This window comes from Lepisosteus platostomus, chromosome 12, assembly GCF_059453375.1.
Source record: "Lepisosteus platostomus isolate fLepPlt1 chromosome 12, fLepPlt1.hap1, whole genome shotgun sequence".
Classification (NCBI taxonomy): Eukaryota; Metazoa; Chordata; class Actinopteri; order Semionotiformes; family Lepisosteidae; genus Lepisosteus; species Lepisosteus platostomus.
Genome location: NC_142622.1, coordinates 25,425,639 through 25,654,392, shown reverse-complemented (window position 1 = coordinate 25,654,392; position 228,754 = coordinate 25,425,639). Strand labels below are relative to the sequence as shown.

The 228,754-nt window shown below is 37.4% G+C and overlaps 4 protein-coding genes and 1 long non-coding RNA gene across 26 annotated transcripts; 1 reads left to right on the top strand and 4 right to left on the bottom strand.

The window, feature by feature from the left end:
- Positions 1–53,220: 53,220 nt before the first annotated feature.
- On the bottom strand, positions 53,221–83,799 carry dclk3 (doublecortin-like kinase 3). 2 transcript variants are annotated; one of them, XM_088601513.1, is made up of 5 exons: positions 81,342–83,799; positions 69,031–70,853; positions 55,896–56,028; positions 54,802–54,969; positions 53,221–54,007 (listed from the first exon to the last, which is right to left on the bottom strand). In XM_088601513.1, exons 1-5 carry the CDS (start codon positions 81,376–81,378, stop codon positions 53,811–53,813), a joined length of 2,358 nt encoding a protein of 785 aa, XP_088457639.1. In that variant the 5' UTR covers positions 81,379–83,799; the 3' UTR covers positions 53,221–53,810. The 2 variants fall into 2 exon arrangements, with proteins under 2 accessions (XP_088457639.1, XP_088457638.1); XM_088601512.1 differs by lacking the exon at positions 81,342–83,799 and adding an exon at positions 76,633–76,841.
- Positions 83,800–83,935: 136 nt separating this feature from the next.
- On the bottom strand, positions 83,936–126,101 carry LOC148651346 (TPR and ankyrin repeat-containing protein 1-like). 2 transcript variants are annotated; one of them, XM_088601511.1, is made up of 25 exons: positions 124,417–125,101; positions 123,687–123,879; positions 122,284–122,418; positions 121,736–121,862; positions 120,888–121,047; positions 119,163–119,266; positions 118,481–118,567; positions 118,173–118,311; positions 117,253–117,396; positions 116,649–116,813; positions 102,764–102,913; positions 102,219–102,473; positions 99,628–99,804; positions 96,523–99,360; positions 94,963–95,162; positions 93,172–93,309; positions 92,412–92,555; positions 91,788–91,944; positions 91,334–91,422; positions 90,138–90,241; positions 89,529–89,661; positions 88,994–89,139; positions 85,970–88,896; positions 85,481–85,582; positions 83,936–84,956 (listed from the first exon to the last, which is right to left on the bottom strand). In XM_088601511.1, exons 3-25 carry the CDS (start codon positions 122,415–122,417, stop codon positions 84,826–84,828), a joined length of 8,751 nt encoding a protein of 2,916 aa, XP_088457637.1. In that variant the 5' UTR covers position 122,418; positions 123,687–123,879; positions 124,417–125,101; the 3' UTR covers positions 83,936–84,825. The 2 variants fall into 2 exon arrangements, with proteins under 2 accessions (XP_088457637.1, XP_088457636.1); XM_088601510.1 differs by lacking the exons at positions 123,687–123,879; positions 124,417–125,101 and adding an exon at positions 125,921–126,101.
- A 5,479-nt stretch (positions 126,102–131,580) lies between these two features.
- LOC148651345 (uncharacterized) lies at positions 131,581–132,780 on the bottom strand. The gene is made up of 2 exons (XR_015925728.1): positions 132,487–132,780; positions 131,581–132,196 (listed from the first exon to the last, which is right to left on the bottom strand). It is a non-coding gene; the product is annotated as an uncharacterized LOC148651345 (long non-coding RNA).
- Positions 132,781–132,865: 85 nt separating this feature from the next.
- On the top strand, positions 132,866–148,523 carry mlh1 (mutL homolog 1, colon cancer, nonpolyposis type 2 (E. coli)). Of its 3 annotated transcripts, XM_088601507.1 has the most exons (20): positions 132,866–132,917; positions 133,063–133,218; positions 134,197–134,287; positions 134,793–134,891; positions 135,522–135,595; positions 135,964–136,036; positions 136,556–136,647; positions 139,392–139,434; positions 139,774–139,862; positions 140,223–140,335; positions 141,600–141,693; positions 141,784–141,937; positions 142,252–142,607; positions 143,343–143,491; positions 145,201–145,309; positions 145,808–145,871; positions 146,153–146,317; positions 147,116–147,208; positions 147,631–147,744; positions 148,113–148,523. In XM_088601507.1, the coding sequence occupies exons 2-20, from the start codon at positions 133,112–133,114 to the stop codon at positions 148,278–148,280; spliced, it is 2,247 nt and encodes a 748-aa protein (XP_088457633.1). In that variant the 5' UTR covers positions 132,866–132,917; positions 133,063–133,111; the 3' UTR covers positions 148,281–148,523. The 3 variants fall into 3 exon arrangements, with proteins under 3 accessions (XP_088457633.1, XP_088457634.1, XP_088457635.1); XM_088601508.1 differs by lacking the exons at positions 132,866–132,917; positions 148,113–148,523 and having other exon boundaries at positions 132,928–133,218; positions 147,597–147,734; XM_088601509.1 differs by lacking the exons at positions 132,866–132,917; positions 147,116–147,208; positions 147,631–147,744; positions 148,113–148,523 and adding an exon at positions 146,540–146,704 and having other exon boundaries at positions 132,928–133,218.
- A 1,241-nt stretch (positions 148,524–149,764) lies between these two features.
- Positions 149,765–222,605, bottom strand: lrrfip2 (leucine rich repeat (in FLII) interacting protein 2). 18 transcript variants are annotated; one of them, XM_088601487.1, is made up of 29 exons: positions 222,187–222,605; positions 219,827–219,997; positions 193,683–193,769; positions 185,813–185,863; positions 183,968–184,021; positions 183,813–183,860; positions 181,663–181,758; positions 180,631–180,678; positions 177,860–177,931; positions 176,235–176,309; positions 174,885–174,932; positions 174,728–174,772; positions 174,085–174,132; positions 173,910–173,966; positions 171,116–171,184; positions 168,675–168,788; positions 167,648–167,692; positions 166,516–166,647; positions 164,863–164,934; positions 162,458–162,628; positions 159,198–159,290; positions 158,193–158,285; positions 156,701–156,802; positions 155,543–155,675; positions 154,865–154,914; positions 154,601–154,721; positions 153,637–153,716; positions 152,972–153,076; positions 149,765–151,437 (listed from the first exon to the last, which is right to left on the bottom strand). In XM_088601487.1, the coding sequence occupies exons 2-29, from the start codon at positions 219,914–219,916 to the stop codon at positions 151,327–151,329; spliced, it is 2,310 nt and encodes a 769-aa protein (XP_088457613.1). In that variant the 5' UTR covers positions 219,917–219,997; positions 222,187–222,605; the 3' UTR covers positions 149,765–151,326. The 18 variants fall into 18 exon arrangements, with proteins under 18 accessions (XP_088457613.1, XP_088457614.1, XP_088457620.1 ...); XM_088601488.1 differs by having other exon boundaries at positions 181,672–181,758; XM_088601494.1 differs by lacking the exon at positions 156,701–156,802.
- Between the last annotated feature and the right edge of the window lie 6,149 nt (positions 222,606–228,754).

Sequence of the window (228,754 nt, the reverse complement as noted above, 5' to 3'; positions counted from 1 at the left end):
GGATGTTGTGCAAACATTTTATAGCAACCCATTCATCTGGATCAATAATGTAAAAGAAGAGATTGAAGGCTCAGTAATGCTAAAGGTTTGAAGATAATTTTAAAAGTTTGGAAAGTATGGGTATGGAAAAAACCTGAATAGCATGATCTCTGAAAAAGGAACTAAAGGAGCTGAGAAGGGCAGCCCTCAGTAAGGCAAGTGGTGCAGATCAGCAAACTTAAGGGTTGATGTGGTGACAAGTGAATAGAGAAAGTGTGGAATGAAGTGCAGGCTAGAATCAGAGACTGCTGAGTCAGGCTAGGAGCTGAAGCTGGTGTGCCAGGCGATTCTGAGAGCTGAAGCTTCTGTTTGAAAAGTTAAAAAGTAGGTGGCATAGATCCCTCAGTTTAGTCAGAATATATTTTTACTTTAATTAATCTAATTATTGGATTTAGCTACGCTGCTGAAACATTTTTGTAATCAGCCTTTGAGAGCGCACTGCTCTTTAAGAATTGTGTTAAACTCTTAAAGTACTATGAATTGAATATAACTTCTCAATTTGTTGTACTGTACATTCCCTCAAATACTGTTATACTGTGTCTAGGGAGAGGACCCTTCTGTTTGTTCATATCACCATATTGTACTGTATATTATTATTATTATTGAGTGAGATGACTGGTAATTTCCTTAAGGGCTGTTGGGTAAATAAGTTTTTATAATTACATTTTTGTTTTTGTCTTCAAAGCCCTCTAGACTTTGATGTTACCCATTACATGAAGATATGGGATATTTCATTTTAAAGAGTAGCTATCAATCAGTGGGGCCATATACCAAGTTAAAGTTATATACTCATACACTGGTACAGTATATGGCATTGCAAAATTCTATTTAGCTAGCTCTCAGACAATAAGTAGTACAAAAAAACAACAATTCAATTGTGTAAGAAAAGAAAGAGGCAACAGGCAATGTGCAAAACAACAACAGGTAACAGGTGATGTGCAAAACAACAACAGTTGTGCAAAATCATACATCAGAGTGAAATAAAGGACAGAAAATTATGGGGAGTGAATGTCTTCCAGATGGTAAAGGGTCAAACAGTCTGTAACTGGGGTGTGTGGGGTCTTTGATGATGCTTAGAGTTTTCCTCAAGCACCGTCTGTCATAAATGTCCTGGATGGATGAGAGAGCAACCCCAGTGATGGACTGGGCAGTTTTCACCACCCTGTAGGGCATTGCGGTCAGCAGTACTGCAGTTGCCATACCACACTGTGATGCAACCTGTCAGTATGTTTTCTGTAGTGCATCTGTAAAAGTTAGTGAGGATCTGGGGAGATATCATAGCTTTCTTCAACCGTCTTAGGAAGTACAGGCGCTGTTGTGCTTTCTTAATCAGACAAGTGGCGTTGAGAGACCATGTGAGGTCCTCTGTGATATGGATGCTAAGGAATTTGACGTTACTGACCCTTTCCACTTCAGTCCCGTTAGTGTGGACAGAGGCATGACCATTTTGCAGTTTTCTGAAATCAATGATCAGCTCCTTGGTGACGTTGAGGGTGGGGTTGTTGTCTCGTTGTAAGGTCTCCCTGTAGGCCCTCTCATCATTGTTTGTGATCAGACCTACAACTGTGGTGTCATTGGCAAACTTGATGATGGAGTTGGTGTTATGCTTGGCTGTACAGTCATGGGTGTAGAGGAAGTAGTGCATTGGACTAACCACACAGCCCTGGGGGACCCCAGTGTTCAGATATAGTGTGCCGGAGGTGTGGTTTTTAAGCCTGACAGCCTGGGGTCTGCCTGTCAGGAAGTCCAGAATCCAGTTACAGAGGGTGGTGTCAAGACCCAGTGCACTGAGTTTCTTGACTAGTTTCTCTGGAATGATGGTGTTAAAAGCTGACCTGAATCTGATAAATCCGTATGTGTTCTTTTTATCCAGATGGGATAGGGCAGTGTTTTATGACAATGGAGATTGCATCATCAGTGGATTTGTTGGCCCGGTAGGCAAATTGGTACGGGTCCAGTGTGTCTGGAATGGTGTCCTTAATGTGCCCCATAACCAGCCTCTCGAAGAACTTCATGATAACAGGAGTTAGTGCCACCGGACGGTAGTCATTAAGGCATGTCACTGTGGTTTTCTTTGGTATTGGGATGATGGTGGTTGTCTTGAAGCAGGTGGGGACTACGGCTTGGGCCAGAGACATGTTGAAAATGTCTGTGAATACACCTGCCAGTTGATTGGCACAGGCTCTGAGGATGTGACTGGGTATGCCGTCAGGTCCTGCAGCCTTGCGTGTGTTCACTTTTAGCAGAGATCTCCTCACCTCATCTGCAGACAGCAAGAGCACCTGGTCAGCCACGGAAGGTGCAGCTCTGTTGACTGGTTCTGTGTTGCTGGCTTCAAACCGAGCGTAAAAGATGTTGAGCTCATTAGGCATGGTGGCATCATGGGCAGATGCACAGATGTTCTTCCTTTTGTAGTCTGTGAGGGCCTATATACCTTTCCACATGTGCCGTGTGTCATTAGTGCTGAAGTGTTCCTCTAATTCCTGTTTGAGTGTGTTTTCTGCAGGTTTAACACCATTCTTTAGATTGATCCTGGCTGACTTTAGCTCTGATTTATTGCCCGATTTGAATGCTGCATCCCTTGCTTTGATTAAGATGCAAACCTCACTGTTCATCCGTGGTTTCTGGTTATGAAAAGTTTTCAGAGTGTAACATCATCAGCACATTTGCTGATCTAGCAAGTGACTGATGATGCATATTCCTGTATGTCAGTGTGTGATCCCTGTGTGGCTGCCTCTTTAAATACATCCCAGTCAGTGCATTCAAAACAGTCCTGCAGGACTGATTCAGCTCTTTCAGGCCACACTTTCACCATTCTGACCACTGGTTTCACTCGCCTGTGCAGCTGTCTGTATGCTGGGAGGAGAAACAGAGTGATGTGGTCTGAGTTTCCAAAGTGGGGGAGGGGTATGGCCTTCTAAGCATTCTGAATCTTAGTGTAAATGTGGTCCAGAGTATTTTCTTGTCTCGTTGAGAAGGAGACATGCTGATGGTATTTCGGGAGAACAGAGATGAGATTTGAATGATTAATGTCACCCACGACGATAAAGGCTGTGTGGGGATGTGCAGATTCCTGTTTGTTTATTGCAGTGTACAATACCTCTGGTGCTTCTTTGCCATTCGCGTCAGGGGGATGTAGATAGCGGTGATAATAACAGTTGAAAATTCACTCAACAGATAGAAGGGGCGGCATTTGATCATTAGAAATTCCAGAGCGGGTGAGCAGTATTTCATGATGGTAGATATATTGTTGCACCATGCGTTGTTAATAAAAATGTATCCTCTGGTTTTAATGGACTCTGTAGTTCTGAAGGCAGAGAACCTGTTTAGGTGTATAGCCAAGTCTGTAATACTGTGTTGAACATATAAAAATATGGATAAGATTATGGAAAAAAGAATGTTGGGTTATGAGCAGCCAGAGCTACATACTTTAACAATAGGTCTATGATACTGAATAGCCTCTAAGACAGATGCACCAAACTACTCGGGGAGCCAGTGACACCCAGCAAGTTAGACCTCAGAAATAAGCTTATTAAATCCTCAACTGCAGCCCAGGAACCACATGCACCAATGGGAGGAGCTGCATCTTTTAAGAACAGAGCTGGCAATGTATCTGGTGCTCCGGCAGTCAAAGTGATGGCAGGAACAGCCAACAAGCCAAGAGCCGATGAACATTTCCATGTGCAGTACAAGCCAGATTCATGGTTGCCATATATTGGGATACAAAGGAACAAGTAATAGGTTTATTCCATGCTGAAAAAAAGAAGAAAGAGAACTCAACATTTCGGCCGTGGAGCCTTCTTCAGGTGTGAGAGAGACAGGGCAGTAGGCAAAGGTAATGTAGCGAGAGAACAAAGGTTGGGAGGGAGGAGGAGTGAGAGGCGGGAGCAGGGGACAGAAAGAGAGGCCAATCAAGAGGTGTGAAGTCAGAATGAAGTCATGCAGCATGCCTACGCATGCTGACGCAGCTACCCACCTGAACATATATTGGGATATGTGTGAATTAAATTTTGCCTTAAACTACAGTACATTAGATCCATTGGAAGATGGTTCTGCCAGTGAAGGTCTTCCTGAGGCTACCAGCTCCACAAACCAGGTGAGGCCAATGGGAGGAGACAAACAGAATTATCAGTGCACTCTCCTGAACTCTTGTACAAATGACAAACAGACAACAAATGAGATCCACTTGGTTCTTTTCTGAGGTTAGAGAACTTCCCTGGATCTTCCTGCAAGATGCACTGCCCATTAGAATGGAAGGTGAGGTTTTACTTACAGATCAGACTGTTTAGAGCTCCACATTGATTGCACAGATTGACAATATCTTCTACAGAAATTGTGCTCGCTTATCCAATTAGAAAATGCATCCAAACCTGTGTTTGGGGCATGTGTGGTAACTACTTCCCAGCAGAAAATCCAACCCAGAGGTACATTGGTGGAGAGAGTGGTGCAGAGGGTTTTGCCTTGGTATTTCTGAAACACTGAATGTAAGACAAAGGCATTGAACCATGGTTACAGTGGTGTAAGATGACCAGGGGAAGGGTCATTTATAACCGGTATTTCCGGAATGAAAAACTTAATATACTTGATATAGACGTGAGCAAGATGGCTGCCAAGGAGAACCAGCTGACCCGCTTTTGGAAAAGGCCTATGCAACGAAACAAAGAGACACAGGTGAGCTACATCAAGAAACAAAATATAAATGCCCCAGAAGCGGTTAGCCTGCGCGGAAGCCGATAAGGTGAATGCGTTTTGGAGGAAGAAGAGGATTAGGATTAGGATTAGGATTGTGGTTGAAAGGATCAAGGAATAACGGACTATGGTTTACAGATTACGGACTACGGTTTACGGATTACGATTTGGCTACACACATTTGTGTGGACATACAGACTTTGGAATTTGGATTGTATAAGGATACAAGAAACGGATTACGGATTGGAATCAGAAAACAAACGGACAAAGAAACGGAGAAGATCAGTGTGGTGTGAGTAACATCCCTTTTACACCTGCTTTTCCCCCGGTGACACCACATTGGCCATAAATGAATCACGGCTATGGGCAGGGTTGAGGTGTAGCTTCTAGTATAATATGACAGTCACTTTCACATTTTCACAAGGGTTCATGTTTTTCCAGGGTTTGCTGCTCTGACTGGATCATCTTTTCATGATCCATGTTAATAATCTTATTATTCAATTCCCACTTTTCTATATAAAGCCAAGGCGCCACATTGACAACACTTCGTCATTTTTTGACATCACTCCAATTTTCACTAGCACTTCTGTCTCACTATCCTGTTTATTCTGCTGAGCTAAACAGCCTAACCCTACACAGAAGTTGCAGCCTCAAGACTTGAAACCTGTTTGGTCCATTTTTTTGGCAGCGCACTATTCAGCTACTCGATACATGAGCCTCCCTTTATTTTTTGGGATCCAAGGGCTGTACGGCTATTTTTTTCCTTAAGCCTGCATTTCATTCTGCACAGCAGTTTCAGCTCCAGCCTCGTCTGGTGTACCAAGCCAGCCCTTGTGCTGCGCAGCAGTCTCTGCAGCCTCGCCAGTGGTTCACCCTTCTTAGCAGCACTAGCCTGCACAGTAGCCTTCAGCCAGTCTTCACTCTGTGCAGCGGTCTTAACAGTCTGTCCTTCTAAGCTGTCCAGCTCCTTTCCCAGGAAGCCTGCAATTTGGTTTCTCCCATACAATTTGTTGTAACAGAAGAAACAAGGTTCTTGATCCCGAGATGAAGTGAAACAGATGAGTTTATTGCATGCAAGGAACAATAAAGCCGAAGTCTTGTTTCCCGCAAGAAACAACAAAACCGAAGTATTGTTCCCCGTATTGTTACAAACTTTTGGGTTATATACAGTTTTCTTCTCCGTTTCTGACGTCACTCGGTCTGATGGTAAAGAGGGGGGTTCATGGTATTTGGCCAGTTTATGATGTTCTGGGCAAATGGTCAGTTTAACATTACACCCAGGGGGGTTCCTAGCTGGCATCTGCACTCCTTATCAGTTAACCCCCTTTCCTGCCATAAACCCCTGCTTGTGACTTGGAAGTCTAAACCCCCTACAGAAAAGATTAAATACAAACCCCCGTCTTCACATCTTTCTTCATTCCCCCCTTATAAAATATGGCATACGTCAGTGTAGCCTATTTTTATACATACAATGTCAGGGCAGATCTTTCCTTTCTTGGCGAACAGGTATGTATTGCCATGACATTGTTCGTTCCACGGTTATGGCAAGATGTGATACATGTTTTTGTGCACGTGATGATTACAATTACACATATAAACAATACTATTCCTACAAATAAACACTGTAAAAAAGTTCCGCCCCAGGCCCCAAACACAGACTTTACCCAAGATCCAATTCCCCAATTTTCAGTATAATAGTCCTGATATTTCTGTCCCTCATTGTAAATGTGTTGGGCCAGATCTGAGATGTGCTCAGAATTATCAGGGATATATGTGCAGCATTCAGTGCCAATTACTGCACAAGTTCCTCCTTGGGCCGCCAGTACATAATCTAAAGCTAGTCGGTTCTGCATGGCCACTGTTCTGAGGGCTACCATCTCATCATTAACAGCCTTCAGACTAGATGAGGTAGAATTTGCTAATTCTTCTAAAGTCGAAGCCATTTGAATTAACTCTCGACTCAGAAAGTTCATGCCGGCTTGTGGAAATATTATACCTAAATAATATTCCCAATCAGCCAATTTTCTTTGTGGTCTGTGGTTAGGTCCGAAGGGGGTGTGGGTTTGAACACGGATATGAGGAACCACATATCCTAAATAACATGAGCCAGACCACTGGGCTGGCAACCATGGGTAGGCTCGTTTTCCACAAATGAAATATGTTCCGTTTGGCGCTCCCCATGCCTCTGAAAATAAGAAACTTATACCGAATTGTGGGGTGTGCCGATCCCATCCTGGAATTTGGAAGGTAGAGGTGGATATATTTGCAGCGATGGTAAGGTTGCAACGACTCCATCCAACCAAGTGCAGACCATTAGTGTGCTGAAAGCATATGTTTCCCTCACGTTCCTTATTTAGAGTCAGGTATGGTGGTGTATGGCTTCTGTTATATTTAGGAGCGTAAGAGCCTGTGAAACTCGTGGGCTCTAAGCCTCGCTCCTGTAGATACTGTAATGTTGTGCAGGTTAAAGTCGTGTTATGGCAACCCCCATAGTTTGTCATATTAAAATCTCCTAAATTATCCCTCCAAATGATCATGCCTATGACTTCCTCGAGACGCCAAGGAATGGCCCCCATAGGAAGTCCTCCCTGTACATATTTGGGTAATGCGGCACACACCCAGCAGGCACTTTGGTTGGTTTTCTTAGCTGTCAGATAGGAGAGGCCTAAAAAGGAATTAATTCCATGTTCTCCTTTGTGGGAGAGATGATCATTAATCCCTGCGGAACATAGTTCTACAGCAACAATTATCATTATTGACAGAAATGATTTCATTCTGGGTCCGGGGATGAGGCTCGTCGGCAGTGTGACGCGTGGATCCAGCGATCTTTTCCTTCCACTCGAACCGCAGACTCGGTTGTCAACAGGATCTGGTAGGGTCCGTCCCACCTGGGCTGGAGAACCTGTGAAGGAAATTTCCTGATCCACACCCACTCTCCTGGGATGAGGTCGTGCCCTCCTTCAGGTGGTGGTCCCCACGCCTCCAGGACCTGCTCACGGGCTCCTTGGGTGGCCTCTGTCAGCAACTTGCAATACTGTAACAGAGAATCAGTTAGTATACTCAAGCCTACTCTGTCATGTCCTGGAGAGTCACTCAGTCTCATGGGACGCCCCGTGATCACCTCAAACGGGCTCAGCCCCACTATTCGATTTGTCCCAGCCCGGATGCTGCACAGTACGGCGGGCAATGCATCCACCCAGGGGATCCCTCCCAAGTGGTACTTTGTCAATTTAGCTTTCAAAGTCCGGTTCACCCGTTCCACCATGCCGGAGGACTGCGGGTGATGAGGGCAATGCAAGTCCCATTTGATCCCTAGTAGGTCTGCCACCACCTGACACACTTTTCCAGTAAAATGTGTGCCCTGGTCTGAGTCTATGCGACACGGGAGTCCCCATCGGGGAATTACTTCTGTCACGAGATATTTGGCAGTTGTCTGCGCAGTCTCTCGTTTGACAGGGACAGCCTCCACCCATCTAGAAAACTGGTCCACCATCACTAGGAGGCCTGTTTTCCCTTTACAGGGTGGCAGTGAACAATAGTCTATTTGCCAGTGTCTAAAGGGTCCCTCGGGTGCAGGACGTCGAAGATTAGGAGCCCGAACCGGCGGTGCTCCAGAGGCTTTTTGGCACTCTCCACAGCGTTGTACCACATCAGCTGCGAAGGGTGTGAAGCCTGTGCCCACCCAGCTCTGAGCAAAGCGTCGAGTCATTTGGCTAACGCCTGGGTGCCCTGTGGAGTGTATTTGTTGTGCCAGGTAGGGCATTAGTTGCTTGGGACAGGCGGGTCTGCCCGTACGCTGGCACCTCCAGGTCCCATCCTTCTGCAGCCCCACATTGCGTTCCATCCAGGTCCATTTCTCAATCCTTGGAGCCTGGGCCTGGAGCTCGCTGAGCTGTTCCGTCCGGAGTGCCTGTATGTTCACTGTGCAAACTGAAATAATCTGAAGAGGTTTTTCTATAGCCCACTCCTCCCATTGCCCCAGGGCAGCTTGACGTGCTGTCCAGTCTGCTAGCTTATTGCCCCTGGCCTCGGGAGTGTCCTCTCTGCTGTGGCCCTTACATTTGACTACAGCTACCTGCTTTGGGAGTTGGAGAGCCGCAAGCAGCTCAGACACCAGATCTGCATTCTTTACCGGAGTGCCAGCAGAGGTTAAAAAATCCCTATTACTCCATAACCTTCCAAAATCATGGCATACTCCAAATGCGTATCATGAGTCTGTGTATATTGTGGTGGTCTTGCCTTTTGCTAATTTACAGGCTTCCACCAAAGCTTTCAGTTCAGCTCGCTGTGCTGACGTGGGTACCTCAAATCTTCCCCCACATTGGATATCATGTTCTGTAGTCACAGCCCAACCCGCTTTCCTCTCCCCACTAGAATTTATGAATGAAGTTCCATCAGTGAAAAGGATGAGGTCTTCATTCCTTAGTGGTTGCTCGGCTATTTTGATGCCCTCATCTTCTCCCATTGCCCAAACATCACAGCTGTGTTCTAACATGTAGGCTTCTGATGGGTCAGGTAACAATGTGGCTGGATTTAGAGCTCCTTCACGTTCAATGGTAATATTTGGAGCCTCTAACAAGACCTGCCACTTGCTCCATCGTATCGCATTAACCTGACTGACCCGATTCAGGGACATGAGGGTGTGTACCGCATGTGGGCATCGAACAATCAGTTGTTGATCTAGCACTATGTTATTGACTGCCTGTACTGCTAGACAGACGGCCTGAACGGCTCGTAGACATGGTCCCCAGCCCCTGGCTACCTCGTCCAAGGATCCAGAGTAATACCCTACCGGGCGGTACCTACCCCCATGTTCCTGTGTTAGTACAGCTGTCCAAAATCCATTCTTTTCACTTACGTAGAGGTAGAATGGTTGATCTGTCTGAGGAAACCCCAATGCAGGAGCCTGTAACAGAGCTTGTTTTAAATCATTAAAAGCATGTTCAGCTTCAGGACTCCAAGCAATAGGATCAAGGGACCTCCCTCCCCCCTTTAATAGGTCTGTAAGTGGTTTGGCCCTTTCAGAAAAAGCATCAACCCAATTTCTATTGAAATTGCACAGACCCAGAAATGATCGGAGCTCTCTCACCGTATTGGGACTAGGGTGTGTTCGGATTGCCTGGGCCCGATCTTCTGTCAATTCCCTTTTTCCCTGACTAATCTTTTGTCCCAAGTAAATTACGGTGTCTAGGCATAACTGTGCTTTGCTATAACTAGCCTTGTGTCCTTTTTTAACCAAATGGTCGAGAATAATTTGGAGGTCCTTCTTGTGGGTTTCCTCGTCAGGAGACGCGATTAAAATATCATCCACATATTGGATAACGACGGAGGACACTTGAGGCAGCTCCCGGAGATGCCTCCGAAGTGCCATGTGATACACGGTGGGGCTGTTATGAAACCCCTGTGGTAACCTGGTCCAAGTATATTGTTCTCCATCTACAACAAAGGCGAACCAATCTTGTACCTCTGGGTGTAGAGGAACAGACCAGAACCCATTAGCCATGTCAATTACTGAAAACACCTGGTGCTCAGGGGTCAGTAGTTGAAAAATAGCAGAGGGGTCTGCTACTAAGGGGGTGAGACGGTTGATGTGTTGATTAGCTTTTGAGTAATCAACTGTGAATCGCCATGCTCCGCTGGCTTTCTTTACGGGCCATATTGGACTGTTGCTTGTACTATGTGTTTTTCGTACAATGCCTTGAGTCAATAGTTTTTGTATTACTGGTCGAACCCCTTCCTCCGCCTCTTTGTTGATTTTATATGGCTTTGTGTATGGCGGGGATTTCCCAGTAAATGTGGCGGGTTCCATATCCAGAAGCCCGCATTCGTCCTTATCCATAGTCCAAATTGGATGCCCTTTTAGTTCGTCTTTTTGGAGGGACCAGATGTTTACCTCCACCCTCTCTTCATGTACGGTTAATGTAACCCCTTGTAGGTATTTCAGAGCATCCCATCCCAACAGATCTGGGGTAGATCCTACCCACATGACAGCATTAAATGTTACCTCCCCATCTCCTAGTCTAATCTTGAGTTCTTGAGTTTCTCTGAGTGTTATTCTATTACCCCCTACACCAGTGGCCTCCAGCTCCTTCCCTGTGAACATGACACCACACCGTTTGGCTGACTGTTCAGATAAACACGATAATTGAGCCCCAGTGTCCCATAAAAGTGACATTTGAATCCCATTAATCGTGCATTGTAATTTGAGCTCTTTTTCACTCAGTTCCTGAGATAGGCGTAGGGAGGCCACTAGGGGGAGTCCTAGTTTAAAAGCTCCCTGATAGCGCGTTTGTCTGCTTCGCTCAGATCCTGTAATTGTGACAACAGGTTTTTTTGCCCCTCTCGATTCGAGGGATTGAAAGGGGGATCTCGGTATCTTCCAAACCTGCCCTCACTGGCTAATCGCTTTTTGCAATTCTTTTGCCAATGTCCGAAATTTTTACAATAATGGCACCGAGTTGTAATTTCGCTTTTTGGATTTAGTCGGGTGTCAGGGCCAGCTCCACCCTTCAGTATGGGGGGTGTCCACCCTGTTTGTATTGCCCGCACCTTAGCATACATATTTCTCTCGATTTGCCGTGCCATTTTAACTATTTCCTCAAATTGTTTAGTCGTATCTTGCCCTATTTCGGGCTCTTTTAACTGAAGGGCTTTGGCTATATCAGGCTTAAGACCGCCCAAATAAATTTGTTTAATTACAGCAGAGGCGTCGCTATTCACATCATCTTCGTCACTCAGTCCTGAGCATTCCAGCCAGAGTGTGACGAAGCGGTCAGTGAAGTCAGCCACATCCTCGCTTTCTTTTTGCTGACACGCAGATATCTTTTTCCAATCTGTCTTTGGTGGATAATTTTGTTTAAGCCATCGCCAAACCCATTCCCATCGCCCTCCCCTGCCGTTATCCTCACACAATTGTTTAAGTTCTCTGACACGCTTTTCCCCTGTCCTTCTGAGGATCATAGCGGCAGTCAGGGGGGAGATACCATAAGTATCTTTTAATTCCTGAAGCGCACTCCAGGTTCGCTGCATCCCTAATTTTGGGTGCGGTACTTCTCTAGCCCACCGGTCAATATCCTCCGGTTTTGGATTTGATCGTATTGGGGGTTCAGGGAAGGTAGGTGCGAGAACTGACCCCCTCGGAGGGGTGCGAGACGGAGTTAGAGTGGCGCTGTCATCAACGGCACCAGCCCCTGCTACATCAAGTCCTTTCCCACTTCGAGAGAGAGTACAGACCTGCGGGCGCCCTCCCTCTAACAGGGGAGACCCTGATCCGTCTTTATCACACTCATACCAAGTGTTATCCCAATCAGACCCCCCTTCTCCATATGGCCACTGAGGGAATTGATCCCAATTATTTTCGTTTCCTGCCTGTTTGTTCCCCTGTGGGAGAGCAGGATATAACTTAGTCGCCGGCTGTAACACATTAACCAGTGCAGCGTGATCAGGAGTTAATTCCTTCTTTAATTTCTCATTCTCCTGTACTGCCTCTTTTAGTTTTTTTTCTAGTACCTCTTTTGCCGCGAATAAATTATCTTTCCTCTCATTTAACGCTTTTATTTTTTCTGTGAACTCCTTCTCTTTTCTATCCCATTCTGATTTCTCCTTCATGCTAATCTGCCACCTCAGGTGTCGGCCGATCACCAGGGCTGCAGCTAAATCTTTGTTTTTGTTCCAATGTTCGTACGCTTTTTTACAGGCATCTTCGCCCCAAACTCCTTCTGACAGACTCAGCTTCTTCCTATATTTCTCTTCCCTTTCAGTCAATTTACACTTTTCTGATATGTAATCAGATACTTCCACCACTTTCTCAAACACCCAATTAGCACACATGTTTGGTTTCTTTAAGATTTACTTTTGTCGTGTGTGAGGTAACAGTTCATTCAGTAGGGGGATGTTTTCACTTGGAAAAACCTGTGCATTACTGCACTCATTCAGCTAAGGGCGTCTGTTACCTCCAGATCTAAATGCCTCTCCGAGACTTTGGAGAGGACTTACACCGCACTGTTCACAGGTAAGAAACGAGACCTCGAAAACCCCCTTTCTTGATCAGTAATTCACCATCCCCAGAACGCCAGCATCGCTGCTTTTGCCCCGGGGTGGACTTACGCACTGAGCTCAATCAGGGCGATTCTCGGGTCTCAACGTCCTTTAAATCCTGCTACTTAATGCTTTGCTCTTTTATTATGAGGTGTGTTTATGTTAGTGTCGTGCGTGTGTATATGTATTTCACAAACAAGGAAAACACCAAAAACATACATACATATATCTCTTCTACTCCTGTTTCCTTTAAAACAAAAATAAACCACGCCACGCCAATCTGTGCACGATCAAGGCGTAGCTAATCTCAGGACCCCGGGCGTAATTAAAGCCCACACCAATCCTGGATTATACGTGCATTTAATGCACCACTCAGCTCCAGAACCCCGGGCGCAATTAAGGCCCACACCGATCCCGAGCCACAGAACTCCGGGTGCAATTAAGACCCACACCAGTCCTGACCTTCAGAACTCCGGGTGCAACTAAGACCCACACCAGTCCTGAACTACGTGCATTTAATGCACCACTTGCTCTAGAACCCCGGGCGCAATTAAGGCCCACACCGATTCAGAGCATCAGAACTCCGGGTGCAACTAAGACCCAAACCAGTTCTGACCCTCAGAACTCCGGGTGCAATTAAGACCCACACCAGTCCTGACTTCACGGTAAGGGTCCAAAACCCGTTCAAAACTCCACGCGCAATTAAGGCATACACCAGCTTCGAACGCCTGTACACAATACCGCGGAACCCCTGCCAGACCAAATTCTGGGCTTACAGCAAACAACCCATTACATACACCGGTGCCTTCCCCGGGCCAGAGGAATTCAGAAACTCACGTTTACTCCGTCATCTCGGGCGATTCTCGCAGGGAGCAGAGATTTCCCAATCGGTTAGAGAGAGTCGGGACTTTTAAATAAAAGAGGAGTCCTTACCTCTTAGTTATGTGCGCGCTGACCGTCTCTCCTGCCGATGGGAAGTTCTGCGCCTTCTGGAGCATCCGCCGACTACGCCAAATTTGTTGTAACAGAAGAAACAAGGTTCTTGATCCCGAGATGAAGTGAAACAGATGAGTTTATTGCATGCAAGGAACAATAAAGCCGAAGTCTTGTTTCCCGCAAGAAACAACAAAACCGAAGTATTGTTCCCCGTATTGTTACAAACTTTTGGGTTATATACAGTTTTCTTCTCCGTTTCTGACGTCACTCGGTCTGATGGTAAAGAGGGGGGTTCATGGTATTTGGCCAGTTTATGATGTTCTGGGCAAATGGTCAGTTTAACATTACACCCAGGGGGGTTCCTAGCTGGCATCAAATTTGTTGTAACAGAAGAAACAAGGTTCTTGATCCCGAGATGAAGTGAAACAGATGAGTTTATTGCATGCAAGGAACAATAAAGCCGAAGTCTTGTTTCCCGCAAGAAACAACAAAACCGAAGTATTGTTCCCCGTATTGTTACAAACTTTTGGGTTATATACAGTTTTCTTCTCCGTTTCTGACGTCACTCGGTCTGATGGTAAAGAGGGGGGTTCATGGTATTTGGCCAGTTTATGATGTTCTGGGCAAATGGTCAGTTTAACATTACACCCAGGGGGGTTCCTAGCTGGCATCTGCACTCCTTATCAGTTAACCCCCTTTCCTGCCATAAACCCCTGCTTGTGACTTGGAAGTCTAAACCCCCTACAGAAAAGATTAAATACAAACCCCCGTCTTCACATCTTTCTTCACACAAGACTCTGTTTTCAGCAGGTGGATTGTGTTTGACAGCAATCTCGGCTTCCAGCCTTCACTCTGCACAGCTCTGAGAATCACCTGGCGCACCAACTTCAGCTCCTAGCCTGACTCAACAGTCTCTGATTCTAGCCCGCACTTCATTCCACACTTTCTCTATTCACTTGTCACCACATCAACCCTTAAGTTTGCCAATCTACACCACTGGCACTACTGAGGGTTGCCCTTCACAGCTCCTTTAGTTCCTTTTTCAGGAATCATGCTATTCAGGTTTTTTCCATACCTAAGACTCCCTTTTTTCCAAAGGGGTGTGTTTAACATCCTTTTTCGCGAGTGATGCACTTAGCCTGGCTTCTCCTGGGATCATCGCCCCCCCTCATTACTGACTGGCTAAAGTGGGGAAATGGTTGTCTGATATACTGTATTCTACACTTCTACTGGATCACCACAGGGCTGTCTTGTCTCTCCTATTGTACATTTGTACACTCACAATTGTAAGAGCACACAAAAAGATGGACATTTCATTAGATTTGTTGATGACACAGCCCTGATCAGCCTATTAAAGGATCCAGAAAAACATTATGGGCTAATTCTAAATGTTTTTCCTAAATGGTGTGATGATGTCTCCTTGGTGTTAAATGTTATGAAAACATCTGATAATTGATTTTAGGAAAAAAATCTGTACTGTAATTAATAAAGTTCGAGTAGGGAGCTGTGTCAGCATGCTGAAAGGAAAAAAAAAGCAAACCTTTCAGCTGTGAAGTCTTCTTTAGGTGTGAGGGAGGGATGTTGCAAAGAAATAAAGTGAACTGTTTACTGTAATTATACTGTTCATAAATAAAACCTATTAAGGGACAAATGTTGTGACACCATTTATAAAGAAAGGCAAACAGAGACTTTAAGAAAACCTGGCTACTTTAAAATAAAACAATCTTAACACTTTTGTACAAGTCATTTATTAAAAGTGTTGTAACATACTGTCTTCTTTGTTTGTCATCATCAGTGTATTTAATTGCAATAGGCTGGGAAGATTATTAAGATAAGTAGCAATATAGTCAGGGCAAATTAAATAAACCTGTCTGCCCTCTACGAAGAGAGGGTTCAATAAAAGTTCAAGAGCATTACAGAGTGTGTGGCTCACCTCCACCATTGTGAATTCACACTATTCACATCTGCCTCTGTGCCCCCAGGTGTAATGGTAATAGACTCAAGAAATCTCAGTGCAATCTCGCTCTCAGAGAATATAAAATAACTCTTATCTCCTGAAACACAGTTGTACTGTATTCCTTATTGGTGATGATTGTCTGTTTTTTTATGTTTCATCATTCAATTGGACATATAGCAAATTTCCCCAAGGTGATGATAAACCTTGAATTGAATTGGAAAATGTTCTACTTTTAACTACATAATCTAATGTTGTTTGTCTATTTTATTACTTTCAACAATGGTCTAAATCTGTTCCAATAAGTATGTTTTTCAAACTCAGATCACGATGTTGCTCAAGTTCAAGTTATATTATAGTTTTGCTACCTGTGTTTAATGCTCTGCACTTGTCTAAATGGTAAGCATCTGACAGGTTGTTTGTCCATTTTTAAATGTTATCTAATCTTATCTTTTCAGTTTACTTTGAGCTTTTAAATAATTTGCAATTCCTTCTTTTTCATCTGCAGCCTTCCCTAGTTTACCAACTACTACAGTATATATTGTAACACTTCGGGGTTCAGGTGGGCGCCCTTGCCATTGCCGCTTATGGTCGGCCCCCCACCGTCAGAGACGCGAACCCGGGCCTCTGGCATCTACTCAACAGGGACCCAGCCTGTTGAGCTAAAGAGAGATCTCCCTCCAGCCCAGCGGCTGTGGGCCCTGCTATTACAGGGAAGGGCGGTGACGTCACCGCTCTGGTAAGCAGGCTCTTACACACTCACCGGTGGCCGTATGCGTTACAATATGTATAAGAAAACACACATTCAATTGAATTAGGGAGAACAGTGGTCCTAGTGCATTCACTACAGTACTATATATCCTGTGTTACTCCACTTTTTACATGAAACCAAAAAGAGCTTTATCAAATATACAATATTGTGTACTCTATTGATATTCGTTACTGTTGTTTCTTGTAAGAAAGCACTCTAACAGGCTAGTTAAACCAGACAGATATTTTCTAAATCCATGCTGATTTTTCCCTAGGAGCTGCCAGCAGAGGCACACAAGAAGGACTTCAGCCTATCATTTTTCTTTTTATGCTTTTTTGAAGTGATCAAGATGATAAGAAAAAAACTGGGACACACCAGAATAACAGCTAACAGCTCCAACAGCAATAGATTGGACACAGGAAGGAACTTTTATGCTCTTTGTTATAAACAAAGACTTCCAGGGATCAAAACCAGGCCATAATACAGATGCAGCCATTCAAAGTGCGCGGTAAAGACACGTACCAGAGGTAATTGGCTACGGCGTCGCGCATTCTGACGCAAGTTGACGCGCGGTACCGCGGTAAGTGATTGGTTGACCGACAGGGGCACTCGTGGTCCGTTGGTCTGTCGTAGAAAGATTTACTGTAAACGTCTTTACTGTGCCCGTTGTAGTATTGAATATTCATATGGAATTTTACCACTGAAGGGAAATCTTAGCAGCTGAGCATTAAAAGAATAGGAGCATACTGTAACGCGTGTGAAGGCCATAAACGATATTAATTTTGGAACATAAACATACAGTATATGGCTGGTCTTGGTACTTTAAAGAAAAAATACACACCAGTATTCCATTTCTCCCTAAACATTTTAAGCATCGAAGTCTTTAACTAAAGAGATACCGGAGTCAACAAGCATACTTTTAGAATTTGATTAAAAGGAAATATAAATGGAATCGCATATCTAAAGAAATTAATAACGATATAATTATATTCATGTACCGCAACACAAGAATAGTACATGCTGTACATTGTCTGTCGATAATGTTTCTGTCGTGCTTTTTCAGCAGTCTGCATGTAACCGCGCCGGTGGCATTGGGGTTAAGTTCCTGACTCCCATGGCACATGTTCTGTGATCAAATCCCACTGGAACTATGACTTTATTTTTAACAAACATTTCTTTGAAAAAATGAAACGTTTCCCTTGGTCAGAGATTAAATAAAACCTCACTCGCACCAAACAAATTTATATTTCTAAATATCACAACATGATCGAATTTAAGTCTTTTTAATAACAATGAATAGTCACCTATGCGTTACAAAATAAACATTTATATAGATTTGAATCGCGTTTTGATTTAAATCGTAAACGCGTTTAAATATATGTGTTTAAAGGCGATATATAAAAGCGCTGATTCTTATGGAATGTGTTCCGCCAGGGATTCAAAAAATTTATTTTTTTTAATCGCGTATCTAAGGAAAATAGCAGTATAACTTTGTTCATGCACAAACAGTGGCATGTTACATTATTAATTTGGGTGTCTCCTCTTGCCAGAAAGCTCTAAATTGCATTTTGAGTGCGGTTTTTGACTTTTTCTAAATTGCAACCCATAAATAAAGCTGATACAGTTTAGACTTACTGTATTTTAAACTGTATTACAGCAGCACATTGGACAATGCAACATAAATTGCAAAAATGCACTTGGAATCTGTCCAAGCCCTACTTTGTCAGGCATCTTCTTTTACTGCAACGGACATAAAAACTCTCTTGCTTTTAACAGAGCGTTTCATAATTTCTAACTACGAAAATTATTTAAACTGCGACACTTATCATTCATTCCATTCCATTCCATTATCAGTCTTCCATTTCTCCCTAAACATCATTATATCTTACATATGAAAAATACATAATATAGCTCCCAAACAAACGCAAACGTGTTTTTATTAAGATGCTTTTATTCGTTTATAATCAGACGATTTCAGGAAGCTTTCTGGAGCAGCACTGTCAGACCTGAGCGCTGACAGTCAATCTGGACAAGACCAGAGTTATGGTTTTCCAGAAAAAAAGCCAGACCTCCAGAAAGCTTCCTGAAATAATATATATATTATATATAGAAAGATATAATGATGTGTTCCCGCTTACACATCGCACGACTTTAAAAGCTAGAAAAACAGGTTTCGATTCACATTATCTGGTGAGCCTTGTTTTGTCCAAAAAAAAAACAGACATTGTGTGGTACAGCACGGAGCTCAGTCAATTCAAACAAGTTCAGTTTCAAAAAAACTGCAATGGACATAAAAACCCCCTTGCTTTTAACAGAGCGTTTCATAATTGCCAACTATGAAATTTATTTAAACTGCGACACTTATCATTCAACTTTAAATAAACTTTATTTTATATAGCGTTTTAAACGAATAAGTAATTAGATTGCTCATAAACCTAATCGCTTTATCTACATAAACACAGCGTGATTGCTCTCTGAAAATGCTTTTTCTTTATATTTAGGCTCAGATTTCAACTATAGATCGTATTATTATAAACTTTCTTGGAAAAATGTCTTTTATGTAAACCATGTTTGCTATTAATTCATTTAGGGCTAGAATATGTTCATTGTCTTCCAATCGAGTCGAGTTGACATTAGAAGCCTGCCACGCCCGGACTGTTACACCAACGCATTAGCATGTTAAAGCGATTTCATTGAGGAGCCTAGCTTTCTTAACTAGTAAGTACTGTACTTCCTACTTTGCAAATACCTGTGAAACCGGTTTAATTCATCACAGCCAGCACTCCCGCAGAGAGGGGGGTTGTACTCGTTAATGTCTTAGCACAAAGCAGAAACTTCTTGTATTTTCTGATGACATACAAGTGGAAAGATTACAGATTTTAATCGTCTTTTTTCTGAACCAGGGAAAATCTGATCATGTTTCTCTATAACAATAATAAAAAACTTTATTTTACATATCACCTTTATAGTGGCATCTCAAAGCAATACAGTAGATGTAAACCACAGATTACAAAGTAAATACCCAGACAAACGCAAACGCGTTTTTAATAAAATGCTTTAATTCATTCAGCAGAGAGAGAGCGTAAAACCTGGGTGTAACAGCTGTTCCTTTTTCTGATCACTTGCTCTCTGGATAAACGTCTCGCCTGTCCCGTTCTTTGTTTTCCTAATTTGCCGATTATGCCTGCTGCGATCCACTCCTACCCTCACACCTAAAGAAGACTGTTTTAAATTTCTTTGCGCGTCCTTAAGGTAATATCACATAAAGGTGATATGTAAAATAATGTTTTTTTATTATTGTTATAGAGAAACATGATCAGATTTTCCCCGGTTCAGAAAAAAAGATCTAAAGTATACTAGTTAAGAAAAATAAATCTAAACGGGGAGAAAGCTATGCTGAAAGTTTATTAAGATACTTAGAAGACAAAGATATCAATTTATTTTAGTTAAAATTTTATATATCACCTTTAAAAGTGGAATCTCAAAGCAAAGTAAATACCCAACTGATTGTACCCATCTGTCATGCTAATAAAACACCTTGAATTGAATTGAATTGAGGGAGAGAGGGGGGGAGGGCGAGCGAAATAACCAGGACGTAAGGCAAATAAGATACACTCCAAAGACATTCACAACAGCGACATATGAAACGTTTGCACATATAGTTAAGTTATTACTTGGTTTTCAAAGTGCAATAAAATACAATATTGTTGTTGTTGCTGTTCTTGTTGTTTTTATCCTGTAAAGCGTTTTGAGAAGCCACCTTTAAAGGCGATATATACTGTAAAAGCGCTGATTCTTATGGAATGTGTTCCGCCGGGGATTTTTTTTTTTTTTTTTTAATCGCGTATCTAAGGAAATCTCAGTATAACTTTGTTCATGCACAAACAGTGGCATGTTACATTATTAATTTGGGTGTCTCCTCTTGCCAGAAAGCTCTAAATTGCATTTTGAGTGTGGTTTTTGACTTTTTCTAAATTGCAACCCATAAATAAACTGCGACACTTTAAACTGTGACACTTATCATTCAACCAGAGCTCGAAATATCACAAGGACCCTCAAGAGCACAGCAAAGACTGTATTAAAAGAATCGCGTATCTAAAGAATATAATAAGATATAATGATATTGTATGTTACACCTAAGCAAGAGCCGACCGCTACGCCGCCCTCGTGTTTCGAAATCTTGTGACTTTGGAAATTTACTGGGGATGGACCACGTCTGTAAATTTCGATGGGTCCAGAGGCAAAAGTGCCTTGCCTTGCAATCTCTGGGAAATCATTAGTAGCATGGTGAATCGGAGATTCTCAACCCTTACTTCGTGCGACTGGAAAATAATTCGTGATCGGATCAACGAAATGCTTCGTAGAAGGAGGCGCTCTTTTCCTCTAGTCTAACAGTCTGTCCACAAACAAAACATTCCTGTTAGACAAGAGGAATTGAAAAAAAACAATTACTTTTGTCAATGGAAACCGGTGTGTGTGTCTCTCTCTGCTGGATGTCCCTCTCACTCTCTGCTGAATGAATAAAAGCATTTTATTAACAACGCGTTTGCATTTGTCTTGTATTTACTTTGGTCCCTTTTAACTGTTTTTCCATCTACTGTATTGCTTTGAGATGCCACTTTTAAAGGTGATATGTAAAATAAAGTTTTTTATTATTGTTATAGAGAAACATGATCAGATTTTCCCTGGTTCAGAAAAAAAGATCTAGAAGTGCTACACCTAACTTTCTTAATTCCATATATTTAAAGCAGTGAACTACTGTTGGTGTAACATAACATTCAGAAATACAATCGAGAATAGTTTTGTGGTGTTTGTTTAGATGAAACGTTCCTAAAACGTATAACGTAACAAAATTTAAGACGATTAAAATCTGTAATCTTTCCAATTTTACTGTATGTCATCGGAAAATACAAGAAGTTTCTGCTTTGTGTAAAGATGGTATCAAAAAGTAATCTAAGTGGTGAAAAAGCTGTGCTCAATGTATTTAAGGGATTTAAAAGTAAAAGGAGATGCTTCATATTGCTTGACTAATTTTAAAAACTAAGTTATAAATGCAGCCGTTCCCTCAGTGCCGCGCCAGGTGTAAATATCAAAATATACATTCGTCCCGGGCAGAGGCCGAAGAGCGCCTGGCTGGGGTGCGCAGGGAAGACCAGGACAGGAGTGAAAGTGGTCAGGGTGGGGTTTAGGAAGGCGTACAGTCTGGACAGGTATAGATTACACTTTTCTAAAACGTATTTGAAAAATAAAAACGATTACAATCTAATCCTTCCACGTTTGATCCCAAAATCCCAAGAAAAATAAATCTAAACGGGTAGAAAGCTATGCTGAAAGTTTATTAAGATACTTAGAAGACAAAGATACTGTATCAACTTATGTTGCATTAGTCTGATTATGATTAAAAAACACATATAATTAAACACGCGTTTGCGATTTAAATCAAAACACGATTTAAATCAATATAAATGTTTATATTGTAACGCATACTGTCCAGGCTCCATTTCTCTATACAAATTTAATCTATTACACACACACACAAGCAGAAGCAGGGACCGTTGTCAGAAGGGAAGAAGGTGACTATTCATTGTTATCAAAAATGACTTAGAATCGATCATGTTGTGATATTTTGAAATATAAAAGTCAATTGATTGTCCATAATATTCCTATTCTATTTTTTCGAAGAAATGTTTGTTAAAAGAAAAGTCCAGCACCAGCTGGATTTGAACACACAACCCGTGAGTTGATAATCGGGCACGTAGACCAATGGGCTACAAGGGAAGTCACATGAAGAGAGAGGCGAAACAGCCCTACACAGCCCTGTCACGGTACACGAATATAATCATATCGTTATTAAATTCTTTAGATATGCGATTCCATATTATATTAGCAGAAAAGCTTAAAACAAACACTTTTTCACATGCTATTTCACATGTTAGTACTTCGATGCTTAAAATGTTTAGGGAGAAATGGAATACCGGTGTGTATTTTTCGTTTAAAGTACCGATTCCTGGAATCTGACTGGCTGACACCCTTCTGAAGTGGTTCCATAATATCTGGTATACGGAAAAGAAAGCATTGATAAAAAAAGCCTGGATCCTCATGTATCTGATACAAGTATCTTTTAATACAGTCTTTGCTGTGCTCTTGAGGATCCTTGTGATATTTTGAGCTCTAGTTGAATGATAAGTGTCGCATTTTAAATCATTTTCGTAGTTAGAAATTATGAAACGCCCTGTTAAAAGCAAGGGAGTTTTTATGCCCGTTGAAGTAAAACAAAATGCCTGACAAAGTAGGGCTTGAACAGATTCCAAGTACTTGTACAAATGTGCTAAAGAAATTATACTTTGAGTATACAGCTTGTCCAAAGTCATTCATTATTAATACTATTAGTAATATCTTCGGTAAAGGCTTTGATGCATAAATATTTCTGATAAAGGTAGGTTGTGTACTTTTGTCCAACTGAGCAATCTTGCTTTCATAAAATATACCAACATTTTAATGACTGATGATGAACATGCTGTAATACACAGTTCAAATTTAAAAGCTCAAATGTTGTACATGAGAGGTTAAGCTCCCCCTGGCGGTTTTACAAGGTGATGCTGGATAATTTCCGGCATGACGTCAAATGAAGCGATTAACCGCGTGATACTGCGTGATACCGCGACACGCCCACCGGGGTATGCCGCGAAATACCCCACCCATTTTGAATGGCTGCATCTGTATGTCAGGGGGAAGGCTGTAGGGTGTTATAAAGTATCCCCCGAGCTAGCTAGCTGTCAGCTAGCACCAAAAGATGTAAAAACAGAACTTTGTACGATGATTAGTGAAGTCTATTCGGTGAACAGGTCCAGTGGAAGCAGAGTATCCAAGACACGAGGCAAAAGAGTAGTCCAAAAGTCTAAAGCAGGGAGTCAAGGGGAAGTCTCTAAAGAATAGTTTAGGGTGTAGTGTAGAGCAGCTCTTCTTGAGGAGTTCTCAATAGCTAGCAAGGGCAAGATGTGAAGAGAGGGTTTAAGTAGGAAAAGTGCATGGGCTTAATTAGGGCATGCGCGTTCAGTGCACGTGGGAATGCGATGGTGCTTGTGCAACAGAGTGCGATTCGTGATACTAGCTTAGTGGCGTTTATTAATGGGGGCCAAAATCAACCAGAGGAGCCAAAAGGATATGTATGTTTATGCAGAGTGTTGTGCAGTGTTAGGCAAGGGCTGCAGACTGTTCCAACACCTCTGCTTGCTCATTGATATAGATATTGAGCAACACTTGGCTGGAATGACAGAGTTCACAAAAATACAATTATGTGTGATTAATCTACAATATAACTTCCCATTCATACATTATAATTACTTTAAGACCAAAATTAATCCACCAATTAGTTCCGGTCTATAAGTCTGTGAAAACAATAACAGAGTATGCAAACCACAAAAGCAGGAAACAAAGGACCAACAATCATAGATTAAAGGTTAAGCAAAAACATTTTTATGATGAAGACAGATATTTGTACAAAATATCTGAAATTTAAAGAACAATTTTTTTTTCCTGTCACGTTAACTGTCTTTAATGAAATTACTGTCAAGATAAAGCTATTTTAACCATTCCTACAAGCAATCTTAAGCACTGTTAAATTGCTGTTAAATTACAGGGCATGAATGATTGTTAATATACTGAAAGGCATTAAAAGCATAATAAAAATATTATTGATTCCAATGCACATTTGTTGCCTGTTTAATAACTCTCTGTTTTATGAGTGCACTTCAGCATGCCCTTCATTCATTTAGAGCAGTATACCTCAGCAGTTAAACTATAAATGGTCTTTGGGACAATCTGATCTATCTGAATGAGGTTTTAATGAAGCTGTTATGAAGTGTTTCAGTTTCCTAACCAAATTTTATGTTCATCCCTATATCAGATTCTGTTTGATATCTCCAACTGAGTGGAATGAAGAAGCTGATGTTTCCTTTATCTGAAACCACATCAGTATGAAAAATAAACTGTCTTGCATTACTTTACAAATAACAATCACTTTAGAAGGAAATCATTCTTGTGTTTAAAAAGGTCACATCAGCAAACATTATAAATACGTTTTGTGATGACCAGATTTAGTCATTTTTTGTAATTTTATGAACCACTAGTTATGCATATCCTGAGAAATATGTTTAAGTTAATCTATAATGTGATTTATAGTGCAAAGGCAGTTAAAATATTCCAATATGCTTTATTATATGTAATTTTATAGACCACTAGTTATGGATATCCTAAGAAATATGTGTTAATCTATAATGTAATTTGTAGTGCAAAGAGATATTTCAATATGCTGTATAACAGCAGAACTGTTCAGAATCAAAACCAAAATATAAAAGAGATTTGACTGTTAGATGCTTAGATTTAATCTACTGAGGAACCCATACAAAGAAAGGAAATTGGAAATAAAGATTGTGTAAGTGGGCAGCAGGTTCAGGCAAAATAGCAGCTGTTGTCTCAACCATATTCCCCAGAAAATGGTGGGAAATGAGCTGCTGCTCTTAGTCACCTGATTAGTTACTGGAAGACAAAAAAAGCCCAAAACAAACACTTTCAATGCTTTTTTAACTAATCTGCTTTCTGGACTATGAAGGACAGAAATCACCAGAAAGAAGGGGAAAGGAAGCACCTGAATGTGACACAAAGGAATCTGAGTTTTGAGATTTTAGGATGTGCTTTTAGAGAACAGTCAAAGAAAGAGACTGATTTTAAAAGTTTTATTTTATTTTTAAGCTGGTAAGCAGCTAAGTTACCTGGCTACAATAGAGACAGACTGGAAAAAGTATAGTTAGTAGGAAAAATACTGTATGAGTTAGGCTTTTGTTTGTTTGCTTTCTCATACTCTAAATAAAGGAGAACTGGTGTGTATGTTATGGCAGAGTTAGGCCCTCCTATTTTAAGGATCCCAGTTTACAGCACATCTATAACAGTTGTTATAATGCTCTTAAAATGCATAAATATGTTAATGGAATGTGTTACAGTCCCAGCATCCAGCCACCAGAGGGCATTTCAACCTCTGGTACCTACCTCATCTATTCAGAAGAGTCATAGATCTAGAAGACAGCATTAATCAATCCCGATTTGCCTAGTATCGTTACATCACTACACCCCCCCCCCCTCCCAAAGCCTACTTAAACCCTGCTCTTGGCCCAAACTGAGTTCAATATTGTTTACAACCTCTTGAGCTCTGCTTCTCATGCTCCACTGTTCTTACCCTGAACTTATTGCTGGTGTTCTGGATTTCGGCCTGTCTCTTGACCTTGATTTTTGGATTGTGTCTTTGGTGCTTTACACTTAGTCTCCTGGTTTTTCTAATCTTCACTCGCCTATAGACCCTGGCCCTGCACTACCCCAATTTTACTGGTTTTGGATTTCTTTTTGATATTCTTAATCGCATAGGGTCCATTTCTTACCTACTGAACTGGTGACCAGCCTAACAGAACACTGCCCACTAATGTATGCTATGTCAAATGTAACAGTGTTTTTAGTCTGCCCCTATGATATAAGTAAGGCAAGCCTGAGATAATTTATTTTTCCAGTACATTGGAAATAAAGATTAATCTGTAATATTAATCTCTATTGTAATTTGTAGTGCAAAGAGATTCAAAATATTTCAATATGCTGTATAACAGCAGTACTGTTCAGATTCAAAACCAAAATATAAAAGGGATTTGACTGTTAGATGCTTAGATTTAATCTGCTGAGGAACCCATACAAAGAAAGGGAATAGAAAAATAAAGATTGTGCAAGAGGGCAGCATGTCCAGGCAAAATAGCAGCTGTTGTGTCAACCACATTCCCCAGAAAAAGGTGGGAAATGAGCTGGTGAGTTTTTCCATATAGACTTTTGAGTAAACACCTCAAAGAATGAGCCCATTTTAAAATGTAATACCATTACATAGATTTTCTACGATAATTTATACGTTACTATCTGCTTACTGCAGCCACTGCACCAGTCACTGGTCACTCTCTCTATCCCTTCTACCTTAGCTGGTGAACAACACTCCAAGGTAACTTAAATACCTTCACTTTGGGCACTTTCACTTTCAGGTTGTCGACGAGGGTCCAACTGTAGGCTGCCGTTGATCAAGCGGAGCCTTCACGTTGGTAGAATTCTGAGTACGTACGGGATCCTCGGCCTCGCGCTTAGAACAAAGTCCAAGTCCCTTTGCAGACAACAGCAGTTGTCACGTGATTGTCTCTGAGGATGCGCGAAAATGGCCAAGGAGAGCCCCGATCTGAGCTTGCGCTCCCTTTTTGACCAAGACACAGATGTGTGCTGATTGGTTGAGAGTTTGGCGGGCATTGGAGACCCACCTGGTATTACCACGCCCTGCCAGTACCTGATTGGTTGGTCAAGGTGAGATATAAGTCACTTACTCTTGACACTTAGGAATGCAGTCCAGATGTCCATTCGGCACTCCCTAGACTGATAGGCACCAATGGATGACCATTGATCATGATAGCCAGGCTTAGCTAAGTGCATCCCCGTCTAGGAGCTGTTCCTTATCAAAAGAAAACATCTTAAATCAGCCTGCATGAATACTTTCTCTGTGGCTGCACCACAGAGATGGAGGGTGAGATGGGGCCTCATTTAGGAAAGCATACCAACGCTTAATTCTGTCTTATTAACAAGCATTGCCGCTACAGAGGAAACTGAAGTACCAAGAGAAAAACCCATGTGAACACAGGGAGAAAATGTAAATTCCACATAGATAGCACCCCAGGAATTGAATCCAGGGCCCCAGTGCACACTCCAAGGTAACTTAAACACCTTCACTTTGGGCACCTGTTCCCTCCTCACCTGGAGAGAGCAATCCATTATTTTCCAGAGAAACGTGACATCAGATTTGGAGGTGATTACCCTCATCTAGTCTAGTTACACTTGGCTATGAACCTCTCTAGTGTGCATTGGACATCAAAATCAGAAGAACCAAAACATGAACAACATCATCCACAAATACCAAAGATGCAGCCCTCAGGTCCTCAAAATGGATATACTTATCTTTTTATATTCTTCTGGTAATTAACTGTGTACTACTAGCCTCATATATCTAACATATCCCAAGAACCCATTGAAACAATTATTTTCATTCCATAAAAAGAGTTGTGAGAGTGAGCAGTACTGTAAGTTGCATCAAGCTGCCAGTCAGCGGCTCTATCATAACTCTCAGAGAGGAAGAACAGGCATCATTAATGGATTTCATGGATCTAAATTTGCCAGCCCTGGTACCATAGAATGCTGCATCAAACACATGGAAGAACAGCACTAGCATTAGCCACAGATCACAAGGAAATCATCCTGCCAAGAATCTGAGTGGAGAAGTAGTGGTTACGTCAGCAGTTACAGGTCCTGGGCATCATCCAACATTTAATGCCCTGCTAAATGAGAAATTAAAAGAGTCTCGTGATGACCTCCTACCTGCTGCTGAGTGCATGCAGCCCAGCATTCCTCCATTCCAGCAGCAGAGATTCAATGAAACTCCACCAAAGGAAATGTAGGATAATATCCATCAGCATGGCACTGACTTGGTAGCTCTTGCAACATTCTTAAGAAAGCCGATTCTGCACTGCCTACATCATTAGGCTTGCTGCCTGAAATGGAGTAATATTGTACATGTATCCTACTTCAATGGGAAGAGAGGGAATCTGCAGGGAGTGTACCCATGAAGGAGGTAATCTGCTCTGAGTCAACAGTCACCCCTGCCATGGAGAAAAGTGAGGAGAATCTATAGTGAATAGACATTCAAGGGAAATAATTTACATACACCATGCTTTATTAGGGATGTACAGATGGTTGTCCTCGTTGAAATAAGCTGGCTGAAAATAAGCTACATGTACAACCAATTTTGGGCAGAGAATGCCATAAACATCATCCACATTGGCTCAGGAACCATGAACAACTGTGGCATCTTCACTGACCACATTGCTATTAACTTTATTCAAGGAAAGAAGATGATTATTCAGAAGCCATTGATGCAGCTTCTTTCAAACAGTTGCTTAAGACAAGGATAGGACCCTAGAGAATCATTCATGCAATGTTCATCAAGGATGATAAACCTGAATCAAGTATTTATAGATCAATTAGTCTGACACAATTATATGTAAGGTTATGGAAACAATTTTGAGAACTAAAACATAGGATCCCTTATATGGAAATCAAATCCTAGGGAATAGTCAATACCACAGGGCACACAAACAGACAAAAGCAAGTACACATTCACACCAGGGAAAATTCTCAGAAGCCAATAACCTACTGGTACATATTTGGACTATGGGAGGTGTAGAGGTTTGATGGCTTTACTGAGACAATTATTAATTGTAGCAGTAATCACGAGGTTGTTCGTTGTGGCTTTTAGAAAATCAATCGTCAGAACAACTAACAACGCACACACACGGGTTCAATACATGAGATACATTTATTAATATAAATTGTGCACCAAACATATACTAGTCTGCCTGGATACGAGCGGCAGACCTTACTGTGAGGGTTATCAATATACAAGGTATATAATCTCGAAGAGATGCAAACACAAAGAGATACACAACAGGAATATATGTCAATATATATCGTTCGGTTACCAAATCGCTAATCAGTGTTATTACCCACTGTTACTCTAAACTCGGCCAGGCTTAGCTAAGTGCATCCCCGTCTAGGAGCTGTTCCTTATCAAAAGAAAACATCTTAAATCAGCCTGCATGAATACTTTCTCTGTGGCTGCACCACAGAGATGGAGGGTGAGATGGGGCCTCATTTAGGAAAGCATACCAACGCTTAATTCTGTCTTATTAACAAGCATTGCCGCTACAGAGGAAACTGAAGTACCAAGAGAAAAACCCATGTGAACACAGGGAGAAAATGTAAATTCCACATAGATAGCACCCCAGGAATTGAATCCAGGGCCCAAGTGCACCAAAGCCTCAATATTGCAGTGCTAACCACTGTGCCACCAAAGTAGTCACAATGGGTTTAGAAACGTTAGGTCTTACCTGACTGTTAGTCAAAAAAACTGTACCAATAGTTATGATACTTCATTTAACAGAGGCCACTGGACACAAAGTCAGTCTTCACGGTAACAAGTAAATACCCTGTCTGAATACACAAAGCTGTCTGCCTAAAGTCTTATCATGTCTCAGGTTTGGTCAGCCAGTTGCTCCGGACAGAATATAACCAAAAACATATTTTTCTTGTATGTTAATATATCAGCTCTGAAGGTTGTTGTAACTGAGAACAATACATCACACGTCTAGTTTAGAACTTCCAGAAAACTTTGTCATTTAGAAATGTTAACAAAAAGAAATAGACAGATTGTCACGCCCTCTGCAGCCAGAGGGCGCTCCTTCTCTGTCCTGTCACTAGTTTCCGGTCTGCTGTCCTTCCGGTCCCTCTCTTTCCCTTGGGCTATATATTTCCGGGTCTTGCACTCTGTCCTCGCTCAGCATTGATGTTCGGATGTCGTGAGACCCGCCTAGCACCAGGACGCCCCACGTCCGCTCCCTGAGGGCATAGGTTTCTATACGGCATTCCTGAACTCTTTGCACTAATGAGCCTGGGCCTTTTTCCAGTCTCACCGCTACGCATATGGGTCTTTTTCCGCTCTCCTGCTCCCCACGGTTAGTCCCTTTGGACGCCCATGACAGAATGCTGAGCCACTTACTGACCCCGCGAGCGGCGCTTTTTGTCTTGCCGCAGTTTTTTCTTGTTCTCTGGGCTGTTTTTTTTTTCAGTTCCTCTATTCTAAACACTGGATAGCACTCCGATCTTCCGTGCCTGTGAGCGGGTCCTGCACCTGGCTTTCCTCGGGTAGATCACTCCGATATCACTCCGAGCTTCTGTGTCTGGAGCGGGTTTTCGTGCCTGGCTCTTCCTGGTCTTGCTCTCTCCGATATCAGTGATAGAATGGTAAGCTTTCTGCCGTTCCTCCATTCTTTTCACTGTATATCACTCCGGGCATCTGTGTCTGTGAGCAGACTTCGGTCTGGCTTTCCTCAGGTTGTCCACTCCGATATCAGCGTTAGAATGTGAACGTGCCCATTTGCCTTTCCTCCATTCTTTTCGCTGGATATCACTCCGGGCATCTGTGTCTGTGAGCGGACTTCGGTCTGGCTTTCCTCAGGTTGTCCACTCCGATATCTGTGTAGCGGCGAGGCTTATTAATAAGGCAGAATTAAGTGTTTCTGAGCTTTCCGAAATTAGGCCTCATTTCTCTGTTCATCTCTGTGGTGCAGCCACAGAGAAACCATGCAGGCTGATTTAGGGTTCCTTTGATAAAAGACAGCTCCCAAAGGGGGATGCACTTAGCTAAGCCTGGCTATCATGATCAATGGTCATCCATTGGCGCCTATCTGTCTAGGGAGTGCCAGATGGACATCTGGACTGCATTCCTAAGTGTCAGGAGTAAGTGACTCATATCTCACCTTGATCAACCAATCAGGGACTGGTAGGGCCGAGTAACCCACACGGGACTCTGATGCCCATGGAACTTTCAGCCAATCAACGAGCTGAAGTTCCTCCAGGTAAAAACAGGCAACACAGAGAGCCTGAGAGATTCAAGAGAATTCTGTGGACTTTTCTAAAGGGAATTCAAAGGAGAATTCCAGGGCAGGACGGCCCAGGAGCAGAAGGCTCCCAAGGGCAGGAAATTCTCGCAGCGCGCCTCCTGACCATCCTGAGACTCAGCCCGGACAACCACGGAATGGCCAGTGTGTCCGAGTGCCAGAACTTTCCTTTGTTCTAAGAGTCGAGAGTGGAGGTTGCCAGAGAGTAACCAGCAGCAGGCCTCGTGAACAGGTCGGAACTGGGGACAGCTGAATCACTATTCAGAACTAGCTCTTCACCAGAAACGAACCGGTCCTCTTCCTGACTTGCTGGGACCCACAGTCATCTTTTCTCCTGTGCACAAACTTTGCTAACTAGCCGGACAGTGAGCATCAGCAGCGCACCGTCGCAAGCCGCACAGTGCGGCCTGGCACCGAGCCAGAGAGCGCGGATTGGACAGCAACAGCCTGCAACTGTTTCTTTGTGCCCGCAGGAGATCTGAATCCCCAGAAATTGGATGAGTATTCAACTTCAATGCATTACAGCTCGAGAATTCAATTGTTATCCCAACCAGTTGATATCAATTTAATTCCTAAGAGTTATGTACTTGTTTCGAGTATCTAATGTATAAGTTATAACCAAGTTCATTTACGAAACGGTCTAAATGAATGATATACTGAACGTATGTCCTCTTGATATGTGTAACACTTTGTAACTGACTGAATATATACCTTTTGTATTCTGATAACCCTCTCGATAAGATCTGTTAGGTTTAAGGCATATTCTATGTATTAATAAATGTATCCTCGTGTATTAGTACCTGTGTGTGTGCGTTGTTTGAGTTATGTCGCATGGTTGGACTCTAAAGCCATCAAAAGAATCAACTTTGTGATTTACTGCTACAATAAATAATTGTCTCAGTAAATGCCCAAACCCTACAGAACTGGTGCCTTCAGAGAGCCACTACATTACATTTTGGCTATGACAACGTTACATATTTGGCGTCCCTGAACGGCTGTGAATCACTACATATTTGGCGTCCCTGAGCCGGTTTTCTTACATCAGCGTTAGAATGTAAACGTGCCCATTGCCCAGCCTGCGGTATTTTTCCCTGGGGTTTTTGTGGTTTTTTTGCCTTTTGTTTTGATTTTTTTTTTCTTCCTGGTTTCCCCTCCTTTTTGGTCCCCCCTGCTCCCTGTGTCTCAGTACTTTGGTTCCTGTTCCTACCTGTTTTTGGTTCCTATCTGTTTTGTGTGGTTTGTCTCCCTGGTCTTTCCCAGGTTTTTGTCTGTTGTGTTTGTGCTTGTGTACTTTTTTGTTTTAAGTCTCCGGAGCTCTACTCGACCCCCCCTTCCTCCACCCAATAAAGGTTAATACCCCGGAGGAGGGGGTAGCTCTCAGCCGTGGACTCCCGGAGGTTTCCTTTCAGTTAAATGAGGTTTTTCCTCCCCCCAGTGCTGGGCAGCTCATTTATTTGTATGGGCGTCAGGAGCCGCCCATGAAGGGGGGGGTACTGTCACGCCCTCTGCAGCCAGAGGGCGCTCCTTCTCTGTCCTGTCCCTAGTTTCCGGTCTGCTATCTTTCCGGTCCCTCTCTTTCCCTTGGGCTATATATTTCCGGGTCTTGCACTCTGTCCTCGCTCAGCATTGACGTTCGGATGTCCTGAGACCCGCCTAGCACCAGGGCACCCCACGTCCGCTCCCTGAGGGCATAGGTTTCTATACGGCATTCCTGAACTTTTTGTTCTAATGAGCCCGGGCCTTTTTCCCGTCTCGCCACTACGCATATGGGTCTTTTTCCGCTCTCCTGCTCCCCACGGTTAGTCCCTTTGGATGCCCGTGACACAGACACAGCCAGATTTGCAAGCAAGATGTCTCATACATTAAAGTTATTGTTCCACCAAGATCATAGTGATCACAAAAAGAAAATACTTAACTTCCTGTAACTCTTTACATCCATTCCTAAGTTGGCTAATACAAAGAAAGTCTTCACTTCTTTTTACAGTTTTTTGAAAAAGAAACAACAGTTATGGATACACACAAAGCATATGGTGTATTTAGCTTTTCAGCAGACTTTTGATAAAGTTCCTCATAAAAGATTAATTATCAAATTACCATACATGTGTAACAGGAGCCGGTCCAGGCTCCCGCGAAGTGAAGTTCAGGACCCTATGCAGACGGTATAATCCAGAAGTCCAAACAGTTCAAACAGTCCAAGGGGAATCCGGGGTGCAGTCCAAAGTCCAAAACCGGGGGATCCGTCAAAGCCGAAACAAACACAATTAAAAACCCTGAACTGGATCCGGAATAGGGACAGGAAATAAAATGAAGGTAACAAGGCCAGAAGCTCCGAGCCCCAGACTCAGATGGTCAGGATGCCGTTATGAAGCTTATGCCATTGAGTCTCTCCTGGACCTGCTGGTAGGCGGGCTTCTGGGCGTCCATCTCCCAATGCTGAGGCAGGAATAGCGCCCACCTTAAATAAAGATGGACTAAACAGGGGACAGGTGCATGAAATCAGCTAAAATACAAAAGGGCCCCCTTAAGAGACTCTGATCATGAAAACATGAAGGTAGGCATTTAGGGAAATCAGTGTGTAATTAGTGAAAAATTACAGGGATCTGTACTAGACACACCTCTTATATTAATATTAATCAAGATTCTGCTACAATAAGTCTCCTAAGTCTCCTATACTAACAGGATAAAGGAAATGAACCTACTGTATATCTATACTGTATGAATCTACTGTATATCTTAGAAAATAGAAAAGATTGTGAGGGTACTTGCTGCAATTACTCACAATACGTATGATCATTGACAAAGTCAACCTAATAAACTTTTTGGAAACAATTTGGAAGAGAAAAACAAGAACAAGAAGCATTTCTTTACTTACTGGACTATGGGAGTATGGCACAAGCTAACCAAGCTATGTTATAGAAGCCAATAATCTGGTTTATTTCAAGAAATGCTTGGATGAAATCTTTGGATCAATTAACTACCAAACACGCTGGATGGCATCCTCTTGTTTTGAACTATTTCTGTGTTCCTAATATGAAATACTAATGCCAGTGCTGGGTGGATTGGTGGATTGGTACAGTGCCATGTTAGACACACCTGGAGGGGGAATAAATAATCTCATATTACAGTTAGGTTTTCGGTAAATTACAGAGGAATTATTGTGTAATCAATAGAGAGCTGTTAACAATAGAGACAGCCTAAATATTTTTATGACCCTATGTCTGTGAATAGTTACTGTATCTCTTCTCATTTCTAAGCTTGTTGCTCAGTTTCAAAGAACTGAAAGGACAGATGGCCAGATGGCTTGATGCATTACAGGAATACAACTTCATCATTCACCAGAGGACTAGAGCCAAACACTTCAATGTCAAAGGTTTTTCCTGAAAGCCCTATGTTGAGGAGGAAAATGGACCTCATACTGTAGTAAGAAGGAGTAGCATTGGTAAGAGACAGCTGCAGTCATCACCACTGCACTAGCTGCAAGTATGGGTCTGGGAGTAAAACCTGAGGAAATGAAGCTTTGCCAGGCAGAGGGCCTGAGACTTTGAAGGAAGTGAGAGTTACAGGCAAACCATTAACATACAATTAGGGAGGCATCATTGTGGGTCGTGTATAAGGTTGAAGGAGCAAGAAATTTTGGAGTGCCAAGGACCACTGTGAATTTGTTTGCATTTGTATTGATGTTGTTGACATCAGGATCACTTTAACCTGATAGTCATTGTTTCATTTCAAATCCAATATGCGGAGTACAGAGCCAAAACAACAAAAATTGTGTCACTGTCCAAATACTTACAGACTGCACTGTAGATGCTCCTGGAGAGCTTTCAGAAAGCTTGAGCCATGTCCTGCAAAAACGATTTTCTATACAAGCAGGTGAAAATCCCAAGGTGTCACAAGAAAGCAAAACCTGAAACTGTTCATTGAAAGGACACAGATATTTTCTGAATCAATTGTAATTCCTCAATTCCTAGCCAAAAGGCCGCATTCCAAGTTTAAATACTCATGTTACTAACTGGCTGTTAATCACACTCATTATTGCAAACAAAATATAAAATTGTACTGTAATTATCCCTGTTTGATTTTTGCAAGCTTTTAACATTTAAACTCTACATGTACATGTACACTAGTGGCAACAATTTTGGAGGCCAAATGGAAATCTTATCACAATTTGAGCAATAACAGTTGGCCAATGCTAGTTATAGGATATGTTTTACTAACAATTTACTCCAGTTACTTACATGAACTTCATTACTTTATTGGTCAGAAATCCAAAGTAATTTGCCAGACTGTCCAATTGTCAATTGTTTTACACTTTTGACTATTGCAATATATATTATATTTTTATAAGTCTCTAGTCTATCCCTTCAAAGTCTAAAAACTGCCATTTTTTAAGGCAAAGAAAAAACAGCTATCTTAAGCAAAAGCCTGTTGACTTGTATTATATGTTACATTGCCTTTGACAAGAGGAAGTGTTGAGAATCCAAGAAGCAAAGATTTTGGAAAGGATGTTTTTTTATTACTCTTTTTACTCCGATCGCATTGGCAGGTTATGTGGTGTGGTGCCAGTTTGGAACAGATAGGAGACATTGACCTGTCATTATCATGAAGATGCCTTGTTACTTCAAGCTTTTCCTCACTTATGAAATGAAAAAAAATTGATTCATCTTAAACAATGAATCCTCCCCCAACACAAGACAGAAAAACAATCTTTTTTTTTTAGGTTTTGAGGCTAGGGTGAAGAAATTAAAGTCAACAGCTCAGTTGCCCAGCTCATAGAGAAGAATGAAATACAGTATTTGACTGTATGAATTTCATGATAGACAAAGTAAGATTCATGTTTTTACTTCAACAGTCAAGCAACCCAAAGGGTATTTTTTTTTCTGTAGAATTTTTCCATTTACAAGCAAAAGACATACCCATCATTATCTGATCGAGGACTAATTTAGTTAATTTGATAATGAACTAGGATCTTTTTTTTCTTGAAATGTAATGTAATGATGTTAAAAAGAATAATGTAGAAAAGTATAATGGAGTCCATTCACATAGCTCCTTTTTTGCCTTTGAAATTAATGGAGTTATAACCAAAGTTATTATAAAAATATGATTCAAGAGGAGGTGTAAATCCTAGTCTTCTACAATTCTGGTGATCTATGTACATACAGTAACTCCCACACCCAATATATTCCATAGTGCATCTCTCTTGTACCCCTCCTGCCACCCCATCTACACCCCTGCAAAAACTCCCTGGTGCAGTAATCACAGGCTCTACTGGCGAGGCTGCTATTCCCTCAGCCAGGTGAACTACACCAAATATAGTCCGCATCTCATCTCTATCGCATTTATTAGAATCGAACCAAGCTACTGAAACTACTGTAAGTGTGATGTCCTTAGCGGTGTGGATGCCTACAGTAGCAAAACCAGGTCAGTTGGATCTTGAGACAGGACTTCTGCAAAATAAGGTCTGGATAAAGAGGTTTAATAAAAAATTAAAGGAAATCAAGTTTCAAACATAAAAAAATCAAAATCTATAAAGAAGGATATCCTTATCCATCCAGGGAAAAACATTAATGTCCTGTCCTTTCGAGGCAAGCCATGCTTCCCAGTAATAGAGACGCTGCAGTCAGTCATAAGAACACCACTGTCCACAACTCCCTTCCCTTCTACCTGCAGGGTTTTTATGTGTGGCATAACCTATAACCTATAATAGCTGTGTCTTGTTTCTGTCTCAGATGGTTCATTGCTATACTCCTCCTGAAGGCTGCCATCTTTGTACGACTGTACTGTCACAAAATTCCAGGAGGTGCATTCGTAGATACTATCCCTCTATGACCACACCTTTCAGGACATCACAAAAGGATAGAAATACATACAGTAGCTTCAAGTAATATATCAACTAATCTAATTATTTTATTGTTGAAATAATAAGATAAATTGAATAATTTGGAGTTGCATTCCAAGATTTGTTTACTTTGTGCTTTTTCATTTTCGTTTTTTTATAAACAATAGTTCCAGTGAAGATCAAATTCTACTCTTATCCATTTCTACTGCTACGTCTAAATATCTCACATGCTGTTACGCATCTTTTCTCACCCCACCTTCATCCTTGCAGGAGCTCCTTGGCAAATTCCTTCCAAAAGCAAGGGGGGGTTCTGTCTGTCTTGCCCTTACAACCTGGCTGTTGTTCCTTCAGCCAGGTGAAGTACACCAGTTAAGTTGCCACTACTTCTGTCTCTATGTTGCATTAATTAGGATTTGACCAAACTACTGAAAGGTTTTTATGTTTTCATTGCTAGGATGGTTTCCAAAGATCAAACTGTTTTGGGTGGCATATGTCATACTAGATAGGTGAGCTTTCAAACTTGATCTTATTTGCATACCCATTAACTGATATTTCACTTTGCCCAAAGTTTACCTTCAGATGACTGATTAGTATTTTAAAAAATGATTTTAAATGAGCATTTAAAAGATACACAAAGTCGCTCATCTGCTTTACATAATCAGTCTACAGTCAAAATGCATTGCAACTTAAATTCATCACAATATTAAACTTGTGTTTTAATTGGTCTGTCAAATTCTCATTAAGGAGCTCTTTAATGAGCAAATAGAACACATTTTACATGACCTTTGTGGAGATAATACAAACTGAAAGTGATATAAAACAGGCTGCCTTCACTCCTCACTCCGTTAATGATCTCCATTTTACAGTACCTACAAACTATTTAATTTAATCTGCTTCGTATTTCCTTATTAAATTAAAAACAATTCTATATGTCCTTATAGAATTGTTTTTAATTTAATAAGGAAATACTATAATTTACTATAACACACTTCTCACATTAAGAAAGAAATATACTAACTTCTAGTTAACTTTTGTGAATTTTGATAGACCCATAATACTGACAATGATCTGTATATCATATACTGTAATATTTTTATTACAGTATGTAATGGAATGTTTTTCCTTCAATGAAAAGAAAAATATTACATTACATATCTTAAGAATTCAACAAGGTTCAAATATAATTAATGAAACGTCATTTGGGTCATCGTGCTCTCACCTTTACTCTAAAGATGATTTATTCCACATACAGTAGGTTCTGTGTCAAAGGTAAATATTCTTCAATAGTTCAGCGAGACAATGCTATAGTTAAGTGCAGAAAGCCCAGCCAAAGATATTGCAATGCAAAATACATACTTCTTACTGTCCTGAAGCTCAGAATCACTGACTACCTGCAATGGATTTTCCTGGTGTTCACATCCGAATGTGATCATTTTTTAAATCGTATTAATGAGCCTGTTGTAGTGTATCTTTCGGATGATTTTCCTATGGAGTTAGCCTCCCAGCCAATGCCACATTTACCGTATGTCTATGGATTCAGCGGCACTTTTATGTGGTCTTCATTCCTCCCTGTTCTCACTGATTTGCTGGTTTAAATCACAAATTGTTAAGGAGACAGAAAAGACCTGACTACAAATGGAGACTGACAAGACTTCAGAATTCAAATGTCACTCCTGATTCAATTCAACAACAGCTCTGCAGAGCTCTTCCTTCACTTCACCTTTTTTTTCACTTGCTGCTACACAGTCATCCCTGTAATCACAGCCTTGCATGATGTTGAATCTACTGCTTCTCAAGTGGGCAGCAAATCTTCCCAGGAACCATTTCCTGTCACTATTTTTGATATATGCGCTACAAATTTAGAAACAATGAACATCTTCTTTCTTCATATTCTTTTCACAATTAAAAAAGATTCAGCTAACAAAATTTGGTGCTTTTTTCTATCACATTGTGTCTGTTATTGGAAATTTTAATAAAGAGCAAAATTCATTGTTTAAATTTTGTTTTGTGTTCATTGTGGCCAGCAGCCATATCACCCTGCAACTCACAATTGGCAACCCACTGAAGCTAAGCAGGTGTGAGCCTGGTCAGTACCTGGATGGGAGACCTCCTGGGAAAAACTAAGGTTGCTGCTGGAAGAGGTGTTAGTGGGGCCAGCAGGGGGTGCTCACCCTGTGGTCCACGTGGGTCCTAATGCCCCAGTATAGTGATGGGGACACTATACTGTAAACAGGTGCCGTCCTTCGGATGAGACGTAAAACCGAGGTCCTGACTCTCTGTGGTCATAAAAAATCCCAGGGCGTTTCTCGAAAAGAGTAGGGGTGTAACCCCGGCGTCCTGGCCAAATTTCCCATTGGCCTTAACCAATCATGGCCTCCTAATAATCCCCATCTATGAATTGGCTTCATTACTCTCTGCTCTCCTCCCCACTAATAGCTGATGTGTGGTGAGCGTTCTGGCGCACTATGGCTGCCGTCGCATCATCCAGGTGGATGCTGCACATTGGTGGTGGTGGAGGGGAGACCCCATTACCTGTAAAGCGCTTTGAGTGGAGTGTCCAGAAAAGCGCTATATAAGTGTAAGCAATTATAATTATTATTATTATCATATTTACATTTCCGGCAGACACACCCTGTAGATAAATTACAGTACCACAGTTCTTACCAGGACAAACATTTTACTGGTAATAGATTGAAGTTATTCTAATAGTTACAAAGTAATTATAAGCAGGATGAAATAATGCTGTGTCATTTTATTTGTGAATGTGGAAGAAATCTGTAACTGGAGGGTACTCAACTCCAAGAGACTTTCCTCTATAAATCTATCAATCAAGAGTTTGTGAATGGTTTAGAAAGAGGGTTTCAATCAGCCAATAGCTAGACCAGTGTAAATTATAAATGAAGCCCTTTAGTACCTAGTGCTAGTGCAGTCACGGCCCACTTGAGCTCTAGATCAATTATTTTTCAAATGAAAAGCAACAAAATTTCTAATACATATTTTATAAAGAGCTGTTTGGACACTGCATCATGAATAATTCATTGTACAATCTCCAAAAGGAGATTAATAAATGATGCCCCATTTTCAAAGACCTTAAAGGTCTAGCAAATTAAGTTGCTCTGAAGCTGGAGTGATACAATTCTAAAGTTTTACAAAATGAGAAAATTGTTCTTAGCTTAACCCTTCATACTATTTTTCTGATTTAGTTATGTTACTTCAGTGATACAGTATATACAGTTTATATTTTTTTAAATTGCTTGTTTTTATTTTGACAACATCTGAGGTACTTTGTCAGAAAACAGAGCTCAGACTAAGATTTCACTAGGGATGACAATGCCAAAGATCAAAGCGTAATAAACTATTATGGAGCTGATATTTGGCTTAACCCACTTGGCTGAGGGCCAACCTCCTGGCCATAGGATGAGGAGGCCAGGACCTCCAAAAAGAACCAAGTGCGACCCCAAGCCACCAATGCAGAATTTGGAGGAGCCTGAAGGAGGTGTGGTCTGTGACTTGTGGATTGTTGCGGCAATAGGGCAGTCAGTGTACTTGTCTGCGTTCTGTGTAGGTTTACTGTAGGGAAGTCGGCTTCCATAGGCCTAGGCAAGTAGCTTATTATAGGTACGCGTTGAGGCATTGACAGAAGGGAATTCAAACGAACATGGGGTCTAAATGATGAGAAACCGTGTAGGTTCTTTGTAGATGGGAAAGAAAATCGCTGCTATTATTGGATTGGGTTAGTGGTGCTGGTGTTATCTGGATGGATAAGGGCCCATGTTTGCAATTGTGTCCCCCAAAAACAGCAATGGAAATTGGAGACTCCTGCACTTGATTCGCAAGGTGATCAGGAGGACAGATGGAGGTAGACAATAGCAACTTGGCCTTTTATAGCCATTAACTTTGATGAGGGTTTCCTGAACGCACGGAGTGGCCAGCTCGAAGGGAATGTGGAGGCATGTAAACCTTTTGGCAAGTAACACCTTTGCTATCTGACGATAAATCAAGTGTAAAGAACTAACTGCTGGGACTCTTATGAATTCTGGAACTGGATAGCGAGCATTGATGGCCTTATGACAGATCCATGTGGGCACTGTGGAGAGAAAAACAAAAACTCCTGTTGGGAGAAAATAAACCTCTGGGGGTCCCGGCCCAATGGATGCCCCCCCCCCCCCCCTCCGGGCAGCTAGGCATTTTTGGATAGCTCCAGACTCCAGCTGTAGTACTGTAGCTCATGTAATTTATGTGTATGGATATTACGTGAAGTGAGAGCAGTACTGGATCCAAGAAGTAGCAGTGCAGAGTGGGAGAAATGATCCCGGTGCTGAGCTGGACGTCAGGGATAGGGACTTGAGTCAAGGGGCAATTGTTGAGTAGCCAGAGGTAGGAGGCTGGGTGGACTCAGGGCCGAGAGGTGGCAGAGGCAGCAGCAGAGAATGAGAGGAAGAAAAATGGGCCTGGGGCCGGATCAGACACCGGGGATAAAAACACGCATAAGACAGGGGAATGATGCGAGGGACTTACCTGTACAGACATCGAGAGGGTGGCTTTGGTAGCAACGGAGGCACAAAGGGATGAGACTGAGGCTGAATTGGGGAAGAGGGATAAAGCGGCAACGATACAGGGATGTGAGACATAGAGCGATTCCTGGCAAGAGAAAAGAACTTGGACCCCAAACTGGATACCGGGGATGTGGAAGCGAAACGAAGCAGGAGCAGATTGGACATGAAGGGGGGGGGTAAAGGTCAGGGATGAAATGGGGACATGGGACGAAGGACTTCCATGTCGATGAAATTGTATCTGTGGCAGAAAGGGTGAGAGAAAAAACACGAAGTTGAGACGGAGATGCAAGACATGGGACTTACCTATATGAACATTGAAGAGGTGGTGCCAGTAGTGGAGGGGCTGAATAGGATGGGGATAGATGAGACGCATGACAGCTACAGACTGGGCCAGAGGTAGGATGCCGGAAGAGACCCGGGGCTGAGGAAATGGCCGCAGTAGCAGCAGAAACAAGAAAAATAGTTCCGGGGCCAAATTGAATAGGGATAGGGAAAATGAGAGATGGATTTTGAAAACACATGCTTCCAAGATGAAGACCCAACTCCGTGATCAGTTCTGTCTGAGCCTGGGAGAAATGCAGTCGCTCGGCAGCCTGGAAAGTGTTTTTTTTTGTTTTATTAAAACAGAACACCAGGGAATCAAGACACAACAATATGAGGACACGAGACATAAGGGCTGGGTTGGACGGAAACACAAATAAGACAGGGACGCAAGACGCAAGACAACTGCTGACTGGGCCAGAGGTAGGACACCGGACACACCTGGGGCCAAGGAGGTGGCCGCAGTAGCAGTGGAAATGGTAACCCAGGGCTGGATTGAATGCCAGGGATCTGCAAGCATGGCAATGGGTGTGCATTTGCCGAGAGCAGCCCATTTTGTTTTAACAGGAGAAGTATCTGGATGTTCAGATGCTAGGTGTTTTGAATGGACGGGTTGGGAACGGCGGGTCCTGGTCTTGGGAAAGGCATGGAGGCATGATTTATGCAGAGACTGCAAGGTGTACGGGGCCTGCTGGGGCCTGCGGGGGCCTGCGAGGGCGGATGGGGACTGCGGGGGACTGGGGGGACTGCGGGGACACAGTGCGGCGGCACTGTGGCACAGTTTAGAGAGGAGGCTGGGTATAGAGCAGGGTGCAGGCCCAATCAACACTCTCCCGGTGTTCATGACGAGCAAGGCTCCCTGGAGAAGCTGTGTAAGATGGAGGCCAAGGGCGGCAGCAAGGCAAGAGACAATGAGCTGGAGAGCCTCTCCCTGGATTCGTATGCTTCCGACAACAGATCGGAAGATGATGATGGCTACCCAAGGGTGGGCTTGAATTTGGACGGCATTGACAGTGGGTTTGCAGGATCGGGCTGCCGTTGCCCGGTGGAGGTAAATTGGTTGAAGGAGAGACGCTGGCGAATGTGTAGCGGGACGAGACAACGGAAGACGAAGGTTACAGACAGCCTAGCTTCTTTTTCTCTTTCTCTTCTTGCGTATTCAAGTTTTGTTCTTTCTTTTTTTCCACCCCCCTTTTTTTAATACAAAAGGTGATTTAAACACATGCATCAAAAATTATTTTCCCATTTCAAACATTTTAAATGGCTGCAAACCCTTTCATTGAGGAACATATTTAAAACTGGGTTAATGAAGCTGTTTGATGTCCCGAGAATGATTAAAAACCGACTGGCAATCTCCACTCTGTAGCTCAGTCGTAGGTGAATAGTCAGGTCTATAACCATGAACATATAGAATAGTGTCTGGCAGACTATGAAGGCTCCCACCAAGTAAACAACTCCCCTGGTAGCGCAGCCTTCGGCCTTTCTCCTGATAGGAAACTTGCATCCTGCATCGTGTAGCGCCTGCAGCAGCATGGAGTAGCAGGTGACTATGATGCAGGCTAGGAGAATATAGGCCATCACACTTTTTTTTTGTATGTCCAACAGTGCTTGGCTTTCGTTGTGACGACCTGAGGGGCCGCTGCAGTCAGGGGAGTCAGAGCTGAGCAGGGGGGACCCCAAGGTCCACTACTGCAGCGCAAGTTCTAGGATGGGCTGAAGAATGGCAGCGCGGGTGACGTCAGTGGAGGGCACCGGAAAATATGGAAGCGTTTCTTTAAGCCTTCAGATCATGGCGTCAGGTCTGTAATCCTGAGAGACAATTCAGAGAGAGGAGCGGATATGCATGAACTTCAGCTAGGAGTTGAATCCTGAGAGAGCTGGCCAGAGATGAGGGCTGCTGGTAGGAAGGCAAGGGATGGAGGCGACAGGACGCTGGACAGGAGGAACAGGCTGGTTGAGGAGTGTAGGGGAATCCTCTGCGCTGCCAAAGGTTCTTCGTCGGAGCAGAAAATGTACATGTCCGAAGGCGATAGAAACACAAGAGAAAATAGCATGGGTTTGTGCAATGCGAAAGACACACCCAAACATGCAAAAGTTCACGCACGCCAGGGAGACAGATGACATGTTGGTTTTTATACCATTTGATGGAGGAAGAATAAAGGGAGTGATTACTGACGGCTGGGAACAATTGAGCGTGGTTGTTGTCATCCCTCCCAAACTTTCGTTATATAAACTCCATTTCACAAAAAATGCAATTGTTTCTCCTTTTTTGTGTACAGTATTTGTGAAAGAATTCCAAAAACTGTTTATTATAGTATCCGTTAAATTCCTATTAAAAAAAACTTTATCTTTTAACGTTAAAAATAAAAAGTGAAATATTAGAAATATGTTAGCATGTATTTGATAATTGGTCATTCAGAACCAGAAAACAACTTCTTCTGATGAAGAAATTGGAAAGCCAGTGCCTATTCAGAATTATGCCAATCCATTTCACAGCCATGGAAAAAGGAACAAGAACAGTAAGAAAACCCAATTAACCTAACTTCAATTAAACTAACCAACCTGTCCTTTTGAGAAGAAAATGAGAATGCCCAACAAAATCCCAAATAAAGGGAGAACAGGACTTCGTAGATCAGAATCAAATGCATGACCCTGGATTGCTGTGAGGATAAACAACTGTGTTGCATTGATTCACAATCACATCAGAAAAATGTTTTCAGTTGGCATTACCAACGCCTACAAATTTAAGCAATCACAAAACACCCTCATTTAAGTAATCAATCATGGCTAGTTTTCAGCTGAGGCTCTTTTCATTCTAATATTACAATACTGCACATAAAATAATACCTGTGGGAAATACTGTCCTGAAATAACTCTGTTCAATGTCAATGTAAGTTACAGATGCAGCCATTCAAAAAAAGCCCGGTAAGGTACGGTAAAACGCGGTGGGCGTGTCTCATAAAACTGCGTCATATCGCGTCTTGTCGCGTCATACCGCATTTTACCATATGCAATTTAGATTATGTTAATAGCATCCGGAATCATCTTGTAAAACCGCCAGGTGGAGCTAATAAAGCTTAACCTCTAATGTACAGCATTTGACCTCTCACCAGAAAACACCGGGTTTTGAATCCTGATCACTGTTGTAACAAAAAAACATTTTTGATTAACAAAAAGTAACTACAGCATTTCGTTGATCCGATCACGCATTCGTTTTCAATCATACAAAGTAAGTCTTGAGAATCTCCAATTCATCATGCCTTTCACATGCTCATAAAAGATATTACTTTAGGAACATAAACATATTACTGTATGTAAACTGTACTGTATATGACTGGTCTTGGTAGTTTAAAGAAAAAATACACACCAGTATTCCATTTCTCCCTAAACATTTTAAGTTTAAATGTAAAGTCTTACATTTGGTTATTTCGGAAATGTTTTTACATGCTCCTTCTGTCCATATTACTGTACATTTATATACTTTGTGAAAAGTGATCGTTTTAACCTTTTCTGCGAATACGCTTGTTATCGGAGTAAACAAAAGCATACTTTTAGAATTTGATTAATAGTAAATATAATATAGAATCGCGTATCTAAAGCAATTAATAACAATATAATTATATTAATGTACTGTTGCACAAACAGTAGTATAAGACTTTCCATTGATATACAGATGCAGCCATTCAAAGTGCGCGGTACACACACGTACCGGAGGTAATTGGCTACGGCGTCGCGCATTGTGACGCACGATGACGCGCGGTACCGTGGTACGTGATTGGTTGACCGACAGGGGCACTCGTGGTCCGTTGGTCTGTCATAGAAAGATTTACAGTAAACGTCTTTACTGTGCCCGTTGTAGTATTGAATATTTATATGGAATTTTACCACTGAAGGGAAATCTTAGTGCCTAAGCATAAAAAGAATAGGAGCATACTGCAACGCGTGTGAAGGCCATAAACAATATTAATTTTGGAACTTAAACATACAGTATATGGCTGGTCTCGGTACTTTAAAGAAAACATACACACCAGTATTCTATTTCTCCTTAAACATTTTAAGCATCGAAGTCTTTAACTAAAGTGATACCGGAGTCAACAATCAAATTCTAAAAGTATGCTTGTTGACTCCGGTATCACGTTAGTTAAAGACTTCGATGCTTCCACCTTGCAGAAATTCCAGATACTATTATTTTGCTTGCCGTAGGAGAATTTACGGTAACTAGCGGTATTTACCGGTAACTCGCGGTAGACTGCGTACAGCGCACTGGAAAATAATGCGGTATCGCCGGAATGGCTGCATCTGTATGTACTTCTGTTTCAGTGCTTCATGTGTGTCTGTTGCGTGATGGCTTAGGTGACTGGCTTACAAGGCTGAGGTTGGGTGTTCAAATCCCGCTATCGCCCTGAGCTTTCTTTTAACAAATAAACATTTCTTTGAAAAACTAAAATAGCAAATATTATGGGCACTATATGACCTTTTTTATATTTCTAAATATCACAACATGTTCGTACTGTACCATATTGTACCGCAGCATACCCCACTCATTTTGAATGGCTGCATCTGTAGAAAAAATAAAGCATTTTGGCATACCTTAATTTTCATTCCTTTTTGTGCGCAGTAGAAAAGATAGATTTTATCATGTTTCACATTAGCACCTTTTGGGATTTAGTTGCGGGTTTTAAATTCTTGAGAGAATAGTTGTGGCCCAACTTCAATTGTATCTGGACTCAAATAATGTACTTGAGAAATTCCAGTCTGGTTTCCACCCAGGCCATATTCTGTTAGCTACTGACGCAGGGAATGCATCAGTTCTAAGGAGTTTCTGGTTCCTCTCCTCCGTTGTCTTCTGGTCTTTTCTGTTCTGTATTAATAAAATGTATGGTTACTTGCATTGTTTAGTTCCTTGGGGAAACCTGGTTGTGAAAGGCACTATTTAAAAATAAACTGAATTGAACTGAGTTGTGAAGTTGTACATTAAAATGTGTTTTATTTTGGTAGTAATTAAGAATTGACCCTGTAATAACTATCGTATTTATTTTAAGAACGCATTGGAGTTAATGCAAGAACATTTAATCTTGTAGGAGAGCAAATGTCTGACATCTGAACCAAAAATATTTTACTTTAAAATACTGTTTGTGAGGAACAACATTTCCTTTCCCACTTCTAGCCCAGACAATTTATTTCACACTGCAAGCAATTTCTTTCACCTTTGCATTTACAGTACTACAGTTCAATGTGATTTAAGGGCTCCCTCTGCAGTTTAAAGCAAGCAAAACAGATCTTAAAACATAGTGTTTTGCAAAAGTATTCAGACACTTCCCATTTTGTGAAATTAGAAAAGCCAGATACTATAGCTGTTGCTGCATCTAGTAACTGGAGAAGTCGAAAAACATAATCCTTACAAGGCTGGCAACACTGTAAGGATTGTTTTTCGACTTCTCCAGTGCCTTCAATACTATCCAGCCCTTACTTCTAAGGAGGAAGCTGGAGAAGATTCAAGTCGGTGCCTCCATGATCTCTTGGATCACTGACTATCTGACAGGCAGACCACAGTCTGTGAGACTTTAGAACTGTGTGTCTGAACAGGTAGTAACACAGGGGCTCCTCAGGGGACAGTTCTTTTTCCGTTCCTCTTCACCCTCTATACTTCAGACTTTAAATACAACTCAAAGTTGGCCACCTGCAGAAGTTCTCAGATGACTCTGCATTGTCAATTGTGGAATGTATCAAGGGTGGGTGGGAGGAAGAGTACAGAGGACTGGTCAGCAGCTTTGTGGAGTGGTGTGGGGAGAACCACCTGAATTGAATGAAGCAAAGATGAAGGAACTGGTGATAGATTTCAGGAGGAAAAGGGTCAAACCTACTCCTGTCTACATTCATGGGAGTGGCGTGGAGATAGTGGACTCATACAAGTACCTGGTAGTGCACATCAACGATAGACTGGAATGGTCTAAGAACATTGAGGCCATTTACAAGAAGGTTCAGAGCCGACTTTACTTCTTGAGGAGTCTCAGGTCCTTCAATGTATTTAGTAAGATGCTAAATACAGTATGTTCTGTCAGTCGGTTGTGGTGAGTGCCATTTTCTACGCGGTGGTATGCTGGGGCTCTGGGATTAGAGCAGTGGATTCTAACAGGCTGATCAAGATCATCAGAAGAGCAAGCTCTGTCATTGGGTCTGGCCTGGACCCCCTGGAGGTAGTGGCTGAGAGGAGAATGGTGTTCAAACTAGAGGCCATCATGGACAACGTCTCCCATCCTCTCTATGACATGCTTGTGAGAATGAAGAACACGTTCAGCAATAAACTGATCCATCCACGGTGCAACAGGGAGCGCTACAGGAGGTCATTCTTGCCTTCTGCCATAAGACTGTATAACTCATCCACTTTGCGTCTGGGCAGAGGCAACATTGACAGTTACCTGTTTCTGGACTGAACAGTAAACTGCAACATCTGTTCTTTTTCTTTTTCCCGTTTACAACCATTTTTGTGCAATATATGCCAGGGACCTGTGCAATACATTTATATTTATAGTTATATTTATATTTATATTGTGCAATACAACTTTTTGTGTACTGTTCTGTTCTGGTTTGTTCTTTGTGTGTTCTGGACTGTGAGTAACTCTTCTTAGTACACTTCTCACTGTACTGACTACATTGTATATATTGCATTATTATTATTGTATCATTCGTTACACTGTTGCTGTGTTGTCTGTGTTAAGCTGCTGTTGCACTGCAATTTCCCTCAATGGATCAATAAAGTATCTATCTAGTAATCTGCTTTTATTTATCTTTAAAATAAACTAGCTATTGTTTTACTGATTGATGACCATTAGACTTGTTTGCAAATCACTGTTGCAGGAGCTGAAAAGGTGTTAATTGTAGGCAGGAATTTTCACAGCATTTAAACCATTGTAGAGAAACTGTGGGCACAGTGTGCAGAAGAACACTTCAGTTTTCTGATCTAGACTATAGGAACAAACTTGACAGTCTACATCTAAATGAGGGGAACTGTCAGGCCCTAGACCTAGAGGGCGCTCTACTTCTGTCCTGTTCCTAGTTCCCCGTGATTATTCATGTCTTTCCTGTGTCTGCTCTGCTTCTGGCTCAGCATTGAGGGTACAGATATCGTGAGACCTGCCTATTACCAGGTTGCCCCACGTCCATTGCATGAGGGCATTGGTTTATATACCGACATCGTCTGACACCCTGAGCCTGAGCTAACCCCCGTGTTGCCCCTTTTACCGCTACACATTGGGTCTCTACTGCTCCCCTAGTCATTCCACCGCATGCCCCTTCCAACATCCGTGACAGGAACAAGGGAAGTCAAGGAAGAAGTATTCTGTATGGAAAACTCTTTAAAAAGACCAAGGTAGAACCAAAGGGAAAAACAAAACAAATAATCAGGTTGTTAAGTGCTATACCTAAATACTTGAAATATCACAAACAAAATAGATGACAAAGAAACTACCACATTAACAGGCAATTATGATGTTATTGGAATCACAGAAACCTGACTAACTGATAATGATGAATGAATATGACATTTGTGGATATACAGTTTTCTGCTCTAGAAAAACAGGAAAGACGGAAGAGGGGGTGGTGTAGAGCAATATACAGTATTCAAGTTCAGGAACACTAGAGGAATAAGGAGTCTTAGGTTTTACGTGGATCAGATTCATTAAAAAAACACTTCAAGGAATATGTTAAGAATATGATATATTCCACCAAATGGTAGACCATTAATGCACTGTGTTATAAATTAACTAATAACTACGAAACAAACTAATTGAGCTGGATGGCCTCCACTCATTTGTAACCTTTCTTATGTTCTTATTGTATGTAAAACCTGAATAAGTTGGATAAGTTACAGTAAATGTCAGGAAAAACTAAAGAGAACAAAATAAATAAGTTGACATTTATATACTGTAAGTTGAATATTCAGCCCAGTGAACTCATTACTGTTTGTGGTGAAAGCACTTTTGGCAGAATTTACAGCTTTATGTCTTTGTGGGTATGTCTCTAAACAACTTTGCACAGTGGCGGTGGCTTGGGGATTGCTTTTAGACAGCCGTTTTCAAATCTTTTCACAGATTCTCCATAGGACTTTGGGCCACTCATGGACATGCATTTTTGTGTTCTTAAGCCACTGCAGTGTAGCTTAGTGCAGTTTTCTAGCATTTCCTGTGCTTTGCTTACTTTGATTGTAGGGACAGTGTTGACTGGGGAGATGTACTGTACTGGTTCTGCATCTTACATAACACTTGGAATTTAGACCATAAAGTTCCTATTTGTTCTTATCTGACCACAACCTTTTTTTGCTGGATCACTCAGGTGCTTTATTGCAAACTCCTATTCAAATATGAAGTGGTATGGTTTTCAACTCTGCTATAAAAGCTTTGTGGAGTAACTGTTGACTGATGCACCTGAATCACTGAACATTAGATCTCTTTCAAAGTTGTTGTTGGCCGCACTTTACTATACCTCACAAGTTTCCTCCTTGCCAGGATGTACACAGATAGAGGGCACTCAACTACTTGTGTGTAATCAAATAATTTTGCTTATCCATTCAGTTCTTTTCCATTTTTCATTCATGATTTCTGCTTAAATTTTTTGGGAATGTGTGGAGCAGGTTATATATGTAACAAGTGTTAATTACTACTTCAATGTGTAATTACTGCAAGCTTTAAAGCAGCAAAATGTGAAAAGTGTGAAAGAGTCAAAACATTTTGCAAGGCACTATATGTAAGCATATGTTGTGTAATTCTCTAAACACTAGATTTAGCAATTTCCTTTTTTAAGTCATACAAATTAAACATTATTGTCTGTTTTAAAGTATTTTTTTTCTAGTTTGGCCAGCACACTTTTTTAAATTATATTAAATGCCTCCTCAGTGTCAAAGTGTAAAATATAAAAATTCTCTGGAGAACTAAATAAAGTAAACAAAATAGCCAGCTGCTATATCACCCTGCAACTCACAAATAGCAATCAACTGAAGCTCAAGAAGTCTGAGCCTAGCCAGTATCTGTTTAGGAGACTGTTACGGCCACGCACCGCACTTGTCTACATTAATTGCATTCATTACCTCGTTTTCCAGTCATGTCCCCTTTTCTTCACTATTTAAACTCCTTGTTCCCACATCTTCTTGTTTGGTATTTTGAGTCACAGGCTAGTCAGTTGGCTGCTTGCTTGCTTAACTCTCACCGCACACTTTACCTGGACGTTTTACTCAGATTTTGACCTCTCCTTTTGATCCTAGGAATTGCTCTTTCGGACTACGCCTCACGGGCTCGCTTCACATAGTGTCCAACTCGTTTGTCAACGCCTTGGCATAACGGAGACCTCCTGGGAAAGCTAAGGTTGCTGCTGGAAGAGGTGTTACTGGGACCAGTAGAGAGTGCTCATCCTGCTGTCTGTGTCTCCTAATGCTCCAATATAGTGATAGAGACACTATACTGTATAAACGCACCATCCTTTAGATGAGACATGATTCACTGTGGCCATTAAAAATTCAAGGGCATTTCTCAAAAACGGTAGGAGTCAAGACATTCCAGTGTCTTGGTCAAATTTCCCATTGTCCTTTACCGATCATGGCCTCCTAATAATCTCCATTTATGAATTGGCATCATCACTCTATTCTCCTCTTCACTGATAGCTAATGTATGGAGGTGGGAGTTACACATTAGTGGTGGAGTAGTCCCCATTACCTGTAAAGAGCTACAGTATATGAGTTTATGGAATTATTAGTTGTTATTATTATTATTAAAATAATGTATAGGGCTAAGCTTGTTTATAAGTGGTGGCATCTGCTCTGTAAGTCTACTGTATATGGTAGAAGTAAATTTGAACAACACATATAAGACCAAACTGAACAAAGGATCAAGTATTCAGAATTAACTACCAATCAATATTATTTAATACTTTATTATATAGTAGTCTGAGTATAAGATACAATAAGTCATTTCTTTATACTAAAACTGTCAAAACAGCTGATAAAAAATATTTACAGGTACTTCACCGTACTCAACCCTGCATAAGCTTTACACATTTAAGAATTGTATATGAACTAAAAAAAAAGCCTGCCTCTTCCATCCTGTCTCATCGCCACGTCATCATGAATAACTGGAACTCCCACTGTTTTACATATTCTTCAGATGAGCTCACCAAAACAGAGAACTGGCACAGAAAAACATTAGCCTCAGACCGAAACCAGCAACACAACTCCAAAATATTATATAGTTACTGTATATTACTTTGAATCTGTCAGATACCTTATGTTAAATCTTTTTAACATGCCATTATTAAAATAAGTTTTTATTAAAATATAATTTTACTCATCCAATGAACACCTAAAATGAGTGACATTTATTTTCTTTTGCCTGAATTGAATTTGTTTTTTTCAGTTTCTATACAATGAGGAATCTATACATTGTTTGGGTGCACTCACACACACCTTTTTCCTTTAGCACTTGGGACTGTTTCAGGTCTCTCCCACTACAAGCCATATACTGTACTGGTAAGAGTTCCAGTACAGTTCCAGGCTACAAAAATCAGCCTGTTTGTGATTAACCATCCTATTATGTATTACAGAAATATAAGAATACTTACTTTTTACAGTATTTAACCAGTTTCCATCTTTTAAAATTACTTTTACATGTGGTTTAAAATTATGTTAAAAACACTGAGAAAACTTTGTGTACTGTAGGTCAATATATTTTGATCATCACGATAACTATGTTGTCCTTGTAGATCTTCATCTAAATAACTCTAAATCCCAAGGTTACACTTACACTTATAAATTATGCTAAAATAACACTTACAGGGTTAATTTATTTAGAAAATAGTGAAGGCTTTACAATGTTTCCATATATAGAACAGTTCCACACACTCTGATGTCAACGTCTGACAAGGGGTAAATATATTGAATTTAGAGAATGGTCAGAATAAAAATTAACAACATTGATCTCTCCTGCCGCCTCTCTCCAAGGTTTTCAACATTACAACAGGTTATGATACTTAAGTTTAAAAGAATCAAGTAATTCACTATACGTTTATGATATGCATTTGATTTTGTTAAGTTTCATTAGAGCAGCCCTGATATTTGCTATGGCTTATGTAATAACTATCCTTCAATTTTCTTTCTGCTTCTTCCAATTCAGAGTAGTGGAAACTGGGTACACTCTGGACAGAACACAGAGGGCGGGCAGACAGACACAAACACAGATATACACCCATTTGCTCCAGGGCCACGTTTTCCAGATGCCAATTGACCTACCAGTATTTTTGTACTGTGGGAGAAAACTGGAGCACCTGGAGGAAACCCAAGTGATCGCAGAGAGAACATGCAAAGTCCACATAAATAGGACCCCAGGGCTGGAATTGAATCCAGGGCCCCGGCACTGCAAATCCAAAAAAAGAGTTTGCAAAATCTAATGCATTTATATTTACAGAAGCATATCAAACAGAATATCTCAGGAGCCTTTTAGCTCATCACATAGAACTGTATGAAATTAATTTAGGCCACAACCTTTCAATAAATTATATTTTTAATAATTATATTTTACATTTTAATTAGAAGATGACCTGGAGATTAATCTTTTTTAATTCTGTAATTTTCTGCTCACTATTTTCAGGGCAATTCACAAGTAACTATGAGTGTTCATTTGTCCTTACTGCATTCAAAAGTGTGCCACACTTTAGGAACTCTAGCAATACATTTTCCCACTTTATCTAGTAGAGATTCATGGGTGGTCCTATCCCCATCCTATCCTGACAAGAAACGGGCTCAAGGTGGGATACACCCAGGATGGAACACAATCCCAGTCCTCAGTTCCGTAGGGAACACACAGACACACAGAAGTCAATTAACCTACCAGTGTGTTTTTTGATTGTGTGAGGAGGCCAAAACACCTGGAGGAAACCCAAGTGAAGGGGAGAACATAGAAATTCCACACTGTTAGTACCCCAGGTTCAGAATTTAACCCAGGGACAATGCTAAACACTGCTCCACCATACTGCCACTCCTCCTTAAGGAAATGACGGCCATTGTTATATACACCATTTCTGGGACAGAGAAATAATAGGGAACAAAGGCATGACAATAAATAAGTATCAGAGACTAATGATCTGCAGCACTGGCATGCTCCCGCTTGCGACGGTTCTTGAAGTGACGTTCAATGTTAGTGGTGACTTCTCGCTGCAGGTTGAAGCTGTTCTTGCTCCCTGATTGCACCCATGGATGCTGCAGTGCCTGCTGGGCTGCATACCTCTTCTCAGGATCCACTAGCAAAAGCTTGCTGATCAGGTCCTTGGCACCTGCGGTGAACATGGCACTTTGAGGAATACACATTAGGTGAATGTACACCGTTTCTCTGCTAAATGTTCTATCTCAGAATACTGTTTGAATAAAAATAAGTTAATATGTGGCATTAAAGTTTTATTAAGGGCCTCCTGCTGGCTGTTTGCCCTTGTTTTAAAAAGTATTAAGAAGAGTGACATTGATGTTAGTGAAGTCCTGTCATTCCAATTTCTCACAGGCAAACCTAAACAAAGAAACTATGATAGACACACAACAGATAGGACCCTTGTGAGTGTCATTGGTAGATCAAATAGGCTGCTGTTCACATTTGGCAAGTCATGCAAATTTTTGGAATCCAGAGTCATCTAAGTCTGTATCTAAAGAGAATTTGACAAACTCTCAGAAATGTAGAGAAAATATAGGAGGATAATATAGGAGGAAAGCCGTTACAGAAATTGTTAGGCAGATTTAATGAATAGTTTTGAGAGTCTGTACCAAGATTCTCAACAGAGAGTGTGTAACTCCCCATTGGAGCAGTATCTACAGCAGGGACCTGAACCCAACAATGTATGAGTCCAGAGACTTGTTATGCTGTTCTGCCTTTAGCTTAAGTCTCTATAGCACTCACATGGAAAAAATGAAAGAATTCCTTCCTTGTATTCACTGTTAAAAAATAATAGTTTTACAAGGACTTTTGATTCAAAATGTCACAATAGCATTGAATGAGTGAAGGATTGTACAGTACTTTATGACAATATATTCAAGGGTCAACACCTCCTTAAAGTATTCTTTTTCTTTTTGTTATCCTTACCATCTGAGATGTTGTCCCAGTAGGGGGACAGGAACTCATACTCCCCCAGCTGAATAATTTCAAATAGCTCTTCCTGATCTCTTTCCAAACTACGAAATGGAGGGAATCCACACAGCAGTATGTAGACAATTACTCCAGTCGCCCACATATCTACTGGCAACCCATAACCTGGAAAATCAACATAAGAAATTAAATAACACTGACATTACTGCAGTAACAAGAATAGCTGTTACATAGAACCTAATCTGAACTAAGGATCAAGCAGTTCTTCATAATAATCATAATTTCTTAGCTGAGTCAACAGCTGTCTAGTTCCTTATGTGGTTAGAAACTTGGAAGTTATTATGCACCACTACATTAGACATCTGACATATACAGTAAAACAGCTTTTTACATACAACCATGAATGTAAATCTTCAGTATTATTTAATGTTGTTTGACTTTCTTCTACAGCTAACTAACCAGTTATTCCTTTGTTTTGGGAGGGTTAACTTGGTAGTGCATTATTCTTTAACTTCTTGAAAAGATCACCATTTTCAAATGCCTTGAGACATCTAAATAGTTTTAAGTCAGTTGTAAACTCTGTGAAAGGCTACACAAAGTGCATTGGCACAGTCCTCTTACTCCTCACAAGTCTTCTTTATTCCTTCTGGGAACCTGCTGGCAGAATATCTGAAGTCATCAACACTTTGAGAAGAAATACACTACAATATACTTGTCATTTACAAGGCTTAACTTTAACTTTGTGCCAGGATTTTGCAATTTGTTCCACAGAGTTAAATGGTTTCTTCACTGTCATTGTGCATTTCAGATGTGTTTTTAGTTACATCTGGAGTTCCAATCACATTTATTCACAGAGAACAAACAAAGCTTTGCCATTATATTGCTCTTTACAGAAAGAACAAGAATGTTTGGCCTAGTTACCTAGCAATACTAGAGACATAATTCTTTATTCTCACTAGCTTTCGCTACACAATGCTAGTTCAGTAATGTCACACTGGGTATCACGATCACATTGATGAATTTATGATTGCCTTATGTTGCTACTTCACTACACAGCACAGATAGCTTTGCATGGAACTTTTGTAGGCTACCTTTTTCAGAGAGTATTTCTGGGGCCACATATGTAGGTGTTCCACAGACAGTGAAGATTGGTTCAGTTACCACCACTGCAAGTCCAAAATCTGCCAGCTTCAGTGTGGTGCTCCCATCTTTGTTGTGTTGAACCTCATTAAAGGATAAAGAAAAGCATGGAAAACAGTCCATATACTGTACTACACATACTTGAATAAACAACCTAAAAATAGCATGCAAATTGTGTTGACAAACCCAGATCAAATATAACAATGCTAAGAAGTCTGAGGTTATTAATCTTTTGATTAAAATGAACATATAGCACTTCTTCCAAAGTTCATATACTGAGATGAATGCTCAAATTTATATATTAAACTCTGACATAACCAATGTTTAACATAACACAACTCCTAAGTGTAGTCTGAACACTAAATGTACAGAAGTCCAGTAACTATCAATGAATATTATAAGAACCTACCTATCTCAGTTTAAACAGTTAAACAATATCCGTCATTAAAGCAACAGACTGGTGACACTAGGGTAACCTCTTATCTCATCAACAAACCTGTTTTACTCCTTTACTTGGTTTTTACCCTTCAATCTAAACTCTAATTTCAATTTAACTGTAAATACTTCTTAACCTAAATTAAACTGATCATTACTGTTACTGCACATACAGTATTTGCCTTCATATTTCATAAGAGTTAACCTTTATTCTTCATGTTGGTTTGGGATAGAAATTAGATTGATCTGTCTTGTAATGATATATAATGACATGGCTGGTCTTATGTTTACATTTGGTTTGTTTTAAAGTAATGTTTTAGTTAGTCAGCACTGGAGTTACATTTAAGAATGATATGGCATTCATAAAGATAAGGAGTTAAGTTGGAGTACAATTAGAAGTAAATGTTTCATAATTTCTGTTAAAACTTTTTTTAAGTACTGAGCCTGGGAATAGTTTCCAGTTTTTGAGGAGGGCTAAGCCCAGGGTTCTGGCTGTTGTTAGTCCAGTGTGATGGATTGTATACTATATGGTAAAGTATTAAGTAACTGTTCAAAGTATGCTTTTGGTAATTATGGTCTGATTTAAAGCTGGTCAGCACAACTGAATGGTAACTCGTCCTACATTGGCATTACCAATTTACTAAATTACCTACTAATAAGAGCTACAGTTAGTTTCGCCCTAATTCATAAGTTACTATAATGCTTGTCCATCTTGTCCATGCTATTAATAAAAGAGTCAAATAAATATGAGCTCTATTCCTAATTCATCCAAAATGTAAACATAGTATAAACATTCATAGACTCCTAATTTTACTACATTTCAAAATCAAGCTAATGATTCAGTTTTTAGTATTTAGTTTTACTGTAATGCTTTGCTGTAATGACTTTTTGTCAGTTTGTTCTATGTTAGGTCTAGGATAAGAGCTAGATAATGGTTAACATAACACTTTCCATTAGAATTAACTTCCATAACCATTAGGGTAATGTTTAAATGGCTTAATTATCACAGTTTTAGGGTCAAACATCAAACCCGTGGTGCTGGGCTGTGGCTGAGGTTCTGCGTATTGATAAAACTATGATTGCAATAGGGTTAGGGGTATTTGACAGGAATAGTTTTAAGATTAAAGTTAAAGTAAAGAAAGTTTTAGGATTTGCACTAAAGCCAGTAACTACATACAGTAAGTGAGCATTAAACACCAACTGCACTTAATCCTGGGCCAGTTGCAGGCTAATCCTACTCTGGCAATTATTTTAACTCCAGCTCATCCCTAACATGCAATTGCATTCACTTTAGTTTGCCACCTTTAATTCACATCCTCAGTCCTCATATCTGTCGTGCAAATTTAGATTTTATATATGTTCATACAGTACATCTGCTTGGAAATGGAAATCTATGTATAAATTACCAACCACAGTTGATCTTAAAGGTCTCCAAAATAAAAGATTTGTCCATGAGTCAAAATGCTGAGCAGGTGCTCATGAGAATCAAAACTTGGCGCCCTTTACATTACTGGCACAATTCTTCACCAAATGGTCTACAGTGAGATCGAGAATTATTGGCACCCTTGAAGATGAACAAAAAAAGACATATAAAATAAACAGCACAGATAATTATCAATATTTTATGCCCCAAAATGGGAAAACTACAGAATAAAACTACTTTTATTCTAATACAACTATTAAATAAAAAAAATAAATGTTTATAAATGAGTAATTATATTAAAGAAAATTAAATCTGCAATGAAATACAGCTTATTTAAATACAACGTAGTTGTAAGGACTGTTATTTTGGACTTCCTGTTTCAACAGAGTATAAAAAAGAGGTATTGTGGCACACATGAGAAAACTTTTTGTCATCCATAACTACGGGGAAAGGCAAGGAACTGACAAATCAAAAGAGACAGAGCTGTTGATCTTCACAGATCAGGTAATGGATGCAAAAAAGTACATAAAAAGTTTAATATACCACTTAGCACTATTAGGGCAAGAGTTCAAAACCACTAAAAAAGTGGATAACCCACCAACAAAAGGATGCAAGTGCATCTTGTCCCCACATACAGTGAGGAAGATTGCAAAAGGCTTTACGGAAGGGTTCCCCGAAGAAAGCTCTTACTGACAACAAGAAACAAATTTAAACAGCTGGAGTTTGCCAAATGCCATTGGGACTTTAATTGGAACCAGGTGCTATGGTCAGTTGAGACGAAAATTGAACTCTTTGGCCATTCATACCATCAGCACGCATGGTGTCAGGAGAGGGATGCTTAAGAACTGAACCTCATACCCACTGTGAAATATGGTGGTGGATAATTGATATTGTGGGGCTGGTTTGCTGCCACTGCCCCTGGAGCTGTTGTTAAGATCAAGGGTACCATGAACTGGTACCATGAAATGGTACTAAATATCGGGATATTCTGGCCAAAAACCTGGTTGCCTCTGCCAGAAAGATGAGAGTTGGTTGCAGGTGAACCTTCCAGCATGACAAAGATCCTAAACACATAGCAAAGTCAATAGAGGAACGTTGACTGAAAACAAAATCTGCTTTACAATGGTCATCCTGGTCTCTGGACTTAAAACAGATTGAAAACCTGTAGTCTGAATTGAAGAGTCCATAAGTGTAGACTTACATCAAGGTTCTGGAAAATTTCTGCGTAGAGGAATGGTTCAAGATCCCTACCAATGTGTTTTCCAACCTTATCAAACATTATAGGGAAAGGTTTTGTGCTGTTATCCATGCCAGAGGAGGCTGCAACAATTACTATAATATAGCCAGCAGCCATATCACCCTGCAACTCACAACTGGCAACCCACTGAAGGTAAGCAGGTGTGAGCCTGGTCAGTACCTGGATGGGAGACCTGCTGGGAAAAACTAAGGTTCCTGCTGGAAGAGGTGTTAATGGGGCCAGCAGGGGACGTTCACCCTGCGGTCTATGTGGGTCCTAATAACCCAGTATAGCAATGGGGACACTATGCTGTAAACAGGAGCCGTCCTTCGGAGGAGACATAAAACCAAGGTCCTGACTCTCTGTGGTCATTAAAAATCCCAGGGTGTTTCTCGAAAAGAGTAGGGGTGTAACCCCAGTGTCATGGCCAAATTTCCCATTGGCACTTACCAATCATGGCCTCCTAATAGATGGTGATGGTGGAGATGGTGAATAACTTCAAATTCCTAGGTGTTCACATCTCTAAGGACCTTACATGGACACTGAACACCTCCAGTCTCATCAAGAAGGCACAACAGCGGCTATACTTCCTGAGAAGGCTGAAGAAAATACACCTACATCCACAGATCCTCACCAACGTCTACAGATGTACGGTGGAGAGCATACTGACCAGCTGCATCACAGTCTGGTACGGCAACTGCACTGCATCCGACCGTAAGGCACTACAGCAGGTGGTCAAAACTGCCCAACACATCATCAGCAGTGCCTTACCATCCATCCAGGAAATATACAACACCAGGAGTCTGAAAAAAGCCACCAAAACTATGTCTGACCCCACTCACCCCAGTCATAACTTGTATGTTCCCCTACCATCTGGCAGAAGGTTCCGGTCACTCCAGTCGCACAATAGCCCAGTAAAACTGTACCGGTCGTAATAATATTTAATATTTATTAATTAACCATACTATTTTTAACCATACTATTTTTGCACTGTTCCAAGAATTACCTTGCACTGTTTTTGTCGTGTTATATTTTCTCTGTTTGCGGAATTTTGCACAGTTTTGATTACTTGATTACATGTTATTTATGTTATTATATGTTACTGTTTTTGCTATTGTGTTACTGTCTATTGTCTTATCTTCTGTCCTATTTATATAATGCACCTGAGTGACTAATGAGAAACACTTTTCATTATACTATGCACCTGTGTAAGTTTAATGACAATAAAGTTGATTTGAATTGAATTGAAATCTAATAATCACCCTCTATGAATTGGCTTCATTACTCTGCTCTCCTCCCCACTGATAGCTGATGTATGGTGAGCGTTCTGGTGCACTATGGCTGCCGTCCAATCATCCAGGTGGATGCTGCACATTGGTGGTGGTGGAGGGGAGTCCCCATTACCTGTAAAGCGCTTTGAGTGGAGTCTCCAGAAAAGCGCTATATAAGTGTAAGCAGTTATTAATTATTATTATTATTATTATTATTATTATTATTATTATTACTACTACTAGAGACAGAGGATCCAATCATTTTGACACCTATGTTTTTGAGAAAAAAATACTATTATTCTTGTGATTTTTAAAAAATAATTTTATTTTAATCAATAAATCACACTTAAATCACTGTTTCCTAAAGACATGGAACATATGTGAGTTCGGAACAACTTAAAAAGTATAATTTAATTAATTTTATAATTAAGTTAGTTTTAAATGGGCTTTATCTTTCTAATGCAACATTAAATGAAAACTTGCTTCAGTGGTAAAATGGTTCCCAGTGTTTAGAAAATGATGATTTAAGGGTGACCCATTAAACCTGCTATACTGTCGTTTTGGCTACGTTTGGCAATTCCTATGTCATAATTTGCCGTTAGAAATACAGATGTAATTGTTAAAGATACCGCTAGGGGGGAGTATTTGCAAAGTGATATAGGCTTAAAGCGAGACAGAAAACGTGGTCAAATTAGAGCTCTGCTGTTATTTAACCATTTAATTCAAGCTTACCTCATGACAATGTTTTTTGGTTATATTATATAAATAATATCGTGTGTCCACTTATAATGATATAACTTATATCCTATCAGATATACTAAAATTTCTAAATTTAGGTAACTTTTAACTGTAAGCTTTAAAATGTCATGATTTTCAAATAAGGTAGGGAAGAAGTGGTAAAGAGGCAGAGCTTGGGAGAATGTTATTTATCCCTTTAAGTATTGTGAAGTCAATCATTAAGAAACCATGCTATTATCATACACAGTTACTATCTGCAGTATGCCAGTCCTCCCTTACAAACTGAGTAGGAGGTCAAACAAAATAAGGTTTCAGGAAGGCACTTTAAAACTAAAATAACAGATTTTCAAGATTAACTGAAACAAATATGAAACAACATATAAAACAAATGTCACATTTGAATTCATTGACAAAATCCCCTTTTAGATATGTTCACAATTTATGTTGCAAACTGAAATAGAAATCCATTTACTGTATACTGTATGGGAATTATTGTCACTGACACATACAAATTACTCTTACAAATTACTTAATGTCAAAGTGGTATAAAAATTCTTGACATTTTCACATGTAATTTAAATGAAAACACTGAAATGTCTTGATCTCTTCATTACACTTCAAATTGAGCTTAAATGAATCTAATTTCCTTGTGAAATCACTCTAAAACTTGAATGTTTGGAGCTTAACTGTGGTCAGTTCTACTGGTTGACATGATTTCAGAAGAAATAAACCTGTCTATATACAGTGAGATCACTCATTTGACACTGCATGTAAGAGCAGTTACTCTACCGTGAACACCAAAGAGTTGTCCACTCCCGAGAAAAGCTCATATAATATTATGCCTGGAATTTGCAAGAAGGCATGTGGCAGAAAAGATTCTCTGGTCTGATGGAACAAAAATTTTACTCTTTGGCCTGAATACAAAACTCTATGCCTCATGCAAACACAGCACACCACCTTTGAAAAACAATCCCTACCATCATGTTATGTGGGTGCTTTTTGCCTTTTGGTGGCAGAGACTTTGGCACTTATCAGGATAGAGGAGACAATGAAGCCAAATATATGCAAATCCTTGACTTGAATCTGCTTTACTCAGCAAAAGACCATATATTGGGGTGAAAATTAATGGTTCAAAAAGACAATGACCCCAAGCATACAGCCAAAGTAACACTGGAGTACATCAGAACAAGAAGGTGAATGTCCTTGACTTTCTATGGAAGAACTTAAAGATTGAGGTTCACTGATGCTCCTCGTCCAACTAGACAAAGCATAAGCAGAATTGCAAGGAAAAATGGGCATGCCCAAATCCAGATGTGTAAAGCTGATACAGACTGTAGATACCGTATGGGGTGTGTTCAGTGGGGAGGCAGAGCTCTCAACAGAGAGCAACATGTTGCCTTGGTAACCACAGCGGAGCTGAGTTTACCAGCTGATGAGTCTCAGCTTTGGGAACACTTTACTTGCTAGCTGAACACGTCCCACAGAAGAGATCAAGCCAAGACCTCAGTCGTGTTCAAGCTGCAGGTGAGAGGGGACAAGAGATCAGTGTCCCCATATATGGAGGTTTGGCTGGGTGAGAGCAGGGCCAACGCAGGACAGCATCTAGCAGCTGCATCTAAACCCCAGTAAGGGAATTAGAGAGCGACAGTTCCAGAGGGATCTGGGAGAAACTTACCTTAATCCCTGAAGGGACCTGGAAGGAACTGTGTGATTTGAGTCTTTAGAGACTGTGTAGTGTATGGAGACTAGAGTTTTAAAAGGACAGCAGCCTTTTACAGTGAGGAAGAACAGAGCTGTCAAGGAGATCTGCTGAAAGAGTGTTTAAGTGTGTAGAGTGAGTTGAATATTGGAGCTAACAGACGCAGTGATGGCTGGGTGGCAGGGTACAAGTGCGAGGTACTGTATGCCAGCAGCTGCGTGTGTGATAAAACAGAGGAGGCTGGGCACAGAGATGGTGCTCTGGCAGCTGTGAGGGCATAGCCTAGGGTGTGAGAGTGAGATGCCAGAGAGGTCGTGTGTGTGGTTTTTAATTGGGGAAACTGTGTTGAGTCTCAGCACGAGTGGTGAAGTGCTACAGGGGACTCGGAAGCTTAGTGAGAGTCTATGCACAAGAGTGTGCTGCTGGAGACTGTGTGTGAGACCCAGCCTGGTGGCGTCAAGTGAGGACATCAGAGGCTGGAGGTGGATCTAGAACAAGTTCTGGCTGTTTGTGAGAGGGAGCTGGAGACTCCAAACAACGCAGGGGGAAGAGGCTCCTGACTAACCAGGTGTTGAAAGTTGGAGGTGACATTTGTCGAGCCTGGGAGTCAGGGATCGAATGGCTCAGCAATGGACCTCCATTTTGATCTTAGAGGAGATCATATAGGACAGTGGTGAGAGTGAATTGGAGATGCAGGGTCTGGGAGTCTGCGAGACAAAGGCCCAGAGGTCACACCACATGTCCTGCTGCCTCAATGAGTGGGCCGAGAATATCACAATTCTAAGAAAAGAGTGGCTGCAGAAAAGTGCGAAAAGGTTCCCCAGCAGGCTTTGAGGGGTGTGTCCCCTTTGACACACTACAGACATGGCAAAAAGTTTCATGGTCAAACACAACAAAAATTTATGTTTATTTGTAAATGCAAAGTGTTCTTTCTGGTGCACATTCCAACACAGCACATCAACCACTCAATAAATTCATTTAATTTGTGAATAATGGTGGTGGCTTCTCAGCAGCAGAAACTGAGCAATAAGAAGTCATTTAGGATCTGTGTGATAACCGAGTAAATAATGAGAACATTTTTTGAGGAAAACCTGCTTGAGTCACTCATGGATTCTAAAACTAGGTTAAAAATTGTGCAGTTGAACATATACAGTAAATTAATATGTAATTTTAGTATGACAATGAACAGAAGCACAAGTGGTAAAATCACACTAGAGTGAATGTCCTTCAGTTACCTGGTAAAAGTCCTGACGTGTACAGTATCCTATAGGAAATTTATGGTGAGACCTATATTTGTCTGACTGATATTTTTATCCAAATCATCATACATTGTCATCTAATTATACAACTCAGTAATTTACTGGAACTGGATTCAAGTATTTTGCTCAAGGGTACAACATTTTGTACCTGAAGATTTTTGCCAGAAAGAATAGCAATAAATGTTATCATCCAGCTGTGCAAAGTTACACTGATCCAAAGAGACAGAGAGCAGTAATTGTTGCAAAAGGTGCTTCTACCAATTACTGACTTATGAGGCAGAATACTTATGCAATCAGGAAATTTTTACTTTGCAGATTACTTTACTTTTCTGACATTCAAGTCCCTTTGCATATTAAAAGTGTTCAGTCTGATTTAAAATGGTTTAAAATAAAAACTGTAGAAGCATATTAACATTTTCAAATATCAAATATTAAAATTTCACATATCAAATTCAATTTTCCCCAAATTTCAATACATCATTCATAATTAATCAGCATGTGACATTATTGGAAGGGAGTGATTAGTTTTGCAAGGCACTGTATCTTTTTATCAGTGTGTTGTGTGCTGATGCAAGATCACTATTTCACTATGCAGTCAACTAACAAATGCTTATCGGGATTAAAGAAAAGGTGACACAATGTGGACTGGTACACAGGATCAGGTAGTACATATACAGTTTTATTTATTTTGTGATTTATATTAAAGGATTAAAATTATTTGGCATAATATAGATATTGTCCATATACTTAAAGTGGATTTCTGGTGAGTCAAATGTTATGGTCGGCAAAGTAACACTGTGAATGCCAAGGAAAAAACAAAAGAGATTACCTCACACAATCTAATATGCATGCCATTCAATCTTTGCATCCTGCTCACAAAGCTGATATTTGCTCTAGGTTCTGTACTGCCAGCTGGTGGGGGCATTATTTGGTTGATTTTTAAATCAGCATTTCTTTCTTCTGCATTCTCAGTTTCCTTAGCTAAAAATAATAAGACCATATGGTCCAAAGAAGGAAGATAATATAAAATAGGAGCAACCGTGTGTGTGCGTGACATCATGTAAGCAACAAAAGCAAATATATGTGGATAGAGAATAGAGAAAGAAAGAGAAAGACTGTCAACATCTATATCTTTCCTAGCACAATTAAAAGATATTTTACATGCTACTGTATTTAGGAAGATAATGTGTTCAGATCACTTAAAGCATAAGAAATATAGATCAAATAAATCTCTCCAAATGTTAGCTAGGTTGTTTTGTAATTCTTTTCAATATTTAATTTAGTTTGGCACCTTCTCTGTTTCTGCTTGTATTCATTTCAAATCAGGGGTAAACAGTTTTGAGGAAGCTTACTTTTCAAAATAAACTTCTTTACAGGTACACATAACTTTTGCAAGGGATTAATAATCAAAACTAACAACTTGTGGGGCAATAAATTTAAAGTGTAATTAATTACAGTGATCTTAAATAAGGATATTAGTGTGTATACAGTAGTTACTATCTAAAATACCTCTTGCTGTGTAAAGCACTTCTTAAAAACAAATTGCTGTAACTTCCAATTTTAAAAAAGTAATCTTGTACATAATGAACTTTTAAGAGTACTGCATTTCTTATCAAAATTACTTCCCCTGACATTGCTTATGGAGAGCCTTTATCTTAAGGTGACCTCTTCTAACTCATATTCAGTATTTATTGTATATTTATAGCAGGTTCACGTCACATACTGTAAAAGGAAACAGTGCAGTTGTTTCTGTACCCAGACTTGATAAATTGAGGACATGGTGTATTTTATATAGCCTTTTCAGCTAAACAATGCAGTATATAGAAATATATTTATGAAGACTGGTTTGATTGAATTCTCCTTAACGACAGTTGCTAATGTGCTGTCAATATTACTATTATTAATCAAGACTTGCAAATGCTTATTACTGTAGATGAGGTAAATCAAAGTAGTTGGATATTGCTTTATTTAAGTTTTAATCTTATAGCAGCAGTGTGAACATTTATTTCCTTCGGTACTGCTTTGTACCCAGTACTGGTAAATGCTTTATCACAACAAAACCTCTTGAAAGATAGTTCAGGTGGGTAGCTGCGTCAGCGTGCGTAGGCTGTACAAGTAATAGGTTTATTCCATGCTGAAAAAAAGAAGAAAGAAAACACAACGTTTCGGCCATGGAGCCTTCTTCAGGTGTCTCTTGAAAGATGTTTTTTATTTATTTCAAGAAGCAAAGCACCCTGTCTGATTGTTTGGTTTGATTAAGTAGTTGTTTTTCATTACATAAAAAAAGCTATTTAAAATTATGAGAGTTTTTAGGCTAGCAACTTCTTCAACAATTTAAAAAAATGTAAGTAATGAGATGCAGTTTTGCACCACATTTTTAATACCTATATTATAAGGAAATGAGGGCACTGTTTAACCAAGTAATGAATGTCACCATGGTTACTCACTGACAGTGACACTTTCCTGTTAAACCTAGAAGAGATACTACAGATGCTAGGGGGATGCTTGCTTTGGAAAAATTGGAAAACTGTCCTAAATTCTCTCTGCTTATCATGTGCTTTCTAATTACTGCGTGTTGTATCATGATATCTAGGCTGGGCAAGTGAACAGCACTTGGTCTGTAGGTTATGTTTCACTGAGGCAAAAGCTCAGCAGTGAGAAAAGTACTTGAAATTTACACAACTGACAGCACTGTGTGTCATTATGAATATAATAATTATCATATTATAGAATTACATCATTTAATCCTTATAACATCAGGGCACAGTCTTAGAACAGTGGGAGTATCAAATCCGGTTTAAATCTGTATTAAGTAGATTTGCTTTCTATGAATTTGTAAATTTTTCCACAACGGTACTTGTTGGAAAGAGGAACAGAATATCAGTCTAAGGTGATCTCGTAAATATTTAGAGGCTTCTGTGACTGAACCACAAAAGTACAAGTAATTATACAACACACAGATATTTTATTTTGATTAATTGCTGGTTCTTTCTGTGTTTTCCTTCTGTGTATTCCTTTGTTTCTATGTTTCTAATCATCTTACCATCAAGGCTTATTGAGTGCAATCATCCAGCCCTGCTGAAAACAAAACAGAAACTAATGTCTAAAGACTAATGCAGAGGAGAGCTTGAGTGAAAGTAGCAAAAAAAACTGGGAGCACCTTACATTACTTACACAATTTCTTGGTATTTATGTGAGTGCTTATATGTACAGTAATTACAATGTTAATATGCTTAGCTATATGTAATGTGTAATTTTTTTTAATTGTACAGAGAACTACACGACTGGCACAGATATTTCTCTAGCAATATGAGTATTTCATTCCTGAAGTAATTTCTTGTTGAGATTATGTACTGTAAATGACAAGCACAGACATAGCTTTATTAGTGAAACATAGTAAAATCTTTAGTGAACATTATTTATTAATTCAGGTGGGTAGCTACGTCAGCATGCGTAGGCTGCAAAGGAACAAGTAGGAGAAGGCTCCACAGCCGAAACATTGTGTTTTCTTTCTTTTCTTTTCAGCATGGAATAAACCTATTACTTATTATTTATTAATGACAAGAGGTAATAAGTACTTAGATTTATAGAGGGATTTCCCATCATTTGTTAAGGACTAGTAATTCACTTATAAAGAATCAAAGTTCCTTACAGAGTACCCCTAAAATACAATTACTAACAGTTCAATAACAATTTCAAAGCAAACAAGTTACTACAGTATGTGCTGTATCACAGTATTTACAATTACAAATGTAATTATTATAATTAGATAGACAGTGAAAACATTCTTCTTGAAGTGGGAACAGAACTTCAAAATTACACTTAAATATAATAAATATGTGATAATAAATATGGTAATAAATATGTGTCCAGTGCCATAGATTAGATAACCTGAAGCCTACTGTATGTCTTAAAGACAACAGTGGATTAGTTATTTGGATTTATTTAAAATTTTGAAAAGCATAAAAGATGATTGCACTACGAACTGCAACAATTTATTTTTTTAAGTATACCCCTTGAATGATATTGTTAGAGCTAGATGGAGGTGCTAAACATCTAGCTTGTGTACATTGTCAACAGTGTCAAGTTCTCTGGAAGCATCAAAGCAAGAACTGAGGTGTGTACTGAGTTGTAAGGGGTCTGAGACAGACTATTTAAATGAATGACCAGGTTTTCCACACTGGGTTATTAAGATCTTGGTGAATCATTAACTGTCATCAACAGTCCAGGAACACAGAATAAAAAGACAGATAGAGAAGGGAGAAAGATGAGAAAAGAGAGGAAGCAAGAGAGGACAGACAGCAAGACACAAGGAATGAAAAAAAGGAGTGCTAAGCAGGTGGTTATGGTTCTCACCAACCTTAAGGAGCAAATTCTAGTTTTGTATTTGAACCTTGTTTAAAGAGCTTGCCATTCTTTTGTTTTTTAGGAAACTGATTTCCCATATAGAAAATCCCTATATTAAAAACAATCTTTCCTGCTTAGTGAATGCATTTTTAGAATATGGAGATGGGTTCCCAGTCACTTTGTAGCATCCAGATCTATATAGAGAGATTTAACTGTAGATCATATCCTATTTAGTTTAAAACATTAACTCTCTTGTTGGCCTGCCTAGGCTGCCTAGGTGATACAGTACAGTATATGGGATCTTTCAATACTGGGTAGTAGTCTTGGGTTTTACAGGTTAGTCAGGATGTTGGCTTCCGAGACACCTTGTAACTTGTATGTTGTGTTCTATAGTTTGTGTTGAGAAATTTTTAATCAATGTTTGTTTATCCCAGTTTCCTCTAATTTATTACTCCTTTAGCAAAGCTGTGCCAGAGAACAAAGATCTCAAGTGCCTCCTATTATACCAAATGCTTGGGTATGTGTTTGGCATTATCTTTACTATTCTGGGGTTATAATTATTTAATTTACTTATAGATTATACCAGTCTGTCTTCGGCAATTCTCTATTTTCTTAACCCCCTATTTGTAATAATACACTCTAAATATAATTGAATTAGGGAAAGGGACACAACTTACCAAAAGGTTCTCTGGTTTCAAATCTCTATGAACAATGTTCTTGCTGTGAATATATGCAAGTGCTTGACAAAGATCATTAACCATGAGAGACGCATTGTGTTCAGTAAACTTGACGCTTTCTGTGATGGAATCGAAAAGGTCTCCTCCCTGAACAATCTCCATAATGAGGTAAATGTCACTCTCTGTCTCGTAGTCCTGCAGCAGCCGCACCACGTTTGGGTGGGAGAGGCTCTTAATGATGGATATCTCATTTTCTATCATGTGCTCTTTACCCTTCAGTTTGGCCTTACTGATGATTTTCATGGCATAGGCAAAGTCAGTGTTACGAAGTTTGCACTCCTTTACAACAGCAAAGTTCCCATCCCCTATGGCTCTGCCAATCTCATAATAACTTTCAATGTCACTTTTGGTTTTCACAAGTCTTGGCTTCAAAATACAGTTTCTTGAAGATTCTCTTTCAGAACTTTGAACTTCTTCTTGTGTCTTTCTGGTTTCTGCTTCTCGCTGTCCTTCCTTATGCATATTTTTCTGTTGGAAGTCTTCAGAAACTTCTTCTGTCTGAGCTTTATCAGGGCTTTTATTTTCAGTCAAGTTGGGCCTTCCATTAAGAAACCTCTCTGATACTGAATTCTCATTTCTCACTTCAGAGTCACATGGATTCCTGGCAGATTGCTTTTCCACAGCACACTTCTTGTCTTCCAGATCCGTTGTTTTCTCTGATTTGCTTTGACCATGGAAAATAGGCATGTCCCCGTGTTTTTTGCAAGTCCAGCTGCTTTCTTTTCTATATTTCTTTGTATCTTCACACTCATGTTTTTCTTTCTGGAAATTATCCTCTGACATTTTGGAGCTTTTTGGCTTTTGCCTTCTTTTCTCTAGTGGCAATTTTTCAGGTTGGTCTTCCTCCCTCCCCTGTGCTTTGTTGTCAGGAGACACATTTTTTCTCTGGATTAAAGTACACTGCTCTCTTTGTCCTCGATTCCTTTTACACTTTTCACAAAGGCTTGCGTTTTCCAAGTCAATGTGAGCAAATTTTTCAATGTCCTCATCTCTGTGTGGGAGACGGCCCTTAAATCTGTTCTTTTCTGAGAGCTCTTTCTGCTGTCGCTCCCACCTTTCCCTCTCCCACCTTCTTGCCTTAAGCCTCTCCTCCTGACGGGCTTTGTCTCTGACTCTCTGCAGGTTGGTAGCTGCCTGCTTTGGAAGCTTGGGACCTTTCTGTTTGGTGACTATGGGCTCCTCATGAAAACCGCTGTCTGCTTTTGATGTTTTTGTTTGAGGTGTTTGAAATTGTTCCCAATTTTGCTGTACGATGCTCTGGGAATACGGACAGTCTGGATAGAGCTCCTCCAAAACGTCCTGAAAATCCTTTGCTGTCAACTTCTCCCTCCCTGCAGCAATAAAGACATCATCCCCACGGAAGAAGTCAGACACACTCCGGATCTCCCTGCCTTTGAGGCTGAACAGTCTTTTTACTCTGTCATTTTTCCATCGGGGAAAACCAAGGGCCTCTGATATGTCAGCCAGCAGTTGCTCAAAGGTCTGCACAGAGCGCCTATTAAGAAGAATAGTTATCTTCCTCAGGTTTCTCTTGCTGCCTGGCCTCACCACAGTCACTATCCTTGGCTTCAATGGGCTATTCTCTGCATGGATGGTATGAAAACCATTTCCATTGTGATGGAATGGGTTTTTGAAACAAGTGGTTCCTGACAGTGTCTTTCCAAATGTGCTGGAGCTCATGGGTGGATAAGTTGCCTGAAGTCTTATATCACAGTTCGCTTGTCTTAGATCCTTGATTGAGATAGGAAGAGAAGCTTGCTGTCCTACAATACATAAAATGGGAAGAAGGATTTTTGCTTAGTTATGCTGATCATTTTTTTAATACAACAGATTTTATTTTGAAATGTTGTTTGTATTTGTCCTGTGATTGAGGGAACTTTTCCAATCTATTATGCGTTTTTTTTCCTGGAACACTATTGGTTACAGCAAAATTACATAGAACAGATAATTTATTGGTTTATATATATCTATAATATACTGTATATTTGTTATATATACTGTAAGTACTAAAGCTTATATATGCTTAGACACACATATACTGTATAAAATATATAAGCACATAATTATGTGTTTCTGAAAAATTACTATTAAGTAATTAGTAAAATATTTCACTTTGTTTAATGAAAACATTTTTTATTTACACTGATATACAGTAACTGGTTAAATCTGATATAATCTGATATGTTTGTTTTTCCTAAACAGATAATGTAGGTACATTTTTCATTATGTTGTGCTCAGAAATACATATTACATAATAGACATGTTGTTTCAAATCAGCAGGAACAATATTTTTTGCTGGGTCCTTCTGCTAAAATGAAATTTGTTTCATGGCATGTCTGTGTTAACTGGATAAACACTCAATTCCAAAGGTGCCTAGATTGGACTCAGTAACCCGGGATTTAGTAACTAGGATATGCGCATGTAAACAGTGTCATGAGTAAAATTAGAGAGCACAAGCCAATCAAGAACTAGGAACCGGCAGAGTGGGGAGTTCTTGTGATGCCAGCTCAGGGTATGCTGACCATGGACCATGACCCTGAATAAATTCCAATGTCCTCCTTTTCTTTGAAATGCTTTGCAATTGTAGTAATTCTAACTGTTATTTCTCTCCTTTGCAAAATCATGAACAACAAAAAGCACTGGCATGACAAGTGTCTTTTTTCTCATCTTCAGTATCCTGCCTGGTCTGACCTTGATTTGAGAACCTAATTGATTTTAAAAACTCTGTGTAAATTGTTTGCTCTCGGTTAAAATAACAGCAATAACCTTTATACAATATCAATAGTTTTTTTTTTTTTTTTCTGTTCAGATATATGCCTTTGTTGCTATTATGATTTATGATGATGAAATTACAAGTTAATATAATTATTTTTATAGTTCAGTTATTTTCATTTTTACTACAAAGGAATATCCAAATAGAAATTTGTTTCAAGATACTGTACTTTATTTGATCACTATTATCTGAAGGACTGTAGGACCAGGGCCAGATACCCTCAGTCTAAAGCACAGAATTTACTGTAAATACAGTATGGTGCATGCATTGCACCCATATTGTTTAAACTAAATAAAACAGGATATTTTAACACCGATGTCTATAATGCTAGTGGAACTCAGGTTGAAATGATGTATTTAAATCAACATTGGTAATATTGCCTCCTTTGCCTGCCCTTTGAGTATACTGTATGACTGAATTCAAACCTCCAAAGTCAGTAATATTCCAAAATGCTACATCCCTAATATTCCCTTTCAGAATTATTGACATAATGAAGGAACTGGGTTAAATTGAGAGTTAAATTGTTTTCCAGTACAAGTTTTTAATTATATATATATATTAAACAAGACTGAAAAATATACTGATGGAAAAAAGAAATACAACACCTCTTCCTCCTCACTCTGGCTCTCCTGGCTGCATTGTGATTGGCTAAAGAGTGACTGATCCATGAAAAGGACCTGATGCCACTGCTGACGAGTACATTGCAGCCTTTGTCTGGTCCAAGCAAGTTGGGTTTGACATCTAGGAGGTGTGATCTGAGGGCCTCTGACAGGACGCCTTGCTCTAACGCCAGCAGCGTGGAGCCTCACTGTCCTGTCACTGATTGTGCGGGCATTGTGTCTGCCGACAGTTTCAGCAGCGGTACAGGTGGCAGATCTGAAACGATCTCTCAGATGGACCAGTCTGATGTGTCGGTCCTGCTCTGGTGTGGTCACATGAGGCAGACGGTCATCTGGCGGTCTGTTGAAACCTTCTCTGCAGTCAGGACACAGTGGAGCAGCTAACTCCATAGTGTCTAGCAATGCTGGCACGTGTCATGCCTGCCTGCATCTTGCCAATAGCCTTCTCCCTTGCTTCTGGTGACATTCAAGGCATTATGGAATGCACAGAAAACTGACTGTGTGTGGCCTTTCTCTTGCAGTGACCTAAGTTTTGAATTAAGGCCTTTTTAAAGGTGACCTGATCAGACATTGTTCCACCTGGACCTCGTTGGGTAAAAGTGCACCTAATGAGGTTTTGTGTGATTGGTATGATTGGAAAGTTGCAATGCCTCACTGCACAAGCTGTAGTGCTGGTCAGAGGGCTTAAAACAAATTGACAACTTTTTGTGATAGTACATAAGCTATAACTACAGTATTCTCATTCCAGAAGATGTTGCGGGTTTTTTTTCCACCAGTATACAGTACAGTATATAGAACCTGATTGGACTTGCAGCTGTCAGTCTTCTGTACTGTGAGAATGTTAAAAGTGGAATGTAAAGGCCAGATTTATATACACTCATATATTCAAAATTGACTTTAAACATGCTATATGGTTTTCTGAAATATACACATTCATCTTTTTGACATTGTTGAGTGTCCCATTATTATTTATCCAAGTCTTTCACAAGATATTGAGATGAATGGATTTAAAAAAATATATATAATTTTCTCCTATTAAAAGTTTGGAAGCTCAATTTTTTCTTCTCTTTCTTTTCTTTTTCAGTTCATAATACATTCATATAAAGTATTATGTTAAAATACTTGCTTTCGTTTTTAATACAAAATAAATCTGCACATTTTCACAACTTGCATTTAATTATAAAAATATTTATTGCATCAATGTTCTCCATATGTGTGTTGTTCCAAGTTATTTCTGTGCCTTCAAAGTTTGAAATTTTTGCAATGAAAAAAATATCCCATTATTGTGTAGGGTTCAGCTAAAACCCAGCAACCTCTTGTTTCCAGGAAAGAAAACCAGAGTATAGAAGGAATGGCTTTATCACAGGGGGAGTCTTTCAATAGATAACGGCTTATTCTCAGACTGGGAATAAAAAAGATGCCACCTTTTCATCCCAAGCAGTTCCTAGAGCAACCGGTTACACAAAAAGAGTCTTGACTTGCATTTAATTAGGCATATAATCAACAAGGCTGTTAGCCATAGATGAGTTCTGAATTGAGGACAGAGGTGTTCAATGGAGCAGACATTTAACTAAGTCAGAAATAGCATGTGCTTATATCCTGCAACAGATGTGCTCTTCAACCTTGTTTGGCCATTCCTTTTAGGCAAGTGCACCACCCAAAAAGCAGAACATGACCCCCAAGAAAGCTGGTGAAGTGATCTATCATGTTCAGGGACGCTGAACAAAAGACAGAAAATTGTCAATTTATTAACAATCTATATAGATGATATGAAACTGAGGTTTAAAAATAAACATATACTGGCAATTGTTATGTGATGTTTTAAAATATCAGAAAAGATGTTTATATATATATATTGAATATTACTGTAAGTAGTGAGTATGATTCACTGATTCAGATTCATTTTAGAGAGTTTAATCATTTGTAAAAACACTTTTTATTTATGGTAAAACACATTTTTTATTTACTCAACCCTTTCTTCCTTTTCATATTGGAGGAAAATCAAACAGAACAGCTGCCAGTAAAGTACATTTCAAGTACAGAAAGACTCTCAAATTGCCTGTGCTGATGAGAAAGTCTAACTCCTTCTGCTGAGCATCATGTTCTTCCAGAGGGGTAGTTCCTACTGTATACTGTCCTACTGCTGGCGGTGAGAGGACCAGAATAAGCTTGCTCATTCATGTTTAGTTGGTCTGTTTTTTTTGTTATTTATCACCCTATTTTTTAGTACAGAAAAAAGTCAAAGAGATATGGTTGTGTAAGAGTTTATATTACATGTACTGTATTCATCACTTTAATCCCCCTCCCACAAAATAATGGATAACACACAAGTTAAGAGTGGGGAGCTGAATTGTAAAAATCTAATTATAGCATTTTGTCATCATCATCTTGCACATTGAATAATGACTTCAATCTTTCTCTCAGGACAGGACCACTATAAAGGTTGCACTATACTCCATGTAATCATAGTGTAATCCACACCTTTCTTTGAGCTCTGAACTATAGTAAACATACACACCAAAGATTAAGAGTCCAAGTTAAAAAAAACAATACAAAATCCTAGAAAATACATTTTTCTGTTTTGATGGCTCTAATTTATAGATAGACATAATTAGCATTATTTATTCTTACATGTTTTACAAGGGAGTTTTTTTAACTAAAGCAATTAATGATAAACAGACACTTACATGCAACACAGTATTACAAAGTGCATCCAAACACTGCATTTGGATTGAAAAGGACATTCAGCATAGATTTCTACACATGACTGGAATGACACTTAAAGTTTGGCCTCATCCATGAAAGGCAATCCTTGTCCTATGATTTTTGTGCAGGTATTCTGTCTTGCCTTGTGTACTTTTAATAATTTAGAACTGCCAAGATCCTGTAACTGAGAATCTCAAATGACCTTGGAGTCACTGAGATGGAAAGAAAAAAAATCTGATCGCCCGTGTTTGCTTACAGAGCTATTTCTTCCACTGTTTCAGGAAAGAGATGGCTACCTTTCCAAGCATTGCTCTTAATAGAACTCCATCTGGAAGATGGTCCAAGAGAGGCAATGATCACACCCAAGCCCTTAAAAATCAAAATATTTTATGCCTAATTTTCTCCTAATCTATTACAAATACTGTACGGTATATGCATATTTAAAATGTTTACATAGCCTAGTATAACATACTGTATAAGGTGTTATATTTCTACAATCAAAATATCCTGTTATTTTTTTTAACAATTTGCTTTTGTTTTTGTTTTTGACACTGACCTTTTTTCTTTCCAAGATGATCTCACACTGTTTTGGAAATCCTGAGTAATTACTATGCATGTTAAAATGAGGTTTTGTAGGTAAAAGAATTGTAAATGCAGTCTGTTAACAATGAACATTTATTTTTCTCCTCATGATGTGCAGATAACAATATGTGACAAATATGATATACTGACAAATATGAAATACTTGTTATCAAATGTAATGAATACTTCTTTAAACTGATTTATAAAATTACAATTTCAGAGACTAGAAAATAATGTATGATAGGAAAAAAATAAGTATAAAAAGCTGCTTGTATTGTTATGATTATTATAACTTCATACACATGGATTAAATTATTACTTGTGGTTTGGTCATTGTTAACTTTTGTATGCTACTACAATCCTTTTTTAAATGATGCAGAGGTGTAAAAAAGAAAAGAGGTTCCATGATGTGAAACTTTGGGTCAAAAGTTAAATGCTTTTACATTCAGTGTTGCTCGAAACTGTTTCAGTTACCTATAAATGTTGTATAAATACTCATAAACTCTCAGTTTATAATAAAAGATGTTTATACTCAATTCAAAATTCAACTATAACACCACAAACAGAAACATGCTATTTTACAAAATGTTTTATCATACATCTGCAGTACAAAATTAGTTAAAATGTTCAGTTAAATTGTCTTTTTCATGGCGTTTGCTGTATATACAGTATTTTATTGTTGATTTCTGAGAGATGAAGAGATAAAATAATCTAAAAGGTAATGGAAGATAAAGTTACCATTTGTATCAAATATTTGTTTCATTAATTCCTTAATGCATTTTCTAAATCAGTGCAAGAAAATTGCCAGATAGCATTATAACAGGCATTAGGAAAGAGCATAGAACACTGACAGTAACTCACCCGACTGCCTCCAAATGGGACTTGCCACTTTACTAGGACCCTGCTCCTTGAAGGCTGGCATGGTAGTGAAGCAGATTTACCTCTATCCGAAGACACATTAACTGAATAACACTGAACTGCATTCCCTGGCAGTGTACAGAAAGACTTAGGGTATCTATACAGACTCCTCTTAAGTGCCCTAAAGTCTGCTTGTCACATTGTGAGGAGAGAAGAAGCTTCAAGGACACTGAATAATCCCTATGGGTGGAGTCCTGAGACTCAGAGAGAATTAACCCTCTTGCATCCTGTGCCCTCTGGAAACAATGGGCTACAGCATAGCACCCAATTATCTGTTATAATAAAATAGTAGATTTAATCTAGATTGTACATTACAACTACAATTTCTTTTGCTACCTGAATGTTTTTACCTGTTAATACCTTAATGGTTTTAAAAACATAGTGCCACAGGGCTTGACAATACCTTTTAGTACTGTAAATGGGCTATGGTAAAATGTTCAATAAACTAATGTATTTCTTAAACTAGTGCAACTAATACATTTTAAAACTGTCACAAGGAAAGGTTCACATGAGATCCTATCTAAACACTGGACAGCTGCTTATTTCAGAACGTCTTTGACATCTTGACTGATTTGTTGTCACAGATTTCATCCTCCAACCATAGGTTAGAGTTTAATATTTAACTCAATTGGCACATTTACTTTTCAACCACAATGATAATTGAGAGCCGCTAAGATGAAATTCTACTATATTTTAACACAAAAGTGGTCAAAATTTAAATAAACACAGCCTGCATGGAACATATCTTTTAACAAGGACCTTAGCAACACAACTACAAGGCAGCGAGAATGCTGTTTGAATGACCAATATTCCCAGTACAAATTTCCAGAGCCAGTTCAAAAGCTGCTTGGCAACAGTACAGAATGAGTGATTATCAAGTATCCTTTTCGTCTCCAAACAAAGCACAAAAATACGAAAGGGATAGTACTGATAAAAACTACATTGAAAGTTTAGTTGAGTACATCAGAAGAAACATCATCAATGAAAACAATGATTGTTTGCTTCCCTTGCCATGCACATGCACTTGCCATTTTCTTAGGGAGTTCATTTATGAAACAGATCTTAAATAACTTAAATAACTATAACTATATCATTGCTTTAAAAGTTCCTAAGAAAAATGACATTTATTTTAATAACTTGACTTATACACCAAGCCAAACATTTTGATGAGTATGTAAATCATAAATGGAGGAAGAAAAAAAAGTAAAATAAAAAGTAAAAATAAAAACTGTCACAATGTTTGAAGTAATCTAGGCATTAATTCATAGTCAATTTAAACCTTATTCGACATTTATAAGACAGAAAAGGCCATTAATCTCAGTGAAAATGAGAAAATACAACATACAAATACAAATACAAAATGTGTATAAAATACTATTGAGTCATTGGGTACTTTGACAGGTAATATGGTTTAAACAGAACTGAAACATTTATGGTTAAATTAGTGTTAGTTGTGTTTCACTGAATCCTTGCAGTATGTTTCACTACCACTAAATTATTTATTGACATAATGTACGTATAAACACAGCTGTCACAGCTGCCTCTTGGTCTGGTTACAGAAGCAAATCACACTACTAAGACGTCTGTGACGCAGGCGATCTTTCACCTCACAGACAGTAATGTATAAGGCCCAGTAAAACAGGAGCATGCCAACCCAGATTTATAACATTTGTTTTTCACAGGGCTTCCTAAAGTGAACGTGAGAAGAGGAGTCAGGAGTCAAAAAAGAACCTTCACAGAACCTCTAAATAATTTATTATTATTTCTTTTACCAGGCTTCAATATACTGTAGATAACAACTCATCTGGAAGTGATCCTCAATGCGGCCTGAGATTACCTTCTAGCTAATTGGTTTCACATTATATCAAATAGCTCAATTAAACTAAAGGCCATGTTTTTTTTTCTCAATTAGTCCTTTACTTGTTTTAGTAGTTACTGTGATAGTGTCTTTTTTGATTACACAACAGGTATTTTTACTTATTCCTAAAAAACTCTACCTTTAACATTCAAGTAATAGTGTACTGCATGTAGAGCATCAGTTGCACAGATCTGCAGGGGTCTAGTTTCCCGTTCGTTCATGACACTTGTAGGCTAAGGTCATTTTACCAATTATACTGCATCTACTTCATCACACTACTGTTTTACTGCTTGTTTTTTTTTATGTGCAATACAATTTGGACAATAAGAGAATGTTTATGTTGCTATTACATCAAAACATAAACTAAAATCAGTAACAATTCATTTAAAATGAAACATTTATAAAAACGTTCACAACAAAATCAACCACAAAAAAGTTAGAAAAGCCAAAAATGTACTAATGAGAAAAAGACATTCAGTGTATTTTACTCATTTGTGTCCAAAATCATTAATCCAGGATTGTTTCCACATATTTATGGTTTCTAAATTTATAATTTCAAAAATGTTTATCAAGACTGTCATAAGTCTTACTACTTATTTTATCTACAGATAACCTTTTAAAAATGAGAATCATGATAAACATCACTGGACACAAAGGTTTAGTTGTTATATTTGAAATATTTTCAAAAGTATAATGATATTAATTCTTACTGAAATTAAAGTTTAGCTTGTTTATAAGATATACTGTACTAAGATATACTATTGAAAGTCATTTAAATAGCACATTCTATCCCTAGGTTCCATAAAACACTCCATATAGAAGGGGACCTACATCATTAACCATTGATATGCAACACCCATTTGTGAAATGTACAGCTGCCGTTAGGTATCAGCAGCCCCCACTACACAGCAAACCAGAGAAGTGTAAAAACATTTTTGTAACTGAATTAAAGGCTAATATGGATATGCCTATTTGGAATTTAGGCAGTCCAGTTACCCCATTTTTATTTGTTTTGTTGTTGTTTTTCTAATACATTTCCTTTGTCACCCAAAATGAAATAATCTTTTTACTGCTGTAAAACACAGCTGTAATCTTCAGTAGCAACTCGTATTTTTAACTTGGACTGAGTGGTGAAATACACAACAAGACTTACAGTAGGTGATTATCTCTGTGAAGCCACGGTCAAGGCTTAATGCTAATGTTAATTGCTCTAATAAGTAAGCCGTTTAGCAACTTTCTGTAGGTCAGGCATACTCAGTCATTTCCCATTAGCACAGACAAGCCAGATCCCATGAGCTCTTAGTGCCATTAAGCTCTTTTTAAAAGAAAATATTTGAGCCAGTGATTTCCACAGTATATTATAAAAACACGTCCTAATAAATGTTCATTTAGTATTCTTTCAAAGGTATTGCTGGGAAAAAATGCACTCAAATATAAAATCAATTCAACTTTAATTAAACTTAGCAAATGAACTCAATATAATTATTTTTGCTCAAGAAAAAACATTTCACAAAATTACAATCCCCACCCTCCAATTGTTGTCACCACAAAGTCGCAGACTGACAAATCCATGCCCACCCACACACACTCTGCCACAATAACACCAAGCATCAGAGTGACAACAAATGTGCTCATGTGTATTATTTAGAAAACAAAAGAACCTTTCAAGGCTTCATCAAAAGGGATCAAGAGCGCTGAAAGACAGATAAAAGCATTGGTGATTGTGTTTGACAATGTACAAATAGAATACTCTGCTGCTAGACTTCTGTAGTGCTAATGCTTCAGTACAGGAGCTGTTTATCAGTGGTTATGCCAAAAATCAGATGAGCCCTGGTGTGTTTATTAATTATCTAAACACTAACCCACTTCCGAATGCCCACTTTTATACAATATACATAAAAAAGCTATTTTGATTGTCTTAAAACACCTTAATAGTTGTTCTGATTGATCATAGATTGAGCAGAGGAAAAAGGAAAAAGAGAAAGAGAACAGGTGTCTAATGGATGTTTCCTGTAATATATTTGTTCCTCAGCCTTCGAAGATAATTTTCTGCATATCTAATGTCTTGTAATTTACAAGATAGAACTTTAATACATTGTTCGTTGGATTTCCAAACCTTCTTTGACAAAACAAAGTGTTATCATAAATAATTATTGTATTTACCAGCAATATTTAGGAACAATGAAAGAAGAAATAACTTAAAAGAAAGTAATCTATCAACTAAGATTTCAATTCAAGAGTTCAATTAGCTATCAAAAGAAAAAAAAGAAAGCAGCATCATATTGAGTTAAGATACTTATAAAGCAAAAAAAAACACTTTCTGGAAAACTTAACATGAGTATAACAATAGCATGAATTGTTTTGTACATATTACCACCATCTCTTCCACTTTATAACTGTAGTTGAATATTTCAGAGTCTGCATGGAAATTGTTTTTGACATACTGTATGAATGTTTTAGTCTAGTTTTAGTCTAGTAAAAAAAAATTACAAATGTGATTAGTAATCTATGGAACGTGAAAAAATATTATCAATTTACATTAAAAGGGGCATTACTATTCTAAGCTCTTTAAAAGTAAAGGTTTTGAAATCTTATTTGTAAGATTTTACTAGTATTTTTGGTCTGTGTCTACCTTTCAGGCAAAACAATTCTTTAAAAATGTTTTTCCACCCAACTGTTGACTTTTTCACTCCACTGCTTTAATTATATGGTACTCTTCCTTAACATGTGAAATCAATCAAAAATATTTAAAACACAGTAAATCACAAATAATAAATACATAAAAAGCCAGTACCTGTTTGGGTCTTGTGATGCTGATTTTCTTGGGACATTTTTTACATTGTTTCTGAAGACATTATTAGTAATTAGAATATATTGAAAAGCTACAACGCTTCTTTTTATCTTTTGACGTCTTCACATCTTCCAAAAAGTTAAAAACAGATACACTGAAAAATTCTACCTGATTACCTGACTAAAAAAGTCTCTGTGGCAAACGTTCCCAGTTTCTCTCTATTCACCTCTGTAAAGGCCTCCCCAGTGAACTTGCTTCACTGCTGGGTGCTGAGGGATTGTATTCTGCTTCCAGGCAACCAGTAAACTCCATCCACAGTGTTGGGTGGTGTGTGCCCCAATTTCTTTGACAGCCCAGAGGACCAGGTAAAGAGCAAGGCAATCTTAGGAGGAGGAGGTTCAAATCATTGTTCTCTTTCAAAAGGAAGAAAGAGTTACTGTACCTCAACCCGAGACAAACAGACCTTAATGAACATAATGAACGCAGAATGATGCAGAACAATAATACAGTAGTATTGCTTTAATATCACATTATTAGTCTCATTTTTCTCATTATTATGTACTAGTTTTCCATTTTAAACTAAGAATTTCAACAACTGTGCAAGAAGATGAGATTATAAACATACAGACCTACAGTACAGGCAGTTTTTTTTATCTTTCCGCTTCTTGCTTACTGTATTTTGATGGGATAATGCAGAGAGGTACTGTAGTAAATCAAGTATAATATGTACAGTAGGAAATGACAAATCAAAGCCAAAGATAGGAAAAACAGACGTCTGGTGAGGCACAGCATATTGTATATATTTTGTTTATTAAACATGGAAATGGACTAATCACATTTCAAACAATAAAAATATTTTTTTTTTATTGGAATAATCATGTTTAATATAAATTAGACCTTGGACTCATTTTCTAAATGAAGATAAGTATTCAAAGCATAGATTAATAGATGTGGGAGCAGTTCTTCAATTTTCTTGTGTTTACTATAAGACACACATAACAGAAACACAAGTAGAAAAAATAATTGAGGATCTTTTTAAAATCTTCATGTAATTTTAATAATTTGAATTATAACTCACTTACTTTCCAGCTTTACTTAACCTTTTTATATTTCTAAAAGATTAATATTATATAATAATTTGTTTATATCGGGCTTTTCATCCTACCAGATCCAAAAGTACTTTAAATGGAGGAAAGGATACACTTCACCTACCACTGCTAGAGCATGCTATAGCTCTGTATCTTAGGCATTCACAAGCTGTAAACTGTAAAAGGCAAAGCACTTCACTCTGAGAAACCTAATTCCCAATTACTGTATATCCATCCTTCTCTAATCTAGAAACATTTTTAGACAGCGTAGGTCTAAGACTGTATCTTGGAAAGAACAGAGCTACAGGTATTTGTTTCACTGTGACATTATCTACATTATCACAGAGCTCACAGCCTCCCTGTTCTCCTAAACTGAAGCAGGGATCATTTCTTACAATAAGGTAGGGGTATTCCATTCTCCTTTCTTGTGCTGCAGGGCTGGTATGTACTGCAGGTCTTCATTCCAACTTATTGAGCATAACCAGGTGGTCAGTGGCTTAAATGGACCAATTTGGCTATAACAGGTTGAAGTCAATACAAAAGGTTGCAGTTACATCTGCTGGAATAAAATAGTGTTGGATCTTCCATCACAGTAACATTGTGTGCAAAATAAAATGACAACAAAGAGAGGATAAATGTACAGTATACTGCTGCATGACCCATAATTGCATGGAGACCACTTAAACATATCATGATTAAGAGATTATTCATGATAAAAAACCCAGCATTAAGTGAAGTGACTGATGCAAATCACTGGAAATCCAATCCCATATAAAGATTTAAAGCCAGTATTTTTAAATAATGTGGTATGCCCTTCCCAATGGAATCCTCTTTAGCTTCATAGGAGCAAGGGCAAAAAAATGACTGATTTGGGCTGACAAGGTCAAAGCAGGACAGTTCCTGCAATTTCAAGCGCAATTTAAAGAACATCACATGGGTACTGGGTAGTGATTTGTTTCTTTCTTCTAAAATTGTTAGCCTTTCTCTGCATGGGTCTGTTTCCATTGGTTTCTGTTAGCTCAGAGTTTAGAATGCATTTGTCTTTCAGGATCTGAAGTAATGCCCATCCTGGTGCTGAGGTCTAGTAGAAACAAAACAAAGCTTTTTTTAAAACTTTTTTCTCCTATACTCTTAATTTGACAAAGAATTTGAAGGATAACCACTTGTTTCTTATATATCCATTACAATCACATGTGTGTTTTGAGTTCTATTTATGCTTAAAGAGAACTAAAAACATTTTCGTTAGGGATTGTAAACAGGTTACTGGATATAAAGGCTCCTAATATTCCTTTTAGAATCAGGATCTATTAGTGTTAATGATCAATTTTCTTACAGTGCCTGGTTAATTACAAACTTTTACACAGTACAGAGAGCTTTAAATTGTATTTTAACTATAAAAGAGTAATACATAAAATTAACACTGTCTTTCTAACCTCATTCTAGCATATGAAATACTTAGTTGCTCATGCAATTTAAGTGTTTTTTCGATAGGCCTTAGAGAAATTAAACTTCAAATACTTTATTCTCAAAATACCAATGAATGATCATCATTTAAAGAAAACAGAACTGTTCAATACAATGTTTAGATCTTTAGATCTTTTGCTGTTGATAATTTTAATTGTCTTTATAGTATATAGAATCAGTTATTTTCTTCTTCTGTAGTAATATCACAGTTTGAAAGGGAACTACTTGTTTATTCTATAAAAGATATAAAAAATAGAGTTCACTACAACATTTTGTTTTGAACATAGTAAGGATATTAAAGAACTTGTCAGATTTTTTTCTGACTAACATTTGAATATATACTGTATGTAAAAAATAAGTCAATCACTTCAGTTGTTGTTTCCAAATGTTAAGTATACTAAGTCAAGTTCAAATCAAATCAGAACAAACTTTTGTATTTAGATCATCCTGCACATTAACTGAAAGGAACACTGTGTACTTACTGTACCTATCAGCAGTAGCATAAAGAAAAAAATGCCATAATGGCATCAATATTCTTCAACAAAAAATAAAGACAAATTGAAATTATAAATATAACTGTACATAAGCATGACTAAATTAAGGTCTCCTTACAGAAATACTGAATATAAAACAGAAATACAGTAAAGTTCAAATGAATGTGATGAGAAACTATTAAAAAATGTCCCGAATTGTTCTAAAAAGTATATTTATCATTTCTTAAAAAGTAAAAAAAGACAGTTTTCTGTTGTCTAAGCAAATAATAAAATAATACTAAGATTATAATGAAGCTGAAAATCACTGTAGAAATCTAAAATACATGAGAATGAGTTCAGCTGTTCGGCTGTTAGGTTGTCTGTACTGAGTGGCTGTTACAAGTTCTTTAAAGAACTGTGTAGTCCATGGCTTTGCAGCTTAGCTTTCCCACACATCAGGCATCAATACTTTCTTCTTTTGCCAGATTTCCCCTTCTTGCCTCTCCTCTTTTTATTGTGAGTAAGCTCCTCAAACTTCTCAGGCTCATCAACAGCATCATCTTCCAAACTGTTGTCTTTGAAGTCTCCAGTTCCTGTTAATTTAAAAAAAAGGAATTTGCAGTAATGATGTTGTGGTAGAATCACCATTTAGTTACTGCTGTGCTGAAGTCTTAGAAGTTACAACAGATGCATCTAATCCAACAATTTATAGAAAGTCTCAAATACTGATTTATTTTAGTATAATAACTGTTATTAAAACAGCTAAGTATGATAAAGATAGAAATGAAATTTGCCATAAGACAATTTTCATTTCACTTTAATAAAAATGTATAGCTAGACACCTCCAGTGTTTCCAGTAAAGGACATCTCAGCAATGTATACCTATAAATGTTTTCTTTCAAACACCGTAGCACATTCCTCTATGATACACAATGATATTCCATATGATACACAAAGGTCTTTCATTTTGATTCTAGAGACTAAATGAATCACTTCTGAAGGTAACAATATTCTTTTCCATATTTACTGAGTTCAAGCAAAGACTGTGGAAGATGTTAAAACTCTGAGAAAGAGTGCAAACACCATCTCCATTACAAACATGACTATACTCACACACCTTCATTTGCATACATTCTTGTTTCGGCTAGTCTCAGATCTTCCTTAGCCTCATGCAGTGCCGCACTCAGAAATGAAATTTTCTGGGACAGTTTCTCAATGCCTAAGAAAAAATAAAAGTTCCAAAGAAAGGTATCTGCATCAAGTGTCTTTGGAAAAATAATGTGCAATGATATTTACAATGTTGCATATGCCTAACACATTAATCATAACAAATAGCTTTCTGATTCCAATGAGCTTTTCTCTCACATTGCATCAGCTTTGCTCTACATTCTTTATTAAAACTTTCACAGTTCATGCCATCTTTTAGTTTGGAGGAAAAGAAGCATTTTTCTTAACAAGGAGGTAATACTTTGAGATAAAACTCATGCAGTTAACTGAGTCACATTAAAAAGTATAAAAAGCACAATACATCTACTACAAACTGATACCTACATATAAAATGCTAAATAATAGTATTATATTGTAAAAATAGTAAAATGTGTATTACCTGAGGCCCAGTTTTTAGTCTTGTAGATACTCTCCATGGAAGATATGACATTTTGACGGGAACTCCTCAGTTTTCCTTCCACAACCTTTGACTGTTCTCCCAGAGAAAAAATGCCTGCTTTGTGGGCATCTAGATCTTCTAGAACCTTTTTGGACCTTGTGATTAAAGGGTCTGCATTCTCAGCAAAATAGTGCAAGTACTTCTCATAGCAATCCTGCTGCAGTCTATGTTTCTCACTAGACAAGTGTGTTTGGTAATCTTCTTTGAATGAGATTTCATTGTTGTCTGCCACTTGATCATGCTCTTCATTCCCTTCTTCAGTTTCAAGGTTTTCCTCTTCTAGCTCCTCCCCAGTTTGCTCATCAGAAGGTTTTACCAAAATCTTCCCAAACCTGATGCCACACAAGTCACACTGTGTAGTGTCAATGTCAGCTTTAATGAAATTTTTAGGGATCATCCGTTTATTGTGTCCATCCCCTGATTTATCTCGCATTATGGCTATCGCCCTGTTTACCAAAATGCATTTTCTGATGGCTACCCTCCAATTAATTCTGTGCTGCTCTGCACGCAATACCTGCAGATGGTATTCAGATTCTTCAATATCTTCCTCATAAACAGCTGCATGACTTTTATCAGAGGATGGGGAGGACAGGGATATGGGTAGCAAAATGTAATTGAATCGAGCGACAGTGACGGTTCTGAAATGGATATCTTTATTAAAACTGTCCCACCTGCAATCCATAAGGTACTCATCATCCCTTTCCTTCAACAATACCTCAAGGGCTTCGACCACATCTTTGATATTTCTGGATGTATTTACACTGTTAACAACACGCATGATCCTCTTGGAGACTTGACCTGGATCTTGGAGTTTCATCAACTCTTCCTTTGCTGCTATGAAGTTGTAGCGAAGATAGGTTTCACATCTGGAATCCAGGACTTGCCCTGCATTCACAAGCATCACCAGACACAGCACCGCAGATCTCTCAGCTTCTCCTGAGCCAGTGTATTCTGAGTCACTTAAGGCGTCCACCAAGACATTGAAATCTTCATTCACATGACCACTCATTACTTCAGCAAGGTAACAAAGATGGCTTTTCAATTTCTTTATGAAATGTGGTACATCCCTTGGTTTGTAAGAATGCACCACATGACACCATGGCTTATTTTTCAGCATGAATTCCCAGAAATGAAGGAGCGCAAGATAGCTCTTTGGCAAACATACTACCACGTTTTTGCAAAAGTGCATCAGAAAAGCACAGGTCAAGACAAACTGAAACTCAATCAGCATGACTGTATTTCCAATGTCTGGAATCATATGTTGTTTACATTTCCTGACTGGCACATTCAGAAAACGATAGAATGTGTGAATGCACTGCTCAGGGTTCTTGTAAAGTTCCCGAATCATCATAAGGAAAAGCCTGAAGAAGTTAAAGTGCTGTTGTTTACCTTTTGTAACTTGTAACATCCCAGCTTTGCCCTTTCTCTGTGTGTTTGTGTTCAGTTCATTCTGGTATAGATTCTCCTCTTTAGAAAGCAATTTATCCAGTTTGTCAGGGAAATCAGAAGACAGGAGGTAGACCTTTGTCGCCTCTAGCCACAAATCAGTTGATTCTCTCCTGATGAAATCGTTTTCATCTTTAAATCGTTTTGAGATATAATCCCTCAGAACCATTCTGTAGCTCTCAAATGGTACATTCTGTGTTAATGAAAGGATCTCTTTGCAGGCAACACTGTTGTCAGATACAACTCTTTGGTGAAAATGCTTTGGAAAAACAGTCCTGATGAGAGACTTGCATAATGCATACTCATCTCCTGTCAAAATGTTTTGGAAATCTTCAACTTCAGGAAGAGAGTTTTCTTTGCACAGCTTCTTAGCTTCTAACAGCATCCCATTCAAAGCTGTAAGATAAACCTTGGAATGGATGGCAGATTTGGCTTCATGTCTCTGGAGTGGCTTGTGAAGATCTGTGCAATTTTCCAACTTGCAATCAAGACCACACACATACTTCAAACAGACATTTGGAACTGCCTGACAACCAGAGATCATCTCCTTTGCACAAATGTATAATTTTCTCAGCAAGTGACTTTTTAGGACAGATTTCACATCATTTGTGTTTAACCTGTAGGAAGTAAGCTCAGATATAGTATTTTCTTTTAGGCTTGCATTATCATTGAGAATAAACTGCAAAATCCTTGCTCCATCATTCTTTGGGATACGGCTCTGGCTATCATCTATTTGAATGATTCCATAGAAGTCAAAGCAAGATTTCACCATTTCTTTCTCTTCATTGTTTTCTGGTTTTGCCAGGGCTTTGACCAGCTTCAGCACCATTGCAATGCATGTCAGGTACTGACTTAAATTGGAGACCGTTAAGACAGAATGACTAAGCAGAGTGCAGAGGGCCTCCAATGCTCCAGCAGTATGACTTTCTTTCAGAAACATCTCGAATGCATGCCTGACAGTTTGAATTTGCTTTGTGAACAAGCCTTCCAACAGAGTTACTTCTGCTTCTCCATATGGCTGCTGCGTCTTCCTGAACATTTGTAAAGCATCTCCTAACACTTTCCTTACTTCTTCTTTCTGTAAGGCATCAAGCTTTTTTTCGCGTGACTGAATGCGGGCATAAGCAAGAAGGCACTCGGCTTTGTACTCCAGTCTGTTAGAAAATTCTGCCGCTTTGGTCAGGTATCCATACTCCCTCATCAAAGTAGCTGCATCTTCCTCCCGCTGTAACATTTTCAAAACCCCAGCAGCTTGAGTCAAGTAACCATTTTCTTTTAAGAAAACGAGTTGATCATCTGGAGTTAATTTTGAGAGACATGCTTCCATTTTTGGCAGATTTTTCTGTTTGTGATATCTGGCAGCAGCCTCCAGGTAGAAGTACTTTTCAGTGTAGGGAACTTTGGTCTTCTTCAGATCCCACCTGTAAAAAAACAACACTGGTGTTAATGAAAAGCAGACGAATTAAAACAGCTATTGTCTCGTAAGAACAGTTCTGTTCTCTGGATAATGACACATACCTTTCCAGTACCTCAGCTGCTTCATCAAATAACTCTGCCATGCAGTACATTTTCATTGCCATCTCATACTCTGCTGCTTTTTCAAAGCACTTAGCAGAAGATTTGTAGCATTCTGCTTTTCTGTACAACACTGCTGCTTCCTTCATCTGAAACATTGTAAAATAGATTACCAACAGGATAAAATAAAGTTAATGTGCATTCACTAAATGATTTAGGAGTATTTTTTAGGTTTATTTACATTTTATATTGCGTTACATTTTGCTAGGAAGTATATTCAGTAACTTCTAAATTAAACATCTGTCATGCTGTAGTTTTCCTCATCTGGGTTGCAGTACCAGAACTGAGACTTGACACCACCATTAGAAAGTTTTCGATTTATTACTTACTAGATCCATTACCTGTACCATCACAGTTTGCCTATTTTCAAATGCTAATATAAAAGCTCAAAGAAGCATCTATGATTACAAAGTATTTTTCCTCTGACATTCTGTGGAAAAACAAAACACAATGACCTTCAGGATCAGCTGTGCCTCACCTTTCCCAAGCTCTCACACAGCTGTGCACACAGCTTGTACTCTTTTGCATTTTTCAAACATTTCATAGACAGCTTTGGCACACCGCACTCCAGGTAAGTCTTGGACAGCTGCAAGTACTCCAGCTGCATCTCTCTTAAAAGATGAAAAAGTAGATAAGCTTGTATAAACACAATTTTCTCATTTTTTAGGTCTATCCACAAATCACACTATTATAATGTTTTTATTGGAAATATATAGCACGAAAATATTCTATTGCTGTTATAGGTTAGTCACACAAATATTTTCCCCAAAATACTCCCATTTTACTCACATTTAAATAAATGAGGTATGTTAAAAGCAATTTCAATAACTACTGTTATTAATATTACGTCAGTTAGGAAAACATTTAAAAATGTAAATGTTACAGTGTTTGATTTAGCTTGCTTAGAAATGCAAATCTTATTAAAATATGTTTTAAATTTAAAAGAATTCTCAGAAGCAGATGTATATTATTTTAACTAAGACAACACTGACCTCTTGTGGTCACTAGTCCTACCTGGAGTTTCTCTTCATATATATTTAGATGTACAATATGAATTCAAAATTCAGTTAAAAAACATCTTACTTACTTGGGACTGACTTTCTTGTATTGCACGTTAAGAACTGCAGAATTAGCTAAGGCCAACTTTTCCTTATCTGCAGAACCTCCTTTCTGGTAGCATTTGGCAGCAACCTAGAAACAATAAAATACAGTAGTCTCAATACTATTATAATAATAATAATAATAATAATAATAATTGCTTACACTTATATAGCGCTTTTCTGGACACTCCACTCAAAGCGCTTTACAGGTAATGGGGACTCCTCTCCACCACCACCAATGTGCAGCATCCACCTGAATGATGCGACGGCAGCCATAGTGCGCCAGAACACTCACCACACATCAGCTATTAGTGGGGAGGAGAGCAGAGTAATGAAGCCAATTCATAGAGGGGGATTATAAGGAGGCCATGATTGGTAAGGGCCAATGGTAAATTTGGACAGGACGCCGGGGTTACACCCCTGCTCTTTTCGAGAAGCGCCCTGGGATTTTTAATGACCACAGAGAGTCAGGACCTCGGTTTTACGTCTCATCCGAAGGACGGCGCCTGTTTACATTATAGTGTCCCCGTCACTATACTGGGGCATTAGGACCTACATGGACCGCAGGGTAAGCACCCCCTGCTGGCCCTACTAACACCTCTTCCAGCAGGAACCTTAGTTTTTCCCCGGAGGTCTCCCATTCGGGTACTGACCAGGCTCACACCTGCTTAGCTTCAGTGGGTTGCCAGTTGTGAGTTGCAGGGTGATATGGCTGCTGGCTATCCTATCATACTATTCTACACATCCATACTATCCTATAATCCTTTAGTACTATCCTACACTGACAAGCCTTCCAAACATCACTTGTCACTTTATTGACTGGATGCTGCATGTTATTTCTTCAATACTATACATTCCTTTGTTGCATCATCTGGGCAGAAGATTGCCAAGTTAACTGCTCTAGCAGAAACTATTTTAAAAACGAAAAGTTTTCTCAAAGACAAAACTTTTTCAGTCGGTGTATTCTAATATCTGTGCAGTCAATTCCAAAGGTAAAGTGGTGTAGAATATGTTTGTAGACTGATAACAGATAAGCAGCAGTAGTATGACTAACATTAAATAATCTAGGAAAAAAACAAATCAAAAGAAAATGATAAGATACCTACTGTCCTTTAACTCATGGGAAATGTAAATGACAAAATACTCCACTACAATAATTCAGAAAAAAAGTTTTATTAATTACCTTCCAGCACTGATGTTTTGCAAAGTAATCTCCTCTCTCAATCCACTCTAGCTGTGTTGAACTTTTAACAAACATACTGTCATCAAGATCTGTAAAAAAATAAGGGATGAAACAAGCACACAATGTTCAGACCTGCTTCAGTATGCATTAAAAATAATCTCTGCCATTTTACTAAGAAGAGGAGGCACTTGTGGGTTTTGGAACACATATGATGAGACTGGAGGATTCTTCATTCACTGAGATATCCGTATCAAATAACAATTAATCACTTCTTCTCTTATGTGGCCCTTCTTATGATCTTTTTGTTTTACTTATTTGCTTCTTTTGCTAAAGACTTTCTATCCTATGACCAAACAGTTTAGCCATGGAAGAAACCTATTAAAATCACAATCATGCACATTGTAATAAAATGCATATGCAAGTATACTTTTTACAGGATTTAACAGAAACTTACCAGTGTTTTCATCAGTCTTGACCACCTGCACATACTGTCCCTTGATAAGATACTCAAATGCAGGACCACGCTTCTCACGGTTTTCATCAAATAGCCAAAGATTTACCCTGGCTCTGGTGACAGCTGTGTACAGCTGTTTTAATTCATCATTCAACATCTTCAGGAAACAAAAACAAGAGAATGACACAATAAAATTACACATTTACTAACTGTAATTACTGATGTAATGAGGAGTCATTATTTGCTCCACAGGATACACAAAGCTGGCACATCATAGAAATAATTAAAATGTGCAAAGAGTTAAAGATAAAGTATTCAGAGTTTTACATTAAAAAATTATCACTCCACAAATGTCAGTTGTCAGAGTAATAATTGAGGAAAACTGCAACTGTACTTGAAGTCCTGTGAAAACTGTTTAGGAGATATGGTTGTATAAGGGCTGAAGAACCAGTATCTCAGATTCCCACTCAGAATTATTTTTTGAATTTCAAATCATTGAAATTGGTGGTGTTTTCCTTCTGGGACCTGAAGAAGCTCGATACAGCGATACTCATGCAGTAAGTTACCAGTCAGAGACAGAAGGGAATGCTTCCACTTTTAAGACCCATGTTATCCAGACCGCACCTTGTGCAAATCAGCATTGAACTCCAGAGGTCTGGTCTGCACAGAAGCTGCCTCCTCCAGGGGGACTTCCACAACTGGCCCACTTGATGATGCCTGTGCACTGTTGTGGCTGAAGGAGGAGATCACACGCCACTCTTTTCCAGCCTAACCACACGGGATAAATAAAAAATTACAAGCTGTAGTCTGCACCTCAAAAACAGGAAATACCCTTATCTTATCCCCTACAATTCAGGTGTACAGTAGGTCTTCAAACCAGTCATGATTTTAATTGCAACCTGTTATGTCCAAGTGTTATGCCCAAGGTTCTCAACACAAGGGTAAATTTCCATACAGTATTTCCATACTGAAGTGTTTTGGAAAATCTAAAGTTAGTACTTGAATAGTTTTTCTGGGCAATTCTTTAGTAAGGCTGACAGAAATTCATGTGTGAAGTTTCTCAATCTTACACTTTCTTCCTTTGTTAGAATTTGTTCAACTCACCCACCTCCCTCCCCAAACAGAGGACCCATAATAATAGTATATAGTAATAATAGTATCAAAACGATATTTTATAACAAGATAAATCAAATTCCTAAACAGAACTACCTTCTTATGTTATTGTGCCACTATTACTAATTAGTAATACAACAGGTTATGAATAAACTGCTTTTGTCAGCAAAGTGCAAAAACTTCCCAGGTGAAACCACTCCATACAAATCAGATACATTTAAAATGCAAAGAGTATGTCAGATAAATTCGTCCAAAATTTTCAGAATCACACCTGGGAGTCTGTGAAAAAGTTATACAGCAGCACATCATCAAATTCCAGGCCTTTAGCTTCATAAATGGTGAGAACCAGTGCCAAGGTCAGCTCTTCAGGAATTGTTTCCTTAGCTGTTTCATTTGCAACAAGGACCACCTGGAGTATAAAGACAGATAAGTACAAATTGAAAATAATCCAGAAAAAGGTTCCATCATACAAAGAGACCTTGCATGTTGCCCACTTTCTTTTAACACTTCTGGCCTTGTTTTAATTAACAGTTAACAAAAATATTTATTAGAAACCAGCTACCTAACAGTTTTTTATTGCGGTGATGGAAACATGTCACTGCACAGAGTGTTGTTCACATGTTCAGGCAATAAAATTAACAATCTTTTTTGAGGAAAACTCAAAACAAAATAAGCATGTAAACACAAAGTTTGTTACACAGTATCTACAAATTTTATGCTATTGGATAATGTAGGAGGGGTAAAATGGTGCAACATGCACCAACAACCCCAGAAGCCTGTGGGGTGTGGAAGACATACGGTTCCACTGCCATATGAACAGTCCAGAAACAGTGTTTGCTCAGGCAACCACATTTAACCAGGAAATGAAGGCTTCATGGAAAGCTCATTTACAGCCTGCCACAGGAAGTAGATCTTTAGCGGTATGTAATGGGAGTGAACAAGATTTGGAGGAGACTGAGTAAGGAAGTGCAGAGCATTAGGATCCCAGACTAGGAATTAGATTTGTTATGGACCTTGGCTGTTGATTGTTTTGGTTAGTGTGTTTTAACATCAATTAGTTTAGCTGCCTTGGTTATAGAGAGGAACATGAAACAGTCACACAGAGCCTGAAAGAAGTTACATTTTTCTTGATTTTCTGAACCATTTACGCACTGTACAGTTCACTGGTGTGCAATATAAATTGGCCTATCTGTGCATCTGTTAGCCTGCCTATTTCAAGAGCCTAATACTCTTGTATACAGAACAACATGCAGCCATACACAGTATCAAATTAGTGTATGTATATATAGTATAAATAGTATAGTCACGTTCTGAGTTGATATGGGGAAGGATACAGAACTGTTCATTTTTAGTGTGATGACAATATGCTCAACAATATATCCAAAGCCCTGAGGAAATACAGTATTTGTCCCCTCTTTTTTTTCCTTTTGTAGAAGGGCTGTAGAACTGAAGTGGATGTCTACTGCCTGATAAAGTAATTTAGGATTCATAGTGTTTAAATTTATTAAGGTTCTTTTAATTTTAGCTGCTACAGCTTTTAAAATATTGTAGACTTTGAAATAATATGTGTAAAGACAACAGGGACAATTCTAGCTTCTCCACTGGATTCTTGATATACTTAAAATACCTCTGTATCCATAAACATCTAGTGAAGCTAAAGTTTATTTTTATTTTATTTTAATAATAATAATAATAATAATAATAATAATAATAATAATAATAATAATAATAATAATAATTTAGAACACCTTTACAAATGCAAGGACACTGCACATAATGATAAAATATTTTAAAAAACAGTAAAAATTAAAACAAGAACATAGAACAAACAGGAAGGGCATTCCATAATAATTGAGCAGTGATTATTCATTTCCCATAAGGCAGAAGGTTCTGATTGAGTTGCATTCCCCCCTTAACACAAGCATTTTGCTGTGTAATCACCCATAGATATCAATGCCTATTACATTATTAAAGAGCAGACGGGTGCCTCTTCAGGGATGCAAAGGTGTTAGTGAATCTAGGGGTTACAGTAACTTTTCTAAAGTTTATACAAACCACAAACCTGGTGAGCTCCAAACTCAATGGGCTGTGACTTCCTCTTGTTCCCCCTCAGCAAAATAGCCAAGTCACTGACACTGCAGGATTCCAGGACTGTAGGCTTGGGCCCATCGAACAATCCCCTGTCCCTTGGCAACCGGTCAAATGATTCAGGGAAGAAGAACTGCAGCAAGTCCACAATGCCAGATGCCAAATTCAGGATCCCTTTAATGAAACATTTGGAATTTGGAATATTAAATACATTTCATCTGCACTATAGTACAGTGTAATCTGTAAAATGCTTTATAAATATTTTTTAGTGGCAACCGGTCTAAGATTTAAATCGATTCATTATTGCAACAGCCAATTTCACATGTATATACACTTTAGATTAGAATGGTGAGGTGTAGAGGAAAAAGTAGAGGTAAATTCCACAATGAAAACTTAAATAGTGTAGTGCATTCGCCTGGCGCTGCTGCTGAAGAGCGCCTGGCTGGGTGTATGCACTGAGGGGCAGGACTGAAGTAGTAGTTGTCAGAGTGGGGACTAGGAAAGCCGCTGAACAGTGCAGCTGACCCCTTTCAAAACGGGTGTACAGTTTTGCGAGATCACCTGGATTCTTGTAAATAGTTCCCTGGTTTTGCACCCCTGTTATACTTCTACCCAATTGCCACCCTATCCCTGTGTAACTACCTGAACAGACCCCTGGATGCTGCTCTCTCTCTCGTTTCTCGGGCACTCACTCATTCTCTCTCTCACTCTCACTCTGTCTCTCTCTCTCTGCTGGTGTGTGGGCGCAGGACTGCTGTGCTGGCTGTGCCGAAAAATAAAGCGCTGTTTTTCACTCAACGAATGTCTGAGTCACTGTGCCCTCACCGAACCCAAAAATACTACAATATTTACTTTCTAAATATATAATAAAGATACTGTATAAGTATAGGTTATTATAGAGGTTGAAAAGTAAAAAGGAAAATATTTCAGTAAAGAAGCCTTCTTATGGTATGTGAGGGCAGGCATACAGTATGATGCCAAGGGGTGGAAAAATAAAAAATTTTAACTGGGAAAATGAAAAGAAAAGAGGAATATTGGAGTTGCAGAGAAAGTGTGGAAACCAGAAATCTGTAAATGAAGAGAGATTACTGAATCATTCTGACCTGGAGATAAGTGTGACCCAACTGAAGTAAGCCCTACCTCTCTACAATTAATTTAACCTTATTTAATTACAGATCTCAGCCTTCCACACTTCCCCATCTCTCAAAGTTCTATCTCACCCACCAACCCATTCTAATAACTTCTTACTCCTTACCCACCACTTTGTATCATATTCCTGCTCTCTCTCATTTCTCTATATAACTAAAAATAATTCAAAGACAAAGCTTTGGGTCTTGTGTGTATAGTTTTCTTTTCTCTTGATTATCTGTTCCTGTGCAGCTCACATACTGTACCAATGCAGTACCCCACTCAAATTTGTCTATATAGACAGCACCACTGGTTCCAAGCTAGAGGGATGTACAGTTAACAATGCACACTTTAAATACTATCTGCCAAATTTATTACAGATGTATAGAAATAACTCTTACTTTACCTGAATGTGATCTGTAGTTCTGATACAGCTGATAAATCCTCTTTGGTTTTCTGACAAGAGATTGCTTCTTCCTGTCCGCATTGCTCTTGCTGGCATAATAGAATAAGGACCTGAGATCACTGAAGCGAAATGCCACTCCCTTCATGATGCTCTGCGCAGTGTCTCCAGTAAGGAACATGGAGTTGGGGTCATTGATTATTTTCATAAGCATACAAAGTTCGGCCTGGGTAAAATCTTGGATCTCATCCCCATAAAGCTCATGAATGGACCATGGTATTTCATCAAGTTTTGCAAGTCTAATAGACAAGTTGTGCAGAACATCCTCCTCATCAAAGAATCCCCACTGGGACTTGATTTGCTGATACAGGCGAAAGAGGCGATAAATTTCAGTCCTGTCCTCCTGGAAGTTTGGAGCTCTCTTCCTACCAAGCTTGTTATACTGCTCCTCTGAAAGGGTACCTCCTGGGCTGCTATAAGCCTCAAATGACCCTTTTAAAAATGACTTGATTTCCTTCCAAACCAAGGCTGGGTTACAGTGGGGTTTACCTTTGATCATTTTAGGCCAGATTTCATAGGCAAAAGCCTCATATGTTACAAATTGTCGGGGATCAGTCTCTCGCATCTGGATTTCCATTACATTTTCTTCTTCATCCACCTCATCTTCAAGCTCCTCTTCTTCATCGTCATCCTGCAGCTCAGGAATCAACATCTCGTCCTGAGAGGACCAGCCTACAATAGATTTTTTCAAGCTCCCATCTGGATTCCTTGGGAAGAAAGGATCAGGCAGTGAAGCATCCAGAAGCAGAAGCAACTGCTGAGAAGTGATGAAGAGTGGGAAGTGTTCATCTTTGATATCCTGGAGTCTATAAATATTGGAATCCAGGGGTTTGTAGTGAATAGTGGCCTTAGTGGATTTGCTCAACTCAATAAAATTTTTCTGCACCTCCTTGCACAAAACATGATTTTTGGTCACAAAGATCTGATGCAAGTGCTCAAGTTGGTTTATATCTTGTTGGGCATCATTGTCAATATGTGATTCCACTATATCCTTCACTGCAGGAACTACTGCAGAGCATGCTCCATCACAGGTCTGGACTTCCTCTTCACTTGATATAGTGTCATTTTCCTCATCACTTTCATGGCATTCTGATTCCGCAACATTTGTTGACCCTTCCACCTCTCTTTGAGCATCCTCAACACCATGGCCTTGGGAAAGTGTCTGTTTAGGCCACATGACTTTCACAAGCAAAGGCTCACCTGCTTGCTCTGCTTTAACCCAATATTTCTGGTACTGTTTCCACAGTCGATAGAGGCAACAGGTAGTTTTGCCAGTCCCACTTCTTCCTATCAAGATAATTGCTTCCAAGGGTTTAGGGCAGAGGTCTATTATAGCATATTCCAATTCCCCAACCCTGAAGGGGTATTCAACCTTAGTGTCCATGTTACTAAGTATGTTGAGTGCCATATTAGTACTGAAGCTATGAAACTTCATAATATTGTATTCTGTTTCAACCGCACTTGCTGGTGGGCAATATTCAGGTGTCACGTCCTCTTCCATTGTCTGACTTTCATCATAATCCACAAAACAGAGAGGAATGCGTTTCTCTGTGTTCAGATTTGATGAAAACTGACCTCGGTTAAGCCCTTTGAGTTTCTTGCGTAAAACGCATGACAAACCACGGTTGTAAGCTTGACATATTGTATCGATGGCATGATTGAGCTTGTTGTGGTCAAGCACAATGTCCCAAATCCTGATCATTTCACTGTAGACTCTTCCAGTGGCCCTAACATTAACATTGGATGCCTGCTCCATTTCAATTATCTTCTCTGGATTTTCGCTACAACGAGGTGAAAAGTCTATTGCAAGCTCCCACATCATCCTTGCCCCTTTGTCAAGTTTTGCCTCATAGAGCTTAATCTCACTTTTAAGATGCTTAAGCTTCTTCTGTAGACTGACAGTCCAATCTCCATTTCCTAACTGCTGGATGACCTGCACAATTTTGTTTCTTGTGTGCAACTGGACTTCTTTGCTTCCAAGTTTCTTTAAAACTTCAGAGGTGCATTCAATTTCCCAGGTCATGTTGTCAAAGTCCAATGCCTGAAAACAGTCCTCTTTCAGAACATCATCTGGTTCATTTTCTTCCAGTGTCGCCTCAGCTTCTGGGTCTTCCAGCAAATCAGTCTCTTTTGAAGATTCACTCTTGACACTTGTCTTTTCAGTGTAGTTGGCTGAACTGCCTATAGCATAGTCTATGTTGTCTTTGTCTCGTAATGCCATCGACCCTGAGATATCAACACAGGGAGATGTACATGACCAGTCTCCCTGTTGAATCAATTTTTCAATCTCATATACAAGACTGTCTCTCACTGTGACCAGTTTGCATTCCACTTCACCTTGTTGAACATTTTCACCTTTCTTGGACTTTGCTTCAGTGTCCTTGAACTCTGGTTCATCTGCTGGTTCAACAACTTTCGGCTTGGAGTTTTTTGAGTTGATCACTGTTTTCAAAGTTTTTGTCCTCTGAGACTTTGAACTTGTATCCTGCTTCTTTTTGTTTCTAGGGAGGATTTTGTTCCAATAAACAAGTCTTGGATCCTTTCCACTTACTTGAAAAGTTGCCTCTCTGTCTTGATTATTTTTCAATTTTTTGTTTATATCAAATTTTACTAACATGTTCATTATATCTTCATGATGCCTAAATGAATTTTTCTGGAAGATCATATGAAGTAAAGTGTTGCCTTCGTGGTCTTGTGTATTAGGATTGAGATAGTCATATTTTGCTGGATCTGCACTGTATTCGTCAAGAAAGTGTTTCAGAATGTGTAAGCCAATATCATCTGTAAAACAAAACCAGTGTTTAGAGACAAAATGCAACAGTAAAAAATAGTAATGCAACAAACTTGTCATTTTAAAAATGTTATATTTTACAATACAAAATGGTATTCAATGTTGACAGTGTAACAAAATATTAAGTATGGTTCTTTATTTTATGAATATAAACATATATATAACATAATAAAGACAACTTTTCAAAAAGTCACAACAGATAAGTGCTTTGTCCTCTTTAAACCTGTCTGGCACAGGGGATATAGGTTGAAATATACCTTTTTTATCTGAAACAATGTGAAGAGCTGCGTGAAGCGGTGTGTCTCCAGAAGTGACAGAAAAACTCTTTGCGTTTCCCCCATTCTTCAGCAGAAGATAAACCAATTCGTAGTCTTCACTCTTCAGACAAAGATTGATGGGTGATTCTTTAAGATCACCATATCCATTTGGAGAGGCTGTTAAGACACATTAAACACATTTTTGTCACCAACTGGTAATACAGACATATACCCACTCAAACATGTTTTAAGTGAGCTGAAGCTCATTTAAAATATGTTAGCTTATTTTAGTGTGTTTTTTTTCTACCAGAGGGAGCAAGCACTCACAGAGGTCAAGGCAATAAGCCATGCTTATTGGCATAAAGTAGAGCTCAGTTTGTGACCAGGGGGACTTTTCATATGGGTGGAAGTTTATTGTACTGATAATGGCAAATATCTACTTAAATTATTGAATTGCATTTTGAAGTGCAATGAAATATGTTCTAGAGAAAATGAACCAAATATACTGGGCACCAGGGGTGCCCAACCTTTTTTAATGTAAGATCTACTTTTTCGTTTGCCAGTCCAGTAAATCTACCAGTGTGTATTTGAAGCCCTGATATATGAAAAGACTGGTTAAAAAGACTGTGGGCACATCAGTACAATAACAATACCCATCACTAAAATTACAGCAAATAAAAGCAAGTGACTCATGTTACTGTAAACAAGTAATGTTCCCCATTTTAGAAAAAAGAATACCCTTCCTTAAAGGTAGCATTGGCACTGAGAAAGCTTACTTGAAAAAACATATATATTTTTTTTTTACGTGTTGACACTGCTGATCATGTCGATTACATTTTTATTTTGTCCCTGCAGCTCGACATTCAGCTCATTCAGCAGTTCAGTCAAGTCTGTGGGGAATGCTTAATCCAGAAGCCACTGGTCATTCTCTAATTGGGCATATTCACCATGTTTAGATGACTTGAGAAATTCTTTGATTTCAGGCAACAGCTGTCTGAACTTTGCCAAAAATGTCAGTTTTTTTAATCTCCAAACAGCAAGTCAGCAGCCTCACCAAGCATGTTTTTATTAGTTCTCGATCCCTGAATGATTTTTTGTGTTTAGCCAGGACATGGCTCACACGGAACGATGCGATGATTGCCGCTTTCCCTCTTGTATTAGGCCTCGTGAAAACCCACTGCTGCTAGTCGAGATTTTAAATTTTCCACTTTTCTTTTAACTCACTTTTTGCGGGAAGGTCCACATCATACGTTTTGTGTGCAGTTTTGAAATGTTGTTCTACATTTCCCTTTTTCACGTAGATGCTAGCATTGCAGATTTGAATGCGAAAGTACAAACAAATAATCATGCTCCCATTCCGTGGTAAGTTTTCGGTCTCTTTGCTTCATCATTTTTAACTCAAACACTACATCAAATAGGCAATCAAACTTATTAAACTGTTGGCGAATTTGTCACAGTCTGTTTCGCTCTACTATGCACTGTACCCAATGTGGAGTTCGCGCGGCAATAACCACGAGAACGTTCTTGGGTAGCACACACAACACTATTTACGGAGCTCCTGTAGCCTTTTTTTCCCCCCACTGTCAGCCAGCACTCAGGGAAGAGACTTTTACAACCCATTCGACATGGGTTAAACACACAGATCTCAATGAATTTTTAGGCTATCAAAAAAAGTAAATAGTCATATAGCCCATTTATTTTGTGCCAAACATTCTTGCAATCCAACGACTGGCAAGCACTCCGAGATCGATCGATTAGTTGGGCACCCCTTCTGTAGACCAAAGGGTCTGCAGGAGCTTGAGAAATTCTGCCTGGAGGGTTAGTCTGAAATCCACCCTCAAAGTGCCAGAACTTCACTGAACTCTACAAGAAGTATCCTCTCAGTGCAATCCATAGGTAAAGTATTACATACAGTAATGCTAACTATCGGGGTATTCAAAATATTCTGTCTCCAAGCAAGCTTATTGCAGTATGTTAATATCAATATCTAGACAATATTAAATCTATAACACATTTTATTAAATTTTGTTGGTTCCTGTATCACTGGAGATGTGAAGAACTAAGCAGTAGATCCCATCTTCCAGATAAAAACTAAAACTACAGTATAAGACTGAAACAATACTAATTACAAAATCATATGATCTGTAAATCTAAGTTGACAGATGATGCCAGACACTAGTCCCATAGCCTGTTTAACTTGCACTCCATTCGTTTGGTTTTGCAATGTGGCACTGTGTGGGTTATTTATGGTGCCAAGATTTCTGTCAGCAGTCAATGAGATGTCCAGATTCTTTCCAACAGAATGGAGATAAAGTGTACAATGAATACTCAGTGACTTCTAATTACCAAATTAAGAGAGTTAGGCAGTGGGAAAATAAAAATATCTTCTGATATCACTTCTGAAATGTGTGCTTAATTATCACATGCTTTAGTGTATTGTCAGTACACAGGCAGCATGATGAAAACTGCTTAATCCTAAAATCTACAGATTTGATTCTCTTTTAAGACAGTTTTTATTAGTATTTTAATTATTAAAATACTGGTTAAAAAATCAGGATGAAGACAATATTATAAAGCAAAAACAAGTTTACCTCCCATTTCAATAAGACACTTCACCACATGTATTCTGTTGCCATCAGATTTGCTAAAATGGGGAACAATATCAGCCAAGTTCAGGTCCTTCAGGCAGCATCTGGACATGAGGCCTCCCTCACTTCTCTTCTCTCCATCCGTTCTACCCCACAGCATCAGCAATGTTTCCTTCCACTTTCTTCTTTGAAGGCACTGTTTAACCAAGCTGTTTGAATAGCTGACATCCACATCACAAGTCACTCCAGGAGGAACTTCTATGGGAACAGACAACAGAAATCTATACTTTCATTTGGGTTATTATCTATACACAATAAAATTATTTTCCCATTTCCATTTATGATTTAATTTTGAGAAATCATCTGAAGAAACTAAACAAGAGTGTGTCAGCAGTATTGCTTCTGGATTTCTGAAATATTTAACATATACAACTTTCATCCTACCTAAATTTTAAACCTTAAAATAATCATACTCACATCAATGGATTATTAAAGAGATTTCGAGGTGCCTGGTATTTGAAATTCACATATAAGAATGACATGCTTACCTGTACATGATGAAAGATGTCTCAAGAGGGGCTGGACCATTCGATGTTCAATCAAAGGACGAACATGTTTCTTTGGACACTTAGTGCAAAACTGAACAAACCGATTTACTGCCTCTGCAAAAGATATCTCTCCTTCAGATGAAGAAGCTCCTGTAAAAAGACATACCAAAACTGGTTAAATTAAAAATATAATCAATGGCTTACACACCTTTTTCTCAAATAACATACTTTGATGGAGCAGGTATCTGATTATTTTTGGAATTAAATGTCCTGAAAGATTACAATAATTCTCTTGCTTTAAACTGGAAGATTCCTGCAACTACAACTTGTTTGAGTCAGCTTCTTAGTAATGTTGTCGAGATGGTACTGTGAGAAGCAGGATATCCTGGCTCTCCAATGCCAGACCAGATTACCATACACTGGGCTTATCCTGAAATGAAGTGCCTAAATAGATGCCTGTCAGTCTGCATCTGCAAGAAGGAGGCACATCTGGACTAAGACCCCATCTGGAGGTCATCTGCCATAAATCCACTGACCAGAATGATGCGCCAATGGGGAACAAACAATAATGACTAATCATAAACCACAATAATACAACTTAAAAGTTGCTGCACAAGCAGTTGCAATGCTCTCTGAGATCCCATCAACTTGACAAGAAATGAATCATGTGACTGAAACCATCGCTCCCAGAAATGGCAGCAAGCAAACTTAGCTGAAAGTAACTGCTGGGCCAAGAGACCATACTGTATGTAAACCAGAGTTCTCAACAGCAAGAGATGATTTGTGACAAACTCTTCGTTGTAATTTTAAGTTTCTCCCTATCTAAGCCTGGAACTGTGGCCAGATTCCCATGTCCTGAGACTCTGTTTCAGTGGAAGACTGGACTTCAGCACACTGCTAAGCATGGAACCCTTCTCTCTTCCTGTGCCCTTAAGGATAATCTACAGTATACATTCTATATCAGTGGACAAAGACTTGACAAACTCTGCCATGGATCCTGCTGCTCCTCTCTGTGGAATTTTTAAAACCTGATCAGAATTGCTCCTTGCAAAGTGTTAATTCTGATATCTACACTTCCAATGTTTGCATTTTTACACTCAAGAATTTACTTTTATTCTAAACAAGAATATTTAAGATAAAGATTAATTAATTATAGGAACTGAATTTACTCATTTACTGAACGTTTATGTATGGTATTGTAGCGGCAATGCTTGTTAATAAGACAGAATTAAGTGTTGCTGTGCTTTCCCAAATGAGGCCTCATCTCTCTGTTCATCTCTGTGGTGCAGCCACAGAGAAACTATTCGTGCAGGCTGATTTAATGATGTTTTCTTTTGATAAGGGACAGCTCCCAAATGGGGATGCACTTAGCTAAGCCTGGCTATCATGATCAATGGTCATCCATTGGAGCCTATCTGTCTAGGGAGTGCCAGATGGACATCTGGACTGCATTCCTAGGTGTCAGGAGTAAGTGACTCATATCTCACCTTGATCAACCAATCAGGGACTGGTAGGGACGAGTAACCCACGTGGGACTCTGATGCCCATGGAACTTTCAGCCAATGAATGAGCTGAAGTTCCTCCAGGTAAAAACAGGCAACACAGAGCTCCAAGACTATTCGAAGGACTTTTCCAAAAGGAGAATCTCTAGGGAGAATTCTAGGGGTGCGAGACAATTCCAGGGCAGGACAGCCCAGGAGCAGAAAGGCTCCCAAGGGCAGGACATTCTCGCAGCGCGCCTCCTGACCATCCTGAGACTCAGCCCGGACAACCACGGAACGGCCAGTGTGTCCGAGTGCCAGAACTTTCCTCTGTTCTAAGAGTCGAGAGAGGAGGTTGCCACGAGTAACCAGAGGATCCACCCGAGGTTAGCACCAGCAGCAAGCCTTGTGAACAGGTTGGAACTGTGGACAGCTGAATAACTCTTCAGAACTAGCGCTTCATCGGGAACGAGTTATTTACTTGTTTTGAGCATCTAATGTAAAAGTTGTAACCAAGTTCAATTACGAAACGGTCTAAATGAATGATATACCGAACGTATGTCCTCTTGATATGTGTAAGACTACATATCTGAATGAATATATATCTTTTGTATTCTGATAACCCTCACGATAAGATCTGTTAGGTTTACATGCATATTCTATGTATTAATAAATGTATCCTCGTGTATTAGTACCTCTGTGTGTGCGTTGTTTGAGTTATATCGCATGGTTGGATTCTAAAGCCATTAAAAGAATCATTTTGTGACTTACGGCTACAATTAATAATTGTCCCAGTAAATGCCCAAACCCTACAGAACTAGTGCCTCGTGAGAGCACACTACATTAATTTGGCGTCCCTGGGTGGGCGTGGCAAGACTGAAATGAGTCAACCAAGCGGAATAATTCACATAAAACGCAGCGGGTTTCATACGACAATACAGTGTGCTGAAAGCCGAAAGGAAAAAAAGTTCCCCTTGCTCTTTAAGCAGTGCTTGATTGTTTTGTGATCTTTTGCGATCTACAGGGTTGATTGTATACTTGATCTTGTGGTTTTCTGTGGTAAAACTGTGATTTTGTACTTAAAAGTAATACTCTTTAAGTTTAACGATGGTTGCTAAAAGGTCTGAATTCGAGTCGCTATTAAGCACTCTCTCTAGCAGACAGGTCTGACCACGATCTCCGTCATATCTCCGTCAGCGGAGAAGCTAGAATAAATCTCCATTCTCTGAGAGAGCTAGCGAAGGACATGGAGAGATTTGACCCTGCAGTGTCAGAGAATAATATCGAGAGTTATATTCAGGACCTCAGGTATACCCTGCAGTACCTGCCAAACGCCACAGAACAGGAGAAAGTGTTTGTGGTCAGGAAAACTACCAGCAGAGCTGTACATGAGTGGATGGCTAGGCAGATGAAAGAAGTCTGTAATAATTTTGAGGAGCTGTGTCAAGCACTTATCGAAGAATACAGTGCGCTTATTGACCCATCTGCCGCGATAGCCGCCGCCCTTAACATTAAGCACGAGAGAGCAGAGTCCCCTCGTGAAAATTACAAGAGACTTAGACAAACTTATTTGAAAGGGCGAAATGATGAGGGTTGCGAAGAGAACACACATTTCAAGGGTTTATTCATTGCGAATCTCCACCCATCAGTCAGAAAGATTATCTTAATGCATACAGATGCACAGACCATGAAAATGACTGATATTAAGAGATTCGTGCAGAAAGCCTGGGAGCCTGGGAGTCCAAAGTCGCTCTGAGCAAAAAGCTGCTAAAGCGACTGTGTTCGCCGTCAGAGCCAGCAGGGTTAATTCCCCCCTGCTCGAAGGAGCACAGGCTCCTCAGCTGGCTCAGCCCCGTTCCAAAGCAGGCACACAGGACTGCACCCAGCATCCTAAGTGCCATGAGAACACCGGGGGAGGGAAAGGGCTAGATAAAGCTGAACAAAAGGATTCAGTAGCCGCCCGCCTGGCCAGGCTTGAACAAGCTTTATTAGGACAGGGACAACCACTCCCCAAGGCTGCCGGAAGCGTGAATGAGCTGATACTCTCCACCGGAGGAGGCGGAGACCCGCCCCCTCTTCCTCCCTCAGTCTATCTGATTGAGCGGAAGAGTTCCTGCCTGGATGAGGTCAGCCACTCCCAAGCGAGTGCTGACTCCACCCCTGAAGTCACAGAGCAGGCAGTAAAACACAGAGGAAAAGCAAGAAGCTTTTACCTCAAGGCTGCCGTGGGAGATGTCTTACACAGTGAGACACTGATTGACACTGAGGTTGAAAGGTGTTTGATGTCACACGGCAAGCTCAAACGGGTTGAAAAAGAAAAGGGCATGTGACTCAGAGAGGAACCTTTGGTGGATCACCAGAAAGGCAAAGTGTGGAAACAGGTCAAGGCTCCTAAGCCTTCTGTACAGAAGGAAAGGGGGGCCAAGAGGCAGACTGTGCTCACACAGTGCCCACCGAACACAGAAGCCTATGTGAAGATTCCTTCTGTTCCCTCAGGACATGAAATAAAAATATTTTCTTGTTCCCCGGATATACAGGGAAGTCGTGTCCCGGCCGAGGTCCCAAAAGCCTCCCTGCCACAGGAGCGGTGCTCCGAGCAGCCGCCTGATCCACCAGGTAAAGCACACCCCTTTTACATCCCTAAAGAGGAGCGGTTCTCCCCACCTGGTGATGAAAAGGAGCTTTCCCTGTGCACCCTGGCACCCAAGAGGGGTCAGGACCACCACCCTGCAGTGGTGGAAGGGATCCAGATGGCAGGAGAGCAGGTTGGTGATGTAGCCCTCACCCTTAGCCCTGAGAGGTCTTCTATTAGTGAGGATCTGCTTGAGCAGCTGTCACAGGGCCACCGCCAGGTGCCCCCGGTGCAACATTCACAGGTTAGACAGGAGGCCCAGCTGGACACTGGGACTACTGCGCGGTGGACACACCTGATCCCAGATGCCGATTCCCTCTGCTGTGACCCAGGGAACCTGCAGACAGGTAACATTATTTCTCACAACTACCAGGTAGTGAGTGAGACTGACCTGATTGTTCCTGCCTCAACGGCAGGGTTGCCAACAAACCCAGCCCCCCAGAAGGGACAGGGAATGAAAGCCGAGCCGGTTTTCTTACAGCCACCAGCTCAGTTTGTTAGTCTGAGTCTGACCAACAGTGGTTCAGCCAGACTGGAGCTGGATGGTCAAGCCACCCGCCTGCCAGTGCAGGACATCGAAAAGGGGGGTGTCAGAATCCCCGCCTGCACTGACATGGGCCTGGTGGGTGACAGCGAGTTCGAAGACTGTGAACTAGCTATCCCAGTGCTGAGGCAGCTCCCTGAACCACTAGCGAGGGAAGGGGGGAGCGAGCAGGTGTCCTACACCTACCCCCAGCGAACGATTGTAAACATGCCGATAGAGGGATTCCTCAATCAGGAAGTGTGCAGCGTGGACCTGAACAGTGAGAATGGGGTAACAATCCCAGATCACTCAGGTGCTCCAGATGACCCCTCAGCTGAGGGTCAGGCATGCTCCACCGCTGCACTGCCCCCTGCAGGGTTCCTGGAGCACAGGCATGAACAAATTGAAAAAGCAGATGCCCTGGAAATGGAGGAGCAGCATCAGCAGCTACGTCAGATCTCCCCAGATTTCCAGGATGTTGGTGCCCAAAATGCCACATGGCATACTGAGAAAGACACCATGTACATGCTGCGCCAGCTTAGAAAGGCAACAGTCACTCAGAAGGAGATGACTGGGATCAGCCACCCTATAAGACTTTTGGGAGGACTGATTGCTGCCGCCACTGTTGTGCATTTGCTATTTCTGGTAGGTTTGTTTGTTACTGGCACTCTCACCCTGACTGCCCCAAGAAAGCAGGTGTCAGAGATGCCAGACGGTAGTGACAGACTGTATCAACAGCAGCAAAAGCTGGAAAGCCTAGGGAAAACCCTACAGGCAACTTCCTATGCAACAGGGTTGAATCTTATCGCCCACCTAGTGGACATGATTGTTGGTGTTATACAGTGGGTTTATGCTTGTGTGCAACAGGCCAGAATGTTGACACAAGACCTGTTAAGGGAGCTTAGTGCCACTGTAGCCAGTCTAGCCATGGCACAAATCCCAACCCACTTGATTCCACTCTTCTCAGTAGAGGAGTATGTGACATTAACTCCATCGCTCATAGCTCACCCAGAAGGCAATCCAAGAATGAATTCGGTTCCAAATCTTGAGATGGGTATGGCTACCAAAGCTATCCATTGGCTGTGTCTAACCGATCCACCAATGAAGGGTGTAAAGCTACTAACGAGCAGAGGGAGGTTAATGAACCCCATGAAGAGCAGGTGGGAAGTAAATGGCTGGTCAGCACACCACATTTAACTGTCACCATGACTTGTGAGAGGCATGATACAGCTACCAAAATGCAGCTACCTAATCAAACAGTTTTCCTGCAAGTTCCCAAGGAGGCCACATTGCTCTTGGACTTAACACTGTACAGTCTGGAACCAGACAATATTAGACCAAACCTGAGGTCTTGGATGCCTTCAGGGGCCACACTATTGAATTGGATGGGAATCCAAGAAATAGTAAGCCCTGAAGAGGTACAGGTAGTTGTGTTTGCTTTAATGGAACAAACCTCCAAACCACCCTAGCAGGTGCCCAACACAGGTGTTGTGGTTCATCAGGGGGGCCGTGAACAGGAACCCGTGTTATTGTAACACTGCTGCTGGATCATGACTGACAGTGTACTTTGAATGCTGTACTCTTACATCAAGATGTACTCCGAGTAGCATGAATGAGTCAAAGGTAGCTTGTCAAAAGAAAGGAAGTTACTTCTTCCGGAATATCTGCCTACAAATGTATCAGATATTGACAGTGAACTTCCTGATGTGTAATTCCTAGACTGAGATGATGTTTCCTACCTTGTTTATACATACAGTAGTCCAGATGTTGTTCATAATGTTTGTATCCAATGCTGGTTCCTGTATGAATTCTCGAGGAGTAATGTGGACATTTAAGGTTAATGTTCTAATGACAAGGGACATCACTTAACTCTGTTTTGTTTTGAAGGCAACAACGCCTCAGGACCTCGTGACCTTCAAAAAGGGGGGATATGTAGCGGCAATGCTTGTTAATAAGACAGAATAAAGTGTTGCTGTGCTTTCCCAAATGAGGCCCCATCTCTCTCTTCATCTCTGTGGTGCAGCCACAGAGAAGCTATTCATGCAGGCTGATTTAATGATGTTTTCTTTTGATAAGGGACAGCTCCCAAATGGGGATGCACTTAGCTAAGCCTGGCTATCATGATCAATGGTCATCCATTGGCACCTATCTGTCTAGGGAGTGCCAGATGGACATCTGGACTGCATTCCTAAGTGTCAGGAGTAAGTGACTCATATCTCACCTTGATCAACCAATCAGGGACTGGTAGGGCCGAGTAACCCACGTGGGACTCTGATGCCCATGGAACTTTCAGCCAATGAATGAGCTGAAGTTCCTCCAGGTAAAAACAGGCAACACAGAGCTCCAAGACTATTCGAAGGACTTTTCCAAAAGGAGAATCTCTAAGGAGAATTCCAGGGGTGCGAGACAATTCCAGGGCAGGACTGCCCAGGAGCAGAAAGGCTCCCAAGGGTAGGACATTCTCGCAGCGCGCCTCCTGACCATCCTGAGACTCAGCCCGGACAACCACGGAACGGCCAGTGTGTCCGAGTGCCAGAACTTTCCTCTGTTCTAAGAGTCGAGAGAGGAGGTTGCCACGAGTAACCAGAGGATCCACCCGAGGTTAGCACCAGCAGCAAGCCTTGTGAACAGGTTGGAACTGTGGACAGCTGAATCACTCTTCAGAACTAGCGCTTCATCGGGAACAAACCGGTCTTCTTCCTGACCTGCTGGGACCCGCAGTTATCTTTTCTCCTGTGCACAAACTTTGCTAGTTAAAGCCAACACTAACTAGCCGGTCAGTGAGCATCAGCAGCGCACCGTCGCAAGCAGCACAGCACAGCCTGGCACGGCGCCAGAGAGCCCGCAGGAGATCTGAATCCCCAGAGATTGGATGAGTATTCAACTTCACTGCATTACTGCTCGAGAATTCAATTGTTATCCCAACCAGTTGATATCAATTTATTTCCTAAGAGTTATTTACTTGTTTTGAGTATCTAATGTAAAAGTTGTAACCAAGTTCAATTACGAAACGGTCTAAATGAATGATATACCGAACGTATGCCCTCTTGATATGTGTAAGACTTCGTAACTGAATGAATATATATCTTTTGTATTCTGATAACCCTCACGATAAGATCTGTTAGGTTTACATGCATATTCTATGTATTAATAAATGTATCCTTGTGTATTAGTACCTCTGTGTGTGCGTTGTTTGAGTTATATCGAATGGTTGGATTCTAAAGCCATTAAAAGAATCATTTTGTGACTTACGGCTACAATTAATAATTGTCCCAGTAAATGCCCAAACCCTACAGAACTAGTGCCTCGTGAGAGCACACTACAGTGGGTTCTGGTTTTAACATGCTTGTTCTAACATTATTAAGCTTACAGTATATTGTGTACTTCATAAAAAGTTATAACATTTTATTCTTTTCTAGAAATACATAGTAAGAACACCACTTGCTGGTATTGTAAAAAGATAAATGTTGTAGTGATTTAATATCACTTGATCGTTATATGAATATGGTATTGTGTAACTAAGCAGCTAAAATATCACAGGTGGACATTTCGGAAATATTTTGACATCCATTTCATTAAAAAAAAAACTTTTATTGTCCTTGTAGTGGTAATTGACAAAGCACTGCACTCAATGGTTCAAAACGCGATTGGAGTATTACTTTCGGTTTGTTTCTTACTGTATATAGTGAATACATAAAAATAGTCCACTATTATAGCTTGTTGTTGGCTCTGGCGTGAATTTGTGTATCTGGATAAATTAAATGATGGTATTGTGATTATGGATTTCTTCGCGAAATTCTTTAAGTTAAACAAAGGAGGGAAGAAGGGTTATTTTTACAACTGGCAGATTCTGACTGATTTAATTCCCCTCATTTAGCTGAAATGGATAAAGAAATCATGAATTAGTTATATGTATTGGAAGGCGCTCTGTTTTATTAACAGACACTCAGACTCAAATCTGTGTTGTACAGTGATATAGACGTGGGTAATGTTATCCCCATTAAACAATGTGCTTATCGCGCAAATCCTGCTAAACTACAAAGTAGACACAAGAAGAGTATTATTGGACAATGTTGTGTGGTTCTGGCGGAATTTCTCTGTAAACTGAAGAGTTATAAATGAGACACGTTGTGTATCACCTCTTTTTGCACTTGTAAGAACATACCAATGTTAATGGAAGATATTATTAATAACCTTTTAGATCTGAAGCTGTTAACTCTACTTCACACCTGCATGTCAAGATCACAGTTTAAAAAAAAACATCAAACCTTTGATTGGATGAGAACGTTATGATTGTTTCGCAAGGATGTGAAACGTGACAATTTGTTACAGTTACCATCAGGTAAAAAAAAAAGTTTATTTTTTATTTGTGGTTGCTGCAGTGGCTTGTAATGTCTGGAGAGGGGGCTCTCCTTGACAGCTGACACTCCTCCATTCGCTTAAGTGAAAAATTAATAAAAACACCAAAATAAATGTCATATTTACAATTTGTTGAAAATAAAAATGTAGAGTTCCCTAAAGCTTTCTCAGTCAAGAATGAGAATTTGCGAAGGGAGCTGTGTAAGCATGCATAGGCAGCAAAAGATCAGCTGAAGAGGGAAGAAAATGCTTTCGGAGAAAACAATGTTTCAGGTGTGAAGAATACAGATCCCCAATTCAATTGCTGCCTAAATGTTTCCCCGCACACCCTGCTCCCACTGCGATTGGAATATACACAAAGCACTAAAAGCTTTACAGTAGATGGTCAGGTGTTTCGCAGACGTGGGGATAGTACATAATTCTGGCTTTATGAACTCACACCCGGGATTTGATCATTTCAAAATAAGTTTAAAAAAAAAAACTGCACCAGGTACTACAGTAGATCTTGTTTATATTAAAGTTATATCACTGGGCAGTGGTGGACGGTTAGTGGACTGTGCGCTATTTTGTCAGCAACCTGCTAATCTGCTTAACACCTGTAGAAAACATTATTTTATTTCTGTATGGAATGCGTGTTGCGTTTACAAAAATAAAGTGTTTCAGATGTTTAATTTAGAAGTAAAAAGAACTTACAGCTTACACAAAGACTCAAAGACTCTACATGCATAAAAAGTGTTTTTAACTGATTTACAGATGCAGCCATTCAAAACGTGTGGGGTTTTATTATCAAATTATTATGATCGAATCCATCAACTCATTCACTTGTGATTATTTAGGAAATATTTTGACATATTCCTTTTAATACAGAGTTTGTAATGTTGTGCGCTCTTAACTAGTTAAGCTTTGATAAAGTACAAATAAATGTATTTCCCACAAGTTATACTGTAGTGGCTTCAAAACTATACAACATTGCGCTGTTTGCGTACATCTTTGTTCAAGTTTTAAAACTACAGTATGGAAAAACGAGTGTTAAGAAAAAACAGGACATTTGATTGATGGCTACCTTATATTTATTTTTAAAAATGAAATACAAATTAAGATACAATGACGTGTTCCTGCCTAACACAAACATTGCGTGACTTTAAAAGCTGTAAAAATGGTTAAGATAGCAGAAAGTCACCTTGCTCTTACAAGCGGCTCTGTTAAGCAGAGTTTGTGTGAACGTAAAAACAAAGTTGTCAGTAAAACAAATGACCACGGGCAGTTTTCCTTCCCCTGTATATTCTCATGTACGAATAGAATAGGCGAACCTTCCAATGAAAGATAGGTTCCTTTTGCCCAAGACTGGCAGGAAACACCACACCAGGACTGTTAATTCAACCAACCTTTTTTAATAGCCTCCAAAAGCGTTCACACTGTAGGATATGCATTTGACGCATCACAGGTGTCACAATTACTGTACATGTTGGACCAGTTGCTTTCCGTTGCGATTTTCTTTTCTCCATAGCCTCCACTTTATCATTTATACAGTATGCCTATCCCAGAGACATTTTCATTGTCGATAACTATGCGGGGAGAGCATGTAGATTCCAAAACACTCTACAGCACCAGAAGTGAGCAATTACCTGCTCGAAAAATTTGTTCCCAAAAGCATATACTGTACAATTATCGCAACATTTGCAAACATTCCAGATACATAACCACGTTATGTACTCTAGGAGAATACACACTGTATTCATTATTGTTGCTGCTGGGCTTCGAGCTTTGAGCCACCTACTTACTTCTTCGACTAGCTTGCAGTGAAAGTCATTGCCCTTTCTCTGCCTGCCTCACCTGTTCCCATTTTTAATCATTCTGTGTCCAAATCGCAGTGGGTTGCAGGCTCTGTGTCATTTGTTCATAAAGTTATTAACATCTGAAACATTGTGTCTCATAAATAGGTATTTTAATAAGCAAAGCTTATGAAAACTGCAGAAAGAAAATGACTTTGAAAAAGATACAGAAGCTTGAAATTATTCATATTAAATTAATACTGTTAATAATGATCAGACACATTATTATAGTTTCAGTGGTATCTTTAATACCGCTTTGTTATTCCCGATTCTAATCACAATATATACGATTTTGTTTTAAGGCTTGAGGCGTCTGTTCAATTGCCCCTCTGAATAAAGTGTTTTAAATTAAACCGGTTGAAAAGTTGTCAGTATTCACATTTGCTTTATTTATTTATTTCATTATTATTATAACTTTACATTGAATATGTTAAAATATATATACAAAAAAACGTTTATATAGTGTACATAATACTTCATCATGCGTGAATGAGTCAAATTAAAAATAAAATGTGTTTACAAAGAAAGTGGATTACAGTAATACTACCAGCTATACAAATACTTATATTTAGATCCTTAAATTATTATCATTATTAATTTCTTTAGGTACGTGATTCCATATTATATTCCCTATTAATCAAATTCTAAAAAGTATGTGTTTTTTTACTGCGATAACGAGTGCAAATGTTCATAGGAAAGGTTAAAACATTTGATATACTTCATAAAAAGTTATACTTAATATAGTCAGAAGGAACATGTACAAACTCGTATGTTACAGTATTTCATTCGGTATGTAACCGAATAAAAACATTTGATGCTTAAAATGTTTAGGAAGAAAGTTGAATATTGATGTGTATTTTTAATTTAAACTACCAATACCAGCCACATACAGTTTACATAAGGAACAAGTAGTAGGTTTATTCCATGCTGAAAAGAGATAAAAGAAAACACAACGTTTCGGCCGTGGAGCCTCCTTCATGTTTTATTTCTTCTCTTTTCAGCATGGAATTACTTGTTCCTTTGTAGCCTACACATGGTGATGCAGCTACCCACCTGAACTACAGTTTACATAATATGTTTATGTTCCTAAATTAATATTGTTTATGACCTTCAGACGTGTTATGCTCATCTTCTTTTTATGATCAGCTACTTAAATTTCCCTTTAGTTGTAAAATTCCATATTAATATTCAATATTAAGTGGATTAAAACATGCATAGCAAAGAGATTAAATCGTTTCACTAACAACCAATGTACCACGAGTGTCCCGTCAGTCATTTTGGCCAGCCTATCACTTACTGCAGTACAACGGGGTTTACTGTAGATAATTTCACGCAGTACAGGGTTGTACCGTGCGTTTTGAATGGCTGCATCTGTACTTTACACTTACAGTTGTATGTGTGAACATGACATCTTTCTACAAATGTCAATCCTCAATTAATATTATTTATTTAGTTTTGTAGATATTCAAAATATTAAAAATGTGAATTTGACACATGCAAAACTTGCTTAGTGCTTAGTACTAAGTAACACTTCTATTGGCAGATAATCACAGCTTCCAGACATTTCTTGTAGCCAACTAAGAGTCTTTCTATTTTTGCTTTTGGAATTTTTTCCCCCCACTCTTCATTGCAGAACTCTTCTAGCTCAGAAATATTTTTAGGTCTTCTTGCATACACTGCATGTTTGAAATCGACTCACAGATTTTCAAGAATACTGAAGTCTGTGGACTGTGAAGGCCATTCCAAAACCTTCTTTTGTTCCTGAGCTGTATGTAGATATCCAACCTCTTTTCAGATTCAATTTTTTCCACTGACATTGGCTTCTAAAATTTTTAATAAGCTTTAAGCATATTTAGTTGAATCTATTCTTCCTTCCACCCACAAAATATTTCCTGTGCCAGTGGCTGCCACACAATTTTTTTTGGCTTATTTTAGATGCTGACTTTTGAGATGAGATTGTAGAAAAGCTCTTCAGACAATTCTCCCATGCAGATCATTTTCGTGTAAGCAACGCTGAACTGTGAACTTGTGGACAACTACTAATGGCGGTAAACCTTTCTGCAGGTCCTTTGCAGACCTGATCAGATCTTGCCTTAACTTCAACCTATCCCTTTAACTTCCATTTCTCAATGATATTTTTGACAGTTGAAATTGCAAGTTGTAAGTGTTCAGAGACCTTTTTATAGCTATTTCCTGCTTTGTAAGAGTGGATTATCTTTATTTTCCAGTCCTCAGACAGCTGCTTAGAGAAGCCCATGGTTGTTAAAAGTAAACAGAACAACTTTCAACACAACCTGAGAGGCTAGAAGGGTCAAGAGTATTTGTTCCACCCTGGAATTGTCGTCCCCTGACTTAATTTAAGACCTAATGGGTCACTCAAGTTTTGGGGCCTTTGAAAAACACAACTGAAAAAAGTAGTAATGAATCAACTGGAATTGTGCCCAATCCTTTGCACATGCTAAATTCGCTTTATTTTTTAAAACTGTTAGTCAGAAAATAAATAGTAATTTTGCATTATAATATGCAGAAATGTTGGGTTTAACTTTGTACCATTTACAGTAGTAGTTGTGTTGCCTTTTGTTCACTTCAGACATTTGTTGAAATACAATTTAAACACGGTTGCCTAATCTTTTGCACAACTATATATAATGTGCATATGTATTAACAGACTTAATTGATTAGGAAAAACTGTAAGAAAAAAAATACATATACTGTATAAGCAAGTAACACTACATAACTAATAGACTTCTAAAAAGCTGGAATAAATGCTGACCAATTAACATTATGTAATTATGAACATAAGAATTACCTTATAAAAGGCTAACATGCAAACCTGGTATAAGGGGAGATTGAACTGATTAACTAATTAACCCAGAACTGAAAAAAACTGTGAGAAAAATCTGAGAGGACTGAAAAATTTTCTGTTACTGGGCTTACAGACCCAGGAATTTTGTTTGCTCTTTCGTTACTTTTCCTGTTTTCTCCCTATTCTCAAAAGAAGTAGAAACATTTTCCTCCACTTTATAGTTTTTATCAACACAATTTCACCATGGCCTACCTGCAGTCTCTTGGGAAGTAGTGTGGGATTCATGTCTCTTAATGGCGTTGAAGGCTTTGAAGTTCTTTTGCTTTTTCAGATAATCAGCAGCTTGCTTGTTCTGCTTGTCACAGATTTTTGGATCAGCCCCCATTTGCAGCAGCATGATCACATCTTCAGTTTGTACTGTTAAACCACAAAAAAATGTTTAACCTTATACTTTTGAGGTGTAAATAAGAATCAGAATGGTGGATGAGTGGTGGCTTATAGAGAAATCAATAAAAGTAAGAGAACTGTATCTCTGAAAACATAGAATTAACCTAATTTCCATCAAGTCTCAAATATAGACAAATGAGTTTTGCATAATTATTTATGTAAATAAAAATATATCATGTGTGCTTGGTTAAAGTTCATATGAAGCCTGGTAGCAGATTTTTCAATCTGTTTTAGGAGACAATTTAAATAAAAATACATCTACAAGTGCTGAAAAACATTGCATCTAAAAACAGGTCTAATGGCTGCAAGATATTTCAAAGACCTGAAGTTACAGCAAAGTGTTCTATCTCAATATTGTTAAAGAGCTCTTTCACAGAAAAAAATGTTTCTTTTTCCTAACTGTACCTACATTTGGGCTGATATCCTTGAACACTTGGGAAAGTGGAGACAATGTGCAGGAGAGTGTAGCCCTCATTGTTCTGTTCATTGATTCTCTCTTTAAATGCTGGCTTCTGAGAGAGGAAGTAACTCATCAGGTTTTGACCCGGTTCACCTGTGACAAAAGAACGCCACATGAAACAAGTCTTACTGTGTCATAGCCTTTCAAGCCTTTTGACCATTTTAACAACATTCATGCCCAATTGATACTGAATGAATTATAGATTTAACTGTACAGTAAAACTGCTTCCATGCAATGAAAAATTGCATATTAAAATCATAATAACCTAAATACTTCAGAAATACTTTTTTTCCAACATTTTAAAGGTCAGGAAATTAAACAATATACATTTTATTATTAACACGACCAATTCAGAGCTAATGCAATTGTTATACTGTACGTCATCTCAAATCAGATTTCTACTGCTGGCTTTTTAGGTTTAATCGCAACCTTTTTTAATGAAGAACCATAATCGAGAAGCTCAATTCAATGAAATTTTGTTAAAAATTTGGAACTAGTTTTCTGGTAAACAAAATACAAAACCGCTTAAGGCATTTCCTAATTAAACAAGATTTTACTAGGCAACATTTTCAACAATGCCTTTATTGTGCCGGGAATAACTTCTTTGAGTTTCTGAGATTCTACTTTCAATAAGAGAAATATGGGAGGAAGTTGTCCTTGGCCTTCCAGAACTTAACCTTGTTTGGTCTTCAATAGTGATAACAAGGTGGCAGCTCTTCACACAGTTCCTATGCAACATGTTCTCCCTAACATTCTTAGAACATCAGCAAATCCTAAATAATTTTGCAAAAATAAATAGCAAAGTGATTTTTGTTTTAACACAAAATAATGCTTGACCATGCTGGACTATGAACCCACAGTCCACTTACGTGTCTTGATTGACAGCTCCATTATGGGATGAAGGGGGAAAGGTCCAATTTTCTCTATATTAGCACCACCATCGATTAGCCATTTGAACATAAATGACACCCATTTAATATTCGCATATTGCCTGGAAGTTACATGTTCCTGCAAAAAAAAAGCTTTGGTAAACTCCACACAACAAACCACCAAATTAAGGGCCACTGGTCTGTTGCTTTGCAACTTAAAAGTTAGTTTGTTAGTGCAAAGACATGAGACCTTTACTGATTACAAATAGTTACCGAAACCAGAAATACTTAACAAATAAAGTACTGACCTCAAAAAGGGTCTTCATAGAGATATAAGACAGATTTATTTCTCTTGGCAACCTTCTCCCCATAAAAGAGATCAAAATGTGAGCATTCTAGAGAGAAAAGAGAAACAAATCATTCACAGCTCGGCAAACCTTCATTTTCAACACTTCTTTTATATATTGTAAAAAAGTTCAGTGCATGTTGTATAAGGGGCATCATCTGTCCCTTTCTTAATCTCTCAAATGATCAATAAAATGTAATTGGTAAGGCCAGTTAATTTATATGCTCATATGATCCCTCATGATCCTATGAACACAGTTTCTCAAAATACTTGTCTATCCAGAAAAAGTGGGAATTTTAGCTAGTACAAACTGATATCTTTCTTCAATTTACTTCCATTATGTCTCCTAAAAGGAGTATTTTTGCCCATTTGTTGTGAATTTCCCTGTAGTCTTCATGACAGGCTGAAGTTATTATTTACTTAAGACTATTTAATATTTTTGTGGTAGGTTCCTCTAACCTCTAACATTGCTTGAATAATTAAATAATATGCAAAGGAACAAGTAATAAGTTTATTCCATGCTGATAAAAAGAAGAAAGAGAAGTTTTGGCCGTGGAGCCTTCTTCAGACATATTATAATTAAATAATATGTCTAGCAATCAAATAAAAATAACAGAATTCAGTTTAAATGCATTTACCCTTACCTTCCAATGGTTTTTAGATGCTAGTTTTTCAAAGACAAGTTTCCAAATTTCAGGTCCAAAGTTCTTTCTCAATATTGAATCAATAACATATGGAACAAATGGGGCTAGAGGAAACAATAATGACAGCTGTTTGTATTTTGACAAAGCCAAATAACAATGGCCAAATATAGCTTTTTATTTTACACAAGAAGCTAGAATGGTTATTATGCAGGGGTCCCTGGGACGAGTTCCTTGGTTTACATCTCTCAACCCTTAGACCTTTGATGTTTTCTAACAAACAACATAAAAGTTCCTAGAACCCCAGAAATCAGTCTATTGTGCATGTCAAGAGCACAGATAATGAGTATTTTTTTACTAGAATTATTTCAAGTTTACCTTGTAATAAGTATGAAGTACCCTGCTGTATATATATACACATTTCAAAAAGTATTCATAAAGCATCGCACGGCAATATTATTTTAACTCTATGTTAATGAGGTGCTCGAACTGTGCTTTAAGCATCTAATCTTACAAGTCTGACCATTTTACCTCAACAACAGTGGTAGTGAATAGTGCATTATGGCTTTGCAATTTATTGCTTGCAAGTACAAAAAGGTATAAAAAGGACAAGAGTCAAAAGCAGCAGTTGAGTTTGAGGATGACGAGAGCCCTCCTCCACCTGCCTCAACATGATCTTTCTCCAACTAAAACATCTGCAGTCGAGACTCAGTGATTTCTCAAAGGGAGATAAATAAATTGAACTTTTTAATTTTGTTGAGGTGAGTTTAACAACTAAAAATTACAGTGTAAAACACCTTACTGTTTAATCTTTGAAAGTGACACTTTTCTCACACTCTCTTTTATATAGTTTAATATGCTTAAACTATATAAAAATAAAAAATTTAATGACATTTAAAGATGTATGTATAGTCATTATACCTCATCATATCTTAGTCCCTATCACTACTGAATTCCATTGTTTCTTATGTAGAAATGCATCTCAGTTTGTGTCATCAGGGGATGATTTGTGCCATTCTTATCACCATTAATGTCTATTTACAGTGTTTCTTACGAGAGAAAATTCCCCCATTTACAGTACGTTGTAACTTTATGTTTCACATCAGCCATGTAAACAGGGGACCCCTGTACATTTTCTGTGTTTTTAACAATAATTTCTTATAGCTGTTTTTTTCATCCTGTTAAAAGATTTGATTTCCTAGGAACCTAGGTTGTTTATTTCAATTAATATTTTCCCGACTAAGTCTAACCTTTCCCAGTAATAGTTTTATTTACTTCACAATTAATACTCATGATGAGTATCAACAGAGATTAATTAAAAAATGTATCATGCTTTCCTAAAACTTTACACCCAAGAATTATCCCTTTCAAAAAGAGACAATAAACCCCTGTTACTCATGTTAGAATGAAAAATTATGCCATAATAATTCAGAACAGATCAAGTTTGATGCATTAACTTGGTAATAAATATTCACATTTACATAATGTGCAAGCTGCAGCTACTGACTTTTTAGATAAAGCTGTCTGAATGAAAATGGTCATCCACACTACTGCTAGATTTAAGAGCTAAACTAATCCAACTAACCAGTGAAAAACATCATGACAGAAACATGATACAAGCAACAGTAATATTTTATTAGATATTTATTAAAGATGCAAGCAGATACTATACAAAAACTAAAAAGTTTGACAATCACTCATTCTTGAGGACATTAAACTTTAACTTACCAGTCCAGTTATCAGTAACAGTGATGAGTCCAACTACAACATCTGCTATGACTGGTCTTGGAGTATCCACTTTAATAAGCTCCAAACCTTGCAAGAATGTTTGCACTGCTTCACTATAGTTCCTCATTTTCACCAACGCAGTCCCACGCCTGTAGTAAGCCTAGAAAACAAAACACCTCACAGCATTTAGTATGTTTAAGACCTTCCTATATTAAAAACTGAAGTAATTACCAAGAGAGAACAATTTCAAATCTTGCTCTTAGTTCTGAAAAACGAAAATACAGTACAAAGGGAAACCATGTAAAAACAACAACTATAGCCTAAATTAAGATAGGCTGTTAAAAAAATAAAATTAAGAGATCAAGACCGATATATCAATAATATAGTATGTGGACTTTCAATCAGTTGAGTAATTTGCATATTTAAAATAAAATCTTCAGATTATATTTTGTTAACAACTCACTCAGTGCTGACCAGCACTAGACCTCATGCGGAAAAAGATCATAAACCTGCTTTGAAAAACAAAATTGTCAGAATTATACGAGTATAGACAGGAGTGAAGGAATATTCTTGTCAAGTCCATTTCAGGGGTTATAAACCTAAATAGATGTTATTCAGAAAAAAACAGAAAAACTTCCAATGGTACAGTGATTTTGTAACTATTTCCACTATGGGAGTAAAATACAGTGAGTCATACATTCCTTTAAAGAATTAATAACTGTGATGTGTTAAATAAAATCTTATTTATTACTAACAGAATGTGCACATTTTAAAATGTTATGAAGACTAAGTCCCATCAAAACAAAAACGTCAATTACAGCATATGATCAGCAGTATATAGGACTTGCCTTTATAGATGAAGGATCTATTTCCATTGCTCTGCTAGCTGAAATAAATGCTGCCTCCCATTGGTGAAGGTTGTAGTAGCAAATGGATTTGTTGCAGAACAGTATGCTTATTTCCCCTAGAGGTCCTCTATGGAAAGTAAAAAGAAAGAACAAGGTAAAGATGCAGGATTTCTTTATTATCATTATAATTTCAGTTTATGGGCTATAGTTTCATATAGTAAAATAAATTCCCTAGACACATACAACTTCTGTGCACTGAACCCTTACAATTTGCACATTAGATGTAGAAATATAAAAAGATGAGAAGATCATGTTCCGATTAGGACTGGAAAGCAGATTCCAGCCAAGTAATTTGATACAGAGAGCTTGTAACACCATTATACCAAAAAACATGTTAAAATAGGAATCTGTTAGGTGCTCTTACATATATTGGTGCTACTATACACATGCACAGAAATGTGTCCTGGGAAAAACAAATATAGCCTATATACAATCTGAGACATTTCTACATACTGTCAATGCAACAGAAACAATGAATTCATACTTACCCTCTGGAATGAACAAGGTTGAACAAGATACTGAGAGCGACATCATACTTTTTGATAGCAGATGTATACCGGCCACATTTGAAATCTTCATTGCCTTCAGCCTTCAGGTGTTGTGCAACTGTAAATTCATCCATTCTAAAACCAGGAAAACAAAAATGATGCTTCCATTTTAATAATGTTTGTTAAAAATAACATAGGACCACATTAAGGTATCTATATAACCTATAATTCTTTGAACACACTTTCTTATTTTGTCAAGGTTTTAAGGTGTAGTCTTTCCTAAAAGTATACTAGTTGTAGTGTACATGAAATGACTATTTGATAACAAGCCATGTGTATAACAAATAAATTATTCTGACAAACATCTGTCCAGGAGTCCATGCCTAATCTTCTATCTTGCATAGCTTATTTACTAGTACTCTGTATTCAAACTCCTTTTAATAGCAAAGAGCAGTTCTGCAATTTACTTAAATACATTAGTCTGTGGTTTAAATTCTGCTATGTTTTACTTGCTTTTCACATTTTATTAATACATTTTATTTGTTTAGCATTAAAATTAAAAGAAAATCAGGCACCACACTTAAATCAAAGTAAAGCTCTTGATTTTTTTAAAATAACTCATACGGTTACCAGGAGTTTGGCATTGCCTCCCATTAGAAAACACTCCACATCATCTTTTGTACCATCCCCAAAAAGGACTATAACTAAGGGGTACCTTCCACAAGGTGCCTTGTTTTGCATATCTTTCAGTGTTCAGGTTTTCAAGTATGCCACTACCAATGCCATGGAGCTCTGCCCTGAAAGTTTGGCATGAATGAAAATGAAGGAAACCATTTGGGAACCACTCTTGCTGGAGAGACATGGGAAGGACAGCAGGTTTCTGAGTGGCAACTGCCCTTGGCTGAGGGATGGACTTAAAATGACATCCCAAGCCAATGGGAAGCTGATGGAGACCAGGGAATTTCTAAACCTCACCGTGGGGGCACAGCTTGCTCCTTTCAGATGGTGGTGAGGGTGGAAGCATGAAGTGATGTGAAAAAGATGGCAGAGTCACAGAGTGTGCTGGGATTGCAGGAGCTGGTGAGCATTAGTAATGAAATGGCATTCTCATCGGGGACCATACTAAGACATAATCTTGTCTCTTTGGCAACACAGAACATCTGGGCCGCTGTCAGCAAAAGCTTGCAAACAGAAGGAGGCTGAAGAATGGAAATTAGGCTGCAGCATAAATCTGCTACCTGGTCGGCAGAAGCCAAAAATAGTCTAAGGAGGGGCCGATTCTAGCAGCTCTTGTGAGAGAATCCAGTTCCACCCAGCTTACATCATCATGCAGCTCTTGCTTAAAGGAGGGTTGTAGAAGGCAGAGAAAATTCCATTTTAAAAGATGAGGGAAACGAGCTCACCAGCTGCCCTAACTCGCTACATTGTGAAGTAGAGGAAGTCAGACAACTCCATGCGCCTGAAGGAGCAGAGGGCTGGAGAGAGTTCTGTTGGTTCTCTGCTTGAATGGCAGACAGAGGCAGCACATCCCCTGTAGAGGGGCCGAAGCAGATGCCAGGAGACCTGCACACCCATCAGCTGTAAACGCTCCCAAAACTTAGAAACAGTATGGGGAAATTTTCAGGCTCCACCTAAAAGGTGGCACAGAGTCAGTAAGGAAGGAGAAGATTACAGCAGGCACTGCAGCCAACACACAACCCATTTTCTGCGAGATCTAGACCAGAGTCACACAGCTAATACAGATACCGGCTCAAGGATCACACACAGTAGTCACAGCTCCACCACTAACAGCTATACTGCCAACAGACAGAAGCATGGACACTGAAGAATGGTCAGGCCACTACTGCTACAGTAGATGTGAGGTGAGCAGAGGTTTCAATGCAGAGAACAAGACAGGGTTAAATACAGATGCCATATGTAAGAGCCAACAGTGACTGATATCTGATAATTATTTGTTAATGGGTTCATGTTGTGTTAAATTTATTATGTATGTGTACTGCCTGCAAAACACATTTCCCATGTGGAACAATAAAGGTACTGTAGTAAGGGTGAGCTGTAGCGGAGCAGTGAGAAAGGATTGACTAAAACCAAGCAGGTGCAGTTACTGCTTAAATTATTTCATACAGTACATACCTATGTCTTGCAGCTTCCAGCAATACCACCTTGGAAATGCCTAGCACTAGCAAAACTGCAGGTCTTTAAAGGACAACTAGAGAGAATGATACCGGATAGAACGGTAGAGGCCACTGACAGCCCTTAGTTATTTTAGACAGTGGTTATATGGAAGAAAAAATAATAATAATAATGGGGTGTGCCTTAGGAACCAGCTGGCTCCACATGAAAAGAGAAGAAAACTGGGATTGCATGCCAGGAGAGTTGAGCTTTGAGGGCCAGACAGCAAAAAGGTGCCTGAAGAGAATAGTCTTCTGCAGCTGCCACCACTATCAACCCCCTTGTTATACATACAATATGTTTTTGTTTCCAAGCTTCTAAGATCCCTGCTGTGTACAACAAAGATGATAAAAAGTGGAGGAAGCCTTCGTTTCAAAAAAACTTTAAAATGATTAATATCAGCAATAATAAAAACGTTAAATACGGTTTAATTCGACATAATCTGCGAAACCACATATCTTTTTGAATATATATTCGTGAAAAGTAGGGTTTCAAATGGAAGTGAAGTACTGTACGATCACTATGTCAAAATAGCCAACCCTATTTTCTCTAGAAGCAATCAAACAATGTAACGATGATAAGTACAAAGTTGGGGAAATCAAAACGCATAGCTTCTCCTTTTAAAAAAAAAACAGTACTTACAATTCAGAACGTTACAATTGGAGACATTAAATACACAATACTGTACATTGTAAGGTACTGTGAAATACACGTCAGCTCCACATTACAGCTTTCCCAAGTTAATTAACCGACCGCCAAATTATTAATATAAATATGGCTGTGCTTTCACCGCCCCTTCCACGACAAAAACCTTTTTTACAAGCAGAGTATTCAAAACAGAGGGTGATATCTTCTTTTTAACCTAGAAAAAAAAACTTGATATCAAATAAAGATAATGGAACGGAAGCTGTAGCAGTCAGCCTGTTGGCTGGTTATGAAAGTTTGTAGTAGGCACAACACAGCTATTTCTCCAAATTTTAAATTTTACATATATCTTAATATTACAGCAAACTATTGCGAATTATTAAGGATATAACTGAAAGTAAAAAAAGAGCAATATCAACCGAAATAAAAACCCAACATATTAATTATTGCATTATTGAATTACGTTATGACAACTTGCACAGCTATTATTATTATTGTTATACTTGAATCGACATAATAGGCAAAACGCTTTCTTAAGTGTCCAGAGAAAGGTTATTGAAATATACACAACGATTTCTCATTCATTTACCTCCTACATTCTTGTTAACATGTTTTCAAACTTATGTATTGATTGCACATGATTCCTTACAAACGTGGAACCAAGACAAGATCCAACCTATCTGAAGGAAAATATACTAAATACCATGCTCTTCTTTTATACCCTAGTTCTGTTGTATTTGAGTCATATATTTGTGTTAAGTTTGCAAAAATAATTAAAACGCTGAAAATTATTTAGGAAGTAGAAATGATCCAAGCTTACCTAAATGTTTATTAGTCCATTACACCCAATACAAACTACGAACTGCTGCTCGTCAAGTGTAGCACATCTGTGTGAAGGATCGACCGTGACGTCATTTCGGGGAAAAGGAGTTACGAATTAGTTCAGTTTCTTTTTGCGATTATAAACCATTTAGGATAGCAATAATAATTTTAGTTTCATTAAGTGTAATTGTCATTTCACTATTTTAAAGTCGTATGTGTTAAATCACAAATACAATACCTTTAGTTAAATACAAACAGAACCTTTTAATTGCCTTATTAGTAGTCAATCTTGAAAACAGAATTGGATTTTCAATACTGTTGAGTCCCGTTTCTTTAAGCAGAATGCAAATTTTAAGTCTCACATATATGTTAATCTTATGGTAATATTTTCAGAACATTTGTTGCTGATAAATTAAGCCGACATTCAGTAGGTTTCGTTTTCTCGTTTATTTCGTAGGTGGTCCTGATAAGTTTCCTGATAGCTCATCCATGACTATTTTATAATGCTGAATGTGTTTATGCAAGATATGGGCGATTCAGTTCAAAGGTCCGTTTGAAAAAAACATTAGCGAAATCCTAAAACCACGTCACATTGCCCGACAGAACGCATTGCCGTCTCTGTGCCACTGTAATGACAAGGTTTCGAAATATCTAGAATAAGTCTTATGCGGAAACACCATGATAGAAGACACCCAGCTTCTTTTTAAATACCCTAAAAGTCTTGAAAATGAGAACCTATCTACGTTTCTATAGAGCCATTTGCCAAGCAGAATTGCTTTCTACTAGCATGTATCTCTACAGTACGTGGTATGGAGAGTAAGACGTTACAACTTGAACCTAAAAGATTAGAGGGGGTTTGCTGATTAAATAATACGCAGGGTCCTAAAGGATCTGAGGTTTACATTTTCAGCCATAACAAAGCCTCTCTAATATGAGACAAGTACGTACCTGTACTAACTGCTAGTCTGGAAAGATTAGTTCTGTATAATTGTAGTTCTTTATAACACAACTCAAAACAATCACACATTAAGTTGATGATTCCCATTAACATGCTCTTTTGGATTTGGAATCATCAACTTAATGTGTGATTGTTTTGAGTTGTGTTATAAAGAACTACAGTTATATAGAACTAATCTTTCCAGACTAAAAGGCAGTTAGTACGTTGTTGTCTTCACTTAAGAGACCGAATGAGACAGGAAATAATGACTTAAAAAGCAAGAAATTACTAACTCATGAATTATGTCAATTTTCTTTATATCCACCCAGGTAATTTCATTATCTCCTATGGGGGGTTATATGCACCTGAAAAAAGGCTCCACGGCCGAAACGTTGTGTTTTCTTTCTTCTCTTTTCAACATGGAATAAACCTATTACTTGTTCCTTTGCATTACCACAGTATGTCAACTATAAAGGAGTATAAAGCATTTGGACATGTGTTATTGAGTCAAGGAAACTTCTAATGTTGACTTGTGTACTTATATTTTATTGTTACACTCATTCATTTCATTGTGCTCATTAGAATATCAAGCAAAAATTAGCATGTTTTAGCAAAAATAAACGGTTAGAATATTAAAAACTAATTTAATTATCTTAGCTGTAGCTTGGACTGTACTTGCAAGCTCTAATTTATTCCTGGTTTTGCCTTTTAAAGGCCACATAAACATTTTTATGTTTTTAATCTACTGTGACTAAACTGGCTAAAACATTTGAAGTGCTGTTGATGTGGTCTTAGAGTTTAACACACAAGTAATAAAACCTGAAATGTCTTCTTATAAGTTACCAATTTCAATTGCATCTAAATCATTAGCTTTCATATCAGTAATGGAGATCTTCTTTCCCTGTAAAATAATGTAAGTTGGTAAAAATACTGAATGTTTCTCTATTTTAAAACCGAACCATAAAAAACCTGCAGTTGTATGTTGTATCAGTAACTTCAATTTAACAATGAAGAGATATTAAATGATTTAAAACACAAACACTGAAAGATACTCACCTTCTTTCTAAAACCATTTCACCTTCATTTTCACCTGGATAGTGGTTTAGTCTATTGTCTTTCACCAAAGAATCTAGTAAAATTACTTTTCCTATTGAGATAACGGCAGCAGTGAACGGGACTCTTTTGAACACTGTTTCCATAATTACTGACACAATACACACTACTACTTTGGCTCAGTATGACCAGAATTTGTGACCACAATGTGTATGCATGGAAGGCACACAAAAGGATAAACATATTCAATACTCACTGTATACTTACTGGGAATCAGTTTTTCAAAGTGCATTTTTTTACTGGAATAATAAATTATATGATGAATACCAAACTGACAAGAAACACCTGAAAAAAAAAGACAACAGGGCAAGCTTTAAATTGTGTTTAATTGGATGAGGCCTAATAGTTATAAAATCCCTTTAAAGTCCTTTGTCAAAAACTTCAAAATTCAAATAATAAAAATTAAAAAATATGTTAGTATTTTTTGCACATGGACTCACCAGATCATATATGCTGTATTTCTGATTAATGACACTATAGAACATAAAGAAAGGGTGGTTACAACACAATATGTTTAATTTGCACACCTGACAGATAAGAAAACAAATATGAACCCAAATGCAAATCTGGCTCCTACCGTAGTTTTTTTTTAATTGTGTACAACGCCTTCTATGCAAACATACTGTATGGTTATCCATGGCATATATATTCATGTATGTGTTTGTATGTACAGTATGTGTGAATCTGCAAGCAATTAATCCTTGTTACTGAAAATCTTTTAATTTTCTTAAGAGCCCTAAGTGCATTCAATAATTACTTTATACTAATACAAGTACATGTATGTCAAAAGGCATATGGTACCAGTTTTAAAGGTAATAAAACCATTTACCATTATTATTAAAATCATTTGATAACAATAAATCATCTGTTACATTACCATGAATTTAAACATTCAGTTATGCTGGCAATTCAAAGTAAAATCTTTATTCGTGCACAATAAAATTCTAAAGGTTAATTCTAAAGGTTATTATATCTCTTACAATTTCCTACAGCAGTTTATTTAATATTCCTTGCTGCTAAGTAGCTCGTTTGAATGGAATGATTAACATTGACTTAATTTTGTACAGATGTATACAGTACATGATTAATAAAGAAAAACAATGATTGATTCTGCCAGCAATCAATTCCATTTTTAATTTTGATCAACTTCTGACGTTATTCATACTCATAACCACAAGTACTGCACCTCCAAAGCCTTAATAATTTTCATTCTAACAACAACTTGCAACGGGATGCTGAATTTGTCATTTCTCATGGTGTTTTAGGTGCCCAATGACAAAGCCAGACCAATGCAGTTGCTTTACTTAAAAAAAAGGAATTAATATTTTATGTTGCTTCTCATCACAGTGTCTCCAATTATTGTAGTGTCTTTAGGTTCTTTCAGGACAAAGGACTAGTGGAGATGATTCGATTTTTAAGAACTTTATTTTCTTTTCACAAAAAAATACAGGGCATCACAAATTAGAAAGCTTTACATTAATATACATACTTAAAACAGTATATACAGTATGATCACATCTCATTACATTTTGACACAGTACCAGTTACATAGCAACAATTTATTTTGTTCTGGTGCAAATCACATTCTTTACTTAAACATGATAATGTTTTTCACAGCATCTTGAGATACTGTCCTATGCCCTCTATTTCCCACAGATTTTCTGCTTCCTCCCTCCCTTCTCTCCACAGATCTCTGAGGTAATAGTTCTCTCGGGTGATGAAGAGGGCCAGGCTACCTGCTGCCTTGACTGGGACCTCGATGCCTTTGAACACCCCCATGTTTCTCACCCTCCACAGGGCGTCTTTCCCACTGTTCACCACGGCCCTTCTTCCTGACGTGTTTGACAGGAGAGACGCCGTATATAATGAAAGCAGCGGTCAGGGAAAATTGGGACGAGAGAGCTTGCAACCAGTGTTCAAACTGGGCCCAGAAGGCCTTAGCAAAAAAGCAGGACCACAGGAGATGAGTCACAGTCTCCTCCTCATCACAGCCCACCCTAACACAGCGAGGGCTGGGGGTGAGGCCCCTATGGTACAAGAAGGTTCGCACCGGTAAGAACTGGTGGATGACACTCCAGGCTAAGTCTCTGTGAACGTTGCACAGAAACTTAGAGGGTGTGTGTTTCCACACCTTCCTTGTTTGGGCTGATGTTAAAATGCCCACAGGGGTCTGCCTATTGTTCTGGGGTGCAACGAAATCTTCCAGTTTTTGGACGCTGACTTCTCAGAGGGGAATATGGCCAATTGGGTGAGATCTTAGAAAACTTTTCACTGTCCCATACTGTAAATTGCAGGGCATGTGTCAGAGAGTGGGACATCCAGCTTGGGTCTGACACCCCACACTCTGAACACCTCCCTACCTACCCAGAGCCTGGAAAAATAAGTCCAGGTACGCGCTTCAGGTGCTGTTGCAAAGCCTCTCAGCACAGAGGCCAGGAAAATGCACAGCAGCTTCGTAGCAATATCTGGGACAGACTTCCCCCCTGAGGGCAGCAGCCTCTACATTATTTCCCTTCTGAGTCTTTCCTGCTTCCCACCCCATAAAAATTGAAACATCAATCTCCTCAGCACCGCCGCAACACGGTGTGGGATTGGGAAGGTAGTAGCCAGAAAATTCAAGACAGGCAAGAGCTCGGCGTTGATGACCAGCACCTTCCTGTCATGGTGAGGTCTCGGTCCTTCCATTGCATCAGTTTTTTGTTTAATTTGTTAACAATTTGTTCTGCCAATTTACTGTTCCCATCTCTTCTCCAAAATACACCCACAGGACCTTAATTCTCTTCTCTTGCAGCCTGAGATCATGTCCTTCTTTTGGCTCCCTCCAGTTCTGATAAAAAATCTCACTCTTAGATTTGTTCATTTTTGCAGAGGAAGCCAAAGAGAAACGATCTTTACATCTTTAGGGTGGTAATTACTTAACAACAGGCTATACTCTTATAAGACTACACAGGGCACTAGAACTACTAGGACATTATTTACACAGGTAGGGTCAGCCGCTGGTCATCGTGCTGACCCTCAGACTCTCCCCGGCTACCACTCCCAGCATGCCCAGCGGTACTACGAGCGCCTAGGGGCGCTTCCTCCTTACCACCAGGCGAGGGCATTACAAAACCATCAAAACATAAAGCATGTTAGTGTTTATACAAGGACGAACTTTAAATGCCTCTTTTAAGATCTTTAACTTTAATTTCTGAAGCATCCGAATTGTAATTACATGTGAAATCTTGTGAAAACGAATATGGCACGAAAACTGGAGCAAGAGGAAAAAGTGGACTATATTTTTAAATTCAACTCACACATTTTTCACCAACTACATTTTACACACAGTTTTAACATTGCTGTTGTAATAACACAACATGATTAACAGACCTTTTTGATGTCTGAAAAGCTGTTATGATCTTACTATGATGACTTTCTTGTGCAGTATCAGGCGTTTCTCGTAAATATTCCCTCGATATGAAATATAGAGTATAAAGCCTCATATTTATTACTGCCACCTTCAGGATTGGAGTATGGGAGAACAGTGCTTGTGTTCAATTCCTAAACAAAAAGACCTCCTGAGCTTTTGAGATATAATAATGATGTAATCACAAACTTCCCAACATCGATTTGTTTATGTTTTTTATTTACAAAATAAATCTTTAGTCAGATACCAATAATTAATCCAGATTTGATTTAAAGATGTATCGTTCTGCGTTACAATTGCACCCAAATAAAAAGAAACTGTCCATTAACGATTCACTCTTCAGGATGGCGGGCTATTTAGAGCTGCTGTTTCAGATTATTTGGTTTGTGTGCTCGAGTGAGGTCTGGGGCGCCTTACTGTGTGGAGTTTGCATGTCGTACCTATGTTTGTGTGTGTGTGTTTTGCCTGGTTTCCATCTGCAGTTTAAAGACGTGCTGTTAAGATACAATAGCGTGTTTCTAATTCCCGTGTGTGTATGTGCTTTGATAGAAAGTTGTCCGATTCAGGGGTATCTGCCTGCTAGGCTGCTGGGCTCCAGCTCACCGCGACCTTGCATTGTTTGACCAAGCGGTTTTTCTCCCCAATTTTCCCTGACCGCTGCTTTCGTTATATACGGCATCTGAGCCGTGGTGAACAGTTGGAAAGACGCCCTGTGGAGAGTGAGGAACATGGGGGTGTTCAAAGGCAACGAGGTCCCAGTCAAGGCAGCAGGTAGCCTTGCACTGTTCATCAGCCGAGAAAACTATTACCTCAGGGATCTGTGGAGAGAAGGGAGAGAGGAAGCAGAAAATCTGTGGGAAATAGACGACATAGGACAATATCTCAAGAAATTGTGAAAAACATTATCATGTTTAAGTAAAGAATTTGCTTTGCACCAGAACAGGAGAAATTGTTGCTATGTAACTATTATCGCGTCAAAACGTAATGAGATGTAATCATATATACTGTTTTAAGTATGTATATTAATGTAAAGCTTTCTATTTTGTGATTCCCTGTATTTTTGTGAATAGAAAATAAAGTTCTTAAAAATCGGTTAGTGAAGACTTACTGTATGGTTTCCATCAGTTACACTTTGTCATATAACCTTAGTCTCGCAGCACTTTTGCCATTATGAAACACCATCTATTCGTAATATCCCGTATAAAATAACAAATTTAATAAATGATTGTAAGAGACATTTGATCAATATTTCTCCAACTACACCTGCATGTCACATATTTTCGCCAAAAGCATGATGCAGTTGTGCAATTTACAGTATGTATTTACAGTAAGACCTTCCAAGGAAAATAATTTCACTTGCCATATGATTGACACGTCGCATTCAAACACTAGCAGTCTGCAATTTCCAATTGCGCAAGTCTGCTCTTTCCAGAGAAAAGGGATTGGCGGAGGTGAGTTGCTGGACTATTTTCTCATTGGTGGTAAATCTAGCTTGTTAGTCAGAACACAAATTAGAGTCGTTGTGGTGGCGCAATATTGGTAAATGTTATACAATGGGTTCAGGCAGTAGGAGGGATTTGCGTTTCCCCGCGCCTGCTGTCAGTGTTTACAATATAATGCTCGTGTCTTCAGTTACTAGTGTATTTTATATTGCCGTGTGTCTGTTTTTTCTATTGTATTTTAGGCGGATTATGTTTCCGTGAAACGTGCGATATCCACGGAGTGATTGGAAAATGGCTGGGGTGATCCGAAGGCTGGACGAGGCGGTAGTAAATCGCATTGCTGCCGGTGAAGTCATTCAACGGCCTGCTAATGCCATTAAAGAGATGATAGAAAATTGGTAAGAGTTAACTTAACATGTTACTTTGAAAATAGTTTTTTATTATGTGGCAAGTGTTGAAAATGGCAGTCACTGGCTGGAGATTCATTTTATGTTTTTTTTTTAATCTGTATTTTCGCCTTATTTGCATCGCAAATTTCATGGCAATACGTATGTGTCTTTGACAAGTTGCAAAAAATAGAACTGAGGCTGTGTGTACCAGACCAAAACGTATACTCTGTATTTGGTGAATGTTATAGTCAGTACTGTGCCATTTACAGTATATACAGTGAAAATATTACGTTTTGGGACAGTAACGTGAAATGTCACCTTTGCTGTGTACGGTTGTAATATGTATTTCAAATCAAAAGATGAATATGATGCAAGTGTTCAGAATGTCAGCATTTATTTCAGGAGATTTTGTGAATACATGTTAAACCTTGTTAGAACAAAAATGTTTTTGTGTTCAATCCTCCAATTTCAGCAATGAGTAAAGTTAGTATTTGGTTACATGCCCTTTATTTTCACCAGACTCTTGATATGTTCCTTTGAGATGCTTTGCAGCCACTTTCAGATGTTGCTTGTTTTTGGACTTTTCTGACATTAGTTTCCTCTTCAACAAATAAGATACAAACTCAATAGGTTTCACATGAGGAGATTGATTTGGCCAGTTCAAAAGTTTAGAAGTTACCACTTATTCTTCCTGACAATGAAGACAGAAGCTTTTACGTTTGTAAACTAAAGTTTTAATTAATATTTGTATCATATTAATATTTTGATTTGATTAGTACTGTACAAAACGATAACAACGATAATTAGTAATGGCAAAAACGATACTTCATTGTCCCAGTTCTTAGGAGTTTCCCTGTATATAATAATGGTAGGCAAGGTCACTATACTGTAAGTGAATAACATTGCCTTATAGCAAATTATATGTTTGTTTCTATGATAATATAACTGAACATTAAATACTCAACTGGTAAACTTTTTTTTTTGCAGTTTGGATGCAAAAGCAACCAGTATACAGGTTACAGTGAAGGAAGGAGGGCTGAAGCTGATCCAGATTCAGGACAACGGCACAGGTATCCGGGTAAGTAAAGAGTAAGAGATGCAGAAAATGTGGTCTTTGATTTTTTATTTATATTATATATTTAATGAGTAGTGAAGACATTTTGCTTATAAGTTCATCTAATATGTAATATGTAAACAGAATGTAATCTACAGTATATTATGGAGAATTGTTTATGTCGGGATACTGTACATCAGATCATCTTCATTTGCTTTATTGCATTTCATGGAATAGGGAGAGAAAAGTGAATGTATAGTATACAAGAATAAGAAGATCCTTGGTTAATTAAAAATGTTTTAAGATATTAATTTAATCTGTTATTTTATATTTAATTACATTTAGTATTTTAAATGCATTAGTTAGGAATGATAACCAGGTGTGGATATAAATGATGAAGAGGTGAGGCTATTCTGTCTTAAATTCATAATGTTAGTATAAGAATGTCCTGCATTACAGAATAAATTATAAATTGCAGTTTATTAATTCATGTTACTTAACTTGTCATCCTGTGCTGTTTTTTTAATAGAAGGAGGATTTGGAAATAGTGTGTGAGAGATTTACTACAAGCAAACTAAAGACCTTTGAAGACCTTACAGCCATATCTACCTATGGTTTCAGAGGGGAGGTAAGTTTAACTGAAAAGACTATTAGATTTATACCATGCTCTTCTTTGTTTACTGCATGCTGGTTTGAAGTTGTCTATAGGAAAGCATACATTTATCCACAGTTCTTTTTATTCTGTTGCCAAAATGTTATTTGTACTTAAGTAGACAGAAAACACAATGCACTTTACAAAATAATTAAATAAATAAAACATTCAGTGTATAAAAACTAGTAAGCATTTGCTTCCAGATTTAATAGTTTAAAAAAAGTGAGGGAGCAATATTACAAAAACATTTTGGTTGGGATAGAAAAAAATCTTTTATAGTACGCCCAATGTACGTCTAGGAGCAAGTAAACTTTTCAACTGTTGGGTCTTTTTCAGGTGACACCATAATTAATTTAAATATTTAAATATGCCACTATTGATATTTAATTTGTGCATCACAAGTTGTTTGCCTGAGCACTTCTTTAACAGTGCTTCTTTAACAGTGCTGTTTTTCACTAATGCATACTTGCAGTTCTCAGACAATTTGTTTAGTATCTGTCTGAAGTAATGTTCTTTAATAGGTTTCTTTATGTAAGCAGTTGATGGTTTGTAAACTCTAATGCAAATTAAACCATGCTTCAAGAATACATTGAAATCTTTTCACAGGCCCTTGCCAGTATAAGCCATGTGGCTCATGTAACAATTACAACCAAAACAGCTGATGGTAAATGTGCATATAGGTAAGAAAACATTACAATATCGCATTATTCCTATGCCCATTTTGCCTTTCCTGTACTTCTCTCCACAAGCCTTGAGAGCTGTGGCTGATAGTAGGATTGTGCTGTGGTATTTTTGCATTCAGATACTTTGCCAAATATTTATGATCTTTGTTTCGTGAGCTACAGGTGTACACTGGAGCCACATACTGTATAGACAACATATTAATTTTTTATTATTTTAACATGAAAGTTTAGATGAAAATTATATTTGTAAATTATTTTTTGTTATAGCAGAGCTAGGTAAATAACACTGATCTTCCTATCTAAATGAACATCCCCTGGTTTATGGTCTTGTGGTTAAGGCTTTTTTGTATCTGCTGTCCATTTAGAGCCAGTTACTGTGATGGAAAGCTGAAGGTACCTCCCAAACCATGTGCTGGAAACCAGGGCACGCAGATTACTGTGAGTCTATCTGTATAATGCAGCTAAGTTTCAATGTTTTTTATAAATAAATTAAATCATGTCTTTCTTTATTTATAAGTCACTGTTAGGTAGGAATCACTGATACTGGCAAATAATCCCAGTTTGCATAAGGATTGCTTTTTTGATATTTGTTTCTGTTATCCCTTGTTTATACTAATATTTAATGTATTTTTTAATGATTTAAAGATAGCTTTTTTTTTCTCAGACTTTTCTTAGTCATCATTTTTTACTTTGAGTTTGAGTTGATTGAAGAATGTTGACTGAGATCTTTACAGTCATCTCTTCTCAGGCAGATCATTGTTTCACAGGCAGGATTAAATCCGGATAGCTGCCAAGTGATTAAATCTAAAGTGACTAATGCTCTGTTTGAATGATCTCTACTGGAGCTCTCAGTACATTTAATTAGAAGTGGTAATAAACAATCATAGATCAACCCATGCTAACACAGGGAAAAGTTCCAGTTTTTGGCAGTCTCTTTGGAAAATGTTCTTTGTGCAGGTAGAAGATCTTTTCTACAATGTTGCTACACGAAGAAAAGCCCTGAGGAGCCCAAGCGAAGAGTATTCCAAAATTGTGGAAGTGGTTAGCAGGTCTGTTTTTTTTTATTGATTTTTTTACAAATAGATGAATATACTGCACATGTAATACTAAAGCACAAATAATCAAATGATAATAAAGAGTAATAACTTTAGTTATAACCAGCTGTGATAGACTACTGTAAATGAAGTAAAATAAGGTATATAAATGAAAAGTAATTTCACATATATGGTCATAAAAGTAATAATATTAGATAAATATTTTCTGTAATTTTAGGAGTCTGCACTCTTATGGTTGTGTAAAAGATAAAGATGCAGTGATTTCTTAAGGAGAAGTGTGTCCTGTCATTGCTTAATGGTGATACATTGCCTATGGAAAGCTACTTTCCCAAGTAACACTTTTTGTGTTTTAACAGTCTGAGATCAAGACATGTTCAATCAGAACTTATTAGATTTATTTAAACATTGTAACACAAAACATCCAAGTAAAAAACAGATGTTCAAACATTCTGAATGCAGTTTAAAAATGAAATCCTTGAAAAATGGATAGGTAAGTGTACACACCCCTTAGTAATAGCAATTGAAATTCTGGTGTAACCAATTGCCTTCCAAATTGTAGCAATTCTGATGATTTCAGAATAAAATCAGCTGTTCCTATAGGTCTTTTCTGCTGGGTAGTGCATCTAGTTAAAGTTAGCTATGGGCAAAAAGGAGCTATCAGGAGACCTCTGGGATACAATTGTGGAAACGCACAGAGCAGGAGATGGATATAAAAATATTTCAAAAGTCTTAAATATCCCTTGGAACACAGTCAATACAATCATTAATAAGTGGAAGGTACTGTATACAGCACTACCTTGCCTAGATCAGGTTGTCTTTTCAGATAGGATGACCAAGAAGACTTATCACAGAGACTAACAGAAACATTGAAGGACTTGCAGGACTTTATATAACACTGGACATGTCACAAGTACAGGACGGTGGCAGGAAGAAAACCACTACTCAAATTGACTGAGCTAAAACAGCTCTAGAAGGAGGAATGGGTAGACATTGCCAAATATAGGTGTGCTACAGTACATTGGAACAGACCTGTCCAAACAGAATTATGGGTAGATTTCAAGCAAAAGATGCTTCTACCAAGTACTGTACTAGCTCAGGGGTGTGTACACTTATCCAGCTCTTTTTTTATGGGTTTTCATTTGTAATTACTTTTCAGAATGTTTGAATATTTCTTTTCACTGTGAGGTTGTGTTACTATGTGTTACACTGTGTTAAAATGTAAATACAAAATAAATTCTGATTTAATGTGTCTTGATTTCAGCCTGTTAGGCTACAAAACATGTTTGTGTGAAAAAGGTGTGTAGATTTTTGATGGCCACTGTAGTTTGGCCTATGCTTCCAATTCAGTAAGATCAAGCTTTTTCCTATCTATCAATAGAAGATACTGAAAGAAGCGACTACCTGGCAAGAATAATTCAAGTATTTACATTAAATTTCAAATAGAATGCAGTTTTTCAAATTGTAATAAAGAAATAATTGTAATATGTTTCAATTCAGTTATTTCTAATGGACCTTAATCTTAACTGTATGCGTAGCCAAGAGGGTCTTTTCCTTTCATCTTGTTGTGTCTAATAAATATACTGTAGCAAATGAAACAGCATCTTGTAGGAAAGCTACTATGGTACTGTTAGGCCATTTTTTAATTTACTCTTCTGAAGGGATGGGAGCTTCATCCCACAATTGTGACTCCCCAGTAGAATTTGCTTGTTTGTCCAGTGCTTTAAGCCGTTTTATACTGTCAATTGTAGAAAATAATTAGTTCAGAATAGAATTATATTTGTTCTAAATAGCCCATTAGAGACGGAGAGATACAATGCCATCTTTCAGGATCCTCAGTGATGACTTTCAGGATGGGCTCACATTTAGGATGATCAAATTAGCATATAATTGAATCCCTTAGTATGTAAAGCCACCTCAAGAGCATTTCAGAGGGAGGACCTGAAACATTCCGATCAGCTGTGTTGTGTGGCAGGACATCTTATTTGAACCATTTCATTTATGGGTTAAAACCACAGGTGCAAATATATTTATTTGTTATAAGAACAGCAACATCTACATATAAACTGATTTTATGATAAATTGCTCCGGTTTGGATATGTTTTATAGTATAATTGTAACCAATAGCAGCAGCTAGAGGTTCAATAAGAATAGAAAAAAAAGCCGGGATAGTTGGCAACCGTGTTTAGTACCCCGATATAGCCAAAGGAGTTGTGAAATTATTCCATTCCTTTCGGGGAACTAAATTACAATTTAACCAATTTAACAAAGATTTTACCTCCAAGATGTTCCAAAACAGCAGGGTGTGCTGCTGTTCTTTTATTTAGATTGTGGCTGTGGGCATTTACTTGAATGGTTAATAGACCGATTAATGATAAAAGCAGGATAAACAACAGTGGAAAATACAGTTTAGGATGCTAAAAGTTTATTGAACACAAACTTTATTTGCAGATATTTATAGTTATGAGAAAGTGAATATGTGACTGTAATAAAATAAGTTATTGTCTGAAATGAAAGAAGATTCCATTTTAGGGTGAAAGTTAGAATCTGAATCCAGGTCACAAAACAAGATATTTTTTCTAAATCTCAAAAGGCACAATTAAGGTTTGTATCTTAAAACTGAACACAGTTGCACAAAGGTTTAAAAGGCAGTACTTTACAGAAGTTATGTCTCAAGAAGTTTAAGTTTTCAGTCTCTTAAATCTCAAGTCTCTTAATACACAAAACATTTTGTTTTTTAGGTATGCTATACACAATTCTGGTAAAAGCTTTGCTGTAAAAAAGGTGGGTAAATGTGTTCAAACCTTTCAAGAAATTGTGGAATGATTCTTGTATTGAGCGTCACAGTGATGTGTTGGTTGGCACAGCTCACTCAAAGCGTTTGGGTTTTGGGCTTGATTCTGGTCCTGGGGATCTGTCTGTGTGGGGTTTCCATTCACGTAGGATTTCTCCAGGTGCACCAGTTTCATCTTTCAGTCCACCAAAGACATGGTGACAAGGTTTGCTCATCTACTCTAAATTCCCTGTTTCCCTGAGGCCCTGTGATGGACTGGCCACATCAGTGGGGAGAGAGGTCATGTGCTCTCAGTCTCCAATTGTATGTTTTTAACTATTTTATTTCAGCAAGGGGAGACTGTGGCAGATGTCAGAACTCTTCCAAATGCTTCCACAGTTGATAATATCCGGGCAGTTTTTGGGAATGCTGTTAGCAGGTAAGAAGATGATCATATTTAAAATTATTTCAGACATTGCATGTGCCTCTTCACGTGATGTAAGCTTCATTGCTGTACACATTGCTCTCAGAGTAAGGAACATCACAGTTTCTTGCTCACGAGACAATTAAAGGACTGAAATCATACTTCTGTTATGGCAACATGGAAAATATGGAGGATAGTGTATCTTGATGGAAAGAGATGATCATTAAACTATTTCATTAAATACATATCACGCTTTTAGGTATTTGAAGTATCACACTATTCTAGATCTGTAGTATTACATATTCAGAACCGTATGCTGTGAGATTCAAATTGTGCTGAACTGTTTGTACCCCCTTATTTTGACCTCCTCAACAGGGAGTTGATTGAAGTTGGCTGTGATGATCAGAAGCTGGCTTACAAACTGAAAGGCTTCATCTCCAATGCCAACTACTCTGTCAAGAAATGCATCTTTCTGCTCTTCATTAACCGTATGTATCTGTGACAGACCCTGCCCTTAACCAGGGCAGTTCTTGAACTCACGATGGTCATAAATTCAAGTTCAGAAGGCATAAGCTGCATGCCTTTAAAAAAAAACATACCCCCAAAACACCATGCATGCCTGTTTATATTAGCCAAACAAAAACCTAATTATACCCTTGTGAGAATGTGAAAGGGGAATTTTTGCCCCTAAAACAATGTAAATATGCAGGGTCCAAGACCGCTAGAGTGTAAACTTTGCCCATGTGGCTTTAAGCTGGAGGTTTTCCCGTAGGAATTAATAGAATAGAGTCTTGTTAGTGACCATAAGTTAGACTAAGTTTCTGTTTCACTTGTAGCTACCAAATACAGTACAAACTAAACGGTACAAGTTACTTTCCTAAATAATGCAACTTATAGCAAAATGACATAGAAAGAAAAAAATAATATCATACCGTTTGGACACCTGTATATACATTTAATATACTTATAACACATAGAAAACAATAAATAGAAATAAATACTGTCACAACTCCTTTTGTTGAAAGCAACAAAGCCTTTCATAACTTCTGAGGTATATATTTTTTCCTACGCACTGTTGATGCATGTAAGTTTGCAGTAAAACTTTGATCCATTGGTTGAATAAGCAATGTAATTGGTAGTGGTAAGAATTCAGCTTTAATGTTGAGGTATGACGATTCATAATTGAAGTCATAAGCAACATCATTGTCTGCAAAAGGAAGAATTTTTAATATTAGATTTTGTTCTTCAGAATAATTTTCATTTCCTGAACAAAATAATCCATGAATCACCTGTGTTGCAAGCTTTTTGTGTCTTGAAGGGGTATTCCTTTTCTTTTGGGGAAGTATATAAAACTTTTAACCAATTTAACAAAGATGTTACCTCCAAGATGTTCTAAAACAGCAGGGTTGTTACAGTACTTGCTGCTGTTCTTTATTTAGATAGTGCCTGTGGGCATTTGCTTGAATGGTTAATAGACTGATTAATGCTAAACGCAGGATAAACAACAGTGGAAAATACAGAATAGGATACACCACGCTAAACAATTATTAAACATTACCTGTATTTACTGAAATTTATAATAATGAGATTTCAATTGAATTCATATTTGTCATAAACAATTTGAAAGAAGACTACATTTAGTGGGAAACTTCAAAGCTGAATCCAGGTCACCAAAACCTGGTATTGTTTCTAAATCTTTACCCATTTTATGATGGGCCTAGAAGTCGTTGCTCATTTGTTTTCTCCTTTCAGATCGTTTGGTTGAATCAAGTGCTCTGAAGAAGGCCATAGAAACAGTCTATGCTGCATATCTCCCTAAAAACACACACCCCTACCTTTACCTAAGGTGGGTGGGACCAGGGAAGAGGAACATTTTGTACCACTGAGTAAAGTGCGTCTGCTTAAAGAGTAACTTTCCCCTGTTTTGTCATGACAGCCTTGAAATCGCCCCTCACAATGTTGATGTAAACGTGCACCCCACCAAACATGAAGTACACTTTTTGCATGAGGACAGCATAATCGAGAGTGTGCAGAAACACATTGAGAGCAAGCTGCTGGGCTCCAATTCCTCACGCACATATTTCACACAGGTAAGCCTATGTATGCATGCTCACAGCATTGCACATTGTAGAGGGGAAAAGTGGAGTGGTGACCTGAAGTGCAGATCTCTGTTGCAATATTTAATGAATATTTATATGGCTCCTAGGTTTGCAAAAGATATTCTTAATAGGAGCCTAAAAAGTTAATTTGTCAGTCACAAATATCAAGTGGTGATTGAATTATTCAAATTATAGGCTTTTGTATCTGAGGATATACTGTATTAGAATGTCCTCTTGTTTAGTGAAAAGTGTTATGCCTGTCCCATTGGCTTTCTTGTTGTTAATCTCTTGCTGTCTGCCTATAGACTCTCCTCCCTGGCCCTGCGGTGTCTTCCAGTGATGTTGTAAAGCCGGGCTCCAGCTCTTCCTCTGGCTCTGTTGACAGAGTGTATGCCCACCAGATGGTGCGCACAGATTTCCGGGCCCAGAAGCTGGATGCTTTCCTCCAGCCAGCAAGTAACGCCACCCAGGCTCCTGCTGCCGAGTCCACGGAGCCGCAGGAGCCCAAGAGCAGCGCTGCCTCTAGTACTCAGGCCGAGCCCTGTGACGTTGACATGCAGGACCTGAGAAGTGCAGACCTGACAGCTGCCCTGGCTGGAGATCAGGTTGACCCCACAGAGACCACCAGTGCCGACTGCTTACCTCCTGCTGATCCCCCCAAGTATGGTTTAATAAACAGTTTTTACACTCTGAAACTTGGAGTTTCGGTATGTTAAGGACATGCTATATATAGACTATGTGCTTGGTACTTTTGGAGAGCTGTTCTTTCTACACATAAAATACTAACCTTTTATGTTGTTTTGTTTATGGTATCTCAGATATATTTTAACTATTTTCTAAGACTATTGAAATGTTTATCTTGGATTAATTGAAGAATCAATTCTTCCTTTCATCATTTAATTTAGTTGGAGTGTGGCAATGTCCACAATAGGGGGTTATCAAACACACATTCTGATAAATGTAATGTGCAAGTCTTAATGTGTCAAAGCTGTGGTATTAGTGGTATTAAAGCTGAAACAAAATGTAATTGCTAAGTGGTCACAATGTGTGGATTGTTAACACTACCCCTTTAGATTAAAAGGTCAGTGTTTTTTTGAAGTACCAAGTATCAAGTCTAACATCATGTACTTTAAACTGTGGATAGCCTCAAGAACATGATCCTTTCCTTCTGAATTACCATTTGTTATATCACTTCTAAAAACTGTACTTTGTGTAAACCAGTTTATTCCAGGACTGCTTCCACTTGATTATCTTAATTCCTCTTAATGACTTAATTGTGTCTTCTTATTCTAGAGACCACAGCAAGTACTGCTGATGTAAAGACTGTGATTTGTGGCTGTTGAGGAGTATGATTTGCCCAGAATGGTTTGTGACTGTATTTTTTGTTGCATTTCAGGAAGCGTCCCAGGATGAGCCCAGATGTGGAAATGAAGGAGTCCGAGATTGAGAGCAACCTGACCGCTGCTGCGTTACCGAGGAGACGTGTCATAAAGTTAACAAGCATCAGGGAATTGCGCACAGTGATCAGTGACCAGGCCCACAAAGGTCAGGGGCGTCTGTGGCACATTTCACTGACTGAAGTCTCAGTTTATCTATGGAAGATTCTTTTTCTCTTACTCATGAGGGATGAGTGTGCACTACTTCGCAACCATCTTAGACATTTTACATTGTTCCATCCCTTTCACTCAGATGTTTTCTCCGTCTTTATGCAGAGACACTTTTATGGTGGTCTACTGAGGTTTTAGCCATTTTCTTTTAAGATTGTAGTTAATGTTCTGAAATCTTACTGTATATTATCTGTCATTTGCATTTATCTACCATTATCCAATAAATGCATTAATTTATTGTTATTTAATCTATGTTTTTGAGTATTAAATCTTTCTTTGGACAAAACCTTAGCTTCTTGACAGATTTTATTATATTATATTAATTGTATTATTATATTGAAATAATAAACAGTAGGTATTTTTTTTATTTTAAAACCTGCTGATAAAACACAAGTGAAAGATGTAACATTCAACAAAGTCTAAAAAAGCAGGTAATGTTGTATCTAAATTACAATCCTATTGCAATTGTCTGCTTTTATGGATTTGTATTTGATTTTGATTGTGGTTTTCACATTTTAATCATCAGTTGTGAAACAATAAAAAAGAGGCTATCTTTTATATCTTGTCCTGATGAAGATCCTGTGTATATTGGATGTTGGTATTAAGTTTAGTAATGATAAAATCTATTTTGGAGCATTTAAAACAAGTGTGTAGGCAGGTAAAAATGCTATGTGGAATGGACGATATAGGGGTCTGGAGCTGTAGGAAAGTTATGGGTGAGGCACTTGTTATACCCTTGAGCAAGGTATTATATTATAGACTATATAAATAGGTGCAAATGTTTTGGACAGTCACATAAATATGTTTGTGGCTTATTTGTGCCATATATGCAAACTAGGTACTGTACACTGTCCTCCAAACATATTGGGACAGCAAAATCATAACTGTTATTTTTGTTTTATAGTCAGCAAAGTTTACTTGTGATCATGATGTGTACAATAAATATACAGTACATTTTGTTATTGGGTGTTTCATGCATTATATTAAAACAAAAACATACTTTTTGTATAACCCAGTGATTTCCATGACAGTTATGTACTGGGGTAAATTCAATTTAAATAAACTTCAGCATATACAGTATTTGGTTACATATCCCTTTGAGGCAATAATTGCACCAAGTATGCTACTCATTGAGTTCACCAATAAGATAAATGTATGCATGGAATTACCTACTGTACAAATATATTGTACTTATCATTCATATCACAATGATATCATGATATTAGTTGCAAATACAAATTGAATGAAAAAAGTTTCTGATATTCCATTACTGATTAAGTATGTGTGTTTTCACTTTTTTGTATTACTTTGTATTGGTCATTTGTCATGTATTATTCCTGACAGATTTTTGTTCCAAAGTAATTCCAAAGTAAGAAATCATATTGGGTTGCCACCATATTGTATTGTCTGTCAGTGAGCAGTTACTGTGTGCCATACTCGAGTGTATAATTATCCTCATCCACACATTCAGAGCTGTGCAGTCCTCTTAGAGCTATTTTTAAAATGAATTATGGGAGAAAAAGGCTAGTAATTCAAGCTTAATGAATAGTGAGATATAATGCAATTAAAATTGAAAATGCTCTAAAGGCAGGACACTTTCAGTCATTTTTCCCTGTATTGAGTTGTCTCACTTTTTTGTTGTTGAAGGTCTTCAGGAGATGCTGCAAAATCACTCCTATGTGGGCTGTGTAAGCCCTCAGTGGGCTCTCATCCAGCATCAAACTAAACTGTACCTCCTCAATACCACCAAGCTCAGGTCAGTTGCAACCACCATATTGGTTTGAAGAAACTTCCTGGTAAGCTACAGGCTGGTTAGCTACAGCGCTGGTCCATGTCAAGGTTATGGAAGAAAACAAAATGTGGCTGTCAGTATTTATTTTATATCTTTACTGGTCTTGAGATCAATGTTTTGATCTCTTTTGGCTCATGTAAGATATAAAAAATAATTAGTAATTAATCTAGGATCTCTGATAAGATGTGAAACTAATTTAATCTATGATGAGCATGGCTTCCAATATTTAGGTGACATGCTGACCCAGGGCTACTTTTCATGTCCTCGTCACATCAGTTGGGAACCATTTCAGTGATTCCTAACTACCTAATTGCTATTACAGTAAAATTATTCATTTTGGAACACTTGAAGGAGCAAATTAAAGTGATGAAAGGAAATTGCTTTAAAAATGTGAATGAAACAATTTTTTCAAATTGAGCATGATTAATCTAAATGTTGATGCATTTCTATTTTTAATTACAGTCAGGAGCTCTTTTATCAGATTCTCATATATGACTTCGGGAATTTTGGTGTTCTAAGATTATCCGTAAGTAATTTTAAAATATTTTACCCAATATGTGAAAGGTTAGGGAAATGTATTCATATTACAAAACAGAAATACAAGCTTCTTGTAGTTTATCTTAGCCAAAATCCAAAATCTTAGAAGGACTGTTTTGCACCTCTACAAGACTGGTCCCCTAAGTCTAGCCTGCAGAATCCCTGATTTAGCACGTGTTTCATACACTAATCCGGGATGGAGGATCCTTAGAGACCTCTGAGTTAAGTGCTGTGCTGTGTTCATATGCTAAGAGGTGCTCTGTGTTGCAGACCCCAGCTCCTCTATACGACTTGGCCATGCTGGCCCTGGACAGTCCAGAGAGTGGCTGGACAGAGGAAGATGGACCCAAGGAGGGTCTAGCCGAGTATATTGTGGAGTTCCTCAAGAAGAAAGCAGAGATGCTGGAGGATTACTTCTCCATGGAGATCGATGAGGTCTGTTAACAAAACAGCCATTATCCAAGCAGGCACACAACAGTTCTTGACCTTGATAATGCAGATTTTTTAGGTCAGTAGGACACAATTTAGACTTATTTTTCTGGCTTTTGTTCATCATAATCTCTCTTAACTAAATTTACTTGAGTACCATATAAAATAAAGATTATTTGTCTTACCAGTTTTATGTTCAGACAAATTGCAATTGTTTTTTTTTTTCAGGAGAAAACAGTTGGTGACCTTCAAGTTGTTATACTATAAAATTGCTTTAATGTGGCTCCTTTGCACACTATTAGTGTATCACTGAATTTTCTTTTTGTGGTTCTGAAAAGAACAGGAGTGTAGTTCAGTCTCTGGGTAATGGCTTCTATGAACTTTCCACAAAAGGTTTGTCATCTTTCAAAGAGTGATGATATCTTTTACCAATATTATAATGTATATTCTACTGCTTTTGCTTTAAATAATTTTCTCTTGAACATTTAACTGATTCTGCAGAAGAAACATTATTCATCAGTACTGTCTTTGTGAGTGATCTGTCCAAAACAAAATTTTTTCCTGTTGTTGCAGACATTCTTGTTCTTTCATTTAAATAATATATTTGTTTCAATACAATTACTTTTAGCTTCAAAATGTTTTTTGTATTGTAGAAAAATGCTGATTCTATCAAACAACCAATGGCTTTCTTCAATATCCTTCAATATTAGTATGTAATGGCAATAGGTGGCCACATGGGGGAGAGTTGTGGTCAGTATGACTCATTCTTCCTTGTTGTATTTATGTTTTTATATCTGTTGGCAGGAAGGGAACCTCACTGGTCTGCCACTACTGTTAGACAACTATGTCCCAGCGCTAGAGGGACTGCCTATGTTCATCCTGCGTCTGGCCACAGAGGTACAGGAAAAGGAGGATTTTCATATTTTAAACTAAAACTATTTATAAGAAACTCCAAGAATTAAATAGCAAGTGTTTATTTAAGGGCTTTATTTAAGGAGGCTATTATCTCCATGCAGAGTGAGGAGTTAATAAAAAGGTAGCTGTGAAGGTATAGATAAGAAGAAAGAGGGACAGCAAAGACAAATGCAATGGAGAAAAGCTTATATATTGTATTTACGGTTTTTTTAATTTAGGAAATGATGTTAGGAACTTTTGAGTTAGGACATCTGAGGCCAAACCTTCGTTGTAAACTCCATGAACAGTATTCTGTCATAAAACATCAAGTACCTTGTATAATCTTGATGTTGTCTGGCATGATTTATTTATTCTGTTTCTGATCTCTAAGGCCTGATAACGTAGAAAAAAATCATGGTTTGCAGGTGAACTGGGATGAAGAGAAAGTGTGCTTTGACTCATTCAGCAGAGAATGCAGCCTGTTTTATTCCATCAGAAAACAGTACATACTGGAGGAGCCTGCAGGGCCTGAGCAGCAGGTATACACTTATGTATTTATGAACTAAAGCTAAATAGCGTTGCACAAATGATAAAGCATGGCTGGAGTTGGCTGGACTTTCTCAGACTGCCACGCAGTGTAGATACACTCGAGATGTGCTAAGCCTAGACTCTTGTAGTGATTTCAGGGACCATGGCACTCCAGTGTAACTGTCCTGTAGAGCCCTGTGGGGCATATACTATGGTAAAATACAAATGGCTGTGACAGGTGGACATTGAAAGGTCAGAGGAGTGTGTTCACTGATCCTCTCAGTAAGGTACAGCAGTGGTAATCAGGATCATACTTCCACATACAGTTTATGCAAAACACGTGACTGTAATTCTCTCCATTTTCCTTTGTTTTTTATAGGCAGAGGAGCTGGGATCAAGTGGGACTTCATGGAAGTGGACTGTTGAACATGTCATTTTCAAAGCTTTTAGGACACACCTTGCTCCTCCGAAACACTTCACAGAAGATGGCAGTATCCTCCAGATTGCAAACCTGCCAGATCTTTACAGAGTCTTTGAGAGGTGCTGAAGGTGCATCCTTACTGGGCAAACATTAAGGAAGGACAATGCAGTAAGATTAAAAAAAATCCAAGATCATCTAACCACTGATAGGATTTAACTGATTTTCTGCTTCAGATGTGGGTTCTTACTGTTTGTTTCCTAAACGGTTATCTAACACTTAGTAAGCAGCTTTTGTTTTCTATTGGAAAAGTGTTTTCATTTCTTTTATGTGACTGATTCTGACAACTGAAGAATAAATATTTTAATGTTGCTTCAGTTTTATTTATAAGCTTGATTGTAAATAGCAACACCAAGGTCACTAGGCAGGCTGAGTCAGGGTTCTAAATTTAAATATAGTAGACACTTCACAGGGCTGTTCAGTGATGAGAACAGATCTTTAATTCAGAGAAATAAAACTGGGACTTGCTTCAGAAGTGCTGTGTATGAATGAGTCAGACTGTAAATGTTGCCATTACATAGTTTTCTAAAGATAGTCAATAACTTATTAATATCCCATGAGAATCTGAACAGGGACTCTTTAGAAGAAGTCTGATAAATTAACATGGACAAGTAGATTCAGATGTACATACTGTAGATTAAAAACTGAATATTCCTATTACCTTTCATTGCATTATTATTGCATAATAGACAGTTTGATATTTGCAAAAATTGAGATGCTGTATTACAGATGATAAACAAAATAAGATTTTGTTATTTTGTGTATAAAAGCCTTCTGAATTTTTCTTTCAGTACCAAATATTTCTGTAGGTTTTGCATAATTCCTGTAGATTTTTGAACAAAGTATAAAAAAACAAAGTGCTTCCAGAAGACACTTTCCTGATTATGATTTTAAAATAGGAACAGTGCCTTATCCGCTTTCTAGTGTGGAATACTCATGTGTATGCTACTCAGAAAAGAATGAAATGTAGATGTGCTACTCTGACACTCCCACAACTGTTATATCCCTCTCTGGCAGCCCTCAGAGAATTGCATGTTGTTGTCAGGTGATCCTAGTCACAGTCGGCAAGTCATATGAAGCAAAGCTCGAACTAGCAATGTCTAGGCCATACAGCTCAACCTGTACTATTAACAAGCACTTATGCTGGTTAAGGCTCTGTAAAAAATTTTTTACATCTCAGTCAAGCTTAATTTTCTATATTTCCTTTAAAGAAAGGTGTACATCACAATAGCTCTGTAAATTAATTCAAATACAAGTTCAAATACTGTTTGATTAGACTGTTCTTACTGTTTTTTTTTAGAATAATTTTGTAGCATTCTGTTTAAACATTTGCTAAATATTACAGTACATACAACTTACACACAGGCCAAAAGGTATCATGGGACAAATTTGTAGTTTTAAACTTTGAAATTGTTACTCATATCAGCCCAACACAGTCTCAAACTGAGCTTGATTACAAATTTGAAATTTAAGACCTAATTCATAAAGAATTGAAATGGGATATTACTAATTTCTCAGAGCAGGTTTCTTTACTTAAATAAGAGCCAGTTGAATATAATGTACAGCAGTTTTATTACAGGTCAATTGTAATTTACAGGAATTACATTTTTTAATTTAGATTTTTAGCAGCAAACATATAAGTCACTTTCTTTACTTGATATGAAAAAATGCAACATTTACAACTTGCATGATTTTTTTAGGTTACAAAACATTTACAAGTTACAAAGTCCCATGATTTAGGGCAAGCTTTAATAGTCTTTTGTCCAATCTCGTTCTCATCCTACTAAATTTCAGACAGGAAAGAACATTATATGGTTATAACTAAAAGCCAAGTTCCTGTTGTAACATTGATCTGCTGTAATTATGCACATAAATGTTGTTAGACGATTGGAGTACCCAAGCAGTTATTCAGTCAAATTACACCTGTTCACTTTCCTTAGTTTCCAAATGGTTACTGAAATCACTCCTTACAAAGTAATGGTTAATTACGGTTATAACTGACCACAGCCCAGCTGTATAATGACATGGGAATGGACTTTACACTGTGTTGTATTTAGCAGGAAAAAGCAATGAGAATTAAGATGGTCTTGAGAAAGAAAATCAGTGATGAGAAATCAAATGGCAAAGCTTTATCATAGTCTAAGGAATATACAATAAAAAAGCAAATCTGTGATGTTTATAAAGTGTCATTTTAATATCTTAGCTGCCCCAGTCACAATCATTTTGTGGTCCTGAGACTAAATCTGCTTCCAAGCAGTAAAGTATGCAGTTTAAAAAGTACAGCACATATTGTGTTTCTATGCACTTTTCTCATACCCAACAATGCAAGAAATCAGGACTAATATCCTGTATTCAATCAAAAACTTATCTTATGTGCCATCACCCATGCAAAAACATCCACATTTTATATACAGCTCATACTCATTTACATATTTTTTCCAAGAAAAAAATTAAAACATTTTCCTTTTTGAAAATTACTTAACCACAAAACATATTACAATATCCATTGGTTCTATTTTTTTCAAACCAAACTGCACCCTTTTTAAAATTTTGTACCAATACTTGTAATGCAGGTAATAAACCTCTATAACCTCCTTTGCACCATGTAAAAGGCACTTTTAGCTGAGTCTTGCATTATGAATGGGTGCAGAGCAAGAGCAGCCATTTATTTTACAGTTCAGAAGCAATATAGTGTCCTGTTGAACTCATGCAAGTCACCAAAAGAAAATATATATATCAAGCACCCAGGAAAGCAGCAGGAAAGAGTTTAGTAAATAATGTATAAAGCTTTGAAAAAATAGGCTAGTTTCATCTGCATTAGCAAATCAAAGAAAATACACAGCCCTTTCACTATGAGAATAAAGTTGCTCAACAAGGACAAGTAAGAAAGTTCACAATTATCAGTCTCTCAGCCAATGCTTTCATTCATATAAATTACAATAAAAAGAACCAGGTATGCCAGTATATATAAAACTAGAATATTACCAATGAAGAATTCTGAGGTGCTCCAAATTGTGCTGTTGTGAAAAGTTCATTTAATTAAAAAGTTAAGGGCTTGTTAATTTTTGTTGCAGTGCGTCTCGCTCTCTTGTGTTCACTCCATCCTCTTCCTCTTTCACTGCTGAGACAGAAGTGCAGTGCGATTGGCCTTCATCTTTTCTAAGCGCTTGACTAAGTGGCTGTTGGTCATCTCCATCTCCTCAATCTTGTCCAAGGCTGTTCTCAGCTAGAGAATGAAGACAAGAGTCAGGGCATATGGACACACACAGGCTGCAGAAGCACAAAGATACTTAACTGTAGTGCTGGCTCTGGGGATGTCTTCAATGGAACATATGTCTATGTTATTTAAAAAGTACAAAACTTTAGCCGTGGATATGTTAATACCCTTGATTGGATTATAAAAGTGACATCATGAAATTATGACATCCAGAAACATGGCTTTCAAAATGGTTGATGTTAGGCTGTAAAGCAAGAGTTTCAAAGTAACAACATTAGCCAAAAGAGTATAACACAACATATATTGGGCATTACAAAAGCAGAGTTTGGATAGCAAACAAAACCTTTTTTGTAATCTAGAAACCCATGGGCAGTAATTCAAGCCCAGAAATGTACATAGAAATGCCTGACTTCACCCTCTGATATGCTGCCCAGTGGGACTATTAGTGTATAATTGGTGTTGCACATGTCAACCAGTTATGTGTTGCACTTCCATGGTGGATGAAATAGGTTCCCTTGTAAATGTGCAAGTCTTCAAGATCCTTTGGGATGAAAAGCACTATATAAATACAAGGAATTACCTGCTTCATCATAGTTCCAAGTTCTCATTTTAAAAGATAACACTACAACAAAGAAAATCTATACAAATATATTATCATTATTATTATTAATCACTTCAAAGTGGAGAGGGCAACCATGGCTTAAAGTATAGAACAGAAAACAACCTCAAGCGTAAACTTAAAGGGCATCTGACATAAAACAGAATTAAACAGTTCAGAAACTCACTGAGTTGGATGAGTCACTGAAAATAGCTTTTTGTTAAAAATACTAAACAGACAATAGCTGCAGTCCCTATTCATTTTACTGTATTGTCAAGCAAGTAAAGATACCATTTTAGCAATATTAAAAACATTAATTCAGAGCTCACTGGCATTAATTACTTATTTGAAAATATGTTTTTATACATTTAGAAACTAACCAGTTATTTTTGTTATACCCACCTGATTTAATACACCTAATTGTGTCTTAATTGTTCTTCATGTCTCAGCTAGGAGACAGCTAGGAAATCTCACATCCTAACCCAAGGGGGAATGAGGAGGCCAGACCTGCTCTTCTTTGAGGCACTACGTTTTAACATGTCACAAGCTGTACAGCCCCACAGGTGTGGGTCAGCACTGACTGGAGAAGAGGTGCATCCTTTACTGTCAGCCCTGGCCAATAAATCCCATTCTACCCTGCACTGGGATTTCCAGTCACAGCTTGTGACATGACTCAGGCTCAAACCCACAATTACAGAGCTCAACCTCGGCTCTGGCAAACACCTTAACTTCTGGGGTGACTTGGAATGATCCAGAAAATACATATTCTACACTAGGAAGGACTTTTCATTTTTAAGTGGCTGAACAGCAGTAAGATCACAATGACCTCAGAATTATTTTTTTCTTAAGAGGGTCACTGGACATGTACTTTAAAGGTTTAATTGGCTACATGAGGGTGAAGTGACATGACAGTTAAAATTATTTTCCATGTTAAACATGACATACCTCTCTTTGAAGTTTCCTTTTTTCTGCTTTCAGTTCATCTTCAATTTTTTCTGAATTCTCTGCAGCTGCTTTGTATCGGGACACCTGTCCTTCAAGTCTATTAATCTGGAAAATCAAAGCATAAATTATCAGAATATTCAGTTATTTAACATACTAAACACAATAGGACAGGGTAGACATTTTTGCAATGTGCAATGTGCAATATTATAAACTGCATTTTCCATTACTAAAATGCTAGACAGATGTTAATGGTAGACAGAATGTTAAATAGAACAGCACTTTATTTTGGTGTCAGCTTGATGGAAGTGTCCTGCAAAAAAACAAGATTCAGGAGGGAATAGCTTTCCTTTTTAATCTATACTGTATATACACAGTGGACTTTTGTACTTTTCATGGTAACAAATTTGAAAATTCATTTTCACATCTTCCTATCCAATCACACAGTAACATTACTTCTGATACAGTATATGCCTCTCCAAAATAAAAACATCATTTTTTCTGTTTCTTTTAAAAGAAACAGAAACAATACAGACGGAAGAAGTAAAAGCAATTAAAACAAAACAGCTGCTATGTAAACATAACCGTAACCTTCAAACATTATATAATTTAATTGCATCTTTAAATTTTTGTGTATTACTGAAAGCCCCTACTATAAAAACACTTACATTTTGTTCCATAGTACCCATTTCCTGTTCTGCTTTGGAGAGTTTGAATTTGTATTCGCTTATCTGTCGGTTGGCATCTCCTGTGAAGAGTAATACATTATATATATAGGATCTATACATTTATGCAAAAAAAACTGCTAAGATGAAGTGCAGGCACTAAAATATGGATAAGTATTACCTAGATCTTGTTTAATTGTAAAATAAAAATATATATACACATCTAATATTTTAGGTATATTTATAACTATATATTTATAACTAATACAGTACATATTTATAATGTATTACTATATTTGAGATGTATGTACAGTATATATATATAAACTATACAAACCCCAGATTCCTACAACAAAGGATTATGGGATACAATATTTGCCAAGCCATTCTGTTGAAGCTGAGATATTGGCTTCTTTCAATAAATGACTGAAGAGACCCTCAGATCAATTAACAATAAGCAACCAAATTAATTAGATAAGTTAAATGACCTCCTCCCATTGTTAACCTTTCTTATAGTCTTAAAACTATACAACTCACTTTTAGAAGAAAATCTTGAAGCATCGCTCTAACATGATTACAAAATTATTTGAACAAAAATAAAACCTTTTGTGCTTCACCCCATCTAACACAGGCAGGGATAAGACATTTTAATATTGTTTTTCTCGTTACGGTCTTGACAGTAGGATAACTGAAGTGGAACTAGTGTCTGTAAATAGCAACAGAAAGTAGCCATTTGTTAGATAAGAACAAGAATAAGCAGAGCTCTCTCTTCATTTTCTTTACATGAAAATGTATAATAGAAATATGAACAACTTAAGAAGAGAAGGATTTAAAGCCTGACTGGAAGTCACACCATGATCTGGTGTAAGACGAGTGCAAGTTGTAGGATGTTAATGATGAAGATAATCATGCTTTGTGAAAAGAATTTCAGTGTTTGTGATGGCGTTGATGCCCTGAGGGTACATACTCTGCATCTCAATAAACTGCAGGTCTGTGCCATTCTCCATTCTTTCCCCATCTGTATACACACTCTCCATTTTTGAGTTCTTCTGCCTCTCCTCCTCCAGCTGTGTTTTCAGTTTCCGTATCTGTTTATAAGAAAACAACAAAAAGAGCTGTTCTCCATGTTTTGGGAGTTCACAAACTCAGTGCCATGCATAATTTAAATAAAATTACTATAAGACTAAAGACTTGTTTAATTAATGAAACTAAAACTAAAAATGTTTATTACCTGGGCTAAGAGTTCATCCTTTTCTTCAGCAAGCTTCCTTAGCCTCACATCTAAAGATAAGACAGATAACAAACACACCTGTGACTTACTAGACCACAAAAGGATATGAGTTTATTGAACATTTTAAGGCAGATGATTTTAAAGTCAATTAAGACAAAAAACAACTGCTGAATTTGTTTTTTGTATCACACGTCAATTTATGTTATTCATTCAGCATTTAGAGCTTATACTATACTATACATTTATCAGAGTCTTTACTAAACTAAACAAAATACTAGAACTTTGAAAGAACAATCTAATAATACAAACGTGTTCTTGTTATTTGTTAAAGCGTTTTTCCCCACTGCTACTGAAACTTAAAATCCAATGTACTATTAAAACTCTTGATTAAAAGGTTCAGTAGAAGCAGTCTTGGGAAAAACACAGATTTTCCTTAAGGTTGTTAAGTATAAAGTTCTTTTTGAAGCAATTATATACAGTAATTGTCAGTGGACTTACAAGAGATAGCAGACTAAACCAGATTCTGCAAGTCCACCTTAACTTTGGCACAGGTACAATGACTTCTATATTTTAGATGGAGGTGATCCCTTGAATTGCAACACTACAAAATTTAAATGGTGACAGCCCAAACTAAAAACCAATCAATAACACAGAGACAGTAGGCAGTGCATAATTTACCTAGTGGCCCGTCTCCAGCAGATTCAAGCACCTGAGCAGCCTCCTGTGTCACCACAGTTATTGCACCAACTACAGGTTCATGGTTAATGTCTCCATTTGGGGTACCTTCTGGGATTATCACGAGTCCATGTTTCTGTGGACAAGAGGCACAAGAGTCAGTGTTTATTTTCCAATAGTTTAGGACACCGACAGTTCATACTGTACTTACATGAAAATGAGATGTGCACCATAATCTTACTCAAGTGTCAACTTGTAATATACAGTAGGACTAAATATTTGATCAAAATATTTTTTCAAAAACAAAATTACTGCTATCTATCGTATAACCCTAATGTGATGCAGAATTAATGCAGAATAAATATGAACGTTAAAGATACTGATTCAGGGAAAACAGACAATGCACTTCCTTGGTGACATTTTACAACCTTAGTGACAGATAAAAGCTAGAAAGAATTATATAAATAACACACATTAACATAGGGAATGTGTACAAATAAGATATTCCAATGCAGTTTTTCCTATACTATGGAAAAAAATAAAATTTTGAAAAGATGGGATTAAATGTTGTAATTTTATTAATAAATATATTTCAGAAGAAACAATTTCACAATCACAGATTGTGTGTAACAAATTACTTAAATTATATGTACAGTTCTGCAAACCTACGATACGTTTCAGAAGTGAAAATTACAACAATTAAGACTGAAACTTGCTGTTACCCATCTAAAAATACCTGATTTACCTCTTAGCTAGAAAAATAATTGTATGACATTGGTGTACAAGTTTGTAATTTCTGGGTACATTACTTAACCAAATATAAAATAAAAACCGTCACTGTTTCTGAGGGGGATTCCTAAATTCACACTAACCAGTGTATTCAGTGATTCAAAGTAAAACAATTTTTACAGCCCGTTGCATTAATCCTAAATTTAAAAAAATCAGAAGAGTTAAGAGTTGAGCAGCCAAAATGACTGTGCAAGTGGTAATGAAGGTGTCAGCAATGTGAAGCGACAGTGAGCTGAGCAAACTCCCATGTTAATCCAATGTCTGTACAAGCCTCCCTCTCTCTGAGGCTAAAAGACACTTCAAGAAGAGCATCCAGCATAGCAGCAGACGTCTGATAACCTTCCTAGCCTAAAGGAAGTCCCCATGACCTACCTCTCCTGTCTTCACTTTTCCTTTGAGGTCAGCCAGCTCATCTCTGAGCTCATCTCTCTCATTCCTAATGCAGTCAAAGTACTCTTTCTGCCTCTCTAGAGCCTGAAGATCAGGCAGGAAGCAGGAAAAAACGGCACAGAGAAATAGGAGATCAAATGCAGAAGAGATAAGAGCAAAAACGAGCAGGCAATGATGGGAATGGTGGTTGGAAAAACACGCACACAGGAGGACACACCCTTGTTAGCACTCATGTTAGTGAATAGCCACATAAAATAAACATGCCCAGCAATAAACACACAGATGAATGCAGCATAATTTTATAAATAAATTAAAAAATGGGAAAATGACCAACCAAAAAGATGTGTGATGTATTCCTACAACTAATTAGTTTCCAGTTTTGGTAACTGATTTAGAGAAAGTGCTTATGGATTACAAAAAATTATAATCAATAGTTTCTCATATAAAGTGATTTAGGAACTCTCTCTAATATTGAGTAATCAAAGTCATGCTTTCTAAATTTGTTAATTATGCATCTATTTCAAAAACTCCTCTAAAATTTAACTGTTTCAAAATTCAAAACATACAAAAAAGTAAAGTTTTACATTATATGTTAATTTAACAGTGGTGGAAGCTTGCTTTCAAGCATGCTCTTAAAAGAATTTAATATGGATTTTCACATGCATGTTGGATGAGTAGAAATATATACACTCACAACCGCTCAATCATTGTTATTTCTGCCAAAGTCTAGAAACTAGCATGCAATAATGACCAGCAATACATTGCTACAATATCTAATGATTCTTGATTTATTAGAAGGCAAAGTCATTAGACAGTATGTTGAAATCAATGTTCAAATTACTAGCAAGGATAGTTTATCATTGTATTCTGTACCATGTAATATGCTCTGTTTTCCCAATAAACAAATTGAATGTGAAATTTCTGGCAAAACGCACACTTCAAAGGCAATGTAAAAATACCTACTATGACGTAACTGTTGTTACTGCAGTAAATATTGCAATTGTTATATTAGGGACTTCAGTTTTTAATATAAATTGAAAAACTGCAACTACTACTTTAATTTCAATGTATACCCGAGTGTTACTGTCTGTTGTGATGTCTGCAATGTCATCAAAAAATTTATTAGATTGTTGCTAAATAATACAACATGATTTCCAACCTGGCCCATAAGAAAATGATGGCCAATCACTGCAGGCAGCTATTCATATTGATTCCATACAAAATGACCCCTAAGCAATTAAATGAGATGCAACTACAGTGTGCACCTCTGTTAACTTGAGTAAGCTCGCACAATTTTCAAAAATAACCTTAGACTGTAATAAGATCCACACTGAATGTGTTCATTATACCTAAAGTGAGTAAAGTTTCAAAGCAACCTGAAAGTAAAGAAGCTGTATATAGACCTCGATATTGCAGCACAAATATCAGTCTATTGCTGGTCACTTTCCCTCCTTGCCTGACTTGAGCTTCCTACCCCAATCTTTTTGTCCTTCCAGTTAATTGTTTCCTGCAGATCAAACGCTTCCCTGGTGAGGGAATCTAACTTTTCCTGCTTTCGCTGGTTCTCCTGGGATGTGTGTGTACAAAGAATAGGACACAGAAGAGCAAAATGAACACAAAAAAAGAGATACGGTAACGAGAACAGACACCAAACTCAATTTTGGGACAGGGTAGCAAAGTGAGGAATAAATGAAATACAGAAGCCAGGGTGCTGGAAGACTGCTCAGTAATGCAAAAAAAAGAAAGATTTCAAAAGCTACAATGGGTTTGAGGCCGTTTTTTTGTCTTTACAAAGGTTTAGGAACAGAACAGAAATTTTTCCTTTACACACTCAAGACATTGGAAAATATCTTCAAAGTATATTTTATTAAGATATTCTATTGTGAGGCAGCCCTAAATCTATTTTATCTTTTAAATGGGAACAACAATCTGCTAAATATTACAATTATACAGTTTATCTTTTTTTTCTTTGCAAATTATTATGCATTTGTTACCATACAGTTTTCCTACTTTCCTATTGAGATGTACTGTAGAACTGAATTGACAGTTGTACTGTAATTTCTAATTTAGATCATTCAGCCCTTTACATTGATGTGTTGCATGACACCACATCGCCTACAGTTACTGTATAAAAGGTATCTTATGATTGCAAAAGGTCGTAACAGACTGAATGTGAAGAACGGAAAGAAACGTAATAATTTGAATAAATATTTTGGGGCTTCAATAATAAAGCTGCCCTTTTAGTGTTAACCCTAACGTTTGTTCCGATTGCAAAAACCTTTTGAGAGCAAACAGACTTTTTCTTCTAATACAGTTAAAAAAATAATTAGAGAAAAAGGGGGGAAAAAAAATCAGAAAAGTCCCACAAATACTGTGTCGCATATTTTATCACTAAAGAAACAAAAATTCCTCTGACTGGAAGTGAATCTCACCTGCAGGTACAATATAACATTAACATCAAGCAAACTTGGTGCCTTACCTCAATTAGTTCATCTCTTTGGCGGATACCCTCTTTCAGTTCCTCTAGTTTGTGCTGCAAGACACCACATGTGTGCTTTTGCCTTTCTAGTTCCTGAAATAAAAGGCATAAACAGCATTATCAATAACCACTGACAACACATTTGAATTAATATGCTCCCTCATTACAATAGCTGGCAGCTAATTTAAACTATAAATAAGCTTACTCATACCTGGTGAGGTCAAGTTTCTTGACAGTATATGTATAGCAGTAAAAACAGTATATGTATAGCAGATACAACTTATTAGCAACCATTGGGTTCCCAGTCAAAATTTCACAATTTTTTCAGACCATATTTTTTCCATTAAGCAAAATGGAAAAATTACTAAAAGTTGGTTTACAGTATATGAAAGAGGGATAAATAACATTCGTACAAAACACAACTGAAATATACTTTCATATTTCCACTCATTACATTTTTACACAAAATCAATACAAAAAAACAACATACAGCTGCAAGAAAACGTTTGTGAACCCTCTGGAATTACCTGGATTTCTGCATTAATTACTCATAAAAATGTGGTCTGATCTTCAACTAAGTCACAATAATAGACAAACACAATCTGTCAGTACTTCTTGTCAGTACTGAACACATCGTTTAAAGTATGTGAACCTCTAGGCTAATGACTTCTCCAAAAGCTAATTGGAGTCAGGTGTTCCAATCAATGAGATGAGATTGGAGGTTTGGGTTGGAGTTGCGCTGCTCTATAAAAAAGGCACACAAAGGTTGGTTACTTACACAGTCTGCTCTTCTCAAGAAAGAGCTGTTCATGTGAACCATGCCCCGATCAAAATAAATATTAGAGGACCTTAGAAGAAGAATTGTAGAGATGCTTAAAGCTGGAAAAGGCTACAAAAGCATTTCTAAAGGCCTTATTCATCAATCCAGAGTAAGATAAATAGTCTACAAATGGAGGAAATTCAGTACTGTTGCTACTCTCCCTAGAAGTGGGTGTCCTGCAAAGACCACACAAAGAGCGCAGAGTGCAATGCTGAAGGAGGTGAAAAAGAACCCTAGGGTAACAGCAAAGGACCTGCTGATATCTCTTGAACTTGCCAAAGTCTCTGTTCATGTGTCCACTATAGGAAAAACACTGAACTGAACTGAAGAATGGTGTTAATGGAAGGACACCATGGAAGAAACCACTGCTCTCCAAAAAAACATTGCTGCATGTCTCAGGTTTGCAAAAGGCCACCTGGATGTTCCACAACACTTCTGGGACAATGTTCTGTGGACGGATGAGACAAAAGTTGAACTATTTGGCAGAAACGCGCAACACTGTTTGGAGGAAAAAAAGCACTGCACACCAACACCAAAACCTCATCCCTACTGTGAAGCATGGTGGAGGGAGCATCATGGTTTGGGGCTGCTTTGCTACCTCAGGGCCTGGACAGCTTGCTATCATAGAGGAGTCAATTAATTCAAAATTGTATCAAGACATCTTACAGGAGAATGTCAGCAGTCCATCACCTGAAGCTTAATAGAAGTTGGGTGATGCAACAAGACAATTAACCAAAACACAGGAGTAAATCAGCAACAAAATGGCTTAAACAGAAGAAATTTTGTGTTCTGGAATGACCAGGTCAGAGTCCAGACCTCAACCCAACTGAGATGCCGTGGCATGACCTGAAGAAAGCTGTTCACGCAAGGAATTCCAGAAATATCAATGAACTGAAACAGTTTTGTAAGGAGAAATGGTCTAAAATTCCTCCTGACCATTGTGCAAGTCTCATCAGCAGCTACAGGAAACGTTTGGTGGAGGTTCTACCAGTTACTAAATTCACGTAGTTCACATACTTTTTCCAGCCTGGACTGTGAATGTGTTCAATATTGACAAGAAGTACACTTGTTTGTGTGTTATTAGTTTAAGCAGATTGTTTATTTCTATTATTGTGACTTAGTTGAAGATCAGACCACATTTTTATAAGTAATTAATGCAGAAATCCAGGTAATTCCAAAGGGTTCAATACTTTTTCTTGCAACTGTAAGAACAAATAATTGTGCAAAATACACCAGCTGCAATAACATCAGTAAGAAACTGTACATTTCTGCAGCAAATAACTTTTCTGCCAACATCCATGTATGGTACAGTACTTACAGTTAATATAAAGCAGTTTTAAAAGAAAGAAAAAAGTTTCTAAAGCTCCGTTTTTTTTTAATTGAACATCTCCAGAAATTCTGTGAGCCTCTTCATACTCTAGCTATTTTCAAAGACACGATATTGCCAATCAATTATAGTTTGGCAAACTGCAGATTCTGAGATGCATAACCTCAGTGCTGCTTTCATTTGTTTACATACTGTACAAGAATCCAAATTTGTCAGTAACAGACAGATCTACAGAAAACTTCCACTGCACATTCTGCAACCAGCAGTTATAAATGTAAGGGCTTAATTTAGCAGGTTATGAAAATGTACATAAAAACACTGCACAAACACATAGCCTTTCCTTACTTCTACTGTAGCCTTCAGAAAGATTAAAAAGCGTCATAAATACAGTATGTGGCAGACAGCTGTTCATATCTGAAATCTAGCTAGCTACCATTTAAGTTTATGGGATGGGTTTTGGTTCCATAAATTTTGATAATGATCATTTGTATTCAATGCCAATACTCTCTTTCAGTTTCACTAAATATCACATTTAATCAGCAAATACATGTACTCTGACCCCAATCTATTTTTTTTTATCTGGAAATTTAAAATAACAATATGTCATTAATGTGGCAATCATTACATCTAATAAATTCTTGTTTTATTCTAAAGAACTTTACTGTAATTCTAAACTCTTTATTTTAAACCAAATTTAAAAAGTTTAATACACACTAATTAACGTGACATTTGACAAGGTTTCTAGCATTCATTTGTGTTTCCTTTTAAAATACTCTTGCCAGATGTCAGAACATTAAAAATGATCTATTAATAAATTTGCACTGGTTACAATATAAATGTCTTTTTCTTTCTTTTGCTTAAAACCAAACTTCAATCTGTCAATGATTCACAAATTCTAAACTGATTACTTCATGGCAATCTTTCCAGAGGCTTCCTACTTCTACCAGTGGAAATCCACAATTATGAACAGAGTATACTATTCACACTTAGCAAATATCTCTGTTTTAATTTTATCTTCATTTGGTAGAAGTCAATAATCACTGAATTAGACACCTGAAGGTTTTGGACCCTCTAATTACCCATCCTGTAATGAAGGGATCAGGGGTACTGTACCTTAGTTTTCTCTTCTGTTCCTCGATGCATTTCTGCCATCTGTTCCTCCATTTCCTCAATCACATCTTTGAGCGTGTCCACCTGGTAGATGAGGTTGGCTTTATCGTTGTCCAGCTGTGCGTTGGAGACCATAGCTTTCTTGTACTTTTCTTCCACTTCTGACAATGATTCCTGTTGTAGTTTGCACATACAGTATAAGGTTATTGTACATTATGGAGCTTTTGTTGGCTGTTTACAAGAAGCGAACAATCTAAGCAAAATATCATTCACTCTTTACCTATAAACGGAACAGTCAAGGATTGAGGAACATAATGCTTTGATTTTGAGTAGCTGAAATACTCTTCATCATAAGCCTTAGCCATGTGTGACACTTTAATAAACATGTATTGCCAACAAGCCTTGTACTTTTATTAAAGTCACATTTGTATCTGACCTAAGAATGTATTGTCCATATACAGCATACAGTAACTAGAAAAAAAGTACTTTAATTTAACTCACAAAGACTGTGGTGCTTTCAATTGGATATAGCAACCTAATTCTTATTACAACAGAATAGTGTATATCTATAATGTATATCAATTTATCATCAGTGCAGAAACCTAAACATAGCTAGAATACAGTCAGGGCTAGAAAACACCAAGTACACCAAGTTTGTACACATTCACTCCTGCGAGATATATGTGGATCTGATCTCACAGGAGACTAAACAAATGGCTCATGTGAGGACAGGCCCAGAGAACACTATGGATGAAAGCTAAACTGTTGTTTTATCAGGAGTACAGGCATTACAGAAAAAAATAACTATTTAGATGAAAGCATGACTTCAGAAAAATAAAGTACACAAAACCAGGAGTAGCAACAAATCAACACAGAGAACTAGTCCAGCAGAGAGACATTCATGCATACAAAACTTTCCTCTGCTGCAAAGATGGGGGAGGGGTGGGCTCTACAGCTGTGCATGCTCACTTAGAAAAGGTTAGTAGTAACTGTGTTTCATGCTCCCCTGGAAAGATAAACAATCAGGGTGTAAGCTGTGAAAACCAAGCTATATTTATCTGAAGAAATTATGATCCAACTTGATGGCATACTGCTGTTACTACTCAAAGTCCCGGGCCTTTTATCACAGAGTATAGAGAAATAAAGAGCCTTTGAGAACTAATAACCTCCTATGACTCTTGTACATTACTGATGGAGCATTTTAGCATCTATCCCAAATGACTGTTGGAACGAGGCACTCGACCATTTTAATTAAAAAAGGCTGTTGTATTACTGTACATTTCCCAAATACAGTTTTCCACATGTTTTTTTGTTACAAAATATTGTAGTTGATATTGTAATTTTATAATATTGTAAAAAAGAGTCTAACAGAACATTTATCATGAAAACAGAGGGACAGAACTGAACATACATTATTTATATTTCTATTATTTGTACAAACAATTAACCTTATCAGCAGATTGTGCTAAGCATGTGAGAACAAAGTCTATCCATTAGCTTTGAATAATCTATGGAGACAAACAAACCAACCTCAGTTTTCATTTCATAGTGATGACAGCTCTTAAACCCAGTCAAGACTGGCTATTCAGCACAACATGGATTTATACTGGGGATTACCTGAAATCATGGTTTATGACTATACTAGAGACTGTCATTTTAAGCTAATAGTCTCTTTGGAATCACTTCATTTAACTAAGGACTTCAACATGTGTTAATTTCTGTTTAAGTTAACTTTTTAAAAATACAACGGATGCTTTCAAATAACATGTATGCAAAGCATGTCTCTTAAACATGTGCTACTGTATGTGAATGCAAGGGATTTAGATAAAACCAGGAAAAGTGGCACCAGGACTGGCTGGAAGATCCCGGCATGCTGTCATTTTGATGGGTCCACCTTCTGATACTCCTGTCCACAGACTCCATTGCAGATTTTTTAAATGGAAAAGAAGATACACTAACGACATGCTTCTGAGGATTTTCATCACATTTTCTCCCTTAAATATGCTCTAATTCTTAATTTCTAATAAGACTCCTAAACCTATCTAAATCAAGATTATTTCCCTTAGGTTTATCTGCAGAGCTGTAATGTTTTTTTTTTTAAATGGACACCATGCTTTCTAGGGTGGGCCAGAGAAGAATACTTCACAGATAATTTAGTAAAATATGATTATACTTGCAAGGATTTTTTCGAGAAGTTGTATAAACATTGATACTCCTAATATCACTACTCTAAAGTTTTCTGTTAGATATCGGAGAAATAAAGTTCACCTTCAGTATAAATTGTTACTGAACAGTCCAAATAAAGGTTAGTTACACCACAGTAAGGTTAATACATAAGAATCTGGATGCAACTGCCATCACCAGTAACAGCAAAACAGAAGGCATGCTCAGAGCATCAGCCCTGCTACCTTGAGCTCTTTTAGTCCCTGCATGTATCTGCCTTCTACATCTTGTATCTGGTCCTTAAGATCATAGATATCCTGTTGGGCAGATGGAATGAACCATTTGTACAAATCAGCGAGAAGAGTAATTATGTCAAAGTCAAGCTTATAGAGCAACCAAGACCAAAAGATACAATAATTTCAGCAAGCATCCCTTCATGCACAAATGCAATCATGGCAAGAAATAGAAGGATGAAAGAGGTCCTAGCATTGCTTTTCTCAATAATTCCCTACTTCTAAAAATTTAAAAAAGATTTCAACTTGCAAAAATGTTTTAAGCATCTGTATCTGTTGTTAGAGTACCTTTCAATACAAGAAACCAATTTAACAAAAAAAAAGATCCACAATGTTTACAAACAACAAATTCCATGCTGGACACTGCAAAAAGAGCCCTCCAGCTAGTATTTACAGTATTACCACTCCTGTGTGGAAATATGAGATTCTTAACCATAGTATTATTTTAAATTTAAAGGGCTATTAATCTTAAATGTTGAAAATGGGATCAAGAATAATTTAAGTGCGATTAGATCAGGAATAAAGCACTGTCCTCACAGATGTCTAGACAGACTGATATCTAGATATACAGTTGATGGTTGGAAGATGTCTGATAAAAATACATGGATGATTCACACTGTTAAATCCCTCAGGTCTTGGTAACAACTCTGAGGCCACTTGTTTAAAATCAACAAAAAATATTGTTTTCATGCAATTCTCCAAGCAGTTCCAAACGGTTGCGTATCTAGAGTATTTATATCTATATATATACACACACACACTATGTCGCTTCCTTCTATTCTTCTTTCAATCACTTTACATTGGTCTCCTTAGAGTACAGGAGAAATAAAACTTGTAATATGTTGCAACTAAGACACTGAAGCACTGAGTCCATCAATCTATTTTCTAACTGCTTCATCTAATATGAAAATATTAATTTTTGAAAAAGAAAAAAACAAATGTTTCAAGTACTGTGAATTTCTAGTTGTGTAACATACAATAAAGAAGAGGCTTTTATAAAAGATGTTTTATAAAGATGACATACTGTACAATTGACATAGCACACACAGTTCTGCCATTTATTGATATTCATATTAAAGTTACTAAAACAAGATCTTAGTTTCAATCTACAATTTCAATCTACAGTTATTAATAAATATTCATAAACTGACAGATCTCACAGATATTCTGCAACTGAACAACTTTTTAAGTGCAGGCATATGTTTTCTGATTTTAAACTCCATTGATAAAAATATTTTAACTTAATTTTTTGAAAGGAGTAATTCCTTCACACTGAAGAGTAGCATAAAATAGTTTAGAAAATTTACTTCAGGCTGTGCAAATATTAAAAGAATGCTTGGAAATTTATCCAGTAAATAAAACTAATGTTATTCCTATCATGCACCTCAATGTACATCTGCAACATGACTGCTTCTTGTTAAGCTGCTATGTAGGCTAACTATAAAAAGGATATGAAAACTAAAACCATTTATGAACAAAACATCAAAACTTTTCAAGGCACAGATAGATAGGAAATGGCATAGAGCTTGTCTAAATTAGTTACCTTTTTAATATACTGCAAAAAATCCAACTACGCACTTCTGTATGACAAATAACAGATCTTACCCTCAATTCACCCAGTGAAGAGTCTGGATCTATTATGCTGCTTGTGTCCCCACTTCCTCTCCGTGATGAGGTCCCCCCCAGAGAAGCCAGGGTGGCAACAGACAGCCCAGGTACAGCATTGCGAGAAGATGGCTGTGACACACAGAACATGTGAAGCACATCACAGCAGGGAAATTATCCGACTAGCATCAGGAGCACAGACTCATTTATGCTTAAAAATGGGTTGCCAAGGTAAGCTCCTAACTTTCTGTATCCATTTAAGAAACCATGAAAACTGCTCAAGGTAGTAATCATAATGGATTTCATTCTAAACAGACACAGGATGATGGTTGTATCACAAAAGATTTTATTTGGCGCTTTGGGCTCTTCGTTTTCTCGCTAATCCACAAGCTGTAGGATAAATGAACACAATATGTACAAGGGACCCACCTGACTTCCTCTGGAACTGAATCTATTAGCTTGACACACATCTTTAATTATCCTAGCCCTTAGAAGAAGAGGCTAGATGGTGTATCCTTATTTTAATGTGAAAAACCTTGTTGTTTTTGTTTACCTAATGTTTACTTTAAAGAGTTCAAAGCAATATATGAATTACAGTATATTAAGTTATATTTTAAGCATTAAGGAATTTCTCTTGTCTTTCAGAATCTTACTACTTGCCACATACTGTACATATGCTGCTTGTAACTTTTATTAATTTAACCTGAATTTCACTTTAATGACGAAAAATTAAGTTTTAGAACCAACCTTGTTCTGTAAGTACTTACTGTATATTTATGTATATAAAACTTTTCATCCCAAAGGAACCCATTATTCATATATAGGAGGGGACCCACTCTCATTCAACACTTTAGTACAGCACCTACAAGGTGACGTCTGGCAGCCATTATGTGCCAGCAGCCCCAGTAAAAAGCAGATCTGGAGAAGTCAGAAACTTCTTCACCAATTGAATAAAGGGGGAAAATTAGGTAGTCCAGGTAGAGCAAGCAATGGGGTTTAACACCCTTTACGTCTTGGTTTAACATCTAATGTTCACAGTGCCTTGTATTTGCAACTACAGTAAATGCAATACTTGCTGTTATGTCTCATCTTGATTTTTCCTCACTTTCACACATTTGTTTTACACACTTACTCGTGAAAATGTTTCACTGAACTGCTTGTCACATTTTTCATCCAGCTGGAAAAAAAAAAGAAAAATTTAATTCAGCATTATATTACTATTATAAGCCATATGCCATAAGGCACAGATTCTTACACTGAAAAAACAGACTCTGCTGGTTGTGGTATCAGTGCATACCATAAATGTGTATGATTTTTACATGAATTCAAAATTTGTCACGGTAAGTGGTTTTAGAGCTTGTATGACTGAAAATTAAAATCTTCAAAAAACACAGAGACAACATTGTTTTATTGCTCTTCACATTGAAGAGCATTTTTAATGCAACAGAAACAAATCTATAGGCATCCACAGTAATGCTGTAAAATACAGTACAGGTCTATAAGAAAAAGACAAAAACTCAGAACCAAAAGTCTACTGTTAAGCTCTTTGTTGAATGAAAGTTAAGGAAAGAAAATGAAAGAAACATGTTAAGGACAAAAAACAGACAGGACATTATTATAAAGTTGTAGAGTAAAAAAACAACTTGATTTTTAACGTTTAGTAAATTCAAATCTGATGTGCAATTTTTCACAACCTCAATTTTGCCTAAATAAACTCAGGATCAGAAATACAGGTATATTTTTACATAGGCTGCAGAAAAGTTACACAATGTACTGTACATAATTTGCACTTTGCTGTTAATCAAAAACATTACAATTAGACCCTTGCAAAAAAAGGCCTAATAACCTTGCTACAGGATACAGGTTCAGGGAAATGAACAATCAATAAAGAGTGTCTGTGAATCCATGCTACATGCTAAATTACTCCCTGAGCATGCCATTCCCTTCCTGCAATTTATTCCATGGGATACATTTCACATTAGAGTCCTCGATAGCAATGGTTATGAATAGTTGGCAGCACAAGTATTAGACTGTTTCAGTCACAGACGATAACTCAACAAACACATCCCAAATTACTGAGAAATGTGTTAGTATAATACAGGCTATAATGTTAGACATTAAAGTCACACCATGCCTTGCTTTGTTCCCCTAAAACTCACGCTGTCCACGTCTGGGATGCTAAGATCATCCATGTCAGACACGATGCTGCCCCTGCGGTTCGAGCGGCTAAAATAATCCGCAGCTGACTCACTGATATCAGAGAAGTCGGAGGACTACGGTACCGAGTTGAGACGGTGCAGGAAGAGAAAGCAGAATGTGGTTAACACATGTTAAGGAAATGCAAAGCTTAGATTTAAAGGACCCAATTAAAACACACTTGCAGACTATCAGAAGAATGGAATAGGGAAATTTTAAAATGAAACCTGTAAATATTTCAGACAATCTACACATGACACAAGAATTTCATGAGATAAACACTAATATTTTGTGGACAGTTTGTAAAATGAAAACCAATAAAAATGACACTTGCCAAAATAATAACTGTATTAAATATCCTGACTCAGAAAGGTTTATAATGCAGGTTTTCTATTTACACCCGCAAAATCCTTTAGTTGAATCTGTAGAGTGTAAAAGATATTCATGTTAAAACTATGTGTCAAACAAAATAATAATATACAGGTATTTAGAGTATTCTCTTTGCCCCCCTATCAATGTCCTAAATACAGTCCTACTGTAGGTACAACCGTTAATATAATGGATTACGCTTAAACTTAAAGACAGAAATAAAAAAAATATTAATAAAAAAATACCAGAAATGATTGTACTACTTTATATTGCTACAGTAAATCCTTCATGTGAAAAATTCTCTCACACCCCCTAGAATACTATGATTGGTCTTTCTACTCTTTTGTTTCTTCTCAGTAAATGAAGAAAGCCTTTCATTACGCAGATAAACAGTGCCAGGAAAAACATTCATTCCCTTACAGTTGTTCTCTTTGTTATGTTAAAGGTCTCAGTCACCACACTTTGAAGCAGCAATTAATACTTGTTACTTACAGAGCTTACTGTGCCGACTGTGTAGAATAGTGGTTCAGTTGTAAGAAAGCTAGTATGAAAAAAATCAAAGACACTGAATATAATTTTGATCACTGTGATGACAGTGTGTATCATACCAATCAGGTAATGCCTAGACATGGTTATCCCTCCTAACTGAGCATCTGTACAAGGAGGAAACTGGTTAGGGAAGCAACTGTGAAGCCAACGGTGACTTTGACAAAACTACAAAGTTCATTTGCTGAGATGGAAGAAAACATGCATGAGTCAACAATATCCTTGTCCACGAAGCTGGCCTGTATGGCAGAATGGAAAACCCATATCAAACCCAGCATGGAATTTGCAAACGTGGCAAAAGGTTTTGTGGTTAGACAAGACAAAATTGGATGTTTTTGGTCTAAATGCAAAGGGTTACATCTGATGCAAACACAACATTATGCATCATTGAATCAACAACATGCCTACCGTCAAGCATGGTGATGGCAACTTTATGTTATAGTATTACTTCCCATCAGAAGGGACTGAGAAGCTAGTCAAGAACACAATATGGAATATGGTAACATAAGTTGGAACACATTACTGGAACATTTTAGTGGAAAACCTGCTTCAAAACTTCCTGCATGACAATGAAAAAAAGAACAAGGCCAAAGCTACACTGGAATGGCTTATGAATAGCAGTGAATGTCCCAGTAGCCCAGTCAAAGTCCTGACCGACTTGAAGCTGGTATGCAACATTTGCAGAGACTTCCCCATTAAGTCTTGCAGCTGTCATGTTTGCTTCCAGCAAATACTAAGTTCACAGTTTTGATTACTTATGTAATCAATATATAAAATATGTATGCATTTTGTAATTTCACAAAATGGGACACTATAGGAAGAGTCTGAATATTTTTTCAAGGCACTGTATATACAGTATAGAATGGCATTTAAGCCAGTTATGGAATAACAGAGGTCTGATTAAAATGACTAAAATTTGAGTTCATGTATAAACTTCTGTTTGAGATTTTACTGATGTGAAGTTCCAGTATATAGCCTAATATTTAGTTATAAGATACTGTATGCCATGTAGGTCAAGCTTGCCTATAGCCTTTTCTGTTCTCCAGTTTCCTAAAGCATTTTCTCAGGCTATTTTTGAGTCACCTTACATAATCACTGTATAAATACCTATATTTAAACACAAATACTGTAACTATGAGATAAAAATAAAGTGCTCTGGGACAGCTTATTTAAGGATTCCCACCAAACAAGATTTTACCTGTTTTATATGACATTTTAGACAACTGGTTGTGTGGTTTTGTGACAAAAAGACAAAAAAAATCATCACAGAATAATCATAACATCCTGAAGATTACATGATTTCTGAAATAAATACTGCCTAAATACTTTCAGATCTATGAAACTGGATAGAAATTGAACGGAACGGAATGGCTTGCCGTCAGGGAATTAGAAATCAAAACCTTTCAGAAACTTTGGAAGCTTTTACTGTAAACAGCATCCTAAGCAGCAGAAGGTGATAGACATACGCAATCATGCATAAAGAGCTCACCACACTATCTCGTCGCCCACGACTGCTGTGATCCTGAGAGACAGTGCTGGCTGTATCATCATCAGAAGACTATGAAGATTAAAGACAGTAATATAAACAGCACTGTAAACTAGAAGGCCGGGGGACATTGCTTGTTTTCATTAAACACAACATGCAATTTATAACTGTGCAGCAATGGTAAACAACAAAAGCTAAACCAGATGCTGACAAACAGAGAACCTGCAGGCAGAGATAATAGCCTGCCCTTCTGTGAGAGAGCAATGTTTGAGCCAATGTAACAGTGTAGACTGGTGTCTAGAATCTGACTTCAAGGACTATGCCTACATTGTGATGAACCTTTTTTCTAATTTATATCTATATTTTAAGACCTAGAACAAACTGCATTCTGTCTATGGAAACAATATACAGCTCCTGAATAAAATACAAAATCTCGGAGGGTTTGAATTAGTTATCGAAATATAATTGTAAAACTTACAGCAGTCATGAAAGATCAATATCACATTAGAAAGAATAAAAAGGGGATAAGAATGATACACACTACAAACAAATGCATAATAAATAAACATTAACTAACAAACTTAGATATTGCTGGTAATCCCCACATGCAATGTCTGTTGCATAGCACTCTGTAAATACACTTAGGGTACAGAAATAACAATGTTTCATAAGCTAGTATAAAATACTTTATACTGTAACAAAAATTGTAACAAACAATAAGCTAAGATATTATTGTTCTTACAAAGTTTGTTGTGCTGTTTTATGTTAGAAATTTTTTTTTGGGAAACAAGTTTTTCCAAAGCCATCATTTTGAGAAAGAAATAGCATGAACTGCACATATACCCACATCCTGAAAAATATGTGAATGTTCAAATGTTAAAATGTTTAATAACGGGGGATTTTTTAAATCTATCTGGAAGTCAGCTTCACCATCATACAATTTTAAAATAAAAATATTCAATTAAATTCATTTTTATATAGCACCTTGCCTTTCACAACAAAGTTACCCCAAGGTGCTTAACAAAACAAGTGACCATACATGTTGTAAATACAGAACTGAAAAGACCAAAAGACAACTGAGGATATATATAGGAACAAGTAATAGGTTTATTTCATGCTGAAAAGAGAATAAAAAAACACAACGCTTCAGCCGTGGAGCCTTCTTCAGGTGTATGATGCAGCTACCCACCTGAACTCTATATTTATATATAAATATATATTTATAGATATATAAAATATAAATATAAAAGAGACTTATCTCATTATGTGTTTCTAATTCTAAATTCTTAAAGATGAAACATTAAAATCTTTTTGGTTACAACATCTTTTGTCCAGTACAGGACAGTGTAGTACATCTTTTAAAGAAGAAAATTTGTTCTTAAAGGTATGAGAACATTGATCCTAAAATGTACAGAAGCTTATTAGTAGTACAGAGGGACAAAAAATTGCATTTAAATGATATACATTGTCTTAATTACACAGCAACATTTACAAACTGTATAATGGCTTGTGTACTGTCCTAGAAATGTTTTTCATTTTGTTTGGCATTCCCATTTTTTTACATTCATGCCTCTGCAAACTGACACTGAAATACTGTTTCTTTCTCTTTTCAAATGACACTCTTCCTGCCTTTTGCTTTGTAATTCCAAATTCAAATGTATTTGATGTCAGCATAGTGCAGTCTAAAAGCTTTTGAGTTTTGTGTTTAAAGATTCAATGATTGACCAATAACAACAGTAACAGTAAACCAACAGTGGGCATAAGTCTTTACTCAAGTAAATGTATTCATACAATTAGGCAAAAACCTATATACAGTACATGTTTCTGCAGTTTCATGTGAAGAATAACATGCTTGTAAAGGCATGTCAATTGTGATTTTCACAGAAGTGGCAGAAATGACACGAGTTTAACCCAGGAATGCTCGGTGACAGGGTGTTCTACTTTATGTACTGTATACAAAACACAGTACACATGCTCGTTCAGATTAATTCATTTGTGAAAGACAATGCTGTTTTTCATGGGACATTATTATTGCTAATATATTGCACGATATTAATATACTAGGCAATGCCGTTCACAGATGAATTATCACCTTTTAAGTTTTCTTATATAAAAGCAAAAAGGTTCTAGTTTTAACGCATTATCTCATTTAAACACACAAAATAGTTTTTTCTTCGTGACGCCAATAAGTTCCCGCACAAAGAACTGCCACAGGATCACTGAATATTCACCATCATTAATTGAAAGATCAAATTGACACATCAGAAACAAAATAATGTAATCAGACTCAGATAATCCAATCCACTCTTAAATAACTACTCTTATTAAGTATAAACATGACCCTGGAAAAATTTAAAACTCTTGAGTATACAGGCTTCAAAGTAATCTGAAACTGCAGACATCAAATTGTAAGGTGACTCCCAAACATATTCATGACAGACATATGTTTTTGGTTAAAGAACCTTAGCAGGTCATAAAATGAGACATCACAGGGCCTTCACATTTTAAATTCAAAACATGATATGTTAAAGATAAACAAAAAGAAACTCATAAACTGAAGGTAAAATATTGTATTTTAAAAAGAACAGAAAAGGTTTGTTCCAGGAATTGCAACCATACCCTGTCTGCACGATATTAAGGAGGCAGTTTGTTCAAACTAAAATTAAAACAGAATAAATCTGTTAAGTGCTGTGGGTGTGTCTCTTGGATACATTTTGGTGCATTACTAAACTGTAAAACAGAAGTACACTGAGCTCTCTGAGGTTAATCCACACCATGCAAACTGTAAGACTCTCACCACAGGGCTGCTACGAATTGAGCTTGCTCTTGAAGAGTACCAGCTGTATTCTGAGGGCTGTGGACAAAGTCAGCATTGACAGGAGATTAATACAAAATGCCCTAATTTAAAATGGGTAATTATTGCATCCACATTACATCACTATCAGAGTATTCAATGGCTAAGTGACACTTACAGTTCTTGAACTGTATGACCCATAGAGACCCTCATCATATAAAGAGGCCTAAAGGTATAAAGAAACCAACAGGTCAGATCACACAGTGAAATGATGAGGCTGTAAGATTCCTTCCAAACCAACAACAGTCAAAGATTTCTAGCAACAAAAAAAAAATCCATATGTGTGAAATTCAGGAACAAAATAAATTCAAACACATTTAAGGATATAAGGCTGAGTTATACTGTGAGAATGGCATAAAATTCCAGATGAAAACTCGTATCAAAATAAACGAAAAACAGTTAAAAACAGTGTTAGCTCAGTATAAACATATTGTATATGTCAGACTGATGCATGCAAATGAGTAAAAATCCTTAGACTGTTTTTCAGAAAAAATGTCAAACTCTTGCAATTTTTTTTATATGAAAAGCTACATTCACCCAAATTCAGAACATGCAAACACAATCTATTTTGTACACAAATAATGCTTTCAGTGCACTACAAACCTAAAATAAAACCAGTTAAAAAAAGTAATTTTGAAGCAATTATTGACATGCATGTTTTGACTAGGAATCAGAATTATACAGTTGTGATGCTACCTAAATCTCACAAGGTTGCTGTTAGTTGTACAAAAGCTCCTGTGAATTCTTTAGTGCATACGAACCAGACTGTAGCTGCGTGTCAGACCGGTGTCTGTGCTTGAGGAGGCCTGTGATGCATAGGAAATGTGTAGCACATTTAAAGATATTAAGATATTACAGAAAGGTGTTTAGAATTCTGAGATAAAGACAAAGGTAGCACACAGGCAACACAATACTGACCCTGTAGCTCCTGGATGTTGCAAGTGGGTCGGTGTATAGAGAGGAAGACTGCAGCAAGAAGGAATTACAAAACATTTAAAAAACTCACTTAAGTTTTATTCATTCTTCACATTAAAATGTATATATGTTTGTTACCAGATTAAAAACTCTTGTAGTCCAATACCACTCTTAACTTTCGATACGTAAAGTGCATGTTAAAAGCTAAATTAGGTTTCAAATGTATTCCATTTAAACAAAAGAAATCTAGTGTAATCTTTCAATATGAGGCTAAAGGTCTTCTTTAATATTTCTTTAATACAGTCGGGATATAGTAAGGGCTACCACTCTGGAACAACTGAAATTCATTAACTCCTTAAAAACACTTTCCAGTAGGTACTTCACTTCTCTGAGATTACTCTGGTCAAAGACAGAGCAACAAAATATAGAATACAGCTTTATTTCATATTAACAAGGTAATCTATGGTTAATATACATAACAGACACCTTTAACAATAAAAGGCTGTAAATCCTGCTTTTTGCTGTGGGTTTTCTTTTGAGCTTAGTCCTTACAAAACTCAAGACTGCTTCCAGTTTCTAAGGTGCCACTTGATTGTCCATTAAAAGTACTGCAGAATAATTAGATGCAGGAGTATTGAAAAGACATAAGAAACTATGTATTTTCACAAAGAAATACCTAATATGCTATTTTGATCTAGATTTTTATTTTCAAATAATTTTGAAATAAGCAACACAGTCAGGCAGAGAATGAATAGTCCATAATTAAACAGTAGACTCATAGGAAAGAGACTACCTTTACTATAACTAAATTGCATTTAGCTTATTTTAAGGTTACTTTATATTGTATGCATTCAGTCTATACATATAGGAACACCTCAATTAATGATTCCATATCATTTTAATGTTGTCACTCCCAAAAGACAAAGCATTACCAAAATTAGAATCTGGTTGGAAGTCTGTAACATGTCTGCTTCAGTGAGGAACTACATCTTGGCTCATGAGAACCTAATTTGATTTTCCATTTTAATGCAGGGCATTTCTTAGATTAAATGTGACTAATGGAAATCATGTCTGATTTTTTGAAATTTTTAAAGTTTTTTTCCTCATTTCTTTACTTAGACATGCAATATGTATAAAAGCTCAAATTTATACTTATAGACGAGACCTTAGGGGATGGAAAACTGTAGAGATCTCCAAAATCATTCACAGTAAAACTACAGTACAATGTAACAGATGAGAAACATATGACAAAATAGGAACAGACAGAGAATGAAAAAGTCTGACAAAGCTAAGCTTTTCTTAGTAACCTACTGTATATGACTACGCTGACAAAAAGCAGTGAGATGGACAAACCCGAGTATGGTAGGATGAGAGTGGTTTGGCGTGCTTTAGGCTGCTGTAGTTTCTTTGGTCATGGTAAAATCCAGCCTGTGAAATGGATGGACACATAACAGACATTCAAATAGGCCACAGTACAAACAGAGTCACAAAAAAAAAGGAAATACACTGTGAATATAGCTACAAAGTTAAGCATTCTCCTAATACACATTACTGAGCTGCTGTACATGGTGAATCCTATAGAGGTCACATTTGTAAAGACATGTGATGTTGTAAGAAGGTTAGTCAATTTTTGCAAAAGGCTTCCTACAATCAGATGGAAACTCTAGCATGTCCAGGTTATCTATCATGCAGAAAGAAGTCTGCATATCATCCCTCTTCAATCTGGACCATAGCCTGTGGTACAAATCAACCACTATCTGCTTTTTCCTAAGTAGTTATTGGCTCAGTTTTAATTGGACTTGGGGATATCATCACTGGAAGGCATAAAATTAAATAAGGAAACTTTCAGTCATAAGCACTGTATCATCTTTGTACATCCATTTATATCTTTCCAACTTAAAATTACTTTATTAGTTACACTAATAAACTGTGGGCCACTCAGTTGTTTTTTTTTTAAATATACTGCTTGAGGTAACCAAACTACAGATCATGGGTTACAAGTGCCTCCTGGCTAACTCAAGTATAGCTAATGGTGACGTGTTGGGAACAAAGGGCAGGCATTAAGAAACAAGAGTTTAAAGTGTTCAGAAAGAATCATACTGTGAAAGCATCAATATCTCTTTTCCAGCCTGCGTGTTGGACACAGGGGTTGTCTGTGTTGGGGTAAAATGACAGTCAAATATGCAGAACAAGACTTATCTGAGTAGGTTTTTAACCTTACATGGTAGTCGTTTGACTGGGAAGTGGAGTACTTTTTGTCAGTTTTTAAATAATTTTTAAACTTGGGAGACAATTTTGCAAGTTATTGATATTTTGAATCCAGAAAAAAAACTAAAGCAAATCAAATGCTTTCTTCTTGGCACATAATGGAATGCATCTGTCCATTGTTGGCCATCACACTATATTAATAAATTTAATATTTAAAAGTGTTATCTTAAAGTTCTGTTAATATTTTTGACTCTAGTAATAAATATATATATATATGCTGTACCTGTCATTCATATTAAATATTAAATATGAGGAACAGGTGTACTGTACTTGAACATATAAAAATACTATCAGAGCATAAATGCTAAGTATAGCTTTTGAAATAAGTGTACAGTGTCTTTACTAAAATGTAGATTTCTTATTTAAATCAGTGTAACTATAATTCACTTACTTAACATTAAATTAATAAAACTGTAATTTACAAGCACTATAATTTAAAAATGGAAAACAGAAAAAGAAAAACAATGGTGAGAATTTAAAAAATGACACTGATATGATCAATAAAAGTCCAATAGCTTTGCAGTGCTCAGCCATATAGATATTTCAACTCTTAGGGTTAGGAAAGTTCACCTGTCATATAATACTGAATAAGTCTGAAGTGTCTGAGGAAACAATTAAATGCCCTCTACTTATATGAGCAGTATCACAGTATCATTAGTTGTCTAAAATATGACTGCCTCCCTGCAGAGACGCAAAAACACTAAACTAACCAACATATCCTTCCTGGAGCTGCTAGATACAGGCGTCTTCTTATGTCCATGAGAATCACTGTATGCAGAGCTCTGTGAGGACAAAGCATTAGAGGGATAGGCTTAGAGATGAACAGTAGAAAGTTTCTCTTGTGTCAACATCTCTGTACTGCATTATGGTTGACTTTAGGTATGTATATTAAATAAACAAGGAGTTTAACAACATTATATAGTGAAACTAGCAATTTGTGTGGTCACTAACAAGACTGATTTCAGCATTCTCTTATTAATGGTTCCTTCGTAAGAGAAAAAAATAATCTGCTGGTCCAAGATGTTAGCTGTACACAGGTACAGTACACATACCTCAGGAGACAAAGCAAAAAATGGACAAATCTTCTTTGAATTTTAGTTCAATTTTTTATCTTAAGAATCTCAATTCAGTTTTCATATACTGTACTGATTTAGAGATTAATGGTTAAAAACAAGGATTGCATTTTGTAACTATCAATGTTTTGTCAGCCTTTTTTAAAAGACAAATATTTCCTCCTTTACACTTTGATTTTGAATTGCAGGTTACTGTTATCTTCAAAAGCTTTTCTGAGCTAGACAAACCACAAGCATAGACAAGTTCTCTGGATACTGAAAGGTTAACTGTCTGCTGGATGTCATCTCCCATCGCAATTACTGTATCTGTGAGCCAAGGAACAGACAGCCAACAGTACAATGTTCAATTTACTCCCATCAACCGTCTGTGTCCACACTCAGTGTTTTCACACCAAGTCACACAGCCTGGCTCTCAAACTATCACAATGTCATTTGGGAATCCTACTCTAAATTACACTTAAATTATTTTCAATGGAATTTTGGAAGAAGGTATTATACTGTAATGAGCTTCATCCTTTTAGAGCCTCAGAGCATTTGCTCAGTTTTCAGGGTGAAACTTACAGTGTCTATAAAAAGTATTCACCCCCCTTGGACTTTTTCACATTTTATTGTGTTACAGCATGGAACCACGATGTATTTAACTGAGAATATTTTGCCACTCATCAACACAAAGTACTCTATAATGTCAAAGTGAAAATACAAATCAGACATTTGACTAAATAAATTAAAAATATAAAATAGAATAACTGAATGCATAAGAATTCACCTGCCCAGAGTTGGTAGGACTACCTTTGGCAGCAATTACAGCTGTGAGTCTCTTTGGATAAGTCTCTACCAGCTTTGCACATCTTGACACTGGAATTTTTGCCCATCCTTCTTGGTAAAATTGCTCAAGCTCCATCAAGTTGGATGGTGACCATTTGTGAACAGCAATTTTTAAGTCATTCCACAGATGCTCAATTGGATTGAGGTCTGGGCTTTGACTGGGCCACTCCATGACATTAACCTTTTTGGTTTTAAGCCACTCCAGTGTGGCTTTTGCTGTATGGTTCGGGTCATTGTCCTGTTGGAAGATTAATCATCTTCCAAGTACCAGTGCTCTTGCGGATTGCAGCACGGATTCCAGGATTTTTCTGTACTTAGCTCCATCCATTTTTCCTTCTATCTTTATGGGGTTTCCAGCCCATGCCGCAGAGAAGCATGCCCAAAGCATGATGCTGCCACCACCATGCTTCACTGTAGGGATGGTGTGATGTGCTATGTTAGGTTTGTGCTAAAAATAGCGCTTAGCATTGAGGCCCAAAAGCTCAATTTTGGTCTCATCAGACCATAAAACCTTCCTCCAAATTGTTGAGTCTCTCATATGCTTTTAGGCAAACTCCAGCCGAGATGTGATAGCCTTTGTTGAAAAAAACTTGTTTCTTCCTGCCACCTTTCCATACAAGCCAGATTTATGAAGTTTGCGTGCTATTGTTGTCTCATGCACATTTTCTCCCATCTCTGTCGTGGAGGACTGTAACTCAATTAGAGTAGGTTTTGGAGGATGGACAGTTCTGGGCACATTCACAGTTGTTCCATATTTTCTCACCTTTTTAATGACTGACTTCACTGTGCTTCGAGGTATATTCAATGCCTTGGAAGTTTTTCTTATATCCTTGCCCTGACTGGTATTTTTCAAGAACCTTGTCTTGGGTCTGCTTTGAATGTTCCTTGGTCTTCATGGTGAAGTGTTTCCTTGGAAATGCACTAAGTGGGGAAGCTCCCAGACACAGGTGTGTTTATTCTGAAATCATGTGAAACACCTCAACTGCACACAGGTGGACTCCAGTCAAGTAATTCTATGACTTGGAGAAGAGAGTTCGTTACTTCAGAGGTAATTTAGGTGTGTCAAAGCAAGGGGGTGAATACTTATGCTTTCAATTATTTTCTGTTTTTTATTTTTAATTAATTTAGTAAAATGTCTGGATTTATTACTTTGACATTATAACTTTGTGTTGATGAGTGGCAAAAAGTCTCAGTTAAATACATCATGGTTCCATGGTGTAACAATAAAATGTGAAAAGTGGGGGGTAAATACTTTTTATAGGGCCTGTAGGTGTCTATATATTGTCAGGACCACTCATTTCTAAATATGATAAATACACATTCTTACACAGCATACACATTTTTATTGGGCATATACAAATTAGAGTAGGTATAGTGCTTGCATACATGAACTACATTTAGTCAAATATGCATAAAGTTTTTTTTCTCAGCTGGTAAACAGGGAACAGTTACTGTAATGACTAGGTTTTAGACAAGAAATGTAAGAAAGACAGTTTTTGCATCTCTACAAAATCTGATTCCTTTATATATACTGTATACACACAGACAAACAAGACGAATTATGTCTTTTTTACAGTACATACAGATGATCGTGGGCTTTTTATGGATGACTTGTCCTTAATGTTGTCAGTCTGAAGGCAAAGAAAAGAAAATGTAGATAAAGAGTGATGGAAATAACATTAAATGAGAAGGAAAAAGATTGAAAAAAATAAGTTCATTTAAATTTAAAAAGTGTGGGCTGCAACACACCCAAGCAATTTAAAAGTTATCTGCAAAATTTTCCTGTTCCTTAACACTGTCAAACTACATGACTAACAAATATGCAATAGAATACTAAGAGCTATAAACACATTTAGCTCACATTTTTATAAAAGCAAATTTTAACTTCCATTTTACTACTCTGAGTGCAGTATTTGGTCCCTCCTAATTTTTTAACAAAAAAGAAGCAATTTTTTCCTCTGAGATGGCTATGTGAAATCCAAATGCTGAAAGATTTGTGAATTAATTAACTTAAATATTTCAAATAACAAAAGCAAGACCCCAATTAATACTGGATTCTGACCTTTGGGACACTGAAAGGTAAATACACCCTACAATACATTATGCACTGCACTACAAAAGTGCCTCAAATGGCGACTTCATTCCAGGAACCATATAATTATTTTCCAACACCTTATCCAAGTATCAAGTCCTGTTTCAATTCTGGATTGTGTCTCCTCTTATCACAGAAGGTTGAACTGTGCACTGCTGATACAGCCTCACCCCACCCCCTTCTGCAGCACACACTACCAATAAACAACTGAAAAGCTGTTACCATTTTGCAGCCAGAAGCTTCAATTACTTCAAACATTATTGATGAAAAAGTGAGGTCTAACCAATGAAATGCGCTTGACTGGAGAGATAATGACTGGAATCCATCATATCCATGTGGCAAAAAATAAAGTCTTACAACGTGCAGTTCTATCAAACTTGTTTCAAATGTTACCACAACGGTTCCACTCCACAATCGTTTCTGAACCTGTCATTACATTTATATATGGCTTGTGGTTAGCGGCAGCTGTCACTCAGCCATTCAGGAAGTCAGTGGCTCACACACAAAGCATGCACATCCCCACCCCACACACCACGAGGTCTCTTCTCCGGGAGGTGCTCGCTCGGCTCCTGTGAGAGACCCCAACATCTCGGAGAGAGGAGGACAAGGAAGAAGACGGCTTCAAAACGAAAATACAGATGTCAGTTAAATATGCCTGATATTTTTACACTTATTCATGTTCATTCAGAATATTGAGAAGAGAGACAGTGTACAGTCAGGGACCCAAAGGAATGTTCTAGTCTGTTAGGCAAACAGAATGAAGAGATTCATAGATGACTTACAGTAGCTACTAGCAACCATGTTAGCTGGATGGGCTAAATGACATCCTCTCATTTGTAAAAGATCCATGTTAAATAAAACAATAACAATACAGACTATACTGGAGAAATGCCCTGAAACTGTCCAGTACCAGAAAAACCTCAAAGCTCAGGATTAGTAATTAGATACAATAACAAATGTATTCTATATATACCACAGATTTGCAACAGAATAAGCAAAACAGGCATTACTGTTCCTTTTATGCAATATAAATAACATAGTATAATAATTACTTGCAGAGATTATATCATGTATAGTGTAGGAACGAGTAATAGGTTTATTCCATGCTGAAAAGAGTAGAGAGAAAACACAACGTTTTGGCCGTAAAGCCTTCTTCAGGTGTCTTCAGATACCCACCTTATGTATAATGTAGGCCTAATTTAAAACAGAAGCATGAAATTTAATCTTAATTTCACTATGACTTTATGAAGAGCTGCAACTGAATATGACTTGAACTAATAAATTTACAGAAAATGCTTCTTTAATGAGAGTACTACCTATTACAGCTTTTTATACCAATTTTGATGCCTTGGTTTGGAAACACGTGTCAGCAGTTTTCTGCAGAAACCAAAACATATAGAGTACAAGATGGACTCTCACAGTTTCAAATGTTACTAATACGTATAAACACAAACATTGTGCACCATATTTTCTATTTTCACCTAAAATAAATAGCTAACTATTTTATGTTATTGTAAATTGCATGTTATCACAACATAGGTAAATTATAAGGTATTTGTATTAGCTAACCTGGTCTCATTAAACAGTTACTTTTTAACACCACAAAGCATTGCAGAGCACTGCATTTTATTCAGAAAGATAAATAAAAAGGGAAAGCTTCTAAATTAAGCTGTTATCAGACAATACCAAGGTCCTGACCATAAATGATGTTTGCTGATTACACTATGCGCTTTTGATATACCTTTTCAAATTCACCTCTAATTTGCACAAAAAAATTCTCTTTAAACGCAATTAAAAATGTAATCTCCAAAGACCATGATACTATTACAGACAGGTATTTTAGAAAGGTACCAAATATTTATAACAAAATGTTCTAAGCTCACCGATAATATTGAACTATTGTGTTTAACTGTCCTCTATGAAGAGTATTACTTTGATCTTAAAATACCCAAACAATATGAACACAGTACAGTATTGATACAGTAGGTGTCTACTTACTAGTTTTAATGAAGTAATTGGGATATGCCCAAGGGAGGTTTTACCGTTATGATTTTTTTGGGTTGATCTGGTCTAGCACATGTCAAAATGTGGTTACGAAACATCCATCAGGATTACTACAGTACGTCATATTATTAAACTACCACGCTGGGAGTCAAGCAATTCAGAGGAATTTCACAAAATTTTACAGCAGTCGGGTGTTGTGCATTCGCTTCACGTCACTGTCATTCTCCTGGATCAGTGATGCCGTACAAGGACAGGACTCGCTATGAGCGTAAGACTAGTCCTCTGTGGCTGTAGAACAGAACAGGGGTCTTCTTTATCATCTCAAATCCAATGCTACTGGTTCATGTGCACAGCAAAGAACTAACATCCTAATTGCCATTGGCTTTGCATTTAATGTTCTTGTTACTTTAAATGCCTCAGCAACTAAATTACTGTGATTACACATAACTAAGGGCTCAGCAGGGAGCAGGCAGCTTTTTGAGTGTCATCCAAAAGAACCCAGGAGAGTGTACAGCAAGAAACAAAAAAAATGTGATTTTGTTACAAAAAGTAATTGTTCTAAAGCTGGACGAAGTGCTATAGCCTGAAGAGAAAACACATGCATATAATCTAGATTACAATGGACACGAGACATTAAAAAGTGGGCTCTCCACAGGATACTGTACAAACCCTGTAACTGCCAACACTACGGACTGACATCACATCATCGTTGAGTCCCTGAATGAAAGAAAAGGACAAGTGAAAACAGAAACTGTAAGAAGTCGACAAAGAAGGGAGAAATAATGAAAGAGAGAAGAGAAAAAGAAAGAGATAGAGGTACAAACCCGGTGATGATGTCCACTCGATCTGTGACCATATTTAGCTTTTTCTGTGTCTTCCTGAGAGGAAAAGGTGTTTTGAAATGCAGCAACTCCAGTATATATAAAGTAGGAATCAAAATTACAGATAGTGAAACATGACATGCAAATCTGCTTTTAAATGACAGCAACAAGGCATAAGACCATACACTCTCGCTGCTCTTCATTACAGCCACAGCTATTCAGAGGCAAAAAATACTTCTATACAGAAACATTCTCTTTATTAAATCATTCACTGTTTAATATGAACATTTCGCACCTTAGTTTTTTGGAAGAGTGCAAGTTAATAATTAAATAAAATGAGAACACATTTAAAAAATTGACATGGAAATACTATAGCAAAAAGACAATTTTACTTATGTATTTTTTAAAAACAATTTTTGCCAATATGACTGTGTCTGGCCCAACAGGCAGCTGATGGATTATTAACAGGGGCAAGTGGATTTTTGTTTTCACAGACCTTATCACTCCAGCCACAGTTATAATAACCCACCATGAACAAATCCAAACATTGAGGCCTCTAACAGCATAGATTCAAATGAGAAAATCAGAATGTGAAAAGTTTAGAGCTGTGCTGAGGACAGACTTTTCAGGGCTGATGGGTTATCCAGTAAATGCAAATATATTTTAAAAATGCAATCATGATAGTAAAATGCACCCGGATGTATTTAACTATAGGCTTGTATTAACTGTTTCTTTCAGGGAATTATCAATATATCTGCATAATGTCTAATAAATATTACAGAGCACTGTTAAAATATTAGTTCAATAGATTTAATCTTAAAATATATACTGTATATGTAGTCTGGAGATAAAGATCAGGACTGATACAGTACATGATTATTCTTGCCTGCAAATGCAAATGTTAAAACATTAAATACTTTTAATACTTTTTGGGAAACATTTCACATTATAGTCAATATAAGTCTATTTTTCTTGTTATTATGACTAAATAGATTTCTGTATCTTATTTAGTGTAAGTTCATTTAACAAAAATAGTATATATTGGCAAATAACATCAAAGAAACTCTATGGCTGATAAATACTGAACTTGTTTTGCATCCGCTGCACCTGGTCTTATGCTTGCAAAGCCTACCATTGTATGCAAAACAAATGTAGTGCAATACTGCTTAGCAAACTAGCAGCCTAAAGAAATACTGTTTGGCTCTCATTCCTACCTCCATTTAACTGTACTTTACAAGCCTTTCTTTCTAGGGAAAAAACACTTTCTGATGTCCAAAAAATTCCCTTTAGCTATTTCTTTTCGGAAATAATTTTTTCATTCCCCACTTCCAGTAGCTCAACTTCAATTCTGCATATTAGAATTCGAGATTTCAATTGTGGATAATTCTAAAACTAGATAGGAACAGGGAAGAAGCAATATGTCCAAAGACCCTTTCTGTTTCACATCCATAAGGGTCGCTCTTTCCTTTTTCATATCACAAAAATCCAGAATACCTTCTTCACTTTATAAGTTGGGCCTGCATGGCTTCTTAACAAATGTTAATTGTTGTATGGATTTATTATCTCATGCAATTATATTCTCTTTATTATCAATAATATCCAAGGCAGACATGCTTACACTATGTTCTGTGTGATTCACTCTGATCAAGTAATTAAAACTGTGTGGTGTACAGAAATCAAAACTAAAACATAAAATATACAAGCAAAACTCATACTGTAGTTTTTCCAAATTTCCTGTTCATTTTAGAGGGTAGATGCTAAAGAGCACTAAAAGCAACTCTAAACACACAGTGTATTAGTGAGTGACACGCTTCATGCATGTTTGCATTGACACACTCTTTCTCCTACCATCCACTGATGGATTTGTCCCCATTTTCTATCTGAAGAATGGCGAGAATGCTACACAACAGAGAAAGAAAGAGGAATAACGGAAAAAAAAACAATTAAATATTCTGAAAAAAACAAGGCTTAAGACAATGTTAAAGTAAAGGAGTAAAAGTAGTGCAGTAAAGACTGCAAGAAAATAAAACATGATTATTACCAAATGTGATTTAAGATCACAAAGAAGTATCACATTTTGGCTGTTTTACACCAATATATTATGTAAAAGAAAATATAAAACATCATGACATTTGCTAAACAGACGATCTCCAAAATATAGATGCTAAACCAGTTGATTTCCAGTCACCTGGAAAATGTCATCTTTTCACAACTTGAAAGAAGCCAGTGATTATAAAAAGAAATGGAACATTTTTAAGTTACACAGAATGCTAGTATTTTTCATCTACTATCAATCATATATTCCAGACAAACTGATATTATGCCAATGTTAAAGTTTATCATACAGGAAACATCCCTCAGGATACAGGTTTTCTATTTCAAAATACTAATGTGTCAGTTTCTTTAAAATAATACACATTACATTCCCAAGCAGGATAATCATTTTACACTTTCTTCACTTCAGTACTTAAGATACACAACTATTTTTTAGAGAAGACTATAAAAATGATCACTATAACTTAGACAACCACTCGTTTATTACTAAGGCATTGAAGTGGGACATGTATATATCTTACTTATCCACCATCAAAGTATCACCACTTAAGCACATTGTGAGAGGTGTTGATGGGGTCTGTTAATTTAGCCTCAAAACAAAAGTTACACTAAGATGCCATAAAGCTGACTTGCTTTAGCAACCCCAGTGGCTTAATGCTACATAATAAAAGACAGGAACGACACCCACAAACAGGACAAAGCAGACCAATGTCTGCTGCATATCAAAGGACAGAACCTAGAGCAAGACAGCGTAGGACAAGAGTAATTACATATCAAAGAACAGGACAAGCACTCAGATTGTGAAACAAACTTTCCTCTGACTGTAAGAGCTGGGAAACCCTTGCAGTTTGTCTGTTCTGCGGGGCAGACCCAGCGCGCGCTGTCGGACTTATTGAACTCAATAAAATTGAATCTACACAAGACTGTGTCCTGCTCCTCTGATGAAGAATTTCCCACAACAGGCATTTTATAAAGTGAAATATATAATCAAAAGGTTTTCTAAGATACATGGAAGCAATACCTTTTGATTTAAAGGTACTGCATACCAGGCCTTTTTATTCAGATAAATTTCATGTCCAATAATTCCAATACTGTATGCGAGTATAAAGTTTGTGGTGTATATAAAATATACTGTAAAGTAAAGGAGAATAGAAATTAGTACTTGTAGTTGAACCCACACTTTGACAAAGCTGTCTTAAAGATCTGCACCTTGACACAGTAAACCAACCACAAAATTCTCTTATCAACATCCCCAAAATTTTATTTAAACGAGCAATAACAGTTTTTCTTGTTAATACACAACCTTTTAGATTGCAATCAACAGTCATTAAGCCATCTATATTCTATATCCAAATATTTTTCTGAAGTAAGCTAACTTTACTAACTTTATAAGATGCCTGTATTACTCACTTTGTGGTACCTGCTTAATGAAACATAAAAGATAAAATTACATACAATTCATGTGGAGTATGTTGAGATTTAGCTGTTTTAACCTGCAAATACATACATTCACCAAACATATTAATGTAAAAGGAAATTGTATGAATGGATTTCTCCAAGATGGGAACAATCAATTTATTACCACTGTCAAAAGTCATTTTTTAACTCTGGACCACCATCACTACAAAGACAACTCATGCTACAGAACAAAAACAGACTAATCACAACACCTACATTAAGAGTTTTGTCTTAAATTTTAATTAAGAAACTACAAAATCTGCAATATAAAAACTGACATACTCTTCCCTCATTAAATGAGTTCTTTACTTAAAAGAACTCACAAAATGAGTGATACATTCAAATACCTATTTTTGTTATACGAGTTAACTTCTGCCACTAATATGAGCTCCAAGTGTGTAGTTCATTCTTCCACTTATTTTTTCTCTCCTCGCAGCTGTTTTATTGACTATCGTAACAGAAATTGTACTATAATTGTTATTGTATTATATTTGTTACGGTGTATTCTGAATGCATAATTTGTAACAAATAATACTGATTCAAGAATTTTAACATTTTATACAAAGAAATGTTTCATTATAATAATGGACACTATGAATGCACAGTATCGTATATGTATACTGTAAGTACATAAACTCAATTGGTTTACAGTACCTTATAGCCAGTTACGAGCACTTGAAACAAATCAGAGATCTTTACATATAAGTCCTCGCTTTTGTGATTTTTCACCTATGAACACACATTTTGGAAATAATTATGCACATATAGCTAAGAATGAGTGTATTAACCTTTAACAAAAGCACTAAATACATCATGCCAAAACTTGCTAGGTTTTTGTCTGCTATGAAATATGACAGCTGATAGCAGACAATGCTCACAGGAGCTATGGGGATCACAGAAAGTCAGGAAAGCAGTACTGAGTTCTGCAGTACTAAGATAATTTCTAAGACTCCATAGTCAACTTCAGAGATGATTAAACTTGGGAGTCTAAAAGACGCTCGATTCCTTCAGGCAGACATATTTTATCTTCTCTTTAAAAGGTTCATAGAAATTTACAATACACATAGCTGCAATATACTAAATAAATAAAAAAAAACAATAGGTGGCATATCTACAAATCTGACAAGCAAAAGAATGCCCTCCATTAAAATTCTTTAAATGTGTAATGTCCAACCACATAGCTCCACATTTTGACACTGTACCCTGTAACCTACTTTACTCTGTCAAAGGTTTTACAAAATGGCAAGGAGCTGGCATTGAAATGAAATGTCTCTGGCACTCAATGTAAGCTGTAGATTAAGAAACAGGCTTTCACAGGATCCTACAAATGGGACAATTATTTGAAAAGAGCACTTTCAAAAGTGCCCGTTTTCAAGGAGGTTTAAGAATTAAGGTCATTCTGATGTGTACAGTAGCATTCTTTAGCTAAATCCTTGAAGTGCTTAAAACAGATCTAGCTTTTACTTTTGATGCACATGACTGATAAAACCCAAGAGCACCTGCAGTACTGGACACAAAACATCACTGAAAATGGGATGGCAGGGAAACAGGAAGTTACATAAAGGAACACTTATATCCACTGTAAATAGGAAACAGCCATCTGAACTAGACTCATGACCTTGTAGCAATTACATAAACAAAGACAGACCTACATAGTGTTTTGTAAAAACTATGATCAAATAAATAATACACCTATTAGATTCAGCTGAAGAAAGCTTGAAAGCATGAAAGACAAAAAAACCCTTCTCACATCAGTTTTCAAAAGGTAGGATCTACTGGTTACCTAGAAAGAAATTGAACTTTTTAAGTACTGGAAACAGCTTATATTTAGACATGTTCTTAAATCAGACCAGTTTTTGTTCAGTGCCTTGGCTTAAAACTGTACACATCAGAGGTTTCTCCCAAAATACCTTCTTACACTTACACTGAAAATGAGTACGTTTCTACCTTAAATTAAACAATAACATCATATATTGATTATTAGGCATGTGAGTAACAAAACTGAGTACTTTGAAGAATCAAAGACAACACTGAAATTTCTTATCTGTTGAACTGTCAAATTTTAATCAAGAAGGTCATTATCTTAACAAGTATTTTAAATGAGTGTTTTTAATGTATTATATTTCTACACTCCATAATTGCATCTTGCCTGCACTTGTAAGCCAGCCATGAATTTTAAATGCAAACAGGCTTGTCTTTAAATAAATAATAAATAATAATGTAGAATCTAGTAAGAGAGAAATCCTCAGTACTAAGTTCCTACAGCAATTGATGGCATTAAAAAGAATGCTTTACCCTTCCCTTGACAAGTTAAAAAAAGGTTACAATAGAATCAAATCTAGCTCAATGCCACCACAAACACTGATTGTAAAGTTCACAATCTATTTTCTTTTCATTCAGTGAGTCCATTTTTTAAAAGTCCAATAAAAAAAATTCTCCACACTGCACATATTACTGAATATGTTCCATACATAGTTGTTTTTGCTATGTCATCTTTGATAGCATTATGCTCAAGCTTATCCAAGACCCATTTTTGTTATACTGTAAATAAAATGTTTCTTACCTGCATAGCTTTCCCTCACCCTGAAAATTTGCAACAACAAAAGAAATAACAGTGTCAACTCTATTTTCAAGGTTCCACTTAACATTTATTTCAACAAGTAACCAGTTCTTTGATAGCACTTTTATAGAAATGGATACTGTTGAACATATTCTGCGATTAACTACATTTTATCAGTCTGTATTCAAATTATGCCCTGCAGCTGAATGCGAGATGATTTCTAAAAAATAGTTTTTTTGTTCTGTAAGTGTGTATGCTGTACTGCCTCTGAATAAAGTGATGTATAAGAGGACAGGGCTGAGTATAATATTGCTCATTCTTTTTTACAACAGTCCCTTGGTTACTAATATTACAGCACTCATGAACAGAACACCATCCCCCGAGTGAAAAACATTCTCCAAAAATGAGCTTTCATAAAAATACCTCTGTGTATTACTCTGTGTGTTTTTTGGAAAACCTACAATAATAATTGATTGTTACAGTAGGTCAAAATATGTTATGTGTAAATAGTTCACTTTTTGCTAATTTACATAATGCAGGTGAAATAACATTAGTGTCAACAAAACAAAAGTGAAGTATGACAACCATGTCATCCTGTTGTAGTCTTGAAACTACCCAGTCAAAAACACTAAAACTTACAATATATTTAAGCAGTTAAATATTTTTTTATAGAGTATATATATGATAGCTAGCAGCCATGGCAGCCAGCTGAAGCCAGCCATATCACTTTGCAACTCACAACTGGCAGCCCGCTGAAGCTAAGCAGATGTGAGTCTTGTCAGTACCTGGATAGAAGACCTCCTTGGAAAGCTAAGGTTGTTGCTAGAAGATGTGTTAGTGGGGCCAGTAGGGGGAGCTCACCTTGCTGCCTGTGTGAGTCCTACGGGAGCACATGAGGACACTATACGGTAAAAAGGCGCCATCCTTCGGATGAGACATAAAACCGATGTTCTGGTTCTCTGTGGTTATTAAAAATCCCAGAATGTTTCTCAAAAAGAGTAGGGGTGTTACCCCAGCAACCTGGCCAAATATCTCATTGGCCTTTACCAATCATGGCCTCCTAATAATCCCCATCTATAATTTTCGCTTCCACACTCTGCTCTTCTCCCCACTGATAACTGGTGTGTGGTGAGCATACAGTGTGCACTACAGCTGGCCTCCCATCATCCGGGTGGGGCTGCACATTGGTAGTGGAGGGGAGTCCCCATTACCTGTGAAGCGCTTTGAGTGGATTGTCCAGAAAAGTGCTACAGTACAGTATGTAAGTGTAAGGAATTATAATTAATTATGAATAGAATCTTTGGTAATAGAGGTTAGCTATCAAAATGTTAACTATGGAGAATAATGATTCCAAATCATTGTTTAGGGTTCTTTCTACAATCATAATGTCAGCTGGTAGAAAATCACAAAAAGAAAATGGGGATAATGTTGAAGTACGACAGCTGAGCATTATTGAAATTAAAACAGTTCAAACTAATTTTATGGTACAATAAAATGTGATAAACCCGTATATACTAAAATAATAATTGTAGACTACTTTGTTTTAACCTGATAATAGTAAAATGAAGATTCCTAAATATAATTTTAAATTATATTCACACACCAAATAACTGAAAAAAATTAAATGAATAGCAATAAAAGTAAGCCTATTCATATAAGACCAAAGAAATATTAAGCTATCACATAATTCATTGTTAAAATGAAGAACATAAGCAATGAAAATTGTTTCTAACAAGATTCTACTCTGCTATGCTACACCTAGAACACTGTGCAAGTGTCAACGACTGCATCCTTACATAGGGAACATATTGAACTCTGATCACCTCAATCAGTGAGCTAATGTCAAGCAAAGTGACAGCAGCCATGGCTCCTAAAGAAATTGAAAATAAAAAAAATAGTTCACAATAAAGCCCACTCTGAATTTATGTTCCACTTCACACTCATTCGCTCACAAGACAGGAGTGTTTAGAACTACAATACAAACTTTCAACAATTCTAGGTCATACTGTACATTGACATGCCATTAACCTTATAAGGTTAAATCTAAATTTGATACATTTCAGTTTATTCAAATGAGATGCTACTGAGAGGAACATTTTATAGCACCCAGTTTCTTTAAAAATGTAGAATTAAAACTAATTTCAAAGTTGGAATATTTTCCATTTTGGTCTGAAATGGGAGGGTCCCTAGTTTTGTTTTTTTGTTTTCTTAGTGCAGGACTGCATTGACTTTTATTTTGTTGCCAACATTTGTCTGAAAGAAAAAAAGACTCAATATTTTTATGACCCATGGGCTAAAGTGACTAACTGTGCATTTCGTAAACTGCATTCTCTATTTTTCAATTTAATGGAAACTCCTTGAGCAGAGTATTTCAGATAAATAGAAAACAAGGTTATACAAATTCTAAAATCTAGTAATTGCTCGGGCTAGTATTAACAGGTATTACTTAAATTATTACTTTCATAAAATGTTTAAGATAAAAAGTTAGATTAAAAGCATTTTCAGTCTCTTAAAATACTCTGTGCTACTATATTGTCTACTATTAGATCAACTGAAGGTCAGCAAATAATCAGTAAAATTACCTAATAATGCATAGTAAACTTACAGTACCAAAACAGACTGAAACATTAGACTTTCTTAATGTTATACTGGTACTTACTTTCACCCTTAAAGCTGCTGACGCTTAAAAGCTTTTAGGTGTGTTCAAAGTTAGGTAAGCAGATATCTCAACAGAGAAACATTAATGAGAGGACACAAGTAGAAGCTAAGTAGAAGTGCATATTAAACTGGGAAAGGGAAAACGTTCTGCACACAGGGTGGTGGTAGTCTCAAACAAGACAATATTAATAAAGTTGATAGCGTGATAGGCTTTTAAGACGCATCTTGACAAAATCCTCAGACCACTTATTTATCAGCAACAAAGCCAGCTAGATGGGCCTCTATTTATTTGTAACCTTTCTTGTGATCTTAAAGAAAAGATCAAAGAAAGAATATAAACTTTCTACAAAAACACGAATATTTCATTCAGAGAAACACAGTCATACTTTTTCAGCTGTTACTAATATCACAAATCCTTCGCACTGGCTTAGATACAGCCATACACCATAATGCATTACTTAAACTTATGTATCATTTAAATATTTAAAAAATACATAAGACAAAAATCCAAGTGTTTAATAAAACGATACATAATTAATACATTTTCAGATGCTATGTGGATATATAAAATTAATAGTTTTCAAAATGGCTGCCAAACTTCCTATCACAGGTAAAGGCTGTACAGGACCTCTGAAATTCAAATTTCACAGGACCCAGAAAATCACCATGCTTCCTGCGCAGTACAAGGACAGGGAACCCATACACTCCAGTGACAAAGAAAGGCCACCTCCTGCATCTGGAGTCAGTTGTGTACATTCTCTTGAAAGGTCAGTGGCTTTAATATAGATACGCAGACACTGTTGCAAGGATGCCCTTAGAGACAAAATAAGATCCTATCGTAGTATTATAAAAAGCTTGAACATTAATTTTGAAATCTGCTTACCTTTCAGTTCCTCTCAGGAACACAAAAACACGTGCAAACCACAGCATGAAAGGCATAAGAAAAGCCCCGTTTTTGCAGTGCTATTTAAAGTGACAGTAGATTACCTCTTTCTGCTGCCGCTCCAGTTCTCTCATTCGGATGTCTCTTGCTTCAGCTCGTGCTGCCCGCTTCGCAGCGAGCCGTGCCTCAGCCTTGACAGAAGAGAAATAAAAAGCAGCAGCAAATTAGCACACTTGGGTTCAATCAACTGATATTCTAAAATCTTGTAATCATTATTGTATATACAGCAGATGCACTTCTAATTCCTCTATTGTTTTGTAATCAGGAATTGGCAAATAAACAGCTTATTTTTATTCTGTACTAAGAGACGTTTACTGCGCACTCCAGAAAACCTCAAAGCACATGTGAAATATTAACGAATCATAAAAATGGATCTTTACATGTAATCTGAATTTTGATATAATCTCATAAATATGTCTGGCATTGGAAGAAATGGTTTCATTGCAAATATCTGCCATGAAGAAACTTTCTGTTCATGACCAACAGGTTATGAACAAGAATTGTGGATCAGACCTAAACTTTACACGGTCATACCTTCCTCCCAAAATGCCACAGGGACGTAGTGATGGGCGTTTTAAAATTGGGTTACCATTTGTGTGATTCCACTATATTCGGATTACCCTACCTCACAAAACCTGGAATTTCCAGTCCAGTTTTTTTAACCTAGCCATTTGCATCCAAAATTCAGTTAAGTTTATTAGGTAAGTCTTCAGAATTCTGCTTACACAAATAGCAGAATTAAACAGAGGTTTTATTTTTAACCAGGAATTATCTTCTGTAGGTTATAAACAAAAGGTCACTCCAGCCTAGTAATTACACTGTTATCACTTCTCCCAGTGACAATTACATTTACAAAATCTAATTAACCTCAGAGGAGGCAAGGTTAAAAATTGCTTCATTTGGAATTATCCAGATTATATCTTTATCAGACACCAAAGTGGGGCACGACCTTTCATCATTCTTGGTTGTATATGCTTTAAGGTCAATAGAGTCAGAGGCAAGAGATCATACTGTGAGATGTTTCCAAACATCATATAGTGTACTGCATTGCAGTTTAAGTAAATGTTTTTCCAATATAATCCTGAACATGTTAAATGTTAAATGTCCTAAATGTTGTACATGTCCACTACTTTACAAAATAGAAATATTAAACTAATTACATAACAAAAACAAACTAAGGTTTTCCATCAAATTACATGTAAAATGTATAGCTTCAAATGAAAGCTACATTATGTAGTAACATCATCACTATACAAATGGATTCCACCAGTTAATCTGCACATGATTAGAGATACAACATGGATCATGAACAGGTTGTACTCCAAATCACTACCATTAACGAATAATTTCAAAATAACAGTTGTAATTTCAAAATACAATTTATACCGTACTGTACTCCACAAGTAAAATAGAAACAGTTTTAAACTGCTGTTCCTGTTGTGCATAAACCTCATTTTAGGAAATCAGGCATCCAATCTGAATGCATACTAATCCTTAATAAAAAGGATACAAATAAAAGAAGCAACAAAATATTTAACTTCAATCATTATTTTAAAAGAACCATTTTTGAAGAAATCTAATGTACATAAAGCTTACATTACATTTTGTGGCACTGACAAATACATTCACAACATCTTATTAACCTCAGATGGTAGACTATTTTTCTTCTTTTCAAAAGAGTCTACCATATTCTTTATTATATATTTCAATATATGTATCTACACTAAAACTATAATGAAACTGAAGACATGGATTTTAGAGCAAGATGTTAACAAAAGTCAAGGAAGCAAAGTAATTCACAATTAAAAATGTACAAGACATGCATTAGATGAAATCTACTTGATTCAGAACAGTGAAGCTGAGCAAATGTATCAATTTGGAACACTATTTACAAAATGCAAAAAAAACCCGAAAGAACAAAGAGTCAGAGGAATATCTTTGATCAAGAATTCAACACTATATTTGAGTAATTATTAAGGTCTTACAGGTCAATCAAAGGGCAAACAATGTAACATTAACTCATCTAGTCATGTCAGTGCCACAGTACAATACCTAAAGTTATAGGGGTGACGTGTCATCCTTTCAAAACAAACTAGAGCAAATTTATTATTGCACAGAGAGGGAATTGTAATTAAAATCAACAACACCACAGCACCAGCCACAGTCCACAACAGTTGGTATTATTTTTCCACTCACAGATGTGCTTTAATTATGTTAATGAAAGAAGTACTGTAATATAGAACAGAAATAAAGCTTTAACGAATCACGGATGTTTCTTAAATAATTATGGGTACCACAATACAAATTTAGAACAATACACAAAAGATAGACTGGAGGTTACAAACTACTACATATGATTTGTTAAAATTAATAGCTTCAGATAAGAAACCAAAACAACAATACTTCTTTTTTCTTAGAGTAATTATTTATTTGTTTCTTCAAAACCTTGACAACAAATATGGGAAAATAATATTTAAATTACTATTAATTGTAACCAGCCAAGATCTGCTGGCATGTACAACATTATTTTAGGTATTTAGCATGCATATCATGTGTCATTTCAAACAGAATGAAGAAAATGCTTCCAGTTAAAACTTGAGTCCAATCAAGAAGCACATTTACCAATATTCTGATTTCCTTGATTTATGTAATACTGTTTGTTTTGAAAGCTGAAAGAATTAGAAAACTGTATCTGCATCTCTGTATAGAAATACTTTAAGAGATGTACAGTAAATTAATTAAACTGTTTCGTTAGAATTAAAACAGTGTTTAGTCAACTTTTAAGAGATACAACTCAGAAAAACTTATAGACAAATGAGCTTATTCACCACACTTAAAACTGAGTAACACTGGAAAATATCACTTTGTATAAGAATATTGTATACAGAAGCATTGTATATACACGTTTATGAATACACAACAATATATATAAGAAAAACAAACATTGTAGGTGGATGCAGATGGGCAGTTGGACTCCAGGATCAACAAAATGCTCAGACCTCTTAGGTCAACCTGTAGGAGTGATCTGATCTCAGCAGTTGTCAATCAACATTAGTTACTGAGTAATGATGGCATCATAACAGCTAGTATAACAAAGAATGTATCATTCAACAAAAAAAAAATTTAATATATAGCTTCTGTAGCAAATATTTAACAAGGAGTAAATAATTTTGGTGCAGATACACAACTTCACACAAATGGCTATCAGCAGCTTTGGCTGTTTAGCTGAGATTCTTTCTGATTAACCTTTTCTAACAAAACTTAAGACTTAAAACAGTCCCATTTATGACTTAAGAACTAAGGCAACATTTTTCTTGTGGTACCATTACATGAGCTGCACATGAAGAGAATGTCTCTTAAAACAGCACGAACTGGAAAAATATATCACTTTCTAGAAATAACTAGGAATAGAACAACAGTGTGACTGGAATAGTTTGTATGATCCCTGTTAATACTTAGTTAAAGAACCCACACTAAACTCTTCTTAAAGTATGTGTTTAAAGTAATCTGTACTAAACACTCCATTAAAACAAGCAAGGTCATTAAATCTTTATTTAATTTAAACCATCACTTAATAGGCCATTTGAATACCTGTTGCCCTAAGAAGTCAGATGAAGAAATCTCATTTTTAAAACTGGACATGTTCAACCCTTGTAGCACTGACACCTCATTGATCGAATCCCAGTTTAAAGCTACCCTTGGATATTGGGGACAATCCTGATGAGAAGTGGTATCCCAGTGATGCCTCATGGGATGTAAATCTAGAAACATAGCAAGCCAAAGTTCCAGGACATTGATATTTGCATTTGAGAGAAAAGGTTTTGGCCTAATGATCTTATGTCACATTTATTAAGTGCACAGAAACAAGTTGCTGAAGACAAGGTACAAGTTGTAGAAGAAGCATCATGTTTGATTAAATTGTCTTATACAGGCATTTTAACTCTCATTTACTCATGAAACAAGTTATAGTCCCATAATGGTATGGCTCTGGTTTCCAGCCAGTGCCTTCCGAAGTTATGAGAAAAACTCCCTGCACATGCTGAAGTAATAGCAACCTTTGAAACTGAAACTAAAAAGTTTGCCAATCTCACTTGCCTAAACAGCAAATAAACATTAAGATTGATCAAGTTTTTTGTTATCTATGAAACTACTAAATCCAATTCATTTACAAGCTGTCTAACACAATAATCAACATAAAATGTACATCTCTAATTTGTGGAAAACAAGCCCTTGTAGTTTCTTCTGCTGGAACATTAAATGACAGTGCTAATACAGTACTGGTCAGTAAAGCTGCATAATCATGAGTCACTGTTATGGGTCAAGAAAATCTTTTATGATACACCACTAATGTATATAAACATATTTATCCATTCTCTGTCTCCATTTTGCTTTAAAGTATAAAGAGACACTTAGATAATTGTGGTTTTATAGTGGATCATGCTAGGGTCAGAACAAAGAAAAAAGAAAACTGTCCAAAGGAAGTTGCTATGGTGGACTACTTTAGATTGATGTGTAACTAAAAGCTGTCCACTGAGAACTAACATGAAAACAGCACACATGGTAGAACAGTCACTTTCAGGGCAACATGAGAATGTGAAACTAGCTTCTGGTACAAAAGGAGAGGGGTAAGAGTAAATCATTGCTTTAGTTTTAGTGTAGTTTGGCAGGATGTAATATATTTCATACTCTGTAATTAAGAACAATGCTAAAATAAAATAATTTTTAAATGCAGTGACTCAAATGTGATTTTGAAATTTGGTGTTTTCTTTAGGGAACTTTATACAAAATTACATTTATTTTTTTCTAGTGTGATCTTTGTTTCTGTGGAAAAGCCCCATATAACTGACACAGCCAGATTACCCAATATAAACAGTTTATGAATCACTGGAAAGATATGCGGTGGAGATATAATTACTAGTATAGCTTTTAGAGATTTTCCAGCATTTTTTGAGTCAGTTTATTCGGCACTCTACACATTATGTACCCAGATATAAACAAATACCATGTCTGTAGATATCACAACTGTATAGTCAATAAGAAACGTGTACATACATTTGTCACATTTCACATCTCCCACACTGAGGTATAAGTGAACCTAAAGCAGGAGCACTGCATTGGCAATACAAAAATGCGCCTTGCTTACAGCTGTAAAATTAACTTTTTTTTAATTTAGAAAATGAAACTACAGTAGCATGAAACTTAATATTTCTGCAAATTGCTACTAATAGCCTCTGAAGATTGTATTTTTATCTTCTACTTCAAAAGTTAGAGATTTATTTTTAAGATTACTTACATATTCTTTTCTTAAAAATCTTAATTTTTTCCATGTTCAATGGTAGCCAGTAAAAAGTAATCTACAGTATGCTTAATTTTGAGATCTGATTTTTCATAACTGCTCAAAGTAATGAGCACTTCAATCATTCCTATGGACCAGAATACCAGGCTTGAAGTAAACTCATTTGCCATCTCCTTTTTCTTTTTTTATATCATATAACACAGACATCAACTGTCTTCAGCACATTATCTAACTCAGTCAATCACCGTGGTGCACATCACAAAGTCTAAACAATGTTGACTTGCCTAAGAAATCTTTAATTTAATATTTTTTCAAAATGCTGTGTAGTATTTATCCTTTTTCTGTAAGTTTCCACAATCATGTGATGAAAATTGTTTACATGTTATACAATAAATGAAAGCCAGGTGTGGCTGGGTTTTTTATACAAACTATGACAATTTGCTGTTTAACCATCAGGATGGTGTGATTCAGAAGAATTTCCATGTTTTACCATTCTAAATGCTAATAGTGAAGCCCAGTTCTCAGTTTCAAAACTATACTTTTCGTTCTTTACACTGCTAGTATAAACCTCTACTATCACACAATTACATCTCCTTTTAAGCATCAGTTCATTTTTTAAACACACTGACACACTGACATATACAGAAGACAAGTTTATATTTCCTATGGAGAAGTTTAGCCTTTATTATTTAGCCTGAATTTAAGACACAATAAAAAAGAAAGACTGTTTATTGAAAAAGAAAATGAACCATTTTACGTTAACTATCATCAATTATTATCAGTGTACAAAAAAGGTTCTGTTTATATACTTTTCTACAGACCTTAGACTTGTTACTTAATTAGGGCTACTTGCCTTTGTCGAAACTTAAAATATTATAAGATCTTCCTCACATTGACAAACAGAGACAAGCTCAGGTATATCATTTATTTTACCTTACAAAAATTCAACTATATATTCAAAACTGAAACTTTTGGTGAGTTTTCCCTTAATCTAAATATTGCATAACAACATAAATTTAGCCTTTCTGAGACAGGAGAAATTTGAAATCCTCATGTGAAGAAGACTTTTTTGTAGAATTTTGAGAGCGCCGTCTTCATAATTCTTGTACACATTTTGGGTTTATTTTTTAAACAGATGTGAACTAAAAAGGTAGTAACAGTGTACTTGTTCAAAATATTTATTATTTTCAGAAATCCACGCAAATAGCAACCTACCAGCAGGTACAGTGTGTATTTATTCTCTATTGAAATTAGAAAAAAAACAGTATGAGTCACAAGGGAACAAGTTAACGGTTCATTCCATGCTGAAAAAAGAAGAAAGGAAACACAATGTTTCGGCTGTGGAACCTTCACATGCACGGTGGATGGATAGAACCTCATACAGGAGTTTCACTTTACACAGAATATTTGATTACCAACATACCCATTAAAAAGGTAACAAAATACAATACAGTAGATATAAAAAATATACTGTACTTGTGTATATTACAATTCTTTCTCAGTATTCAAAGCAACAAAATAAAAAGTTGCTATTCCAGCCTAACAAGATAAAAAAAAACTAGCTGTGCATTCTCATCCTTAATCCAAAAAAATGGTTCTGCACTTGTATGGAGAGCTTATTTTGTAAAGAGCAACTACAGCAAAGGCTAATTAAAGACTGACCAACCCCACACCCAGGGAATCCCTGGCTCCAGTTACTCCCTTCACTCTTCACATTGCATGTTTTAATATTACCACCCCCACTTGACAATGCAACGGACAGGACTACTTTCAAAGCACTTTCAAAAAAAAAGAGAGAGTCCAAAATGATGGTTTAAGTGAACAGCATACTAGTTTTACTTTTGCTTTCCACAACAGTTCTGTCACCAGCTTGACTGGTATCCTCAAATTCTTCTATAAACATTAAGCAAAATAAAAATACAAATTATTTTTCTTGAAAACAAATCCACCCAACTGCAAAAATCAATCAAGAAGACAAAAGGGGCAGGGGATGGATTCCACAATTGGAAATTGCATTGGAGAGTCTGAAGTAAAACCGACAGAACCTATTCTGTAAATATATTTTCCTGCTTTTACTACTGAAGGTTGCTACAGTATATAAATGTAAACCCAGAACTTCAATCCGTCATGAAACATACTCATATATATATACAGTATACACTCCCTTGAGCACAGGAAAGGAATGAAAAATGCACAAATTTAGATTCCTATTGAGAAACACTATACTTTAAGTCACATTAAGGGCAAGCAAGCCTACATACTATAAGCAATCATTTTTTAAGGACTGTAAAAGTGTAAATCTTAAAGGCAATAAATAAGCAGGTCACATGGATGATGTATTGAAAACAATGGGAAAACTAGGTTTTGTGTGGTATTAACATGAATAAAGCAAATTGAAGCAAGATTGCACATCCTCAAGATCAGGCACCATACATAAGTTTCTGGCCAAAGTTACAGACCTTGCTCAGAAAATTCACAACTCATTTTTTGAGATAATTAGTAAGTCCCATTCAGCTCTTAATTTGTATTTTACTGTTACTGAAATAAAACTATAGTTTCTTTTTCTGCAAATACTGTAAGTCATCAGTCCAAGCACAGTTCACACACATTCCTGCATTCACAAGTACAGCCACAAAGGCAAAGACAGTACACACAGAATGGCAGACAATGGGAAAGAGGCACACACTCAGTCGCATTTCTTTAATCCAGTTTTCAATGGTAAATGACAGCTGACTTGCTGCCTAAGAACTGTCCCATTGCACACTGCACCTGTTAGAACTGTCTGGCAATGTGACCTGCTCAGCACACCAACACAGCTGATCCTTCTGTTTTCAATACTATTTATAGCTCTTAGCTGTACCTCATATTTGTGCTTCTGACCTGTCTCAATCTATACCTAACTGGTTGATCTCTCATTTGGGGGAAGCAGATAAATGTAGGCCTATTTAATGATTAGAAACCTACACATCTGCTGTGCCTTAATCAGATCAATATCTTGCTTAATACTGAATTCTATGCTGTCAATTTAAAAACAAAAAGAAACAAAACAATGTAAACAAATTGGCATAGGGTATGAAATGAAGAATGAAGAAAGCTCTGCAGGAGCAGGAATTGCATGAATAAAGAAGTTCCTCACCCCTTACTTCCTCATCCACTCTTAAACAGTTACAGCAATAGGAGAGGGGCATCTGCTTCAGAAGATACATCTTTTCACACTTACTGTAGCCTATGTAGCAGACCCAGCAGAAGATGATGTTATTTGCTATGTTGTACACTATACAAGAAGCTTGTGTGCACTAAAGTGTTGGCAAAGCCCAGCATGATTTGCAAAGGAGCAATGAGCAGAGTAATGAGAAAAACTATCAACAAAATAAATGTTATTGGTTTCATCTTTAAACCGTCTCAGTATATTGCTTTTCGATAAAGTTGGCATATTTCTTTGTCATACATTAAGAGAATATAACATTGTAAACACTAACAATGTTACGTGGGTAAAAGACTTAGGCTGAAAAAGAGATTTCATATGAAAATGCTTAAAACTGTTAAGCTCAAATAAGTCCCTCTACATGTGTCTTCCAATGGATTGGTGTTATTAAATACTAACAGGAAAATGTGCTCCAGTAAAGATATTAAAAGGCGTTAAGTGAAAAAGCTCCCTCCGCCGGCAGGCGGAGCGACGCGCCGGTTGGAGTATTCTCGGTCGCATTTAATGGCAACGCCAGCTCAAAGATTTGGTTCAAACCACCAAATGGAGACGGGCGTGCCGACAAGCGGACCCTGCTGATACGGGATTAACGCTAGGATGAGAGAGATGTGAAAAAGCTGTATCCTTTACAGTAGACAGGGGTACTTATATTACTCTACACCATTTAAATTTATTTAGATAAAATGATCCTATAACAATCACAGAATTAGCACAAACAGGTATCAACTGCAGCACAAGGAACGGTTCCTCTATTGTCAATAAATTGACTTTTAATTGTGGAACTTGGAAGTACATGAATAGATCAAAACACAGCGTAAGTCTTCCAACAACGCTTTAAGCATTTTCCTCCATCACAGCAAAAGTGAACAGTGTCTGGCATTTCAAAATGTAAATGACTTCATGCTGTACAGTGGGCAAGGCTAGCTGAGGGCAGGGCGTGATTAAGAGTAAGTCAATAAATAACAGATGCAGTTTTATAGGAAAAAAAACAGAAAGCAGATTCCTCACATGACACTGAAACAACTGTCAATTTCAGTGAAAGAGACAAGCTGGTGGACCAAAATGCAGAAAATGGGAACAAAACAAGTAAGAAAGAGCACTTCCCTGTATGTTTCTTGTCAATGGATATGCTAAATTAGAAACAACAAGCATTATAATTATGTCAAACCAATTGCTCTTGCTTCCTTAAGATGCTAATGTAATTGTGGCATCACTATTAGACATTATATATGGCATTACAAAATTTTACTATAATTCTTTCTTTTTTTTCAGGCACCATTTCATTTTTCTAGGCACCTAATTACTGAAGACTATAAATGTGCACTTCAACTTCTTGTGAACTACTCCACAATTGAGCCTGAAAGCAAAGGGGTTAGTAATGACCACTAAAGGCAAACTAACAGACACACCAATACCACTCCAAAGACTCTGCAGTATAGGCATTCCCTGTAATCTGCAAAACACTTAACTGCAGCCTTTTTTCCACTGCTATTGTGAAAGAGCTTTTAAAGGACAGTACACACCAAGTCAAATAAATACCTTCACTGTTTGGAAAAACTACAAAAACTACACCCTAGATGAAACACCACCTTATCTGAGGGCACTAACAACCTAATATGTAGGGCAATTTAGACACACCAGCTAACCTGGACAGCACAGAGCAGGACTGTGGGAGAAAGCTGGGGCACTCAAACATACTCTACACAGATTTGGAGAGAAGACTCCACACAGGAGGAAAGCTTTTTGAATAGCACTAACCTCCATGCCACCTTGCCACTCTTCACTAGTAATGTGTGGGAGAAATTTCTAATAAAAATGTGGACTATGTATTTACTGGATATTGCAAATTCTCCTCATTCTGAGCATATGGCACATAGTGTGGCAAGACTTGCTACAAAACATGTCAGAGCTCTTCAACATTTCCCTTTCAAATTCTGAATTTGTCATAGAAATTAAACACACTATAATCCAGAGAAATTAAAGACGTCATCAGAAGCTCTGAAGAATAAGAAAATATTCTATGATTATATAGTCTCCTTGGTATGAAATCCATCAAAGCCTACATCTGAGTTTACTGTCTTCTTGTAGAGTCTGTAAATAATTCAGCCAAAGGTGACATTTGTTCAGTTTGGAAGGGCACAATGACTATACGCAGACATAGCAGATATTTGACACCCAGCTCCAATACTTTTCTATAATTTGCTAACCACAAGAATCTTGCAAGTATGAAGGAAACTGCATGCTCACAGGCTATATATCTATCAGAAGCAACATGCTTTCACTCACATCCTCCATGGATAAATTCTGAACACAGAGCTGGATGTAATTTGGATGTATATAATTTAAGATTCAGTTTCTCTTCCAGTCTAAAATTAGCATTTTGGAATGCACTCACTATTATCAGAAAGAATTCCATAAATAAAAGTAATGCAACAGGACACTTAACAGTGTAGTGCAGCACTGTGGTCGCCCTGTCATTATGGTAAGAATAAAAAAAACTTCTAAAATGGGCTTAAGGTTTTCACGAAGACACAACTAAACATCTACAGCTGCACTTACAGAGTATGAGATGTCTCTTAACCATAGAGCAGTAGCATTTTACAGAAGCCAGAAAATTTTCCTTTATGGCAATTTCGCTTCATATTTTGCACATGTAATAATTCCTCTAGATAAAAACAATTGAAATAATTTAAACAAAATTTGTAAATCTTGAGGTGTAAAATTCTTAAAAAGGCATTTAATACACTTTAAAAGTTTATTACAATAAATGAATATTAAATTCTAAAGAATAATTATTTCTTGTAGATCTTTACAATGTAAATTGAAAGAGATGTTTTAATGCCTGGGGTCTGCTGTTCTGATATATTATAGTATGACACTTGCAGTACATTGTCATAGTCAAGATGAAAAAATGTGTAACCAAAACAGCTTAGATAAGACTTAACACAATGCAATAACAGAACTATAAGCTACAAAAGTTACAGTTGCAGCTAGACTAATGTATTAGCTTGCGAACTAGCTATCTTCTGATGTAACGAATCGATATTCTCCTGATTAAAACGTTATTTAACCATAACAACTAGTTTGATTATACAGGATTCATCAAAGATGTAGGCTAGCCATAATGTCAACGGAGAAAGAGCTTTGTGCTTGAAATGCGTTGCTATTTGCTATGTTCTGTCTGCAGCCAGCTATCATTTTGTTTTTGCTATTGTGGCACTGTTTATTATTTTGCGCTTATTGAGACATTAAGTGTTTTTTCACTTAAGGGACACTCTATATTTGTAAGTGACCCACTGATTCATCTGTGGGGAAATGTTGCATTTTTTCTACATCTTACTAACACAGGTCTCAACGGTCCAAAACCCTAATGCGTCAGATATTCTGTCGAAAATTGCAATTGCATACTATTTATATCAATGGTTTCTGTTACGCACATACAAAAAAACCTGTAAAATTATTATTTTTTTCCTTTATTACTTCATTTGTTTCAATCAACCAAGACTTGATGCTAATACGTGACATTTTCAAACCAAAGCATGGGAAATTTGGTCTCAATGCAATTACGCACCATTGCAGCTGCTGGGCGGAAAATGGTCTTGCGGTGTCACTACAAAACAGTATTGTTTGGTCAGGTAGTCCGTCTAGCTTGTAAACAACTGCTGGAAACCCTGGTGACCCCAGCACGCACTTGTTACCTTAAATTGAACTACTGAGTATAGGCCTAGCACTTTCACTAATACCAAAGCTAAATATTTTTGGAATGTGTAATATTTTTTATGGCACAAATTCAAGAATTTACTAAAATCTATACTCTTGAACTGAGATTTGATTTCTTCTATAAGGGGTAGATTATTCTGATACTGTTAACCATACTTCTTTTTCTTAAATTTTCATATCTAACACTAAATACTATTTGACAAAAAATAACCTTGGTCATCTGACATACAAGTGCACAAATCTTTATAAAGTTATCAAGTATTTAAAAATTGTTGTTCTGCTGTTACCTTAATTCTAGGTAAGAGACACCAAGTTCACAACACACAAACTAAATAAGATGAATACATAAGACTATGATCACGACAAAGTAGAAGAGATGTGCTGAAGTGTAGAACTGCATATAGAATTGTTTAGTTAACTCAAAATTTACAATCAAGGAAATGGAAGTTTTCCAGACTTCACTTCACAGCAACAGAGACATGGCCAAAAAATTCCACAGAAGCCGACTGTTATTAAAACAAACTGGTAAAAAGAATTATCAGAGTTTTAAAAGGAAACATCGCATGTAACCAGTATATCCAATTTCAATACTGACCTCTCCCTGTTTACTTAAAAACATTTTAACATAACATAGCCTTAACCAACAGCAGAAACTTTTCTATATTATATTATTTGAGATTACAGAACTGCACTGCAGATTGGTTTGGAGGTTAGTTTTGTTGATACATAGTTATTGTGTCCTGGGTTTGATTTAAGCCTGGGGGTCTTCTGTGAAGAGTTTGTACATTCTCCCTGTGCCTGAATGAGTCTTTGCTTAGTGCCCCTGTTTCTTTCCAATCCAAAGAAATGCTACAGTACGATACTGTAAGTGATATCTCCAAACCCCGTCATCCATGTGTGTGCCCTGCAAGGGACTAGCGTTCTATCAATGTCACAAAACAACATTAGTCTTTGTTTTGTTTTGTCCCCCCCCCCAACCAAAAATAATCAACAAGTTTTCCGGGTACATGAAAGCAAATATAACCTCTAAAAACACAGCAGAGCAGAAAAAAGTCTTAAAATTCTCCTTCCAGAATTTGGAAGTCTCCATTAAAGATGTATAATTTTGTGAGCTATATCAATATACAGTACATGTTGTGTGAAATCAATACAATTACAGAGCAAAAAGGACATCCCAGAAAGTAATTGTAAAAATAAATTTAAAAACCTGTTAGTGTTAATGTTAGTGTTCTCTGGTGTTATTTCTGCGTTCCAAAAACTGGGTTATTAATCTCTATATCTTTAATTTGTCCCTGACAAATATTTAAAATTAAACATTTTTTATAATTTTGTCTTAAGTGAGGTGTAATTAAAATATGTTTTATTGAAAAGTTACAATAAGAAATAATTACTTTAAGATATTTAATAATCTTCTACAAATTAATAACCTCAGAATAAAGAAAACAAAAGGGGAACTTCAAACATAGCCAGAGGTTCGGTTATATTATTACTGATGTTTATCTGGGGTGCAACTGAACATGTGCTGTACATTATGTGTGTAATCCTACTAACAGGACAACATAGGCTTTGACATTTGAAATGCTCTGGATTCAAAAACATTACAAGATCCCTTCAAGCATTTGGAAATGGGAGACTAAAGAGAAAAAATAAATAAATTGAATCCAGTCTGATGCAGTATTAATAAGAACAACATCACTGAAACAAGAGAAAAAAGCGTGTAAAACATGGAAATAAGCAAGCTCTTAGTTCTTAAGATTAAAAACCATATTCTTAAATTTACTATTATTAAGTCATTCAAAAATCTGAAGCTAATCAATTTGTCCTATGTTATGTGTACTTACTGTATGTATTTGTACATAAGATATACTTACAAGTAAGATGTGCTTACTAGAAATTCTGAAGATTATCAGCTTGTTTTGTAGTAAGCAACATTAATGGATCTTCAGCACTTCACAACCATGAAATGTTTCAGGTTTGAAACTGTTATGAAAAAAACAGTTCAATCAAATGATTTTCAAACATTTACTCCATAGCTTTAGGCTTAACACTATGTAAAGTATACTGACTTTGATTTTTATCGAAAAATCAATCAACTATTACTATAACATGATTTCTTATTATTCACAAGTATCACGTTTTTTCTAAGTCAATCCTGCTTAATTAAAGCATGTGTGTAAGATACTTATTCTATTTGATAACATAACTCTCTACCGGAAAACAATGCTGCTGGAATAAATTAAGTATCCATATTTTAAACATGAACTTTTTAACCTCATTTAAAAAGGAAGGATATTTTATTTTGAGGAAAAGACACTGATGAGTGGTAATGTTATTTCATTTTTATGCAAAGTAAAAGTGAGATTTAGCCAGCAAAACTCCGTCCAAACAGGCAACCTTTAAGGATCTGATTGGAACATTCAGATTATCAATAAAAGAGCTTCAGGCTGGAAATATTGCATTTTGGCATCATACATTTGCATTACAAAAAATACTGCTCTAAATGGCAAAGAGGTTAATTACTGAGGAATAAAATCTAAGTAAATAAACCATGGATGGGGCATTCCTAAAACTATAAACTTCAGACTTTAAAGTTATAAATCTTAGCCCCACAAAATCAAACAGGGATTTGTAAACGGAACTCACAAATTTAGTATCCTGTATGCCCATCATTAGAATCAACGACTGTAAGGTATAGTTGTGTGTAACATTTAGACACTGCTGGTCAAATTATGTTTCAATGAATTTTTAAGTCAAAAGAATTCGAAACAAGCTCTGCATTTTTATGTATTATGCACAATCATTTATTTACAGTTTTGTAGATATTAAAATATTAAAACAGTGAATATGGCATATGCAAAAGTTTGGGCACTCTTGTCAGTCAGCACTTAGTAATACCTCTATAGGCAGAATTCACAGCTTCCAGACATTTCCTGTAGCCAACTAAGAGTGTTTTTATCCTTGCCTCTTTTCCATGCAGAACTCTTCTAGCTCAGAAATATGCTTAGGTCTTCTTGCATGCACTGCCATGTTTGAAATATCCCCAGAGATTTTCAAGAATATTGAAGTATGGGAACTGTCTATCCAACCTCCACACAACCTGCCACACAATCCCAAAGCATAATAGATCTACCCTCATGCTTAACAGTTGGCAAGGTTTTCTTTTCCTCAAATGCTTCAGCCGTGTTTTGCCAAATATATGTTTCTGTGGTTGTAGTCAAAAAGTTTAATTTTAGTTCCAAAAAGATTCCAGCTTATCAAGATTTTGTTTTGCAAACTTCTGAGATGAGATTTCAAGGAAATATTTTATTTTTTTCAATCTGTTAAAATCAGAAAATAAATAGTAATTTTGCATCATAATTGACAGAGAGATGTTGAGTTTAACTTTGTACCATGTAGAGGTTGTGCCAACTTCATCCACGATTTACTGAAACATATCATTTGACCAGGGGTGCTTAAATGTTTGCACACAACTGTATCTGTGCATTGAGGTTACGTCACTTTTTTGTTTTCTTTTTGCAGCTATGGTATGGTATGCTATGAAGTCATTATAAGAGGGCGCCCTCAACCTGCCTTATCATTGACTCTCTGACTGGCCTCTTAACATCTCAGAAATGCACTAATGGTATTTGTTACAGCAGAAAAGGTGAGCAAGAATTTGGTAGGAGATTTCAGCATTAAACATATCTTAGGCTTTAATACTGAATAACTGTATTCATAAATTTTTGTAACTACAAGCTTTAATGAATGCAACATTCTACACACTGCATGTTCAAGTCAAAGAATGAGTAACAGTTTCATTTTTGGGGCAGTAAATGTAACATTATATGGCCGCCCTATAAGTGGAAGTAATGCCAGTTATTTCTTAGAAAAATCTATGTTACCACATTTAAATAATAAAAAGAGGAAACACAAATGTAAGTGGTCTATTGGTTTGTTACAGTAACTTAATACTAAAAAGTTTTCAAATATAGAATTGTCTTTCTAAATAAATCCTTCAATCTATTCAATTACAGTAAGTCATAATAAAAGCCTGAGAAGAAAGCTGTGCAAGTGTCTTGGAGTCAGCACCATGCTTATCATGTTTAACTCTACTCACAAAGTTGATTTTTAATGACACATCTGCCATTGGTTTCATTGCCCCAAATTATCATTAAACATGGTGTACCTAATATTAAATTATATAAGTGGCTCTAGCACTACTGATAATCAGGCTGGGCAAAACTCCCCACTGGCAAATTTTAAAACAGCACAGTGATCTTTAAATATAGAGCACTCATTTCATGGGTTGTAGGAGTCAGAAACTCTCTATTCAGCCACTTTGTTCAACCCAATACCCTGGATTCTTTCAAGAAACAGCTGGGTAAGATCCTCAGATTACTTAGCAACCATGTGAGCTCAAGTGAGGTCAAATGCCCTCTCAATTGTAACCTTTCTTAGGTTCTTATTAGTTCATGTAAACCTCCTGTAAAACGACATTTCCAACAATTGCAGAAGACAGGTTATAATAGAGAACACTTGAGCAAGTTAGGAACCTATACTTCAGCTTCATTTCATTTGTGTTAAATAACACAACTGGTTGAACATATTGCAATGTGTATTTCACCCTTTGATAAAGGCTACAGTTAAATAATAGTAATCAATGCTTGCAACACTGAGATGAACCAACGTTACTGTGCAAAGGTAAAATCTCTAAAGTCAGAGAGGTGTTCTGTTGTACACAATAGGAATCAACTTCTTACTAAACTATTTTAATAACACTTTCAATACACTTTTTTGAATGGATTTTTGTGCCACAGCAAAACGCAAATGGCAATTGTGAGATACAAAACAAAACCCCATCAACATTTTGTTTTGTATATGCACAAAATTTTAAATCTTGTTTTGAATCCTACCTGTAGACAGAAATGAACATATAAGTGTTCCATGTATCTTGCTCCATAAAGTCATCCTAACATATCTATCTGTATTGGCATTCTTATTATTAATTCTCAATGTCACAAAAAATAGACTTTTTTTCAGGAAGGGCCATGACATAACATCACTGCATTACAAGCCGCAGCATGATATTGTAACCCAAACAGAGAAACCATTGAGTGCAACAACAACAAAATGCGTGAAGGATTATCAAACAGTATCTACTTAGGGCAGCTCCATTTTGTATAAGTCAAGAATCTATTTTTTAATAAAAAATTCTTCATTTAATTGCTTGTAAATTTTTTACCGGAATAATCTGAAAATTGTTTCTTTGGCTTTATGAAAGACAAAACAGCATCCAACACTGTTCTTAAAGGCTGAATCTGAATCATTCTTATCCTTACAATCCTAATTTTAAAGAGGAAATGCACAGTTATTTTAATATTTTGGTGTCAGAATGAATCGCATTGATGAGTGCATTTCAAACCACAATGAAAGTGAAATGTACACAGTAACACCTCTACTTACATCACATAATAGATTAAACTTCCAAGTATGCACAGCGCCATATTCCTGTCATTGCCTGCAATTCAGAACGAGGCAACAAAACTTGTGGTGAAATGGACCAGCCCTACTACATTGTAAACAAACAGGCTTATGAAAAAAAATCTTTTAATCAATAAAAATATTGCTCACAATTTTGAGACGGTTTTGCCGATAAAAACACTCCTCCAGTTTAATGTCTTCAGCGTGTATTTATTCATTTGTACATCGCATTACATTTTATTAAAGTGACTAGTGAGCAGGAAGGGCTCTCATTCATGGCTACGCCTGCAGTTTGCAACAACATAGCCACCATACAGTACTTGCACAGTTCACGATTTTGTACTTAACTTGGAATTTGTCAAATTGAGATCCAGTCCATTCATTTATTTTGTTACTGATATTTAATACCCCCTCTGAGAAACTGGGACTGAAGTTCCCCTTTAAGTAGTCTTGCTTCAATGCCGCATATAAGTGAAAGATTATTTGGTTCGAATATTGTATCCATATTACATGCACTGACAAATAACATCTGTATACAAGATATCAAATAAATGGGTGCAAGACAATGTACCCAGTGTTGTGTCATTATACACCTTGAGCAGTTTTTAAAACAATAAGAGTGAGGTTTCAAACTTTAAAAAACATAAATTCCTTTGACAGTTACAGCAGTCTTTTACTACTGAAATAACGTTGCATTGATTTTCACTACAAGTATTTTTTTAAAGTTGATTTTTTCAAATTATACATCTCTTCTGATCTACTAATAGTTCCTTGTTTATGAAACATGAACCAACATAAAAAAACATGCATGTACTTTAGGATAGTTATCCTAGATAGAATTGATTGGGCCACAAAATAGCTCAAAGAATCCTACCTTTCACGGCAACTACCCAGATTATTTGCTGAAACTGTTACTCTCCATTGAAAAGTCTACGTATTGTTAAAAAATAAATTTAAGTATAAAGTAATTTGTTTTACAATATGGCATACGTTAAGGGTTAAACAGCCTCCAGACAAAAGACAGAAAGGTGCCCATCTGAACTCTGCCAATTCCTAGAAAAGAGGTTCTCATGTACCATGTCATCTAGAGAAAGGGATCTTCTTATGTTCCATGAAATGAAATGCAAGAACACACCCTAATTTTTCCCCCCCAAAGTCTGAAACCTTCTGCAGAATAAAACTTTTCTTACCACCTCTTTTAAAACCAGATATAAATATTTTAGGAGCTACTGCATTGTAAAGACATGCTCTTCCAACAAAACAAAAGAGGTCACAACTCTGTGGAGCTTCGTTCACTGAAATATACTTTTAACTTAGTCAGAAGTACAAGAATGCCAAATTAATGAAGCATTAAAAACTAATATTACCAATTGACAAGTTCTCTTCTAATCTTTACATATAACATTTTTTTTAATTGGATAGGTAATAAGAGAAATGTTGTGCTGTAATTTCACAAAACACACTATTCACTTTATTTCCTCGTATGTTGATAAAGGTAACAGTACATTTGGAAAGATGACAAAAAACATGACACCTTGGAAAAAATAACTGTGTCCAATTTTAATTACAGAGAGTGCTGACAGAGTTAAAGGGAAGCCAGCCAACTTTAGTAACCACCTAGTCCAATACAGCAAAACAGGCTTGTGGTTTAGCTGGAACCGAATCCATCAGTGAAACCTACAGCAGTTTTAAGAAAGCACAAAGGATATGATCCATTTAAAAATTGAAATAACTATTACTACTCAGCAAGATGCATGTAACTATTGCTAATTTGCCTCATATTACTATTATGAAACAGTTCATAATAAGAAATTATTGTATTTGATTAGCAGTCGATAATAAAGAATGAGTAAAAGGTAACACTTCTCCTTTCTCAGCAAAATATAACTCCAAAGCTCTATGTGAAAGAGTATCCAAGGTCAAATAAAACCTTTATTTATGTTCCCCATCAAAACCTGATAAAATATTACTTGCCTGCAACAGATGCCACTAACACAGAATGATAGAAAAAATGCATACAGCTACTTCATTAGCTTGGCTCAAAAGCAATAGCTGACTTTATTACATACTGCATACAGTAAATCTACTAAATATAGAATTCTGGTGTCAGTGTCCAAAGCCAGGCTGCACTCAGAAGAAACCAAGGGAGTGAACACAACGTTCTCGGTGAGCAAGCTCTCACACTATGACATATATAGTTGCCTTCAACCCAAATTAGAACTGATATAAATGTTGTAGATTTTCCTTCCATCTTCAGAAATTAAGAAACATGTGAAGTGACAATACTGAAAGAATAAGCTTCCCATATTCTGTTTAAATTTGGTAATTTGTCGATATTTTCTAACTGCAGCAGGTTAAGTTCTATGTTTGTGCCATTTCGACTGAATACAACCTCATGTTTTTAATACAGTCCTGGAGTTTTAATTTCAGATATAGAGGGAACATGAATAGAATCTGGAACGCCCTGTTTAAAACCCAAGTGAGTTAAAAACTCAAAATGACAACCTCACTTTCGAAAAATAAGCAATACTGGTGAAGCAATTTTAATTTAGAAGACAGATTGACTGCCCAGTTTCCAGGTATAATCCTGTTACACCCAGTTAAAGTAAAATGTTTGATATAACAAGGCATTTCTTAACAGATTAGTTTCAATTTACATCACTATTATGTGACTGTTCTTTAGGACTGATTTTCTGCAACATTTAAATTTAAATACAAAATTTAAACAAAGTGTGAAACTGAACAACACACCACAGATACAGTACAACGTACATGTGCAGAAGTGTGAAGCTTAACCACTATAGATCTCTGCTGAGATAACATGGTAATTGGCCAGTGGAAAACTCATAATTAGGGGCTAGCCTTACCATTCAAGTGCAAACTGCATTTTTACCCAGTCTGTATGATAATGAGCATTCATTATTAGGTAGAAGGGTTTTCTCCCCTCTAATAGAAGTTCTGTTTCATGCTGAGGCAGAGCAAATGTCCCTGCCTGCAGATACAAATATAACAACTTTACAAAATAAACATTTATTTTTTCTGACTTATTAAAAAATGTGAAAATATATTTAATGTTTATTACATTAACATTAGTGTACTTATAAATGTAGACATCAGGTATAAAGTGAAATGCATTGAAATGTAAATAATTACATACATTTGCAAATATGACACATTGCCAAAACTAAATGCAAATGCAAGCAGTCTTAATGTAAATTAAATGTATTTCAAATAGTTGTCCTTATAACGAACATTAACAGACTGATTAGTCTACACAAACTGATATACAAGGAGTTTGGTTAATACAATAGCAACACACAGTTCATACTATAATCATACTGTCAATAACAATTACAAGTTATGTACCAATATATAGCAGGAATCAGGTTACAGAACAATACCACAATGCTTTGTTGCATTCTATTCTAACATTTATGCAGGATATTAATAATCATTAATAATTGTAGATAGTGGTGAACTTAATTAGCAACTGAAAAAAACAAAGCTACTTGCCTTTGCTTAGTAAATTGACATTCCTTCATGCTTCACTAATAGAGAAGATAGTTAACAAGTTGAATGTATGGCCAACGACATGGGAGTTATCTGCATGAAAAGGGGTTGTATGGACATAGATTTTTAAATATAAATGTAATTACACATAGTTAAAATATACAAAATATGAAATTAAATGTAAATAGTTGCACAGTTTTCATCTGACCCTCAAGTCAAGTAAATACAGTAAACCATCAATTTAACAGACTTCAGATTTAACAGAAAAAATCTGTTAAAGGAGAAATTTGTCAGTAAAATCATATAAAACTGGACTTTCTCCACAAAACGACATACTCGAAAGTAAATAAAAAAATACTACATAGGTTTAAATTTAAAGAATATTAATGGTGCCCTTCAGGGGTAGGTCAATTGCTTACAAAGGGTGTTGTTAGTCTTTCCTATGCTTTAGCAAATTTTATACAGAAAATTTACAATACACAAAATAAAGAGCTTTCAAATTTATGTTTAAAAAAACACAGAAACAATTTTCAATGATTGTGTTGATTGCATTTGTCAAGAAATGTCAAATATCCAGAAAGCATATATAAGTATGTCTATATTTTTCTCATATAATGGTGTGTTTTGGGCTTGAAACTACATTGTTTGCAATTTAACGGAAATACAGCAATAACAGACATCCCTTCCGCCTATCAATCCATTAGACCAAGGTCTTACTGCACTGTTGATTTCCGCAAATATAAGAATATAAGATATTACAGCACAATCACTTCCAATGTCTATATTAAAAATAAAATGCAAAATATATTTTTACAATTTTAAATATGAATGATATTTAAAGAGATATGTTTTTTAAAACAAATGTACAATTTTTCAATCATTAATCATTTTGAATTATTGAGACAACAATTCTATAATGCGTTACATCAATTCAGTTTTTTAATAATCATTTATTTGTCTTGTACAAAGTAAACTGGTAGGATGGGTTACTGTGAAAAATCTATGAGTGGTCTACATTAATACAAACCGTTAAAAAGACAATTAGGCTCATGGTTCTTCAAATGCCATTTCAGCTGTGTTACCATTACTCTTAATAGTTTCAAGCAATATGTTCTCTCAGAGGTCAGGTTGCGTCTACTATTTTGACAGTCGCTGGACAACAAAGCAAAAGGAGAGCAATTTTGCATATGCATCACAGACACAACATTTATACCTAGACATTCAAACGCATTTCCTGGATATCTCAGTATTATCAGTACTATCAGCACTAGCATCATTTGTTTATTTACTAATAAATAAAGGTGAATGATGTCTTTTTCATCAGGATATTTGCCCCTGGCATCAACTGCTTTATTTCTCCTTTTTTGTATGCTCTATTAATCTGATCAAAATGTTGTATCTTGCAGTTTGCTCCTGGTATCCATTTTCAAATATGACAAATGCCTTAGAGTACAGTATCAAAAGTTTTTCTTAAAGTGTTTTCAGTATCATGTAGCTTTGTCTGGCAAATGAAATCCTATTACAAACATAACTTATTAAAATTCTCACCTTGTCAGAACATGTAAAATGCAAGGCTTGAAAAAATAACAGAGAAAGAGACTGGAATGTTCCACACAGAAGACAAATTACTTTAAAAACATACCTTACTGCAGTTAACTTCCACACTATAAAATATTCTGCCTCTTTAAAACTCATTATATAAGAAATGTCTTCAGTGCCCTTTTAAGTTTCATAATCTGAAATTTAGCAATTCATGAAACAACTTGACTTTCAACTTTAAATGCACATAATTTAACATTACAAACATTTCTAGATTTTAATAATTTGAAGATATTTTAGACTGCAATCCTGGCAGAAAAAAAACACTGTACATGCATTTCAAGTTATACAGTGACTCTACAGTAGCTAGTATAAAGAATTAAAGAATGAAGAAAAGTAAATGTGACTATTTCTCAACAAAGCGATAACTCTCAGTGTTAAAGATACTGCTCTTACATATCTGTGCAGACTGAAGCATGCTACCACATGGCAAGAGAGCATGTCTATATGTCCCAGCAAATCAGGACAAACATATTAGCAATCACAATATAAGCCTACAATCTTTTTGGCCTTGACAGTACAACAGTGGTAAATCAAAATATGTATTTTCATGAGGCTTGGCCCGGCACATACACAGTATCTGAAAATGAAACAAGAGTAAAAGTCTATCTTTTGGCGTATGCAGTATATTGTTAATTCTTCAAATCCTCCTGGCAGAAAACGGTCATAGACATTTAAAGAAGTAGAAAAGGTTATTTTACAAATAAACCACATGCAATAATCAAACTGTCACATGTAAAACACAGAAGCTACAGCCCAGCATATGAAACATTTTTATGTTAGTCTTTCTTATGACCACTACAAAATAACTTCTGCGACACGATATGGTTACAAAGAATGGAAACACTGCACTGTGGAGTGCCATCAGCTCATGGAAAATCTCATATTCTATTGTCTCTGATATTAATAAGGCATGACCCTAGTATACTACAGTAGACTGAGTACTGCATGCTTATCTATTTTAGATGCCACTGAAACAGGTAAAAGGGGTAATTAAACAGGCAAAGCAAAGTGATAGGAAATGCTGCAAATGCAGAAGAGTGGTGAATAAAGTGCTCAGGCATTGGGTAACTACTTTATTCCATTCCTTTCTGCCCCTGATGAAACACGTCTATACTGGTTTTCCGCAACACGTTTTTTTAAAACACACTTCAAGTTAGTGCACAAACTATCCAGACATGTTTTCTCCACCCTCACCAGCAAGGCAATGCAAGACAAGTCTGACCTGTATTTCTAGAAAATATTTCTGAACGCATCTCTAACAAAATGTTTTTTTATTATTTATCATGATTTATTCTTGTTTATTTGTTGTGTGAGATTAGACAGATTTGTTTTATTATTTATCATGATTTATTCTTGTTTATTTGTTGTGTGAGATTAGACAGATTTCTTGTCGATTTCTATTTAACACCAAAATCTAACTATAGCTGAATGTACTGTGCTTACACACATTAAAAACAAATGTGGGAAAATATTACATAAGGAGATAGAGAAGGGTTGGATTTTTAAAAAACAAAATCAAGCATTGTGTAGAAAAACATTTCTTACACTCTCTACAAATTGCAATTGTTCTTTTACATCCTAGACGCCTTTTACACTACAATATGTTGTACAGAGATATAAAAAAGAACTGCAACACTTCCTGCTGACCACAAAATATTTCCTTAGAAATGTTTTAATACATTTCTTTTTCCCCCCCAATTTAAACTAACAAGTCTTATCTTACTACTGTACAGTACATATCACACATACAGTACCAATCAAACATTTGAGCACAACTGCTTGAAACCAGGTTTTCATGATTATCTGTGCTTTAAACTGTATAACCTTGTCTATAAACACTTAATATTTAATTACATGATATGTGTACTTATAATCTTAAGTGAACTGTATTGAAAATGTTAATTTTTCATTTTCAGTAAAAGGAACACCCAAAGCAAGCAGATATCAGTCTGAAGCCCAGGTGAGTTAAAAGTCAGAAATGTGCATAACATCGTGTTAGAACACTACCTCATTTACCTTTATTATTGGTAAAAAGGTGAGAGTCCACAATTACTATAAATATAGGGAGCACAGGCAAAAGTTTGTAATTCCTGAATGAACATGGCAAATTCTGCTCAGTTAAGCACGGAAAGACTATCAAACGATGTGAAGAAACTGGCAAAAAAAGTTCAGGCAAGCCAAAGGTGACCAACACATCAACTGATCAGAGGAGGTTCCATCAAGCTGGCCCACCAGGAAGAATTGCTGTAAAGAAACCATTGTTAAGAGTGCAGAATAAGAGCAAGAGACTTGCCTGGGCCAAAAAACACAGAATCTGGACCTTTGAGGCCAGCTTCACGCAACCTCCTCTGAACAGTTTATGTTGAAACATCTGTACTTCTAGTTGCATTGAGCTCAGCTTGTATTTCAGGGGCAGTTAGTCATCGGTTTCGCGACTTGTGACTCTAATGAACGTATTCTCTGATTCCGAGGTCACCTTTGGCTTGCCTGAACTTTTTTGGTACCCATGAGTGCCAGTTTCTTCATATTGTTTGATAGTCTTTGCCACAGCAGTTACTGACACTTGCAAAGTTCTTGCAATTTGTCTTAAAGATTGACCTTCATTTCTTAAAGTAATTTTAGACTGTCTTTTTTCCTTGCTTTTTAAGACAATTTAAAACTTTTTTTAGTGTTCTAACACCACGTTATACACATTTGTGACTTTTAACTCACCTGGGCTTCAGACTGATATCTGCTTGCTTTGGGTGTTGCTTTTACTGAAAATGAAAAAGTAACATTTTCGATGCAGTTCACTTAAGATTATAAGTACACATATCATGTAATTAAATATTAAGTGTTAATAGACAAGGTTATACAGTTTAAAGCACAGATTATCATGTAAAACCTGGTTTAAGCAGGTGTACTCAAACTTTTGACTGGTACTGTATATACAATGTGGTCTGATTCATATCATCAGTCTAAGATCACCAAGAAGCACTCTACTGTGCTTTGTGTTGCAATAACTTCAGTTGAAGACTTACAGTTGATCTTTTACATTTGAATTTGTAAAAAATAGTTAAATTTAGAACGGACACATATTTAAACTTAAATCATGACTTATTATTGGTAGTACAGTTCTCTTATATATGCTTTGCAATGAGAAAATACAGCATTTTGTTACTGTTACTGTAACACCAACTGTATGTGGGTAACAGGTTGAAAGAGAGGCTTTACAACCACAAACGAAAGTAATAACTAGATCTGCTTTCTCAGGATGTTTTATGGTTTTATCAGAGCCCGCAGCCTTTTAAAGACAGAAAGGGTACACCTCTATGTTTTTGCTTTACCCTGAGGGAAACTCCATTACGCAGAATCTACACTGACAGAACAGGACTTAAAAAAAGGTTTCTACTCACCTCCCTGGCAATACTACTCAAGGCCTCATCTTCAGCAGAGAATCTGTCTTTGATAGGAGCACGTTTCCTTCCAGAGCCAGGTGTCCCCATTTCCTCACCTTCTGTCTGATTATGCTTCCTTAAAATCCAGCAGTGGATAAAAACAAACTGTTCCCAGAGACTGTCACCACACTGGAAATTGTAAATACAAATGTATAAATAAAAAGGAAACACGATTTGAAGAAAAAAAACATACCACTTGCTAGCATTTATCTTTTAAAACCACTGAAACAACAGTATTTCTCTTGCGTGAACACACATGAACATGATGCCACTGCTCTGTTAATATGCTTTGTAGATTTCTCCAGGTTTCAGTACATTCCCGGAAGGAGCATTTCTTCTAATCAGCGAAGTGTTTTATTATATTGAAAGTATTCAGAAGACCTGTTCTTCTTTTTACTTTGCATATAGCCAAAATACATAACTTTAAATCGTTTCTCATTGTTGATGCTGCTGCTATTCTTCTTAGAGTGAAAAAAATGGGTTGAAAACAAAAGTTCTTTCCAGATAGGTATTAAGACTTTATAATTGACAATTGTATTGTCACTATTGTTATAACAACATTATCACTAGGTGACAGCAACCATTATAATTTTAAAACAAGCACTTAATTGTTAATATTTTCCTGTACCAAAAGGCAAGAGGCATCCATCAGCCCACATTAACTGTGAATTAGGCGTGGCAGTTGAGGTTGCTGTGATCAGGCCTGTCTTACACTGACAGCTATTTTTGCTGACAGTAAAATGGTGATTGGTATTGCTGAATAACACAGTTGGAATTTCCTGCGACCTCACAGAGAAGTTTAGGAAGACTGTGTGAACATCTATTAAACATTTTTATCTATCACCATTACATGTTTTACTCCAGCCCCTTTTAGAAAGACAGCACATACAGTATAAGCATTTAAAGTTTAAGTGGCTTTATTTTTAATTGACTCTTATGTGGTTTATTTTATTTAAATGGAAATGAAAATAACTTTCCACATGTTTATGCAGACTTAAACTAGCATTAAACATTAACACATACTGGAACAGAATGGGTGTTGTTTTTCTAATTTGTGCTGTGCAAGTAGAGACTTTTACAGAACCAGATGTAAACCCTGTTCTATTTTGCACCTCATCCTGATGTCATATCTCAAATGAAAATTTTAGGAAGGGATTTGTAAAACAGAACCACAAATAAATTTATAATCGGTACAATAAAATAACAGCTTAGACAACAGTGATTTTTTCTTCTAGCTACCAATCAAAATTCTTACACTTTGGTCCTCAATTTTCCATTATGCTGGCCCACAACAAAACATTCAGCGGTATTACTTCTAAGCCTGATACATAAGTTTAGTTATTTAAAAGATAACACTGCTCCCAGTGAAGATAGTGCTCATCATCAGTAGTGTTTCTTTTTAGTAACAAAATCATTATTGTGATTTGACAATCATTACAAACAACAGGCCTTCAAAGCAGATAACAACGTATTTTCCATTAAAACTAACTAACCTGCAGATTAAAAGGTTTTGTTTACTATTAAAAGTAATTGCAATGAGGAATACTGCATTTCCTTTGTTATAGGAAACCTCATTAAATATTTTAGAGCTCATAATACATTTGTATTACCGTTACACAAAATGCTTTGCTGTTTTAAAGCAGATCCAAAATATCTGTGGTACTATTTTTGTGAAGGATGAAAACCATGGTGCCACTTTATTGATCTGTGTAAACAGATTTGTTCCAACGCAAAAAAGTTTATTTGCTTATTAGGACAAAATGGTTGTAAATAAAGCCCTTTATTTAATATATGGCTGTCAAATATTCTTTAAATTATTTAAATACATGCCGTCATAACTTATCCAACTTGGTCAAGTCATAATCCCAAAGCTTGACAAGAAGGTTTTAATGGACGGCCATATAATGTTATTTACCCTAAAAGAGCAACAACCAGAATGCCAATAATATTTATTTACAATATTCCACGCCACATTTTCACTTTCGACTTAGGCAATATCAAATAGCCGGTGTCACCCAAAGATTTGTGAACAATTCCGTCATTAGAGCTTGCAAGTTACCATTTGCCAGCTTTTCGGAATTTAATGTAATCATTTTAATTGGAAAGAATGAAAATCCTTTTTCATCACTATCCTAACCCCACCGGCTCAAAAACAAGGCGCGACAAATCGGCTGTAAAGTGATTTTTTAAAGACGGCAGTCTTACACCTGGGTTTCGGAGTGACATCTCGGAGCATTTGTGCAGTTTCCCATTTCAATCAAGAAAACAGCGTTTCTCAAAATATTTTATTTAGAGTTTCTTAAATCCAAAGCACTTACCTTTAACAGTGTTCAACGGAAGAATGCCGATATACCAGAAACACAGTGTCCAGGGAGAGAAAAGTGGCTCAGAATAGGAAGAAGGCCAGACCCTTTTTTTGCAGTTATAATTTCACCTCCGTTTCCAGTGTGACAGCGCAAACTGACACCGCCGCTTATTCGTCCACCTTAACATAAGAAATCCCGATTCTCTTTCACCCAGGATTCCCTTGGCATTAATTTAGGACAGGGTTATTTTAATTATTATTATTATTTCCGACCGTCTCTTTATGTGCTTTTCTTCCTCAGAGAGCTGCCGCTAGAAGAAGCGTCTTTCTCCTGCTACTCGAGTCCCCTTCCCCAAACGGCTCCGGCTCCCTGTCTCTTCCTCGCTCGCCAGCTTCTCGGGGTGACCCGATGACGCCGCAATGCCCGGATGTGTGCGGCTAGGGTGGAGGCGGACGCTGATGATTTCATTTAAGATAGAACGATAGTGTCACGCGTTCATAGGGTGCAGTGTCATGGACAAAGAAGAAGCGAAAACATATCGATATATACTGTATAAACACAATGTGCATATTCTGGGTTTTTGCGGATGTAGGGAGAGTAACAACATATTGCTTTATTTGAACTGAACTGCTAATGTAATCGTTGTTTGCCTTATTTACAAGTTATCAAATACAGTTAACTCCTTACAACCACAAAATGTGGTTGAAAACGTGTTTAATCAGACATGATAAATGCAAAAACCGGAAAAATCTTTTACGATAACCTTCATTACTACTGCCCAATGGGTCTCCGATCTACTGTGAACTGTTATCTCGTTTTTTCTTTCTCTTCTACTCGGGACCAACAAGCACCTTAGATGTGAAAGTACAGTTATATGTACATGAAACCACTGATACATTTAAACAGCTTAAAAGATGTTGCCATTAAATACTATTTCAACTCTTTTTCTGTTGCTTAACAAAAAGTAGTTTTTATAGCAGACAGCCGTATTATAAATAAATTTACACATAATAAAATCCAGCACGGTAGAAAGAATCAGCTATTATAAAATATGTTAGTCCAAACTTTATAGTTAAAAGTTTAAAATCTGTGGATTTAGGAAAAGGTAAGTCTTTAGAAATTGTATAGGTGAGTCAGTACTTAAGAATATCTGTAAGGTAATAAAAGATCATACCCTAGAGTTATCTGAAATTCCTATTATTAGATAAACCTAGTATCCTGTGACACACCCTTCAATCTGGAGAAAAAATGAATTTTTATAACCTTTCTACAAAATTAATGCGAGTCTTACTCCTTTCATAGAGAAACAACGACCTCTACTGGGGAAATACATCTGTATCTGCAACGTTTTAGATTTTTTATGGATATCTCTCTTAATTCCACAAAGGATGTTAGGATACTAAAAGAATGAGGATATCCAGTTCATCAATTGGTGTCCTGTTCGCTTAAGTTAAAATAAAAGTATAAAGTCTAGTGGTTATTTAATCTAGCTCACTCCCTTACTTTCAGAAGTTAAGCATTGGAACAGCTTAGTCAACTATTGTGATGTTGAGGTTGAGCGTATTTGGACAGTTAGTGGTAGGAAGGAGGCAAGCAAGCTGTTATTCTGGCTCTGAGAAAGCTTTTATTGCCTTTTTTATTTACAGTGGGTGTGCTATCCACAGGGGTTAGGCAAAGCAGGTTGAAGATGAGAAGAAGAGAGAGATATGCTGATCCTCAACAGTTCCAGGTGAAAAAAGAGAAAGCAGGGGTCTCTCAGTCCTTTTAAAGGGGTAAAGGGCAGGAAAGGGGGAACCAGATGAGAAAGGGCAAGGAATGAGCAGATCGACAGACTCCCCCCTTCCCCACCAGGTCCCTTGTCCTCAGGAGAGACTTGGTAGTCTCACAATTGGATTGGTCTCTGTCTCTGTCTGCTCCTCAGGGAATGGCATGATCTGGGTCACGGAGACTGGGACGGTGTAGTCAGGAACACTGAGAACGAGGAAGACTCCTGGATCTTATTGGACTTTGGTAAACCATCAGGATCCGGGAGTCCTTTCCATTAGATAGGGTTGAGCTGCAGCAGGCTTCTAGCGGATGCCACATGTCCCCGGTAGGAGGTCATACGGTCCAGATGCAGCTCTGCCAGATGACCTGCCAGGGGAAGATGCATCCTGTTCCTCACTCACCCGTTCCACAATGCAACAGGGCCCCACCCTCTTGGCATCAAGTTTTGGGCCCATGGATCTGACAGGGACCACAGAGCCAGAGGCCATATTACCCTGCAGCTCACAACTGGTAACCCACTGAAGTTAAGCAGGTGTGAGCCTGGTCAGTAGCTGGATGTGAAACCTTCTGGGAAAACTAAGGTTGCTGCTGGAAGAGGTGTAAGTAGGGCCAGTAGGGGGCGCTCACCCTGTGGTCATTAAAAATCCCAGAGTGTTTCTTGAAAAGAGAAGAGGTGTTACCTCCGTGTCCTGGCCAAATTTCCCATCGGCCTTTACCAGTCATGCCCACCAACAGTAACAATCCCATCTGTGAATTGGTGTTCTCTACTCTTTTCTCCCCCCCACTGATAGGTGGTGCACTATGGCTGCCGTCCATCATCCAGGTGGGTGCTGCACATTGGTGATGGAGGGGAGTCCCCATTACCATTATTATTATTATTACTATTATTAGATCCAGACGTCCTCACCCCGATGGAAGGGCTGCTCCCAGGGCCAGATGTCATATTTCCTCTGGTAGTGTAGTCCCAGTGCCCTTGTCTGCTCTCGTCAGCTCAAACCTCTGGACAGTCTCCATATGTTCTCTTAGTTGTATTCTTAGTCTCGTATTCTGACTCACCCACAGCAGGGCCTTGGTTGAGAAGTCACCAAAAGACCATCTTAGCTGGAATCTGGAGCTCATGGCAAAGCATTAAAAGATGGGTGTGCAGTCATTGGACTTCTGGACTGCCAAGTGGCAGGAGAGAAGGACCAGCGGCAAATGCAGGTCCCAGTATTTTTGGTGCCATGCAATTAGTCAGGAACAGCTGTGTGCCCAGATGTGGTTGAACCGCTCATCAAGTCTGTTGCTTTGGCGGTATAAGGAAGTGGTCCATGTCTTTCAGATTCCCAGGTGTTAGCATATGCACTGGAGCACTTGGGACTCAAAATTCCTACCTTGGTTTGAATGCAGTTCCTGCGGCACCCCAAACCAACTGAATCCCCCACCCCCCAGTTAAGGCCTCAAACTCTGTCTCCTCCTTCTGGTCAGGTAGAGCGTAAGCCTCTGGCCAGTGACTGAAATTGTCCATAACCACAAGAATGTACCTGTTGCCATGAAAGCGTGCATGGAAGCGGACCCAGGACATCCATGGTGACTCTGCACTGGGGCACCAATGGGGAATGACAGCAGACCCAGGATTGTTCCAGAAGTCTCTTCCGAGTGGTACAGGTGTTCCAGCATTTACAGAAGTCTGCAACGTCCTGTCAACCAAGGTCTTGTGAACCCACCCCTAGTAATAAGGCTGCCAGACATGCCTTAGGATCTTTGTGATGCCGAAATACCTCACTCCCAGGGGCCCAAGGTGCTCCTGGAGGTCCTGGACCTAAAATGCTGCTGTAAAAGCCACATGGCATCTCTCCCAAGGCAGGATGCACCTAGTGCCACTTTGACATGCCATCCTGGCTAAAGAGTCCTGCTTCTGAGCCCAGACATCCGATCTTCTTCACTCAGGTGGAATGCTCATCTTTACTCATCCAGTCCTGAACTTCGCGGAGCTCTGGATCGGCATACTTGCTATCTCCCCAGGCTGGTGCATGGTCAGAAACCTGGATCCTGCAGTTCAGGGTGGTCAGGGGCGAATCTCGCCCTCTGTCCTCACATGTCATGCCGTGTTTGCACCCAGCCTCAGTGCAGGGTTGCCTAGAGAGCTCATTGGTGTTTCCATGCTGCTTGTGGGCCTGATGCTACACAGAGCTCTTCTGGCTCCCAGAACAAGAGGAGCTAACACCGGGGAATGTAGCCAGTGTGCAGCGTGAAGGGGAGCCCAAGGATGTAATACTGGAAATGGTGAATCACGCTCACCACTGCAAGGAGCCACAGGGAGCTCCCATCTGGTGACACAGTAGTTGTGCTCCTGTGCAGTGAAAAGAAGAAGAAGAGAGAGATACTGCTCCTGAACGATTCCAGCAGCAAGAAGGGGGAAAGGGGGAGCCGGAACGGAAAGGGCATGGGGCACAAGAACAGTCCATTTTGGGGAGAAGTGGATCACTACAATATTATGGCAGTAGGTAAAAAATGAACTGGCTGACAACAATTTTTTAAAATTATTAAAAAATGAAGTCTTGTGTTTGACGTGAAGTGTGGGAAACTTTAATAATTGAATAACTGAAGTCTCCAGGTAGGATACACTGGTCTAGCAAGTACAGTAAGTGCTCACATGGACACAGAAAAGCTAATGTGCAGCATCATATGGAAGTATTAAGTCATGGTAATTCATGGTACTTCAGCAGACATGCACTAGCGAAGGTCCATCTTTTATGAATTAATGACCATCCAGTATTTGAGACTATCTGAAACCACTTAACATTTCTCAAATTAATAGTAATACTTGCTTGCATTGTATATCCCTTTTCATCCCAAAGCAAACCAATGTGCTTCGAACACAGGAAGGGGGACTCTCTTCATCCATCACTACTGTAGTACTGCATCTAATACACCAGCAGCCCCATTATGCAGCGGATCGGTTTAAGCATTGATCAATTAGTTCATCTGTTCATAAGTGTAAATAATTGTAATTTATTAATAAGTGTAAATTTAATGCAATGCCTGCATGGAATTGAGCCATGACAATGGGGTTAACCTCTGCTTATACAAATGGTGTCAAGGGGTCTTTCATGACAAAGTAGTCATTATAAGGTGAGAAGAATTTCAGTATTTTATATTTGTTTAAAATTTTTTTGGCCACTGCCAGGCCATAGTACTGTATACTGTATATCGTTACGGACTAACTGTGAAATTGTCATACATATTATTAGAACATCAAATAAGAAATATTTTAATATTTAGAGCATAGAGACGTAAGAAAGGTTGCTAACAAGAGAAGCCCACTTAGTTAGATAATTTGATAGTAGCTACTTAATCAGAAGATCTCTTTCAGCCATTTCTTGAAAAAAGACTAACAGAATCCTTTGTGTAAGAAAGTGCCTCTTAAAGTTTTAAAAGCACTTCCCATTAATTTCCGCTTGAGTCCTCTGGTTCATGTTTCACTGTTAATTTTAACTCCACAGGAGTTGGCTTTGTCAGTACCCTTGAGGATTTGGAAACCTTGAAACAGGTCTCCTCATAGTCTGTTATGGACTAAAATATACAGTATTCCTATTTCAGTGTAAAACATTTCTGCAATCCAGGAATGTGTTTGTGTGCTCCTTCCTGGACATACTCTAATGCATTTTGGGGTATTATGTTTTATATCATAGTGACCAAAAGTGCACACAATATTCTAAACATGTTCTTACAAGTGATTTTTACTATTTTAACTAAATATTCCTTAATTTCAATTCTACAATTTTAATTGTATACAACAAATATTCTGCTTGTCTTGGAAAATTGTGTTTCCACAATCTCTTGAACATGTAAATGATTTGTCTACTTAAAAGGTGGTCCTAATACAGATCCTTGAGGTTCTCCACTAATTTCTCTAATCTGAGGACTTTTGCCTTACCTGTGCTCTCTGTTTTCATATCGACATCAGTTTTATAATTATTTATAAGGAACTTCATCAAATCTTTCTGAAAATCTAAATATACTGTATTGTATGCTTTGTGTATGTTCATTCTTGCTGTGGTTTCTTCAAAGAACTCTAAAATGTTATAACCATAAGGCCTTTGGGAATTTTCATATTATGTGCTTTTAGTATATGTAAAACATCTGCCTTTTCTATAATGATATTATTTAATATAGAATTTTGTCTTTATTCAGCCTGAATCAAGTTAGCAATTTCTTCCTTGAGTAATCACAAGTAAAATATTGATTTAATTATAATCAAACTTTCTTCAACTAATGTTTCCCATTATTATTTCTGAGATATTTTACTCTATCATTTTTTTCTTTTTTCCTGTTACAATACTGAAAAACAAAATTATTTATAATTTACTTTTGCCTCCATTGCAATATGTATTTCTGTCACTCTCTTAGCCTTTCCCCCTTTTTTACCCTTTTGTTCCTATTTTTAATTGTATCCTGTTCTTTTTACATATTTTCAAGTATTTTCTTAATTCTTATATTTTTTCACAACTTAATAAACCATTTGGGCCAGTGATTTCAGACTTTTTAATGTACTTTTGGGATGAATATGTTCTGTGTCTCAAGAAGAATATATTTAAACTGTTACCATTCATTCTCTACTGATGTAATGTTTACAATGTCCTATTCAAATTCTGCTTTTCTTAAGTTATGTCATAGTTCTAAAGTTGTTAACTTTTGAACTTTATCTCAGCAGTTTCAAAATGTACACCAGGGCATAAGATATTATGATGACAGGTCTTTACAGATACTTGCATTTGTTTTCTACACTCTACTCTTGTTGTTTCCAAAGACCAGATCAATACAGACATTC

Coding starts and splice junctions, on each gene's coding strand:
- mlh1 (XM_088601507.1), top strand. CDS start 133,112: ATGGCTGGGGTGATCCGAAGGCTGGACGAGGCGGTAGTAAATCGCATT. Junction 141,694..141,783: donor CACCCCTACCTTTACCTAAG/GTGGGTGGGACC, acceptor TTGTCATGACAG/CCTTGAAATCGCCCCTCACA. Junction 147,209..147,630: donor TCCTGCGTCTGGCCACAGAG/GTACAGGAAAAG, acceptor CATGGTTTGCAG/GTGAACTGGGATGAAGAGAA.
- lrrfip2 (XM_088601487.1), bottom strand. CDS start 219,916: ATGGGGACACCTGGCTCTGGAAGGAAACGTGCTCCTATCAAAGACAGA. Junction 183,861..183,967: donor CGAGTGGACATCATCACCGG/GTTTGTACCTCT, acceptor TCTTTCATTCAG/GGACTCAACGATGATGTGAT. Junction 174,773..174,884: donor CAACATCCAGGAGCTACAGG/GTCAGTATTGTG, acceptor TATGCATCACAG/GCCTCCTCAAGCACAGACAC.
- dclk3 (XM_088601512.1), bottom strand. CDS start 76,693: ATGCCAGCCTTCAAGGAGCAGGGTCCTAGTAAAGTGGCAAGTCCCATT. Junction 70,854..76,632: donor TCCCATTTGGAGGCAGTCGG/GTGAGTTACTGT, acceptor TATGTATTGTAG/GACAGCAAGCTTCTCTTCCT. Junction 54,970..55,895: donor AGAAATACTCTCTGAAAAAG/GTAGCCTACAAA, acceptor TTGATTTTCCAG/GTTATGGGTTGCCAGTAGAT.
- LOC148651346 (XM_088601510.1), bottom strand. CDS start 122,417: ATGGATGAATTTACAGTTGCACAACACCTGAAGGCTGAAGGCAATGAA. Junction 102,474..102,763: donor ACATCTTTCATCATGTACAG/GTAAGCATGTCA, acceptor CTGTTCCCATAG/AAGTTCCTCCTGGAGTGACT. Junction 93,310..94,962: donor TTGAGTTTGGAGCTCACCAG/GTTTGTGGTTTG, acceptor TTTATACTCCAG/GTGGTCCTTGTTGCAAATGA.